At 40.0% G+C, this 234913-nt stretch overlaps 6 protein-coding genes and 1 long non-coding RNA gene across 16 annotated transcripts; 4 read left to right on the top strand and 3 right to left on the bottom strand.

Moving 5' to 3' along the window:
• The first annotated feature begins 16632 nt into the window (after positions 1-16632).
• Positions 16633-24768, top strand: AGR3 (anterior gradient 3, protein disulphide isomerase family member). The gene is made up of 7 exons (XM_075086115.1): positions 16633-16776; positions 18937-19000; positions 20296-20348; positions 20994-21070; positions 21328-21391; positions 22434-22517; positions 23282-24768. The coding sequence occupies exons 1-7, from the start codon at positions 16671-16673 to the stop codon at positions 23329-23331; spliced, it is 498 nt and encodes a 165-aa protein (XP_074942216.1). The 5' UTR covers positions 16633-16670; the 3' UTR covers positions 23332-24768.
• Positions 24769-49561: 24793 nt separating this feature from the next.
• AGR2 (anterior gradient 2, protein disulphide isomerase family member) lies at positions 49562-55209 on the top strand. Its single transcript, XM_075082967.1, has 8 exons — positions 49562-49811; positions 51468-51605; positions 51701-51764; positions 51839-51891; positions 52787-52860; positions 53245-53308; positions 54251-54334; positions 54913-55209. Exons 2-8 carry the CDS (start codon positions 51476-51478, stop codon positions 54960-54962), a joined length of 519 nt encoding a protein of 172 aa, XP_074939068.1. The 5' UTR covers positions 49562-49811; positions 51468-51475; the 3' UTR covers positions 54963-55209.
• A 3051-nt stretch (positions 55210-58260) lies between these two features.
• TSPAN13 (tetraspanin 13) lies at positions 58261-75869 on the bottom strand. 2 transcript variants are annotated; one of them, XM_075082965.1, is made up of 6 exons: positions 75747-75869; positions 63320-63487; positions 61923-62003; positions 60981-61094; positions 60530-60640; positions 58261-59325 (listed from the first exon to the last, which is right to left on the bottom strand). In XM_075082965.1, the coding sequence occupies exons 1-6, from the start codon at positions 75807-75809 to the stop codon at positions 59251-59253; spliced, it is 612 nt and encodes a 203-aa protein (XP_074939066.1). In that variant the 5' UTR covers positions 75810-75869; the 3' UTR covers positions 58261-59250. The 2 variants fall into 2 exon arrangements, with proteins under 2 accessions (XP_074939066.1, XP_074939067.1); XM_075082966.1 differs by lacking the exon at positions 75747-75869 and adding an exon at positions 75230-75334.
• Positions 75870-75889: 20 nt separating this feature from the next.
• LOC142052621 (uncharacterized) lies at positions 75890-94594 on the top strand. Of its 4 annotated transcripts, XR_012658908.1 has the most exons (7): positions 75890-75965; positions 78096-78160; positions 80672-80798; positions 88217-88365; positions 92444-92515; positions 93850-94015; positions 94338-94594. It is a non-coding gene; the product is annotated as an uncharacterized LOC142052621 (long non-coding RNA). The 4 variants fall into 4 exon arrangements; XR_012658907.1 differs by lacking the exon at positions 80672-80798; XR_012658910.1 differs by lacking the exons at positions 80672-80798; positions 88217-88365.
• A 2703-nt stretch (positions 94595-97297) lies between these two features.
• BZW2 (basic leucine zipper and W2 domains 2) lies at positions 97298-154716 on the bottom strand. Its single transcript, XM_075082963.1, has 12 exons — positions 154567-154716; positions 133636-133700; positions 126843-127019; positions 125581-125684; positions 122788-122853; positions 116356-116491; positions 112760-112869; positions 110754-110924; positions 110112-110258; positions 105772-105910; positions 99404-99526; positions 97298-97742 (listed from the first exon to the last, which is right to left on the bottom strand). Exons 2-12 carry the CDS (start codon positions 133691-133693, stop codon positions 97714-97716), a joined length of 1260 nt encoding a protein of 419 aa, XP_074939064.1. The 5' UTR covers positions 133694-133700; positions 154567-154716; the 3' UTR covers positions 97298-97713.
• Positions 154717-154967: 251 nt separating this feature from the next.
• Positions 154968-182746, top strand: ANKMY2 (ankyrin repeat and MYND domain containing 2). Of its 2 annotated transcripts, XM_075082962.1 has the most exons (11): positions 154968-155175; positions 158223-158287; positions 161947-162028; positions 169385-169523; positions 171416-171514; positions 173665-173825; positions 174961-175175; positions 176302-176437; positions 178255-178383; positions 178838-178979; positions 181201-182746. In XM_075082962.1, exons 2-11 carry the CDS (start codon positions 158262-158264, stop codon positions 181422-181424), a joined length of 1353 nt encoding a protein of 450 aa, XP_074939063.1. In that variant the 5' UTR covers positions 154968-155175; positions 158223-158261; the 3' UTR covers positions 181425-182746. The 2 variants fall into 2 exon arrangements, with proteins under 2 accessions (XP_074939063.1, XP_074939062.1); XM_075082961.1 differs by lacking the exon at positions 161947-162028.
• A 3478-nt stretch (positions 182747-186224) lies between these two features.
• Positions 186225-212095, bottom strand: LRRC72 (leucine rich repeat containing 72). 5 transcript variants are annotated; one of them, XM_075082956.1, is made up of 9 exons: positions 206041-212095; positions 204304-204377; positions 200800-200869; positions 197740-197821; positions 196144-196257; positions 191785-191874; positions 189631-189783; positions 188389-188416; positions 186225-186805 (listed from the first exon to the last, which is right to left on the bottom strand). In XM_075082956.1, the coding sequence occupies exons 1-9, from the start codon at positions 206239-206241 to the stop codon at positions 186640-186642; spliced, it is 978 nt and encodes a 325-aa protein (XP_074939057.1). In that variant the 5' UTR covers positions 206242-212095; the 3' UTR covers positions 186225-186639. The 5 variants fall into 5 exon arrangements, with proteins under 5 accessions (XP_074939057.1, XP_074939058.1, XP_074939061.1 ...); XM_075082957.1 differs by having other exon boundaries at positions 189631-189780; XM_075082960.1 differs by lacking the exon at positions 189631-189783.
• Positions 212096-234913: the final 22818 nt, after the last annotated feature.

The raw sequence follows: 234913 nt of genomic DNA, 5'->3' as shown, positions 1-234913 counted from the left end.
TGAAAGTGCCTTATGATCAATGGAACCACAAACTTTAGAGATATCCACCAACCTATTGTAGGTTTCTGCTTTACAGTGAGACTAATCACAGTGCAGGTGTCTGCATTCGCCAGAGGGAAAATCCCTATGGCATTTGCATTATACTCATATTGGAACCGAGTCGTTCATCTCACATAGGATACAAAAGCAGGGTAAATTGTGCTATGGCACCCATATAGCACTCTCATGTAACTTATGGCTAATGGCAAGCTAAGCTAGAATTAAATTGATGTGCAACAGAAGAAGAAAGTGTCTGTAAGCCACTAGCATTCATCCAAGCAGACAGTTCCCACTGATGAGATGCTGTGCCAGTTACCTCTGCAGTAATACTACATTGAGGACCTAGTTCAGCATTCAGTCAGGCTCATGCTCTTACGGAAAACAACAGACATTCTTTTCAGCAAGTTTCCGCTGATCTTTGCTATGTCATTTGTGTTGGATTTTCCTGCCATAATTAAATATCATAATTAAATATTTATTTTCTTTTTTAAATTAATTTATTTGAATTTGTCTTTCCTGCAATATGGGCAAATTAACTCAGCCATTGACAGATGTTCTTTTTCATTCCAGTCTCACCATTGAAATCTTACAAGTACTGGTGAAAACTAGGTAATTTTCCTTCTGTTTTTACCCCTCAAGGAATGTCATAGAGCACTGTGTAATTTGTATGTACTTCTCAAATGACAAACTATGAACAATTTTCTCAGTTTATAAGTAAAAGTGTCCCCTCATATTCCTCCAGTGGTCTGCCTTGTAAACTCAACTTTTTCTGAAGATTATTCTCTCTTCTCCCTCACTTATGTTCTTCCCTTGAGAAAAATAAAATTAAAAAATCAGTTCTGCTGTTTTACAGAGTGACAATAATGCTTTTTGGCCAGCATTAGCATTTTTCTTACATATTATCCTGAATAATGATGGTTAAAATACGGATTTTTCATCCCTTACGAAAACCATGGCAGAAAAGAAAATTTAAATCTTTTTTCCTTACTATCAAAACTATTAGAACACTTTCTGGATAAAATGATATGTTGTCAAAAGAGGGGGTTATGTTTCAAGGACACACCATCATAGTTCCAAAGAAAAAGACCACTAGAGGTGACAGCACAGCTCAATTAACGTAAAAGAGAAAGTTGCCTTTTACTGCAGTGGGATACAGATTTTGCTCTTTTTTGCTGAAATAAGAAAAGTATGGAAAATAGTCCCAAAATCCTGGGTAAAGTTATATACTGGTTTTGGCTGGGATAGAGTTCAATTTCTTCACAGTAGCATGTATGGGCTATGTTTTGGATTTGTGCTGAAAATAGTGTTATAACACGTTGATGTTTTAGTTACTTCCAAGCAGTGTTTACACAACATCAAGGCCTTTCCTGCTCCTCACACCATCCCACCACTGAATAGGTTAGAGATGCAGAAAAAGTTGGGAGGGGACACAGGTAAGTCAAGTGACCAAATGGATATCCCATACCATATGATGTCATTCTCAGCAATAAAACTAGGTGGGGAGATTGGCATGGGGGGCACTGCTGAGGGACTGGCTGGGCATCACTCCATTGGTGGTGAGCAATTGCTTTCATTTGCATCACTTGTCTTTCCTGGGGTTTGTTTTTCTCTGTCTTTGTTATTTTTTCCTCTTCTCCTTTCAATTTTATTATTGTTGTTATTGTCATTGCTTTTATTTCTTTTTAATTATTGAACTGTTTTTATCTCAACTCATAAGTTTTCTCGCTTTTACCCTTCCAGACCTCTCCCCCATCTCACCTAGGGAGAGCGAATGAGTGGCCGTGTGGTGCTTAGTTGCTGGCTGGAGTTAAACCATGACAAGTTGATATCTAAGGTAAATACAAGACCTGCACGCTTTCCAATGATCCGTCTATGTTTCCCCATATATTTGGGGATCATGCATTTTTCCTGAACATATTTGTGTCTGTTTAGGCAAGAGTCCTTGCAGAGTATGGAGGAATCTACAGTTAGACTGTCCAAGGCACCTCACTTTGCTGAAGAGGCCAATATCCTCAGCATCTGCAGAGAGTCAACAGAAAAAGAAGTGATCTCTCAAGAGGGTTACTGAGAACAGGAGTCTAGCTTAGTCTAGCTTAGCTTAGCTAGCTTAGTCTTCCTCACTAGCCCATAAAGTTAAGAAATGTGAAAACCACTTCACAACCTTGAAGCTGAACTTGTTGGTCTCTCTGTGGGCTGCCTCTAGTTTGCAGTGGTGTAAGTAAGATAAGTGAGAAAGTTCATTAATTTTCACTTCATCGTGGAAATGCAGTGCAGCAGAAACTAAGCAGAACCCCAGGGTAGTTGTAACCTGGACCTCACCGCAAACCACGCTTTCTGAAATGCTGCACCAAAATCTTTCAGCCAAATATCAGTTGCAACGCTTTACATATATATGCCTCAATAACAGGCTTCTTATTCAAGAAAGGGGAAAAGATAAAGTCACTGGAATATCTTACAACATCTTTTGTACAACATCGCCATCACTGATAACAAAAAACTGCCAGGTTATAGCTGTCTACTGAGATACCTCACTATTTCAAACCAAAGATCACCCTTTATTCCGAAAAAAACATTTATGGGAATGTACCACAGATGGGAGCTATTATGACATTGGAAATGATTGTCAGCACAATATCAGTTAAACAGGTGTATGATGATGGCTGGGTCACATAATAGACTCATTAAGGTTAGCTTCAGTATCAATAACACAGCTTTTAGCATTTCAAGCATCTAGATCTTTGGGCTTGAATTCTGGTTTGGTTAGGGGTTTGGGGGGTTTTGGTTTGGTTGGTTTTGTTTTTTTTTTCTGAGATCTAACATCATCTATTTTGATGTACATGTTGAGGAAGAATACAGATATAATGAGATCTTTCAAAGATGTGATCTTCCAAAGATGTAACTGGAAAGATATCTAAAGGGACTAACATCAGCTGGTGGGAGCCTATCTCCTAAGGTCTCTTTATCTGTTGCCTCCCATCCAGGTCCCACTTGGCTTCTGCAGATCGTGATTTAGAGTATACTTAATTTACATGTTTGCAGTCATCTCCATTCATCTCTGTTGCCTAAAGTAGTGGCATTAGGGAGACTAACTGCTTTAGGCTAGGTATAATCTGAGTGAATATTCCTACAGGGAAAAATGCAAGTTGTTCCAGTTTTCCTCACTGTGGAGACCAGGTCATCCACATCTGGTAAAGATTGTTAAAGATGGAAAAGACACTCCTATAAACAATTCTTTTCACAGAGACTACTGGCAGATATTTCCGCTCAAAGTTTGAGGTCTGTCAATTGGTAAAGATCCTGGAAGATAAAGACATGGGTGTAATCATGGTGAGCCATTTGATGGATTATACTATGACTAACCATTAGTAACTAGTATTAAAAAAAAGCTGTAAGGGAGACAAATGTGACACTAGGAGGTATCAGAAAATATATAACCAGAGAGACAGAGCAGCTGTACAGGCCCTCATAGGACCATATCTGTAATATGGCAGTACATTTCTGTTCAGGAATGCTGAACTCCTGCTAGAAGAGATGCAGAAATGGGCAACTAGATGTGGTGAGTGAAGCTGTTTCTTGCAATGAGAAACTCAAAATCCCTTCTTTGTTCAGTCCAGAAGAAAGACGACCAAGCTGAGATATGATTTCTGCAGAAATACTTATAAGAATCAATGAGGACAACGCTGGTGAAAGAACACTTGCTCAGAAGTTGCCAAGTGTAAGATTAGGCTAGTTAAATCGAGTTTCTCTGAAAGGAGCAAGTTTCAAAGGCAGGCTTGAGAAAGAAGAATGGGCAAAATTCCTGAGTAACTTTAGTGCATATATAAGCAGGATATTACTGTTGTGGCTGCCTCCAGGAGTGGAGGACAGCACTTGATGACTCAGTCCTATGTTTCTTTCTGTCTCCTATTAATCTTTGTCTTTAAAAATGCAATAATAAGAAAATACTGTAGCTAGAAGCTAATCTGAAGCTAAAGACGTTTCTGCATCAACTATGTAGGCTTTAAATGTAACAACAAAATAGCAAAAGGTTATGTTTGGCCAGGCTAAAAATATATTCCAACGCTAAAAGTGAACTGTTACTCAGTGGAAGCCAGACTAATATTTAACAGTTTTTAATGGCCATAGAAGTAAAGAAAAACAACATCTGAGATACCTGTCAACATTTCAAGGTACTCCCATCTTTTACATGTCCCCTGTCTCCATCTCTGCCACACTACTCAAAGTGAAATTGTTTTCAGTTAGGTAATGCTAACGTTGTCCTGCTTCTCAGATCTCAGATGCGAGTTGTAACAACAGGAAGCCATAGCAATCTGTAAAAGTTTTGTTGGTTTTGTTGTTTTCTTAACTTCTGCTTCAAGTTTTCTGAATATACTAAATATCCACATATATTATGGAGATAATATACGTGAAGGCAGCTTTCTATTTTAGGAATATGGAAGTGTGTTGTCACTTTTTCATACTGAAAGAAAAGTGTGCCATGTGACAACAACAGGTTGCAGATGAAGGGATGACAGCTCCAGAGATCAACCACAGTGAATGAGCTCAGAGTTTGGGTAACACGTAAGCACCACCCAAGGGGTTAGTGCAGGGACCTCAGGTTGCAGCTCTACAATGTGCTCAGGTGAGCAGTTCTACATTGCAATGGCCACAGATGCAACCCTGCTCTTGGACAAGCAGCATTGTCTGCTCAGTCTGTGAGGAATGATCAGCTAGAGCCCCTTTCTAGCAACTGGCTGTTGGGGATAAACACAGCTGCACCAGGACAGGTCTGCATCAGAAGACAAACTTGTCTGGCTTCTTTAGGAGAAGCCTTCCTGGAGACTTGCCAGAGACCTCAATCCCATATTCTCTGATCCAGTATAGACACTTGAGAACATGCTTAACTTTAAGCATATGAGTGGTCCTATGGACATCAATGGGGTTGCTAATGTGCCTAAAATTAAATATGTATCAAGTGCTGTGCTGGAATGGGGCCAAGGTCTCAAAAACTTGCAGGATCAAGGTTTGGCTGAAGAACAGAGAGTATAAAGGGAGACAAAAGCTGAGAGATACTGAGTTACTCTCATGCCCTCTTGCGTCTGTCATTCATGGAACCAAGCCCTGGCATAAACCACTTATTATAGTAAAAGTTAAAGGAATACCTGTACAGAAATCTTAAACACTGAAAGACACTGTAAACACTGTCATTTTACAGCACAGAATGTCTTTTGATTTTTATATGGTATTACATTTTAAAGCAGATACAGTGATGTCACTGCAGGAAAACATCAAAAAAATATTGCAGCAACAGGCATCTCTTTCAACAGATGCCTGGTTGACTCACTCTCACAGCTGCAGCAAAGTAGTCCAATGTGTTTCTGGAGAGCATTCTTCCTTGTGAAGTCTTTATTGGGACACTCTGACTGTAGGGGAATGCAGCCGCTTTTCATTTCTTGTGGCAGTCAGAAAGTTTCATTGAATATTTCTGAGCTCTCAATCTCTTCCAAAACACATGGTGAATTTCCTGGCTCTCTTCCTTAAAATCTGGTCTGGGTTTCTACTCCTGGCCCCTCTCAAATTACTTTATGTGCACATAAATTAAAATTAAAAAAAAAAATTAAAAAGCATTCTGATTTTTCAAAATTGATTTTTAACTCTTTTTCCAAGCTTTGTGAATTTTTATATGCAATCACTTTTATGTTTAAAATATTTGTATTCTAAACCTATCACTGGAATACAGCAAAGTTAAAATAAAAACATTTGTCCTTTAGCTATTCGTAATGCAACACTGCCAACTAGAGGCATTGGGAATGATCAAATTCTTGTCTTATGGACCACATCAATAAACTTAAAGGGTTGTGTAACTATAAATACTGAAAGATCGTATTTGCTCTACAGAAATCCTGCCCAAAGCCTCCAACTGCAGTGGTGTTTGCATTTAATTTTCTTTAGATTTTGATGCTTCAGTAAGTCATTTATTGAATCCTAATACCACAAGTGTGTTATTATTCTATTAAAAATCACATCATCCAAAATTCAAGTATAATCAAGAGAGATTTCAAATTAATTCAGGTTCCTCAAAGAGTTACTGAGCCATTCTAGCAGCTTTTGGAAAAAATACCTGCACAAGACATTGCAAGCATAAAAAAGTTTTAAGATTTATAACTTTCAAAGCAAAGTAAATCCTAGGTATTCCCTCAACTCAAAATTTAAATAAGACTTTGTAATCTATTGAAATAAAGAAATCATACTCTCTATTCAGGTGGGCTAAAAACCCATTTCTGAAAGTTTTCCTCTTTGTAAGATGACATATACTTTAAGGAGCAAGGTATTTGTTCACAGTTGCAGCAGTAAGACTGAAAATAGAGAAAACATGTACTTGACCAGAAAGGCTTAGCTATTGCCTGTCACATGTGATTCCCATGTACATGCTTGCTAGATCACTGTATGAGAGGAGACTCATGCACCATGATGTTCATGCACCATGCACAGAGAGGAGCTACCTAGGCCTCACTTTGCCGCCCCTGCCTTCTTCATGGCCGTGCCGTGATGGGAGGGCATAGGAGTTTGCAGCTGCCCAGTATCTGGCAAAAGAGAGCTGGAGAATAGGAGGACCTTCTGCAGGTCCTAATGCCAACCAAGGTCCAGTGAAGTCTTGGGAAAGGCTCATTCCAGCTGTCCCCCACCCCTCCTTTGCCATATCACCAAATCAAATGCAGCCCTGTGGGTAGGAAGAGTCTGTTGGTAGGGAGAAAAATAAGATGCCTGAGGATGCACCGTGCTTCCAGGCTTATCCGCTGGGCTCCAGACTTACAGGGTGCAAGACATAAAAATCTTGCCTTTCCAAATTAAGGCCTGCAAAGAGAAAACAGCCTGGGGAGTTGTACCTGTACCAGCTCTCTTTGGAAACCTGTTTCCAAGGGGCTCTTCTGAGAAATAAAAACAGACAGGTGGCAACTCTCCATACCCTGCAGCAGTCAGGATCTGTCCAGCCATTGGCAGGGAGTGTGCTGTACCCCTCCTCCTGGCTGGCGGTGCATGCCCTGGGGTGAACCAGGAGCCTGGGGGGCCAGTATGGCTTCCAGGGCTACCCCTTGCTATTGTTCCACACCAATATTCAGACGGAGAGACGCCTGGGTCTAAATAAACATGGTTTTTCTTCAGCAGAAGTCTAGAGGATTGTTTGAAAACTGCACAGCTAGAACAACAGTCTAACAGGAAGATCTGCTGGTGGAAGGGCAAGCTCTGTCTGTTGGAGCTCACGTGGCATTAAACAAACACACTGTCCAGAACAGTTTGTACTTTTGGACTGAAGGGAGGAGCCAACAACATCCAGAGTTGGTTTCCTTGTATTTACCAAAACACATTTATTCTGTAAATCTCAGCAAAATTCATGAAAAATAATAAATTACATTTTTCCCTTGACAGTCTTCAAAGCTTTATATCTATAAAAGCTGCTGGGAAATCTGAGAAGCCTAGAGGGCAGGAAAATAATCTCATTGGGAAGTGGAAGCCAATAGACAGTAGTGACTCACGGAGGCACAGAGCTGCAGAACAGCTGACAGCAAGGTGCTGATTAAACCCAGAACCAAGTTTTCCAGGAGGTGCTGTACCACAGGGCAGTTTAAAGATGGAGAAATCAGAGTGTCCTGAAAATGCAGAGAAAACACTGGAAGGGGTTGGAGGTGACAGTACTGGAATAAGATGAAGGCTCAGAAGTGAAAGCATAGACATTGGCCTGGGAAGCAGAGCAAATGGTTTGCTGCCAGTATAAACCACTGTAAAAGCTAATTCAATAAATGTTTCTCCAGTTACTTTATTATACTTATGTTCCATAACAATGTCTTTACAGGAATACAATGCTAAAAAAGCACAGTGGTCCAGTGGAAGCAAACCACTGGGGCTCAGGCAACACTGGAGTAGTTTCTTCATTTGAGTGTTGCCTAAAGCTCTGCTTTTAGGAAGGGAAAAAAAAAAGTCCATCTGTTGTGAATCAGCTTGTAATACCAGAAGCAATATTTCCACAATGGTGACTATTTTGAAAGGCACACACAGAAACAAAGATGGGTGTCATACATAGATTTCTGTAAATGGCTTGTTGAAATGAACCAGAAATTTTCTAATAATGATTTTTTGGCTGTCAGTCAAAACCCAAACCCAATGTACGCTTGCAGGGTTTTTGCATTTATTAATTTTTGTTTGGCAGTGAAAATTAATGTGCAGCACTGTAAGCCCAAAGTGTAGTTCTCAGCTCAGGAACTATGTTCTACTTGATTGTGCCCTGAGGTCCAGACCTACTGCACATCAGTTACCTGTGTTAGGAGCCAGAAGTGCCTCTCATCCATGAAAATATGTGCTCTGTGAAGCTATTGTTTAGTATAAAAACTGTTTGGGCATTGTATCTGTGTAATTTCCTAATTAAATTTGTATTGATTTGCAAAGGCACATTGGGCATGCGTGAAAGCCTTTTGCAGAGTTATCGATAGAGGTTGCCGTAACAATGCTGAATTACAGCTGTCACTGGAGCTGTGATGTCATCCCTTGCTCACACATGAGCTAAGGCAGAGTTGGACAAAGACTTCATGAGCAACCTCCCTTTCTGGGGAAGGAAATCAACAGCAAGTGTTTAACCCTCCAAATCTGCCCATGATGATCCGTCTTGCTGCTAGTGAGTACTAGCTGGAGCTAAGACAGACTCAAGGACTCCCCAGCTTCTTACCATCAACATTTTTTAATCCTAATGTCCTGTTTCAAGGATTATTATAAACTGCCTATTTATATTCTACTGAATGGACATTTCATTTGACAACCATATTTATATTCACAAACACGCTGTTCCAAATTGTGGAGTTACAAGACATCTTTCTGTTCAGGATTTAGTCCTCTGTCCTGCAGATACAGCTGGATTTCACTGCCAAGCCTTGCACATAATTTGATAGAAAATGGTCGGGTTTTTATGTAATTTGAAAGGGTCAAGCAGGTTAAAAGGAAATATGTGGACACAAAATATTATATCAAATCCTAGAAAGGCATTATAATAATTGAGCGAGTGCACCAGGATTCATGCAGACAGATATGTCACTCTGGTTACTGCCATCTTCTGTTTTTCCATGCTGAACTGAAAAAAAAATCTGTACACCTGAGAATTAATTTATGATCATATTGTTACAGAAAGTTTCCTAAAGATAGTATCAGTAATATAGGATTAAATGCACAGAATAAATTGGTATTTAAAAATTGCCTGCTCAAGAAAACCCACAGATGCAGGTAGAAAGCATATCCTTCAGTGCCACCCTGGCTTATACGTCCCTGGGGACCAGACTGGGGGAACACAACCATTATGAGAGCCCATCTGCTTGATGAAACCCCTTCCCAGACATGGGCACAGGCACACATGCTGTGTAACCCTTACTGAGCTCACCCAGAAATCAGCACAAAGCTGCTCAGCCCTGCCGTCAGCTGGGGCAAAGCCTTTGCTGTCTGAGGAGCTTCACTGCCAAAGAAAAGGCAATTAGCTATAGTGCCTACACCGTCTTGTGAATCTGGGTTTCCCCATCCTCAGGTCTGCTACTCTGTGGATTGGTATCCTTTCCCTTCCCTTCCCCTATTATTATTATTATTATTATTATCATTATTATTATTATTATTATTATTTCATCTTCTTTTAATTTCATTCCAACAGTTAAAATACATGGCAGCACTCCTTTTGAGCGAGCAGCAGCAGCCCAGCCCTTAGTAGCAGACACCTCTGGCACAGCCCAACAACCCCCCTTCACTGCCTCCCACAGCAGCTCCTTGGAGACCACAGCCATATTCCTACTGCCACCAAGGGCTGCTGATCCCTGCCTGTACTGAAGCAGCCTGGTGAGGTAAAGCCTTTAAAACTCATTGTGATCACTAGTTTTTATCTGAGTTAACACAGCTCACCTCAATGTTATGACATAATGAGTCAGAAGTAAACCAGATTTTTACAGAAGAATTATTGCAGGACAAGCAGGAAAAGCTTTCAGGACACCATGATGAAAAAAACCTACTTATATTTACACCTACATTGTGTCAGGGAAAACTAACCATTCTTACTGTCAAGGGACTTTTCCCTTGTAATATTTACAGACAAAGGGCCTTCCGGTGTTTTCAAGATTTTATTTTCATGAGGCTTTGTAAAATTACACTACTGACAATCTCTGTTTACTCCACCGTGCACCTGAGTTACACATGTTCTTAAGATAGTTATCTTTAGCAGGTTCAAAAACAAAGAAGAAAAACCTAATTACCGTTGTGCCCCAGTTAATATCCTTATGAATGCATCACAATGGTTTTTAAAAGCAGAGCTAGGAGCTCGCCGTTGATAACCTTCCAAAGTAAAAAAAAGTCAAACGCTACAATGTTGTCTGCCATCACTTAACTCATGATAAGTCTTTCCACACATATGCTTGTGCAATCAAAATTGTAAGGATAATATATTAGGTGTGTATTACAAACTAATTTCCATGCCATCTTAGTTACTGATGCAGTGAAACAAGCAAGTCTCTGCCCTGGTGGTTTTTGGTTTGTTTCTTGTGAAGGTAGCTGAGCTTGACAATTCATCTTATCAGCCTGATATCCTGCCTGATATTTGCTGGTATCTTGCCTCTCCAAGGCAGAAGAGGTGCTCCCTACAGCACGGTTCACTGGGTAGGGTGAAGAACAAGGACAGCTTTTGTAATTGCTACTTTCGCAAGGCGGATATGCTCCACCATGCAGGACCACAGCTGAGCTCCACACGGATAAGTGAGCTGCTGCTGTGGGAAGTTCAGCCAACACACCTCGGTTTCTGCCGGCCCTAAGGTGGGTGTGAGAGGGTGGCCATGCTTTGAGGAGCCTTATGACTTGCGCAGGGCATACTGATTCAGCAGGGTGCAATGTACATCAATGCCTCACCATATCACTGCAGGGTACCAGTGAACTGAAGAGTGACTGGACACATACTGTACACTGAGTATAGACTTCCACAGTGATGGGATTACCCCACTAAGGTAAACACCTCCTGAAAGTCAATGCCTAGCACAAGTAGTAATCTTTAAAAATCCAGGGGAAAATTTTGACACCATCTAAGCAAAAGCTAGCTGACTTTCATGGGGCAGACATTTCACTCCCAGCTTTCAGAACAGTGTGGTCCAAGCTAAAACATGCAACAGCACTACCAAAATCTCACACCCATCCTGATGCTAGGACCTTTGTGGAACAACTCACAAGGAAAAAGAAGGAAATCTTTTATACAGGAGTAACTCATCCATCAGTGACGCTAATGCATTTTTGCTTCTCTTTTTATACCCAGAACTTTTTGTCTTACTATCATAGAGGAGGGAGCTGATACTGCCAGGCTTACAAAACAAGGGGCCAAGCCATTTGTCTTCATCTGCTGAAGAAATGAGGTCAGGGTTTAATGTGATTGAGCTGGAAACCTTCCCCGGCTTCCTGCAGCAAGACAAGCTTCCCTGCAGCAGGGGACAGCATGGCCAGCAGGGTCCTTCTAGCACATTTCCTCAGGCCTGCTCCACTTCTTAAGCTACAATGCTTACAAAATTAGAATAGTTTGACTGATAGACCCAACAAAGCATCTACATCATAGATGCTAAAACAGAACACAACTTAGTAGAAGAAACATCTACTATAATAAAATGAAGTATATTCAGGATTACATAAGCAAGCCAAACCTGTGCAAAAGCTACTGGCAAACATGTGGTAAGCTGTACTTCGTACCCCTAGGGACCTCTGCAGCCTGGGGATAGGAAAGACTGTTTAGATGGGTAGCGATGCTCATCCTCCATCACTGACTCATGCTGCAGACTGCGGCAAGCTACTTCAGTTTGAAGTCTGACTTTTTAAAAGTCAGTTTTATATTTCATAAATGGGCTGATTTGTACCTAAATCTGCTGCATGACTCACCTGAAAGCAGCAGCATGCAATTCCAAGAGTCAGTTATTCTCCAATGTCTCTTTCTAAAAGTCCGTCCCCTTCACATGCTTTATTGCTGCCCTGCTCTGCTCTATATTTAGCTAATTCTTAGCATTTCCTGATTTTGATCTGGATACAACCATATATACACAGTTAAACCATAGTTACTCATATCTTGCAAATTAATTTTTCAGAAAGGAAGAGAAAAACCTTCCGCCCACATTACCCTGGAGACTAAGCGAGCCAGCTTCAATGAAGGAGAGCATGCTACTTCAACGAATGAGTGCAAGAATATGTTCTTAGTGCCGAGATTCAATATTTGGCTGGTAACTACTGCTGCACAGGTTGGTGATTTGAATGTCAGGCAGCGCAGCCGGCAGCTGGGATGGAAGGCGTCTCTGCTAGCATGAGCTCTAGCTTCACACTCAGTTCAGGAGTGGATGCTGAACACATGCAGAGGAAAGCAGGGACAGAGAGCTGATAAGGTCCCACCTAACAAGCAGTGACGGAATAGGTAAAGTGAAGGGATCCAGCCTGGATTTATAAAGTATTACAGTCATTTGCTTCCAGTATTAAACCTTGACAAGGTCTATCTGACCAGGGTTGCCATCCTGTCCATGGCAAGACTGACAAAGGCTGAAATTCTGATCTTCAAATACAGAGCACAGAAGACAAATCGCTGAATGTTTTCCTGTCAAATAAGGGCACTCACAAGTATCTCAGTACTAATTTTAATCTATTTGATTGAATGTTTACCCCTTTATTCCTTACGATAGGAAACCTGTGTGGTGAAGAACGCAGTATCTCATGGTTGAAGAACACAATATCTCAGGGTTGAGAAGCAACACACTTCATTACACTTGGAAAATTTCTATATTTCTAATTACTTAATGATCTGTAATTAGTTAAAGAGTAAGAAGAATTGAAGCTTCAGTGTCAGGAATTTCTATGCAAAAACTCAAAGCTTGGATGGATGGAGGATCTTTAACTCATGCTTTCTTTGACTTCAGATAGCCTTTTTTATTTACTTAAAATTTAAATAAAGAAATGCAATATAGCACTTTGCTTTATATATTTCTTTTGTAACCAAACTACATTCCTTGTTTTTTCATCCATTTCAGGAGTAAGTGTATTATGGATTTAAATACAGTTACTATACTTTTTAAACTGGAAATGCAACTTTGAATTCTCTATTACAAACGTTTAAGATAACTCACCACTAAAAATACAGAAAGTCATATTTTGCACTTTTGGGTACAAAAATAGTTGATAATACATAATACAAGAACCATATATCTTTAATCATATAGATTTCAGTGACAACAAACATCAGTATCAAAGCATCAACGACAAAAAATAATTCAGACTTCACATGAAAAGGAGGGAGACGTGTAACAATACAGTCCATATAACCAAAAACATGGGAGAGGAAGAACCAGAAGAGCATTGCTTCTGATTCCCTTGCAGAGCTATCCAAGGAGGAGGGAAATGTTGATCCAGCTAATTCTTTCTTTGTGCAAAGACGATTTAAAAAGAACTTTTCCTGTGTTAGTCAAGTTAGGTCAAAATTGTATCAAGCATCATGTCCAAAGAATCAGACCATTTTTAAACTACAACTCAGAGAAGCAATAATCAGGTATTTTAAACCATATTCTTTAAATAGAGAATATTATTTCCCCCTCAAAAAATATTCTTTTTATTTGTTAATTACATTCCTCTACACAAAGTAACCCTTGTGTCTTCCTATTCGGTTCATACCTATCTTTAAGCACCAGTGAACCCAGTCATTCACTGGGAACAAAAGCACCTACAGTTCCAGCTTTCATTGGTGGTTTCTTTTTTCACTGGACATAAGCCAGGCTCAAACTCTTTGAGGGGGGAAGTAGCAGGCACACATAAGCCACTATTTATTTCCAGTCCTCATACAAGACACCTGATCCGAGCAAGGTGAAGAGAAATCCAAGGATTCAGTGTATAAGCATGGGAACTCACAAGAGCAGTAGTGGGAGGGATGGCAGAAAAGGATGGGGGAGGGTGGAAACACATGAATTTGGTTTTCAGCTAAAAGGTTCTTCTCATTTTTTCCCAGGTGAATGTGCTGTTGTTGCTACACAGAGACCTGGGCAGCTCAGGCTTTCTGTCCTTAAACCACATTGATTTTTAAGCAACCAGTTCCTGAAAAAGGACCTTCCGTCAGGAGAATTGATCACTGCTGGTGAGCAAATATTTCTCCTTCTTAACTTTTCTTTAATACAGCAATGAGGTTTGGTTGACAAATTCATTACAAGCCGGGCTATGTGAAACAGAAAAATGATAGATTCTTAGAGATTAGATAGCAAAACATTTGCTCTGACAGAAAGATGAAGGCAATTTATATGGTGTTGGTTGTCATTTTTTCTCTTAATCAGTTAACATTGGATCATGTAATATCAAAAATTCAGAATATTGAATTTAAACTGCCTCCAGCTACAGCTCCATAAATTATCCTTCCAATGCTATTGGTTCTCAATAGGATGACAATCAATTATTTGAGCTTCAAGTAATTAATCCTGTGACTTGAATAGATTTACACTTTGATTTTTTCATGAGTACTTAATGAAAGAAGAAACTGATTCACACATTCCATACCTGCTTTATAAAGATATTACCTGGTGTGATTTCAAAGCCATAAATATTTATGTTTAAATAGCCTTTTAACATATTAATATAAATGCTAGATTTTATTGTTAACATCTAATAGGTAAACTGATACTAAAGATAGTTATTAACTTCTACACAGAGTTGCTACAAATACAAGAGTATAGTAGTTAGGTGTAATGATCTGCTTTTGCTGACTGAAGTTAGCATTTTGCACAAACATGGGGGAAAGTTGAATGGACTTTTTATTACCAAAAATTCCTTATCCCCTAGAATTAACTAAAAGTTATTATCTCTCCTCAGGAAACACTAAGGAGACGGTTTCTTATTGAGCATCTATAACCCCCAATCATCAAATTAATGTGCATCATTAATAAGCTCCAAAGGAGACTGCCTTCTAAAACTCAGTGAACAATAGCTAACATGAATGAGTCTAAGGAGGAAAGTATGTGAAGCAAAGAACAACTCTAGAGCTGTGATGCCATGTGGGGGGGAAGGGAACCGTTGTGGACAAGACTAAGGAGAAAAAATACTATAATGGATGTATTAATTATTTTAGCAACCTTCAGAAATATAGAATTCTTACCACAAGATTATACTTCATTTTTTTCAAAAATTTTGCACATTTTAATGTGCGAATTTTTCCCCAGTCCCTTAAATAGAAGAGTTTTCTTGTATTGAGATTGCCAACTACTGGAAGTTGTATTCGGATATTTTCACCAGAAATTGAGCTGGTAACAGTAATGTTAATAATGTTGAGGTATTCATTAAAGTAAGGGTAAAATCTGCTGCACTTTTCATGCCTCTCTGTCCTAAGAAGCACGAAGGATCTTCTTTTGCCAGTGCTCAGGGCTCTAATTCCATATTGGATATCACTTTTAAATGCAAGCTTGAAATTTTCTTTATCAATACAGGTACAAGTGCTTTGGGGTTTTGTTTTGATTTGTGCTTTTTGTTTGTTTGTTTGTTTGTTTTTAATTTAAGTCAAAGCACTTTCTCAATAGCTAATCCTGGAAACTCCTGAATCTCAGCCTCTGAAAAGTAGAATCTCCAGTGAGAACTGATAAGTGGACTGGGTGGTATCCTAGGCTACACGCATTATATTTTTTAACTTAATTCAAATCATCAGGTATCCACCTGAATATCCAAGCTTTAATGCCCAAAGATTATTGTACCGGGCAGAAAGAAGGCTTATACATTTTAAAAACTTGCCTTTCCTCAACTGTCGCTTTTTTTCTCTTACTTTCATCAAGACCAGAAGTTACTGAATTTCTCATAATGATCTTTGTCAGGAAGAGAAGCAAACATCTTCAGAATACTGATATATCCAGGAGCACAGATGGATTTTCTTATTAAGAAGACTTGAGGTGAAAATCAGTTTAAGTATGCTATGAAGAATGGGGAAAACTTTTGAGTTTTCATTGTGAGAAACAGCAGGAGATTTCTTTGACATTTATCTCACAATCTTTAACATCCTCGTTCACTGAGTGTAGGCTGAAAAAAAATGATGGCAATTTCAACATTCTGGAAGGATTTGCCAATTTAAAATGTATTATACCTGGAGGCAAATACTTGTCAATTTTCCTATTTTACTGAGGATGATATCATGAGACACCTTTTGACCAAAAAAACCTACTGTCCATGAAAAAGATCCCATGCTGTTACATTTCACTGAAATTACAAAACGAACAGAATGAACAACTAGTAGCACTGTCTTGAAATTTTCATGATCCAGTATTACAATGGTGTACTAGTTCATAAGAAACAAATGCTGGGTGACCAGAAATGAACTGAAATTAACTTTGTTCCCCTGATCATGTTCTTGTGAGAACTGTCCCCTGCAGCCTAATTTTTACAGGTGAAAGCAGTCTGCGTGATAAAATTAAGCACCTCCATTTTGCAGTTTTCTCACAAAGGCATTTGTAGAAATAACCAAAACTACTTCTGTATTATAGATTGTTAGGATACCACTAACATACTGATTTACACTGCACCAGGTGATGAACCCATGCGACTAAAGCTGTTGCCTTTTTTTTCCAGTTTCCTTACTGCGTTGAAAGCATCTTCTCAAAGAAATAATGTTCCATTCAACATTGGCCTTGTCCCTCCTGCTAATTGCAGTCTCTTCCAACCTTGCGATGGCAATCAAAAAGGAAAAAAGAGTACCTCAGACACTGTCAAGAGGTACTGTATATCTACTACATAGTTACCTCCTCATCTTCCCATGTAGGTCAGCAAAAGTTTTTATTTAGAATATACCTGAAAGGTGTGTTTTTGAGGTGTGTTTCTCTAGTGTTAAGTGGCACTCTAAGTAGCGTGTCTTTACTCCATGTCGTTTCACTCCATCAGTTGGTTCTTAAGGATATGGCTGAGGGCCTCATGTAACCTGTACAATTTATATAACTCACAGTGACCTAGTAGAAGCCAATAATTTAAACTGAGTCTCTTAAATCAGGATGCACTTGTAGTATTTGGTGAAAAAATATTCTTTCATATACCAATTAAAAGATATTTTGTTATGGCAACTTATTAACTACTGAAACACAGCTTCATAACTTCAGTTGCTATGAAACAATTTTTCTACAGACCCATTTTTAGACACAGGACAACAGTTTGAGCTACTGGTGGGTTTTTCTGTGTGACTTTTTTTTCTTTTGCTTTTCATCAGATAGTCACAGTCATGCTTTGCAGTGAATAATTCACTTCTTTGCAGTGCACAATTTTCAACCTTGATGTTAACTAAAGACCCTATTTTAAGTTATTTGTGCTTGATCAATCCTTAGAAATACGAGCAGAGAAATAGCTTACTGAAGTCTTTTCCTCTTCTCCATCTTCCCTCCCCTTCTGGGCCTACTCACCGCCAAAAATCTCCAGCTACCTCCTTGACCTCTTCTGCAAGTTGTGCAAAGCCTGCAGACTCCACAGTTCACCTCTGAGGTCTTCCTATACAAACCACTGGCAAAGTCCTACTACCCGTCACAGAGGCCCCATCTGAGCTCAGGGATCACTTGACAAAATCATGCAACAACTGGACTAACCAAAGAGAAACTGCAAATCATGTCTCCTAAGTGGTATCCCTGGAGAAAGGGTATAATCAATCTGGTATATGTTGCCTATCTTGCCTAGATCAGGATTTATTTTTCCCACTAAGCCTAAATGTTTAAAAAGATATTTTAAAAATCCCTTCTGGAAATTTTGAAAAACATAGTCACAAAAAGCCTCAGTGTTCTAATTCTGATTTCAGGCCTTTTGGGATGCCTTGAGTGCTTTACCCGTAATTTCCACACATCAAAGGGGAACACTTAAACCTGCTGCAAAATGACCCTAGCTGACTCCTCTGTGCAGCTGCCTACACCAGCAGTTGACTTCAGCCAGGTCTGGGAACACACTAGTCAACACGTCAAAATCGCACCACCAGCCAGACAGATCTGTAATCGAAATCATTCTCCTGAAAGAAGAGGTGACCTAGTAGTGTCACAAGCAGTTGTTCCATGAGAAAGCTAACAGCAAATCTCTGCGTGACTAGGGCTGGCCCAAGTGCTTTTCAGACAGCACAGAAGAAACAGAGCCTTAACCTGGTCCAGATCCAGCAGCTGTTCTACAATTCCTATGATGGCCATCATGAATGGAGCAACACTGCCTGGGAAGCAGGGAGCTACTACTCAGGGGCTGGCATCTGTGGGATCTGAAGGCATGAAACCAACTGGACAATTTGCTTTTTGAGATCGGTGTATCACCAGCTATGGATGAGCAACAAAGCTGATGGTTCTTTAGGATTTTGTTTAGGTGGAGATTTTTGTTTAACAACCATTCTTTTATTAAATTATAAGTACTTGCAGTGCCAGGGATTGAAAATTCATGCCTTGAGAGTTAAATTTAAAACTCAAGACTATTCTAACAATGTTCGTATTAAAGTCAATCTTATTTGAGCTGTCATATTTTATTTTGCTCTCTAACTTTATAAGCCGACTTTCTCTTCAAGAACCAGGGTCTACATGAAATATGGAGCGACAATATAAAGATATAAAGGATTTCAGTGCTGATTTAGGGACCTCTGAGTAGTCAGAAAGAGATCCAATAGCTTTGCTAGAGGACTTGAACTGGATACTCAACTAGCTGAGGTTTTTTGGAGCTTGTTGTTGGTTTGTTGTTTTTTATTTTTTTAAATCTTCCAGTGCACCTGTCAGGAGATGTAGAATTAGTATATCCACAAAGTCTGGGAAACTTTGACAAAAAAAAAAACCCAAGTCCTATTTCTGTACAACTATTAATAAGTATTAAAAAATGTAATTTGCTATTATTTACTTACCTGGCCATCAGTTAATCCTTTTGTTATATTTCTAGGGTGGGGAGATGAAATTACCTGGGTACAAACTTATGAAGAAGGACTTTATCAAGCAAAAAAAAGGTAAGAGATTAAAAGACAAAGTTGTTAATCAGGCAGTAATGCCTGAATATACTATAGTGAAACAGAACAAAGAAACACCATGGCAGCTGATCTGCAGACCACCCAGTTACATAAAACAGTTAAATAAATAATGCCTATAAATGAAGGTTGTTGCAGGGGTCTTATGACTCTGAAGCAATGTAAGGGCAGATAGGCAGCCCTGTGTTTAACACTGTTGTTTCTTTGTCACAACAGCAGTGCTGTCATTTGAATTAGCAATTAGATGTAGATATGATAACTTTTAAAATACATCTTGATATATATGTGTCATTATTTCTCTGATTCATTAATCAACAGCTGGAAATCCATTAAATTTGTCCTTGCATGGTGATCTACTGCCTCACGTGTTTCCCCAACACTTTATTAGTTGGCATACGTGCTTGATGTACTCACAGTTTCTCACTATCTTGGTAGAAAGTCCCAGTCTGAATCTTCTCTGTGATTCAGCTGAAAATACATTTGAGAATTCATAATACTACTCATTTACATCTCTATTACAGTTCATTTTAGATCATAAGAGCATAGTATAAGCTATTGTTAAATCAAAGGCAAAATATTTTTTAAATAAAAGGCAACTAATATAATGTACCCTATATGAAAATGGCTAGGAACTGAACAACTCCTGACAGTGATAGCAGATCAAGCGTTAGTAACTGCTTTACTGAAGAGTAACAGTAGTTAAAAAAAATACAGGACAAAATGCACAGAATTGTTTTGTTTTGACATTCAAAAATATGACATTTTGATACTTTACCAAACTATTTACAGAAAAAAAATTTTACCATATATGTGTTCAAGAAAGTTTAAAGAACACAAAACATTTCATAGGAAGTATTTGATGATAAACCCAGTTTTATTACAATTATTTTATTCCAGTTCATACAGGTTATTTTTATTTTCTTAAATATGGATAACGTCACACCTAAGCAATGTCAAACACCTCTTCAGTTTGATTATGTGCTAACTGGGAATGAAATTATGATGGCTCTGTTGTTTCTTTCTTCTAGAAATTCTTATTTTAGGAAACTTATTTAGATATAGAAACTCTATTTCTCTATTTCTTTCTTTCATGAAGGATTTATGGGTTTTTTCTCTTGTTTAGAAATGCCTAATTTTTTATGGAATGTCTGTATGGTTTTACTGTGGGTTAAGGGTAGATGAAATATAATTTGCCTTTTCCAGTCTGCTAGTAAAATCACTCATTTACATACTTGTCAAATGATCTAATTATATATTTTTTTTTATTATTAATAAAGTAACAAACCACTGATGGTAATTCACCATTTGGAAGACTGTCAATACTGCCAAGGTAATTTTGATTTTTTTGAGTGTTAAAATTTTGTAAATATTTTTATAAGAAACTGCACATATCTATACATTTACTTTGCACTTACTGAAAATTATTTGAAGAAATAGGTAAATGAAAATGTATTTGAAAAACTAAGAATTTATTGCTGTTATTTACAAAAACTCCACTATGAAACTACCCAAAAAAGACCATGAAAAACACTCAGTGCTGTTTTCCTGCTATCCCTAATGCAGCACTCGTCAGTTTAAATTAAGAGACACAGACTTGCTACTGACTCATTGAACAGATTTAATAATGTTTGGCTCTCCTGAACCGGTAACTAGAGAAGGAGATCAGGACAGGGCTGCTGAAATCGATCTAATAAGAATTTTCTGAGAATAATGCACTTTTGTCAAGCTGAGACATGGTATCCATTGAGACAGGTTTCATAAATAACAGAAGAGAGCTTCCATTTTCATAGTCGGGAGGTTGTACTGACATGGGTCAAAAAACAAAAAGCAGTGACAGAGCCCTGAAGTGTCTCCTCAGGAATGTGAATCAGCAGAGGCAGGAACAATGTGGCCAGTCACCAGCCAATGTGGAGCCTAAATGCAGAAGGAAAGGCCTTGTTTGAGATGGACTTCAAAATGGCCATGTCTTTTTTAGCACTGAAGAAAGCTTTTGCAGAAAATGAAGAGGTACAAGAAATGGCCCAAAATAACTTCGTTATGCTGAATCTCATGGTATGAAGGGTTTGGGGAGGTTTGATTTGTGTCTTTCGGCTTGTGTTTTCTCTTTCTTTGTGTTGCTTTTTCATGTCATTTTACCTAAATATCTGTGGCCTTTCAGTAACATATAAGTAGAGGCATTTGTGCATGTGTATACACACACGTAGTATCTTTTTTGGTTTTATCTTCTGGTACAAGACTATTCACTGGTGGCACTACTTCACCAAAATTTACAAAAATGTTTTAATAATTAGCTTTAATTTCTCTGCCAGCATGAAACCACAGATAAAAACCTGTCACCTGATGGACAATATGTGCCTCGAATCATGTTTGTGGGTACGTACAATATTTATGCATCTTCAGAGATGTGATATCTGAATCTATGCCAGTGTCCTCCTTTGGGGATATCAAAATTATTCATTTTGCAAAAAGAAAATAGCTCAAAATTTACCATTACCATGGCATTATTCTGGAACTTGGCAGACCTGAGTTCAGCCTTTAGCTCAGGCTTTGACCCTCAAAACTTACTCAGGGTACAGATATGTTCTGGAGAGTACCTGATTTGTGCTTGGGAGCAAGAAGCTTAAATGTCCATTAGCATCTGGGTTTTGCTCTTCGCGCTTCTTGCTAGTGCTGCTATAAGACAAAGTTTACTGAAAATAGTCAAATATCTGACTGAATGTAGATGTCTACAGTGTGGACATTACCACAGAGCAAGTCAATAGTGACATCTAAGGAATCATTTATCGTGTTGTAAAGCTGACTTCTGGAATAGACTGAATGCCCCAGAGTACCTGTTCCTTTTCACTGACTGTACAGGGAGCCTGGAGTGACTACCTTAGTGGTGGCATCCAAAGTTAGGTGAGATGAAGCCCACACTTACACAGAGAGCAATATAGTAACAGGAGTCAGTTAATAAAAAGCTTGGAAGGGTAACGGGGAGAAGAGATGTCCACGACAACTTGCTCCTATGATGGAAACATTAAGAATCACAAGATTTGCATTCTGAAGGTTCTAGGTAGGTCATGTTAATATTGCATTAGGTATGCATGACCCTCTTTATGCGTGCATCCGGTCAAACTGGCCTTCCCTGATGTAACCCCAGAACTTGTAAAACAGGATATTTTTCTTTAAATATGAATGAAATGCATGTGTAATATATCACTTTAAAATAGCTGCATAATATAAAAATGAACATTAGCTTTTGTTCAGGATTTCTCCGAGTCTAGCTGGTTGGAACAGAGTGTAATGGCCTCTTAATTGCCTCGATGATGAAATCAGAACACCTCAGAAACAGGGCTGTCAAAGTAGCACCACTCACATAGCCCTCAGCTGTTGTGAGAATGGAAAGCAGTGTTTAATACGATTACTTTTTCAGACCCATCTCTCACAGTAAGAGCTGATATCACAGGAAGATACTCCAACCGGCTTTACACTTACGAACCACAAGACATACCATTCTGTAAGTGCCCCCTTAATTGCGTTACTCTGCATTTCACGTTGTAAGCAGCCAGATACACCCCATCCCAATCATTTGTGCTTGAGAACCCGCTAAGATCTCAAAGTAATGAATAAGGACTGTGTGTGGGCATTGGCAATACATTATAATAGTCTAACCTGTTCTAGCAAAACACTTAAGCACACCTATTGTCCCATTGAATTTATTGGGACTAGTCAGGTAAGACAAGTTGAAAGATCACAGGTGAGAACTTTCAGGATCAAGATCTAAGCAGTCTGTTGGAGAATGGTAAAAGTTACTAAGCCCAAAGGTATCCAACTGCGCAATGTAAACAGCTAGTGGTGGGAAGGAATCAGAAAAGAAATTCTGGTGGTTACCTGGGTACCACCTAACACCCATATTTCAGAAAGGAATGTGATTTTTCAGGTTGAGCTAGTCTTTCTCTACACCATCTGTCTGACACCAATGCAGTATCTCACCACAAATATGCACTTCACATCTGATTACTAGGCCTGCTTTTGTGAAGTGAGGGAGTTGAAAGGAGCCTTGTCAAATCCCTTTAAGTTAAACGTTTTGATTCACAAAACTTTTTACCTTCTGCTTTACTATCAGCGTGAGAATTTTCATAACAGAAAGCTTTAAAATATAATGTGTGACCATCAATTACTGTCAATGTGAACAATTTATTAATTAAATTTGGTGGGTTTTTTAATTGTACAAATGCACTTTAAGTACATTTTTACAGTTATTATTTATTTTTCTTTCAGTAATAGAGAACATGAAGAAAGCACTACGCCTCATTCAGACAGAACTGTAAGCAGCAACACTGAAATTGCCATAGCCTCTACGAGGTGAAGCTGCACTAGGAAACCTGACATTTTAAAATAATTTAGTTAACCTCTCTGTCTCTTCTATCATTTTGAGCTCTTACCAAGCAGCTTTGGTGTATCAGATTTCATAAGAAATTTATATGTACAATTTGAAGAACAAACATAGAAAGACTATTGTGTACATCTGGAAAATGAGGAGAAATCTATTAAACACTTTGCAATTAGTTATCTGAATAACTGAAAGTGATGGTTTAAGGTGCAGCAACCTTGAGCTGCATTTTATCAATCCAGCTATGACTTTGTTTAATGAGTTATGACTTCTGACCAAGAGTTACAACCAACATTTTTGATGTCTTTTTGCAATTTGTATTATAAGTTAATAGCTGCATCTCAGCTATTCTATTGCAAGAAGCTTGTAAGTTGCTAGCATAACTCTGCTTTATGCACTTGTTTCTTATTAAAGGAAAAGACATTTTTCTGGCAAATCAGAAAGGAAGGCTTTTCCTGTAGATTCTGGAATAGCTTATATAGAAAAAAATCAGTGATCCAGGCTTAGCTTTCTTCTGTATAATTCTTTAACTACCATTCTGATAGTTTAAAACAGAACAGACATTTCGCACTGAACATGGGGTCTCAGTGAGGTGATAATCATCAAATAGCAACTACAGGTTTTGCTATGATAAAAACACAATGAAGCAAGAGAGATGGAAAGAGATAGACCCAGAACTCCACACCTGAGGCTAATTGATGCTTGTAAAGTCTGGTATGGATAAAATGAGCAGGCTGGTCCTAGCTTTTTTCATTTAAATGGAACTTCAGTCACATGAGGCTCATCCCAGTCATTCCCTCTTTTTCTGTAGCATCCCAACCCAGACATCACGGTGGCAGCTTAGTGAGGGCATCTGTACATATGAAGTCTCACAAAATTTTCCCAGGATGACCATATGCAAAGGTCGAAGCCTGTTTTGAGTAAAAAGCTGAAGTCAGTTGAAATACTGTGTTATCCCAGCAATGTGCTTTTTCACTAGAGCAAGACAGTAAGCGACTCATCAGCAGTAAGAGCATGTGTTATGCTATGTGAAAAGCACTGGTGTCACTTGTTTGTGCTACCTGCCATTTGCTATGATGCTGCCTAAATACACATATAAAAGATAAAGCAAGGATCTTTGCAGGATAGCTTTGCTAATTTACAATATCTAGTATTAATTTGTCATGAACGAGTTATATTGTGCCTATCTATGTCTTCAGAACTATGTAAAAATTTGGATATAAAAGCATATTCCAACAAAGTGGTGATAAATGACCTGTACACTAAAAGAAAAAAATATTGTATTAGTCATTAACAGTATATTGTCTTCATAATCAGTTAAATGATTTTTTAACCTATGGGAAAATGCTAGACAAAAAAAAAATAAACTGGTAATCACATTCCTTTGAGTTGTGTTTAGCCCTACTCATTTATGTCCTTATCTATTCCAGATTTGGCAACATTTCCCAGTCTGTGGACATACCATCTTTGAAGGATGCCAGAGATGTTCAGGAGAAAGGGATGTGAGCTAGCTGCCAGAGATGACACAAGATAGCCATGGCAGCACTTTCAAAATAGGGTTGAGAGAAGATTTATTTTGCGGAGAAGCACAGCACAAAATGATTAAGTATGGTAGATACAAAATGTTACCAAACGATTAGGTGGAGAGGGGTGGGTCTTTGCAGTCATATTACAGGGAGATTTTTTCCCTCCATACATTCACTTTAAACATCAGCCGAGATCACAGGAGACATTGGCTTGAAACAATCTCTGCTCTAACTTAGGCCAGAACATGAGCCAGCAGTGTGCCCAGGTGGCCAAGAAGGCCAACAGCATCCTGGCTTGTATCAGCAATAGTGTGACCAGCAGGAGTAGGGAAGTGATCGTGCCCCTGTACTGCCCACTGGTGAGGCTGCACCTCAAATACTGTGTTCCCTTGTGGGCCCCTCACCTCAGGAAAGACATTCAGGTTCTAAAGCGTATCCAGAGAAGGGCAACAAAGTTGGTGAAGGGTCTGGAGAACAAGCCTTATGAGGAGCAGCTGAAGGAACTGGGGGAACTTGTTTAGTCTGGAGAAAAGGAGGCTGAGGGGAGACCTTATTGCTCTCTACAACTACCTGAAAGGGGGTTGTAGTGAGGTGGGGGTTGGTCTCTTCTCCCAAGTCACTAGTGATAGAACAAGAGGAAATGGACTCAAGTTGCATCAGGGGAGATTTACATTGGATATTAGGAAAAATTTCTGTACTGGCAGAGTAGTCAGGCATTGGAACAGGCTGCCCAGAGAGGTGATGGAGTCACCATCCCTGTAGGTGTTCAAAAAACATGTAGACGTGGCACTTCAGGACATGGTTTAGGAGACATGGTGGTGTTGTGTTGATGGTTGGACCTGATGATCTTAGAGGTAATTTCCAACCTTAATGATTCTATGAGTTTATGTTTCTATAAGGTTACAAAACTGAACTCACATCTTGTGCCTGTTGTTACCCTCTGAATTTACTGTCCTGAGAAATGCTGATGTGTAGCCTTTGCTCCAGTTTCTCCAAAGATGCTTAGGTCATTTGGGTCAGTTCTTTTAGTGGATCCAATAATAAGCAAGGAGAGGGCTGTCAAGAATCCACAAAGCTGGAATCCCAAAAGGGTTGTGATTCAGGACCACAGTCCAGAATATGCCGGGCTTAGGAATGCTAAACTCCGTAGTCTGACTGATCTCAGTGCTGTAACAGAAAATAAATGGTAGAATTATCACTTACTGGGATTGTGGATGAAACAAGTAATACAAGCCCTGGGCCTAGAAGTCTACTGTTGTTCTCCTTATTTTGGGCATTTGATATTGAACCATCAGACAGGAAATAAAATACATGAATTAAATATAATACTAAATTATAAATAACAACATTTTCAGAACAATACAAATATCACTGACTTTCATTCTCAAACAAGAGCTAGCTTTTATAGCTACACTGCAATGCATATTATTTCAACATTTGAAGAAAATCTGGATTAATTTCCAAAGGTATTGTTGATACTGGTTGCATCTGTAATCTAGAATAGTATTCACCACTGCAGAAGTTTTTGACAGCTTTGACAAACCACTCATGCAAGCAAACAGCAGCCACTTTCCAGAAATGTCACAGGCACATGAATTCCTCTGTGTCCGATGAGATCTACTTTGTAAAGTGACTAAAGGGGGTTTCACCCTCTTTCCCTTATCAAATCCCCATAGGTACCCAGGCTGAAATATGTTCTCAGCCATAGCCTTGAGAAATGGAACTAAATCTTTCTGATTCTTAAAGATTCAGATCCAGTCCTTTTGGTGGAGCTAGATATGCAGGTAAAAACCACCCTCTATGTTGCACACATATTTTCTGTTCACACCTTAGTTCAACATTCATCCTTAATTTCACAGCTGTTACAGTCTTTCTGCCTTCTCCTTTTTGAATATTGTTTTGCCAGGCAATATCTCTCCTGATGGAACAAAAACTCAGATCTCAGATTAAATTCTCATTGCTAAGGATAATATGTCTGTAGTTTGTGCAATGGCAGACAAAACATTATTTTTTCCCCAATTTTTCCCTCTGAAATGAATGGCATGAGACACTACTCCCTCTTTTCTTCCCTTTTTGTTTGCTTGTGTGCCACACAGTTTTATTCATAATATTAGTGGACAGATTTTTATTCATACTCTTTACTTCTCTCCCTTAAGGAAGAGTGGGAAACTGTTCCTTTTGTTCCTTGGTTAAGTTAAATTAAACCAACCAGGTTTAATTGACCTCTGCTGCTTGGGTTAAAGCTGAAGGAAGAGAATAAAAGAATGAAAATGTGAATGCAAAGGCAGCATTTGTTTTACACAGAATAAATTCAGTCACAACATACAGACCAATAACTGAGAAAGCCTACCCGTGTAGCCTGTGTTCTTTTACAGAATTCATCACCCATATGTTATATGTATGGATGCTAATATTAACATCAGCAGAATACAGCATCAGCTGTGGAAGCCCATGTTTTGTATAAAAGACTGCTCTGAGGTCTGCCTTTGCTATAAACAAGACACATTCTGGGAAACAAACTTTATTACCACTTCTTCACATATTCATGCCTGCTTTACTGTCTGGACTTATCTGTTGTAATCAGAGCAAGGGTAGTCAAACAAACGTGGACTTAACGTCAGTGAGGTGAGGCACAGGAATCTGAGAACTGACAGAACAGGATCCTCCCCTATGTATCCGTCTCAGTGCAGAAAGGCGTTGGCTTTTCTAGGCAGGTGGCTGATGTATTCGTCTGCAGAGCTAAAGCATTTTCCTGTGTGCAAATATTTGTGCTCGACCAGGACAAAAGAAAAGCCACCATACCTTTGTGTACCATGGAGGTGAGAGACTGTGGGACACCTCAGCACTTAACATGCAAAAGTAACTTGATCTTGCAGAATAAGGCTGATGTACTTTGGATTGTTTCATGTGCTACACGTGTTCTTGCCAAAGGCTGACACAGAGAAACTTCCAAATGCTGAGGTGTCCCCCACAGAACTGGCCAAGTCACTGGTTTGCTTCCTTTTGTTTCTTCCTTTGTTCAAATAGATGCACGGATCCACAGTACAAGTCAGGTGGAAACAAAAAGTCTCCATGGCAATTAAAAAGTCCAAAAAACACCAGTCAGAAGGGGAGGAATATTTATTCCTCCACCAGAAAACCTCCAGAATTTGAAATCTATATATTCATAACTTTTCCTTGTTTTTCGAGGTGTTCATGCTATTCATCACTTACCATCTTGGGTTGCCTCTGTGTATTGTAAAGTAACTGACCCACTAGTCACTAAAAGTGGATCTATTTCAGTAGACTTTTTCTTTTAAGAGGTATCAGATATTTGCTGATCCCTTTAGAATAAGAGAAGACACACAAGCCCAACAGTTTCCCTATCTTTGCATAACAAAAAAGAACCCAAATATAGTAGAGTCACCCTTTAATTCACACTGCCATATCAAGCACTGCATTTCAAAATTTCCCTATCATTCCAACTCCAAATGTTGTTAAGTAGATGTTCTTCAAGTCACCCTTTGTACACGTCTAAGTGTGACTTGTGAGAAAGAGGAAAATACAACATGCAATAATTTTTCAAGTTATAACTTTCATGAGACAACACACCTTGGGGTTTTTTTTGGTGCTTAGACTTGGTTATTGCTTCAGAAAAGAGCCTAAAAATACTTCAAAAAGATCTACAGTGTCTTCTGTTACCTTTCTGTGCACACTGAGGATCATTCATTACTGCTTTGCACACCCTGGCTGCACGTCCCCAAATGATTGTTTCTAAAAGATTGGCACACATGAACCTGCCCTGCTATTTAGCACTCAGCCACCTGGGGAAAGCTGAGTTCACGAATATATAGACACTACTGGCTTCATTCCTTAGGTTCACATACAGAGAAGCGGAAAGTGACTGCCTTGGAGAAGAAGCTACACCTTAAGGTGAGGTGTATTACACAGAATGGGGAGAAAAGGAGCCTTGGTCTGCTAAGGTATTTATTGCTTCAAGCTTACAAGCTGTGATTTTACACAGCCCTTGAGCATTTGTATCAAAGCACATAAGAGCGGAACAAGAGCCTGCGTCTCCCAGACCTGCACTGCTTCACTTGGAAGACAACTCCACATTCAATAAATGTTACTGTTGTCAAATATTTTCACATATACATGCCCATTAAGGAGCACCCTCACCCTATTTGAAAGAAATGTTCCCTTATGGCCTCAGTAGCTTTAGTTCTCATTAACTCATATACTCTTGACCTTGACAAAAAAAAAAAAAAAAAGACAAAAATTCCTAAATCCCATAATGAGTTCCCAAAAGGGAACTCAAAGATTCAAAGCAGCAGTTACCCTGGTACTGGAAACTCAATCTTTCTTTCCTTGGAAAAATGCCTTTTCTTATTTACTAACCAAATAAATTAATACACAGGGAGCTACGCTCCAGTGAAAATGTGTTATGGGTTGTTCTGCATTCTTGGACTAAAGATACGGGATGTGGAGCAACTCCTTTAAAAGAAAGAAAGCTTTAGGGTTTGTTTGTTATTTATAAAAGCCAATAAACAACTTTGTTGATGTCTCATGGAGAATTTTTTAATTAATAAGTACTCTTTCGTATGATATTTCTAGAAGGTAACAGTGGAAATGTGAACCTATCTTAAGTGTTTATGTGGTATCCACTATATTAACACCATCAAGTATGACTACTGGGGATACCTTGCAGCTGCCTTTCCTGAACAAATGTGCTGAATGCACAGGTGGTGAGCTGAATTTGTACAGCCCCAGGTACAGCTATAGGGCATCTCTGGAGCGCAAAGGACCACACAGCTTAAGCATTAGGCAACGCTGTTATCCACAGGCAGGTATGCTGCCAGGAGGTTGCCTACGATATGGGAGTAGCATTAAAAAGTCTGACAGATCCTTTGGTTATTTACCCTGAAGACAGTCACAGAAGTTAAAGATGTTTAGCTTTCCATATTTTTATACAGAAGGAACTAAAACATAAGCAGGTTAAGATCACCCAAAAAGCATGTGGCAGGACAAGGAACTGAAGGTGCATTTATCCAGCTGATATGAATGAAAATAAGCACAAACTAATTAGTGTTTTCTCCTTCTGACTGTGAAATGTGTTCTATTAATCATTTGAATTCCTGAAATTAAGGGGGGAAAAAGGCACTGTTCCAAGATAAATGAAAGAGAGCATCCACAATTTTGTAATCAATGCATAAACCTTAAAGCATAAAGCCTTTCTTTCCTGCACATAAAACAAATCAAAGGATACGTGTCCTTCTAGAGAAAGGATGACTCACCAAGAAAGCTAAAGAAAGTAACTCCTGTGCTGTATAGTTTCACATGCTCTACTGAGCCATAAACAAACCTGGAGGTAACAATGTCTTTGAGAAAGAGTAAATTCCAGAAATATTTGTGGTAAACAGGTAATTCCACAGTCTTAGCTACAGTGCTAGAGGTCTATGGGAGCTACGTCTCCAGGTAAAGTTAATATTAATTTAAAGAAGAAACTGTGGTTCCAGGTCTGACAATAGCAAGTATTGCCAGTGCCAGCAAACTTTGGCATTACTCAATGTATATATTTCATTCATGTAGACTCAATACATTTGTGGTGGTTATGCTTATAAATCATGGAAATGTTCAAACTACATAGTGACTATAGGGGCAAGTTGCCAAAAAGATGTCAGGCTGATAATCACATTTTGAAACAGCAAAGTTGAAAAACAAGTAAAATCTTCCATAAAAATAATTACAATAATTTAAAACAGTGCAGGGAAAAATAAAACACTTATGTATTTGTATGCATAAATTCTGAATGTATTGGCAAAACTCACTGATGAAATACAGAATTAAAAAATGTACTTCTAAGGGTATTTTATTTATAGAAGTGTAGAATGTTTTGCATGCTGATACGGGGGGGAGGAATTATGGGTAGTACTACTGTGGCTCCCATGCTTTTTGTAGGTAACCAACACAACAGCTGGGTGCCTCTCTAAACTGCCTGCCCACTGACACATGAGGAATCAGAGGTCTGCACTGAGTAGTTGGGCTTACTAGGACTGTAATGGGGGCAGAATTTGGCCCCAACAGTAGCACTTAGGCTGATGTGAACACATTTCCCCTTTTTGGCCATTATACCACTCACATAGTACTTCATGTGAGTGATTACTGCACAAAGAAAACACTATTTTCCTAGTAGACGATACTGGCTCTGCTTAGATGAAAGGAAGCTATGATAGCTGCTGTACTAATATTTTTCTTCTTGGTTCATTTTGACACATGATTAAACAATAATCATAATCCCTTGATTTTTACCAGTTTATCTGAAGTTTATCAAGTAACTAAATACTAGCTGGCCTTGTCCAAATTAAGGGGAGAGGCTTATGTTTAGAGGCAGAGTATCTACTGCAGCTCAAGAGAGGCTGCAGGAGGAGTAAAGGGATGGCACTGTATCCACCACAACAGAAGCTAACTTCTGTTTAGAGAACAGTGATCACCTCAGAGCAGAGCCTGGGTCTTCAGTGTGCAGCTAGTTACTAACCACATCTTGAAGTTTTCTTACAATTTTTTTTCTCTTATGTTAGCAGTATTACTCTAAAATCAGATTAACTGTTAGCATAAAGTCCCTGAATAAGAAAAGATGCACTGAATTCCCTATTTGTACCTGAAGGTGAATGTACACAAGCATATGAGGACCCATCACTCTATGTGATTTATCTACACATCAAGTGCTTTAATGCAATTTAAGTACATACTTGTAACATGTTGTGTCCCTCCCCTATAATGGGTGGTAATATTTTTAATTAATAACTTTATTACCTATAAGAAGGATATAAACTTATTGCATGAAGCTTCAAACACATTGTAAGTGTGTTTCTGCAGTTAAATTGTGGGGGTGGTTACAATCTCTTCTTATAAAAAGCTTGATATAGAAAGGCTTCATCCTTCTGGTATATGTTAGCTTTAATCCCCTCGTAGCTTTATGCACCTCTTCAGGGAACAAAACATATCTCTAATTATCCATGTAGTTACCAAGGCAATTACCATGCAATGATTACAGAAAAATTTCAAACTCATCTCCTATACAAGCTAGGCTTTGTGCAACTGGAATAAAACAGCAGACAGAGGTTAGCTTGTTAAACAGAAAAAGGACAGCTTACACAGTTGAAGTCATAACGATAGGCAAGAGTAGATGCTGAATTAAAGTACAGATTTCCTTTTTAATTTTAGGTGCAAATTGATGTAAATAAGTGGTAACTGATGTAAGTGTAACTTATATAAGAAGTAACTTACATAAATGTAGCCACACAACACATTAAATAAGCTTGAAAAATGTATTCTTTTTCTACAGCTGTTTTTTTAACTTTTCCACATATACCATATGGACCTAAAATTTGTCTTTATATTTCAACTCATTCTTTGAGTAAGACAGCAACAGAGACGATAGGTAGGTATGATAATTTAGCAACCCATGCTACTAGACCATTAGTTAATTTACTGCAAAACAACGGACACTAAGGAACTTGAGAGTGATATATTTGTTAATTTGTTTTGAAAGAGAGCACATGCATCTGAACCCTCCCGGTCATTGTTACCTTGTCTGCACAAGATTTGTATCCTCTAGATTTAAGAGGAAAAACAAGAAATAAAGCATGACAAAGGTAAGACTGAATCTGGAAGACAGTCAGAAAGAAAGGATAAGCTATTTAGTAGAAAATTCCCCTGTATGGCTTAAATTATATTTTCCTAAACTTGAGCCAGAATCAAGACAGACTTGAGGCTGTCATTCTCTAGGAGAGAAATATGAGTCAGCTGTCAGTGGCTGCCAGGGGGAGGGAGGGTCATCACACTGACATATATTTAAAAAAAAAACATATTGTAACGTATAGTCTTTTCCTACTCAACAAAAGATGGAATGACAGGGGGAAAAATTTACCACAGGTTATAAAGGACAACAGTGAAAAGCGTGTCTTTATAGGCTGTGTTCTCCATAAAATCTATACCTGTGAAGTGAAAAAATAAATTCTTTGCACCAAAGATCCTGGTCTGAGTTATTTTAAGCAGCCATTTTCCAGCATGGATTTGCCAGGGAAGGAGCTTGGGAATCTGGCCTCCCCATTAACAGTGATTACACATTGCACTCTCTCTCCTATCACCAGACCATGCCGCTTCCTCACATAAGTAGGTTGTGCCTATGTCTTGGCCCATCCCATGAGGAAGAAGAAATGGAATTATAGGCATGACCAAAGAAAGACCACTTGGATTAGCCAAGCTGGTAAATGAATCAAAGAAGGTAAGATTGGTAGGTTTTACAGCAAGGGGTGTAAATAAGGAAATACTTCTCCAGCTGTTTTCTCTCAAAAGTGACTAGAATATTATTTTAGCACCAGAACAGAAAATATAAATATTATTCATAAGCCAAAGGAATTTTCACAATCACAGAAAAAATACTATAACTAACACATTTATTTTTAAGTAAAATGACTGGCATGATAGAGGGTGTTTTTTTCACTAAAACATCACTTTGTCGTTTTATGTATTCTAAAGTTAGCCGCACAAATAAAATAACCCAGAAATGGGCATTTATCCATGACAGCAAATTTTTGGTCCCTTCAGAGAGTGTTGATTGTGGCTCAACACTACTTTGTCATTGTCTGGTTTATTATATTACTGACTCTATTTATCTCCATTTATCTTGGGATCCTTCCTTCTGAAACACCAGCAAGAACAGAAGTGAGCCAAACCCTCCACAACGCAGCTATTCACTGTGGGCTCCATTAGGCAGTCGCTCAAGGTTACTCATGTCAAGAGTGATTGCAATTGTTTCTACAGGGTTTGTGGAAGGCTTTGTGGGAGATAGCAGCATCCTTTCCTATGCTACAGGAAGCCCACGGTGTAAGCATGTGTATCCCTGCCCTGCTTCTTCGCTTCCTCCTCCAGCACAGAGCTGCACCCAGTAAAGAAACAGACAGAAAGGGCTGGCAGTGACCATCACGCTCTCCCTTTTCGGCACAGAAAGCACAGGGCAGGTTTCTTTCCTTTTTGCTGTATGACAGCTCCTGTGTTTCGTCAAGGGTCCTACGCATGACAGGCAAACCAGCCTGAGCTCCTATCTGCTTTCCCCTTGCCTCCTAGCACCCACCCAGCTAGGCAAACACAGCGAGGCATGCAGCAGCCAGCCTGCACAGCAATGCTGCTCCCTCTGCAGAGGAATGGCTGAGGCACAGACACAGAAGCTTAATTTCCAGAACACATCTATCCTTCCAGGTTGGTTTGCACAAAGCAGCCTGTGTCCCTTAATTCTTCTCTTCAGGTACAATAACTTCACTGAATGCACAGCAGGGCCTCACCCTGAGCAATACACTGAATGTGATCAGCTTAGGGATCAAAGGTCTTGCTGAGCATTTACAACACAAAGAGTAGGTAAACAATATGACAAGAATGATCAAACAATCAAGAACCATTCCCTACCATTTTATTTGAAAGGAGATGCTGTTTCCTATGTTCCCTCAAGCCCACAATATTACAGGGGGGAAAAAGGCAGCATATTAATCTGTAATAATCAGGCAAGAAGGAAACAAATAGCCAGCTATTCCCCTATGTGGATATATTTAGGGGCTTTGTTGAACAGGCTACCACGTGAAAAACCTCCCTATATTTACCCCAATGCAGCAGCTTAGCACAGTTGTTTGCTCTTTCATTTCTGAGCTCCTCAGCAGCAGGAATACAATTAGAGCCAGCACTGAGGCACTCCTCAGCCTGGGCTGGCAGAGCTGATCCCCTACCCTCCGCCTCACCAGAGAGGCAGTGATCTCACTTAGCACCAGCTGCACCATGGACATTACACCAGGCACTGTAATGGGAGCCTTGACCACCTGCTGAGACAGCACATCATTTGTCAACAGACAGATTCATTCAACTTGACAGTGCCCCTTCCCAGGCATGACTTATTGGTTTGGAATAGATTCACCCATAGGGGAGCAGGCATTGGCTCTGCTTTGGCATTTCTTCTCCAAGGTAGTGCCACCGGTAGCAGTGTTGTTAGTGCTAAATGTTGGCTGTCGACCATGATGAAAAGGCCCTCAGATGGACAGCCTTGACGTCACTCTTCACCAAACAAGCAGAAAAGTCCATGAGGCTTTCCAATTTTACAACAGCAAGCAGTGATCTCTTGTGGTTTAGCCCCAGCTGGCAACTAAGCCCCACACAGGCTCTCGCTTACTCCCCTCCAGAGGGATGGGGGAAGAGAATGGGAGGGGTAAAATCAAGAAAACTCATGGGTTAAGATAAAGGCAGTGTAACAGGTAAAGCAAAAGCCACACACACAAGCAAAGCAGAGCGAGGAATTCATTCACTCCTTCCCATGGGCAGGCAGGTGTTCAGCCATCTCCAGGAAAGCAGGGCTCCATCACACGTAACGGTTACTTTGGAAGACAAATGCCATCAATCCAGATGTCCCCCCCTTCCTTCTTCTTCCCCCAGATTTATATATTGAGTATGACATCATATGGTATGGAATATCCCTTTGGCCAGTTTGGATCAGCTGTCTTGGCTTGACCCCTCGCCTCCTGACTTCATGTGCACCCAGCAGAGCATGGGAAGCTGGAGAAAGACCTTGACTAGTGTAAGCACTACTTAGCAACAACTAAAACATCTCCACATTACCAACATTGTTTTTAGCACAAATCCAAATCATAGCCCCATACTAGCTACTATGCAGAAAACTAACCCTATCTCAGCTGAAACCACAACAGATCTTAATGGATATCAAATGTTTGAAATGGCCCTGAAAGAAGCTTGTTTCCTGTTCACAAATATTAACTGAAAAAGAGGCCTACTGTGTCACTGCTTCAGCAAGACCCCTTGTTCTTTCTGGAGACTGCATGTGTATAGTCAAACATAGATGAATGTTAAAAAGTAGATTTGACAGACAGAAGAGTTTGAAATTTGTAAAGCAAATTTTAATGATATATGGAGATTTGCATTTATTAGAAACAGGAAATATAACAGGAACAAAAGTAAACAAGATCTAGGACAGGTCTGAGATTTAGGACAAATTATTTAAATCTAACCAACCTATAAATAATTGCCTAATGCCAAAGGAAGTTCTTTGAAACTTAAATTAGCAGCAGCTTGAGAAGTTAAAACCGTCATGGATAAATATAGCATGGGTATATTGTATCCCTGAAAGCGTTCTTGAAAACATCAAGGCAGTAAGCAATAGGGAGGCAGCCATTCACAATCTGACACGTGTTCTCTGCTCCAGTAAAAGTGTTTTGAAAGGGATTTGTGTGGCAGGAATTCTCAACAGATTTGCTATCGCTTAGTGAAACATGCTGCAAGTACAACATTTGCAGCAGACATATTATCTAGTCTAGGTCATCTCCTGATTAAACATATATAGATTGAAAAGAGATTAGTCATTAAACCAAGTAGAAATACAAGTCAAGCTACAGCTTATGCAGACAAACTATATCCAATTAACTTTTCAAGTGAGCTAAAAGCAGGAATTAAGAGGAAGGTAGTTCCAGGACACTTCTGCCAGCACATCCAGTTCAGGATGCCTGAACAGATGCATGCTCCATCACATGTGTGATTTATATTTCCACATTCTGTGCCACAGGGAGAGTATTTCAAAGGTTATTGAATCTTAACATCTCTGTAAGTGGGAAGGATGAAAAATGAAGGAATTAATTAAAAAATTTGAGGCAGGTAACCTTAAAATAGTTGTCACATTATTTTAAAACCAAGAGTTACAATCACACACATATGCATCATCATGCCCCCAGGTCATTCAGGTAGTGGGCTGAGATCTCACTCTAAGCTGGTGCCTCAGTTCAAAGCCAGTCCCCAGAAACTGGACAGGAACCAGGATATAAGTGAGCATTTATACACGACACACAGGCATACCTCAGCTTAACCTTAAAACCATGCCTGGCAGAAGTGAAACCCTTCATGTAGTCCTGGTGAAGGAAGGTGTATTCAGCAATATGGCAAAGCTGACCCAAGAAGAAATGGGAAGTTCTCCAGTGACTGTGAGAAAGGGACGGTGTAGGCATGAAGGCACCTGGCTAAGCAGTTAACTGATCATCCCATAATTATAAACTCAATGCACTCAGTCTGTCAAAATGACAGTATGATCACTGCCGTCTCCCAAATAACCACAGTGCTGCATAGGCCAGTTTCATTCCTTTGGGGATATCTCATGGTATCATATCACATAAGCTAAGATTTCCCACTCAAACACAGAAGCTTTTCCAAACAGTCATGTAGCTGTGTTGTGACCTGCTGAAATGTAAATGTAATGTAAATGTTGTGTGCATTTACAGTGCTCTTCTCCAGTAGCTCTGGCATAGGTGACACCATCAGCCTCACAAGCACTCTGTGCTTTCACATCTCCATTTATATTACTTCTCTTTGTTATTATAATAGTACAAGTTTCAGAACTTAGTTGATCTATATGAATAATTTTATATGTTTACAACTGCTGGTAATTTGCTTTCCTTTTTGGAGCCATAAATGCTAGAGGTCCCTTAAAGAAAAAATGGACCCAAGTTGTAGATGTCATATTGAGATGCCCAGCAAGAAATCTAGAATGACCCAGGTTCATATCCAAATGAAAGTCCTCCAGAAAGGTAAAAGCTGTAGTCGTTGTGCAATGCTAAATATCTAACCCATGGTTAACAAAGTGTTTCTTATCAGCAAGAACATGAGGGTGACTGAGTAGAGAGTCCTGAGTAAATCCAGTAATAGTAGGCACCAGACACAAAACTGGGTTGCGGACCCAAGTGCTGAGTCCAAAATCACTCAAATTTCTGTGACGTTTTGTCCTGAAGTTGCAGGTTAATGAATCACAACTTCATTTATTTTCCAAAATATCAATGCTGGCACCTCGAGCTAATGGGGAAAGAAATGTTTCTGGGTCTTTCATTAATATCTTTTACATTAACTTAGCATGAACTGGAGAATAACACATTCTTAAAAATGGAGAAAGATAACAAAACCCCCAAAACTGTAGGGTGGAGCTTTTATTTGCATTTTGTTTTATACCCAATTCACTTCCTGTTAGTAGAACTGCAGTAGCATTCTTTGTACCACTTAGCTGCAAGCTATTGTTTAACCAGCACAATAAACCCAGCATTAACTTTTAGCCATCTCAGATTTGTTGACTGAGAATTGCATTCCTGCGTTAGGATGCCCTCTCCAGTACATTCAGAATGAAATATCAACCTGCATAAAACACACAAAGAGAAAGGAAAATTATATCATCCTTCATGGACAGAAAAAAGTCTTTGCCACGTATTTGCCATAACATTTAAACCTCATTGCTGTGCTAAGCCACAGGTGCACTCTCTCTCCCCCCTTCCCTAATAAAACTAAAGGCAGCAAGTACAGTGTTTTGATTATTAATTAAACAAAGCCACTCCCAAATTGCTATGGTGCCACACAGCAGAGAGCCAACACCCAGAGCTGCTGCTATTAGAGATTCCTGCTCACCAGCTCTGCAAGTCCTTCTGGGCGAGACTTACTCACCAGACAGAATTCAGTGAAACAAAGAAAATTGGAGAGCAGCATGGTCATGCAATTGGCTAGAAGGTTTTACAGACTTCAGCTCCTACTTGAACCAAAGCAATTTATCAAGCAAGATTTCCATATATATCACTTTGCAAGGAGAGGTGACTCAATTTATTATACCAGCTGATCCAGTCAGAAAAAGCAAGGGGTATTCAGTTTGAGATTCACTTGACAAGGGCTGACCTTTAAAAAAGAAAAACAGGACATTTTCAGCCTCAAGTTCCCTAACAGAACATCACAGTGGGACTCCTTTACAAAAATGATCTTTTGACAAGTGGTCAAGAACAGTACTTGGCTTTAACCTAAAAATTTTTAGAAATTGCATTAAGACAGATTTAAGAGGGAGTTGCACGGAGAAGTTGGAAGCTTAAGTCTCTCTTCTTAGCATGAACCGGATCACTGAATGAACTCATAAAAGGTTTGTTTGCTTACCAAACCAGCAACAGGAAAAAGCCATGGCAACATGGTATGCTGTCATGAAGACAAAACTCTGACTTTCCTGGAGGGGACCTTGCTCACAGAATCTGGTGCTACAGAGCAAAAGGAGTCATTCTACTTTACGTGAGCAACATTAGTAACAGGAAGAAAACCTCACGATCGTGCAGTAAAAGTAATACCTCTGGAAAAATTTTTCTCTTCAATTTAAATTATTTGTAAACACAAAGCATCAGTTTCATTCTCCCCACATTTTGTGAATTTAACACTTCTTCCCTTAAATAAACATCTTTAATATTATTTTAACATGAACATCTTTAAGTATCTTTAGTCTTCCAAGGCACACGTCAGTTATTTGTTAAATTAAACTCCTTTATTTCCCTTCATTTCCCAAATCAGAAGGAACTAAAAAGCCTGTGAGTAATCCAGACCTGAGCTCTGCTAGCCAAATGCACATGCGGCAAATGGTCCCATTGGCTTCGCTGGAGCACCTCACAACGTACAACGCATTTTCACAGCATGGGCTCTAGCATACTCATACCATACAGATAGATTCAAACAATATGGCAGCTCCCAGAAATTCTTACAGCCTGCAAATGAAATAGTTAAAAGGTAAGGCTACTTGTGTTAGGAGTTTTATATACCTACATTTCCTGTACCTAACAAAAGAAGTGGGGTGGTTTTACTTCAAAATCAATCTTACTAGCTCAGAGAGACAGTTGAAAAATTCCTATTATTATGGTGCACTCATGCTTAAGTTTCACTGACATAGCACTGTCAATCACCAAAAGGATGGTCTCAGAGTTCAAGATGCAGCTTGCTACTGCTTACATCAATTCTTAGGCTTTTATGATGACTCTACTTCAATTAACCAGTTATAGGAATGTTATTTATTTTGGGGGCTGAACTAGGACAGCAAGAGCAAAAAGTAGAACTGGTTCTGCATAACACCTACATGAGAGGCAAAGTCAAGCAAACTAGATGCTGATATATTGCGCACCACAGCCAGGAAGTCTGCAAGGAAACACAGGTGCGACAATCTTATTGGTCGATGGGACGAAACCTGAGTATAATGAACGCATCTCGTAGAACAGTGAGGGCATCCTTAGTTGAACTCACTGTCTGACAGGCTGTCTTTTTCCTCCTAATAGAGGAGAGAAGAGAAAGATTTTATAGGAGACCATGCTAAAGGTCCTGACTCCTAACCACAGAGAACAGCTTCGCACATACACAGGCATGACATTTACAATATCCAAGTGTCCACATGAAGCTGATCTAAAGCTGCAAATCATCTCTGCCTCTTCTTTTTAGGATTTTAAAATAGAAGGCATAGTGTGCTAGAACAGATGGTAGAGCCTACCAGCTGTTTATAGGTTATTATTTGACCATCATGTGAGACAGGTTAAAGTCACATCTATCATATAAACTTTTAATGAAAATTTTAATGAAAATAATGAAAATACTTACAGGCTCCCATGCCTATGGTCTGTTAGCATGTAGCCATACAGTTGCATATTACTGAAGAGCATAGCATAGATTATTTTCTTCTCTCAGGGTAACTGACATCATCTATCTGACTGCTACTCATTACCTTCAGCTTGCTTTTTAGGAAGATACCTGACATTTAAAACTTACAGTCAGTGGAGGGGGTAGCACTGTGTATTGAATCGGCAACTTGGATCTTGGCACTACCAGCCAATACAACAAAGCAGCAGACACCAAGCAAAGACCAACATTTCCCGTTTCCTCCTGCACTGCTGATTTATATCCCCTCCACCCATGCCAGAAAGCAGGTGGGTGCTACCAATTGGCCCCAGGTTATTTCTGCCCAGCAACAACTGCAGGATGCAGTAGGATGCTGGTTGTAGGCAGCTCTCTGCCAGCTGCTTGTTTGTTCTGCAGCTCCAGCAGCTGCATGATATGAAGTAGGAGTAAAGAAATGGAAGCCCCAGCCTACTGGTATTTGTAATGATTCAACACATTCAGCTATGAAAACTTAGCTCATCAAAGTAGGATAGCTGCAGGTCTTTCAATGGAAAGCAAGAAATGACACCTTATTTCACCTTTTCCATTCAGACTTGTTAAAAGCAGAAATGGCTCCTAGTAGACCATTGACATAGCAACTCTAGCATATGCATTTTTATATATGTATGGCTCATGAAGTTTTAAGTGGTCTACTTTCAGATCACACTCTCATCTCCATCTTTTCCACACAATTTTATTGGCATACAGATATTAAACCACCTGTAACTTGACTATGTGAGAATTCCCTGCCTCCCAGGGAATTTCCAGGTGCTACAGCTGGATACAGGAAACAGCTGGATCCAAAAAGACCACACTGGCTAAGCTTGCTTCTATTTCAGCCTTTCTCAGCTGCTGGAATGACCTTACGGGGAGGGAGAGGAAACGACAGCTGGCTGCTCTGTCCCAACTTCTGAATCTCTATGCTAGGCACAGCTGAACCATATCTTAGCCCTTGGACAACTGTAAACTAAGTATTTCACAAGATTTGGGATAGTGTTGCTTACACCAGCTACAAAAAATGTAGTTTTACAGGACCATTGTGAATGTGAATGCCAAGACAGAGCCACGTTATCGTCATGCCGCTGGCTGGAACTGGGCCAGCAGGAGATTGGGAACACCCATCCTCCTATCAGCTCCCTGTGACTGATACTGCTTATTTAGTGTCACCACCTGTGGGAGTGTGCTTGCCACTTCCAGGCCATAACGTTTAAACAAGACTTTAAGTACACGTTGCCTTAAGTCACTATAATTGGCTTAAATGGCCAGCTAACTATTCTGATAGGGATATTACAACTGTATTTGTACAGCATATGACCTACACAGTGGTGAAACACGAGCAACTCATGGGTAAAAGTGAAGGACGATTCATTACTGTTCCAGCAGTAATATCCTAATCTGTGACCACAGCATGGCATCTTTCCATTAACTTAGCTTTTATGTGGCAACAGGTCAGCTGTAGCTGAGAGTGGGATAAGTCTGGGTTCAATTATAAGTTCATCTTTGTACTATTTAACCTTTCTTTCATATATGCTACATATGTAGAATCACAAAATAATAGAATTGTTGGATTTGGAAGGCATGTATGGAGATTGCCTAGTCCAAAACCCCTGCTCAAAGCAGGGTCACGTACAGCAGGTTGCTCAGGGCTGTATCCAGTTGGGTTTTGAATATGTCCAAGAATGGAGATTCCACAACTTTTCTGGACAGTCTGTTCCACTCTTCAATCATCCTTACATTACAAAAAAAAAGAAGAGGTTTTATCTTACATTTGCATGGAATTTCCTGAATTTCAATTTGGGCCCGTTGCCTCTCATCCCATCACTAGATGTCAGAGAAGAGTCTGGCTTTGTCTTCATTACTTCCCCCACATCAGGTATTTATACACATTCATGAGATCCCACTGAGCCATCTCTTCTGCAGGCTGAACAGTCCCAGCTCTCTCAGCCTCTCCTCAAATGACAGATGCTCCATCCCTTCACCATCTTTAAAGCCCTTTGCTGGTGTTGCTCTGGTATGTCCCTGTCTCTCCTGTACTGGGGAGCCCAGAACTGGACCCAGCACTCCAGATATGGCCTCACTTTCTTTGTCCTGCTTGGCAAAGCTTTGCCTAATGCAGCTCTGGGGACTGTTGGTTGCCTTTGTTGCAAGGGCTTGCTACTGGCTAATGTCCAACTTGCTGACCACCAGGAACACCAGGTCATTTTCTGCAAAGCTGCTTTCCACCCACTTGAACCCTAGGATGTACTGGTGCCTCCCCAGGTGCAGGACTTTGCATTGTCCTTTGTCGAAGTTCATGGGGTTCATTCCTCCGACCTGTCAAGGTCCCTCTGCATGGTATCACAACCATCTGGTTTATCTACAGCTTCCTCACCTTTGTATTACCTGCATACTTGTTGAGGGTGCACTCTTTCCTTCCATTAATGAAGATGTTAAATAATATTGGCCCCATATTGACCTAGTGGGTACACCACTAGTGACTGGAGTCTAGCTTTTGTGTTGCCAGTCACAACCCTCTAAGTCTGGCAGTCCTGGTCACTATTCTCTTACTTAGTCCATAGTTTATCAGTTTTTCTGTGGGGGCGTTATGGGAGATGTACCTTCTTTCTTGTAAGGTCACTATGTTGTGATATGTTCCCTGACTTAGAAAACGGCTCAGTTCCTTCAAGACAGATGATCTTTGAGAACCCACCATCATTGATCCTGCTCCTGTGACAGCTTTCTGCACAAACACATTCTTTAGCATGAACTCAATGTTTTACTGGTAATGTGTGCTAAGAGATTATTAGCCGTAAAATGTTATTCTTCAAAGAAATAGAGGGAAAGATTCTCATCCTTGTGAGATGGGCTATTTTTGCAATAAATGGGGTTTAGGCAGGAGGAACACTGAAAATTCAGAAAACCTTATACTCACACAATCATGGAATGCAAAAAGAGGAAGAACTCTGTCCTGGGGCTTTGTCAGGATTTGTAGCTCTACAGGGATTTTTAAAGGTGATCTTGGTTAAGACCTCTTAAAGGTATACACCCCCAACATTTCTGTTATATTGGCAAATAAAATATTATTTTAGAAGTCAGAATATCACTGTAGCATAGAATATAGGCAACCTAAAAATTAAAAAAACTAAGGAAAATGTTACATTTGAGGCATTCTGCCATAGAATGACTTTATGCAATGGGAAAACAAACCAGTGTTCTAGAATATGTCATTAATATACTGTGTAACAAAAGGAACTATATCATGTCAACATTTTCAGACAAGAATTGTAGTGAGAAACCTTCAGAAGCACATTCAGCGTTCTGCATTAGGAACTACCTCATAGCATGAACCAGCTGGAACAGGCTGCTGTGTTATTTCAAAATTCGTGTTATAAACTGTTAAACAGTTGAAGGTCAGGCACAGGATGAAGGTACTCTTTCCAACCCCATGCCCCTCCATGATCACTGAATAATGACATTAAGATTCAAACTTTGTTCAACCAACTCTTGGAAACCTGAGAGCAGAGTTGTCCCTCCACCTTTCTGTGTAACTTGCGTCAGTGCTACGCTATCCTCCTCATGAAGGTGATTTTCCTGATGTCCACTATGAACCTCCCAAGCCACAGCTCATGGTCCTCAAACTGATGGACTGGTTTGGATCCTTCATCTTTGTAGCACATGTTCAAGTAATTGCAGGTTGCTATTAGATAGTCCCTTATCCTCCTCTTTGACAGATTAGACAAGCTCAGCCAACTTCTTGAATTTTAGTAGAGGAGGTCAGTTGTAATATTAGACAGAAATTTAGAGTACTGCATTCAGGGGGAAGAGGATGGGGAGAGAAAAACTTCCTCCCTCCCCCCCCCCCCCCAAAAAAAAAAAAAGGTAAGAAGGTGATGACATAAAGAAGTTATCACTGATCTAAATTTGGAGAGTCAGTTTTTCAACTTTGTGGCTGAGGCCCGGATATAAAACCAGATTATATTCAGGATGTGGGAAATCCAACTCAGAAAATTAGAATGTTAAATCCCAGATTTGACCTCGACAAGGCAAACGGAATTGTCCAAGCAAAGACCCTCATCCAGTTCAGACTGAAGGAGAGGGAGAAAAAATGGTACTGTGATGGGGACATGGCGGGGACATGGTGGAATATCTAAGACATGACAACTGTAAGACCTGCTGCAGAAAGGCAGATGAACCTCAACACTGGAGTCCCTTAAAACTGTGCAGTCTGTGTGATAGACTAAAACTGCACATCCTGTGACAAATACATAAGCCAAGCCAATGTCAAGAATTTGGGAGAAGGTGGAGGGTGCTGTGGAGCACCCTGCTGGCGTGTGCATCACACATCCCGCAAGCCAGAAGGTGTCAACACCACAAGAGCCTGCACAGCTTGGAGAAAAAGACCAGTAGCAGAGACAAACTCAGCAGAACGAATACACCTCATTGCAGAGGTGATGCTGATTAGGATATTGGCCCTAACACAATATTAAATGATGTGAGATTAGCGTGCAAGCAGTAGAGGTGCAAAGAAAGCAGTTGTGTCAGTGGGTTCAGCTGGAATTTTATTGAGCAGATGTATTTACTGCTCATTGAAAAAAAACAAAAAAAATTTAAAATTAAAAGAAAAATCAACAAAATATGACCACAATGGAATCCTTTATTTTCGTAAAATTTCAGGTGAGTTAGTAAGAATAAAGAGATTTCTGTCCCTTACTACATAGGCACCAATTCTGTGAGTCAGAGCTGGCATCATGTCACTGATACTGGAAGCCAAAGTCATCTCATCTTTGAGGTAAAGCATTAGGAAAACTGAGAGGGTCTGGGCTACAGATAATCAAAGAAAATTTGAAATAAGAATAATGAATACAAGGAGGTACACAGAGATCACAGTTAGGTGGCAGCTCTGGGAGACTCACTGAACTACAGACATTGTGGCTCAGCTACTTGCCCATAATAGAGTTTATCATCCAAGGACCAATGGAGGCAGGTTTTATAAGCAAGTTATATTAACAGAAAGGGATAATTTAATACTTGCCATAGGATATGAAGTACAAAACTAAGCTGTTCAAAACACAAAGGTCTTCCCAATATCCTTGTATATTACAGTGTAGTAAAAATAGGAAACTGCTGGCTTACAGATTTCAAGCAATGCTGAAACCCAAATATCAGTTGCACAGACAGGGGAGGAGACATTTGCTTTAATCCTGGAGTACAGCAAATATTCTGCTTTTAAACACCGCTAGTTATTTCAATTCATTAAAATGCATTTACTTAAACCTAAGTACAAGCATTCAGGCATGAAGCCTTGCTGATCATAACCAATGTGCCTAGTTAAGAAAACCAGATAAACAGCCTTCTCTGCAGGCCATGGTACACCGCCAGCTTCCCAACCCCTCTCATCAAAGAATCCCTCTTCACTCTTCACTGCCTCCCTGTGGGACCAAGCAAAACATTTCAAAGTTAAATCTAAATGTTGTCAGGATCAGGCTTTCTCTTACCAAACACAAGCTGAGCGATTAAGTCCACACATGCTGAAAACCTTGACACTCCTTGGTGTAACAGATCATGGTAGTTTCCTTACTGTAAGGGCATTAAACAATACAAGAGCAATTATACTTACTATGGGTGTTCAAATGACTTACTGATTTTAAAACACACCATTCATCAATGCCCTACAGACATCCCAGTAGTTTACAGCTCAAAACAGAGTACAATATAATAACATGTCACATCATAAGTCCCCACCTCTACCTGAAGCTATGTAAAGGATGCTCCATGCTTGCATTCCAGCTTGCCAACTTATATCAAGTGGTGGTCATCTGTATTATAAACACGCATATGCGAAAGAATGTTTTCAGAGGTATCAAAATCCTGATGGATCGGGCTTTTGTTTTGAAAGCAGCGATCAAAGGGTCAGAATGTCATAACTTAAATCCTAACCATCTCTTCTGCTATCCAATTTGAAAAATATTACCAATAAAATGTAGGTATGCCAAGTTAATTGAGTAATTTGTTCAACAAAAAAGAGGGAAGTTTTGCGCTGACATATTTTGGGAAGTCATCATCCTTCAAGACAAACCATCAGATTCCTAGTGGATATTTGCTTGAACTCAGGCAAATAAACTTAAAGTTACCAGCTTTAAGTGTTCAGTAGTAAAAATCTGCTGAACTTTTGACTTTCCAGCTCTGTATTGACATGCAGCTTTGTACTGAGAATAAAGTAGATAGGACAATGGTTGAACCATGGTCTTCCAACTCTCAGGAGAATGTCTGGACCACTTGTAAGATACCAAATCCATCCTTTAGTAGTGCTCTCCATTTGCATGCAAGCAAAAGCTTTCTGAGCCAATGTGAGAAAAATCGCTTTCTTGCCTAACAGACCAACAACTAAGCTGGGAAGTGGGGTATCTGGAGTCTGGTACCTGCTCCAGCGTAAATGACTGTTACAGAAAAAGAAACGACCCTGACAGAGTGACTGGGAACACTGATCATCATGCCATATCCCAATCCAGAGAGCAACTACCCATAATTCAAGATAAAGATTTAAATTATTTCAGGGGGAGAGGGAAATAGAATGGGACCTGCATCTGCCATAGGTGTCAGACGTGACTCAGCTCCAAAATTTTGGGGTGAACGGCTTTCCAGAAAAATTATCAGGCAAATTTCATCCAAGCAGCTTTCAGGTGATAAAAAATTACTACTCAGTTCATGTGGTTAAAGCATTGAGAAAAGAAGTTTGACCAGTTCTCAGATGAATGTATTCTACTTTCAAGCAGTGTGTCTTACAATATGCTACTACTTTAACAGTACCAGAAGCTCCCTGACTCCCAGATATGGCTGTGTCTGGCTTTGACTCAGAGCATTCTAGTGTGGGACTGACTATACATTTTATTCATTACTTTTATTCCTCCAGTGTAAAGCTTTACTATTTTTCCGAGCAGCAGATCACAAGACTTGGAAGCACATGTTTGTTATGAAATTAGGAGAAACAGCTCACCCCTAAAACTCATATGTCACAAAATACAAGGAAAAAGTAAGCACTTCAGAAAATGCCTTCAAAACAGCTATAACATCAGTCACCTGATGCTGTGCTGATTTCTGTGTAACATAACGTACAAAGGCACCTTCAGACCAGAGAAATGAAAATCAAAGGAAAAATCCAAGGACTAGTTTTGTAAATATGTTAAATATTAACGGTAATGATGTCTGCCAGATCTTTATAGCAAAAGAGGAAAGACCTTCTGGGATAGTCCCATTCTGTTCCAAGCTCTCCTGGGGCAATTCCTGCAGAATTTAGTCACTGAGGCAGAGAAAGTAGCCCCTGGCAAATAGCCAGAAGCTAACTCAGTGGCTGGGTACAGTGTGAGGACCCAAGCAGGGAGCTGCAGGCAAGGCTGAGCTCCCCTCTCTCTTCATTAGCAACGCACAAGAATGGTTTAGAGAAATGTCCAACTACCTCCACTGAGATCACTGGGTTTGAGCTGACAGGGAAGTCCCTGTGAGTAGCTGCATTTGAATTATTAAGTTTCCTGTAGAAAACAAAGCTATGTGGAGATAGACTAAGGTAAGTGCACCTCCTGAAAACAGGAGAAAGCAAAGGTGCAAATTAAATGGAAATACATCTAAGGCAGGAGCCAAGGAGTGGTTTTGAGAATGCATTTTCAGACAAAACCCAATTTTTTTAAAAAAAGCATGTGAGCAGGAGCCTACCTGCTCATTATCTCTTAACGTAACCAGAGAGCAATTAGAACTTCTGTTACAGGCTTTAAAACTACCAAATGCTATTAGGTGTGACCTAAGAAGACAGTCAACAAGAGCACGTTAAATTACAATTCTGAGCTGCCTGAGCTGAGACCAAGATTTCAGAAATGGGTACCTAATGTTTGGCTCCTACATCTACAGTGAAGGGGATCAAGGATGTAACCTGGTTGCCCAAAGTAAGCCCTCCCATGCCCAGATACAGACCTTGGAATCTTATTTTGGTATATGTTTTAGAAGAAAATCTGAGTGGATGTGATGTGGGTACACAATATAGAAGCTAATAAAACACATCTATGAATCTTCAGGGAGAAGACCTGGAGGAAGAGCATAGATTCTTATGCAATCTCATTTCACTTCTTTATCAGGAAAACATACATTTATCATGAAACATACAGAAATGGGAGTTAAAATGACTGACGTCCCTGGGAACTTTGCTTTTATCCTTCTAATAAGTCAAGCATCTAAGCAAAGCACGGTACTATTGTACATTTGTAAGAAACAGCAATTTTTATTTTTGCGTGAGTTCACCATCTTGCTTCTGCGCCTTGTTTTCCTAATTACTATTTATGAAAGATTTAAAAAAAATTATCCAAAGCACTACATTGTCTCAAGTATATTCATAAAAAATGGGCACTGTTAGCAGCCATCAGAGACCACAGGGAATTTCAAACAGGAAAATCCATATCTGATGGATTTCATCTACCCAACTGAGTCATGTTAAGCGTTCACTGCCTGTGAACATGTGATTTTAATCTCACTGAAATATATGAGGCATGCACCAAGGAGAACATACTGTAGTTTCAACATAAATTGCTGAGGACAGAATTGCACTGACCTCTGAGGAAGGACCATCTGCAGTCAGTACAACAGTAGGGATGGCCTTCCAGCCACATAAAAAGGTCTTATTTTCCTGAGCATTGCACTGTATTAAATGTGTATCTGAAACCTAAAATGGTTGATTTCCATATTAGTAGTTAAAAATAAATGTCTACACAACTAATTAAACATGGAATTTGAATTAAACATTTCTTTAGACCTCCGCTTATGAACAAGGTTTATTGTTATAGCTTCCAAATACATTTTTGTGGACACCTTTACAAGCTTTCTTTTAGGTTTTACGACAATTTTCCTATGTGCTGTTATATGTGCATGTGTACACACATATATGTATAATGTGCATAGTTAATGATCTAATTAACATCTAAAGTTCTGAGTCATCAGTTGGACTTTTTCAGAGGACTAAGAGAACAGCAACCCATATTGATTTTCCAACCAATCAAAAAAAGACAAATCACTCTTCAGGCAAATCAGGAGTCTTGACTTAAGCTTACCTGGACTTGGATCTTTGCCAACATTTTAAAATCGCCTTTCAAAAAATGGCCCAAAAGTCTAGAGAAACATCTCTGAGCTTTAGATGCAGTGTCTGAGATGAAACTGTAATGTTATTTAATTATAAACTTAAACTTGAATGTTTTGGTGGGGAAAAAAACTAGAAAGTTTAGCTCTTTCGAAGTAGTATTCAAATTCAAAGCTTGTGGGTGGAGTTGGGGTGTGTGAAGCTGCATAAATAGGCAGTAGGAAAGGCAGTGTTCACACTGTAACCGGCAACACCTTCACACCCTGGTAGGCATCTGGAAGAGTAAACAAGGTAAGGCACGGCACACTTACTGCTTTAGAAAGTACCTGGGGGAGCTCTGAGCCTGGGTTACCTAGGGCTGGGGCAGCTGATCAATGGAAAGAAAAGATTGCAGCAACGTAGGCACAATTCAGCACAATTCTTTCCTATGAAGAAAAAATGCGTAGAGAAGTGTTGGCTTTGCAGGTTAAATGAGCCAGGAGAGGAGGGGCTTTTGTGGGGTGGAAAACTTAGCAGAAGTGTCCAGAGTCTTCCAGAGGTGGAGTTTTGAAACAGCAGGTTTAATGTTCCTCTGTCTTTGCTTTCTGCATTCTGCATCAGCATAAAATTTGCCTGGTCTGTAGTTTCCTGGTTCTTCTTTTTTATTTTTTTTTCTTTTAAAGAAGCATTTCTTCCGCTATACAGCTCTAGCCAAAACAACTCTTGAGGCAACCCTGAAAATCCACTGGGTCTAATTTAACTTCATGCAATTTTCTTCCTTGCAAGGGAGACAGGGCAGAAAACCAGTCTGCTGCAAAAGTCGTATTTCATGCCCTTGAAACTGTGACTCTCCGCATGTTTGAGGTCTATTGGACATCCCAGTAGGAAAGAGCACTGTACCACTGATGGAAACTCAGTTAATGCCTCCTCCTGCAGTTCCTACCCCCCAAAAAATGCTTCTGTTTCCCTGGACTGTCATTTTAATTGTCTGAATTTTAAACACTGTCAGCCTGTTGTAATTTTTGCATGAATCTTTTGAATATTCTGTACTGCTTTTGGAATATCTTAGGTCTTCCTACTGTACCTGTTACATTGGTGTTCTAGTTTCTGGAAGGAAATTTAATGAGGAAACATAGGGTCATGTTGGTAAAGTGTTTTCCCCCTTCAAAGAAGCATCCCAGCTGAAACACTGAGGATCTTCCCGCCAGACATGTCTCATTTCCCTCTCCATGCCCCAGAGTCAAGCTCAGGAAAAGCCCTTTTCTTTGTGTTGCTTAGACTGGCAAACTGCATTTCAGTTCTCACTGTTGCACGCAGCAACTAACTCCTCCCCACTCTTTTTATTATAGATTCTGTTGGTTTTATCTTTAAGGATTAGATGATACTTTTAAGGGGAAAGACAGGATCAGAAGTTTCAACAGCATTAAGCTGTGCCTATGCCAACGGCTCACTGTAAAGCCTAGCTTAACATTCTGACTTCTCATTTGAGTTGCTCCTGCTGCAGAATGAAGGAAGAGCCGAGACAAGTTAATTCTCAGCACCTGGACTGCTCAAGTACTTGGTTACAATAATACTGGGAGAACGAGCTGTAACTTATTAGGACTTGAAAGTACTTCTGGAATTGCCAAAACTCAGTCATTTCACAGAGCAAATTCAATATATGTAAATAGAAGAGAGAAAAACTAACACATAAGTGAGCATCTTAAAAGGACCACAGCCCAACAGCAAGAACAGAGCAGTAGAAAGCAGCCAAGTCTTTCACAGCAATTTGCTAAATAAACCTCACACTTCTTTGAGGTTTCCCCAAGCCCAGGCCCCTGCCTGGAGCAGTTTGTTTCAGCCCTGACTCACCGTGCTGCATACTTGTGATTTGACCTGCCGCTTTACCTGTCCTTATCTGCTGTGTGCCTCAAAGCAAGCACCAGCTTGGGAGGCATGACAACGTGAAGTTTCTCGCATCTGTTCCAGGAGCAGCCATGGAGAAGAGTTACGTGACCATGTTCCTGCTGTTCATTGCCATCTCCTGTGCTCTGGCAAAGGATGTGGGCAAGAAGGAGACAAAGGAGACTACTGCTAAACCAAAACTGCCTCAGACACTCTCCAGAGGTAAAGCCCTTCCTGGCAGATGCGGGCAGGGGGTGGGACACAAACCCCCCGCCACCAGCCCCACTTATAACAGGCTGCCTGTCCTCCCCCTGCAGGCTGGGGAGACCAGCTCATCTGGACACAGACGTATGAGGAAGCCCTCTATCGCTCCAAGAACAGGTACCGTGCCCCGCTGTGCCCCACTCTGTGCCCCGTTGCACCTCCCCAGCTCCTAATGAGGACTCTTTTTCCAGCAACAAACCCGTGATGATTATCCACCACCTGGATGACTGCCCACACAGCCAAGGTAATCCCTTTGCACAGAAAAAAAAAAATATTAAAAAAATCTGTTTTTTGGTTTCAGGATAAATGCTGCTTAAAAACCAAACAAACAAAAAAAAAAGCCAGCCACCAATCTGCTTGCTGAGTAAACCTTAATCAAATGCTAACTTACTCAAAATGCTAACCAGCATGCAGAGTGTTCTTCAAGTCGCTGTCCCATGTAGGTCAGAAATAAAATGATAATTCAGCATTACATGATCCAGAGAGGATACAGAAACAAGCACAGGTCAGCAGGTTTTGACCTGTAGCAGATCTGGTTTTGGTTCACATCACAATCTGCCAGAACAAACAGCGAGACCACGAGTAGTGAAAAACAGTAATTTATTGGAAAGGACGTATTCAGCTTTCAGTATCACTGATGACTGAGACTGAATCCAGCCATGGACTCAATCAAACTAGGCTGAAACTGAATGTTTGTGGGATTTCTGGTAACTGGGACTGCTCTTTTCTCAGTGTTTCTGAATTTGCCCAAGGGCCCTTCCTCTTGCAAGCCGATCCACGCGGCAAGACCTTTGCGTCTATCCAAAGCTTCAGTAACTCCAGAAGAATCTTTGTACAAGCATTAAAATACTCTCAAACACCTTCATACTGAATATTCTGTGCCTTAAGAACTGGAGCTAGAAACTGCAATAGCAGACTAGGGGGTTTAAAGGGTCAAATTCAAGCTCCAGCAGACAAATTTGAGAGCCGCACTATCCGAAGGAGGGACATTTTCTACCATTATATTTACTCATTACCACAGAATATAAATGTGTTGGTCATCTTCCCAAGGAATTAACTTAAAATCTTCATTTGCTGCAGCTGTAAACTGGGAATTCTCAATTTGTTTCTACTTTCATTCCCATTTATTTCCACTCTAGCACTCAAGAAGGTCTTTGCTGAACATAAAGACATACAGAAATTGGCTGAAAAATTCATTCTCCTGAACCTTGTGGTAAGTCTCCCAGTTACACTTCATTAAGTGAAAGCAATAAAGTTCTATTTTTAATTATGGCTTCTCTAGCTATGATTAGTCAGTTTAATGCTATGGTTGGCTAGGAAAATGGCCAGTGCTGAAACACAGTAGATTTAGTAATAAGTGTCTTTCATCTGTAGCTATCATAACCTCAAAATATGAGAGAATTTAAAGTTTAATAATAACATTACTATGGTTATCAATTTGCAACTCCAGATGTTAAAAGATTGCACCCTAGACAGTGAATGTCTTAAAACTGTGAAATGCATTATTTGAGCTTCATTCATAACACAGGGTACAATGAAGAAAAAAAAAAAGTAACATGCCTTCCTTGACTGGGAACCTTATCTGTTTTCTTTTAAGTATGAAACCACAGACAAGAATCTCTCACCTGATGGCCAGTATGTCCCTCGGATTTTGTTCATAGGTGAGTACCTCAAGCGTCAATGCCAATCTCAGATCAAAGCCCCTGCTGCAACGTGAATCTCAAATCCTTGGGCTTATTATTAACAGGAATTTATTCCTCGTGAAATATAAATTTTCTAGTTGTTTTTGTTGGATGCAATTTCAAAGCAACCCCAGCTGGGTCGTTGGCTTCACAGGTCCAGCATTCCTCCCTCATGGATTCCAAGAATGACCTAATTCCTTCCATCATGACATTGAAATGACATGATGACACAGTCACTGGAATGGGTAGGCCCTGGCTCAGCCTTGATCATCCTCCTATCTCTAGAAATACTGTAAAACTGTCAGGTTTCTGTTTGTGACACAGTCTCAGACATCACAGGAACAGCAGTGACCCCAGATGCTTCAGGGGCCAACTTTAACAGCTCAGTACTCAGTTCTGTGCTCCACTAACCTGCACAAACCACTCCGAAGCATTTGTGTTTTGGAGACATATTAGTGGTCATGCATGGATCCAGGTATTCCCTCTCCCAAGAGAGATATGTAGCCTCACATACTGTATCAACACATACCTTGATAAATCTAGGTCATGGTGACCATTTTTAACAGGCCAAAGCAACTGACATATTATCTCTTATTTTATTATTTCTTTTTTTAATAACATTTGTAGCCTGAAAGCAGTCTCAGCTCACAGAATTAATTTAGGAACTATGCAGTGGCACAGGGTGAAAGGCTGACCAACACTGATCAGAATTAAACCTATCCCCTTCTTAATAATCCTGCAAACACCACACTTAAAATTGAAATGTCAGTGACTGTGCGGAAGAACGATCTCTTGGTTGTTAGTGGAAGAGACTTGTCTTGCAGAAACATTTATGAAGCAAGCAGAAGTGCAGAAAGGTTTATTTCCTTCTGCTTGAAGGTTAATCCCATCCCCTACAACTTCTCTCATCCTTTTGTCCAGATCCTTCCCTGACTGTGAGAGCAGACATCACAGGAAGATACTCAAACCGTCTCTATGCATACGAGCCCACTGACATTTCACTGCGTAAGTAGCATATTCTGTAATATCTGAGAGCAGTCAGTTTTTCACGTGACAAGGAATAACACCAGGCATTACAGACTCTCGCAATCAGTACTTGCTGAAAGACAGTTAACAGGATGAGAACAGAACAGGATGCCAGACTTACTTAAACTAGTGAGGTGAAGAGAATGATGGCAGAGCCCTGGAGCCTTAAACACCCATTTTAAAAGAAAGCATACGTCAGTAGGAACTTGCATAATTCAGCGGTATTCAGTGTAAGCAATGGTGAGAACTCTTGCACACAAGCCCTGCTGGGCCAGGTCAGGAACCCTTCTGCGAGCAGGGAAGAGTTGTATGCTACAGCCCTCCCTCACTGCTGCATAGCTCCCGTCTCTGCCCTGCAAGTGCCTATGCATTTGCATTAACAGATGTATGTTCTCACTAGTCAAAATTAAACAAATGATTGGAAAAGCAGTGCATCAGGACCCCTATAGCAATAGGCATATGAGCAAAAGCTTTAATAACATTTTCTCTATAGCGTTTGTAGTCACTGGAAGATGAAGTTGCAACAAAAATAACATGTATGAATGTTTTATTTCTAGTGCATTCAAATATGCAGAAAGCACTGAAACTCCTGAAGACTGAACTGTAAGGGGAAGAAGGAAGCCCTTAAATACTATGAAGTCTGATCTTCCATCTCTTCTCTGCTCATTGAAACTGGTGAAGAGACTACTTAGGGTGATATTTAGTGATGTATAGTGCTGGTTTATATACATAAACACTACAGTTCTACTTTAGCACTTTTGTACTGAGCAGCATTTTTAAAAGCTGGAGGCTTTTAATTTAAGGCATACAGAAGAATACTGTATGATCCAACTGTAAAAATGATTTTTTTTAAATAAATCCATTTCAATTGTTTACAAACAAAATGTTGCTGTGTTTTATAGTTTTTCCTTATTATCATCTACCATTATTAGAAAGAGTAAAATCACTGTATTACTTGAGTCCGCATCGAAGCATTTTGGAGGGCAAAGGGCTGTTGTGGGTTAACCCCAGCCGGCAACTAAGCCCCATGCAGCTGCTCACTCACTCCCCTCCAGAAGGACGGGGGAGAGAATGGGAAGGGTAAAAGTGAGAAAACTCATGGGTTGAGATAAAGACAGTTTAATAGGTAAAGCAAAAATTGTGTGCACAAGCAAAGCAAAACAAGGAATTCATTCACTCCTCCCCATGGGCAGGCAGGTGTTCAGCCATCCCCAGGAAAGCAGGGCTCCATCATGGGTAATGGTTACTTGGGAGGACAAACACCATCACTCCAAACATCCTCCCCTTCCTTCTTCTTCCCCCATCTTTATATGCTGAGCATGATGCTATATGGTGTGGGATATCCCTTGGGTCAGTTGGGGTCAGCTGTCCCAGCTGTGTCCCCTCCCAGCCTCTTGGGCCCCCCAGGCTGCTTGCTGGTGGGGTGAGAGGTAGAAAAGGCCTTGACTCTGTGTAAGAATTGCTCAGCGATAACTAAAACATGCCTGTGTTATCAACACTGTCTCCAGCACAAATCCAAAACACAGCCCCATACTAGCTACTCTGAAGAAAATTAACTCTACCCCAGCCAAAACCAGTAAAGCAGCTTCTTAACTCCAGTTTCAGCAGGTAGCTAAGCTCTGTATTGTTCAGGCTGCTTTACCTTCATTTATTTTCCCATAGCACCAACCTATGTCGAGCTCTTATTATCAGCTCTTTCTTTACAGTTAGATAAGAAGTGCAAACCTTCTACAGAAAAATACTTGAGACTAGAGCATGGAATTGTTTAAGGGTTTTTTGCTTCTTTTTTAAAACTGGCTGCATTCTGAAGTGATCCGAGGATCACCTTACCTACTTGAAGATTTTTTTTAAAGGTAAAAAACACTTCCCTTAAACGATTCTTGCTTACATCAGAATTCAGTAAAGTTTTGAGATGATTAATCAAAGTGGTACTGTACTGAGTATATAGTTGGTTTCAGGATTGTGTTCAGGCTTGTGATTGCTTATTTACAAATCCCAGAAGGGACAAGGAAAGTCAGAACTAAAAGAAACCCTGCAGCTGAACACCATGGGAGTACACGCCACCTCAAGACTTAGGCCAAAAGGAGACATTCCAACCTCAAATATCTAAGAACTCAGCAGCAGCACCAGTGAGAAACACTTTGCCCAGGACTATACCTGCATTATCTTCTCAGCTTTTTGGCAATGTCAGCCATTACCATTACCAGTCATGATAATAATCACAATAGAGAAATACACTTGGGAGGGTAGGACAGGCAAGAAAAGCAAGGGTTTCAGCTCAAGGGAATTGCTCAGCAAAATTAGAAGCAAGGCACCTGCTAATACGCCTTTGGCAAACTATGTGAACCCTACCAAGCAGAAAATCTCAAGTGGTACCTGGAAATGGCCCCAGACACACAACTGAAGATGCCTTCAGCAGTTTGCAATGAACAAAGCAAACTTCAAAGAGAAAACCCACCAAGAATAGGTATAAATAATTTTAAAAATGCTCTATTTCAAGACATCGGAACATTTCTTGAATACTGACATGCACGTCAGATCCTTTCTGAGGGAGGCTATTCTCTTGCCCCCCACCCCCAAACAAGATCAGACTCAATGTGTTTTACTGCTCTCCTTAAGCATCAGGTTCTAAAAGTGAATCCACATCTCTGATGTGAATTTCAGGGTTTGTGGGTTTTTTATTTTTAAATCACAACATTAAAGAGACAAGGTATTATTAATATGATGGTATAAACTTCAATCAAACCATACGATCCACTTATCTGTCTTTTGACTACTAAATCAAATTCACACTAAGGGTCCTGAGACGTGAGTTTCTAAAGTAGTAAAATTTTCAGTATTTTCTCAGTGATGCACATTTACACTCCAATATCACCTACCATATTTATGAAACCAGACCCACCCAAAACTAAGCACTAAACACCATGAGGAAAAAGTCAAAATTGAAGCAACAATGGGGTAATATTTTAAGCTTCATACACCCTCTCCGTAAGACCCCTTCTTTTAATTTATTACAGTAATGTATAAAATATGAAGCCTGTCTAGACTAGGAAAATTAACTGTTGCTAAAGAAAGCCATGAGATGATCACCATCCTCTTGACATGTATTGAGAATGGCTGGTTAGTTGTTTAAACAGGACAGCACTTGGGGAAAAAAAAAGCCACGTACATTTACATTATACTTCATTAGTAGTCTGAAGGCTCTTAAGGTCTTTCAGTACAAGTGGGCTCTTACACTGAATGAACAAGTACGTCCTTGAAAGACACCAATACTTCTCAACATATAAAACAGTAGTTCACAGACCAAACACCAGGAGATGGCGCTGACAGCAGACGTTGAAGAGCAGCTACACCTGAAGAGAAGCTGTCTTAGGAAGTTCTTGACATCCCTCTGCATTCAGGTTCAACTGTTCCCCCTCGAAACCTCTTTAGGAGCACTGGGCACATGAAAGTCTCACAGTGTTCTGATGGGGATGTACTTCAACTTCTTTTTGCCACAGGAGGAAGGAGCCATCTCTCCAGTAAAGGAAGACTGTATGAGAACCCACTTCTGTCTGCCCTGTCTTCCTTTCCACCTTGCTCAGCTGGCCTTAACAGCCTTAACTCTTCCCCTTTTCTTCCTGCAGAGCCATCTTTCAGGTTACAACAGCTGCCCACCACACTGAATGAAGAAAAGGTGTGTTGCAGGTCTGCAATTCAATGCGATCAGAAACAAATGGAACATTATGCACCTTGGGTGTTCAGATGTCTGATGTTCCAACTGATGCATCACTTCTATTACAGGTTGGAGGAGGGACAATGCTTTCCTTCCGCTCAGACAACAACACTTACTACATGGATAATGTACCCTTCCTACTTTAATTTTTTTTGTTGTTGTTTAAAAAAACCAAACTACTGGAAACCAGCACTTTTTTTTGCTTTTACTTTCTTTTTTTTAACATAATTCGGTCTCTCATGAAATCAAGACTGTTAGCTGGATGACAGAGGAATATACACTGCTGAGTTATTACAACAAAAATTTTACACCATCTGAAAAAAGAGCTGTACAACAACTTTCCAGACATCAAGTTTCTTACATTAAAGATGACAAACCACTATTGATTCTGATGTTGTGCAAATACCAAACTTAATCCACTTGTCAAAGAAAAAAGTTTAAAGTTAATTGGCTGCAGATTACAGTCTCCTGGTTTTCTTCATTCATTGTTCTCATAGTGAAAATATCCATTAAAAAGTAAAGAATTATTTTTATTCTCAGCAAAATTCTAAAGCCAAAAATACCTTTCTAAAGCGAAATACCATAAAGCCAAAACAATCAGGGAAAGGGAGGGCTGAAGACTACAGTAGTCATTAACATATACCTATGTGCACTACAGAAAACATCTTTAGCTTCTATTTTTACCTTAATAGGAAAGTGGGAGACCATTATTAAGACAGAAAAGTTGACTCGAGTTCATCCTAAAGCCTAATTAAATCACGCAGTCCAACCATCCACCATAAATTTTTACCATTTTAATGAGAAATCATGAATTTTTGTAATCAATGAATACAGCAGAAAATACTTCTGGGGTTTTTTGGGACACCAGAGAAGCCAGTAGTGCTATAAAAATCACTGTATAGAGTTCACCACATCAACTACCAAAGTCTTAACTGAGTTATTTAACCAGCTCAGCGCAGCAGTCTGACTCTGCCCAGCTACTGAATGCACCACTCTACTTCAAGATAGAGATCCTTAGAAGAAATATAGTGGGAAATTAAATATGAAAACTACAAATTTCTTACAGAAATAATTTTCTTTTGAGCACATGTAGAATACCAATTATGGAGAAACACCAAACTATGGAGAATCAGTATTTTGAAGCAGAGAGTGCAGAGAGACGATTCAGTCCTTTATAAACTCAAAGAAATGCACTGGGGTTTGCACGGGGATCCTTTTGGTTCCTGTATCTGTAAGTCAGCCAGACTCCCAGAATCTGAAAAAAAACAAAACAAAACAAAAAACAACACACAACCCCAAAGATATTATTAAGCAAAGGGTCTCCACCCCATCTTCCACCAGTTTTACAAAATTTGTTTTAAACATAAAATCCTGACAATGAATTTCCAGTACACAAGTTTAGGATATTTTACTATTGCTAAAATTGCAAAACCACACACCAGCTTTCTTAATTACAAAAAAGAAAGCACCTTAACTAGCAATAGAGAGAAGAAAACAAAAAAGCCAAAACTGTATCGGCAATGCTGCAATGTGAAATATTTCTCATAGGCATGTCTAGCATTAAATTATTCTTTCCCTCCTCAAGTTACAAATATTCATAAACCTGTTCTTAGTGTAATGAGAAACAAATCCTCCAAGTTGTTTCATTTTACAGTTACCACTTAACTATAAGGCTATTTTTCCAGTACATTTTCAAATCCTATCACTCCCCCTAACCACCTTCCTCCCCTCCCAGCAGCTTCGCATTTTTAGTAGAGAAATTGAGAGCAGATGTCAGAGTGATTCTGTTTAAGTTGCAGTATCCCTCTTGTTGCTGTAATAGCTACAACCCTTCTGAAAACTGCACTAACCAGCAGAAGGAATATCTTCACATGCTCTGCTGTGGGGTTATAAAAGACCTGCTCTGAGGATTTTTATTCATTGATCAATAAAGCAAGTATATGCATTGTCTAGATACTAAAGCAAAGAGTCAAAGACCTTTTTAATCCAATGTTTCGAACATAGTTCACTCTTCATGAAACTTTTATCTTTGCACTACAGGAGGCACAAAAAAATTAAAATCCCCAAACGAAAAAAAACACAAAGCCTGTGTGGGTGCATGGGTGGGGGGAGGCAGGAAGAACAGGGGAACAAGGTAAAGCAATGGCACTCTATTTATTATTTTTGGAGAATGGTAAACCTGAACAGCTAACTAAACTCAAACTTTTAACGTGGTATCTAGTTGCAGTTTGCAGTCTAAATAGCATAAAGTTCCAAGAACTCCCAGTGTTGAAAAAAAGACAAGCCCTCCCTTTGGCAGACTTAAGCAAGCTGATAGCCTGGGAAAATTTAACCTAATTAATTGTTTGACTCCTGAGATAGTTCCTGTAATAAACCTCCTAAAATTAATTGTTTCACAAAACAAAGAGCCTTGAAAGCAGAGAAAAAGCAATCAATTTTCTAACCTCCTACTTACTTACCTCTGTGAAACTGAAGAAGAGTCCTATACCTCCAACAAATCTCAGCACCATTCCAGAATATTCTTCTATTATCGGTGCACATGGCTGACACTGGCGACTTCTGAAACAATCCTGCAGCAGATATGAACAGAGAATTGCGCTCCATTTTCTGATGACACTTCATTGACTGAAAGCATCGTTAGCTCTATAAAAGACTACCAGCCATGGACAAAACCCTAGCAGTTTTAAAAGGCTCCAAAAAAGCAAGTGTGTAAACGACAATGGAGTACAACCGTCACAGGGTGTGGTGTGATCACGTTTCAAATAAGTTAACCAAAGAGCTTAGTATCATTGTAACAACTACTTTAGATATTTCTTAAAAAAACTCTGCTTTCTGCAACTATGAAAACAGTTTTACATATTTGAACAAACACAATGAAGCTCTAAGATTTATCATGCTTGAAGAACTTACAGAGGAGCAGGTTTCATTCAGATCAAAAACTCTGAATCCACAACAATTCAGATTTCTCTCAATATCTGTTCTTGCGCTGTTAGTGTTATTCCATCCCACCTCTAGAAGTTGACTCTAGAAGGCATAAGCAAATATATATACTGAACAGTTTTGCATTTCATTGGAAATCAATACACTAGGCCAAGTTGGTAATTCCCTGACTAAAACCTTCAGATCCTGATGTCTAACAGGATAATATATAAAGAATGACTTGAATTAGCCTGTAGAGCTAATGCAGCACCTAGCAGCAGCACAATCATGGTTATAATTAATTTTCTTCCTTTCTTTTTCCTAAACCCAACAAGAGCACTAGTAATGGGACATGCAACCAATCTAACTGGGACTGCTCAGACTTCAAACAAAAAGCGCACTTGCATGTAGGCAGCTGACTATTTAGTCACTGTACACTTGCCTGCTTACGTAGTTAAGAATTAGTCTCCACACCCCACAAAAGTTGGTTTTACTTTCACACTTAAGGGTCACCTCTGTTCCTGTCATGACCTTTTCGGTTACACAAAAACAATTCAGTGCCTTTATCACCTTTACACTGTGATTACTGTAGATTTCATCAGCTTATCTGGAATTGCTGAACATATGAGAAAGTCAAGATATTATGCTGCCACACTGGTGACCATAAATGTACTCAGGAAGCTTAAAACCAAAATAATTAAAAAAAATACAGCTGAAAGTAATTTTAGAACCCAGATGTACCTCTTTCTAGCTACCACAGCCAAGCACTGCCCAAGGTCTAGTCCTTATTTAAAAGGATAATGCTGATTTTCTTAAAATATGCTCTCCCCATTTTGTGAAAGCCTATATATATATTTAAGTGTGTGTGTATGTACATACATATTTATAGTATTATGCTACAGATTAACTGAAAAGTCAGGAAACTTTTCTTACCTGCTGTTCCTTGTTTAGGGCCAAACAGGCACAGGAGACAGAAAACTGGACAATAAAGACTAGCAAAAGAATAATCATGTACTGGAAATAGTAGTTAAGGATACAATCTCAAATTAATTTTGCTTTTATAACACATATGCCTAATGGTACTCCTCATTTCATTGGATAACAATAGGTCCTTTAAAACAAAAGAACTATAGAAGTAAATTCTGACTGGATGTGGAAACGATGACCCAACTAATGTTCCCAGAACTCAATCACCACATATTATCTCTTTTTGGCTACCACTATACACAGCTGGTATTTCTGAGTTAGGTGTTTCTTGCCTAGCACGACAACATGAGCAGGGAGGTTAATAAAAGGAGCTCAGAGAGAGAGATCTACAGACAATTGCTCCAGCTCTAGGGACTCATGTTGTCATTTCAAGATACTCTACTTAAATACAGCTCTCAGGAAAATAGTCTTCTGGGTATTGCATGTTCAGAAATTATTTTTCTTCAATGACATAGTCTTGTCACTAATTAACAAAAGATAACTTTAGCCTAGATTAAAAAAGAGTGAAAGTTGCTTTTGGAACATAGCCTTGCACACTTTTGGACTAACGTATCTGAAAACAGTATAAAACAACAAGAACAAACTTTGATACTAATGATCACGTTTTGAAAGTCAGGCACTGGCTTCATGATTTGGCCACCATGTTCAGAGGCAGATATTTATCTCACAAAATTAAATAGTTTGTAAATTGGAGATGACTACTTATTCATAGACTGCAATGAGAAAAATAATTCTATCTGATGAATCTCTTCTCCCATCCAAACAGATCAATTTTGTTATGCAAGGCAGCACTACAGACTGCTTATGCAGCATCAGTAAGCATAAAGGGGCAGCAAAGCGCACAGAGAAGTCGTGCTCATTTCTAGTCTGGATTCACAATTAAAGGCTGGGTATGAAAAAATGTTTCTTGACAGCCTGTATTACCCACAATGCATTCCCCTGACAGCTACAACCAGCTTGCTATCTGGAAGTATCACCTTTCTCTACTGTTAAACATTAATGGTTCACACAGTCTAGCTTGGTGTAGGGTTGAGCATATAGTAAGAGGCGCCTGTGACACAGCGACCCACCATAAGCAGCTCTCAAAAAATTAAAGTATTTTGATTTTTAAAAAGAGATGTGAATACTTCTGTTTTCAGAGCATAAACAAGGGAGGAAAAAAAAAACCAGGAAGCTGGAATAAAGTTAAATGGCAAGGAAGGTTAATTCAGACTGCACTTGACCAAAGTAAGATTGTGAATTTCTGTTTCTGAAGCACTTTCCACATCAGTCTCAGCTGACAGAGCAGGTTGTTTACATGGCCTGAACCAAGCTGTGATCCATGTAATGCACTAGAAGGATACAAAGAATAGCAATACTTGATGATGTTTCACTGCACCAATTAATCCGACTAAGGCAATAAGGAAGAGGAAGATTCCTACTGCAATTGCCACTCCAACGACTCTGAAACTAGAGATGAGGCCAAAGCCGATTCCCCATGCCGCAATTCCAATCAGCAGCAGGCTTACCAACTGGAAGGAAGAGAAAACAAAAAATTAGTCTGCATATTGAAAGAGGCTCAACCTACACACAGCTACATTCTTTACATTAAAGTTATTAGAAAGGTACAACTTTTCTTTCCAGTGCAAAGAGAAGCACAACCCTAAACAAACCAATCCTCCACTTTTTCGTAGAGATAACTTCAGTTCCAGATGTTTTAAGGCACACACATTCTTCAGCATTGTTAATGTGGGGCAGTCACAACTCACTCTACCTACAAGTCAAGCCACGTTGCATTATCTGTGACTGACTAGAGACACTGAACTGAGCTGTGGATTATAACAGAATTGACAAATAAGCTAAAATCATTAGCTTTAATTCACAGAATGGAAGAAGAATGAAAATTCCAGATGTCTTCTGAAACACAGGCAGTGTATTTACAGAAAATAGCATATACAGCTCCACAGCTCTGAACATGTAAAAAAGTGCACTTTGCCAAAACTTACTGTAATCAGTAATACAGATGTATTAATTCATTAGAGAAGCCTCTACACAGTTGATGATATAACACAACAGTTTAACGAGGTCACACAAAAATACTTTTTAGATCTGTATCTCAAGGACTTCATGATGTAAAACAATAAAGGTGCCCTGACCCTGCTACACATTTCTTCAAGAAAATAGCTCTACCATGAAGTCAATCCTATTTCAACACCCCAAATCCTCTTATGCTGTTTCCTTCCTTTTAAAGATGGTATTCAGGGAAGGCAAGGCAGAATCTGTCCCAGTTAGTTTACTGGGATTTATTGTTTATATGGGCAGGAAGCTCCAGCCTTTCCTGTTTCCATGCCAAAAACACAGAACAAAAAAAAAAAAAAACAACATTCCAACGTGAAAAGCTACAGAGAAATGTGTAATGAGGTACAGCAGGAGGGAAGCAGGGGACAAAGCCAATCCATATGTCCAATACACAAGATGCCTAACACTCACTTCTTTGAAATGGTTAGACCTACGTGTAACATATTGCCCATTACATTCTCTGTTAAATAACACCATTTCACCATGCAAGTTTTAACTTTCCAAAATCCTGACCTCACAAAAAAATACCCAGAGGTATATACCCAAACCAAACCAAACCAGTAAGCATTCAGTCTAGTCCAACTATTCGGCTTTATTCAACAACAAATACAGAGCAAGCACACTTGCTCACCAGTTTCCCTTCAAATGACGTATCTCATGACATTTTACTGCTTATCCAGAGGGCTGAAAAAAATTAAATATAAAAGGAAATTCCCAACTTATCCATCATTTCAGTATACTTACCCTACAGCAGGCTGTTTTTGTTGGTTTTAATACTAAATATGTCTGTGTATTTTTTCAACTTAAGTACCTTTTAGAAAACTGACTTATGTAATGCTACTTTTGAAACATGGAAATCCAAGATAACGTCAAGAAAGCTAGCGAAACAAATAGTGACGTTCGTCAAGATCAAAACACAGTGAGTGTTTTTTTCGATGTGTTCATACAGGAACACAACTCAAAAAAATGTTTTCACCAAATCCACAGAAGAAATTTACAAGAGTCTACAAGAAGAAAAGGAGATTATTTGTCACACCTATACCTGTCCCTTACTATGTGAAGAGACAAAAGCATGTTATAAAATTCATAGGAATTGTTCAATATCAGTAAAGCTTTAGGATTAATTCCCGTTTGTCTTTGTTTCTCAAACAAAAAGCCTTAATCACCATATTTAGTTAAAACCAAAACACTAGGCCAAGATGTTGTGAATCTAAATTACAAACGGGGAAGAAATAAATAAAAGAAAACAAGCCTTGGCTCTGCCACAGACAGATTTTCTGAATGCACACTGCACAAGGCTATGAATTTCCTGATATTATGTTAAAAAAAATGGCCTTGCTAATCAGACAGTTAAATACTGTTCTGATTTGTGCCCATTCACTTCATTTCATGGTCTCATACCACTGGGAAGATTTATTTTGGCACCTAAGTGTCAGAAGTGAACAACAAAAATCCCATAACCTGATTTCCAATCAGAAAGTGCTGGCTGATGTCCCATGCTCTGCATCAACTTCTAAGCACACTTCCAATACACAGCTCTTCAAAGTGTTATCTCATAAAAAAATCTCAAAGGCAATGTCAAATTTCAATTTATTTCACAAAGAAAGGCAGAAGAAACTTTGTTCCTCATGATTTCCACAAATACTTCTTTCTCCTGCCTGAGCTATGACTGCAAATCTTCATTTTCACCAATATGCCTGAATTCCACCAAAATGTGTATTTCTTCAGCTCTTTGTTCACTTCATAAGAGGTCTAAAACAATTAGAAGAAATCAGTTTTAGTCTTAAAGTATAAAAATCAAAAGAAGAGACCTAAACAGACTCTGTGCTTAAAGCACCTATTGGATAAAACAACGCATATGTTGCAGTGTTCTGGTTACTTCTTGCTGCTGTTACTCATCTCAGCTTACATTATTCTGAGGATATGTACGTGAAATTAGTGTGTATGACACTAAAAGTTATTACCATGATTCCCTGGCCCCAAAAGGTTTTGTGGACAAAAGAGCCACATACTGAATCCAGAATCACTGTGGTTTTCAAGTGGAAAAAACCCCTCTCTGGCTCTTAAACCAATTGTTGGACCCCAGATGTTCAGGCATCAGGTAACCGGCTTTGAAAAATAAACCAACATAAAATAGTTTGGTTTCTCTTTTGATCACATTCTAGTCTTAGAGCCATCGGCCTCATTTTTCAAGCTTTACCTCCACAATACTAAGGCTGTATTTTCTCTTTCACACGACAAAGTTGTCCATTGTCCAATTCCTTAAAACATCTGGAAATTCAGTACGATCACAAGTCCATGTTACTGGGTTCTCGTTGGCAAACTATGTGAAAATGCTCTATCCAGTCAGGCAGATACATGATTTGGATCAAAATAACTATCAGCTACTCCATCTTCGTCCACTTAAAATCATGGAAAACTGACCTCATGTTTCAAAACTGAAGTGGAAACAGAAGGTTTACAAACCATTCCAGAAACAGATTTAGTATTAAGTTCCTGCCTCCTCTACATGTTGACTGAAAGGTGAAATGGTGGTTATTCCCTCATTTTCAGGTTTGGATTAGACAAGTTTAATGTTGAACAATAAAACTATATATATAATGTATTTTTATAGGGCCATAATGTAAAAAACTAAAGTAGACGCACACTAAAACAAACAGGAAAAATAACTTCGGCTGTTTTGGGAAGAGGTTTTACAAGTTTGTATACCAATGCAAGAGTCATACCTTTAGCCACTGTTTAGCCACTGGAAATGACTACTCAACAATGCTTATACCAGTGTTTTGAAACAAAAGCACTTAGATGCAATATTTCTAAATGTGAAGCTGCTAAGACATTGTAGTAACACATATTGAAACAAAATTACTTAGTGACCCTAACTACTTTCAAGTAAGTAATATGTACCATCTAAATGTACAAGCTTTATTTACTTCTAAAAATGTTACATATTTCTGTTAAATAAAGGGAAAAGGACTGTCTATGGAGCTTCTGAATGTTATTTTACTGAAACCACATTTTACAGCACCAGAACTCCCCAAAGAAAACAACATCACTTACATAAAGCTAGCTTTGGTTACTAACACTTCAAATATTTGCTTGATAAATCTACCAAAAATACATGAAATCACAGCCCAGGTTTTAGTGATCAGGACTGATCTGTTTTCCCACAGTAGTCTCATTAGTACGCTGAAAAGGCATGGACTGGAGAAACAGCCTGTTAGACTGAATGACAATGAGCTGGACTGCTGAGCTTAAAGGGTAGTAACCGATGGCTCAGCATCCAGCTGGGGCCAATTTTATGCAGTATCTTCACCAACAAGCTGGGTGGTAAGACAGAACGAATCCCCAGAAAATTTCTGGACGATACTAAACAACGAAGAGTGCGTGACTCTCCAAATAGAGATTCAACTCAAATGGACCTTGATAAACTTGAGGAAGTTCATGAAGTGCAAAATTCTGCTCCTGGGGTGTTTCAGTGGAGCCTGGGAACAGACCAGTTGAACAACAGCCTTACTGAGACAGACCCAGGGATCACTCTGGTTGCCAAGCTGAATATAAGCCGAGTTTGCTCTCACTGCAAATAGGGAAAGCCAAGAGGAGTGCAATCAAAGGAAACTCAACACGGGTGAGATTGCAGCTCAAATACTGTGCCCTATTTCAAGTCCCCCAAGTCAAAAAGGAATTTGAGAACCTGGAAAAAGTCACCAAAATGGCCTGGAGCCTTGAGGATGATGTTTGAGAAGCAGGCGATGGAACTGGGTTTGTTTAGTCTGACAAAGGGGCAGCCTAGGGATAATCTAATAGCAACTGAAGCTGAAGCCACATTACAAAAACAATGGAGGCAAACTCTTCTCCATATTGACCAACCATAAAACAAGGGGCAACAACCACAAGTAACGGCCTGGGAGGTTTAAACTGGACATTAGGAAAAACATCTGCAATGTGGGCTAGTGCTGTACTCAGAGAGGTGATAATCTTTGTTCTTGGAGGTTTTTAAGACTCAGTAGACAAAGCCACAGCTGGCAAATGAGTGTTATTCATAATCCTGCACTGAGCAGGAGCCTGGTCAGATGAGCCCCAGAAGTCCCTTCCAACCAACACTCACACACACACCACAGCCAGCTCTTCCACCACAGAAGCTTTGCCAGTATCCACATCAAAAACTGCAGTTTTAACAGGCAGATAAGGGACAAATTTAGCACTGACCAAGGACTCTTCTGTAGCATCTAGCTCACTACATAGAGACTACCACCAGCTCCAAAACCCCACATCAACAAAACACCTTCTTACAAGCAGTAAGAAGGTCTCTCAATAGAAGAGCAGCAAATGATTCTTCAGAAGTACTTACGCAGCTTCAAAAACACATGTACAAGTCTTGTACTCAGAAGTGATTTAAAAGGTCCCATTCACTTAAGGCATGTTTACATAGAAAGTCAACAGGCATTAAGAGCAAAAGAATTTATTACAATCTCAAGCTGGAGCAATCTGTCTCACAGAAAGATGCTACAAGCACTGCCCACAATCCAGAAAAGCACCACAGAGCTATGGGAAGCGTGTGCGTGTGTGGGGGCGACAGCTATTGTTTTAAATTTAATATCCTCATTTACTGTATACTGCCTTCTCCATCAACACAAGCTCTAGCAAGCTTATTTAAAAAGGAAACACGCAAACATGGGCTTAGCATAATCCAATATATAAACTCATCAATTTGAAATTAAGTAAATGCTTTACCAGAACAAGCCTACAGGTAGCACAAATCCTAAGTGAAGATCAGTAGTTTTCACTATGAGATAGAGTACTTTTTCCATGGAGTCAGAAAAAAAAAAATTAAGAAAATCAAGCATCATGCCAATAGACAAAATGTTTTTCCAGCGTCAGCATCTCTGTAGGAAAGATTTTAAAGACTGTAAGTTCAAGATCAGTGGAATGGATCAGACTCCACTTTAAGTGACTTCTTTGTATTTTTTTTGTACATAGATATACAAATACACACACATTTGAACTTCAGATATGTTTCAGAAATAAAAATTTCTAGACAAAGAACAAATTCTTTGTCACTGAGGTAAAGTTATCACAGGTTTGATTGTCCTGTTCTCCAGTTAACTTATTTTTAACATGATTAAAGCCTTAGCCCTTACAGTACTTGTTGGGGTTTCCTTTCTCCTTACTGCTGCATAAATTACTACTTCTTTAAAAAAAAACCCAAACAAAAAAAACCCAAACAAAAAATCTATTGCTCTATTCTTTAAATCCAAGTTCTCCTGTGCATTGCTCATTTCCCTCACTGCTGTACGGGAAAAAATGTATTTCTCTTCACACTTACCCCTTGTGTACTTATCCACAAGCTTACAGTCTACATTATAAAAAGAAACCAAAATACTGACAAATGATTTCTCTAGACAAGGCCACTGAAAAACAATTCAAATACCAAAACCAGCTCCTCCTCCTTTCAACAGCAAGCCACAAGCAAATCTGTTTTGACTAACTAGCAACTTTTCAGCATTTCAATTAGCTTGGACTGCTCGCTAGGAAGGAAGTCATGTGCAGAAGTTAGTGTTCTCACTGTTTTCTTGTAGCCTCAGCCCAAAAAGAAGTTAGTGAAAACTGCATTTAAGAATTTAAATTTCAAGAAATACAGCCTCACCATTCCCTGGGTAAAGAGATTATATAGCATTTACAATGGTATCAGCAAAGGAAATATTTACAGAATAGCTGTCAGGCTGGATATGGAACAGGAACTAAACCAGAGATTACACACATGATGAAACACATCCTCCCTAACCTCTTTCTCCACATATAACTTCATATTCCACTTCTATTAAGGGGGCTTTAAAGTTTAAACCTCAAATGGCATATATTTTGAAGGTAGAGATTCCCACTACCTTTCCCTCCAACTTGGCCAACCATTTCTGCACAGCCATAAAGAATCCAGGAAACAGTTCTTCTGGTTCCCTGCACTTCATCTAAAAACACATTAAAACAAAATAGACAAGGCAGTATATAGTGGTGCACCTTTAGCAAGCTAAGACTAAGCTACATTGATTTCCATCACAGCTGTAAGCAACTTTATCTCCTTACAATACTTCTTCAGCTTTACTGAGAGCACAGTAAAGGCTGAGCAGTAAGGAAAGCTCTGAGTGCCTTAAAAGGATTTCTAACAGAAAGCAAAATCTTCCACCTTTAGGGAACTTATTTAAATGAGTGATCAGTAGTCTGGTTACTTAACAGCCTCAAGACACATGATGTGGAATAAGCATTTTATGTGAAAGGCAGCATTCCTCTTCTCTTATCACGAAAGTTCTTTAAAATTGACCGCCTAGTTCAGAGTTCTTCATGTTATTGGCCAATAATCAGGATCAAACTGGTTTTGACCACGTAACAAACTTCTTTCATGTTAAAATGGCAGTGAGATTTAACCCGTTTTATACTCCCTGATCTTTGGAAATGAAAGCTTTCTGCTGAAATGTTTACTTGTTCTTGCTTGCTTGCTTGCTCATTGTTTTTTAAGAAGTTGTGATAAGTTTTCAGGAAGCTTGGTGATCCCACAGATCCTTCTTCCACACATATATCTCCCTCAACGCGAAAACCACTGTAGAAAGAACACAACTAATAATTTAAGCTACAAGGCTACTACAGGGCATTAAAAGGGCTTCTCGATAATTATGCTAGTTTTACTGTGTCCATCTGCCCTGCTAGGACGGCAGAAAACATCAGTGGATTCAAAACATACCATGCTCTAGATATCCTCCTTCTTCTGTGCCCTGTCATTCTCCAGTTCTTCCACTAACATGGTCTGCCTTCCTAGCTACAAATGCCACTATGTGCTCTGCATAAGACAAGTGAAAAAAGAAAGCCCACTCACATCTGGTCTACAGACCCAGCACGTGCTTCAATTCTGACCAGCTCCCACAAACTGCTGTCACTTTGGCTATAAACTGACACACAGTATAGCTGAGGGCATTCCCAAGCACTGATGAAAAGTCTTAAAATACATATCTATATTTTTGCTGTAGTCACTCTTCTGTGTTCTCAAGCGTGAGCATAGAAACCTTCCCCAAAAGCCAATGGAAACAAAAAACTCTGGGACTAAATTGATATGACCAGCATTAACCTTCCCTGCCACACACCCGGGAGCTTCTGTACCACTGTTTTATTTACACGTCAAGGCTAGGACAGCTTATACTGCCGTCTTCAAAATGTCCTGGAGAATGATGGAAATGGCTCCAAGGCAACCTGTCCCATCTGCTGAGCACCCAGTTAGGATGATAAGCTAGACCAGGCCAGCACAGGCTGGTGCTGGAGCAAACTCTTGACACTGCACTCCTAAATGCTGACTGAAGATGCAAGACGCAGCAAACAGCAGGCTATTTACTGGTGGCTTCTGAACAAACAAAACTTACACAGACCGAAATGGAATTGAGCGCAGAGATCACAGGTGCATTTACCACTGTGAAAGAAATGGCCACATGAGGCAAGAACTGCATTTCTCTAGTTCCTGGCTGCTAATACCTGGTGCCGTGTAGTCACTACAGTGTTCAGGAGTTATCAGAAAACACTGAAAACAGACACATTCCCTTTCCCCAGGAAAATCCAGATATTCACCCTGCCTTTAATGCCAGGTTTCCCTCATGCAGAGAGAAGGCAGATGGAGCTAGCAGGTCTGCACAGAAGATGCAACATGCTCACCCTTCTACATCAGGAATGCCGCAACTAAGACAAACACTATTAAAAACCCTACTGTGCTAACCACGTGCTGTCCAAACCTGATAATTTCTGTCCTCATCTTTGGATTCTTCCAGGATACAGGAAAAGCAATTTTGATAAAGAGGGCAGAAATGCACTAATTACACTTTAAATAAATACTGCACCCAGAGAACAACAAGCAGCAAAAGGAAAAAAAAAAAAACACCTTTCAAATACAATGCTTTCAAAAGTGATGCAAAAACCAGGACGCTTAACAGGCGGTCTAGAACACAAGTTCTGAGATCAAAGTACTATAAAAAGTAAATTACTTTGATAAAAGAACTTTCTCGTGTTAAAAGGAAACACAGATGTTCTTGTGCAATGAACTCCATGATACTTATAAATACACACTTTTAATGGTAAGGGTACTGTATGTTTTACTTTAAATGAAATGGCCACTCTAGGTGTAAGAATAACTGAAAGCCTGCTTATCAAAACAGAGGCAAGACGTTTACATACTGACAAAAAAGAGTTCATATTTGCTGCTGCAGCAATAGTTCAGTAGCTGCTTGGGAGACGAAACCAGCACTCACCATCCACATGAACTGTCAGGATTTTTTAAAATTTTATTTTAAAAATTTAATCTTGTGGCCCAGCTACCACTTCCATCTTTCATCTCAAGCTAGGACTTAGGAATTTCCCTCTCCTTTCTGAGAATCTGATTTGAAATAAGATATCAACTGTCTACACTTCAACACAATTACTCAAGACTTCCTTGGAAGGAACACTGTGTACCTAAGGAAATCCTTGTCTGGTTGAAGTGAGCAAATATTGGTGGAGCCAGCATCTAGGGTTCTCATACCTGGAAGCTAAGAAGCCTTGAGTTACGTACACATCCTTGAATTTGGCTGAACTCTGTGGACAGGCATTTTAAACAGCCTGTATGGGTTTGCCATTCAATGGGAAATGTATAGAGGAATAAAGACAAAATTGGTCAGATACCCAAAACTAGTATTTTAAGGGTCCTTGTCTGCAGACAGTTCTTCCATGTAACACTTTACTGCAGAAATACACGTCATTATATACACACTGAGTGAACAAATAGTCTCAATTATTTTTCTCTACTCTTCCAATACCTATAAGGAACCATACTGAAGTCAGCAAGACTCAGCATAAATTGCAGAATTACTCATATGAAATAAATTTAAAAATAGAATCAGGGCCTAAGGACATTAGCTTAGCCCAGAGAAGAACCAAAAGTCAGCAGAAAAGTACCATTTGAAAAGAATGTTAAGTGAACAATTAGGTTAGTGGGTTTCTAGTTTCTTGCCTTAAACCAGTAACTGATTTATTACTGCCAGGACATATATTTTTCCTGGTGTACTACTGTAAAAAGTAAAACAAGACAGAATTTAAAAAAAATAATCAAGCTCAAATATTCTATTCTAGGAGTGTTTTATAGAAAAGCAGAACACAAACTGTAACCCTCAATATACAGATCTGAATGTTAATTCATTCCAAGCATGTGATTCACACATATCAATGCTAGCTAGAGAAACATTCAAGAAGCATTACCTATTTGATGTTATACCCCTTCTTACCCTCACTGCTCCCCATCAATTATTACTGTGGATTAACATTGCTTAAAAAAGATGATGATGATGAAGTTCTGGCTTTGGTTGTCTTCTCTATTTTTTCCAAGCTGGGAAAAAATAAGCCCGTCATTCACTGTGCTGTTACAACCCAGGTGTTGTATTGTCAGGTTTCTGTCTAACCAAGGAAGAGAAAAGGCCGCACATTTTGCTAGCTCAATTCCACCAGGGTAACTAAACACCTTAAGTGCTATTTCTGCAACTCAGAATTTGAAAGCATTAGTCTTGTAACTTGTCTATAATTAATGAGCAACACAAGCAACAACAAACAGATATTCCAGTTACTGTAATTCAAAGAAGTCATTCCTTCTCTTCAGCAAAAACATATGTTCTGTATAGGTCAGATGAAAGAATACCAGGTGACACCCACAAGGTAAATTCTCCTGAAGGAGACATCAGAGCATGATTAAAGTCATCGGTGCATTGTACAGCTATCACAAACAGAACTACAAAGATCCCAAAGATCAGTCCACCCTCGCTGAGGCCAAATACACCCAAAAGACCTACCAAACCCCTTATACCTGGTTAATATATGGCTGTAGGAATAAGTGATGGTGTCTTCAGAATAATCACCTGCTGTCCACACAACATCAAAATGAGATTCATGCATGTATTATGTTGGTAAGATCCAGATTCTTCTCACTCAAGAAACAATAACAAAAAGAACTCTTGCATTAACCTCTGGTTTACTGGAAAGAGAAATCAGGATAGGGCAATTCACCTAGAACCCATCCATTGTGACGGGGCAATCCCACGAGAAGTTGGCCAAGATGATCTTCTGAGGTCCCTTCCAACCTGGGCTATCCTATGATTCTAACTTACCTTCACCATGACAGTCTACACACACTAAACTTACCTCCAGCTACAGATGTCAAACGAGGCAATGCTTACCTGCACCCCTCTATTCTGGCTGGGGTAGCACGGGCAACCCACAGCATCACAGGGATCCTGGGTGACTTTCACGGCAGCTAGGCTAGGCTCCCTAAGCATGCTCCAGAGACTATTTCAGGGACGTACTCTACTCCGCAGGCACCAACAAGGATGCACGTGCAATAGCACTGCCTCTCCTGTACCAAGGTTTTTGCTCCACTCTTTCCTGAGGGAATGAGGGTCACCACATACACCAAAGTCTATAATAATAAACAACTCTGGCTTCAGCACAGGCACTTCTACATCCATTCATGCTCCGTCCTTGTGATTACCATCAGATCCAGTAACCGCCAGCTACGAGAACTGTTTGTTCTGATGAACAGCGTTTATGCGTATGGACGTGTTAGACCTGTTTGTTCTCCTGTCTCGCCTTCAGTCAAGATCAGGCAATGCTTTCAGAAGGGCACTGAAACAACTGCCCGCAAGCACTGGCTGACCCCAATTTCAGTCTGCTGAAAGTCATCCCCAGGCACAGCTGTTAACATGAAACACTAGAGGACATACTACCTCTCCAGAAGTGCTGTGAGAGGAAGCTATTACACATAGCCCTGGTTCTTGCTACTGCCATGTCATTTTAAAATAGATGAGGAAAAAAACCCACAGCTATACCACAATTAGAGATTTTATTGTTCTCTGTTGGAAACAGGTCCTCCAACCTGCCCGAACAAAAGCAGGCACCTGTCTGAAGCTCTCAGTAGGTCAGTTATTTCAGTTTAACAAACTACCTTTTTTTTTTCTCCCTCATGCATGTTCCCACTGCTCTGAAGCAGCCAGACCTTGCAACTCGCTGGTCCACCCCAGGGGAGAGCAGGGAAGCACGCTCTCCGGGGGGCTGAGGCCCCCCCAGCGCACCCCCCTGGCTCTCCAGCGTGCTTTGGTCCGTAGGGGTCTCGCAGGGTCCAACACACCGACACGGCACCTGTCACTCACCCAACCGCACTTATTTCGGTGCTGCTCCTTGGCTGAGGAATAACAAACCCTTCCTCCTTCACGCCTGGCTTGGCGCAGCGACCTTTCCAGGTACAGAAAAAGGGCACCGGCGGGCCGGGCCTCCCCTCGCCACAGTGCCGCCCCCTCCCCAGCCCAGCCCGGCCCGGCCCGCCGGGGCGAGGCAGGAGGCGAGGCACCACCCGGGCCGGTAGTGCCCGCTCCCGGGCCGCCATGGATTTTGATCCCGGGGAGCCATGTCCCTGCGGCGACAAAGCCCAGCCTGACCGCTGCCACCCTTCCCTCACCCAGCGGAGGCCGCGACCGAGCGGCGGCCCCAGCTCGGAGACCCCCCCCCCCAGCGCAGGAGGCCGCCTCTGGCCGGCCCGAGCCCCGCCGCCTCCCCGACCCACCCGGTGGCGGAACCCGTGGGACAAGGAAGACCCCTCGGGGCGAGGAAGACCCCACCGGGCCGCCCGCGTCCCTCCCGCCGCCTCGCCCTCGCCGCGCGGCCGCGCACCGTGTATAGCAGGTTGAGGGCGCAGAGGCAGTTCTTGGAGCAGGCGAAACCCCCGCACACCATCGCGCCGGTGCCGGTGCCGGGGAACGGCGCCGCAGGAGGCGGTGGCGGCGGTGGTGGTGGCCCGCGCCCCGCCCCGCCCCCCCGGCGCGCGGGCGAGGCCGCAGCAGGTGAGCGGCGCCCGCTGCCGCAGCTGATTGGCCACTCCCTGGCGCAAAGGTAAAAACATGCAAATGAGGAGACGCGGAGGGGGATGGGAGGGCTGGCACCGCTCTGCCCGCCAGCCCCGGCACCCGTTATCTGCGGGCACCGGAAGGCTTTGCCGGGCCGGGCTTGGCTTAGTGCCCGGCCTCGCACTGGGGGCCTGGCCCGGCCTCCCGGGCCGTTTTCATCAGCAGGGCGGTGCCGGCTCTGCGCCCCCTTTTCTTCTCCCGCCACTGGCGGGCAGGCTAGGGGCTCGCGCCTCGTTCCCTCCGCCTCGCCTCGGGGTGGCGGAGCGCGGCCGGCCTCTGCCCCGCTGCCCCGCGGCCCCGCTGCCGGAGGGGGCTGGGGGTGTGTGCTCTGCCCCGGCTGTGCGCTCTGCCGGAGGGGCGAGGTGGGGCCTGGGGGCTCGGCGGGCCCGTACCTCAGGGCGGCTGGGGGGTGGTGGGCGTCTCCTCGGCCATCTTGTTGGTCAGGGGTGGGAGGTTCCTCATTTCCCCTTCCACGATGTAGTGCTTGACTACAGTCGATGACCTACTCCTGGTGTCGTCGAAAGGAAACATCCACGGGTTTACTTTTCCGGGGTGTTCGAGTATTTGGAAGGGTGTTACAGCTTTACCAGCGATTCATCCGTATTATTTCTTTTTAATTTTTTTTAGAATCTATGAACAGTCATGTGTCTGCTGTGCCACTTCTTACATATTTACATCTGTATATTTACTTAGTTTGAGGGTTAAATATTTTTACTTATAAGTGAGTAAAACCTAAAAGTCCAACAAAGTCCTCCACTCTAGTCATGGTTTCTTACTAGTGAGTACCAAGTATTTGTTCCGGTTTTTAATTGGCTGGAATGCTGTTTGGGTCACTAGTGTCTTCCAAAATCCTGTCTCCACAGTCGCCATGGGCTGAGCTCTGCTCTGTGATGCTTTGTAATATCAACCACAATTCTAATAACTGCCAGTTACTTCAGTGTGTACATATGTTGCAGGATTAGTGTCCAAGGTATTTTATTATCTTCTTGCTGGACTTCACAAAGTGACAAGAAGATATGTGTCCCTCTGGTGGGATGTCTGTAAGGGTGCATAGCACTGTAGTTTTACTTCATCAGGGTTTGGTGTCAGAGAAGTTGTGATGGTCAGTTCCTAGTAAGCAGAGGAAGCTGCATCTAATTTCTGATGAATTCACAACAATTCTTAATAGGAACTTGTCATCAAAACAATTTAAGAAGGAAATTCCAAAAGCATTTTGTTTTATGTGATTTGGCTGGCCTCCATCTGCTAAGGGAAGCTGCAGCAGGCTAATAATACTTGCCAGCAGTGAGACAGAAAGAGGCTGAACAGCAGCAGGCTTTGTCTTTCCTGGTCTGTCACTCAGGGTTTTTTTTTTAACATATTTTTTCCATGCTCTTTGATATTTTGCCAGACTTCTGCAATTAAATGTAATACACATTTTTTTTCTCATGCAATAACAAAGACTCCTTGCTTTTTTTACTGATGTATATCTACCTCTCAGCTGCTAGCCAGGCAACAAATTAAAATTCTCCAGTATTTGTGACCACAAATTAAATCTGAATGCTAAACAGCTGTTGAAGCTTTCTGTTTGTTTGTTTCTAAACTTGACAGACAGAGACTATCCCTGCTGCTGGAGCTTTGTGAAGTGTAAGGATGAGTGAAAAATCTGTTGTGTTTTTCTTCGCCTTTGTAATTTAACTAATGATGTTGTGGCTAATTTGGCCTGTTGGGAATGCAGGGGATCTACTGCCTTTACTGGGCCAAGCTTCTGAACTTTTGGGCCCGAGTCTGGCAGAGCATAAGCCCTGTATAAAGTCACTTGCTTCAGTGCAATTTTACCAGCTGCTTTTGTAAACACTGGTTTCAGAAATTGTTCGATGCCCTAGATAGGAAGGAGTATCTTGAATGTATACCTTTTCCTGAACACAAAAATCCATTAGCATATCAAACAGGTTTTTGTTGGATTTTGTCACAAATGGTCACATATAAAGTTACTATACCATTGTTCTTTCGGTTTTAGTGTTGAATTATTCAAAATCATCATCCACTACCCTCCTTTGTAGAAGATCTCTTTCACTATTAATTATTAAAAGGTGTATGTCTGCTTTCATAATTAATGTTGGTGTTTCTTGTTAAGGGACTCAGCTCCTGCAGTCCTTTGTGGGTGAGAAGCACCTGCTATAGGTTTTACTTCAGATTCAGGTAGGCATCTAATCATGACTAATGCCACTTGTTGTTGTGTCCACTTTGACCATAAACTCTGGGGTACAGTTCAGCTGATACAAATAATCAGAGGCTTCAATTAAGTAAATAGAGCTATGAAAAATGCATGTAGCTAGGGTCTAGTTCTCCCCCTCCCCCACCCCCCCAGTTCTGTTCGCAAGTTAGAGTGCAAACTTGGAATAATATGGTTTAGATTTAGAATAGTACTTGTGCTGTTACAGCGTTTGGCTGTGCTGACTGCTGTAATTTCTGGTGGTGGTCAGGAGTACGTCTGTGCTCCTGTTGCCCATCAGGATGCAGCACTTAGCTTGTATTCTGGCTAGAGCTAAATTGGCTTAATTCTTTTAAATGGATAATTACAAATTGTTGGTTATAAACAAGCTTTCTTGCAGTTGGAGAGAAATCTTCCCCTCTGTAGGGAAAGCATAGATAGTATTTATTTGATTATTTTTTTAAGATTATTTAAATAGCTGGTCCAACTGGGGATCCTAAGTATTTGTCTCCTCATCCTTTGTGTCTATAGGGAACAAATTCTGCACTCGCATCTGTTACATGAATCCAGAGTTCCCAGACATATGCAAAAGCAGACTATGCCTTTTCTTCTCTCACTTTTTTCTGAATCTTATTCTCCACTTCCTTGCACAGTCTTTGTTCTGCTGTTCTTTCAGTGGCACTGCTGGCAACAGGAGGAGCTATGAAGAGTGTGAATTAGTCGTCCTTTCATAGGAAACTGTGACGGGGGCAGACTATGCTGGGCGCTTGTAATGCTGCTGACATGCACTTACAGACAGTACAAAAGTATGCAAGGAAGTGCTCCTGCAAGGAGAGAAAATGCAGAGTTACAGGGGCTCGATGCTGGCATGCATCTTACTAGTCAGAAGAGCTTCAAATGGAGCTGTTTGGGCAGTTTACTCTTCATTTCCTTGTAAAGCTCATATCAGCTGGAGTTGTTTCCAGGAGGTTTTCTGCACGGTGCCTTCTGCTGAAGCACTTTGAATGCAAACTCAGCTTGTAGGCAAACCTTTGCTGTTTCTGTATGCTGCAATCCTGCATCACTGCTGCTTGTTTATGCTATTTATTATGTGCCTGAAATCTAAAGGTCTGTCACTTCTGAGGCACAAATTTGAAATGTGAAGGCTCAAGTATATACAAAGTTCTCTTAAAGTATATGCTACTGTCTTAAGGTACTGTGACCTTTTTTCTTACTCTCTACTATTATGGAGTGCCTAAAGCATTTTATGTGAAACATTGTTTGCAGAAACTGATTTTTATCGCTTTATTTTTCCCAGGTTTACAATGAGCCATTGACAGCACTTTAAGTAGTTCATTTCACTCTTTGTCTTGCAAAGCCATTTTTCTTCCCCTGTTGTTTGTGTAAAGTCTCTCATGCACATCGAAATTGGGCAGGGAAAAAACAGGGTTAAAAAAAGCCAGGTGTTTCCAGGGGTAGGAATGCCACATACAGTCTCTCTACTTGTAATTATTAAAGTTAGACTTTGAGTTTCTCTTCTTAAATGTTTAAGAAAAATACTTGTGATAGTAGGACAAATAAACACAATGAGTCTAAATTGTATGAACTCCATTGCAAGACAATCAGGTGTGTTATCCATTAGAATCCATTAAGATTTTAAAGAAACGTAGAATGCGCCTCGCACAATTTTCTTCTTTGGCTACATTTCTCTTGGTATTTCCATTTGGTTTGTTGGTTTGTTTTTGTTCTTTTTTAAAGTCTAGCACCAGTCTTTTTGCTTCCTTTAAGACTGCAAATGACTGTTAAAATCGATAGTTTAATACTTGTTGCTATGATGATGCAGCATCTAGGGAATTCTCGTTTTCCTTTTATTTATGCAAAAAGGTCCCATAGGATTGTTTTTAAAACTTACTGCATCAGCCCTAAAAAAAATAAGCCAAGCATCTGCCATCTAAATAGTTTTTGAAGTATTTATTTTATACAGTTGACATTTTTAAATGTTAGTGTTGAGGTGCACAGTGAATATGCACAAAGGGACAGGGTTTCAGGTGGCTTAACTTGGAGTAAATGAAGGGCTTATCCTACCTTGGCAGTGACCATTAAAGCATGTTACTGTGCTTGGACCAGTAACTGTGTCTGAAGTTTGATGATGGCTGTAGGATCTGTGTTAGGGTCAACAAAGCCTGTGAAGTAAAATGTTGTTTATGATCAACCACGTCTCTCTGTGGAAAGTAGAGATTCCAATGTCCAGTTATTTCTTATGTCACTGGAAAGGGAAATCTGAGTCATCTTGGTCACCTGAACCACCTCAGTTATTTGGTCATGTCAGTTAGTCACGCTAGTTATCAGTAATGCAGTGGTAGAATATATGGAGTCAATAAAACATACACTTAAAATGTTATCTGCAGTAACAATCAAGATTTTGTAAGAGCTAAATTCAGTGAAAATCTTCTGTGGACGAACCCCAGTTAATCACTCCATTGTTTTGTAATTTATTCTCTGTGCCATGGTGTTTGCAGCAGTCAGGAATTTCTTTCCACTTCCTGGAAAAAAATCAGTTCCCTGGCAGTGCTATTGCGCTCATGCCATTCCACCTGCAACCTTAAAGAAGCCCTTTCTGGCACCAGGCAGTGAGGAGTAGCAGAGGTAGGTGTTAGATGTTGCATGGACCTTTGCCGTCATTTGGGTAGACATACAAGGTGGTGTGGTGGTGTCTCACATTGATGATCATGACGAGGGAGAGACAGTTCTGGCATACAGAATAAACTTGCCTGAGTTGTTTGGATCAGAGGTTCTTCTCTGCAAAAGAGAAAAGTGTGCAAAACTGTTTGGGATTTTTATTGATTTATTTTTCTAGTGAAGTGGAGCATTGTAGATAGAGAAAGGGAAATGAGGACAGGAAAATAGGCCATTTAAGTACAGTGGCTAAGGCAACCCATAACTGGGTCAGAAATTAGCTCCTCCAAAAGCACAAAGACATAGCAAATGTTCAGTTTAATAAATCTGACAAGTGGTTACAAATAACTACTGAGGAAATAACTGTTTGTACATCTTTGCTCTTGGAAAGACAGATGCTGAATTTATTCTTTGAGAAACTTTCTGACCAAAATCAAAATGGCATAAAGTTCTTGGATTAATCCTGGAAAGTTAAATCACTGTTAGAAAACTGCCTAGAAGGTGGTCTCTTTTCAAGCAAAAGCAGCTGCTGGCAAATGTGAAGCCATTGTTCTGGATGGAGTGGCTGGATGTCCAGCCTTGCTTTTTAAGCCGTTCTTTATAATTCCCACCAGATCTACCATGCAGTGGGTGAAAATAACGTTGGAGTGTAATGGTGTCTACTTGTTAATTCAGTTGATGCATATGTCTTTTGAATCTTCCTGTGAATAGCGCTTGCCAGACAAAAGCTAGACTTGGTCAAGTTTGTCCCTCTAATGTTTATAGACAGGTAAGGGGGGGGGAAAAAAACCCAAACCCCCAAAACGACAAACAACTACACTAGCATCGGAACACTGACTATAAAGGGAAAGTGTACTATGGAGGTCAGCCTTCAAAAAATAGTAAAAGAGACATACTTATTTTATAGGTTCAGAAGCTAGTTCTTGGGATTTTCTGAAGATCTTAATTGTAAGAATTACCTTTTGGCACATTTAAAAATCCATTTTGAATTAAGTTGATGGAGGATTAGGATAAAGAGAATTTGTTGCATCTAATGTATTAAAGAAACAACTAGAGGCAGAAAATAACAGTACAATGGTATTTTTGAATGGTAACACATGAAAGGCTTGACTTAAAGCCCAGTTCTTCTGTTCAAAACCAGGATTCAGGGATGTCCTAGACTTGACCTGGTTTTAGTTAAGTCTGGGAGAGGAAAAGGCAGAAATCTAGATCCAGGCAGTGAAGTGGTCTAATGCTTCCTGCAGCCAAATCGAAACTTACTTGTGCTGTTACGTATAAGGCATTTGTGTGTCTCTGGAGAGGTGGATAACTGTGATAACTGCTGAGAAGGTAGGCTTTTGGAGGCAGTGTTTATCATACTCTGTTCTCATGGGAAGTATATCAGTGCAGCAGGCTGGCATCAGATCCACTGTCACATCTGTTCTTCAGGTCTGAAATAAGCCCAGCAAACTTCAGCAGTAAATGTAAGTTAAGGCAATAACTCTGTGATTAACAGGACATGTTAATGCCTGTGGACTAACAGTGGGGTGTAAGCAGTGGGGAAGTAAATAGTTTTCAGGTTAATTGCAGTTTTTATTGATCTTATGTTATGTCTGCTAGAGGTTCTCATTACCGTTGCATCCCAAAGGCTTCCTCTTTATCCGGTTCAGGTGGAAACCATGATGGTTTTGGTTTGAAGGGAAAATGGATACCATCTGTTGAATGCCCTCCCAGGTGATTTGCTGGGAGAGTTCCAAGAAATCTTTAAGGAATTGGGCATCATATGCTAAGAAGCAGAAATCCAAGTTGTTCCCAAGCATGCAGAAGAACAGTAGAGGATGGTCTGATCAAGACCTTGTACTGTGGGAGCAGAAGGGCAGGGAGGAAAGCTGTGCATCACAAAGTAAGTTCGAGCACCAAGGTTCTGCTGTAGGTGGCTGAGCTAAGTGCTTGTCACCAGGTCTGTCTGTTGACTGTGTTGTCGTTCATCCTGCGCATGTGAGCTGTGTGGCAAGTTGTGTTGTGCCTGTCATAGAACCATGGAGAACACAGGTTGTAAGGGACCCCTGGATCCAACCTTCTACTCAAAGTAGGGCTGACTCCTGAGCCAAAGCAGTTTGCTCAGGGAGATGTTCAGTCAAGTTTTTAACATCTCTGAGCATGGAGGGCCATAACCTGTCAGGCAACTCGTACTCTCACTGTGAAAACTATTCTGTTACCAGAATTAATCTTGTTGAAACTAGTGGCCACTGCCTTGTTCTTTTGCTGTGTCCCTCTCAGAAGAATTTTGCTCTGTGTTCACTCTAACTCCTTTTAGAGAGTGTAACACTGCAGTCAGATCTGCCCCCAGCCTTCTTTAATCTAGGTTAAATAAACACAGTTTCATTGTCATTCCTACATCATTCATCCAGGAGCCAGAGCAGTCCTCTTTTCCCTGTGATGTCATGAGCTGGTATTTTAATTTGACTTCCTGCTAAGGTGGGATAGATGACGTGTGAGAGAATAGAGACATTTGGTCCAAACCAGCAATCCTCAGGTGAAAGAAATTCACAGGAAGAAGAAAAAGACAGAATGCCAGATTTTGGTGTATCTGTTGTTTCTGTGATTTCTGTAAAGCTCAGTCAGTATGCTCACCTTGCTCCATTGGAATGGCTTATTTGTAGTTGTTGTAGTTTAACCCCAGCCGGCAACTAAGCCCCATGCAGCTGCTCACTCACTCCCCTCCAGAAGGACGGGGGAGAGAATGGGAAGGGTAAAAGTGAGAAAACTCATGGGTTGAGATAAAGACAGTTTAATAGGTAAAGCAAAAGCTGTGTGCACAAGCAAAGCAAAACAAGGAATTAATTCACTCCTCCCCATGGGCAGGCAGGTGTTTAGCCATCCCCAGGAAAGCAGGGCTCCATCATGGGTAATGGTTACTTGGGAGGACAAACACCATCACTCCAAACATCCTCCCCTTCCTTCTTCTTCCCCCATCTTTATATGCTGAGCGTGGTGCCAAATGGTGTGGGATATCCCTTGGGTCAGTTGGGGTCAGCTGTCCCAGCTGTGTCCCCTCCCAGCCTCTTGGGCCCCCCAGGCTGCTTGCTGGTGGGGTGAGAGGTAGAAAAGGCCTTGACTCTGTGTAAGAATTGCTCAGCGATAACTAAAACATGCCTGTGTTATCAACACTGTCTCCAGCACAAATCCAAAACACAGCCCCATACTAGCTACTCTGAAGAAAATTAACTCTACCCCAGCCAAAACCAGCACAGTACTAAAGTTAGCTGCTGCAATCCTGTGGTTATGTGAGAATCTTTCAGAAATGGGCAACTTAGTTATGAGCAAAACCTTGAAAATATGAGCAGTAAATGGCTCAAAATTCAGAAGGTACATTTAAAGAACCTGATTTCTTTCCTAATATCAGATCTTAAGCCAGCATCATAACTAATTTAGACACCTGGCATACATTTTGAAGCAGTTGGTTCAGTAATAATGGTATGTGCCCATAGCAATTCATCTTTCCTTAAAATATCTCATTATTAGAACAGCATATCTTCTTTTCTTGCAAAGAGAAGACCTACAGCCATGAGCTGCTAGTAGTGGATGCAGTACTTTTAAGCATGCATGAGGAGCATATAGAAAAAGCTATAACTCTCTCCTCTTGTTAGGAAAACAACCTGCTGCAGCGAGCCAGTTCTGCTGCGTCAGCATCATTGTCTCTGTGCAAGCTGGGGACAAGCTGGAAGCAGTTTTATCATTTGGTCTTTTCCCTAGAAAGCACTGAAAGAGTATCAGGCCCTCACATAAAAATGTAAAGCAGCATGAGTGCTCAGGAGTATGTTCATCTATGAGCACAGCTCTTTATTTTCTAGTAGTCTTCTTGCAAGCAGATGATACTAACAGTGGAATAGGTACCTAGTAACTATGAAATAAAAGAAACAAACCTTGTTTCTTACTTGGAGCATCAGGTGATATCCAGAGTTTGACAGCGAAACTGTAAAGTATCGTGCTTATTCTGAATTTACTGCTTTGCTCTTGAGCTATATGTCAAGCTCCAGTACAGTAGCAAATGGTTTTAAATCTGAAACAATCTTTTAAAGGAACCAGCCTTAAATGAATATGATATACTCAAAATAAAGAGCTCTTGAAGGCTGCTTTTCCCCAGGAAATATTTCTTCACGTAATTTAGGTAGAGCAAGCAATCAGTCATATTAGGAGCAGACAGCTCTAGAGCACTGACCACCTGTGAGTGCACTGCAGTGCTTCTTTGCAGCCATTCACTGGGATTGCTGACTGTGAGTGATAATAGATATGATGAGTGCTATTAGCTATTGCAAGTGATATTACGATAGAAGTAGGCCAACAAAAGCCAGGTAGACTTTATGGCCCTCTCCCTGTCAACAGCAGAGCAGTGTTTGTTTCCAGTCTCAATTTTGAATATTGGTGCTAAGAAGTTTTTTCTCCGAGATGACCAGCAGGAACAGACTTCAGATCTCTTTCATCTGCTTCTCGTTGCTATATCTGTGTTGGGGCTGAAAGTCCATCACTTCATTCCCCATAAGTCTCTGCTGTCAGAATTCATGCAGTATGTCCATGATGTCTGCCTTTAGTAGGAGGCCAGAAGTAGACTAACAGAAGTAGTCAACATGGATTCACCAAGGAAAGATCATGCTTGACCAACCTGATAGCTTTCTGTGATGGCATGACTGGCTGGGTCAGTGAAGGGAGAACAGTGGATGTTGTCTGTCTTGACTTCAGTAAGGCATTCGACACTGTCTCCCACAGCATCCTCATAGGCAAGCTAAGGAAGTGTGGATCAGATGGGAGGACAGTGAAGTGGTTCAAGAACTGACTCAACAGAACCCAGAGAGTCGTGTTCAATGGGGCAGAGTCTGGGTGGAGGCCTGTAACTAGTGGTGTTCCCCAGGGGTGTGCTGGGCTCAGTCCTGTGCAATACATTCATCAATGACCTGGACGAAGGGACTGAGCCTACCCTCAGCAAGTTTGCTGACAATACCAAGCAGGGAGGAGTGGCTGATACACCAGAAGGCTGTGCTGCCATCCAACAAGACCTGGATGGGCTGGAAAGCTGGGCCGAGGGGAACCTCCTGAAGTCCAACAAGAGCAAGTGCAAGGTCCTGCACCTGGGGAGGAACAACCCCATGCACCAGTACAGGTTGGGGGCTGAACTACTGGAAAGCAGCTCTGCTGAGAGGGATGTGGGAGTGCTGCTGGACAACAAGCTGACCATGAGCCAGCACTGTGCCCTTGTGGCCAAGAAGGCCAACGGTATCCTGGGATGCATTAAAAGGAGTGTGGCCAGCAGATCAAGAGAGGTTATCCTCCCCCTCTACTCTGCCCTAGTGAGACCACATCTGGAGTACTGTGTGCAGTTTTGAGCCCCCAGTTTAAGAAAGACAGGGAACTGCTTGAGCAAGTCCAGCAGAGAGCTACCAAGATGATCAGGGGACAGGAGCACCTCCCTTATGAGGAAAGGCTGAGAGACCTGGGTTTGTTCAGCCTGGAGAAGAGAAGACTGAGGGGGGATTTCATCAATACCTATAAATATCTAAAGGGAGAGTGCCAGGATGATGGGACTAGGCTCTTTTCAATAGTGCCCAATGACAGGACAAGGGGCAATGGGCACAAGTTGGAACACAGGAAGTTCCACCTAAACGTGAGAAAAAACTTCTTTCCTGTGCGGGTGCCAGAGCAGTGGAACAGGCTGCCCAGGGAGGATGTGGAGTCTCTTTCCCTGGAGACATTCAAAACCCGCCTGGATGTGTTCCTGTGCCCCCTGCTCTAGGTGTCCCTGCTCAAGCAGGGGAGTTGGACAAGATGATCTTCAGAGGTCCCTTCCAACCCCTACCATTCTGTGAGTGTTATCTCCATCTCTGAGCCAAAGGGCAGGAAGGTCACAGGTGTGACAGACAAAGCAGAAGATCCCTCAAAAGGCTAGGGTTTACTCCAAACACTGGGTAAATTCTCAACTGCAGAAGCTGCTAAGACAGTTCTTTCTATATTATATGGTTGTTTTATTTGACATTCCTGTGTCAAAGGCATGGTAAACTTCCAAAACTGGAAGGAGTTTTTGGTTCTGATGCCTGAAGCTTGGGGGAATACCTGGATTTCCAGAGTTTCCATTTCATGGAGCAGATTAAGAACTCTTGGGAATTCCAGAATATCTCTGGGTTCCTGATACATGAAGTGACTTCTTGTGAGACCAATTAATGTGAATTTCATCATGGAAACAAAATTGCAGCTTAAATATCATCTACAGCATGGTTCAGACCCTCCCACTGTTGCAGGACTTCAACTGGCAGGTTGGTGCTCTGCTGTCACACTCATTTATGTTTGTGGAAGGCAATCTTTTGTGCTTTTCCTCTCATTTACTTTTAGGTTCCCAGCTATATTACTAAAGTTGTCCCTAGTGGATTCTTCCCTTGATATGGGAAGACATTGTGCTTTTATTTATTTGCTTATTTATTTTAAATATCAGGGTTAGTATTCCTGAGAAGACCACACTTTTCCTCTGTGCTATTTTGATGTTAAAAATTCAGGGTTGCTTTGCAACATCAGCACCACCATGTGTTCCTTTTCAGTCAGCTGTCTATATATGCACTTACAGCTTTCCGACCTCTCCCAGACCTTGTAGAAACCATTTGGTGTTTAGGGTCGTGAGAACAAGTTGCTTTATGACTTGTTTAGTAGATATACATATTTATATATATATGTCTTTGATTTATTCATCCTGATTCTTATTGTCTGCATCTGATTCTTGCATTTTGCCTATCCTGCTCAAGTTTAGTAATATATAAAGGTGAGTTTGCACACAGGCAGAGCATAAACAAGTGGCCATTTGCTTTTGTAGTCCTTGAAGGGAGGATTGTGTTATTTAAGTTTAAATAAACCATGCAGATGTGTGCTGCGTTTTGCCTTTAGAATTCTTCAATTACAGGAGCGCTATCAGCTGCTGTTTCAGGAAGGCTTCTTTAAAAAAAGAAAAAGGTCATTTCGGTTGCCATGACAGCCAGTAAGTTATAAGTATAACTTAATGACATAGATGCTACATAAATCACTAAACTATAAAGAATTGTTATAAAAATATTAAAACTCACCCACACAAACAAAACTAAGAGAACATATAAAGGAAACTGCGGATGCGAGTATGCACAAAATGTAGTTGAAAGCTGAAATAAAAGGAAACAGAGATAAAGCAATCTCTGCTAACTGTAACAGGGACCTGGTTGTGACTGGAAGAGCAGCAGCATGCAAGAGAGCAGTACATATGTACTCTCTGGTGTGGAAGTGACAGTGTGTGACCTTGATTCATGCAGTTATTCAGAATTATCTTTCTGTCCTGTTTTTTGTATCCCGTAGTTCTCTCAGGACTGGTACTGAATACTCCTCTCTCTCTGTCTTTGCAGTGTTTCCAAGTGCTGTCATTTCCACTGACAAGCTACTGGCCTATTTGGCATCTCTAGAGACTGCGTCCCTACAAATCTGGCTGCTGTGATTATTTTAGTGCTTGACGTGGATTTCCCTGAGGAACAAAGGAACTGTGCCAGCAGATGTGGTTTGTGCACTCTGCTTCCCGTGGGCCTGGCAGGGAGTCTGTATGTGGGCTGGAGGGGCACAAAGGGGGGTCTGAAGCAATGGCACTTGGTCCCTGCCCCAGGCCCTGGGGAAGGGGGATCCCCCTTCCATCGCCCAGGTGAGGAGCTGCAGGAGGTGCCGCTGCACGGGCGCTTTGGCAGCCAGCTGCGTGGGAGGGCAGGCGGCTCCAATTGCAGGTCCAGAAGTTAAGCCGAGGGTGACAAAACGTTTTCCCAACCTTTTTGTAAACCTGGGCCAACCTGTGAGGGAGAGGAAGGTGAGGTACTGTGGTGAGAGGTAATCTCTTTGGGAGCTGAAGGCATTTCCATGTTGGATTTATCGAATTATGTGTGTTTTCTGAGGGGAGAGAGCATTCGGGTTGTTCTCAGCTGGGTACAGGATGAGATAGCCTTTGGTTTGAAATCAGCCTTAATGGTTTCTTCTGGAACAGCTTTACAGGTTCAGAGGTTTCTGGATTCACTAATGTCTTGCTCAAAGCAAAATGCAGGGGATATGTTCTGTGATAGCAAGAAGAAATACAGCATTGTTTCTGTTAATCCCAGCATCCCACTGTCTTGATAAAACCACAGAAAAATGTTTTTATTTTCAAAAGGTGGGAAAAATGTGGTCTTCCAGGTCTGTCCGTACACTACTTCCATCTCTTGACACAAGAGAAATTTCTGGTTGTGGAAGTAAAGTCTCATCTCCAGACTCTTTCAGAAGATGTCTTTGTATCAGTGTTATCCCAAGGGCCTGGATGTAGAGATAGAAAGGGGCAGACCTGATGCAGGGATGGGCACTCAGCCACATGGTATATACCATTTTTTCCCAGCTGGTGTAGTGCTGTCTGTGACCCTTGAACAAAGGTGGCAAAGTCTGAATCTCTTATATTTGAACTTTAGGTCATCAGCAGAGTAAGAGAGAGATATTCTGAGAGATCTTTTAACCTTTTCTTCCCCTGACATATCCTACTTATTCCACAAACTAGAAATTATCTGCCTGCCTATTTCCCTTTAGAATATCCTTCAGTATCACAGATACCATCTGTTTTCTCTCCGGTGGTCTTATTGATACAAATCTAACTAAATTTAAGAGCAGTTCTCAATTGGTTTTTATTTTTTCAAGGCTGCTGCTTCTATTTTGGACCTCGAGAAGAACTGATGTACTTGAAAGCTTATTGATTTTTCCCAGCTAGACTAGTGGGTCCAATAACACAGGTCTGTCTACAAATCTTGTTTTGGTCATATCCTTGGATACATCAACAGTACTGTTTTGTTACTTCTTCTGGCGTAACTTACAGCTGTCAGTGTTACACAAATATCCCAGCAATAACAAGTAATGATACAGAGAGTGTTATGTTGGCCTGTCAGCAATGCTGCTAAACTTCATCAGGGAAAAATAAACAGAAAAATCTCAGGCAACTGATGTACTGGAAGAAACAGCAACGCAAATGTATCTTAACATTTTGAAGTTGCCATGATATGGTCATTTGTTCATTCTGGGTTTTATTCTTATGTGTTCCTAAATCAGAGAAATTTTTTTCATGGGTGCGTTTCTCCCTGTTAGCGGAGTTCCAGAGCAGTTTGCAATTTCCCTGCAGTCCCGTAGGGTGAAGGGTGATGGATGGTACAGAAGCAGGCACTCAAGTCTTGTAACGCCATCAGTAGAAGTGCTAGTGATGAGTGTAGGATGCAGTGGCAGTCATTAACGTTGAACTGTTAAATGAGACACTTAAGCTGAGGTAATTGAGTTTCTGGCAGCCAGCAGCCATAGAAGTGACAGATCCAAGTATCAAAATGTAAGCTGTCAGTTTGCTGCTGTGTCATATTAGCAGTTCCAGCACTGGCCTCTTTCTTCATGTAGACTGGGAGAAGGTGGTGGATCTTGGCATATACAGTCCAGCAGCGCCTCTCCAGCGCGTGGGGGACATGTCCTGTATGTCTGCAAAACGGAGCCATCCGCGTGGTCCTGCTCAGTGATGGCTGAGACCGACAAGCATGTTTCTGTCTTGCATCCTTCATGGGAGAGGCAGTGGGAAAGCAAGCTCATGCTCTTCACTCTCCTTCTTGTCTGGATCCCCTCAGATGGGTATTAAGGACACTGCTCTCCCAGCGTGGCCCCTGGTGCCCCAGGGCAGCAGGGAGCAGTGTGGAGGTGAGACTCCAACCTGCACAGCTCACACTGAAGCTCCTGAGGTCCCTCGTAAGCTTGGGACTTCTTTCTCATCAGAGAATAACATGGGTAAACTGGAATGTGCATGAGGTGACATGAGCTACCAGACTTCCGTGGGCGGAAACCATGGCTGCCGTTGTGCTGGTAATCTGATCGCTGACAGGAAAAAATAGCAAGTGAGCAGGTCATCCGGGACGCCAGCGCAGCAGCTCTGTGCCAAACGCCAAATACAGGTTGCTTGCACAGCCTGGGAGCGCTCGCCTGCCTGAACCATGTCTTCTGCAGGTGATGACGTAACTTCCCCTCCCCAGATTTGTTTCCGTTTACATGAAGCTCTAAAGGCCCATGTGGCTGGTAAGGAGTAGGAATTAAGTTTTCCTTAAAAATCATAGCACAAAAACAAAAGCCTGGTGGAGAAGTGGAAGAAGCCAGCCCTGAAGATTTGCTTTCCCCCACCTCAAAAATCAAAAGGTGTGTCTTTTTTTTGGAAAAGATGTACTTACGTGATTTGTCCTCATTTTCGTTCTTAAAAACCGGCACAGCTCGGCCAGGGCTGAATGGTTGCTGCAGTTAACCTGTGTTATATTATTTGTTCTTTTGTTTTGAGGAAGGGCTGTTTTGTCTCAGTCAGCCCACAAGCCTTATTTTAGATAATGAAAAGCTCCATTTTTAAGTGCAAATGTGATTTTAAAGGTAGTTGTTATTGTCCACGAACGTGACAGGAAGATAAACCAAAGCCTTTGAGATGCCAGAGGAGACCTGTTACAATTCCCAGGCGCTTTACCAGTGCCTCAGTATGGGCATGTTTGAGAGTGACGGGTTTTGTTCTTCCCCATGTGCTGTTCAGACAAACTCAGTGAGGCTGAATGATCGTGTGCCCTACATCCACCACCACTCTAGGGCTGAACCTATCAGTTCTGAAAGTTCACATTTTGAGGAAAGTCTTCAAAACAGAAACCAGAGTTCAGCAACACTGTACCGTTTCCAACACTGGAATTAAGGGATTGGGCCATGTTTTCTTCCTCTCTTTGCTCCTCTTGAAGTACTAGTCTCTCATTGCTTAATGTACAAGCTGTCCTGAAATAAAATTGTGCTGTTCAGATGCAAGATGCTAAGAAGCCTGCTTCGTGCTGCTCACGCAGTACCACAGTTGCTTGTCAGTGCCCTGCCCCAGGCGCCACCCTTGGGGAGCAGCAGAGCCCTGCTGGGAGCTGGGGCCCTGCACCAGGGATCCTAAACTCAAGTGCTGCCTGCAGGGGAAGGGAAGGCCTCCATCCCTCTCCGATCTGTCAGTCATCATCCCTCTCGCAGCCATCAGTCCCATCAGTGCCGCTCAGGTTCTGGGTCTTAAACTATGAATTATGGCTGCGTTGCAGGTAAACACAAAACTACTCCCTGCCTGCATTTATGAGACCTGGTTTATCACTTCCTTTTGCCTTTAAATGGATTGAGGGGGGGCTTTTAAAATTTGGGAAAGTGGCTCCATGTTGCTTAAACCCTTGATTTGGGTGGCAAGTGGCAATTCAAGAAACAGAAGGATTTTATTGTTTTCAGCAAAAAAATTTCATAACTGCATGGCACTTAAGAAGAACCAAAACCTAGCTTTTGTGAAAATGATGAAAATCATGTGAACTAGCTAATATGAGTGGGAAAAGCTGAACTTTACTATTGCCAAGGAGCGTGTTTGGCTTAAAGATGCTATAGCGAACGCTGGGGTGGGTGGTACCGAGAGCTTATGTTGTAGCACTGTGTAGCATAGTTTATACTTTTTGTGTTTTACCACTTCCCTGGATTTATGCTTAAGCTTGCTAGCCCCTTTTGGCCTGCTGTCAAGAGTTGGAAAGCGATGATTCAAGTTGCTCACGTGTTTCTGTTAATGTGCCCAGCTCTCCATTATATGCCAAACAACAGGCATGAAGTGGTTGATGCTTAGAAGTCCTACGCAGGAGCGTGGCTAGGTAGGTCGTAGGAGAAGCCACTACCTCAGGTCTTGTAATGAAGACTAGGAGCCCTTCTGAAAGGTGTTTCCTAAGTCTCAAAGTAGTAAGAGCGGAAGGTTCTTCTGCACATACATGTGCCCATATGGCACAGTTTGCCCTGGGCCATGACCGGGCTTCCAAGGCATTCCTACATTACAACATTATTAAGAAATAGCACCTATCAAATTATGCTTGAGATAGATAAGAATTGGTCTTTCAGAGATGTTTAATAGACTTTGAATCTCTTAATTTCAAAAGCTGCAGAGGTAAAATAACACATAGCTTAGAGGTATTAAAAGGAATATAATATATATTTTAATAGCTAGATGATCAATTGTGTGTATTTTCTTAAAGTATTTGCCCAGCCATTTCTCACAGTACAGGGAGGGAGAAGGCTGAATCACTTGTCTGCCTGGTTGTCAACTCAGTTACTAGTACAGGGTAGGGTAAATTCCAAGCAGCAAGCGATTCCTTTCAGGCTAAAAACATTATGTACAAATGATGCTTTGAAATCCCAGTGTTTGGAATTTTCTGAACATTTTTATTAAAAATAACCTTTCTGAGTAAAGCTACTAAACTGTTGAACAAAAGTAGTTTTTTACTTCAAAACTTTTGGATTATATTTTAATTTGCTTTGAAAGACCTCATGGGCTGAAACAGAGTTGTTGTCAAAATACTCCGTGTCTAATTATCTTCCCTTTAGTATTGCACATGTATCTCTTACTAGTGCAGTCACTTTCTAACATATGTACAGCTAGTTTTCGTCAAAAATAATTTTACATTTTATAAATTTTATTCGTATATTTAAAGATATTTTAATTTTTAACTATAATGCATGTCACATGAATTCTAAATACGTCTAATATTTAATATTATATGTTATTTCTATTGGACACAGTATAGTAAGCATTTTAATATTTTATTTATAATTAATGTTCAAAACCAGTTTTTCATTTTTAAATCTGTTTTGACAACAGCATCAAAGGGCAGGGCCTTAATTAGAAATAAGTCATTACTAGAGCTCAGGGTTCTTCATTGAATGAACATATGCATCAGTTCACCAATACCTCTTTTGACACTTGAAAATTTTATTTTAAAACTAGTGGCCGTTATTTTAATATATGTAACTACTGTACATGTCATTAGTTTGCTAGAAAACTACTTAGATCTGTAAGACTGAACAAAGAGCTAAATCCGTAATTTTCCAGCTGCTTAATAAATTGCTGGAATTGTCAAGAACCACTTTTGTGTAAAAAATCTTACTTGTGTGTCCTGTACCTCCACCTCCACCACTGTATCCCTCCCCCTCCCAGGCGTGGCAACAGACTGGACCCTGGACCGTGGCAGGAGGTCTCGCCAGGCAGAAGCTGGTTTCTCCAGGCAGTAGCGCCAGCCCGCAGGTGCCACAGGGATGAGCCTGGGGACTTCTCCACCGTGCGCAGGTCCGGCTGCGGGGTTTGAGGCGTGCTGGCCAAGCAGGTAAGAGGGACTCTGGTGCGGAAGGTCATCGACACGTGCCCTGGGGGTAAATCTCCATCGGCCAAAATGTGCTAAGGGTGGAAGCGGGATTGCTGCTGAAAATGCTGAGGGGAGCGTCAGCTCAATGGTGGTTTGGGATCTGTAGGATTACAAAATGCTGTGGGGTTGGAGCCCCCTTTGTATAGGGACGGACACAGGTAGAGACACCTGCACCGCAGTCAGGTAGTGGAAGCAGTAAGAAACTGTATCAACACCTTTCAGATTTCTAACCAGTGCTTTAACAGAAGAGCCTGCAAAACCTAACTCCCTGTTGCATCCCCAGGAAGAAGCGGTCCCTCTCCAGGAGAGCCACCTGCATGCCAAAAGAATGTTTTAAAGTAATATGAAAGTCTCAGCTAAAACCTCTGCATGATTTCAGAAGGGAGAGGCCAGGAGGGAGGAATCACCTTCAAATTCAATAATCCCCATTTTGAAGTGCATCCTACTGCAATTGATTGTTGAGTAAGAGATATGTACAGGTCTGACATTTAGATTCCACTGATGTTTCTAAATGAAATGCAATGTATTATGTGAAGCACATTTTCTATGACGTATCTTTTTACTTTTTATAAAGACAACTGACTCCAGATTTGAAGAATATCTTTAGCGTTTACTGTAACTTTCATTTCTCTAGCAAAGAAATACTAAATCAGGGGTTGGGGACATCTTTAACTGAAATGTGACTCTGTGAAGACTTGCAGGGAAGGGTATTCGTATGAAGAGAGTCACACCAAAAGCTCTGCCCAGCTTCTAAACTACAGGCTAAAGCCTAATCCTCACCTGTTTGTACTGAAATTCAGTCTGACACAAACCAGGCCTATTTGTATTCGTGCCCCTACCTAGTTCAGTTTCTGGCATATATCTAAAATGCTGGATGAAAATACACGTGTGCATGAAGAGTCCCCATCTGAACTGTTCTCAAAGATTAAGCGGGGAAAATTCCTGAAAACTAGAATCAGAAACACTTGCTGACTCAGGAAAATAACAAACCATTTTGCTGGGGGAGGGCAAGCTGAGAGGGACTGCCAGGAGCTAAACTTTAGACACAGTACGAACACAGATGATGTTGGGTTTTGGGAGTTGTATGACTGAAAATTGGACAACTACTGTCAGCCCAGAATGCAGCTCCTCACCCTGCTCGATATCACAAGCCTCAGCTTGGCCAGCAGCCCTGTCCTAAAAATACTTTCTTCTTCTTCTTCTTTCTTTCCCACACAACTATAAAGGGAGCCTGGGACAGCTGCGTCATTGATCATAGAATATCTCAGGTTGGGAGGGACCCATAAGGCTCATTTCAACGGGTGCCTGGCTTGTAGGCACCTGAACTTCAGTGAAGCGGATCCCAATGAGCGTGAGAGAAAGCCTTGCTTACACCCGCTGCGGGCACAGACGCAGCAGGCATCCAAGACTTGCTGCCTTTTGCTGCAAGTGCCACCTCCTGACGATGATTTTTCTCTCCAGCAGATGGCCCAGCCAGCCCGGTCTCACCAGCTCTGCCAGTCTCACCGCAGGTACCTCTCGTGGTCTCCTCTGCACGTTACTCTAGATTGGCACCTTTGAAATCAGTCCGAGTTTTAGATTATACAGAAAGTAGTTCTACTTACACCCAACTCAATATTCATTAGTACCTTAGAAAACTGGAATTTTGAATTTGAAATGTTCCCAGCAATAGTGGCCCCGTATCAGTTCATGACTCAACACCACCACCTCACAGCTGCAGAGTTTGTGAACAGAGGGGCCCATGTCTGTAGTGCCTGGCAAATTTATCTCCTGTAGTGACAGACTGAAATGGGAAGCATGGAGCTAGTGCACCAATGCGTGACTATCTTACTGCCTCCTCCAAGTTACTGGAAGTATCCACAACATATTTCCCCTTCCAAAGACCAATACTTGTTACAAAAATAACTGCTGCTCTAGATGGAAAGCTGGCATTCTACAGCACTTGCTTTCCACTTGCTATTTGCTGTTTCCAGTAAAGCTAGATGCGTATCAAGACAAGACATTTACAACCAAGTGATCTGCTGTTTGCATGAAGTGTTGACTCTTCCATAGAAAAACCTGTACTATCTGTTAGCTTATTCGTTTCTAATGACAAAATATAACACTTCATTAGTTAATCATGCTCTTTCACACTTTTCCCCCGTAAGAATACAAGCCTGTCTTTTCTAAACCTTACGAATCCAATCACACATTTAATCTACGTTTAAAGGGAAGGATGCGGGGTTTTACATAACAACATATTCTTAAACAGAAATGAACCGGAGTGGTATCATGCATCAGCACGCTGACCTGCTGCTCTGGGCCCCCGCCAGTCAGGCGTGGACAACAGTGCGGGGGAGCAGGGCAGGGAAAGACTACTTCCAAAGTAAGTGGGCCTGTGACAAATAAAATGGTAGCAACTGTTAGCTGATCACCTACTGTGTGAAAACAAGTGCAAGGCAGGAGACGGTGCTGCACCAGACCTTTGCTGTTTTGTTGACATCCACAAGGCACAACACAGGGTTCCAGGAACTCTGATCCTGAGTGCGGGCCAGGTATTCCCACAGCGTCAGACCTCTTGCTTGGGCTTGTGTTTTGAGACTTGCGTACATGTACAAACCTGCACGTTGGCTCTATTTATGCAACATCCTAACCAGGTCCCAGGCACTGGAATTGTAAATCCAGGCACTGGAACTGTAAATGGCAGCTCATCAAGGCAGAAGGGGAATATTAAAGAAAGCAGGACAGGTCTTGAGAAGTTTATATATTCATGTATGTATTTCAGTCAAACTTCTAATTGTAACGTCTCACTGATGTGAAATCTGAGATTTATTTACATGTAATGCCTTTGTCATGCAAGTTTTGGAGCTAATGCTTCTAAAACGGGATGGTTTTTCTTGCAAACTTTAGCCATCACCAATCACTGTGTAGCCTGAATTGAGAACAGCATATTATTCTAGTTATCATTTGCATCAATTTTGTACATGCAAAACTGGGACTCTGCAGATTTGTTCCTGAACATTGTCTTTGGATTAATAAATTGAATGAATCAACATTTGCTATGGAATCTGATTAATCTGTCCAAAGTTACATGGAAATCGGGAATAAAGATTAGACAGTGATCCCAGTTAACTACAGATGCTGATTTTGTGGTTAAGTAGTAGAAGAACAGCCTCTTGACATTCTTGTCTAATTTTCACTTGAAGAATCATAAAACCTTTGGCAACCCAAATATAGAAAACATACACGCTAACACCATGAAACTAAGATATAAAAGCCATTTAATCAAAAAAATGTGGTGGTGTCAAATCACATACACAAGGCAATATTGAGCTACAAACACAGACCAAACAGTTCTATAAACAGAAATTGGAGTGTTCATATACCATAGTACCTGAAAAAGACCGTTAATAAAAAGGAGTCCATAAGTATTTCATTTCACTTTTTCTATATGGCTCCTTGCTGAATGTCTTTGCCTAAGTTAGTGTACAGTGAGCCAGAGGTAGAGCATCTAATGCCTCAGGGCTCCATTAAAAACCTTTATTCTTCTAAACAAAAGGAAAGCCTAGCCTATAGTTTTCTGTATGACACGGAAGTAAAGCCTCTTTGCTTGAACAGTACGGCATTCCCAAGCGCATTTGGCATTAACCTAGATTGAGACTGTGCTTTGTTGAACCGTCTCAGTTCTCCTCCCCTTCAGACTCCGACTCTGGAAGAGAAGTAAAACACTTCATGTAGGTTTCACAAGGACAGCAATGTGAGTAATTCTATAAAAATAACAAGATATCCTTCCAAAATTCAAATGAAAATGTTCATCACACCTAGTTCTTCCTAGCAAAGGCTGGCAGATTACACAGAATAAGCCAGCCAGACAGACAGCTTCAGAAGACGATATACTCTGCTGCCCTCCACTGTGGGGCTCTTCATTTCCAGATCTGTCACTAGAATTTTAACCAGATCACTATGAATTATTCTGGTCTTCATCTGCAGAGCCATGCAATGCGTATCTGAGCTGAGTTTAATAAAGGATCACCATTATTTGCTCACTTTTCCAGTCTCTATGAGTAGACTGTGCTGCTTTTATCCAGGAAGCACCCTTTAAACTATTTGCTTTGCAAATATCTATCATCGTCATATGGCCTATCTAGAAAGGCATATGTGGTGTTACCCTACAGCAGGTATGAACTACGTACAGACAGATTTTTTTATGATTTATATAGCATAAGATGAAAGTAGTTTAGAAGTAGTAGGAGGAGAAGTAGAAGCAAGAAAAGTAGAAGCAATTTAGAAGTAGGGACATACACGGTGTTTTTGTCACCTAAAGCTACTTTGCATCATATTACATTTTTCTGTGTTCACCTGACGGAAAGGGCTTGCTGCCAACAAACATTACACATTAGATAAGATTTCTCAGAGTAAACATGGTCTACATGTTCTCACAGTAACGTTTTGTCTCCATTTGTACTGGACGTTGTAATTAAGGACATCTGGCAGAGGGGACATGCAGGAAAGGATAAAAATGAAGAGCAACAGAAAGGCACACAAACAGAAGATTACAAGGGGGGAAAGAACGCTTATTTAGGCTGATTGCTAGTCCAAAGTCTCAAGTGTGAAAGGAACTACCATTTTTATACCGCTGCCTGCACACGTGAATTGCTGCAGTCTTATTTACTCCTTGGCATTGCTACATACTCCCTCCATGTTTCTAAAACCAATTACATTAAATGGATGCAAATGAACACTAATAATTATATCCCTATCTACTACACATGGATTGCTCTTCCCAGCCGAGGTAGAGTTCGTTTTCCATGAAAAAAGGATAACTTATTTTACTCAGTACAAACCAAAGTATTTTCCTATCCAGAACAGGAGAAAAACGAAGTTAGGGACTAAAGAAACTAGGCCCCCACCCCAGTAACTGTTTTACAGCAGCAGACACAGACCACGTACCTTAGCCTGATCATTCAGCTAGAAGCTGCAGTGCCACAGGCAGGCTTACGCTAGGTTCGTGTCGCCAGTACAGACGACAACAGCAGCAAAGGCGCTGATACAGAAAACCCTCAGGCTGCGCATGCTAACACCAAGGACTTCATGCTGTCATCAGTGCAGTGTTCCTCCCTACAGAAGCTTAAAGAATTTATCTACACACAAGTGGCACCCGATGACTTAAAGGCTTCACAAGGACACCACATACACTAAAAAGCTGCAAGCGTTGTTAGGCTCCAGCATGACTGGAAACAATTTGGAGCAGTCACATCTGCTGTTTTCTATTCTAAGTGTGTATACTTCATAGGCCTGGTACAACTAAAATCTGGAAAACTAAATTCGATTTGCCAAGAGACCACCATATATCTTTAAATGAATCCATACCTTCTTCAGCGTTTTGCAGCCACTCCACAAATTTCTTCATCTGGTCAAGAAAAACACTTTTGCCTTTGGCAACATGCGCTTCTTTATACCACTTGAGGATAGCCTCTTCGCTCAGAACATCAGCTGAAATACAGACCAGTGTTTGTAAAAAATCAATGTATTTTTTAGAGGTTAGAAGATTTTGAACATGAGGGAATAAAGGTGTTTGGTTTTTTTTTAAAGGCAGCATAAATAGAGTTAATATGATCGCAGTGGAACAAGGTTTGCATAACTGTATTAGGCTACAGCTACAGAATATCTGATGCATATAAGGGATTCCAGATGCAATAAAATGTGTAACGTATTAGGCTTAAAATAAAGTACCTAATATTGTGCTTCTGTAAAGGATAGTTCTCTGGTCGTCTGCTGTAAAGGTACCACATAAAATGGATTAAAAAAAGAAAAAAGTCTGTCTGCACATCTTAGAAGTTACCACAATAAGAAATACCATGCTCTTTCTAGCTGTTGGATTACAGAACTGTGCATGGTTCCAGAAACGGCAGTGACAGACACCTCCTGATTGAACAGTTAAAAGACAGCCAGTAGGGATTTTTTGCAATTGTTTTTTTCCCCTGAAGGTTTTATATTGTTTTTAGCTAGTAAGTCTGAAGGCCACTATTCAGACCACCCATTTTAAGGGACCGACTCAGACGGCCAGCACAGCTGACATTTTTCTTTCAAGCATCAAGAATAAAATAGCTGTCAGTGAGGGAGTGTGAGGCTGAGTGCGAGTCAGAAAAGAAATCCTAATAAACAGCAAGGACACTTATTGTTTCCAACAGATGCAAATTTAGGTCTCGCAACAGACCTCTAGCCCCAGGAACAAAGCTCCTGTGATCCAGCCAAGCCAAATATCTCAGTAATTGATGGCTGTGGAGGCAAAATCTGGGATCCACAATGGCATTTTGGCAGTTACGTAACACAAGAGGCAAGAACAAAAAATCCAACTGTATTTGTTCTATAAAAAGACTAAAGACATCTTTCTACATCTCATTAAAATTTCCATTCTTTTTGTCTTTGAACAAACTACCCTCCCTTGCTCTGCAAAATCAATGCATTTACGTCGAGTCCTTCACTGCTTCCTTGGGCCCCTCAGTACCGTCCCACCCACTGGGGATTCACTGGCTGAAGCACCGACCCTGACCATCACCGTCTGCTTCAGCCTAAAGGTTATAGCAGATGTGGCAGGGAAGGGAAGAAGGCAAACTGAAATAAATGACACCAGAACATCTGATTGAATGAGACAGAGTAGACACGTTTCACATATGCTGTTGAACAGTAAACAGATGGAAGCAACCGGGGATGTTTGAACTTAATCAAGCCTATCCCAAGACATCCAACAGTAACGGAATATGAAGTCTCCCTGAAAATTCAGAATTTAGTGAGTGCGTGTGACTGGAAGTTACCGTGTCTTTCAGACACTTTTCCAAAATAAAACCTTTTCTATAGTTTCCTGCAACCGACAGTAAGCTGAAAACACAGGGAAAACAGGACTGCACCGGCTCTGGGCTTTTTTCAGTACATATAAAATTGCACTTAGTGAACCCTACAAGTGGCACATAAAGCCATTATCTTCCTGAAATCACAACCCACCACAATGGACTTTTTTCTCCAGTGTAACAGAAACACTGGAGCTCAGAAAGAGGTTTCAAGCACATTGCATTTAATACTTGCCAGCCGTCTTCAGCAGCAGCTCAAAGGCATTACAGCATTTAACAGATCAGGATTTTCATTTAGCAAACCTGAAAATATTTCACATGGACTCTCACGAAACTGCAATTTAATCCCTGCATGTAAAAAGCATTTGTTCACCACAGAGTCCTGAAGTCCACACAGCTACATCTGCAGAATTACTGAGGGCGTGACACGTATTACAGTCCTTAGGGACAGGCAAAGAAAATCAGGAGAGATTTCCAGGGGAGGGGGAAAAGTAGAGCAATCCCCTCCCCAGCTCAAGCTAGCTCTCGGGCGTTACAGACATTTGAAAACGCGAAGTTGCTGTATAGAAGCTGCAAAACCCGACTGCTGCGTTACAGTCCATATTATGATACTGAACAAGGAAGCGCCTCCAGGTAGGCTCATATCTTAGTCCAACAGTAATAGGACTTTAGTTCTTTGATTTGCAGACTGTAAGCTCAATGGGTTTGTTGCCAAGGGGGAACTTCTCACTGCCTCCCCAAAACCCCAAACCTTTCAATCTCACCAATGCAATCTGTGTGCCTCGGAGATTAAAACATTCTCAAGTCAGGTGGATGAAAAATTTGCCTATATATAACTCAACAGCAATAAGCCTCCTACACTAACAAAGAACAAAATGCATTCAACTACAAAAAGGACAACTGCAACTCTCATTTCTGAGCACTATTATTTGTAATACATTCATGCCTCCAGTGCTCATAAGAGATTATATTCTCCTGTCAACACAGAGATGCTCAATTAAACAATCATGCAGGACAGGGCGTAGTTAATCATACCTCTAGGTTGCTTTGAAGCAATGGGAACACTGCGGGGGGACAGGAGGAGGAAGGGAATGATTCATTTTGTATATATATATAGTTATTCCTCATTAAAGTTGATTATAGATATATTTTAACAGCTGAAGCTGAACACTGTGGTTTGTGGGCGTGTGCACATCAGTTTCACTGCAGTCCCAGGTGATGTCAACCTGAGAGAGCTGGTTTTCCTGCAGGTGCGGCCAACTGCCACTCAAACCACCCACAGCCAGAGCCTCCAGGGATGTCCCTCGTGAAAGGAAGAAGCTGCAGAGCAGAGAGGCTGAAGAGCCCAGTGTCTTTACTGCAGGGTTAACTGGAAAGTTACTTGAAGTTCAGGTCTCAGCTTTGTACTAAATCACCCAGTTCAAATGAATTTCTGCTTTCAGCTCAAACTGCATAGCCATCGGCAGTAAGGGGAAAAGCACACCCTGTCAGCTGCACTACAGTCAATCAATCTGCAAAATTCAACTCTATTGCAGCTAACTCAGTTGGGAGGACCCCGCCTTAAGGCAAGGGCTCTTTCAATGCAAGGAATGTCACCCACAGTACAGTTATGGTCTTTATGGTGGGTTTTGCTTTTTTTTCTGCTGGGGAATTTTTGCATGCAGTACCAAAAGAAAGTTCTTGAATAATGAAGATATTAAAAGATAATTGTGTTCCATCAAAAAAACAAAACCCGTGTATCGAGTGGAACTTGAAGGTTCAGTTCTTGTAAGCGCAGGATTCCTGCAGCGTTTGAGAAGACAGTCTGCATCGTTTCGTTACAACATCCCTCTACTGCAGAAGAATATCTCTGAGGCCTAATTATGCTGCCACAAACCAGAGCACTACTCCACATGTTCTTGTGATTCTTTTTTCCCAGTATTTTGTAAACATTGTCTTGAATTCTAATGCAAAAGTACGCAGAGGCTTTGTGCCTGCTAAGGGTGTTTGCTCTTTAAAGGGTGAATTTCTGATCCTCATGAAAGGAACAGTTATTAATTTCAATAGTATCAAGTTTTCATATTTCAAATTTCAGGGTTGGAAACAGACTAAAAGAAAGGAGATTCTGCAAGTGAATATGATATATGTTATCCTAACCCAACAATGCTTATTTTACCCACAGTTAAGGGACACACAGCAACATGGAATGGGCTATAAACCAACATACATCTTACAGTGCAAGCGTAACTAGCAAGGAGGCCGGCAAACTTATTAGGTGCCACTCAGGAGAATTCAGTAATTTTTATTCTGTAACTGGCTTTTAGATTATTGGTCAAAATGCAGCTGGCAGGTTTACAACTGCACTGGCTTTAAATGAGAACCAGAGAAGCAACATCATAGCCAGGGATCAGTACAGAACTGGACAGCTGATTTTTCTCTATACTGTACCAGGAATGCAAAGATATACAACAACATTGTCATCATCATTGTCAACAGGCTTTAACTGACTTCAGAACTGCTTTTGCGGATTACACCTACAAGCTGGTAAGAAGCTGCTACCACTTAAGGGAAAACAGGGCTTGGGCTTTCATTGGGGGAGAAGTGGATATTCCTCCTTGTTTAGAGACAGAATAAAAAAAAAATAATTGTCAAAGCATGAGTGGCATTTGGTGCCTATCATCACTGAGGACTGTCTTCATGCTCAGGAAGCACTCCCTCATAACGAGCAATAAGCAATGAAATGCTGGCAGATAGCTGCATTTCTGTCTGGACATCCACAGATACTTCATATACCTTTATTTGTCACTTGAAAAAGTTCATTAGGTATCCTGAAACCTCTCCAGATCCTGTGCGGGTTACATTTGAAGCACAAGAAAGGGGAAAGTGGGCCTCTGCTGTTCCCTCACCGCTGACATAGTACTAGTTTTTGGGGCCTCTTTTCCTTGACTATCAGGAAACAGAAGATAAGCCATCATCAGCAACTTACCCACAATAAAGTGTATGTCTCTAAAAAGACTTGATGGCTTGTTTCTAGTGGATAGGTATGAACCGGGGAGAAGGAAAGGGTGAGCTCTGCCAGCACTGAAACGAAGCACAGGCAGGCAGTACGGACAAGCCAAAGCCATGAGCTGTTAAAGCTCAACAAGATCATGTGGGAAAAACCAGAATTGGAGGATGAGCTCTCCCAGAATCTTCCACGGTTAATGCAGTAGCACATCCTCACCTAATGGACACTGTTTAACTCCAAAGCTGTCTTAAATAGATGGAGCTGATGACTTCCTTACTGTGTCCTGCACTCAGAAGGGTCCTAACAGCTAGTGGCTGTAAAGTCAGGCAAGCAGCTGCTAGTAGGCAGCAGTAAGTCTGCCACACAGGGCAGAGCCAGCTTCAGCCTAAACGGGGTCAGGAAGGGCTGGCAGCCGTGCCGCCGCGTGACTGCATCAGATGGCAGAGGCAGGTGCTCCGGCACACCTGCCCAAGGTACTGCAGGCAGGAATACGGGCATGGCAAGTACTGCACGTGCTGGACATGCTGAACTCGTGGCTTCTACTGACAGGCCATACAATAGCTCCAAACACTCTTCTAGACACCATCCAAATCCTAAACAATACTGTGACACTTGTAGTGCTGAGGCTAAAGTCTTTTTACCCTCCCTAACAAGCCTGCCCAAGTACATCTCCAGAGTCCAAACAAGAGCATGTGGGGTAAACGGAGTAGATGGAAACACGCTCCAAGAACCCAAGTTAAGTTTAACATCCAATTTAGTGATTTATTTTCTTTTTTTAAAAAACACTTTGGAATGTCAGGATTGCTCTTGCAGGCTAATGAAATAATGAATTTACAAAAATTTTGAAGGCATCCTACACAAGACTATTTCTGGTTTAACCATCACTTATGGTCTGACAGCACAGCAGTTACAGCACTCATTCACCATGTCCAAAGTTAATATTCTTCTCCAAAGAAAACTGAATAAAGTGCTTGCTGCAGGTTGCAGTTTCAAGTGTGTCCTCAGTCATTAATAGTGTTTACAATTGTAGAATTTGAGGGCAGAGGGACAAGGTCCTAGAGGCCATGCTGTACAAGCATGGAGGAAAATCCACGATTCATGCCTTCTGAAGCCATGAATTATTTTAACAGTCTGAATTCATTTGCCTTGAACATGTACCTGGACGCAACAGGGTGAACAAAGATCAATACTGGGTTTCTACTCCTGCTGATTTTTCTCCTTCAACTATTTATAGCAAGAATGTCAGAACAAACTGGCACCCACCCATCACACACAGTGCAAGACCATTAGCCTCTATGACAACCCGATCAGAATAAACTTGCGAAGAAGTCAACTTCAGAATAAGAATTAAATCCCTCAGACTATGGGACCTGCAAGAAACTGGCAGGGAAAGGAAAAGGGAAAGAAGAATAAGGAAAGCTCATTCTGGCAGGGAGGGAGGAACAAAAAAAACCAAACCAAAACAAAAACACCACCACCAAGCCCACAAACCAAAAAACCCTGAAAAATCTTCTTGCCAAGAGGGTTTGCACTTTCAAGGTTTCTTAAAACCAAGCTCTAATCAACTTTTTAAATCTGCCAGGAATTTATAGAAATGTCTTCCAAGAACTGGTTTTATACAAGAACTGAACTGCACTTGAACTGACTGTGGATGGTGCTTGGATCCTGCTCATGCTTCTTGTCTACAGGATAAACGCAAGAGAGAGAGAGAAGGGCTTGTTTTGGCTTTTCCTGCTCACATGTGCTCCTCTGAACTATCAAAGCGTAAGGTATTTCAGAGTTCAACTCCAACACAACCTTCTCGTATGCAATATCCGGAGAACGTCTGTTGCCTGTTAGTCGTAGGTGAGTGGTTGGCATAGAGAATCCATGCACAGTTTATGACACTGGATATAGAATTTTACCTTTATAAAAGAGTACCACTATCTTCTGAAAGGCTTTCATGAAGTGGATGTTGTCGTAACAGTACTCCTGCACCTTCTGGAGAAGAATCAACTCTGACTGGCCTTGAGTGCTGAACACGGCAAGTAGGGGGGCATATTGCTGAAAGGAAGAGAGGGTAAAAAACAAAACGCATGTCAGTATACTCAAAATAAACAAAAATTTTTTTAATGTATGCATCATGAATTTCATCCCTGAAAATCTGTTTCACTGAAACTTTAGATTTACTTGCCAACTGCATTTACTTAAACACATACAATGCATCTACATAAATACCCATAGCTTCTGTAAGATGTGCTGCATGCTGTGAGCGAAAATTCAGTACCACTTATAGATACTGAATTTTGTAAGATCAGTTTTTAAAGTCCACATTTTGGAGTACTGCTGTTCATACATTTCACAAGGTAGCATGCTGCTGAGTCAGGAGCGACGCTTTATTGGTGTTTATAACATAAGATATCCTACGATGAAGAAAATGAAAATACAAATCTACAGTTTCACAGAGGTTTCAGAAGTCTGAGGAAATTGAATTAAATTGTTCCAGGTGTGATCAAGTGTCATCATTTTTTCTCATTATCACCATCAGAGTATTGTGACAACCCTTGCTTTGGTAAACAGCAATGTTTTCAAAGCACGGGATCAACTCTTAATATAATAAAAGATAATGCAAACACTTCTTGTTATGAAATTTTATTCTCTAATTTCAGACCTTAAAATAAAAAAATTACATCAAAAGACCATATCCTGTTCACTCTTTCCTTAAAAACTATGGTGTTTACATCCATATCTCTCTGTTTTCCTTTCCTCTTAGCTTGTAGTGAGTTCAGCTAAGACTGCAATTTTAAATTTAAGGTAATATTAATAGCATTTTTCAGAGCTGAAGGAAGACAAATTGCCCTTAATTTTCAGAAGCCCTGGCCAAATACACATTAAGGTTAGTATTTAAATTGTTGTTGCACTGCTCAGTTCAACCTCTCTGCATCGTTTTCAGTAACGCTGTCAGTTTAGCATTTTTCAGCTGGATTTGGAATGGCCTGGTATCGCAGAGTTCTGGTCTGTGCAACCAGGGCTGCTGATAGACAGGGTCAGGCGACAAACCACCCATCACCATCAGCACCGATGGGCACGTTCAAAAGTACATACAATTCAGGACTTCTTTACGAGGTGCTAAATCCTGAGAGTTTTACTCAACATGATCCATGGGGGGGAAAAAAAACCCACACGAAAATTGACTAAAATATGAAAAGTTGGTCCAGAATGTCTTTTGCAAAATAATTATCAGCTATTAATTTAAAGACAGAGAGAGCAAGAAATCACACAGCAACTGTAAGAGCAGCTAGGCAGGCAGGCAGGCGGTATTATAACTTTTGAAAAAAACTTCCTTACAAAGTGACTCTGAGAAATTACTAGATGTAGCTAACACCAGAGGTTGAGCTTTTCCACTTCTGGCAGGTATAGCCACGTCTTTAGAAACAACATTACTGTTTTGGTAAAAGCAGTGCAAAACTTATGCAGGCTTTGGGTAACAAGACTCCCTCTTTTTTGGAGGGCCTTGAAGCATCCAGCTGGTATCTAGGCAAGTTGCAGGGATGCAGGGCAATATACACTGCAGTTTGTTTATTTAACAGCATCGGCAGAACCCACTCCTATCCACAGGTTTGTGAAGTGCTGCTGTCTGTAAGAGTTAAGCAATTTATTAAAAAAGTCCTATCTTTTCAGTTTAGAAGTAAGATACCTCTTTCTTGCCACATCTGATTGACTCCCTTCACATTCCTCTCACTTCTATATGGGTACAGACTTATAATTTTAAGTTTCACAAGTGAATAATTGACTAAGGAACCATAAAATTAGCTTCCCCTTATTGCCGGCGGAGCTCAGCAGCATTGATTTCATTTGCTGCAGGTTAGGGAGCAGCAGAGCAGCAGCTGCAGTGTCATGAAGCTCACACCAAAGCCTTGCCTGCAGTGCGAATTGTCTGGAGAATTCTCCCCACCCACGGGGAACGTCGTTTCTCTGCACTGGAGGTGGCCTAGGGGCCAAGCCCCAGCGTCATAGTGAGGTTACTGGGACGGTGAAGAGCTTATCCTGTGAGATTCAGGGTTTAACAACTTGTCATGTCTCCTCCCGAGTTCAGCTCCTGCCAGTCCTGCCATGCGGATGGCACATGTGGTATTTACTGGTTCGTGGCTGCCCACTACCTCCATTAGGAAGCCACCCACCCAGTAAAGCTGGTTAAGAACCGTAAACTAGGTCAATAGTCTGTGCCCTTGACGTGTCTTTTCAGGGGTCCCTCGTATACAGCTTACTAAAAGAAATCTCATAAATTCAAGAGACTGGTACCCAGACGTCAAAGCTTTGGCAAGCGTGCTTTGTGGAAGTTGTCTGTCAGGTACAGCCATACAAGAATAAATCCCAACACCTGGCACGTCCCATGCCAAGTATGTATTTATACATATCCTGACTCATGCGAAACAACTCCATGATTGTATCAGGGCATGTCAACAAACAGGAGAGCACAGGAACTAGGCTCTGCGTCACGCTCACAGTGTTAATCTGATTTCTGGAGTTGGCTCACATTGGGTCAGCTGAGAGCCCAAAGAGAAGAATCCAAGATATGTCTCTACCTATCCATACAGGAAGGATCTGAAAAAAATGCTGTTCAGTTTTGAACACTGCAACGTAAAGAAGCAGCTAGCGAACTCTTAAGCTTCTATTTCTACTGCTTCTGTTAAGATCCTACCTGTAAGTGCAAATAGTAAATACCCCATACAAATTTGTCCTCTGTTTTTAGATGGTGGATGTATCTAGAAAGATGCCTATCTTATATAGGCGAGATGTCTTACACAATCTAGTGGCATTACATACATAGGCAATGGCTTGGGTCAGTGAGATGCATAGGACTAAGCACCCTTGCAACAATATTTGTACAAAGCCAGCTATGTTTCTCTTTTCCCAGTGTTCAAATATTACAAAAAGTGTTTGTTAATTTGCCCTGCAGTACTAGACAATAATTCTCAATGGATATTCTGTTACAACTCAAAGAGATACGATCAATTTTTACATGAAAAGAACAAGAAAAACAATGTCTCTCCTCCTTCTGGAAACTATCTTGTCTTTCTACTGCTATTTGGGTTACTTGAGAAGACTTCAAGGCATTCAATTTTACCATCAAAGACTACACAAGATCCCTAGTGACTACTTTTCTAGGATTGGGAAACCAAATTCAGATGAAAGGACAGCGGTAGCAAGAGCTAAACCAATGTGGTAACTCCAAGTATGGAGAAGCATCCAATATGAAGAAGAAAGGAATTCAGATAAAGTTTAAGATCCATTTTACCATAAAGAATAAATAACAGATCACTTCTGTCCTAGGGCAAATCTTTGCAGCCCTGGCTATGAGGGAGTATTCTCTTGCTCATGGTTTACCAGCTTAAAAGGACTAATTCTGCTGAAACGCCTCTCTGCCCTCTGTTCTCCGTTCCAGTGTCTTGCACCACACAATTCCTTCAGACTTCGATGAGGAATGCTATAGCAATGACTCTGATGCCTCTGCATTGCTTTTAGGTTTTTTCCCCACTCCAAGGTCAGAAGAGTTTTTGTACCGACATGCAAATGTGGTACTGCAATCTGTCATCACTTAGTAAACTACAGCCTGTCTCTCTATGCATTCCAGTTCTCTCCTCCACAAGGACAGTAACTGGATGAGAGAGTAACCACACTATACAGGGCACATGCTTCAAGCCAGCTCCTGGCTTATTAGTCAACAAGTTGCTGAGTATCCAGCTCCCACAATCAATATCAGCAACAACCATTGCACAGATTCTGAGCTCAGCAGTCCTGCCAGGATCTAACCAGCTCTGTGCAAAGCCAGCACAAGTGCTGCCCCGCCGTGCTCCCAGAGCATCTTTGCTTCTGGCAAAGACATTGCAAAGGCAGTTCCTGCAGGCTAACTAGTCAGGTTTGAGCAGAGCTGAGTCTCAGCATTTGCTTAGCATTGACCCCATGGCAAGGAGCCTCTCAGGATCCGGCGCACCGAGAAAGCACAACGCAGAGGTGCTCAGGCTGTGACCACCTCTGTTTGCCCTGGTTCTCTGCACTGTATGCCTCACGGCATTCAACAGTCTGAACTACCTCCACTTTGTGTTCAGTTGATTAGAGGAGAAGGGACTATACACAATACTTGGTGGGCTCAGTGGCAGCTCTCAAAACTCAATCTCTGTGATTTAAACAGGTAAAAACTTGACCACTGTAGAACGTATTGTTAATTGACAGCAGCTCTTCCCCTCTTCACCCATGCACACACCTTTAGATGTTTGAGGGCTTGCTCTGCAACCAGCTCTTCTTTCTTGTTCCATTCCACAGCATTCATGACACAGGTCCACAGGAGACCAATCACTGCTGGCTCTGGCAGCTCATTTCTTTTCATTTCCTCTTTTACATAAAGCACTACCTGGAGCAGGAAATAAACTGCTGTCTTAAGCAACATTTCCAATGAACCAGAAACGATGCTGACTTACCAAATACTTGCAATCATTTACAAATAACACCATGGTATGTAAGTAATAAGAAACAAAATTAGAACAAGAATAATAAAAAAGGAGGCATTTAGCATGTTTTTATTTAACAACATTACTACTACTTGACTACAAGTTTTGTCCCTCCCCTCCAACCAAACAGTTAATGCAGTTAAATGAAATACATTCTTATCAAGTGTAACTGAACAAAAAAATACCAAACCCCACAGTCAGCTGCATTTGCAAATCCCAAGGATATTTTGTTGCTTTAATCTTAAGCACAGAGTGAACTGATGAATAAATTAAAATAATTTAAAGAAAAACAGAGGAAATCTATGAAGTGCTCATATCTGTTCCTTTGTACCTACTGTTGATTTAAGTCTTTGACTATTATCATATAAACAGAAGTTGTAAAAAAAAAAACTCTTTACCTCTTTAATTGGGCATTCCTGAGAGAGACGTTCTTGTAGCTCTTTTTGAAGTTCTTTACGAGTCCCCAGTGACTGCTGAACTCTAAGGAAGTCTGAGAGTTCTTTTAGACCTGCTTCAGTAAAATACTTGGCAAAATGGTCCACATTCTGCCGGTTGGCTGGAAACAGTTCCTAAAAAGACAGGAATGCTCTCTGTTAAATAAATAACCAACTCTGACTCTTGACAGAATGGAAGGAACATTTTTTAAGAGTGAACAGTGGGAATCACCTGGTATTACAGTTTAAAAAGTCAATGCTTGTATTAACACTGGAAAAGTCAACACTTCATTTAAAATGTGCTTGGTTACAGTGGAGGGAAAAATGATGGTCAGTTACGCAAAACCCCTAATACCCTTTCCAGATGAACAGCTGCGAGCTTAAGATGTCGCTCAGAACAGTCTTCAGAGAAACTATACCTTTTCCAGATTCCAAGAGTCTTGTAGGGAAAGTACAAAGGAATAGATGGTAAAGCAATTATATGCAAAGCACATTTACCATGCCTTCCCAGAGCATCCACACATTTACCTCTTAAGAAAACTACACTTTGCAATACATGTATAAGCCAGGCACCCTGGCCTGATGTCGCTACTCTGCTGAGCAACGATTACCACCAATGCATCATTTAACAAAAATCACAAAATCCACTTCTAACATTACTGTTAACATGAACTCCTGTAGGTGTTTCTAATTCAAAGACACCGTCCAGCTACTTAGAAAAGTTAATTTTTTCCTTAAAAATTGCTGCAGCAAATACCCTGTCTTGGCAAGGATTCAAACAGCATTTAGCTACACTCCAGTTCTTGGTGTCTAACAATGTTTTTTTTAAAAAAAAAGTGCTGTCCATCCCACAAATCAAGCTAGAGACCCTCAATCTGTTTACTTACTGAAAATGAGATTAAGAGGAAACTGTCATGAAGGCATCTATGCTAGGCAACATCATCTGATACATACTTCATAGTTCTTTAATATAGCAGCATAATGACAGCCAACAGCTGAAAGCTTAAGTCAGTCAGGTTTGAAATAGAAACGGAAGCAGTTTGTTCTATTTCCCCTCTCTAATACAAAGTGTAATTAGCCCATTTACCAGCTTTATGGCAAACTTTGTGACTCTTAAAATCAAATACAAATTGAAGAGATGAAGAGGTGTGGGAGGTTGCTTCACTTTTGAAAGATTCTTGCTTAATCATAAATTACTGAGGTAGAAACAGGAAATGCTGCTGAAATTCTCCAGGCACTGCTACACAGGATGTAGCGCATTTGATTGGATTATTGCAGCAGCAATCTTTTTGAGGATTAAAAAAACTCTATTAATCTTCAGAAAGACACTGGGAGAGAAGGCACATGACATTGTTGAGTATTCATATGTACTCTAAATACCTCAGGCCATTGCTACAAACCCAGAACACAGGTTTTGAGTCCAAAGGCTGAAAGCCTTCCTGCATGCTCCTACTAGGCCTGCTGTCATCACTGCGGGACCATTTATGCTACCCAGATGGCTATTGCTGCAGAATATTAGCTTACTGTGCTTTCACTATACCATTTAAACACTGTCACTTTGGAAACTTACATTCTAATCATAACTCTTCATACTTTATTATTTACAAACATAAGACATTTCAAAACAATTGAAGTTCTCTCACACAGTTGCCGGTGGCGTGTGTTTTGTTAGCAGTGGTTAGGAAAAAAATTAGTTAACTCCTAAGTACCATATATACAGTCTTTCAGAAGGCATTTAACTACAGGAAAAATAGAGACAGCATGTAAAAGCATGTGATATTTAATATTCCTGAACCTGTATCAATGCTACAGCCAAAACAATATTGCTGTGATTCCAAATATTTAAAAAATGCTAAGAGAGTCTGAGGGGGAGTTAACACACTTACAGCAAACTACCATCTGCATTTTATTTTTATTTCCTTCTCATTCCCAAGGAGAAATAAGGATTATTGAAAATATATTTTACTTACTAGCAATCTCTTATCAAGGTTGGCTTTTCTTAAAGCAGAGGTTACAGAATTGGCATCTTTCTCTGCCATCCATGCTTTAAAAAGCTTTACAGCGAAAGAGGCTGCAATCCCTGTTTGAGAAAAAGAAAAAAAACACCAAAACAAAACCCAACCACAACAATGCTTCAGCAATTTTCAACATGAATTCAAGATGGCTATAAGAATTACAGGGCTACAAAATGCTTACAAGAATATAGAATGAAAATACATTTATGACAATGGGACCAAACACGTAGAGCTGAAATGCTCATTTTTTTTCTTTAATGCAGTATTAAATTTTGGGAGTATGCTAGATTGTTTGAAAAATCTTTTCATTCTGTATTGCCCATCTCCATTCAATTGTTCAAAGGTTTTCTTTGCAATTATTTTTCCTACCTCCCCAATTTACAGACCAAGTCCAATGCAAAAGGAAAAATTATGCATTAGATCAGTTAGGAAATGAAGGCACAAAATAATAAAGGATAGTCAGGAATAAGAACTGAAAAAACATATCTTCAAAGAGCCTTTTAGCAAGCCCTGGAATAGGGTTAAATAACTTTGCAACTTCAAGGAAACTGATAGTACCCCGTCCTCCTTAGTGGCATTTCGTAGCTCTTGGGATCACGCACAAATACTATTTTAAGTGGAAAAATTCCCTCCTCAAGGTACAACTTAGTATTTTGTGCATTAAATCAAACAAACTCTACCTCTGCTAGCTGTAGCTTTCCCAGGGAAGCTAAGAAACCATTAGGCCCACACCTCCTATTTCCCAGAGCAGCACCACCACAGCTTTGCTCTGGCTTCTTGGCTGCCAGCAGCAAGTGCAGGGAGCTGAAGGAAGCTGAAAGGTAACAGAGATGAAGACCCAGCTCATCCCTGAGGGAGGTCCCCTGTAGGCCTGTTATGCTTCTCTGTACTACACCCATATCAGCATTTGAGGGTGGTGATAATGACAATGGTATATTATGCTACAGCTTGTCATTATAATTTTCTCTTCCACCTCCAGCAGTCCTGAAACTCTGAGAGCTAGATGGGACCTACTGGTAGGAAGTAGCTTTGTCATTCTTAGCCACTTTCTAGATAGATATCCATTCTTTTTATTTCTAGGATACACTGACTAAATGAGTCATCAAACAAGAACAGAAGAAATTATTCCCAGAGCAGCGTAAACTTCATTAACATTCATTACAGATCTTGACTGTTTCAACAGTTTCAGCAATCTTATTTCAAGAGCTTAGTCATAAGGCACAATCCTTAGAGAAGTACTATATGGAACCATGGATGCAAAACGCCACGCCAAGAGAGGCCACAAATACTACTTTGGCCTTGTTTTACATTTTGTACAGCAGGTTCCAAGTAAAACTAGCATGATGCAGTGATCATAAGGTCTGTGTGCTGGCTAGTCAAGACTGACAAAGCCTGGTCAACCAACAGGGGACCTAGGGGTAATGTCCACTTGTAATTTTTGAACCTGCAAACACAGTTGAGCGTATCTGATGTGCTTATGAGTTCAATACCAATATCGAATAGAACTCTCTGCTACCAAGTGCCAACCCCAATACCCATGCCCTAAACCCTTTTTCAAGTTTTAGCTTAAAACAAGACAAGTTTTATGCCAGTACAAATATTAGAGGGAGGCTGTTCAAGGGCTTCACTACCCATATATGTTTGTTTTCAAACTTACTTCTAATTTACAGTCCAGATTTATCATTGGCCATTTCCCGTACTCTGTTCGTGTGCTGCCACTGTCTTTTCCTTTAAATAGCTCTCTTCTTTTTCTGTCGTGTCCTCCCCTCCAATTTTCAGAAAGCAAGTTCAGCCATTCATTGTATTGATTAACCCCATTTGCTGCTCTTCGCATTTGCCCTGGTTTTTCAGCATGGGTGACAATAAGGGTGCACTTAACCCTGATGAGGTTTCACCACTGCCTAGACCTTTCTCTGACTCTATTAGAAATGGCAGCCATCCCCCAAAAGACATTTTTTCCCATCACAGTAAAAGTAAGGACAACACTGAAAAAGGGTAATCCTAAAATGAGTGAGGTATTTGTCCTCAGACTTGACAGATCTCCTATTAGCACAATCTATCCTCTCTCCCTTTCGGCCAATTCTTTGCCAATGTTACAATTGCCATGCTGATAAACAACTCCCTCTGAAATTTTTTTCCTCAGGTATTTTAACCTCACTTGCCTGTAGCATTGTTTTTTGCAAATCAAGGACATTATCAAGTTTATTTTTATATGATCTACCTGTTTTAAGCCTTGATCTTTTTCCTGTTTTTCATTTATCTTCTCATCTTTAACTATTCTTCCATAGAAGATCTATTCCAGAACACTGATAGAACAATCTTTTCCTCAAATGCTGACACAGGTACATTTTTAGTATATATAAGCCAAGAACCAAAAGTGTATGCAAGCTCCTGACAAAGATTAGGGCTCCTAGAAACATAAGTTCATAACACAAATGGGATTTGTTCTAGGATTTGTAAGTAACAATTGTATTCTTAAAATGTTAAATTTAAAATATAACAAATTACTTGAATTTCAAAAATTTGAGTTTTCAGATGCCTCTTGTCTTCCCATAACTAGGAACATACTTTGATTTAAAAACATTGCAAGCCACCACAATGGATGGATTGCAGTAAGACATGGATTAGTGCTTTTGTTTGAATTTTCTCCTAGTTTAATTCTGGTTCCGAAAGCTGTGGATGATAACAGAGCAAAGCTGCAGCTGTGGCTTTTCTTTATGCAGCATTTAGAAAACAAATGTAATGGTTAGCATGCTGCAAATGAGAACGTGAAGTTAGAGCACTTTTTTTTTTAATGAAAGTTAGAATATATTTCAGCAGATATATAGCTCTTTAACAAAGCCAAAAATATCTCATGAAAACTGTTCAACACTGACAGTGCATTTGCAATTATTCCAGGTAGTTAGTAACTGGCAGAGACATTGCTGAGCAAGCATTTGGAAAATGAGGAGTCCAAGGTAGGTGGCTATAATTAACTAAAAACCCTCCAAAAAAAAAAGTAATCTCAAAAAGGCATTATACCCTAAGATTGAAAGAACACTACTCCTCATACGGTAAACACAAGTCCACGGGAAAGTATATCAAACACTGATCACTACTGGTATAAGGCAAAACAAGGGCTTGAATATTTTTCTCTCCTTTTGCAGCATCCAGTTGCCCTGCACCGCCCTCTGTTCCACTTCACACTCACATGGACAAGATAGTGGCAACACTTGAAAAAAATGGTAGTAGGTGTATTGCAGGAATTGACATTGTACTTCACACTTTTACAGTATCACAACAATACATATATTCTACAATTCTGCACACACGTATAACTTCTAAAAAACCATAAATCCTTTGGGGTTTGTTTTTGCTTTTTCTTGCCCTTTTCCTATGTTTGACTGCCCTCTTTCACAAAATATGTTGGCCATTACTGTCTGTATATCCTTCTACTTTAAAATACTGATTTCTGTTGTATAGTTACAAGCTTCTAACATATAAAATATGTTGCAATAAAATAAATTTCTGATTAAAGCTAATGTAAGAAAAAAGTTCATATAGAAAATTACCTTCTTTGACTATATTGTCAGTGAAGAGGCTTGTTAGAATTGTAGCAGGAAGAGTCCCGTTGGCTAACAGGATGCCAGAAAGCATTGCCAGCTTTGTCTGTTCTGTCTCAGTAAAGGCTTTAAGAAACAGCAGAAGCTGTGGGTCAGACAAAGGAGGGGGGGAAGAAGATACATTTGAGCCACAGGCAATGATAACAGGTAGAGATGAACATTAGCAGACAGTTTCTTATTTCTCAAAAAGTTCCACTATAATTAAAAGCAATCACATCAAAATCTGCCCTGAAGCATAGCAGTGCCATTTCACTGATCGCTTCTAATTTCACTTTCCGTAGGATGCAAGCGTGGGCAATACAGCCTGACTTAGGGAGACAAGGCCTTTCTTTTCCAAATACGCGTATATGTGTAAAATAAAAGTGCTTGTTAAAGGCTTGAAACCCACAGAAATTACAGGATCACAGACTTGCTGATTTCAACAGGCTGACAGAAGCCTGCCCATTCACATCTCCGGACTTTGGACTAAGCCCCACACAGTTGCAGTTCCTTTTCTAGCTTACAAAAACTGTTACCTCATGTGAACAATAAAAGGATGAGAAAGTTTCCTGTTTTCCTTTTGGGGAAGGGAACACAGCACAATTACAACAGATTTTCTGTTAACTAAAATAAGAAATATATTTCCAGTTCAGACATTCTTGATAAAGCTGACAAAGGACAGACAGGAACAGCAGCTGCTTTAAGACCTCACCATTCCCACTACTAATTACAAGAGGAAACAACTAGCTTGAGAAAAAAAATTACAAATCTCACAGTCTTAAGCACTAGGAGATCTGAACTACATATTTATCTTTTAAAGGCTAAAAATGGCAGTAAAGTCTATTTTAAATATCTTAATTTCATGTGTTAAACAACTTGAAAGCGTATTGATGAAGTACATCACACCTCTTCCTTTACACCAGGAAAAAAGTTGTGCTAAATGAGATATTGCCAATAGCATTACCGCTAACAATAATGTTTTCTGAACATGTTGTTAGCAATCACAATATGGGCAATGGGAAAAAGGAGGCTAGACAGCAAAGGGCAGCTTCATTCTTTGCAAAAAGCTGCTGACTCCATCAGAAGCTAATTTACAAATTTACCATTACCACAAAAAAAAAGGCGGGGGGGGGGGGGGGGGGGGGAAGACTGCAGACATCCATTTCTGGAGTTAAAAAGGAATTCTCATTTCCTCCTTCAGCTACCAGTGCTTTATTCAGCTACCTTCTGCTGTCATGACACCCTTTTTCCTTCTTCAAATGAGCAACACATGCAATCAAAGCAGAACAGCTCATTCTGATGGAAAAATCCCACCCAGCTTCCAATTTAAGGGTATTCTTAATTACCAAAACCTACCCACATACAAAGGGACAGAATATCTGTCATGTCCCTGTGCTTGTTTGTTACGATGGACAGTGAGAGCTCTTCTCTAAGACATCTAAGCAGCTTATCATTAACTGTAAAGCTTTCTGAATGCAGTGATATTTTAAAAATCCAGACAACTAATGAAGTTATTAAAACTCATACAGTGTTTTATGAATAGCTCTGCTCTGTATCAGTGAACAGAACTGAAAAAAACCCTCATTCACACAGTAGTACTTCCATAATAGCATCGGTTTTAAATTATAGTTTACACAGGCCTGAATGATTCAGCCATGGACAAATAATTTGGGGTTTTTTTGTGGGCTTCAGCCAAATGATTGCAACATGCAGTTTTAGCTTAAAAGAATTATGAAACTGTAAAATCTCAAGGTGTAATTTTATTTCAGCAAACTGTGACTCACAACCAAAAAATATAATAAAATTTGGGATGCAGATGAATGGAATTATTATTTCTAAATATATGGATGAGAAACAAGTGGTGTGCTGTATTTGCAAATGCAGCAATTAACTCATATATGTAATGGTGCAGGTAGAGGAGCTCCAGGGCCACATTTCATGGGAAGACAGAAAACATTTTAACAAAATTTCAATACAAGTCTAGTATAAAATGGAGGCCTAGGGATTTCAAATTTTCTTTATGCAAACTTGATCAGCAATACTGTACCAAAATGAGATCTGCACAAGAAAAAATCTGAATTAGACCTTTTGTTCTTTACTGTAAGTACTGAGACTGTTAACAGAGGGTAAATGGCTTTAGATTTTTGCGTATGCTACTTAACCCTTACCCCTTCTGTTCCCATATAAGCCACAGACGAGGATTTTGATTAGGAAGTGGTCACACTGACTATTTTAACATGACCGACCAGTTTTTGACATATTTCTGAGCTGTAACCTGCATTGGGTTTTGTCAGTAATGTGTAGGCCATGAACAGTTGTTACACTCATTCACGATAGATTTGAGTCATGAAAGCAACAACGGCAGCAAATTCAGTTGCAAAGCCAGAGTTATGCAGTCCAAGGTAGAGAAGGATTATAAGAGAAGAACATCCAAACATTTATCAACTCTAGTTTTGAGAAATCTGTGTTTGTTCAAATGTTTTGGAAGGTCTGCAATCACGTATCTATGAAGTTCACAGCCTCGCCCTCTTCCCTTTCCTCTGAAACGTACTTCTCGCAAATCTTTTAGCATGAATCTGAATTATGGTGTTCTTGAACTGTACCCCACTGCAGTATGTTTTAAGCAGCAATCTCATCTTCTACACATCTCTCGCTACTTAGCTACTAGCATAATTTTTGTTTTACTAATAGTTTTTAAAAGCTGTTCAAGGACATTATTCTATGCTTTCAAGCAACTGTGAAACACGGCCTAATTTAGGGGGAGACTGGGTGATGGGAAGAATCAAAACCTTTAATAAACCCACTTAAAAACCATCAAAAAGAACAAAACGTTTAGTTCAAAGCTGTTTCACATTTTTATTGCTGATTGCTTTAAGAGCTCTTCTTTCACCGTCACAACTACAAACCTCAGCAGGGAAGTCACAGAATGTCCAAGTCATTTCAGAATAGCACCAAACCACCCACAGAAAGTTCTCCAAGCTGATATTTCCCTGCTGTTCGCCAAGCACTGGCATTACTGCTTTTGTTGCAGATACAGACTGATTCCAGGCATAAAAAGCGCAGTTCTGGCTCACAATCCATATTTTTATCATAGCTATAAGAACTCCCACCTATTTAAGTGGGAGTTCAGAATGCCTAATAAGCAGAAGACCAGACCAAATGTGATGTTCCATGCTATGTTTGAATTTAAAGTAGTCTTTTGGACACAAATTCTGGGCATAAAAGATACGCACAAGTAAAGACACGTACGCAGCATTAAAAAGTATACAAGATAAACATGTGCTTTGCTCTCCTCTTGTGATCTGGAAACCTTAATAGTGAAGATTAATGAATTTTATCCACACAGGGAGTGTGATGTCTTTTTATATCTTATCCGAAGTTGTCTGTTGCTTTATTATCTGACAGTTTGTCACACCTGCAGACAGCACTGAATTGTCAGCAATGGAAAAGGCAGCTATCATAACAACAGACACCTGCTGACTGATTCTTGCCTTTCATTTAGCTGACTGAAAGCATCTGTTTACTCCCCATTTGATCTCAGAATATTAGTCTCCACTCATTTCATAATGCCCAGCTTGATTTTAGGATTCTTTCATTACGAAAACAGGAACATGAACAAAGGACCTCATAACATCTCCCGGTACTTCAGACATCCTCACATGACTCAGTAATATTTACCACTGTTAAGACCAAAAATATACTTATCTGTACTTTATCCCGATTCTGATGACAAAAAACCTATACGGAATGCTATTTAAACATGCAAACACACTATACAGACAGCTAATATTGCATTCTTCATCCACTGACCTGAACAGAAATACATATGTAAGAAGGATGAACACAAATTTGGAACTGAGAATTTTACTGAAATTATTGCAAAATGTTGTCATAGGTCTATGCCAGCACACGGGCAGTGTTCATATGACCTTAAGCTGCCTATATCAAAACCAGCAGGTGAGCAATGCACTTAAACATCTTTGTTTTCTGTTGAAATTGCTTGTGCAAAATATTTAGATGGAAAAATTTAGATGTATGGTTTGCTTATGTCACTAGAGGAAAGAATAACTGGCAATTTGGGGGGAAAGAGTTAAAGAAAACATTTGAAAGCTAAAAGCAGACAAAAAGGGAAAGGTGCTGGGAAATAATAATGTCCTAAAGACAGAATTAGGAAATAGAAGACCTAAAGCAAGTACTTGTACAAATACTGCCATTTAAGAGAATCTCTCTTGAAAGAAAAGCCCACTGACACCATCTGCTTCTTGTGGTGGAGTGAAATTGCTGATAATGCCTTGGGGGGTTTTTTTTGTTTGTTTGTGTTGTGTGTTTTTTTTGTAAATGACTCTTTCTAGCTGCCTAATGAACCTTCCAGAAAAATCACTTTCATTGCTGGGACAGTGACCCATGAAACAATATCAAGGAGTCGCTCTCTTGCTTTTCTAACCACTGACTAACTGCAGTAGTCTTTGAACTACTAAATCTTGCAGAAACACCTTCTGGAAAAACTAATATATCTATCTTCTGACCCTCTGTGAGCAGCTACTCTCATACATGCTATTGCATACAATGATTAAAGCATAAATAGTTAAAAACCCAGCAGCCTCATCAGTGAGAATACAGTGACTCGGTGGGCTCACGCAAGCAGGGGAGAGAGAAGGTAAGCAAAAGGCATCTGTGAATAGTCCTCAAAGATTTTAAGGCAATGACAAGTGCAATACACAGGCCCAAACCTTCACAACCACCTTCTCAGTTTCTAATTCTCAGGTAAACTGCATTAACTGAGGAAGAGGGCACACCTGACAGCCACGCTGAAAGGCCAGGTCCCCAGGAGCCACACCAAGGTTTGCACCAGAGCATGGAGCCAAGGGTGGTGATGGAAGGGCAGATGGAAAAGTTACCCCCCAGCCTAGCACCGCTATGCAAACCTAATCTCATGATCTGTTACACATGATGTAACCTGACACTGAAAACTATCCAAAAAGCACGTACATGAAATTGAGATTTGCAGCCTACAAGGTGAACAAGCCCACTCTGACCCCGTGTTGCCATGACTAGGATGCTTCCAGTGGCTTCACATGAGCCTCATGACTCCAGTCACTCTGTACCTCAAATTACTGTTTTCTCTCAAGCTAGAGCATGGATAATCGTCAGATCAGAACCACTTGTTCATCAACTGGAGAGTAAAATGATTATACAATAGCCAGAGTCTCATCTTGTTACTAAGTGAATTCTTAGAAACTTAAAGGATTCAAACCCAAGCAAGTTACAGAAGAGAGAGGAGGTGGCTTCAATTGACATGGCACTTGCTTAATATGCTGAACGCTCTCTGAAACTTGAATGCTATGAGTCAGCGCTTCTCATGTCAATGATTATAGTAATTAACAACAAGAACATTAGATTTCTGTGGGAATAGAGGTAAATTTAGGTCTTTAGAATGATGTATTGAGCAATCAGCATCAGTTAATAGGCATGCTGGCCGCAAGCGCAAAAATAATTTCCGCTATGAGCAAGAATGTATAAATCAGAGCCAAATTTATTCAGCCACAGGAGGTGATGGTGCGGCATCATGCTCCAGACTTACCCTCACTTGACCCTTGCATGGAAACACACTTTCACTTTTAACAAACATGGTATTTTAGTAACAGGGCAGGTTTTGCCATTATCAGCATGCCTGTTAAGTTACAGCACAGCACACTGTTTATTACATATTCAGGCCATTAGAAGAAGATATTTACATCTGTTATTACTAGGAACTCAACACAGGCAAAATAAATCTATAATAAATCCATATTTTTTTTTTTTTTCAAACATTTCTACCCAGGTTTCTCCTGTCTCCTTAGACTTCAGTGTCACAAAACAACACAAAACAGTACCCACAAATATCCACCACAGCCTAACAGGCAAATCCTAAACACTCAGCCAGTGCTGATGACTTTCTTTTGGACATATCTATGGCCTCGAATACAAAACCTTGTGGTTAGGATTCATTCCACAATGCAGGAGTAGTTTTATCCTCATAAGGCAAGTAACATTCTGCACAGCAGACTTGCATTTATTCTATGGAAAAAAACCACAGAGAGCTGTTCTGTTAGCAGGATAGTAATACCACCTGTCATTAAGAAACATATCGAAGTTTTGCACAGAAAAGCCTGGGATAAGTAGGCAAGTTTGGTCAAAGCAACCAAGAGAAGCATTAATTCAGAATTACTCTACATCAAGTGCTGCCAGCAGTATTCCCACAGAGCGACAGTTTCAGATGAAAGCTGCCACCTGTAGATTCCATCCTCTTTTCCAGTAGAGCAAAATAAAATACATAACAGCACCACATTTGTACATATACAATTATATTAGGCATAGGTTAGAAAATATTAATGCTCAAGAGGAGACTGCCACCAACATTACCTTTTTGATTTCATCTTCAAACGCTTTCTCCAGATATTTGTATCTCCTGATAAGTTTATTGAAGACCTAAAGATAAACGCAAATTAACTTTAAAAAAAAAATGTAACAATTGCAACTATCCTTCTTCACAAAAAAGGCAAAGGAAAACAAGACTGCTGCTACTGAATTGGTAAAGAATATCTTTGACTAATCCATTTTTTTCTTATCTCCACAGCAGGAAAGAAAAAGTAGGAAGCACTGCTGGCTTCTTACACTCAAATATTCCACTGCAGTTTTCCTTTAAACGTTGTTTCCAGGAAATAAGCAGCCAGCAGAATGATATTTCTGCAGTCATCTGTTGCATTGTCTCATGGCAGACCATAAAACATCCTTCTCTATTATTTTGTTCACAAGTGGAAAAATAAAAGTTTTGCAATTCTTACTTCATAGAGCAATGTTTGAACCAGATTTTACTGCAGTTTGATAGTCGTCTCTCTTGTATTTCTCAAAATTTTTTTCCTACTCTACTTTTCACCCTATCCATAGATCAAAAGCAGGGGAAAAGAGGAGGAGAAGGAGGTGAACTCTGCACCCTTTCCCTGGTAATGCAGCTCTCTGGGGAAGCTGTCAGGTGTAAACCGATAGAGTAAGGCAGGCAGGTCACGCTGCTGGGCATCTTCAGTAGATGCAGGATCTTTGTCAAATTCACTAACACAGGTGCTTACAATGTGACACACTACTGCCAGGGAAAGAGGAAGGACATTTGACAAAGGTGTTACAACAAGGATGTTCTTGGAAACACTTGTTCTCCAGTTTTCACCATTTGTTTCCCATCGTGCAACCACAGGTTATGAGAGCAGAAGCAGCACAGGTGCAGGGTGTATTGAAGTGGAAGAAGGGAAAGAGAAGAAATTAAATAAACAAATCACTGCTCTCACTACTGTACAAAGGGCACAAAACATGACTCACTATCACGGGTAAAAAGGTTTTTATGGGGAACAAACAATTTTATTGTCAGGCTGGATGGTGGGGGAGGGGGGAGAAAAAAGTTTAGGAAGTTTCAATTCATTTTTCAGAGAACTTAAAAAATACCCAAACATCTTAAATGGTAGTAGTTTGGCTCAGAACAAGTGAAAAATCAAGTTGTGGCCATGCTGAGAGGCAGAGACATAATTCTAATAAAATAAGGTGTAAAACAAGGTGCAAGACAAAAATATAAGTATCTTGTTCATATTTCCAAATAAAATTTTGTAGATTTTTTAAGTCCCCAAAGTACACTTTACAAGCAAATAATCTGCTAAAATATGAACGCTAGCTTTAGTCTTTTTTCCTGAAGACTTTTTGCTCTTTGAATTGTTTCCATGACTAAACTCACAAAAAACAGGCACACTACTGTTTCATTTGGGAGTCAGAGTAAGAAATTACCTAGAAGATATGGAAGCTCCAGAAACTATTTTAGCCTAGCTCTGCTTTTTCATAATCCAATAAGAGCTCTATTTCCCATTATGCATGAAAAAAAACTTGCAAGGTCTATAAAAGGATACATCTCTTCAGGCTTTAACTACAAAATGTTGACTTATTTTGGTGGCTTTTTGTTTGAAATGCAGAGAATACATTGAAGGTTCCACTGCTTCAAATCCTAAAGCCTTCCCTTCCATTTTCCATCATGCAACTTTTTATTTGAAAGTTAAATTTCTCCTTGGAGGACTAGTACTGACAATTTTTATAATCAAACCATTAAAATAATGAAATTCGAGATAACAGAATCAATGCTTTTACCAATAACGGAGATTTTCCTGAAGTAGAATAGCTTGTTTTTAAGAGATGATAAAGCTGATACACAAGATTCATTGACTCCCTTTCCAGAAATAAGTATATTTCACTTCTCCAGGTTATCAAAGATATATTCTTAAAGGAGCTTCCTGCTATTTAGCAAGCATTTGTTACCAGTGCAGATTCTGATCCCAGCACCCTTTAAATCAGCCATGCACCTTTTCAGCAACTTACCACCCTCCACACCTTAGCAGGGACAGTGGCTTTTATACTTTCAATTACTGTCTCCAGCATCCCAGTAATAACTAGTTAGAAAGATAAATATGTTACTCAGTTAACAATAGACTTTTGACATATGGGAGTTTCAATGGTATTGCATTTTTATGCAATCCTACTTGTTTCCAAAATTGCACGGTGGCTTTGAACTTTCAATAGAATTCTTACTGTGTTTTCTTATGTAATTATTATCTTCCATGAAGGAGTTATGCAACATTAGCTTCTCTTCAATGTTTTAGGCTTCATTGCTTATTTATGTTAATTGCACATAGGCCTATTTGTGCAAGTGTTATTCCTGTAAAAAGAAATTATATATCACATATGTAGGAGAAATGAAAGCTCTTGGAATATATGCCCAATTCCTAACTAGTTATGCAACTAAAGGTTGGAGGCGTGAGCTTTACACTTTTTGTCATTCATATACTTCATGTGTTTCTAAAAGTATGTTTATACAAATCTTTCAGGCTGCATACCGAAAAGGTCAACAAAAATAATAAGGAAGGTGTCTAAAAATATGCTGAACCAACAGGAGACTGAAATAAGTAAGACTGCTTTGTGAAAGAAAGCATTGCCAGCTGTGATCAGATTATCTTAGACATGCTATTTTCTTACCTAAAATTTATAGGTTAGAGCAGATTACTGGTTAACTGGATTTCCAGTTGCCCTGTAACTAGCCTATTGCAGCCTAGACAGTCTGTAGATGTTCCACTGTAATCCCTTTTGATACATAAATGGAAAACAATAACCAACCACGCCTTTACTGACCTGAGCATAATTTCGGATGGCATCATGATCTTCATCTGCAAAAAATACACAGTGATTGGTCATCTTGGTCTTGTCATTGTCATCTATGCGTGTGCCTCCAGGAGCTAAAGAAAGCAAAACAAAAAAATCAAACACAGTCAAGAAACAGTTTTCCACTTTAAAGAATGCTCTATCATTTTAAGATTTAATACGTCTAAGTTAGTATCACTGAGGCAAAAGGCAAGGGTAAGAGCTAACAGGAGAGGGGGGACCAGGGAAAGACAGAGCTTTGTGAGGCTGAGGTGGCACCTGACAAAAAGGGACAGCTGGCTGATATGCTGCACCTTAGATCACACAGACTTCACAAGACACAGATTCAGCTCCCGCTAAGGAATCTTAGCTGGTTTTGAGAGCACCGAGTGTGATCCAATAAGTATAGGTTGGATCATAACCCTTATGCACATTTTAACTACTACTTTAAACACCATAATAATGTAAATCCTTTCCAAATACAAAAGTATTAGCACTCTGCTACTAATTTGAGGACTTGGAACATGGCCCTAACCTCCCTAATGCTTACCAGGCCCACATAAACATTCAAAACACCGCTGCAAAAATTTTCTCTTGGTTTATTTTGTTGAGAGCTTTTTGCCTAGATATTTCCACTGGCTTTTATTTCCTGCATTACCTCAAGTCTTACAAAAACATCTTTTCTTCTTACATAACAAAGAGCAGGAAGCAAGAATCAAGCCAACATGACCAGTAAAAAGAGCCAACTTATTCAAAATACAGAAGAAGGCAAACAGCATGTTTTTACCCATGCTGCCAGTGATACCTGGGAGAAATGCCTCGTGAACATCCACAAAGCACTCCTCATTATCCTTCACTTCTCAGCTAGCTTTTGTTGCAATGTCAACAAAGCAAGTTTTGCAATAGCTAATAACCTGGAGTGCTCTATTACACCTTTTCATGCTAATAAATTCCTGTTTCCCCTAGTTAGCATCTCTCATTTTCTTTGCTGTTGCATTTCTGTGTTGTGTCAGCTCAGACTAAAGGCTTCTCAAAGCAGTATCTATTTTCTGTGGTATTTGAAGAACGCTTCACACAACCAAGGCCCTAGGTATTACTGCACTACAAACAATGAACAAGTCTATGGTATGAGATCCAAAAAGTATCTAGATAAGAGAAATCATAATAGAGATTCCACTTTGTAACAGAAGACAGCATCTTAAAAGAAGCAAGGATGATCCTCAAAATTCTACATCAGGTACACTGTAGTTTACCTAGCATGCTGCCAGCTACCAAAATATCAAAGAGTGTGTCAGCATAGCGGCGATAATCAAGCCGTGAGCCAGTTGCATCCAGAAATTTGGCTATAGCCTCCAGGTCACTCCCAGCTTCATTGAGGCCTTGGACAATCGTATCCCTGAAGACTGTGGGTTCAAATTTCTCCTTTTCATCTGGAACAGAGATAACAAAGAAGCAAAGAGAGTCAGTTTGAAACTTTCTGTTTGAAATCCCCTATCAGCCAGCAACTGAAATAACCATGGCACCTAAACATACTCTTTCTGTTATGGTCAATGCATAAAAAGTTTGTTTGGCTGGCTTTTATTGCCTCTGGAAATTTTGCAGCGTTTACCCTTGCTTCCCTCTCCTCCTCATCTCCTCAAAATACCAAAACACATACATACAGGAGTAAATAAATAAAAAGGAGGAAAAGCAACTTTGAAACTGTTTTCAAATTTCATAGTCTTGCTTCTCTTGTTGAAGATATAATTGAATGTGTGTATCATAATGCACTGCTAAATCTGATAGCAGAATAAAGGGTATGTCAGTTATGTGTAAATAATCTCACTGTAGGAACACTCCATTTTCCACTTCTTGACATTTTTCTTTAAATAACTGTAGTCACATATCTAAAATGTTTTAAAAAAAGACAAGTCTTCAGGAAAAGAGGAGCTCAAGGTATTCATAAAAATAGCTTTTTGCATAAACATTTAGGACTCTGCCACACTGTGTAACCAAGAATTTATCTTTCATATTCACAGACTTAAGCAGCGCTAGGAACACAGAAATGCAGTGCTCACATCTCATTTTCTACGGCTGTCCCTAGTTGAACTTGCTTAAGGTACAGTCTGACCCCTAGACAACATTCCTACGACAAGGCCATTAGCCACAACAGATGTAACTGCAACCTCCAGATAAAGCTAGGTAGATTTACCTATACCTCCTGCTGTTTTTTCTTGCAGTCTGTTAACAGCTTATCACAGACACTTGAAGCTTCTTAGCAAAGCAAGTCCTGACTTTACACAAGGGCACATACAAAATGCTTGTTACCATCAAAGTAACTCTGAACTTTAGGAATAACTGTGAGCCGTTCTGTGACACTCAGAAAACAAAATTAGTTTGTTATTACCTGCTGACCCAAGTGTTGATACAACTTTTTAAAAAACCTGCACATATTATATCCAGGAAGATAAATCCAGAGATTTTATTTACTAAGACAAATGAGGATTGGTAAAATTCCTGTCTAAACATGTGCAGTCTGAAATGGGCCAGCTGCAACCCTTGTAGGCTTTTTGGGGAAAGAGGTTCTGGACATTACACATCCTCTGGCTGCAGGTTTCCTTTCTCTGTGACTTATGATGCAGCTTTTTATTCCAAATGTTAATCAGAAGACCTTGGCTTCCAATAGCTTTTCTTCCCCTGATCTCTTTCCTCCAGCCACATTAGCTTTATGGCAATTAAATAACTATTTTACACACAATGCCTACTTTTATCAGCTTTAATATTTCTAATACATAAACATTTCTCTCTCTTCTTGTTCCACTGCTTGTACCTTGTGTGCGCTCACTCTACCATCTTCAGGGCATCACTTGCACATTCTCCCCCTCTTTCAATGCATTCCCTTCCCCCATAACAATTTTACCCAGAAAGCACAAGCAGTCCCTCCCACTCAGTGTCCCACTGGGAAGCTCAGGGGTCCAGTCGACCTGTCCTTCCAAGAAGCCTGGTAGCACGCAGCCAACAGCAGCTTCACTGCTGTGTGTCATCTCCTTGGCACTGGAAAAATGAGGTATCACCTTATTTTCCAGAAATCCCCTGCTACACCTAGCTTCTAGTGGCTTGTTGACTCTATTATCTATCTCCAAGTGGGGTGCTGCCCCATGCCCCAAAGCTGACCTCCTCAGACCAAAGCTGAGCATTACTCAGCTCCATGGATACCCACATACATACGGCACTATAACTGTGTGCATCGCTCATGCAACCATCTGTTCCCAACCCCAGCTTGTCCTGAAGTGAAGCACACAATCATAGTGCCAACCTAGTTTCTCCCCTAACACATGCTCGTCATCCAATAAACTACTCAATATGCCCCTTCTCTGAACTGCAAGGGACTTCTTCCCAGGCTTTTTCACCCCAGACCTTGGAGATATTCAGGATCTCAGCTGTGTTACCTTGACTTTCAGCTGTAATGAAGATTTGGAGTCTGCCATTTGATTAGCTGTCTCTGTCTCTCATATCCTGCAGATAGGAGAGATAAACTAGAGGACAAACTAGAGAGGGTCGAGTGCGAAAACTGAAGAACTGTGCTGAATTTCCCTAGAACTGAATTTCTGGATAAATGCCAACAGAGAAGCATACTGCTGGAATCCCATCTAAGCTATTAGACTGGTTACCAAATACTCAGTTGCAGCGCTCTTCCAACTTGAAATACTAAAACAACCCAAAACAAGCAACAAACCAAACAACCCACAAACAAACAAGCCTTTTACTGAAGTAAGTGTAAGTACTTCAGTGTGTGTACTTCAGGCAGTTTTATTTGTGCACAAGAAACCCAGCTCCACCCATCAACAAGTATCTGAGTATAATTATTCTCTTTTGCATTACCAAATAAGTATGCATTATTTACAGGGTAGAAAAAAATGCTTGATGGCTCATTAACTGGTAAAATGACAGAGTTCTGTCTTAAAAGATGAGTTAGAAAATAAACCTACTTTACTTTTTCAACTGTATTTTGTATAAAAATTTAAGATATTATATGCTTGGTATCATGAGTACACAGTGCTCAGTACAAACACAAACACCACAATTACTATTTCTTAGCTATTTTAAAGAGATTCTCCTCCTGTCCCAGAAGTTCTCCTCTCATCTGAAGTACCCTACTATTTTCCTGTCTATTGCAATCTAAAAATTTACACAGGAAGAGGAGGTAAACTCATTGCATGAAAAATGATTTATAATTTTATTGAAACATTTTCCTACCAATCTAATGTACTGAAGAGGAATATGCTGATGTAGTACAACTGGGTGAGTAAGAAGCCATCATCAAGAAGTGGTGACAGTATGTTGAGCTGTCAAGTACATAATTACTGAACAAGCACAGTTTCAATCATGGGCTAGCGGAGGCAGGTGTAGCTTGCAGATGTGATGCCTACAATATCCAATGCAGCAGTGCTATACACAGCTCTTCATTTTCATCCTGTTCCCGGATCCTTATTTCCTTTCTTTTGCTTCTAAGGAAATCAAAGTACACTTATACCTGCCTCCTTAAGAATTCATCTTTAACTCTTAAACAGAAGGCCTGCAACTATATTTCTATGGAAGAAAAATTAGGTGCCCTCTTTGCCCCTCCTTCTGACTTCACATTAACGTAAAGGTGTTAATACTGACTTTTTACTAGATAATTTTCATTCTGAAAGTAATACGCATTGTTTAGCTTAGCTTCTTTTTATGCTGCCATTTACCTTTTTGCACCAGTTTTTTTAGCAGCTGTTAACTCTATGTTATCTATACCGTAGGAATAAACTTGGGTCTCAGGTATTGCTGGTCAGGTTACTTTAAACAATACACGCTGGGGTTTTTTGTTAACGCTTCAGGAAGCTTTTTGTCCTGTAGGTATTTGTCAACTGTCTGGATACATAAATTTTCATTATTTCCTGCTGGCATTTTTACTACTCCTATTTCCTCCTCTTCCATTGCAGAAGACACAAAGACATCAATTTGCATGCGTGCAAGCACAGTGCAGTCAATACAATCCACATCCTGCATATCTGGGCCACAAGAACAAATCCCGGCCAGATGCTGACTACTGCTAACCCTCACCAAAAAAGCAGTATTCAACAGGTGCAGAGATTATACTAAGAACGAATCAAACACTTTTCTTTGCCCAGTTTGCTAAAAACTTGATATGGAACTGTGAGATGCCTCCCACCCTCAGAAGGTTCTTCCCTTTACGACATCTTTTTTCTTCCTTCAAATCTTTTTAAGTGGTTTTAATGCCTGCCACTATATATGCTGGAGGCAAGGTTTACACCTTCTATTAGGTCAACTAATAGAACTGGAAGGAGTGAGATTTACAAGCTCCTCCTTCATAGTCCTCTCTCAGAACTGTTTTAGACACTAAGCATGCTTTCAACTTTACAGAAAAAAAAATATTGTCTTCTTCCTTTTTTGCTCTCTGAAAGCTCAAAAATTGTTTGCATTCTGAGATCAGTGGCAACAATACAATTATTTATTAGATGCCTGGCTGCTGGGTTGCACCTCACTGTGTCCCCAGATGGCAGAGCCCCTGGGAGCTGCAGAAGGGGAAGAGAGTATTGTAAGACACAAATCAACCGATAAGAATTGGCAGTCATCTCCCACCTAGCTCACTCCCCACAGCATTTGTGCATTACCAACCCCCCTACCTGCCTGCCTGTTACACACAACAGAATAGTCTCCTATGACTGAAATGCCATGTTCAACCGCAGCCACTGCACTCTCTCCTACCTGGGGGAAATTTCATGAAAGTCAAGAGGAAAAAAAAAAAAAACCAACCTTATAGTCTTAAGTCCAAGACATAACACTGTTATGATACAAGGAGTATACACAAACAGAAGGGAATAAACATGCTAAGAAGCCATTTTCCCTCGTGGAGCCCTCTGCTTCCAGAAAGAAAACAGGTATCTACAATTTTCTAAGCAGGATCCTCAAATATTAAGGCAACCAGGATCCCACCGTATTTGAATAAGAGATTTTGTGCTTTAAGCACATAAAGAAATGTTTGCATATTAAGATTTCTATATTAAAGCCATTTAATATCCCCAATCCCGTTTAAGTAATCTCTCAACAAAAAAACCCACCCCCTCAATCTTCCAGACTCCCCCCAAGTCTTTTCCTTCTTCCATGTAGTCAATGAGTATCTATTGCTACTTCCAATCACTGTAACAGAAATTCAAGAGATAGGCACAGAATTACAAATAAAAGCTCTTTATTCTAATTATTACTTGTATTAAATAGGAATCAAAGACCAAATCCATATTAGGATCCACTATGCCAAATACATTGCAAAACAGGAACTGAAAAGGCCTTTACGAGAGAGAGCATGTTTTCTAAGACAATTTTAATAAATAACATGTACCATAACTAACTGACCTCAACTGAATAATGCATTGGATCAGTCCAGCACTATGCATACCTGATTGCTTTTACTGGTTGATCTGACAGGTATTTCTTTAGGGATTGTTAATTCCAATCCTTTAGCTACATTTATGCTGTTGCTAGGTAATGTGGTGTACCGCTACTGCATAATGTTCTGGACCATGCTGATTGAAAGTTAAACCCACTAATTACTAGAGCATCATGACATCTATTTACAAACAATATAGGTTTCTTTTTTTAATCACTTATACCTACAAACATCATATGCACATCATAGAAAGGGCATTTTCAATTTAAGGGACTGCGCTGGTCAAACTAACAGAGGAAGTGATGTGTGCAAGGGAGAAAAGATGAGAGAAAGCTGGCACTGCCTTTTAGCATGACTGAAAACAAACTATTTTGCAATTCTGATCCAAACTTCGTGATCATCCTAGATCTTAAGACACTCAGCTCTTCAGACTCGTGACAGAATTTGTAATTTTCTGAGAAAGGTTACAAAGTCTTCTTGTTTTTCTCATCCACACTGATAAAACGCTCTTATTTACATTTTCTGTCACAAGACATCAAGACCAGGTGTTAGCTTTTGATCAGAAACAGGAAAGTCAAGATGGAAAAAGTCTGTTACATGACAGACAGGAACCCCACCTGTTTGTGCTACAATAATCTGCTATCACAACAGCAAAAAGTCTAAGCCCTCTTTTCACAAACCAGACTTTCCCCCACCGCACCCACCACCCCCCCACCCCCCCCCGCCCAAAAAAATCATTACATATATTTTTTTGCTCTCTGCCTCAAAGTATTGGGCATTCATCTCAGATACCTAACCCATGACAAATGACCTTTGAGTATAGTATGAGCAAGCATGTTCAGATTACACTCGCTGTACAGGATACCTGAATGATCAGTATAATTAGCACCACTTAGCTTTCTTTAAAAATTGATGCAATATTGTACATAAGGAAAAGAGAGTATTGGCTGGTCATGTTTACAGTAAATCAGTATCACAATGATACAAATAGGACCTGGCAATGGTAATTGCTTTATTTTAACAATAAAATCCAAACTAGACTAATACAACAGAAATAAGTATTTGTGAAGAGGGAGCTTTCTGACTTCTACTGCTACAAAAAGCACGGCCAATGAGAGGATCTGGCCATCTCATGGAGAAGGAAGGTGAGAGAATTCCTTTTTAGATGTGAAACGTTTATATACAGAGATCACATTGATTTGAGTCAAAGAAATAAAAACAAAAATCAAATAAAAATCAAACCCAAAAGAGCCAGATTTTCTTTAAGCAACCTTTAAATAAAAGCTCATATTTTGCTTTCTTAGCTGAAAGGGACATTTTAAGAAACACTTGAAACAAACATACATTTTCTTCCTCATATGTAAATATATTATAAACTCAGTTAAAATCTGATTTTTTAACTGAGTCTTCTACAAGAAGCTAATAAACCCAAATTTTACAGGAAGTCCTAAGGTATATAGAGAAAATAAAATTCTTAGAGTTTAGTTAAAAATAAACCCTGTGCTCTTAATACAGCTGAAGGGGAGAAAAACCTTATCCTATTCAACTTTCACTTATCTACCTGCCTGTTTTCTAGTCATTTTAACAAAGAGGAAAATAAAGTAAAAAAATGTAATGTAACCTACCCCTCTTCCTAGTTTTGAACCGCTGGCCTGTTAGCACCGGCTTCTGATTCTTATTCATAAAATTTCTGGAGGGAAAAAAGAGAAAAATGTATTTTTACTATGGTGTTTACACACAACAGCTTAATCTAAAGGCAGAATAAACATTCAGTGTAGTAAAACCCCAACATGTGAAAGGGAAAGAAAGTTCTTGACATATTCAAAGAATAAATCACATTATCTTAAAGACAAAGAGCACTATAATCCAAGAATAACTTTGATGAGATGTGCTTCTCTCAAAACCTGGCTCTTAGCATCCCTAGAAGAACCATGACGGATCAAACCCAAGCAGGAAGGTGATGGAGCCTCTGTCCTTACTGCTGGGGCTGGGGTAGAGCAGCGCTGCCCATGCAGCTGATGGGGATGCATGGGGGCAGAGAAGCTGATAGGACACAGGACCGGGAATGATCCTGGCAGGGCTTTGTGCCGCACAGGTCTTGCCCTCCGGCATGTTCACTGGACAATTAGACTCCCAGGGCTACACGCTGTCCTTCTGAAGAAATGACTGCCATGTAACCACATAGACAACGTTTTAACAATCAAATCCCTCTCAAATGTTTCTCCCAAACACCATTTTATCTTAGGAACTTTTAGTTCCTAAAAATCTGTATGTGCTGTAAACATAATAAAAGATAACCAACTCCCCCCACCGCCGTCAATTTTGTGTATAAACACATAGTTAAGGACATACATGGCACATCATAGAATAACAACAACAGTAAAAAAACTATTGGGCTTATATTACTTCAGACCTTTATGGCAAATCTCAATGTGCAACATTAAAAAATTTGGGAAGTGATCATAGATTTATGCCATAGTATCTAAAGAACACAAAACTATTTTTCAGCTTTGGATGTAATTTAATCACACGAGACGCAGCTTGCGCAATGAGCAGCTAAACCGACAGCTGGACGCAAACAGCAGTGAATCCAAGGAAGCTTTGCAGCATGTGGCAACCGTCACGGGTCATCCCCCTGTCCTGCCAACAGCAAGTGCCAGAGCTGGGACTTGCAGGCTGCCTATTTCATACCCCGCAGGTCATTAGGTCACTGTTACATATGATTTGTCCATCCAGAATTAAGCCTTACCATGCAAGAAGCTTTGTCCTTTCAGCATGTTATTCTAAGAAGTTTTGTTTTAGAAAAAATTCTACTATTTGTATTTCTTCATTGCAGACTGCTAGTCTAGTTTAAAAGTACGTATATTTGCCAACACTTCTTCCTACCATGAGCGAAGAGAAACTCAAGCTCCGTGGCTAGAAAGATGCCATCAATCACGTGTTACTATCCAAGTAATGCTCTCTACCCACGAAGGTCCATTTAATAACTCTGTTAACAATGCTCCAGCTATACAATACATTCCCATTCACCAGACTACCTCTTCTAGCTGCAGCATCACTAGCTGGCCACTTCTGCAGCATTTTAAACGTTCGCCCTGGCAAACCACTGCTTTCTAGTCTCGGTCTACCGTTTACCCACAGTCAAAAACTGCCCACGTGCACTGGAAATAGCCAGTTCAGAGTCAAGACTGGTTTTGCTTCCTGTGAGTCATAAAAAATACAAAGACGCAACAAGTAGTTAAACGGAGAGGTTCACATTCATCACTGAGATTTAAAGCTACGGTTTAACAGAACAAGGAGCATTTCAAAACAACTGCAACACTAAATAGCCTTCTGGAAAAATGATTTGCCATCTGCAGAGACAGTTCAAAATGGTAAACCATGATATCACAGGATCTTTTAAAGTGCTGTAGGAACCAAGCCCCCCTTCACAATAGAGCTCAAAAGTCTTTTCCCCACTTAGCTGTCTCAGTGGCAGATGATCGGGAAGTGCTTTACAAGTTAATTAGGCAGATAATCTATCAGTCAACAGGGATAAGCAACAGTCCAGCCTCTAGGCCAGTGACCGGCTAGATTTGACATATTTATCTGCTTTGTCTTTGTGCTCTTCAGTTACTTGTAAGAGACTAATTTGTAAAATATAACATTCGCCCAGGTATTTTTGATTGGTTTTATGCTTGGCCCGATAACTTATGCCTTGTTCTGGGTCTATAAATGTTCATTTCAACAGACTGCAGGAGGATCCTGTGAGGTTTGGAAATGAAGTGTCAAGCAAGCCACACAGCAGTTAAGAACTAATCCCCTTGTCACAGCTCTTTCAGAGCACAAACATGCCATTGCACTGGGATCGATACTGCCTACTTCCTTAATGAATTCCTTGGGGGCAATGAAATGAGTGACACCTAACCTTCAACCCAGCCATACTGGTACAGTTTCCCAGTTGCTATAAAAGATATAAATGCAGATGCTAAACTTCTAGCACTAGACTTCTTTCCTTTGATGCAGTGTCTTTTTAAACTGTGAGAAGAGTTGCACACATCTGAAGCTTTATTATTGGATTCTAAAACTGTTCCCTATAAATATAAAATATGTCCTTTAAGACAGCTGGGAACAAGATTAAAAAAAACAGTTAAAGTAAGACTCACCACTTGTGGAAGATGTAATGACTAGAGGTTCAGTGCTACAGAAGAGACTCTTGAATAGTTAATTACTAGGAACACAGGATCTGCCGCCTTCTATATTTAGCTTTAAATGCACTGTGGTCTAATCTGCTCAAGTGAGGGTCAGGCTTTATAAGGCACTCCCTCAAGCCTTGGCCCAAGGAGAAAAGCACTTTCATCAAGAAACTGAAGCACAAGCCTGAGCAAAAACAACCCAGTGATCTACACAACAGCCCAGGATTTACCTATACTACAAATGACACCGGGTACAGCAAATGAGATGTTGAAGTGCAGTTGCCACCACAACAGGTGCCTGGGTGATAGTTTTAAATTTTCAAAAGTGAATGCAATGCAAAATATTTTTTTAATTTTTTTTTTTAAATCAAGACCACACACAAGTGATGGCTGAAGATTGTAAATCCAGGGTGGCGGCATACAAACTTGCACAGTACCTTTGCTTGTGTCACAGTGCAGCCTGCCTCTCAGGTGTGATGTAGCTATAAAGCCTTGAAATCATAAAAGCCCTTGAACTATTACATTTATTCTTCATTTTGAAAGGTACAGGATCTGAGTAGGTCAAAGCCAAAGTCAAATTTTGAAATGCCAGCTAGAAGTCATAATGGTTTTCAGAGGAGTAAATATTCTAAGGTTGGGTATGGGTAGGAAGGAAATAGCCTCAAAAAGAAAATCCAAACCACCAGTCAAACTTATATCTTGCAGCCCAGCACCCTCCAGGATTTGTACAAATTGCCAGTGGGAAAGAGAGCAAGAGATGTGGAAATGACAGTTCCCTAACACAGCCCTTTCACAGACTCCACTCTTATACAAAAGATGGGAGAGGCTCAGCAATAGATGCTTTACTCTTGATTTTCCCTTTAGCACCCAGAAAACCTCTTGTATAAAACTCATGTTCAAATTCCATACCCAAATACTTTTTATTTTATAAGCAGGTAAGTCAGAAGCTGGGCTGACTCAAGCAGGAGATGTCAGAAAGCAGTACAGAACCAGGCATCACACTCCAGAACAGGCTCAATTTCCATAAATACCTCAAAATGTCTACGCCTGCTAGTAACTAACTTGCAGCTACAAAATTCCTCAGAAAAATAAAAAAAAATACATGACTTAAAATAGTTTACCAAATTCCACTCCCACTCTTATTAACAGGCTTCTACAAAACAGATTCCTACTTAAAAAGAATAAATTGTTGAGTTAGCACATTCTCCTGAAACTGCTTGAGGTCCACAAGTTCAGCTTTCTCTACAATTGCTTCTCATTTACACGCTGTAGACAGTTAAAATAAAACTGAGGGACAACTACTGTTGTAGATATCTAGACTTATATGATAAAGCAGTTTCTATAATCAATCAACCCTTCTCACACAACTAATAAAAATTTTAACAGTATTAGTAAAACCAGAATTAATAAATTTATAGAACCAGCAACAGATGAAGTAAAAGTTACTTCAGAGCTTCATCAAGCTTGAACTTGCTTAATGAGTCAGAAAAATGCAGTCTTTTATCCATACCACAGGGAAATTCTTATGATGATTAACTCCTAAATTATTGAAAGCCTTGATAAGGCTGAAGTTTCTACCAGGCTAAAATACTGGGAACATTTATTCTTGGAAACATTGTTCAAATTGAAAAAATATAAAAGCTGAAAACCTTTATCCAAACCAATACTATTTTTCTAAGCATCATTTTACACTTCTTTTAACCAAAATCTCAGAATTATCTAGATTCTTCAAACATTAACAGGCTCACGATGAATTCAAGAACAGTTGCTTCACAGCAGCGAAACTTCACTGCCCTAGTTAGAGAGGGAAGTCAATGCCAGACGACATCAAAAAAATAACAACCATTTCATAAAACTCCCTACCAAGGTATAAATGACTCTGTACGCAGGGCACTGCAACCACAGCGAGGGAGCCCACCGGGGGCAGGCGGCAGTCCTTCGGGCAGCCCACTGGAGGGCTCCAGCGGCACTGCTTCACAGGATGCTGCTGCTCCAAGGACTCACAGCATCTGATTGACAGGGTGCTGGAGAGAGCTGCCAGAGCACCACCAACACAGCACCACCAGCTTTCACAGGAACAGATGCTTGGCAGGAATTACTTCCATTCCCTTCCCTTGCTCAGACATCATGCAAGACGGGAGGACTCATTACAAAGTCAAATAAAATAAAAGGATTGATGGGGAGAGTTTCTATGAAGGAAAAACCCAACCCACATATCAAAATCAATCTTCCCGCCCCGCTCCCCCCCCCCCCAAGAAGTAGAATATCCAGGACATTAAGAGGCTTTATTGGGTCTTTTTCATCCTAGGCATTTTCATCCTCTCGTTGTTACAGTTCCAGGCTTAGGATGAAATCATAAAGAGGGTTTTAATCTTCTTTCAGCAACAAGCCAAGGAGTTACATTAAAAGCAAATTACTGAACTTGAGCAGCATGGAGGAAGAGCTGCCCTTCCACTTCTGCTGGAAACACGTCAGCACACAGCCAGAAGCTGTCTCCACTTCCCGGGAAGGCAGCAGGCAGCTAGATTATGAGCTAACAAAATCTGTAGGTGGAAAACTCATAAATCATAACCAGTACAGAGGAACAGAGCAATATAAGGGAATGACAGGACAGAACGGATGCAATGCAGCCACCAGTTCTCGCCAAATCCTCATCAGGCTTCCCAGTTTCCACCCAGATAGGCTCCTCCTTTTCCACAGGCAGTTCCCAACACCCCAGGTGCAGCAAAAGGCGAGCAACTGCAATGCACATTGGTCATGCAGCCTGCATGGTTGCTGCAGTGTTCACCGCCGCGACAGCTGCGAAGCATTTAACACAGTCTTAGCACCCTTGTAAGGCTATGAAATCCACCTCAGCTGCCAACATTTCCCAGGTTCAGTCAGTGTGAAGGAAAAGCTCATCATTTACACACCCGAGGCAGTACAATGGCTAGCCCACGACTCGAAGAGTGGCAGAGAAATCCCTACCTCCTGCTAAAGCTCACTTTTATGCTGTTGACAAATAAGGAAATAAAAAGCTATTTGCTGCTTCCCGGGGTCCCAAAAGCTAAGGAAGGGACCAGAGCAGTGCTAAGAAGCCACCTCTCCTCTCTCCTTCATTGCACTTCTGGGGAGCCAGCAAGACCAAGCCCCTAAACTTAGTGAGACACGCCGAGCTTTCTTTACACAGGTTGACTTGTGCTGTTTCATCACCCTTTTCTGATTCTTGCCCTCTGCTCCTAAAACAGTTTTTTAAAGAAATTACTAATAACCTGGAGATCTGTAACATCAACAAATCAGCAGGAAGGGCAGCACTGGCAGCTAGATGATTTATCTTGCTATTTTGCTCACAGAGGCCACCAGTACAGTTCCAGTGTTTATGAAACCTTTATCCCAAAGGTCCCATTCAATACAAATAGAAAAGCCAAGGCCAGGCTCTCACCACATTAAGATCCCCTCACTGATTTTACTGCACAGATGACCTCAATGGCAATGTAAAGGGACTAAGCAGTCACATAATGATGTGCAAGGTAGATACAATCAACCTCATGTTTTAATATTTACATGAAAAAAAAGATACTGCTAATCCACATGTTTATTGCTGAAAAATGCATCTTCTGCTATGGATTACTTTCGCTTATGATGTTACAGTGCATGAAGCAACTAAATACCGACCTTTGATTTTGTACTTGGAAGCATGCCCTAGTCACCAGTGGCTATCATGTGTAGTATCTTAAGATAGTGTAACAGGTTTCCAACATGCACTGAATGCCCTGTCTTTCCCAAAAGAGCTTACCAGAAACTCTTAAGGCACTTAATATTTTTCTTTTTTGTTTAGTCACAGGACAGTGTTTTTCCACAATAAAATGTCCGCTCCAATAAAAGTACGTGTTCTTTATTAGTACGCCTAGTGGGTGAGAGAAAACAAAGAGAAGAAACACTAGTTTCATTCTGCAGCAAGTACAAACAAATACCAGAAGAGAATGAAACCATGCATTAAATAAAAAAAGAAATATCCTCATGCAAGATTCTCCAGCCAAGAACTGTGCATGGAACCTGTGAGCAGTCATCCAGCTGAATAAGCCCAGACAAAAATGAGAAGACAAACTCACAAAAATTTGCACCCTAAATCTCATTACCTAACTGCTAAACTGGGCTGCATAGGAAGATGTTTCTTGAAAAACAGTCAAAAAAACCCATTGCCACCAATTAATGTACAATCACAAACTGCATTAGAGATCCAGCTCACTGCACATATTTCAGGACAGCAGGTATTTCTTAGGTCACTAACCAAGAATTTCTACAGAAGCTAATCAGCTGAATGACAAGGTAAAAACAAGACAGAAACCTCCCATTACCGAAGCACTCCAGATGCACTTCACAAGGTCAAGAGAACCGTAAATTGAACCACCGAGGCAACAGGCTACTGTGCCTTGTAATCAGCAACCATATGAAATATGCATGAGTCATGGCACAGCCAGTAAAAAAAACAGAGAAAAACACTCTTAATCACTGACAGGTGAAAATACAAGACAAGAAAATGAAACCATACCCATGGGTTGACGCACAGAGAAAGCTGTCTTTTGGTAACAAGGTTTCTTTCAGCAACTAAGAGAAGGAATTAGATATAATTCTTCAAGGACAAAGTATTAGTAGGAGCTTTTCTCACACTGTTGAGAGCTCTCTTAGGCTGCTGTGCTCCTAACTGGAGTACCCTGAAATAATGGAGATGGTATATTTCTACAGATCAGTTCATACCCACTTAACATTCATTTTAAGGTGATGGTTAGTTATCCAACTCCAAGCTTGCATGCCTTGCCAGCAGGAAAACCTCTTAGAAAAACAAGGGGATAAAAAGAATTGGCAGAGATCAGGTTCAGGTGAACTTAGAAAATAAGCAGATGACAGTACTCTTCCAAAAATAATAAGGTTTTTTCCTTATGCCACTTTCAACGGATTGTGTAGATGTTAGAACAGGATTCTTGAATTTGGAGGGACACTGGATGAGCTGTTCATCCTGAAAAATATAACCATCTTGGCAATCACCATAAGAGATTATGTTGCTAACGGAAAAAAAATGGTGTAGCTGAAGTTCTGCAAAAAATTATTATAAAGGTACTGCTGCAATTCAGCTCAATCCTTCATTAATATTTGGCAGAGAGAGTTGTACTAGCCACTGTTCACAGTACATTTGGAATAAATCATCAATGGAGTTACTTTATAGGGTCCCCCTGAACCAGATCTCAAACCAATAAATGCAAATATTTTGAAGAAAATGTGTTATAAAAGTTGCCAGAGGCTTCATTCCTAGCAACGAAGTCTGTCAGACACAAGACAACACAAGAACAACTCAGTAATTAAAGCCAGTGCAGGAAGAGCAACTTTCTCAGGTCATGTACCACTTCTCTGTTCAAGTCCACCGCGCTTCTCTCTTTTTAATGCATCAGCCTGCTGAAAGTTACATTTTTAGTGTTGACCCTACTCACACAATTCAAATATCACAACAATAAAATCAGGAGATGTGCTGCTTCCATTTTTCTTGCTACCGCAAAGCTCTGAGCAGCAGCAAAAGCACAGGAGATCACCAGTGTCTCCAGGATACAGCACTGCAGCATTTGAAAACCCATAAATTGCCTTCAAAATTACAAGGACTAAGGGTAAAAGCAAAAAAATAAATAGGAAGTGTGCATTCTCCAGGAAGCAATGCCTCCCAGTTGCTAATAGTTTATTATTTCATGAACTAAATACAGTAATCGGAGGAGGGATTTATTAATAGCCAGCACCTCTTACACACTTGCAAGTGGTGAAGGCCTTGGCTTTAATAAAACAGCTTTACTGCTGCAGTAAAGCAAATTTTCACTTCGAAGTCCCTAATTATTTCTTCAAAGCATGCACAAGAGAAAGGAGTTCACCGAGTTTACACATAGTTTTTTACCTGCAAGACAGTGAATTAATTTCCAGATACTTGGATTCTGATATTGCTGGCTAACAAGAGAACACACAAAGAGCCAGCACAATGTGGAAACACACAATGTTTTGCACCATGTCAACTATTCCAAACGTAACAGCTAATGCTGATTATGCTGATAACAGCATTCACTTGGACAGAAAAGGAGTCCATAACTGACTGGTATCACCTTCATCCCAAAAATCAGCCCATGTTCCCTGTGGCTGCTTCCTCCTCTTCAGAGTGGGTTGAACATTTTGACAGAGCATGCCAGTTTTGGCGAACAAATCCCTGAAGTGGGGGATAAAAGTAGTCAACGCTCGGATTGCTTCAACTTGCAGATAGTTATTTTCTAGGTAGTGATTGATACAATTCCTCTCAGACCAAGCCAAGATAATTTTAGAGCAATAGATAATGATTCAGGTCCACAAGTTGGGAGTTGGAAAAAAAAAAAAACCAACCCAAAAACCCACCCAACAGTGTATGGTTTGGGGTGCCTGCACAACAACTATTACCCTAGGTGAGTCAGAAAAATAGCTATTATAGGCTGAACATGCAGAGAGGGGGCGTACACTTGCTATGCTACCCACTGCTTGGCAGCTCACACACCAGTGCTCTCAGCCTTACTTCAGAAAGGCATTTCCTCACCTCTGTGCAGAAGCCTGAAAGCACCAAGAAGAATTAATTGAAGTAGAGCCTATTAAGGGCTATTAAACACCGGGATGATACAACCTTCTAAGCTGAAAATTGCTGTAAGTATGACAGGAGCATGAAAGAAATGCAGCACTCCCACCTATCTGTACTTTTACACCATCATATCCCTCCCCCCTGCCTTTTAAAACCTACCCAACTCTACAGGCCACTTTCAGAGACCAGGCTCTGGACCAGAGGCCAATTTCTCCCAGTAAGTCAAGCTTTGGCCTGAGGTCAGGTAACTTGTAGGCATCATGTATCCCACGTAGCTCCTTCTCATTCTGTAATTAAAGAAAGGCTGTCTCTTAAATCCATGAACACACAAGACGAGCATTACTCGCCCATGACGGCATACCCCACTTGGGAGTACTATGACAACAGCACTGACAACTAGGTGACAATTCAGTAAGGCCAGGTGAGGTGGAAAAGTAAAAATAAAAAATATCCCAAGAGGACTAACCTCGGTCAGCATGTTGTATTAGCAATTTCGCAGGAGGGTTTTAGGTTGCATCTTTTAAGATGAGGGAAGATGTTTGAACTAGCTGTCTTTGGTGATGAAGAAACAAAAAGCTTTGAACCAGTCTGTACAGAATATTGTGATTCAACTCACATATTTCTTCCCAGTGACTCAGGATGCCCAGCATCGTGACAGTGAGCATACTGCAGAGACTGGTAATAGGAATCACATTGGTTTTGTGACTGAACTATGTATTGAAATTGCTTTACTTTGTTACATGTAATTTACATTTGTATTGTGCTCAACAGTTCAGCTTCCCTTTTCTTAATTTTCTTCCATGCTGTATCTGGACATAAATGATATTAAATGCAACACTTATCTGAAAACATTAATGCATAAACCCAAGAATGTGTCTTTTTGGTAATCCAGATTCAGACTTTGAAGCCCAAACTAACCCAAAGAATCCACAGTCCATCTATAAACACAGCATTGCAAGCAATGGCTATTATGAACGCTATGAATGCACCTCAGTAGTTTTGCTCCTCAAAAAGATACATTTATAAGCAATTTTGATCACAACTGCAATCAGATGAAAACTCAGATCTCAAAAATACATTTAGATACACAGGTGGCCAGAATCTCAGAGTTAAGAAACACTGCCATGAAGGGAAGTCAAATAAAGTAGCAACAGAAATCACCTGAGCTAGAAAAAAAACAGAGTAACCAGCCTGTTGCTTCATTAATTTGTATCTATTTTCCACTATTAGCATCATGCACTAACAGCAAAATCACATTACAAAAAGCTAGAAGAAGTTATTGAGTAAGAGACATCTGCTTCACCCAGATGTAGACCAGAGCAGGTATATAATATTTTACCCTGCTCCATCACAGACACAGCAAATCCCACCTGCAGGAAGTACCATTTATGCTGCAGTAGTTCCTGAAGCGCTTCGTGCCCACACACTGGAAACAGAAGCACGGACAGCTGTCAGTCAGCTCAGTTCAGTGCAAAAACTGACAACTTAATCGATGTTATTGGTTGTGAGGACCACTGCCTATTTCACTCTTGATCATTTTAGGAGCCAATCAGCTAAGCAAAAACCCACATCCACTTTTCCTGACCAAACAGCCAACTGTCTGTCAGAACCCAAAAATGGGGTGCATTTGACTTAATTCTAAAAATTAATGGTGACAGACACCTAAATCTGACCCTGCAATCCCTGCCTCTCTTCACAATCAATGGAGAAAAGTAAACATTTCCAGAAAACAGCTGATCTAAAATATTCTGCTTGCTCATCTCAGGGTGAGATCGTAAGGGAGTCCCTTTTGAACAGCTTCAGTTTCAGCTTTAGGCACTTTTTTGATATTTGAACTAGATCAAACTTCCTCCATCAGTTTCTGTAACACTACAACAGAAATTCACACCTGCAGATTGGCAATCTGTGCAAAAGTCTATAGCTCAGTGACACCTAAAAATGTCTCAGGCAGAGTTGAAGTTTAATTACACAGCCAAAATTAACAATAGGACAGTTACTAATGGTATATTATTCAGTTCTATAGTGAATTCAGTAGACTTGCTTGTTTATCTTTCTGAAATGATTCACAGAATTTCTACTGTTGGCTGGGAAGCTTCAAATCCAGTGTACCACAATTACGCTGAGAGAATAGGCTCAGCGTCAGACCACAGCAACCCACCCACACTCAACCCAGTTTCTGAAGCCAAGTGTTACTGCAGGAGTTACGGATTTCTAACATCTTTTTAAATGGGCATAAAATATCACTGTGCCAGCCAGCCTGGCTTTCTTTGGCAGAAAAAGCATACACCCGCTTTGCGGTTGTTTAGGCTGTATCAATGTCAGTTCAGCACAATGATATTTGACACTATTAGTAGGGAAATCTCTTTTCTTGTTTACAGCATCATTGTTCATGCACTGAAAAGACCAATATCAGCAACCTACTTTTGCAGATAACCTAATAAAGGTTCCATGGGATGTATGTCTGCAGGTGTATGCGTACATCTGTACGTGTAAGAGTAAGTCTGCCAATAAAAGCTACATTAGATTTCTACAACTCACTTTCTACAAGGATGCAAGATATGAAGAATTTAATAGGTTTATTAACGAGTCAGCTGAAGGGGTTTTTTTTCTGGACTGAGAAAACACAATGAAAGCTTGGCTGTTTTCTCTGAGGACTTCAGAAAGACATGCCAATTAACCTAGGGCTCTTGAATGTGGATCTAGAAAAGGACTCTACAAAAACACATTAACTTTCAGTGAAAAAGGGGCATACACCTTTCATTGCTACACCTCCCATCCTTCTGAAAGACACAGAAGCTTTTCAAAATAAAAAAAAAAAAGTTAACAGCTACTGTACCTACCATACAATGAGGAAAACAAACAAACAAAATACTTGATTTTAAGAAGTGAACTGATGCTAAATCCCAAAATGTAGATCAGTTCAGTCATGGATACAGCCACGCTCTCAAAGTCAATGAGCTAGTTGACTGTTAAAGCCCATGCAGACCAACACATTTACAATCCCACCTCAAATGCTGCTCTGCCTAGGAGCATAGGAGAGACCTGATAGCTGATGCCTTGATCATTCAGCAGTGTAGGTCACTAAACAACCAGTCCACTATCACAACAAAGGATTTTGGAGGCACAACAGCAATGCAAATAAATTGACACACTGATGACAGGGCACACTGGGAAGAAGGCACCATGACTTTTCAGCATACACCAATAAACATTTTAACAGGAATAAAACAACTGAAAATATAAAGTCCTTCCTTTGGCTCCTTTGGAAAAGTTATGAGTATGTTTTCCTTTCTCTAATTCAGGGAAAAGTCTTCTAATAAAGTTCCGCAAAACAAGATAGACCTCATCCACGTACTTGAGCACAAAAGAAGCTACCCCATGCCGGGAAGGCAGCTGACACTGATGTGCAAGATGATGAATCTCAAGGGCAGATTCAGGTGGCCCTGGGGACACGCTGACTAGGGCCTCTTTTTGCCACAAAATGTACGAAAAAAGCCACCTCAGACAGAATATGGGATTCAACAGCACAACACTGGGCTTCCATAGCACCGCTGATGGTTTGGGAATCCTCATGTCTCGGTCACAGGAAACCATGCATTAAGATAATATAGTCAAAGCAGACCTAAATAAAGAAGGAGACTTAACAGCACAGGCTTCAGGATCAACCTCCAAGAGGTAAAGAGACATGGGACAAAACCAGCAACGAGATTCTAACCAAACTCATATCAATATTGGCACATACAGAGAAGGCTGAGATTGAAAACAAACCCTGTATCCCCTCTTCTTTCTAAAGGATTGACTTCTCCTTGAGTATTTAAAACATAAGACATAATTTATTTTTCTAATTTTCGATCACTTGAGGCATGAAATGGTTGTGAAACTAAATGACAAGCCCTGTATCTGCGAAGACTCAGTAACACGTTCCTAAGATTTCTCCCCTGTGCCTTATCAGAAGAAAAATAACTAACTTATAACTTGAATGCACTGAATGAATTTTCCCCCTTAAATACACTTATAGAGAAGTAGATTTATGGAAACAAAACCTAAAATGAAACAATCACTTAAGCATGCAAATTACAAACCATTGAACTGCTTAGATGTCTTTTTGCGCATGAAACGAAAACACATTCAAGGAAAAGACATGAAATAGTGGTTACTACAATGAAGTATGACCCCAAAGCCATATTTAATTGTCCTACCTGCAGTAGTTGAAGGAGTTGTAGAAGGGTGTAACTTGCTGGGATTCAAGACATCACAGGAGGTGCTTCCTTCCTGTGTCCCTGACTGACCTCTCTATCCCAGACTGTGTCTACCATTTTCCTTGCCTGATTTGTCTGTCCTCAATTTTAATTCTCACCAGGAGTAAAACATCCTTCTTACAGGCTGACTCAAAGCAATAACCTTTGTCCACTACTGTGAGACTGCAGTAAGTGCAAGCAATCCCTCTATACAGAACTCCTCCATCTGACCTAAGAATAACTCAGATTTTGCACAGCAAATCCTTATACAGGACTCCAAAATATGCCCATATATTAAATATTCAATGAATTTTAAAATTCTTACAGAAGACTCTATAGTTTCTGTACTAGGAAAAATAACATTTCCAATTTCAAAAGCTTAGATGCATAGCAACTAACATCCTACAGACAAAGTCCCTATTACTGTACAGCTTACTACTGATTTGCTTCCTGGAAGTATTTTCCTGACTTCTGGGAATTTAAAAACCAAAATACATAAATTCAACAAAAGATTAGTTGTCTTACATGGCACATGTGAAGAAGTCTTTTTAGTATATTAAAACGTACTTTGCGATACAAGCATATCTAAAGATGGAGTGGGAACAAGAATGAACAACAGGAAAAAAAAGCTCTTACCACGTGTATCAGCCGTTACCCAGTTTCAGCTTCCGTACTGACTCACGGCCAGCTTACCTCTTAACTACTTTCCCTTTGCCTAAGAAATATGCACCAAGCACCTCCTAGTCTCGCAATCTGATCTACGTGAGCTTGCACGTATCCAACCCCATCAGAAAACTGTGATCCAAGCCAGAAAGTTTACCAGCAATATGTTACAAATGTATGATTTCCCTTTACTGTGCTTGCACTATACAACCACACTTTACAGAAGACCAAAGCTGTTAAACCCTGAAACTCACGTGTTTTGTTCTGCTGTCAGCTTTACAGCACGTAAGGACCTTGAGGAGCACTATGGTGCTGTAAATATGGCCACCACACCACTGTACCCTCCCTTTGGTCGCTGGACTCTCTCTTTATTTTGCTTTTTATTTTGGAATAGCTTTTATTTTTGCTTTTGCAGTCTCTTACAAGATCTACAGCTAGATTTAAGCATGGTACAGCAAGTTCACAAGGATTTTCAGACATGGCAGAATATTATTGCACTCCACAGACTTCTCTAGGGAAAAGCAATAGATCTCTTCCATATGCCAATTTTCCTCTCACACACTGGTGTTACCGCTCAGTGATCCTTGAGTATTTTAGTTATCTTTGAACAGATAATTACCATTTTAAATTAACAAGTACTGCTGCAGTTGAGGGGAGGACTCATATTTAATCAACAACAGATCACATGGAAAAACAAACAGTATCAGAAATCAAATCCACAGTTTAATGGGCAACCATGGCAGTTCACAGGTGAAGTTTATTGCACATGAGAGATCAGAATGGAATTACTTTACCTGTAGGCTCAGGTAGCAAGATGGATATAAGTGACAGCCTGTTGCCTTATGTGCAACACAGACATAAGAATTCTTGAATTTGGACAGGAGGAATGAGGACAGAAAATAAGATGAGGAGTAAAAGATGATGTCTCTTAAAGCAGTCTGAACTTAATAGCACATAACCATTCAACACATAATACTCCTCTGCCCTAAATAATCACCTTAAGCCTGCAAACAGGTACATGTATCTGTAGATGACTGCAAGCAGAATTTAAATACACTTATCTTAGGTTAAAAAATTACTCACAAATTATATCTAATTAGATATGTTTAACCCAACTGCTTCCACCATTCTTGGCCAGATAAAAGGCTGAATTGTCACTGACTAACCTTTGCTGACACTCCCAGGGCCTTTATTTGTCCCAGTATCATACATGTGATTCCCAATGGTGGTGCAGGGTCTATATGTGCTGTAAAGTTTTTCAGTGTCCTCCTACACAGAGATGTATTTCCCTTGCAGCCTTATGTAATTTTATTTACTTCAAATCTCTCAAGTTTTTAATTTATTTTAGCAACACCAGTCTGAAAAACCATTGCAAATCAACTCTACAGGAGCTGTGCTAGTGCATGATCGGTTATTGCCACCACTTGCAAAGCTTAAGTGGGAAAGAACTTAGTCTTGCAAAGGTGCGCAGCCAGCCCTCTGACACACACTGTTCCGCAGTCACTAAATACATCTCAGTCCTTTATCAGCAAAAGGCTGCTTGTGTGCTATTACTTCTATTACACTTACAAAAAAATTCAAGTACCTACCTACATGGAATTCATATGCATGAAACCATTTGTTTAAAGCTTGACTTTCTCTTAACAAAATAGATTCATAATGACTTAAAGACTCATTCAAAAAGCAAAAAAGATGTACCATCTGAGCAAGTTGTTCATACTAGTACCATCTAGAACAAACAATTAAGAGAATATGAAATCAACCTGCAAAGAAACAATTTTTTTTCCTAAATTACAGATCCAGTGTAGAGTATATAAATGGAGCAAGGGATACACATATCTGGTTTTATTATTATTTTTTTTAAAGAACCGTTTAACCAGGTAGTACAAATACACATTTATCTAAGGCATTCACATTGCCCTAATCGTCACAATACCTGAGTGCTTCAGAATTCTCTCTTTGTACCGTTAACCCTCACTATCTGTGGGAAGATTATGTGGGTTGCCCTTGCATGATTAGCAGTTAAATATATATACATAAAAATAAAAGCATATACCCAAAAATGCACTTTGCAGCCTATACAAATGAACTTGTGAGCATTTTTCTCTAAAGAAACCTCTATAGATGGCTGCTATGCTGGCTATATTCTGGGTGCAAAGACACCAAAGCTGGCTCAGCTCACTTAGATCAGGTCTAGGAGCAAACCACCAACACTCATGCTCAATCAGACCAATAAACCCTGTCAGGAGGTCTATACTGTTACATGAACCTTCAAGTACTGAACTGGTACTTTCTCACTGCTCTGTCCTGTATTTCCCGCTGGAGAACACTGCTCACCTCAACAGTCTGGACCAGACAACCTTTGGGAGGATACTTTGGTGTCCTTCTGTCCCATATGCTTGAGAATCCATCAAACCAGGGTTCAAAAGAAAATGAAGTGAGCACAGGTCTCACCTTGCCAGGCTTTGGATACAGCTAGAGTCGAGTGTTGGGATTTGCTCCCAACTTTGTGCAAGTTCCGCAGGGAACTGGTAAAAGATGGAGATCTCTATGTCTCAGATGAGCACCCTGGCTATAGGAATACCTTGTCATTCAAAGATATACCTATTGTCTTCAAACATGTATCATGCTTGCCAGTCCTTGGCTGCTTTCAGTTATTCCTTTGCGGTCTTTTTACAATCTACCTTCTGGTGCAAAAAAAGACTTAGCGATGTTGACAGATTAAATCATAGATCCGGTGGCTGTCCTGAGATCCAAAACCAGATGAAACCTAAAAAAACCCCACTTACAAGAAAATAAAAATATTTAAGGAAGTCAGAGAGTTATACAATGCCAATAAACTGGGGGTGGAAGTAACCTATCCATGGATTAGTATCTGTGAGATCTGAGAGGAAAAAACAGAGGATGTTTCTAGCAATAAAACCCCCTGGAATATGACTTGATCTAAATGAATAATTCTATTAGATAGTCCTCACTTTGGCCAGGATATAACTATCAGGATTGGAGACAGAAGGACCAAAACCCAGCAAAGGTCTGTCTGAAAGGCTCAGCTCCACATGAATGAGATCTCCCATAGCACAGGCCATGCAGAAGACAGAAATATTTTACAAAAACACACTTCAGAACCATACAAAATGGCTTTTATATAGGAATGACTAGATTTAAGACTTCAGCTTGGCAAAATCAGTGGTGGGGGGATAATACAGGTCTGTCAAGCCATGACTGCACGTCAAGGGAGAACAGACAACAATTCTACATCTCCCAAAACAGGAACTGGGGGTTGGGGGTGGGGAATCAAAATGTATGCTGGTTTTGGCTGGGGTAGAGTTAATTTTCTTCACAGTAGCTAGCATGGGGCTGTGTTTTGGATTTGTTCTGGAAACAGTGTTGATAACACAGGGATGTTTAAGATACCACTGAGCAGCGCTTACACAGAGTCAAGGCCTTTTCTGCCTCTCACCCCACCCCACCATTGAGTGGGCTGGGGGGGGGCCACAAGGACAGCTGACCCCAACTGACCCAAGGGATATCCCACACCAATGACATCATGCTCAGCATATAAAGCTGGGGGAAGAAGGAAGCCAGGGATGTCTGGAGTGACGGCTTTTGTGATCCCAAGTAACCCTCACACATAAATGGATCCCTGCCTTCCTAGAGATAGCTGAACACCTGCCTGCCCATGGGAAGCAGTGAATGAATTCCTTGTTTTGTGATGCTTCTGTGTGTGACTTTTGCTTTACCTATTAAACTGTCTTTATCTCAATCCATGAGTTCTCTTGCTTTTACTCTTTGGATTCTCTCCCTCATCCCACCAGGAGGGAGCAAGCAAGCAGCTGCGAGGGGCCTAGTGGCTGGCTGGGGTTAAACCATGATAAAATGAAACTGTGATGTAGCAGGTTCAAAAACAAAGAGGTCCTTTTTCCAGCAGCTGTGGAAGTTATAACCACAGGATGCTACAGATGCAGGGTTTAGATAAAGTCAAATAACCCACCGCAGGCAATCCTATACAAAGGGAAGTCCTTAGCTGTGAAGCAGTGGGATGGGAGCTAGAAGAGTAGGTCATAGGAATATCAGTACTTGTTTGACCTGTTATTTTATTTTTCCCTAGATAAAATGTAGTAGGTCAGACCAAGTTTCTGATCACGCTATGCCCTGGCATAGAAAAAGGCTATAGGATCTTTGACCATGGCCATAATTCAAGTAAGCCTCCAAGATACAAGCAAAGGTTACTCATTTGAGAGAACACAGCTTGAAACCAGTTCAGCATCTCATTTTCCCTCTCTTCCACGTCCAAAGACTGAGAGTTTCATGGTGCACTCTCCAAGGGATATGGCAGTCTCTTCTCCCGTAGCCTGACCCAGGAAAAAGCTTATTGTTTTGTATATTCACCAAAAGTGAACGTTAAAAAGGATTTCATTCACTGAATATTTTCTTGCATGAATCTTGCTCTCAACTGCAGAAAACATCAGGTGTTTTGGAACACCTATACATTGATTACAGTTCAATATAAAATCCCATGAGCGGAACTGCACACGCTAGAAGCAGCAAGCTGTAGGGGGAAAATGCCACCACTGGTACCTGCTTCACAAATCAAAAATATGAAATATATCACCTGATGAGGCAATAGGGAATTTTTTGTATGAAACACTTATCACTTGAAATTTAAACAATATATTGAGTTGCAGTGAGGTTAACATTTCCTCTCCCTCTATAATACCCAAAACTTAAATTATTAATTACCACACAGTAATACTCACAACTTCAATATGTGAAACAAACAGGTACGTTAGATAAAAGAAAATGCATTAAGGGGCAAGACATAAAGGTACAGAACCTACATTTTCATGCTGCAGTCCCTTGCCCTGACAGACTCCCTACGCTGCTTTGTAAAAATCACTCGCTGCCTCCATGCTTCAAACTCTACATGTAAAATGGAGGCAACACCACTTCATTGCCTCATCACAATCTTGCACAGATAAAATGAAGATTGTGAAACGTCCGCAAGCTACTGAACTGAAGGTCACACAGAAGCCTTCCATAGGAAAGATTTTTAACTAGTGCTAAAGTATTTTATTACCCTTACAGATGGAGCACTTCTGCAGCCTTAAGTCACCAAGTGAGCTCTAGTGAGGCTGCCAAGGAAAAACTGTGTTTGCTTGTTTACTCTGTGAACAAGGGAGAAGTGACAATACTGACATTCTCACATTAAAAAAAAAGGAATATAATATATATAGTTTTGTATACTGAATGCCTGAGAGGTTTGGGTTTGGGTTTTTTTTTTTAATATGAAAGGAAGCTTGTAGGCTCTTGTTATTTAATAGTACCAGAGAGATTATCAGCGTACTATAATATCACAAAATTTGCTCATAGTGGGTAAAATTCACACCCTGCAGTCAACCAACAAAAGACCACTTAAACCCTAATTTCAGCCTCCACGGTTGAGCCAGTGACAGACTTCCGTTAGCACTACACGGGGATATCTTTCTTTCTGGACCAGAATGTAAAAACCTCTTTTGTCTTGAGGACATTTCCTTCGAGGCACTTTTGGTTTACCACAAAAAAAAATTAAAAAAAAAAAAAAAAATCAAGGGAATCTGTTATAATCTGAAGTCCAAAACGATCTCTCTTATTTATACCTGTTGATTCAAGTAAAACTAGATGATGGTACATCCCTGTATTTCTGTGATTTTTAAAATGAGGAAAACATATAGAATTTGACGATTCTGTTAAAGTAAAATTGTATCACATTTTGGTTTTAGAGCTAAGTAGTTAGGAAGATACACTATGTTGAGAGAGTATGCTCTTCTATGAACCAGGAAGCAAACAAGGGAACTTCACCATTTCTGGAAGTCAGTCAAGCAATTAATAAACGTGAAAACAGGGAACAAGAGTAGTATTTACTGGAATTTCTCTCTTAAATAAGTAGCCATGAGATGACCTGCAAGTCCTAACAAACGAAAAAAAAAAAATCAGCTTGTTAAAAAAGCTATGCCTTTCAAAATTAGTTACAGGAAAAAATAGGTTCCTTAACCGAAAGGGTATAAAAATTATACATTGAAGAGTCGGACAAAGGAGGGTATAAAGTACCACCAAGTACTAGGGTTCTGCTGTTCTCTCTCCTGCAAACACACACAGAGTCAAGGATGTTAAACCTCAGCCTCTGCCCCTTGCTGGGGATCGTCCCTGTGCCTACCAAGCTTCCACTGGAGGAGTGGAAAGTTGGATCCGTAACAAAGATCATTTTTCCACCGACGGTTTAATTTTAGAAAGGCGCTAACAAAAGGCACCGCTCGAAACACCCCGAACGCGTTATTTCCCTTCCCAATTCATCAAAGTCCGCTCCCTTTCGAGGCACGGCGCCGCCACACCACCACTGCTTTATTCGGCCGCTTTAGCCGAATAAGCGCCTTTTCCTGCCTGGAAAACAAAACCAAAAACCACCCCACGAACCGTTTGCCATAAAAAGGCAAGAAGGCAGCCCCCGCGGAACGACAGACGGCCGGCCGCCGGTGCCATCCCGCACCGCCGCCCGTTCGGGGGCCCCGGGGCCGCCACCCGGCTCCCCCGCGGGCCCCAGCGCTGAGGCGAGGGCGGCGGGGCGCGCAAACCCGCGCACGGAGGCATTTCCACGGGCGGGCGCCCGCTGGATCCCGCCGTGGGGCCCGCCATGGCCGCCGCGCACAGGCCCTGCGCCGCGCCGCGCCTCGCCTCACCCGCCCGGCGCTGCCCCGCCGCAGCCCGCAGACGCCGCCCGTCCGGGCAGCGCCGCCGCGGGGCTGAGGTACCGCTCCCTCTCGGCGGCGGCCGCGCTCTCCGTGGCGTAGCGCGGCGCGGCGGCCCGGCGTGAGGGGAGCCCGCCCGGCGCACCTGTCGGGTGGTTGCGCGGTCCGGGGATGACAGGGCAGGCGCTCTCGGCGGCGGCGGCGGCGGCAGCAGACAATGGAGGAGCGAAGGACGGACACATTGACACACGGGCGCCCCTACGGCCGCCCCCTCCGCCCGGCCGCACCACTCCCGGCACCTCCCCGGGGGGGCACGGAGGGGAAGCTGTAGGGAAGCCTGAAACAGGGGGGATAAAAAAAAACAGACCTCGTTTCTCAACTTAAAATAGGAAGCGAGAGAGGAATGGGCTCCGTCCCTCCGCAGCGCCGAGCTGGGCAGCTGACGGAGGGGGACGGCCGGCACCCGGTTCCCCCCGCGCCTGGGCGGGAATGGTTTACCCGCCGGCCGGCCCCTGGCGAGGCGGAGCTGTGGGAGGAAGCCGCCATGAGGAGCGGGGCCGGGGCAGGGGTGGGCGCCGCCGGGCGGGCGGCGGGGAGAGGGTGCTGCGCTGAACTGAACTCGCCTCGCCTCGCCGGGCGGCCCTGTCCTGAGTCCGCCTTACTGTTCGCGGGAGGCGGGGGGGTGCGATGGCTCCCCCCAGGAGAGGTGACCTGAGCCTGGAGGAGAAAGACTTGCTGGGAGTGATCGCCACAGGTGAGCCCGGCCCTCGCCCCTCCGCGGCGGCGGGTGGTAGTGCTGCCCCGGCGGGCTTGGGCCTGGCCCTGCCGCCTTCGCCTTCACCCTCACCCTCCTCGGCGGACGGCTGCCGCCGGCGCTCCCTCTCGGCGGAGGCTGCGCAGCGCCGGGCCGTGTCGCAGCTCCGGCCCCGCGGCTGCCCCCGAGGAGGGTTTGCTTTCACGCTGGGTGAAGGGCCGTTAGCGGTCGCGCTGCCGCCTCGGGCACTGCCGGGCCCGAGAGGCCGCCGTTCTGAGGGGTCGTGACACGGGCCCGCCGGCCTCCCGGTCCCCTTCTCCGCGGCGGGGAGAGCGGCCCTGCCCCTGCAGGATGGCGCCTCTTCCCCCTCCGACCCTGCGTGGGGCGGGCCCGTGTCACCCGGGGAATGCCGCGGGGGTGGCGGGCCCGGTGCGGCGGGGACGCGCCTTGCTGTGCAGGGCGGGCTGGGGGACCCGCGGCGAGGGCCCGGCTGCCAGGGAAACCCTACGTCGTCCTTATGTGTATTCGTATTAGTGACGTATGTTGACATTTATCTAATGACTTGTATTAACGTGCTTTGCAAAAACCTCCTATTTTCTTGGGGGTAATCCAGTTCTTTAGCCTGTTACAGATTTCCCTATGTGCCGTTGCCAAACCGGGATGTCCTTGCAGACTGGATGTTCTTAAATTGACAGAATTTGAGCTTGTCCAGGGTATTGTGCACATCTTATCCCTTAGGCTGGTTTATTTTGCATTTCACGTAAGCGTCGCTGTTTCACCACGTTACATGGCACTTATGCTTATTGCAGGGGGGATTTCTGTCACGCTTGCTGTAACAGCTGGGTTTCAGGGTCCAGCAGCATGAATTTCATGGCCCTGTCTAAGTAGTTACACTCTAAATGGTAATTTCAAAATTGTGAGCAATGTTTGTTAGTGGAGGTAAACTAAAAACACCTGATGTGCTCCACACGTTTCTAGATGTAGTTTTCAGGCAATTGGAACCCATAAAAAAATTTAAGTATATTTTTGGAACTTCACTGTCAATTATGTTAAAATGTTCATCTGTGTCAGAGACACAAGTATAGGACAGTCAGCAATTAATTTGTTGTGGATCAGAATCAATTTGACTCATTTTAACCAGAGTTTCAGGCATTCATCTTGCAGACACTTCTATCTAATTTATGATCAGGGTCATGGGATAATTCATGTTAGAAGGGACCTCAGGAGGGCTCTAGGCCAACCTCCTGCTCAAAACAGGTCAGCTGTGAGGTCAAACAAGATTGCCCAGGGCTTTATCCTGTCAGGCCTTGGAAAACCTCTAGGGATGGAGGCTGCACAGTGTCTCTGGGCACCCTGTTCTGCAGCCTTACTGGACTCACAGTGAAAATGTTTTTCCTCCTATCCAGTCTGAAGCTTCTTTTTCTTCCAACTTCTGCCTGTTGTCTCTTGGCCTCCTACCATGCACCACTATGGACAGCCTCCAACTTTATTGGAAGGCTCCAACTTTAAGCTCTGTCCAATTCTAGAAGTCTGACTTCTATCATTTTAGTGTCTTGTTTGGAAATCCTTCGATGTTTTGTCATACAGGACCTGAACTTGTAAATGCAACTTTGCTTTGCTTTACTTGCATTAAAATTAACTTTGAAAATCACCCCTTGAAGACTTGCTGTTTCTGGTGTTTGTTCTTTTGCTGGGATGTTCTTCTCAAAACTACTCCAGGTCCTAAGAAGCTTCTCACATGTTTAAAAAGAATTTTTTATATATATATCTGGGAGAGTAGGCTAGTTGACAGTGCCCTGACTGTCAGTCAGTGTATTTTACCGGGTCTTTATCAAGTGTGTGCAATGACTCAGGTGACTGGCTTTTTTCCCTAAAATAATAATTTTTTTTTTTAAATGGGTGAAGAAACCTGTTTAGGATAGTTAAACCACACCAAAAGTTTTATGAAAATATTTTTTTTCTAGTATTTGTAATGTTTGAAAGAAAATGAGCCACAACTGACATTGCAAGAGCTGCTTTGCTGAAAATTTGCTGTAAGAGCACCTCCCTCTGATATAGTGAAGATAAACATGAAGACTGTCATTAAAATGTGGGATGTAGTGCTTATTTTTATGAAGCACGTCGCTGCTGAAAGAGCTTTGCTTATGATTGATTCGGTGATCAGAAGTTTCTGTTAATTTGCAATAAATGTATTTCCCCAAACTTAGACTCTTTGAATGTTCTTTTATTTCTGTTTGTTTGAATATCTGTTGAAGTTGCATTGACATTACTGAATAGGCCTTCAAAGACCTTTAAGTCATGTTCTTAGATCTGTGGCTTAACTGAAAGAATTCTTGTAGCAAATTGAAAAATACAAAGTTGTGGCCTATTTTCCCTTGCACAGGTTTTTGGTTTTTTTTTCATACTTCAGTCTACTTATGCATTTGGCAATTTTTAGAAATGTCAGTGATCAAACTACCTCGGTCCTTGTTCTTTCCACCTCTATTCTGTTACCAAAAGCAAATTCCTTCCACTTCTGTGGAATGTTGCAAATTTCAAATTTAAACAGGAAAGATGTTTCGTTCAGACCAGAAAACTCTTTGAAATGGGATAATTCCCTTTTGTGAGAATTTAGATAACTCTTTTAGCCATAAGATGCTCCAAAGAGGTCGAAGTACAGAACATGTTAAAATGCTCAATATCATTTTATTCATTCAGAATTGTTCTGATGCCGTTTATGAAGAGACCTGTTGGTGTCCTGTTCTGGTGTGTGTGTAGATCAGTTACTTCATTAAAAAATTGATGTTTACTTCTAGTGCATGCTCTTAGACTGCTCTTTGATGTTGTGACTTCTTGCCTTTTAGCTTCTAGAACAGAACACTGTTCATCCCTGAGCCCCTTCACTATGTGCAATTGATTTATTGGTGGTTAATCTGTATCCCAGGTGGTTAATCTACAAAGATTTTGATTCTAATCAGGATGGAACTGATCTTTTTCCTCTTGATTCTCAATTTATTCAATTTCTCACCCTCCTTTTTGTCTCTGTGTCTTTTTTTTTTTAATTAAAGGAAACACCGAGGAGGCTGGAAGGCTACTGGGCAGCAAGAATGTCCGTGTCAATTGCTTGGATGAGGTACAGCAAAACTGTACAAGCATTATGCTGGGTTTAGAAAGGAAAATATTAGGTCTGAAGGCCTTCTTGTTGTTAAATAACATTGTTATACAGATTCCTGGAAGTAAGTCAGAGCTATTCTGAACATATTTCTATTCTGAAACCGAATAATGAATCTTTGAAGAACCCTTCCTTTTTTTTAAGAAACTTTAAAGATTGATGTTACTTAAAGTACTACACTGTGTGTATTTTCTCTCAAGTTCCAGCATGAACTTTGTGTCTGTAAGGTAAGTTGAACACTGCAGCAAGACCTGTGGGCCTGCTCCCTCTTGTCATCTCTGCCAAACTGTAGTCCCTCTGCTTGGATAGCAGCAGGCAGTGTGGATGAAGAATACCAGTCCCCATCTCACGCTTGCATCTTATCACCCAAAGCCTTATCTTTGCAGAACCATAAACATACTCAGCGAGCAGCTAGGTCAGAAGTGGAAAACACACTGTGTTTTGCAGAGGCAGATGTGATAGACTTGTAGAAGGTGAAATCCTTAAGTGCTACCTGAAGATGGGAGGAAGTTCATGGAGAAAGGAACCTTGTGTGATGTTCATATCTGTTTACTCTTTTTCTTTTTAAAATGTTTTTCAAAGCATGCAACTTTAATATGATGTGTTACATGGAAGCAAAACTGTAACTGGCCAGCTTGCATGTTAGGTTGATGTGTAATTTATCAATTTAAATGCCAATTTGTGTTTTTTCCTAACTTTGTCATTTCATAGGATCCCTAGGAAATTCAGGCCAGAAGGGATCTCAGAAGGTCTCTAGTTCAGCCTCCCACTTAAAGAAGCTTCAGCTCCAAAGTCAGATGAGGTTGTTTGGAGCTTCGTCCTGTCTGGCCTTGTAAACCTCCAAGGACGGAGGCTGCGCAATATTTCTGAGCAACTTGTTCCACTTCCTTACTGTCTTACAGTGAAAATGTTTCTCCCTTATGTCTGAACCTCTGTTTCAACTTATGCTCATTGACTCTTGCCCTCCTGCCACCATAACTGAAGAGCTTGGCTTTGAAGTCTCAGTGATCTTTCTGTAGGCTCTGGCAGGCTGCTGTTGGTCCCACCAAAGCCATCTCTTCTCCAGGCTGAATAAGCCCAGTTCCTGCAGCCTCTCTGCACTGCACAAGTGCTCAAGTTCCCACCATGTGTTAGTGGTACTCCACTGAACTCACTGCGGGTTATCCATGTCTTTGTTCTACTGGAAGGCCCAAATTGGACAGGGTATTGTAGATGTGGTCTCATAAATGCTGGAGGGAGGAAAATTATCACTTCATCTGCTGGTTATCTTCCTGGAATACTCTTAGCGTTTTTTATGCTACCAACAGATCCATTTTCTGATTGTTCTTAAGGTTTAAATATTTAACTGTATTTAATTTCTAATGTATGAATTTCAACAAGCTTCTGACAAACTATTCAAACTAAGCTTTACAGTAAACTTTAGGAACACAAGACACAATATAAGTGTAAGTGTTTGCAAGTGTGCTTTATTATATGGACTTTAAAAGCCTTTCTTTTAGTGTAATTGCTGAACTAGTGCTGAACAACTGCACCCTTGATGTGGTATTAGTGCAATGTACAGGATTACTGTTGAGAGGATATGGTTTATTAATAGAAACCATAACTGAGTTATGCCTCAGGCTATTGTTGAAGAAGAAATAGTATTAACAATAATTGCCTAATGCTCTCATCTGACTAAATATGCCCAAGGTGCATAAGGCTTAAAAAGTTCATGCAATGGACTTCTTGCAGCCCCCTTTTTATCCCCAAGAGTGGTGTGTAATAACGCATATTGATCAGGAAAGGGTTCAGATGTGTTAATCCATCAGTCATCTCATGTCAACTTTTACAATTTTTCTGTTAAAAACCATTTTCCCTCCAATGTGTTACTGTAATATCTATACATAAATAGTGTGTGAAACCCAAGTTAAACGTTAGCTTCATCTGTTATCCAGCATTGCCACAACTGGAGACTGCTTTGAATGCACGAGGTCTTATTTTCTGCTGCTGCTGCCTTAGCTGTTTATCCTGAAATACACATTATTATTTATTACTACTGTTTCTTATTAATATTAAGAAATGAGGAAACAGCCCTAAAAATTGAATGCTTGGATACTGAAATGGGAGCACAATTCACTTGGGAACCAAGAACTCATTTCCTTTCTTAAAGTCCTTTTACATGACAGAATCCACAGAATGAGCACAGGTTTAATGTAATTCTCTTCTATTTGTGTACAGCAAACGTGCAGTCACAATTTAATAATTTCAACAGGCTGGTGAATTCACAGCACACAGAAGCAAGTTGTTACATATTGCACTTCCTGATTTTAAAAAATAAACATGTAAGATGTTCGTTTAATTTTTGGTTTGACGATATATTCTAACTGCTTAGATCTGCTTGCTTCTAGATTAAAAACTAGTGACAATTAGCAATCTTAGCTCTATGCACCTTTAGACAAGGACCACGTCACATTTTAATATCTTCCAGATGCATTGACTTACTAAGTATCTCGCCTAAAGGTACGTTTCTTCAGTAACTAAGCTATAATCGTGGCTCTTTCCCGAATCCTTTCCAGTTGTTTCAGCTTCTTCCTTCAAAAGGGTAGGTGGGAGACGGACACAGTGTTTCAGCATTGCTTCTGCTGTTGTTACACGTAGTTAAAAAATACAATATTGCTCCTCTAAGTCTCTCTTTTCGTGCCCACGTGCCAAGACTCACTCACCCTTCGCCTCCTCCTGTCTATCTGCAGTGCTCTACTGGGAGCAGTAGGTCCCTTGAAAGCAGAGTAAGACCCCTTCTTTATTCAAATTAGTTTCACAGATGCCTATCTTCCAGAAGGTAGTAGATATCCAGCAGATACAGTCCTGTTTTTCCCCTAGCATCTTTTCTGACCAAATCAATTTTTTAGTTGTTGTTTCTTTGAGGATTTAGGTAGTCAAAGAAAGGAAAGGCATTTAGGCTTAATCACTGTCTTTATGAAAACAAAGAAATACATAGGTCTTCCACAAAGCTTGTCTTTAACAATTTGACTTTGGCCACTTTAAAACTTCAGGGGTGTTTCATCTCAGGTGTCCCAAAATATTAGGACAAAAAGGTGGGCAATGGAAATGGATGCAAAATAAATACAAATATATTTCATTTAAATGCACACTGCTTAGTCTTTTTTTGTTCTATTTTAGATGGAGTGGTTGCTAATTTGGAAATGTAGTATGGAAGAAAGTGTTCAGGAATTTTCTTTCCCCTGGGAGTACAGAGCTTGTAAATAGTGTTCTGACTTCATGTTGGCAGTTTGCTGACTTTAACTCCGTCCATTTACAGGGTGTGGCTGGGATCTTTCAGACGACTACAGAAGGCAGTCTAGAGGATTTCTAGCCGTGGAAGTTTCCTCCAGTCATGTTGGTAGTTAAGGTTGCAAAGGAGCACTGTAGTACTGCAGTCCCATGTTTTCTGCAGATCAAGCAGAGAGGCTTGACCTCAAAAGGCTTCACAGTTTTTCTGTATTTAAAATAATTTTAAGGTTATTTGTAAACTTCTTACATACCGAACATCTATACATATATGTACAGAATTTGGCATTAGCATTTTTTCCTCTAGTTTGGTAATTTGGCTGTTCACTTGTGTGATAAAATACATCTTTTAGAAACAATCCACTTCAACATGCTAACTACAGAACTGAATACTTTCTAGGAATTACAGCAGCAGCCTGCTTACTAGTGTATGAAGTATGTGCAGCTTTACTTGTACTGATTATGTTCAGTGGACGGTTCCTCAGTTAATCTTGCTATTCCAGTATGAACTTCCTATACTAGCAGAAAATGCCCAGATCCTTGGCCACTATTGAGGAGAGTTCTGTCTTTTGATGTTTTTATGTAGTATTTCAAAATACACAAACCAAAGAAAATTCAACAGCTATTAAGAATTATCTGGTTTCAGTTCAGGTTGCTGACTGATGTAGACTTTAACTTTTCATCACCACAGATGAACAGAAAGATCATCAGAGAACTCTAATGTGTTACATATGTGAAACCAACAGCTCAGCAGGATGACTATGAGAGAGGAGAGCTATAGCTATGATTGATGTATCTATACTTACTGAACAGTATTTTGTATTCTAATTAGTTCATACTTGGCTATAGCTAAAATTATTTGTGCATGTTTCTGTTGACTACCTTCCAAATCCAGTTTGCAGTAAGTTTAAGATAGGTAAGAGCAATTGTTTTCAAAAGCTTTAAGGGTGAAATTTATAAAGGCTTTCATCCAACGAAAATTCAATCCCATGTATTTCTAGACTAGCAGCATTCAGTACCATCTCTGCTAAAAGTCAGAGACATTTTTACAATCAAATTCCAAATACCTACCTGAACTACTCGTAATGAGTTGGTCTGATTTTGGTAGCGCTCTTCCTTTTTATTTAGGAGAGCTGATTTTAAAGACATTCTTCAAATAGTATTACTGTGACATCTGCTCTCTTTGCATCATTTGTTTTCTTTTTAGTACCTTCTCAAATAAAAGCCAAACCTCCAGTCTATGTGTTTAGTTTGTAATTTTCTCAATCAATAGAACTGCTATAGTTGCCTGAATCTAAAGAATAAAATGAGGGACTTTTTCCATGTTAATGTGGGGCTGGGTGCCTCACTGCAAAATAAGCTGGGAAAGGGAAGGGTGGATGCTTTAACGGTGTCAGCATACAAGTGTCTACAACAGTTTTTCAGGTATGGTTTTTAGAGTCTTTCTTTTCCCCCTTTTCTGGTTCTGTTTACCCAAATCACCTCTGATATAAAGTCTTGTTAGGGCGCTAGTATTAACACATGCAGTGTTGTAGCATACCCCAAATAGTTGGTGAAGGAGATGCTCTAGTGTGACCCAGCCCACATGTGCCACATCTTGTCCAGATTTCCATGGTTGAGAAGGGTGAAGTGAGCATGAGAGGTGTGAAACACTGGGAATGTTGGGCCCACTTGCATTCCCCTTTTCTCTTGAGTAACACAAGTCTACATGGCAAATTCAGTAGCAAATCATCAGCATGTTATCTACAAAACAGAATCACAGAATGGTCCCTTGTCCTGTCATTGGGCACTATTGAAAAGAGCCTAGTCCCATCATCCTGACACCCTCCCTTTAGATATTCATAGGTATTGATGAAATCCTCCCTTAGTCTTCTCTTCTCCAGGCTGAACAAACCCAGGTCTCTCAGTCTTTCCTCATAAGGGAGGTGCTCCAGTCCCCTGATCATCTTGGTAGCTCTCTGCTGGACTTGCTCAAGCAGTTCCACATCCTTAAACTCAGGGGCCCAAAACCAGACACAGTACTCCAGATGTGGTCTCACTAGGGTAGAGTAGAGGGGGAGGATAAGCTCTCTCGATCTGCTGGCCACATTCCTTTTAATGCAGCCCAGGACACTGTTGGCCTTCTTGGCCACAAGGGCACATTGCTGACTCATGGTAACTTCTTGTCCGCCAGCACTCCCAGGTCCTTCTCAACAGAGTTGCTTTCCAGTAGTTCAGCCCCCAGCCTGTACTGGTGCATGGGGTTGTTGCTCCCCAGGTGCAGGACCTTGCACTTGCTCCTGTTGAACTTCAGGAGGTTCCCCTCGGCCCAGCTCTCCAGCCTGTCCAGGTCTTGTTGGATGGCAGCACAGCCTTCTGGTGTATCAGCCACTCCTCCCTGCTTGGTATCATCAGCAAACTTGCTGATGTTACACTCTATCCTGTTGTCCAGGTCATTGATGAATGTGTTGAACAGGACTGGACCCAGCACAGACCCCTGGGGAACACCACTAGTGACAGGCCTCCATCCGGATGCTGCTCCATTGATCACGACCCTCTGAATTCTGTTGTTGAGCCAGTTCTCTGTCCACCTCACTGTCTACTCATCCAACCCACGCTTCCTTAGCTTGTCTGTGAGGGTGCTACGGGAGACAGTGTCAAATGCCTTACTGAAGTCAAGATCCACTGCTCTCCCTTCATCAACCCAGCCAGTCATGCCATCACAGAAGGCTGTTAGGTTGTCAAGCATGATCTTCCCTTGGTGAATTCATGTTGACTGTTTCTGATAATCTTCTTTTCCTCTACATGCCTGGAGACGGTCTCCAGGATGAACTGTTCCATCACCTTTCTGGGGATGGAGGTGAGGTTCCCCAGGTCCTCCTTTTTGCCCTTTTTGAAGATTGGAGTGACATTTGCTTTCCTCCAGTCCTTGGGCACCTCTCCTGTCCTCCACAGTCCTTTCAAAGATGATGGAGAGTGACTTAGCAAGAACATCCACCAGCTCCCTCACCACTTGCGGGTGCATCCCATCAGGGCCCATAGATGTGTGAGGATCCAGTTTGCCTGGGTGATCTCTTACCCAATCCTTCTCAAGCAATGGTAAGTCTTCCTTTCTCCGGATTTTTCCACTCTTCTCTGGGGGTTGAGATGCCTGAGGGCCAGCCTTAGCAGTAAAGACTGAGGTAAAGAAGGCATTCAGTAACTCCGCCTTCTCTGCATCCTGCGTTGCCAGGGCCCTTTCCTTGTTCAGCAGTGGGCCCACTGTATCCCCAGTCTTCCTTTTACTGCTGATGTATTTAAAAAAGCCCTTCTTGTTATCTTTGACATGCATTGCCATATTTAATTCCAAGTGGACCTTGGCCTTCCTTGTTGCATCTCTGCATACCCTGACAACATTCCTATATTTCTCCCAAGTGGCCAGTTCCTTTTTCCACATACTGTGAACCTCCTTTTTCCATTTGAGTTTCTCTAGAAGCTCTTTGGTCATCGATGCTGGTCTCCTGGCTCCTCAGCTTGACTTCTTCCTCCTGGGGATGTACCAATCTTGAGCTTGTAGGAAGTGGTCCTTGAATACTGTCCAGCTCTCTTGGACCCCCCTGCCTTCCAGAGCCCTAGTCCATGGGATTCCTCCTAGCAGGTCTTTGAAGAGGCCAAATTTAGCCCTCTTGAAGTCCAAGGTTGTAACACAACTCGTAGCCCTGCTTCTACCATGCAGTATCCTAAACTCGACCATCTCATGGTCACTGCAGCCAAGCCTACCCCCAACTCTTACATCCTCAACCAGCCCTTCCTTGTTTGTTAGGATACGGTCGAGCAGCACATCTCGCCTTGTTGGATCCTCCACCACCTGCAACAAAAAGTTGTCCTTGATGCTCTGCAGGAACCTTCGGGATCATTCATGGCTCGCCGTGTTGCTTTTCCAGCAAATACCAGGATGGTTGAAGTCCCCCATGAGGACCAGGGCCTGCGATTGTGAGGCTACTTCCAGCTGTCTGTAGAAGGCTTCACCAACTTCCTCTTCTTGATCAAGTGGCCTGTAGCAAATGCCCACAACAGTATCAGCCATATTTGGCTGTCCCTTAGTTTTTTACCCACAAGCTCTCAACCTGTTCTCCTTCCACTCCAAGGCAGAGCTCAATACATTCCAGTTGCTCCCTCACATAAAGAGCAACTCCCCCACCTCACCTTGCTTGTCTGTCTTTCCTGAAAAGCCTGTAGCCATCCATGACCACATTCCAGTCATGCGCGCTATCCCACCGTGTCCCTGTGATTGCAATGAGGTCATGGCTCTGCAACCGCACACGGACCTCTAGTTCCTCCTGTTCATTCCCCATGCTGCGTGCACTGGTGCACAGGCATTTCAGAGATATGCTTGAGCATGCAGGTTTCCCTGGAGGCATGTACGAAGACCCACTATAGCCATGCAAACCCTTGAGGTGGTTGGTCTGGTTGCCATCGCATGAGGCCGCTACAGCACCTTTATTACTGTTCAGGTTGTCCTGTCTTATTCCCCCATCGTGTGTGATGGCATTAGCATTGCCAGTTTGTCCCCCTTCCCCCAGGTTCCTCAGTTAAAAGCCCTCCTCACCGAGTTTGCCAGCCTCCTGCAAAAATTCCCTTTTAGATTTCCCCTTCTAGACAGGTGGAAAACAATGGCTTTTTAAAAATATACATGTATCTAGTCTGTGTTCTTACACAGTCAGCTTGAGTGTTTAAGTGCTGGCAAGGTAGTCAATTTTTCTGCCAAATGTGCACAAGTCACTGGGATGCAAGGTGGTCTGTGTTTGGCTTTTTTTGTTTGTTTGTTTGTCCTTACTCTTGTTCCCTGGCCACCCCCCTGCTCCCCAGTTCCTCTGGTCAATGAAGGCTGAGAAACAGTGTTGCTGAAAATTTCCTCCATAGTCCTAGAAGGCAGAAGGTTGCTTTTCCAGTTTATTATCTTTTCAAATGTGTTTTTATTCATCCTGTGGAAGCACACCTCTCCCAGGTGCTGAAGAGAGACAAACTGACCTGCTGCCTTCTTCCCCCGCTTCTGGTGGTAGAGTCCAAACTCGCCCTGGTTCTGGTACTCATCTGTACCTCCTGCCTCCCCACACATCCTTTTCTGCCCTTGTTAGCTGATTTAGGACCCTGACCCTGTAGTAGGTTTTTGGGTGTTTTTTACTTTAACTGGCTCCCCCACCATGGCAGCATTAGGTCAACTTAGTTCTTAGAATCCCATCCTTCAGGCTGCTTCCGGTATATTTTCAACGTCAGGAACTGGGAAGGGTGGTGTGTAATGGCTGGGCCATGAGGCATAGCCCCGTTGTGCCAGGGAGTCCTTGTTGATGAGCTGAAGAACGCGTGGTCAAGGGAGGTGCCAAGCGATTGCTGAGGTACTGCAAACTCTATTCCCTGTGTACAGTCAGATATACAGGGAATACTTACAGCCCCGCAGAAGGCGGGAGATGTTAATTTTGCTCTCTGTAAATCATGTAATGTCCCTACAAAGTAAACTAAACTGGGAAAGATTCATTTTTGTCCCAGGGAATAAGGCTAGAAGACTGGATTTTTGGTCAGAAGAATGTTACATAGTAGCTTCTAGAAAATGGATTCTTCATCCTATGTACTATACTGGAACAATAAATAATATTTCATTTGTATGCTTAATATACTATCTGCTACTTTAGTCTGTTAAGTATGTTGTATTGATAATACAAATGTCATCTGTCAGAGAACAGACTGTACTGGACCTGTCTTTGATATTTAGCCAGAGAAGAGTATTTGCAGCCATTTCAGTTTTTGCCTAGGAACAGAATACAGGATACCAAGCTTTTCCAGATAAGCTTGTGTCTAGCCTGGCCCTTTTTTTGTTTGCTGTGAATGCAAAAGGCTCGTATTAGTGTGACTTCAAATTAAATTATCTAACAACCGTCCACATGATTTCTGCTTGATATGGGGTTTTTTTGATCCAAACCACAGCCTGACCCTTTCAAAATTTAATCAAAAGCTTTTAAAAAAAGTTTCCCAGTAAGAGGGGATGACAAAAAAAACCCAACCAATCCCAACCCTTTCCTTTGTCCTATAATCTTCAGGCAGATTTATAGTTGAAAAAGCTGGCAATCAAGATATAACCAAACTTGAAGTAATTGTTTTCATAAAGTTCCTTCTCCAGAAAAACCTCCCTGTGTTCATATTCCCTTACAGCAGTACTTTTCTGTGCTGCTAAAGGCGGCGAATCTACACTGTAACTCCAGACTGGGATTGGCCCATAAAAATCGCTGTCAGTGTAACATAACATAACATAACAATTTTATATATTAGGATAGAAAGTCTTTGCTTGCCTTTATAGGATCACAAATGAAACCTAGAAAAAGCAATCACAAATCCGTTTCATGTTTGTGAAGTGATCTCTTCAGGTCTTTTGTTTCTTTAATGGCAGTTTATGTTGCAATTTACCAGAATATTTTGGGTTACTAAAATGTAATACATCGATCATTTTTTATTGTTTTCAGTTAGGATGGGGAATACTGAAAATATAATACTTAAAAATTGTTATTATAATTTAACTTTCCTAATTTCCCTCACCTTTAGGATTTTTTTTTGAAAATTATACCAATAAATTTAATTCAATTGGGTTTTATTCTATCATAAATTGAAACAAGAAAAATATTATGGTGCAAACTGTGAATTGCATTATTTCAGAGTATCGCATTACCATGAATTTACAGAGCTGCAGTAATGGTGTACATGAGTGTATTCATGCACACAGCCTTAACCGGCAAAAAAAGGAGGAAAATGCCATTTTGATTTCCTTCAGGGACAAACTAAAGCACACTCCCTTCTGTTCAGTGTTGGATAATGTTCTTGGGCAATTACTGTGTCTTGGCTGATAACATGAATCCTGACTTGATTTTAAGTTAAAATAAACAGCATGTTGGAAAAGCATATAAAATTCTAAAAATGGAATGTCATGCAATTTTCTCAAACAGAAAAGTGCTCCTCCCTGCCCTTCGAGAGGGAGAGAGCCTGCACTAACCCTTCACCCTAGTTCTGAAAATGTCCCCTAGGGTTTGCCCAGGTTTGCACTTATAATCACAGCAGTGAAGCTCTAATAAAAACTCCGTGCCTCCCTTGCTGACACTAATCTTTTTTGCACTGGTGCTTATCAAAAGGCAAGGTTTGACACTGTGTGGTTGTTGAAGTCTAGTTAGAGATGTGTTTCGTTACAAGGGCTTTCGGAGCTCTGGCTGGTGTAAGATCAGAGACACAATACCGAAAGGGTGGATAAATGGGAGAGGAGGATAGCACAATTACCAGTAATCATGACTAAAAATGAGCAAGATGGGTTTCAGAAACTGCAAATCTTTGTAATGGCAAAAACAACAAGTGCATATTCCTGATTTTCTTGTTGCTTATCATATAATGCAGGGGAGAAAAGAAGTAAGTTAGGAACCTAACAAATTTTCTAAACCAAGCTTTTCCCACTGGCAGAAGCGTTAGTTGTCTTCAACACTTATGTCTTATACAAAAGGCCAATGGCCAATTGGCAGTAAATGGTTTTCATTTATTCAGTGCTGGTCTGTTTTCAAATACATAGCACAGCATAATCAGAAAAGTGACATGGAAGTGGAAAATTACTGCATGTTCATAACCATATTTTTTCACGACGATTTTGTGAGCTGCTTTGTTGTTGCTAGCTTAAATATTATGTGAGGCTTTGGTAGTTATACTGAGTATGTATGTACAAGTAAAAATTATCAGTGGTATGAAGATCAAGAGATATAACTAATTCTTTTTTGTATGCTACTTCCTTCCTCTTTCTTTTGTTAGCATGGCATGACCCCTCTAATGCATGCAGCGTACAAAGGGAAAGTAGACATGTGCAGGTTGCTCTTGCGACACGGGGCTGATGTTAACTGCAATGAACATGAGCATGGATACACTGCCTTGATGTTTGCAGGACTTTCAGGTAACTTTGTACTAAACTTAGCTCACTGATTTTTATGACACTGATGGGTACCGCTTGCCATAAATTAATTTTTTAAAGGGAAATCTTGACACTTTTCTGTTATTCAGGTTTACTATGACTTACGTGAACCATGTGAATATGTCAAGACCACTAGAATCATCAGGACAGCAGAATAGGACAGCTGCTGTTCAGGCTTGGGATCTTTTTCATATAAAAATTGACTTTGTTCAGTGTTTTGAGGCATATAGTCTGTCTGTCCTTCGTTGTGTTTGTCAGATCTCAAAATTCAGTCTCCTGTGACTCTTTCCTTGTGCAGTGGGAAATGCTTTGTTTGATTATACTGTGTTACACTGAAAAAGATGATGCACCAAACTGCCTTTTTTTAGGACTACAAATCAGTAGCTTTTACTAATATTTGAGGCTTGTCAAATCAATCCAGTGTTTTTCAAATTTTGCCTTTCTCCTATATTATTTTTGCAATTATCTCGTGGGCTTTTAAAAATGTATTTAGTAAGTTTTAAAAACATGTTTTCTCACATTAATTTTCCCTCTTTTTTTTTCATGAGAGTGCTTATAGCTGTATATATCTTCTCATGTCTCAAGTGGTGGTTTGCAGCTTTCCTCTTGCTATTCTTTTTCCCCGATGAAAGCAACAATTATTTCCTTAAGTGAGAAAAAGCCACTACGTAAAAAAAACTTCGTTCCTTCTGGGGAAAAGATTAGATTTGGGAATATTAGATTATTTTAAATATCTTCTTTACTAGGCCACTTACATCTTCCCAAAAAGGAGATTCTAGGGAGGTAAGATTTCTTAGGAGGTAGAGTTTAAACTCTGCCTTCTTTCATCATAAGTATAACAAAAGAAAGGGGTGTGTGTGTACATGAACCTTAACTGCATCATCAGATTGCTTTTCTGCTGAAACTTTGGTAAAAAGATTTGGGAAATTTCAGCATTGGGTGTTATCAGAGCTGCAGCAGGTAGACGGGAACAAACTCTCAGAGGTTGTTAAATGACTGCAGCTATATGGAAAATGCTGGATTTTTACCATTTTCTCACAGCTGAGCTCTCAACCTGTCATCCTGGGTTTGAACACTTATGAACGTTGACTTTAAGGTCTGTTATCTGTGAGCGTGAAAGGTACATGAGCACTACTGACACAGTGCCTTTGTTCTTAAATCAGAAACTTATATTTCCACCCACCACCCCCTTCTTTTTTTATATTCACTTTGCTGTACTTAGCATGTGCAGAAAAACTGGTAAAGTAAGAATACCTTTGAAAGAAGAACCAGCATGAGTGGTGACAAGTGTCCTTATTAGTCTCTGAAGGGCACCAATTAAGTCATCTAATCTTCCCATCAAATTTTAGCTTCATTTTACTTGGTATTTAGCCCAGTCTGAACACCCAGTTCCCGCTGTGGAGAAAGGAACAATCTGTTCCCTTCTCTGTGCTCCCGCTACATAATAGTACTGGATTTGTTTTTCTTCTTAGAATAGCAAATGTTGTAGTTGAACTGTCAAACTAGATTGGTAGAATTTGCTTCTATACTGCTATCCAGAGGGACCAAGCTCTAGTGTGGTTATATGCATATGACTCCCATCAGCTCCACAGGGAGCTGAGTGTACATTAAAGAAAGCAGAGTTATACCCTGCCTGAATTTAGTTTTTACTTTGATTTGACCTTCTGGAACCATAAATCAGGAGGCAGCATTGTGCCTTTCTCTTAATCTATTCTTAAAATAATGACATTAAGAACATTCGTTTCCTCCAGTGTTATTTTTGGTCTGTAAGAAATACACTCCTTGCTTTTCTGCAACATAAAGAATTACTAGTTCTGGTTTGTTCTCTCTTATTCCTCATATTTCCACCACCCCTACCCCATCCCCAAATTCAGGAAACAAAGAAATCACCTGGATGATGTTAGAAGCTGGAGCAGAGACTGATGTTGTCAACTCTGTGGGAAGGACAGCAGCTCAGATGGCTGCTTTTGTGGGTAAGGTGAAAGTCTGTTATCATTTCCTAAATTCCTAAAGAAGTAAAATGTTAGAATCTGATGCGTTTTATTGGAGAAACATTATTTAATGACCTGTTCTGACCTGACAGAGTTGTTCAGCTTTTTTTCACATCTCATCCTAAAACAGAGTCAATTTGTGTTCTGTCCCCATGCTTTGTTTCATAAAAGCACAAATGATCCTATCTAAGAGCAGATGCTGCAGTTCTCCAGGTGTGCAAGGCTTTGCAATGTCATCACTTTTCAAATATAAGAGGAAGCTAACAGCTGAGGTGTCTGAAGTGCAGGTACGTGCTTCTGCAGTACAAAGTGCATCATCAGAGCTTCCTCTGTAGGAAGGAACAAACAGCCCTGGGAGTCAGAACCTCTCACCTAGGCTTTGCCACGAGCATGCTGTGTGCAGTGAGTCACCTCCAGCCCGTCTCCCTCTGCATATGGAAGAGGGAGAAGTCTCAGAACCTGTTCTGAGGTAATCAGTACTTGTTCTAGTCAGGTTCAGGTCAGTAAGATGCAAGATTTGTCATTCCAGTATGCTGTGTGATCCTGGGCAAAACATGGAACCAGGCTTTTGTCTGTTGTTATGTTTCTTGCTTTTTTTGACTAAGCCGTTTTTACTTCTTTACCCATTTTGACAGTGCTGGGAAATTCCTGGATTAATGTTCCCAAATATGCCACTTTTTCCTCTATTTCTAGCAAGGATGTGTGACAAAATATTACCAGAAAAAGTGGAGTCATTTTAATGACTCAGCTATTGTTGTCCAGATGACTTTCCCAACAACTAAAAAATGAGGATGTGTATTTTCACTTCAACACAACCTTCTTGTATTGTTCAAGTGTCATTTAAGTGTCAGAGAATTCTCTTGCAAGTTCATTAGGTGTCCTGGATTCAAGAGCCTACCTTGCCATTTAGATTTACTTCCTTCAATAATGAGTTAGTGCAGTTTCAATTTCAATCATATCTTGTTCTGGTCTTTTAAAGAGGAGAAGATAGACATTGCTCACTTGAATTTCAAGCAGCAAAGCCTTAACTATTCACTTAATATGTCAGAGAAGTCCACTCCTATTAATTACACTTTGGATTTGGAGAGTCTTTTCCAATATGATGGTGAATTGAGTTATTAGCGAATGGGGAATGTTCTCTCCAACATAATTTTGGAGAATTCTTGTTTAAAATCTCATCACGTCACCCAGGTAGAAAAAATATTTTCAGGTGTAGTGAGATACGCTACTCTGTAAAAGTCTGAACATTGGAATCCATTCCTGTTCTTTTTTATTCTCTGTCCAATCAATACTAATTCATCTGTCTGCGTGTGGGAAGTGAGGATACTTCTTCCCCTGTCATTTGTCTTACACTGTGCTCTATTAGCGTAGAACAGTCTCTTCTAAAACAGCAGAGGGTTTTAAATGCTGGAATTTGGTTGACTGTGTCTTCTACCAATTAATAGGATCAGTGCCACGATAAATCAGTCAATTTAAAGAATGTGGTCCTGAACTAGAGAAGCTAAATTTTACTTTCTCTTTAGCCAAGTAATCCATCATTTTGTCAGATGAAGAAAACAAGAAGGGGGTGTAACTTCTCTCATCTTGTTACTTTCATCACAGTCCTTTTTTTTTTTTGTAAATTTTAAGCATGTTCTGGTCTTACAATTTCTGCTTTACACTACTATCTGTTTCAGGTCTGAAAACTTAGGAGTCCCAATACGGATGTCATTAATTTTTGGAAGTACAAAGTGGAGAGAGCTTTTCCTGAGAAAACCAGTATGACACTACTAGTATAGTAGTGTCATAGTATATGACTATACTAGTATAGTATAACTTTGGGGAGAAATACCTATTCTCTTAGTTTTGGCTTACCAGGGAAGGAGGATGCGGGAAGGCAATAGAGTTCTCAAAGTGAAATTTCGAGTCGTCCCCTGCTGGGAGTCAGTAGGTTACGCTTACTGAACATAGAAGTTGCCCTCACTGGGTGTGAAAGAATGGCAAGAGTTGCCTGTTACCAGTGCAAAGCATGTCATGCTAAGCTCCTGTGTGGGCAATTCTCACCTGTATCGCTTATATTAGATTTGAGTTTAGGTCTTTTTCTGGTTGTTATTTCATTTCATTGGTTATTTTTTTTCCTTATGTGCCTCCAGGTCAACATGACTGTGTGACTGTCATCAACAACTTCTTTCCACGTGAAAGGCTGGACTACTACACTAAACCACAAGGCTTAGATAAAGAACCAAAACTGCCAGTAAAATTAGCTGGGCCTCTACATAAAATTATTACTACCACTAACATGCATCCTGTTAAGGTGGAGTAATATGTAAATTGCATATGTTTGTCAGCATGGAAATTGTTTCTTTATTTCAGAAAGCATTCAACTCTTCAGAGTCTAATTGAGATCAAAAGCATTATCCGCTAATTCAGGTGCTTCTGAAAATGAGAAAGAAACAAGCTCAGTGTTTAGACATGACTCAAAAATGAAGCTATTTCAGTGTTTATGTACACCAGAATCATGAACTAGCGCCTTTAAGTGGAAAGATTCTTAATTTTTGCATCAATAATCATAAATAGCTTTCTTTTTCGGCTTTCTTTTTTTTTTCCTAGCCCCACTTGAAGTGGAAACATAAAACAATTTCCTATCTTAACAAAATCTCGTTCTCTCAATGCTTGTCTCTGCATGTATCTTCCTACCTTCATCCCTGGTTCACCATAGTAACATCTGCTGCTGCTGTTTCTGAAGGCATGGGCAAGGGATGTTTATTTTTACTTTCCAGGATATTTACTGAAATTAGTGTCTCTTATGGTTTGCTCTTCCAGCGTAGGCCAGGGGAATTAATACACCTAAATTCAAAGACAGGTTCCTTGAGCTTGCCATATAAAGCCAGGAATTTGTCAACAGTTGCCAACCAGGTATCTGCAGCACATACAAACAGTAATGCACTGGTGGCAGCTAATTTAGTGAGCAGAGTATACAGTTTCCTCTAAAAATTGTTAGTTCAGTGCTTTACTAGTCTACCTGAAGTACTCCAAGATTACGTGAGGTTGATGTGTTCTGTGAGACTGCTTAAATCATACAAGTCCAGTTTATTTTAGATGTTCAAAAGGAAAGAGATTTTAGGACAGTGTATGGTAGTTTCTGTAACTGTTTCTTTTGAAATGGTTTTGATTCTTCAGGTTCTTATTCTAGAAAAATCCTTATTATTTTTGATACCAGTCTTAATTTTGAATGTTTCTTTTATGGGAACTATGAATTACAGTATACTAAATAGTTAAACTAAATGACTGAAAAAAGAAGAGGAAGACTGCATAAGGCAGAAGTAGAGGAATATTAGAAACTCCACTGAAATCTAGCTACAATGAGCTATATAACCTTTAATGCTAATGCACACGTTTAACAGTATTAGTTCCTAATTGGATTATGTTTTCTTCAATCTTTCTTGTAGATTGTGTTGATGGTAAAAGAGAACCCTCTATTGGCCGAAGTAGAAGCACTGCAGAAATGTTATAGGGTTCTGGATCTAATTTGTGAGAAATGTATGAAGCAGAAAGATATGAATGAAGTACTTGCTATGAAAATGCACTATATCAGTTGCATCCTCCAGAAATGTATTACATTCTTAAAAGAGCGGGAGGATAAGCTAGATGGATTTATCAAAAGGTACGTATTTCTAGAGAGAGATGTCAGAAGGCGTATGTATGAACCAGCTTCACAGTTATCAGTAGAAGACTGGATTGTCTTGGATAAAGGCTATGCCAAGTAAATTTTGAAATAATTCCAGTTGCAGTCACTTCAGGGTGGCACTGAGTGCCTTTTTTCTGACTGAAGTGGCATTGTCCTTTCCTGGGGTACAAAGGAAACATTCCTAGAGTTTCAGCTCACTGCTGGAACTGGTCAGAGCTTAGCAATCGCACATATGCTATGAAGCAGCAGAGAACAACATGTGGTAGAGAAAAAGGGGACTGATAGGCTTGAAAAAGATTTCTCATGTCCGATATGGATCATGAAGGAACATTTCTCATGCCATTTTGCTCCCCAGCGGTCACACAGGGTGAGATTTTTGTTTCAGAAACACTTAAGCAATTAAGAACTGCAAATCCCACTGGCTCTGGATGAGATTTGGACTCCTAAGTCACTTAGGCAGATCTTCAGAACCTTCTCAGAGTTCCAGAACCAGCTGCCTGATCTTAAGTATCAAAGTAAATGGCCTGGCTTTTAAAAGGATCACATTCCCCATAGACCTCCATGGATTTCTGCTTGATGACTGAAAATAAATTATGAAGTCAGCTTTCACATACTGAAATCAAATAGTTTATCAGTGATCCATATAAAAAAGTAGGAGCCAACCAGTTAAAGATAGAAGCATCGGGACTATAACACATTATTAAACGTTAGTAAAGCAGAATTTATATTTTGGAGTAGTGTGTATTCTTCAGTGTTTATTTTTACAGTGCTCATTTTTAAACCCAACAAAGCATTTTGCTGCTTCAGTCTGATGTGGATACTGGTCTACCTGTAGGGGATTATTTTTCTCTGCATGGCTGAATTAGTAAATAGTGGTTTCAGAGCATACATTTAGTTATTTTATATTTCATAATGATTGTACATTAGAAAAAATTCCATTTTCATTTTAAACACGTTTGAAATTGTCAAATTATTTTGAATTTTAATTCTCTGTAATTTGAAAGAGGACAGAGTCAGGAGGACAGACGGCAGCATGCTGTGTATTTGTTCTTGAACATTTACTACGTCATTTCTTATTTGACTTTGGTTTTAAAAACTTTAGTCTCTTAAAAGGGAGAGATAAAGATGGTTTCCCTGTGTATCAAGAGAAGCTAATTCGAGAAAGTATCCGAAAGTTTCCTTACTGTGAAGCTACATTGCTCCAGCAGCTTGTGAGAAGCATCGCTCCTGTTGAAATAGTAAGTTTTTTCCTTTCAAGAAAATACTTTCTAAACAATTGTATGGTAAATTCAGTTTAAACTAAGCCATCTTTCTGTTCCTCAGCTTCTGCAAATGGATTATATTAGGCAAAGGTTTTTAAATGTCCCTGAACTCTCTGGCAAACTGGCATTTTATTTTACGTATTGCAGGCAAATGCTCTAAAATACTTCAACTAGTAGGTTTTTTTCTGCCCATAATGAATGCTTAAATACCTCAGCTTTGAAAGAAAACTGGAACAATTTGTTTCTCTGTCAGAGCTTTCCTTTCCTACTCTGGGATGTCTTCAGCTTTTCTTTGCCAATTCGCTTTTACAAACTGTAGACTCAGACGAAACCCATTTTGCATGCTTTTTTCACAGTGTCTAAATTGAATTTAAGATCAAGTCTTTTCCTAGATTTAATGCATCTTAGCGTACACAAGAAGTTGGTAATATATGATGGTAGAAAAAGGGAAGACATTCTGTGAAGCTCCTTTTATCACAGGGAGAGGCAAGATGATGCAATATGGAGTAGAATGTGTATGTAAATTAGGAAATCAAAGTTACAAGTAAAAAAATCTACCTTCAGTTTTCCTCATGCATCTTTGCTAACGCTCTTCATTATAGTGCTAGTAATCAGTTCATAAATCTTACACAAGAGTTGTTATTCTTTAAGGATGTTCTCTCTGGTCTCTGAGAGCTAGATGTTACACGCACCAACGCTGAGCAAGTGGAACAATTCCATGGCATGTTTGTATTATGCTGAGTGAATTAAAAATAGCCTCCATCTTCAGTGGCTCCAGTCTGCTAAAATGTCCTGAGGCTTAATGCAATACCTACTGTTTGTCTAAGCCAGAAAAATAAACATGGTGTGAAAACATAAGCCATCATGATGCATTAAGACTTGCTTAAGAGTAAACATTTTCCTTCCTGTCCCTTCTTTCTTAGAAGAGCTTGCAGCCTTTTCTGCCTTCTCTCTTTAAAGATATACGGTTTGTTGCACTGGATTTCTGTCCACTATGCAGAACTGGGAAGGAGGAGATGCCATAAATTTTCAGTTGTCTGGAAGACCTTGACCTGTGGCATGCACAATTACTTGGAATCAGGCGGGGCATCTCAGCATTGTTGTAGGAGTTGGGATCGTGAATATTCCATGGTAGTCTAACAGTTTAAGGATTTACATAGAGCTGGAGCAACCCGGCATTTTTTTTCCTCTAATGGTTACATCATTGCCCAAAATAGTCGTAATTTATGGTTACCAGTAAAAAATGCCAAATTTTACTGCTTGTATTGCATGGGAAAGATACTGCAAATAATATCAAAATAATAAGCAAATAATTGTTTTGAAGATTCCAAGTTCTGACCGTTTGGTTTGTAGTATCTGAGTGCACTGAGCACAATAGTATTTCAATGACAACCAAAATATCTTTCTGTGTGCCAGGACAGAGACTAATCTGTGAAAACCCGCTGCATATGGTCTACAAGCGGATGGCAGCGTGTAAAGAGCACTGAGTTCATTAATAGTATTATTAAAAATTTGTAGAGTAAAAGATGATAATTTTTATCTGCCCTCTACGGAAATAAAGACTGAGTACACTTTCTATACAAAAATTTATCTAACTGTGTAAGTGTTAGGTTGTGCACGTTAGTTGAAGCTCTATGATTTAGTTTTGTGTTCTTGCGGCTGTGGCTTCTCCAGTGAGGCTGCAGCTGCCCGCTTGGAAACTTGCATTGCTCGTTTTGTTTTTCTCTTGCGTGTCCCCCTTTATGGTAGTGTTGATTTCTAATCTCGTTCCCACTTCTTGTCTTACCTTTCAGGGTTCTGATCCTACAGCTTTTTCAGTACTTACGCAAGCTATTACTGGCCAAGTGGGTTTTGTGGATGCTGAATTCTGTACAACTTGTGGGGGAAAGGGAGCAGACAAAAGGTGTTCAGTATGTAAAATGGTAAGAATCCATAAATCGTTATAATGAATCACAAAAAAATTATGCCACTGAGGTGCTGAGGATTTTGAATTCTTGACTATATACTCTGTAGACTTAGGAGGAATGGCACGTGTGCCTACACTGAAAATGCGCAAGCCATCTACTTCTGGGAGAGATACCTGAAATTCATAAGTAGTACTTGGATTTCCCACTGTGTATGTTTAAGACTTAAGAAGTAAAATTTCTGTATGTTTAGAGGTAACAAAACAAACTATTCTTTATAGAGTTTTATATAGGTTAGAATCGCTCCATATGACCTTACAAATTGCTTAAAAATACCATTAGGTAATATACATAGAGAGATTTAACTTGGTACACTAAGAAGTACAAGAATATTGTATATCTTTTTAGTACAAAATACATTGTGTATCTTTTTAGTACATAAAGATGAACTGATAGCTCTGGTAACTTTCAGGTGATGTACTGTGACCAGAACTGCCAGAAAATACACTGGTTTACCCACAAAAAAGTCTGCAAGACGCTGAAGGAAATTCATGAGAAACAAGAACTAGAGGCTGCCAAAGAAAAAAGGAAGCAAGAAAAAAAGCAAAAGAAAGGTTAGGTTCTATAGTTTGCTTGCTGAAACTAATGCTGTGTTAACTGCACCACAAGGAACAATAGTAGCAGGTCTTAAAATCCGTAACAGCTGAGGTTGAAAGAAAAATCTTTGTTGTGATGAAACAGCATGCCTGCATTTGTTGGATTTTTAGGCTTTCAATTTACAAATGCTATGTACTTTCTAAAATCAGTTTTTTAATGCTGGAGTTACACAGGTTTCTACAATTAAAGCATTTTGAGTTACACTGCACTGTATCAAAATTCAAATCTTTAATCAAAATCATTCAGAAGTTTCTTGCTACTCTACCTTTCATTGGAGGTGTTAGGACCAGGCGGATAATAAGAAAGCAGCCCGCTCCTTCCAGTTGCAAAGGTTAATGTAGATGTTAGTTCTCTTGTAATACTTTCTTCTTCATAGTCACAGTATCAAGTTGTGTTGTGTACTTTGAATGTGAAGAAAGAAAGCATTACTCATTAAACCATTAGTGGTGTTTTTTTCCCCTTCAATAAGCAAATAATTAATACATAATGACAGAAAAACCACTGTATCACGCACACATCCCCAACTTACTCTGATACGATGTTTCTGTAAGTGAAATAATAGGAAAATCACTTTTTCTCTTTTACAACTTACTACATTCCCCTTCCCTTGTTTTAAGGATTGTAGAAGTGCACTGAACAAATCTTGCAATGGTAGTACTCTTCACTTCAGCTGGACTGTAAAAACTATAGCAGGATATAAATTAGTAATAAATTAGTAATTATTGATGTTTTCAAAAGCTTCCTGTGATGATGCTGTTACAAGAGTAGCTGTTGCATGGAAGATGACTATGGGAGTTGGAGGCAGGACACTAGAAATCCCTGAATACATTGCATACCAGTACAGCAAAACATAATGAGCTGTGAGCAGTGCGATACCTCACGCTGGTGACAAATACACACACGTCGGTGGCCAGGTGCTGTCCTCCGCAGAGGTAGAGACAGGATCTTGATGGATCACTCTTCTCCCTCCCTTCCTAAAAAGGAAGCTAACATTTCTGACGAGTTACTACTGCACTACCTACATGTTAAACTTCACTAACTTCTTCAGCTACACGGCCAACGCACTGTAGACCTTATCAGGTTATGCATTGTTAGCAAGACGGTGAATTCATCCTAGCTTCAAGCCACCTTGTGAATGGTGGTGTATCAAAGCTCTTCTTACCAACACCAGTTTTATTTCAAAAAGCCAATAATACCCCCTACAAATCCTGTACATTGGCGGGAGGGGGGAAAGAAAAAAAATCTCACAGTTGCAACTACAAGCAAAACCCCAAGAGTTTAAGAGTTTCCACTGTACATGGTGAGTGTTAGGGAAGTCTGTGCTGCAGCCTGTGCTTAAGGCAGTTAGCTCCATAGCCAAATGAGACCTTGGCAGCAGGGCTTCAGCAGCCTTGTGGGTGGCTGTGACAGTGTTTTCAGCCAGCTATCAATCGTAACAGAGAATAAGAAACAAAGGTGATTTTCTGAAGATGCCAGGGCTCCCAGCTAGGCTTTCCCCTCTTTCTCTTCAGAATTTCTAGCATACAACCCCAGCTTAGCAGAATCAGGGCAAAAAAAAGTTGTGGGTTGTTTTTTTTTTCCTCTGAAAACATCGCTTGAAAAGTAAAGGTGCAATAGTTGATTCAGTTCCTTGCAGTCAGGTTGTATATTTTAGGATGACTCACTTTAACCAAAGTTCATTGTGGTCAGCTGTTAAGTAGCAAATAATTTCTTCAGTCTGTTATATGCAAAAATGCTTCCCACGTAATCATGTACATGCCTTTTTTATTTATTTATTTAAAGAAAAACAAACCCCACCTGTACACTATGTTTGACTGGCCTGCAGCCATTCTGTGAAAAGCTAACTCTAAGAACAGTGTCAATAAAGCATGTTTGAACTGAACATTAAAATAACAGTGCTCCTCTATATATTAAAACGTTGAAATACTCTGCTCCTCTATATATTAAAAAGTATGGCAAAATTGAAGATAAATTAATGAGAGCTTTGTCTAGGGTTAGTTTCAGATCAATCTTACACCAACTTAAGCAGAACTCTAGTGTCTTCAGTCTTTTTGGATGAAGCTTGGTTAAATGCATCACTAAGTTTCCTAGTGTTTATTAAATATTGTTCAGTAAGAAAAATGTTTGCTTGCAGGTGAGCTCAGTGCTTACTGATGATGCGATTTCTGTTTTGTTTAGATGAAGTGCAACTAGTAGAGGGCAGTTCTGCAAGTGAAGAGCGGTCAGATTCTGGCCCAGATGTTACCAAAGAAGTGGATCCAAATCATGCTACTGACCGAATGGAAGAACCTGAATTTACCAAAGAGACGGAGGCACAAGCCCCGCACCCTGAAAGTCCACTGGAGAGTGAGACTGGCTTAGCTGACATTGCTCTTCAAAAAATTCAAGATTCTGAGGAGTAAGAAGAGGGTAGGAAGGGACTGAGAGTTCTGGCTGTGTCCCTGTACCTCAAGGGTCCTAAAGAATTTTTTATGCTGACCATGTCTGAGTTCTTACAGCATGGCTTGTGCAAGACTCCCTATGAAAGACAGCATGCCTCTGTTCATCGTGAGATGAAACACCGGCTAATTTCTCTATAAATACTTCAGGTTCTGTTGTAGAATGCCAAAATAGGTATTTACTCTCTGATAAAAACTAGAGTGGCATAGATCCATCTGTATGTATACCAACAGTAAGCATAATCTATGAGTATCTATGGTTTATGAGCCACTTGGTGAAAAATAAAAAGCATTTCATTTGGATTATTCATGTTTTCAGAATCTAAAATCTATTTTAATTGTAATTTAAACATGTTTTTCTGCAGGTACACAGAACTGTAGTTAAAAGTATAAAATTAAATTGTTTTTTACACCTCTTTATGAAGCTTTATCTGAAGGAATTCAGTAGCAGTTAAGTTTCTGAAGGTGCTCATCTGAATTCTCAACTTCCATGACATTACTGTAAATATTTTTGACTAGCGAGTGTGCAACAGTAGTGTCTATTTTGTGGCAGTTTTATTAAATGATACTGCTCTTTCAGATGTCTCAAGCTGGCTGTGAAATGTGTGTTTCAATAGAATTATTTCACTATTGGTTTGGTCAAAAATATTTCAAATTTATCAAAGTCTAACAAAGGGAAGACCAGAATGACTTAAAATATTTTGACTGACAACAATAATGGTTTCTAAATCTCAGCTTTCAGGTAAAGATGCCTTAGAGCACACTGAGGTGTCACTTATGAATTATTTCATAAACATAAAAGATGCTTAATGTAGTTCACGCTGAACCTGGTCCCACTGAATTAGATGCGAAAATTCATGGGTGAATTGATACAACTGGGATTTCACTTGGGCTTTCAACTAAAGACCATGTCTAGAAGATAATGTCCCTTAACTGTGCTGTTTTCACTCAGATTTAACACTGCGTCTCATGAGATCAGTGGGAATGCCACAATCGAAAATAGTGCTTCCTGCGTAAGGATGGCAAAATTTGAGGTTCGCTAATTGTTGGATGAGTAACTCATGTTTTGAACGTGGTGATATCCTGCAACGTAGAGGAATAAGGACCATCCTCAAAATGGGAAAAATGCTATTAATTTTTTACTACTTAATATATTGAAAGTTTTTGCTTAATATTCTGAAAAATTGTAAGAGTGAGGATACATAAATGCACCTGTGCAGGGAATGTACCTGTGTTTTAATTTCAAGGATTAATTGTGAAGAATAAAGGGAAGTTTTTTAAAAGAAGGAAGGTGTGTGGCAATTCTGTTCACTGCATCTGTTAATGCCTGTTGGGACGTACGGTGACATTCTCATTTGACACGCACGGGCCTCCTGTAGCTCAGGTGTACAAGTTTAATTTCGCGACATTTGACAAGCAAGAGACACGTGCCTGGACTTTAGATATGGAGTCACAATGTAGTCACCGTCCACTCTTGGATCTGGGGATGCAGAAGTGCCGCTGGTTCCCTATTGTACACGTAACATTTGGGGCTCACGGGGCGTGTTGCTCTTCAAGGTTTCTCTGAAAATGCAAGCCCTTCAGGACAAATGATTCAGGATTTTAGAAGTATGGTAAAATCCACCAGCACAAATCCTGCTTTCATTCTGCCAGCCAACCATTTTCTTGATAAAGAAGAAAAGCCCAAGCGATAGGAGAAAGTAGGAACATTGGAAATGGGTGTGAAGTGTGGGGTCATCGATGCAGATTATGGAGTTGCATTTGTTCTCATTCCAACTTGAAAAGGCTTCAAAGTCATTATGAGCAGAGGCTGCCGCGCTCCCCTCTCTGTGCAGCAAGTCTCAGAGAGCAACTGCAATCCGAGTTAGGGTCCTGGAACGCACCAACGCTCCAGAGCTACCCCTGCCTTCCCCAGCTTGAGCTGGCGACAGCTCTTCTCGTGGAAGATCATGGTTGATATGTCCTGCGTAAACCTGGGGTAATGACTAGTTCCGGCATAATCATGACTTGGAGGAGACACCTTGTGACATGTTACTTATAAGGTACTTAAAGTACAATGAAAATTCAAATGCAATTTACTGATTCCTTGAGCAAGGTTTTAAAGTGACAAGACAGCTGCGGCATGCAAAGCCAACAGGCACACTCTTGCACCTTCACGGGTGTGTGATTCAGAAGACTTTCCTCCCCTCCGCGAGGAAAAGTAGAATTCTCACTTCTCCAGCTGTTTGCTAGATAAAGGAACAGCAGCTGTGAATCTGTCTAGCCCGCTTCATCACAGTTCTTGCTCCTAGTTTTCTTTTAGGCTAAGTGTTTTTTAATATCAACTATCTCTTCACCCTGGGAAATCTGACTGAATTAAGAATATATAAAAGCTTCTGAAACTACCTGAGCGTATCTTCTTGTGAACGAAACGTTGCGTGTTCAAATCACTTTAGATTTTTGACGCAGGTAGATTTTCAAGGTTTTTCTTCATGTAACAAAAGGGAATTCTCAGCAAAACTTGAAATTGCCTTTGTAATTCGAGTATCTCCTTGTATATAAATAGCTAACATTACTCCTTCTTCACTAGTGGCGCTGAAACAGACTCAAACCTTTTGACAAAGCTCCAGTGGGGGAAGCACTGCCTTTTAAGTAAGGTGGATATGTTGGCAGTCAGTGATTCTACTGACTTGTGGCTTCTTGGACAACATCCAACATTTACAAACTACAAATGTGAACAGGTGGCAAACGTTAAAATAAGGAGCTTCTGGGTGCCACGGTAGGGTTTTTTTTGTTTCATCTATGTATTCCTGGGACACTCGTGTGCAACAGTGGGAGGGCCAAAAAACCTAAGAGGTTTTGATGGACTTTTCACCATCAAAGATTATATATGTATAAATCAACTCATTGTCTCCTCTGAGCCCATCTACATGCTCAAAAAGGTTACAAGGAGTCATGTTGAAATTCTTTAACAGTTACGCCTGTAAAATGTAGATTTTCTTTTCAAAATCTGTATTCTTTAGGGAAAATGTTAAGTTGTTAAAAAAGATTCTGTATTAAAATTCTTCACATTGAAACATTGCATTGCAGCATTCTCTGAGTAGAAAACTACAACAATTCTTCATTTCACTTTATTTTTTCTTTACTCAAAAGACGGGCAGAAAAATATTGCAGGCCAGATATACTGTGTCTCTAATTTGATCCAAAACTTTGAAATCAATGAAATATACTCTGAAATGGCATTGCTTACTACCTTAGGCTAACTCCAAGTTCCAAGTGGGATACAGTCTGCTTTCAGATAAAACCTCTTCAATTCAGCCTTTTCCATGTCTATTATGACATGTAAAATCTACAGGTTCTGGGATTATGAAATTGCTGCTATGAAATGATTACATCATAGACTACATCCGTGAGTATAGTCAGCTGTCAGAGTTCAAAAGGCTCAAGACAAACTAGGGATTACACGTACTAAATCCCAATGGGCAGTCACTTAGAGAGGACCTCTTTAAGAAAACACATTAGCCGAAGCTTTGGTCTAGCTTCTCTGTAGACCAGGTCAATTTGAGAAATTAAACATTCTTGAAACCTAATTGAAACCAAGGTGTTGCTCTACCTTTAAAAACTGCAAATATGCAACTAATTTAAGGGCATTTACAAAATGCATGGAACTTTAAGGAAGAAAAATAGGGAAGCTGAACTCAAAAAGGAAGGAATTTAACATGAAAAAGGTGAAAGGGATTAGGAGATTTAACAAAGATAAAGTCCTGTATCTGGGATGGAGTAATCGCAAGCAGCAGTATAGACTGGGATCTGTCTGGATCTGCTGAAAAGGACCTGGGGGGCCCTGGTGGGCAGCAACCTCCCTGAGAGCCAGCAGTATGCCCCTGCAGCACCGAAGTTAAATGGTGCCATGCACCGGTGAAGACAGGCTAGCACAGCCAGCAGATCAAAAGTGTAATTATTCCACTTGACTTGGCAGTTGCTAGGCCACACCTGGAATACTGTGTCTCATTTTGGTCAACTCGGCTCAAGAGAGACATTAAAAAACAAGAGGTCCAACGAAGGTGCCCCCATGATCAAAGGGCTGGAGGAGTTTGGTTTGTTCAGCCCAGAGAAAAGACGACTTGCGGAAAGCTAATCACAGCCTTACAATACCTAGAGGTAGTTATAGAGAAGATGGGGGATGCACAGCGACAGGACAACAGCCAACAGGCCCGAGTTGTTGCAGGTGAAATTCCATCTGAACACAAGAAAAACGCTCCGGAGTGCAATTAAACACTGAAAGAGATTGCCAAGAACTGGTGGTACCTCCCTCGATTCACCTTGATAGAGCACTGGATAGCCTAAAATCAGACCTGCTTTCAACAGAAAGGTTGGACTAGATAAGCTCCAGAGATGCCTGCCAACCTAGACAGTGTCCTGTGACTCTGTGCTAACTTAGGAGAGGAAGAAGGAACTCAGATGCAAGCCACCAGCTGAAGAAGGGCTTTGATACCTCAGCTAGCAGAGACTTTAAGCCTTTGGCAGAATGGAGAGAGAATGATGTGAGGAAATGTATTATTTTCCATCTATATGGGCATAACCCAGTCGCTTCCTTAGTGGTAACAGACTCTAGAAGCCAAAAGTGCCAGGTGTAGTACTACAGCACTGCATGACGCATGGTTCCACTGTATTGAGACCAAATGAGTATCCTCATAAAACTAAGAGTTTTCACTGCATTCATGCAGCACACAAATTAGCAAATTGAAGCTTTAATCCCTCTCAGAAATGCAAAAAGCTTAATGGTTGCTTTCTCATATCTTTATTTTGAGGGCAGGAAGACAAATTACTGTTAGTGAACACAGTACATCTAATTCTCCAGTAGAAACTACAAGAAATGAAATTATTTATCCTTAGTTTCTTAAAAAGTAACTTGCTGTTTAGCTTTAATAACTTCTGATAACAAAAGTACAATAAGTTGCATTCCACGCAACTTTTACTGTAACATTGCCTCCATTTACTATTTGTTTTCTTAATTTCTTCACTCTCCATATTACATACCTGATGATAAAAGGAATGTGACACTAACACTTTTATTGCTGGAAGTTCTTTTAATTAGATGCATTTTTAGTGTACTTGTTTTATAGAGATACTAACTTACTTAAGAGGCTTATCTTCACACTAGAGGGGGGAATAATTTTTTTCTTAAGGAAGAAAGCACTCATCTAAATTGGACTGTCAGCTTCTCGTGGGGTTCTTCCACTTTGTTTTCAAGCCGCCTTTCTTGACAGGTGGCTACTTTGTTCCAGTCAACAGAGGAAAACTCCATTAGAGATCTTGTCATTGCCCGTAGTAAAACGGCGTCTTGGGGGTTCTCAAATGGCACTCTGCAAAAAGAACAAAGCAAATGCACGTTATCTGAATGTTTCCAAATTACCTTGGAGCTAATTTACCAGACCCACCCTGTGTAGAAAGTGAAGTTAGAACTCAAAATGACACTAACAGCGAGGATTTGAAAATTTTAGATGTTTGGAATGCTTCCTTCCGTTAACAAATTTAAGAAAGCAAAACAAGATGAGAAAATGTCAGAATCACAGGATTCTAATGAAAAAGAATCATGCCATAAATTATTTAAAATACATTTACAGTAAACTTTAAAATATTGTTTTCACAGCTTTTTTTTTTTTCCACAAAATTTATAATTGTTATATACTTCTAATGCTCTGATTCAATGGAACTCACAAAACTAAGTTTTATTATTTCATAGTGATATGATACCCATTAATACAAATGCACTTCGATTTCAACATGGATCTTTTAACTAGCCACCATGCAAATATCCCTTTTCCAAGCTCTGAATCCAGAACACTGTGAGTTTTGTTGTTCATGTATCCTGCCACAGCTGCAGTCTGGGAGAGGAAAGTGGCAGACTGAGAAAATCAGTGCAGAATTGACAAGGACTTCATGTTGGACCAACACCTTTTAACTCCGATACAATATTAAAATCTCATAAGAACTTATTTCATAAAGATGTACTTGTAGTGACACACAGCTAATATAAACCACGTGACTACTTCCACCAAGTGTAACACACTTTGTCATGAAAAGGTACTTTGCAGAGCCTGTGCATCTATGTAAGATGGAGAGGAAGCTGTACATCCCTTCTATCAACGAGGACAGCTAACTCCACTGAAAACAGGTAAGAATTAGTTTATAAACATAAATTAGCTTGATTGTAAAGAGCTATACTCAGAGTGAGTAGCTATATAAAATCAAATTGTTAAAGGATATCATCATATCATATATCATCATATCATCATATCATTATTATTTCCTTTAATAATTTTTTCAAATATTTTCACGTGCAAAGCTAGAAAGTAAAACAAGCCTGGTATCTGAAGTTTGTAAATTTACTGTGATAAAGATACTGTCTAAAAATGTCATCGCATTAAAATGCAACATTTATACTGCCTCAATCCAGACACAGAGATAACAGAGATAAGTTTTACATGATTTTGAAACCAAACAGAAGTAACATCAAGTACAGACTAAAGAAGTTTTATTCTACAAGTCATAACATTTCCCAGAAAGTATGTATTTTTGAAGTCAGTCAGGAAAAAGTTTTCTGGGCCATAATATAGAATAGCTATTGTGATGATCTAATATTTAAAGCATACCTTTTCTAGTGATCAGTATTTGATCTTATAAATAAATAAATAGCATTTTTATATACCCATTTCCAAATGTGGAATACCTTTCAATATTAAATTTCAGACAGCAGCGGGTAGGCCGTCTCATCAGAATAGTATGGAGTTGCAACTATGTTAAATACAAAGACCAGAAATTGTTCCGAAAGCTCATTCTTACCGGACGTTTTCTCTGATTAGGGTATCTTTTAGGCACGAGAAGAGGAAATTAAGTAAATCCTTCAGAGATGTAAAAGAAAAAAAAAGCTGAAAAAATTACTTACTTATTTGTGTGATTTCCAAATTCATAACCTATAACAAAAAGTTGAAATTAAGACATTTGATTAGCTGAGGATTACCATCCTGATCCTAAGTTACTTGTTCCAATGAACTGAAAGCTAGCAGATGATTTGAAATGTTCAGGATCATCTTTTATTAAATTACTGTGGAAACAAGTATCTGTTGGGATTTCTTTTTAAGGTTATGTAGTTCTTGTATTTTATTTCCCATAAGCGTACATTTCTGTGCATTTTTTTTTCTTTCACAGAAAAATGATGCCACTGTCTATATATGTGAATGATTGCATGGTAGAGATAGACAGTTGTATGCCTACTTTGATAATTACTAGCAAAACAAATAAATTATTAAAGATGAATAAACTATCATTTTTCGCAACCTCTTCAAAATTATTGCTAAATGCACTGCTTTCAGGTTTAGTATTGTGATACATACATTTAAAAAATGCAGGTATTTTACTACTGTTCCAAACTTTATCTACACGTTTCAAATGTTACCATTTCAGTCACCTAAGCACACTGTTGTTTTTCTTATCATTAAAACATCAAAAAGCAGATGAGATTGTCTGGGGTTTCAAGGTTTGTTCTGGATTGTCATATGCTACAAGTCACAAGGTTCCAGGTGGGATTCACCTGCCTTCTTGTGCCAGGATCATGCTGTCTTCCAGACCTGAATGTTTTAAGAACTCTGAAAATTCCTTTATATGCTATTATAAGACATCATTAAAATATTATCAGCTTGGAAAGCATAAAAATGAATCTGGTTCCAAAACTAGGCAAGATATGTAAAATCTAAAACACTCTAGAAGAAAATATTCTTCAAGAGATTATTTTATAAAAACACTAGAGGGCATCAAAACTCTACGATGCTGATCACTGTCTGAGGCTCAGCCTAGAAGTGTATTGAGATGTTTTTAATTAAATAAAAGTAAACACTCAAAAGACACATATTGAAAAAAATGAAATTTTGTTTGTTCAGCTAGCTTTAAAGACAACTCTGTAACTACAGGGAGTGTCTACAACTTATTTGCCACAATACTCTTAGTAGAAGGATTTATTTCTTGCCTGTTGCTGCTACTACTACTTACTTTATGAAGGAATTTGGTTGAGTTCCTGACGCCTTTATACTTTATTACTAAAACGAATAACTTTTTATCAGATGAATGAAAGGAACGTTTTCTAATTCAAATCACCCAAAAATGTATGCTCTTCCTACATTATTACAAATACCTGAGGGCATCATCAGTCTTCTGGCCGGTTGAGTGCATCTGCTAGACCCCACTGTAGTCTCCACTCTCTTTCCAAAAGCTATTGACTGCACGACACAAGACCTTTCGCAGTTGTAAAGATGAAATGCTGATTCCCTTTCTCCTTGTGTAACTGCTGTTAAAAGAGATGAATTTTTTTTTCTACCCACTTAAAAGGCTGGTATTACCCATCTGCACGCAGAAGGTAATTCACTTTTTTTGTGCAGAGTTTTGTAACAATAGCGGCGTAAATCTGCACAATTTCACAACAATTCAAAATGGGAACATGGAGTGATACTTCCTAAGGCACTAGGGTGAAGCCCTGTCCAATAAAATAGCTTTTTCTTTTGAGTGCAGTAGGATCAGAAGTTTTAAACCAAGAAACTAGAAAGCAAGACTTTTCATACGGCTTAAATGACATCTACTACAGAAGTCAGTAAAGATTTGGAAGATTCTTTATGAACAGCAAAATGAAGTCCTGGTTCAAGGCCAGTTCAATTCCCATTGCTCAATTACAGAGCAAACTGTAAGAGTGCAATCAAAAGAAAAGCTTCAAATTTTCCCATTTTACACTTTAATTCAAAAAATAACTGTAACTTTTAAACAAAGAGTTTTAGACCGTTAAGTCAAAGAGGGGATTTTAACTTCAATGATATGAACTGCATGCTAACCTAGTACTTCAGCTATGGAACAGAAATGAGCTGTTTAGAACAAGTAACTAACTCTGGCAGAAGCCTTTTGAGTTCAGGGAATTTTTTAAGTCATGGTGTCTAGGGGACCAATTAGGAAGGAACTGCAGTAGTCGTGCCTGGAGGTAACAGAAATGTGAGCACATGTCTTGAGTAAAGGAGACAGCCAGGACTACACTGTAGTAATGTTCCACAGATGGTGAAGAAGCTTTGTAATGCTAGAGAAATAGTTCACTAAATAGAAAGTCCAGGGTACAGCCTGATACAAATTAATGCCTCAAGTCTCAATCCAGGACTGATTACAGTATAACTGCATTTAGGAGATTAAGTCCAGGAAGTTTTACGGAAGTGTTTCTAGAGCTGTAAACGCAACACATATTTTTCTAGCACATTACGCTTCAGTCGTTGCTTCCTAGTCAAAAATGATCATTAGTAAATCAGCCTGACAGATGCGCTAAGCACAGATATAACACAAGACCAACCATTCAAGAGACTAGAGGTACCAGTGCAAAATGAATGTGCAAGCAAATGGCCACGTGGTCAGATCCAGCAGCTCCTCATCAACCCCTGGCACGTGCTGTGGCCCATCCACCAGCTTTCCTTCGTGACGGAGCCACGCTCTCCGCCAGCACCTGCAGATGTCCTGTGGCTGCCTTGCTCAAGCCCTGCATCCTGGTTCTCCTAGAGACTGGGAGCAGGTTTTCAAGATTACATTGTTTCTCCTTGCTACCTTGTTAGGAGGTAGAGCTCAGGTAGGAATCAACACCTTTCTCAGTGCTCTCCACCAATTTTCAGCCCTCCTGCCAATCACATCGCTCTCCAAACACCAGAGACAAAAACCTCCAAAGTTGATTTTCTGGGTCCACTGTGGCATGTTTACGGATTGACTGATTTATCATCTGGCTATTCTTAAGACAATTGGTTTTTTCTGTATAATTTACAGTAGACAAGCTGTGAAAGATCTCTTGACGATTTATGAAAAGTTATATTTGAAAGCTTGGTCAGCACGTACCTCATCAAGCAAAATGCACATACTTATTTAAACCGTACAGAAACACATAGATAGCTGAGGATATTATCCCTGTCTAAGTAAACATGCCCACCCATGTAAATATACCAGTTTGAACGCACAAATGTAGGTACATGTTTCTAAGCACAAGCTTTTATGTCTTGCCCAAAAATATATAGACCAAGATACAAGATAAACATATACAATTTAAAAGGAAAAAGACAGAAATCAAAAGCATTTGGCAAACTAAACCATTATGCCATGCAAACTCTTCTTGTTTGACAAATCTTGCAAAAAAGGGTATCTGTTCATCAGATCTTTTGCTGTATTGACAAGTGCATGTAAAAGAACAGGCAGGATTAATTCACCTATTTTTCCAAACGGATTAAAATCAAAAGCAACTGTCAATGCTTTGTGAGGAGAGGAAAGCAATCCTTACACTTCCTGTCAAGGAGCTGTACTGAAGGAATGAAGTATATCACATAAAGCCGGTAGTCTGGGTCTTGTGCCAGAGGGTTATGGAATAGGTCTGCAAAACGTATACAGAAAAAACAAACAGCATCACAAAAAGCCAAGCCCAGCGAAAGAAAAATAACTAACTTAGCAAAGCAGGAAAATTAAAGATGACTAGTAGCCAGAGATTTTGTACAAAACATTATGAAATTCATATTGTTCTTATGCTGGGTAAACAAAGCACAGCCTCTTTACACATGCAAAATTACTCAACTAAACACGGACTGCAAGAATTGGCTTATTGCAGAGTATGCAAAATACCACAGGCAAGAACTGAGTAAAGGTGCCATCACGTACTCCAAACATCTGAATTTTTTTTTAATTCTATGATATACAGACAAAAACACTGTTTGCCTTTGATTTTCTTATTAGTTCTTATAGATGATGCCTATTTTAAATAATGTAGTCTTTTAAGTGCGACAGCTTAAAGGTCAAATTTGTACAGGGAGAGAAAACCAGATGAGCTTTAGGACACCTAAAGCTTTACCATAACTGATATATAGTTATTATGCCATACACACAATATAAAACGTAAAGACCCAGTCTTCTGATGTTTTGACAGGTGATGAGTTTGAAAACTTGAGAAACTTAAAGAGTAGAATGTTTAAAAGGGCCTAAGTACCTGACAACCTGGGTCCCATGAACTTCATCGAGACCTGAGGTACTAAGCCCCAAAAGCCCATTAGTAACTTGACTAAAATACTTAGGTTCAGGTGCACATTACCAGAATAACCAGACAGGTATCAATACTGTGTTGCTGCTCTGCCAGATGTGGAACACTTGCCTAGCCAACATGCCAGATCAGTTTGTTTCATGAGTGGTATCTGAGGTTGATTAAAATAGAAACTGGCTCATTCCCAGATCAGCTAACAAACAAACAAGTGTTGTTGGGTGGGTTTTTTTCTAAATGAAAAACACAATAATGCTATTTTTCTCCTTATACAAATGCTGTTCTTCTGAGACAGGAAAAACAATCATGAGGCTGCTACCTTGAGATCAGAGCACAGAAAAAAAAAATCTTAAATAGGTAATTTTGAGAACTTCTACCAAGGTCTAACCTGGTCTGTTTTTCTCTTTTTGAGGAGAGGCTGTGGCTAATATTCACTCTAGGGTAAAAAATCCTGTTAAATGCAATTTTAGCAGTTAGGGAGCAAAAGATGGTATTACAGAAGGAAATAAGAGATACTAGAAAGAAGACAAAAAAAATCTGCAAATATTCCACACAGATTGGTAAACTACAAGATGCCATTTCACATTCTTCAGGATCAGTATGACTGCCAAAGAGGGCTCAGTGCTTGATGCGATTTAGCAGTTATTTTGAGGGTACAGTAAGGCTGGAATGGGCATTTGGTATCTCCTACACAGAAAACGCCGGTTCATGTATTCAGAGGGGAACTTAAAATATTTTAATTTTTAACAAATTTTTTAAAATCACGGTACTTGGAAGTAGTAAGAGACCCACAAGAGGGCAGCAAAAGGAAGTTCCATTTTCACTGAACAAAGCCATATATAGCTATTTTTTCTAAAAGTGTTAATCAGAAAGAATATTAGGTATATATCTGATGAGTCTTTTCCTGAATCAAGAAAATATGTGATAGCATTCCAGAGAGAAAGATGTTTCCAAAAGGTCTCCAAAAGCAGGTACATTTAGTAGTAGAATGAAACGAAGAGTCAAGATTTTTCCAAGGCACAAAGCGGGGTCAATACTAAGTACTTCTAAATTTGGATTCTACTCGGAGCACGTCCCTCCTCATCAGCACTGATTTGTAGGTTTGTTTTAGAGTATATTAATTTTTCTACTGCTCATTCTTACAATAAATCCAACCATTGTATGTATCAAGATGGTCTTACTTTACAACACATCTGGGATCAATTCTTGGCTCTGCTATCTACTTTCTTGTCAAGGTCATGCAATTTTACTTCTACAAATTAGGGATAGTGCTTTCTTCCTCCACAGTTTTTGTCTGTTTTCTCTATTTGGAGTGTAGGAAAACAGTGTGCCTAACCCACATGGGGCAGAAAGGAACTACTGTGGTAGAAACATAGTGAAGAACAAAAGGAGTTTTCTGAGGTCTAGCAGCAAGATGTTATCAGCTGTGGATAATAAATCAGTTCAGGCAATTTACAGAGTAAATAACAAAAATCTTGGATTCCAAAAGGGATATGTGAGCACAAGGCGAGCCTATAAAGAAACCCACCATATCTCCCAAATGGCTGCAGTTGTGAGAAACCTACTCAGTAAATCTTTAGAAGTTGAGTGTCTTCCCTAAACACCTGATGAAGAATGGTGTTATGCTACAAATCCAGTGAAGGGCAGTGGCTAAAAATCACAAGAGAGCCTTAAGGAAGAGAAATGCAACATTTTGGCAGCTGGATGCTACTTCTGAAGTGAACAATGATAGTGTATTAGACTGCTCCATTTTAATAGTTCTAACGTCCCCAAGAGCTAGAAAATAATGAAATGTCATTATGCATCCAGAAGTTCTGTGGAAGGCTAGCAAGTGGGTTTTTTAATCAGATTGTCTGGCAATAAAAAAGATCTACCTCACAACAGTGAGAACTCTCCCATTCCCAAAACAGTTTTTATTTTATAAAGGTGAATTATGAGCACAGGCCTTTTCAAAGCTACACAGTGCAAATTCTGCACCCATTTCACATTTCTGAATATTGCAAGTAGGCAAATAAATGATATAGTAATATGATATATAGGATCTGACTTTGAAAATTTATTTTGTTGATTTACTTAAAATATGACAGTGCATTTTATTAAACCAATGCAGCCCTGTTAATTCGAGAACTCATTACGAAATCTCTTTGAAACAAACACATTGACAATTTTTCCATGACTGCAAAGTTCAAAAATGAATGACTGCAAAGTTAATGTTACTAAGTTTCTTCCACTGATTAGCATTTACTCTCATATTTTTAAAGTAAAGAACAATTTTTTTATCAGGGTAGATTGGTAAATTCTATATATTATTTGACAGTTCTCTTAAACACTTGCTTTTCTGTGGTGGTGGCTAGTCCACTATGCACCCTATTTTCACTATGTCTTTTTGACTGTCATTCATAATAACTTGGCAGCACTTTAACTATCTCCTATTTGTCTTTATTTCCCACAGATGGCTGCAACAAGTACAACAGACTCCCTGTGCTTGTTGAAGCTCCGTATTAATTGGTAGGGCTATACCATCACATTCAAGTGACTGCACCATTCATGCATAGGATGTCTGTCCAGACTTCGCCTAATCACTTCCAACAACTGCATTCTTAAAGGGTCTATTTTTTCAATCTTGCATATAATGAAAAAAAATTACAATAATTTGGCTGGGATGTTGTCTTCCTAAGCACTTGATTTGTTTTTTATTTTTGGTTCAATGTTGAGTTCAATTAAAAGTGTACTTTTCAAGCCATATTTTCCTCTCCCGCAATCAGACATTCAATTTTTTGAATGCATAAGGAGGTATGGCACGATGACATTCACCTCCGTTAATTGTGCCACTAAGACATGAAGCTTGTTTCCTGTTTTCCCAAAGTACTGAGCGTTTGGCATGACCTGTGACAACATTCTTTTAGGAACCATGGAAAAAGACTGCTTACACTTTTACTTTCAATAGGTTAATAGCATATAATCCTACTTTCCCTGGAGACTAATTCTTATATTGTAACTTAGTGGCGCCAACACCATCTTGTATAACTTAATTTGAAATTTCAGAGCCTATGCTACCTTCATTTCCAGCCAGTATTTAAAAAAAATACGCAACTTAACAGGTATTGTTATACTTATCTGAAGTATATTTATTCTTAGACTCAAGAAATCCAGAGTCTGCCAAAAAGATGCAGACAGTAAGTTCTATGAGCAACAGAATTAATGAGGCAGGAATTTGGGTTCTATAACCTGTCGCTCACACTCTAAACAGCTATAACACCCATTTCTCGAGTCCCTTCACCACTGTGGTAATCTCACTGTACTCCCATGTTCCCCTACAAAAAGTTAGCAGTAAACTGCTTTGATTGCCTCCAAGATACTCATGCAGGGGACCAGCTAGCCAGCGGCCAAAAAGAGTTAACTTCTGAACTCATTTGGCAGTTTTTTTCCTAGTTGAGGTACTCTCTGTGGAATTTTCATGTCTCAGAGATCTCTTTCTTCTGTCAGATTTGGTTGAAATTGATAATTAGCTTCAAAAGCTATTGCAAATGATGCGGAAACAGACAAGAAACATCCTGATAAAAAACACTAAAAAACTATTGCTCACTGTTCTGTGCAATAAAAATAAGGTATTACTTAGGGTCTGCAAGCTTAGCATTCCTTTCAATTCCTTCACTGTTTTGCCAAGATTTTTTAACTGGTTGTTGTGAAGCAACAGAATCTGTAACGTGCTTAAGTGTTTCAGAGCACCTGAAATAAAATGAGAAACAATTAATTATTCTCACCATACCTGACTGCCTTCATTAGATGATTACTTTGTTATGCTGCACACTGAACTCAATATTCTAGTTATCCATTTATGCCTGCCTTTTAGTAACACTTCGCATGAGGTCAGTAAAAAAAAACAATTACCAGAGATTTCAATATCCCTTTCATCTTTCTAGTCACATCCATCGAACATACGCCTAACTTCTTTCATTCCAGTTCCTCCCATTTGTCCCCATCACCCTTGCCTCAACAAATCAACATCAACTGCATCCTCTCTTCTTCCTCCCTTCCTTCCTCCTATACCTCAGTAATCTTTGATTAATTCATCTTCATTTCCTTTACCCTTACCTAATATTACCTTTGGCTCACAAACAACAGTATATCCCTAATAGTACCTTTGCCTCAGAAGCAATAGTGAATTCCTTAGAAAACAGTTCAACTTCAAATAATTATTGATGTATTAAAAAGTTATTACAAACCATTGTTGTGGCTGACCCAGACTATGTCTTCACATCCTCACACCACATCAGACATAGACATCTCATTTTCCAAATTCTACACAGTATTTCTCATCCACGTTTCTCTGCCAATGATACTCGCCCTTCTGTTTACCCATATTTTGTTACCTTCCCTATTGCCTCTTGTGCCCATAGATTTCTTTCTTTCAAACATTCATTCTTCTCAACATCTCACAGAAACTAATCAACATAATTTCTCATCCCAAAATTTTATAGCAACAGAGAAAAGTAAATATTAACATTTAAAATGCCTAGAATATACACAAATTTATTATGCTTTGGTCTATTCATTCACAGGTTCACTAGTCTGGTATAGCCACTTTAATTTACAAGAGCAACCAAAACTGAAATAGAAGTGTAAAACAGATGCAGTTTTAAAATAAAACAGTTTTGCAGTAACTTTTCAAAATATTTCTGATTATAAATGTAATTTTATCATGAAGAAACTGCAGAACCTTAGCGACTACCTTACAAGTGGGACAACTTACTAATTTATTACCCTTTTATTTTCATGTTAAGTCTGTCAGCATTGCTATCAGTTTTTCATTATGTAAACATAAATGGCTCCCAAAAGGTACTTTTATCAGCTTACGGAGTACCTGATCAGCAAGAGGACTACAAATCATCATGTAAAACAAGCTTTGCATGTTCACTTTCAATATGAAATATGGTCATGTAAGATCAAAAATATTCTACAATTGCCTTATACTGAAATGAATGGCATTTCACCCCTTAAACCAGGATAAAAATGTCACCTTATTGCCACTCAAGTACGCTGGAACAATTAAATCTCTATGAAAATAATTAACAAGTATTGGCATGAATACATAAGAGCTTTCATCCATTAAGTTACCTGCTGTCGTCCACTTTTATAAATTCATATGTCAGTACACAGGAAAGAAAGTACAGGCCTCTCCTCAACAATCTAAAAAGGGAATATTGGTACCTGATACATCTGTCAGTTCATTATTGTTGAGATAGAGTTCAGTCAAGCAATAGTTTTTGATCAAGAAGGTTAAATCTTGGATCTGAAATTAGAGTTAGGAAAACTGTTATGTGTCAGTCTAAATTTAACACTGGAGAAGTATAAGCACAGCCTCTTGAATACTGTTGAACTATAGGTAGTTTCTTATATTTCTGTTTAAGACTCTTCTTGGTTTAAGGATTCTCTTGACAGCGGAACCTTCATTATAAATATTAGTTACACATCGAATACACATAACATGGCCCTACCTAATTTTTTGAACTACAGATTTAATATTTTTATTTGAAAATAGATTTAATTGAATTACGGGTCTTCACATTTTCTTTTACTCCTACTCACATTTGAAATACATTTCATTGTGAGAACACCCTTGTAGGATGTAATAATTCTATGCTGATTTAAGAATACTCCTGAAATATATCCTTGGAATAAGCCCAGCATCTAGTTTTAAAATTATTTATTTATCAGCAGGTCCAAAGAGCACATATTTGTTCTAAATTTCCAAAACTGAAAATTACATTTAATCAGATTTACAGAATTAATTACAATTAGAGAAAAAAGAACAAAATAATAATGTATGGCTATACTCCCAATAAAGGGTTATCTTCAGTCCCCATGAAATCTCATCCCCTTGTGTGGAGAAGCTCAGTTCTAATATTGTCTTGACTTCAATGCAAGAAAAAGTATATGCAATGGGATACCAAGCTGACCATTATAAAAGTGAGAACTGGGAGTACTAATGGCGCCTAAGTATTTATCCCACAGTTTAAGTGCAAGAACAACAAATAGAATTTTATTCCTGACATTCCTTTGACTTCTGTGATGCAAAGTCATTTTATAGTGGGGGAGTGACTTCAGTCCTTGAATTGTGCCACTGACTTTAAAACGAATGTGCTTTGCTCTGTGTATTAACAGTATCTGAAAGTTAGAAGGAGGAGAATAAGACAGAGATTTTTCCATTCCTAAAGTTCCCTGAAATCCTCCGAGAAAAAAAAACTTTAAAGTTCAAAATAATCCATTCTGAGTCTTGCTTCACCTCAGAAAAACCTGGTTCAGTGAAAACAGCAATAGTCTACCAATTAAAAAAAAAAATCCTATTCTTCACAATGATTATTATATCTTGGATAATGTAAAGCCCCACATACCTACTGTATATAGTGGTGTTTGTCTACCTTTTACAAGTTTGGGGTTTTTTAGAATCATCTGAAATTTACTTTTTTGTGATACAATTATTGTTATGTATTTTTAAGGAAAAAAAAAAAAGATCTCAGATCTTGTGAGTTCAGAAAAATATGCTCCCCCTATTATAACTGAGACTTCTCCTAAGAAAAGCCACTGAGTGGCTTCTCCACACAATTGATATAGAAAATGACATTTCCACACAAGTTATACACAAGTTATACAGAACAACAGAAAAATGGTCTTTGTTACTGCTTAGGTAGAAAAGTGAGATCTGTGCAAAAATCAGATTTATTTATCTTTTATGGTCAGCAAGATCAATTCTGCTTAGTCATCAGGCCATTTTCTCTTATTTTTTAGTGTCCTTTAGAAATACAAGGGAAAGCATTATTATACCTGTGATTTTAGATCCACCTTTTAATATATCTGTATTTTTACTTTTTTTGAAAGTAGTTGGATAATCACAGGTCTTTCAATGAAGTTGACGTAAGACACTAAATAATTGATGTTAGCCTGGGGTAGCAGATATATGTACACTTCTAAGTGACACGGAATGTAAATTTATTTTTTCTGCTCCTCACAGAGCTACTTACTGAGCAAGCAATTCTGGTGTTTTAAGAACTTGAGCCCATTGTGGAAGTCATGTAACTACCGTACAGTAAGGTACTTAAAAGCAGGTTAGAAATCTGTGTCTTTTCTTGCTTTTTAACTACCAGTGGCTAACGGTGAAGGTTTTAATAATGATTGGCTATGTACTTAGAGATTTCTACATCAGATAATTCTACTGACAAATAGATGATTTTGTGTAAGATACAATGCGCTTAGACTTGGCTGGAAACCAGGGTCCAGAGATTTTGACAGAGCATTGTCTTAAAACCCCGACAGGATATAATAGGATATGGTTTAGTGGTGGACTTGGCAGTTCTAGGTTAGCGGTTGGACTTGATGATCTTAGGGGTCTTTTCCAACCTTAACAATTCTATGATTCTATGAAATACTATAGATTTGCACAGATGGAGAAAGTAAGGCAGTGGGGTGTGTAACTGATTTAGGACCATAAAGTACACTGGAAACAAGAGAAATTAATGTGGCCCAGTGTCATACTCCAATCATTCACCTGAAAATCTCTCTTAAATCAAACATGTTTGTGATGCAATGGCCTGCATAATGGCAGAAGATACCCCACCAACCCTAGCGTTGCAGTGCTACTTCCTGTGCACAGGGAGAAGCACATTTGAAAGTTATGTCATTCTTGTGTGCATGAGGGCAAAAATAAGTCTCATCTCAACCACCAGCCTGCCACAAAATAAACTATGCATGTCTGCAAGGGCATAAAAAAAGAGCTACACATTTCCTGCAGTCTACTCCTTTCCTGAAAAACTAGGAAGCCCAGAAAATGTTGTAGGAATACCTTACAGCCATATTGCCCCTCGGTCTGTTCCAAGAGCTGCCCGGTCTGGTGGTCAGGGTATACTTGCTATGAGCTACACCAGAAACTGCTATCCCAGACTGCAGGTATGCTATCAAGCAATTTTGCCAATAACTTAGCTCTAAATATACTCAATCTTTCTTTTTACTGCTAAGGTATTAGCACAAAACCTTAGCTACTCAAATACACAGAGTTTATAAATGTGATGTGAATTTAAAGGAAAATATATCAGCTTATACTCCGTCATGTAAAACAAAATACTGTTTCTTCAAAACTGTCAAATCAATTAAATTTGCCTGGACATTAATTTATTAGCCTGAAAATTATATAATACTTTATGTTAGAAAAATTACACAATAATAATCAGGGAGTATAAATGCATTGCTCTGCACTTTAAAGGAATACCTTATTACCTTATTGTTGTTAATCCACAAACACCTTAACCTATGAAACCGTGATAGACTTGGGATACTTCTTAGTCCTCTGGTGGAAGAAAAAAAAAGTAACACATTTCTTAACATTAATGGTGCTTAATTACTTTGTAAATGGTTGAATGTTTTAAAAATATTTTTATACAAGCATTAAAAAGCCACACTTCTGTAGAAATCGTAGCAGAGAAAGATGCAAAGAACAAGATGGCAGAGACGGTGCAAGCATTCTACACTCCTGAAAGCATAACAACGCAGCAGGTGGTAGAGAAATGGGAACAAACTGATACATTAATTTTTTTTCCGTAAGGGCATTTATTTTCCATGGGAGCATGAGTCCCATGTACTTTGCAGTTTGTAGAAACTGCTCAGATCACTGGAGAACTTTGGCATCCTGGGGACACAGACCTAAAAGGAAGGTTGCTTTGAAAGCGCAGTGTGGATTGTCCAGCCATGATGCCAGAGATGCCAACAGAAGAGAGACACCAAGCACATCAATGTACATTTCTTATTATTTTTCATATTAGCCCATGTCGTGAAATCTTTCACCCTTTTTTCACCCCTCTTCTGTCCTCACATAAACTTAGTATTTACTCGTACTTATGAACAGTCTTGTTTGAAATAAAACTGCACATCCACTGAGGCTGGAACTCTCTCTTATGTGCTGGTAGGGATTTTTGTTTAACTGTGTATCCAGCACTTGGAGATTGCTAGTGTGGCGTAGGTAATAAATTGCCTACTAACCAGAGAATATCAGTGAGCTGCCAAGTAATTTTCACTAATTCCTCCTCCTTATTTTTCATTGCTTTAAATAAATGTTCTTGATTTCCTCTAGAATAATTATAGATGACCTTTACATGACAAATTTTAATTGACTTAATAAAACTTTCCTGGTGGATTTCCACGTGCTGCAAGATTAGGGCCAGTGTTTCAGAAAGAACTAACAGGATTGATAAAAATTAACCTCGCATCATCAGCTTAAAATGACCTGCTTGTTTTCCAACTGTGAAGCCTAGTCTCCAGTTTGCCGTGGGTATTGGGGTTTCTTTTTCAACAAATCCTGCAGATACAGGCAAAGGGGGAGCGGAGTCCTTTCCTGCCCTTGCATTTGAAAAAAAAAAATCTGTTAAGAGCAAACCCTACAAAGTTGAGATGCTGTACTTTTAGTCTCCTGTATCTCTGAAAATCAGATTACCCCATGCTGCTACTTTGTTAAACTGTTTATTGGCTCCCTCAATTAATCCATACAAATGAACCCTGTAAATATGTATTTATGTGCCTATTGCCACAAGAAACCAGAAAATACATTACTCCAAGTAGTAAAGACAAGCAGATGAGTGTTGACAGGACATACAGAGCTTTTACAGAGCTACGATCTAGTTCTTCTGTGTAGTTCTACATGTACACCCCCTGAACTCTTTTTCAGGTAGCAAAGCCAAAATTTCCTCATAGTCTTTGTCACTGCCATTCTATACCTAGTCTACAGGTTTACATTTTAATTGGCTTTAGCCCCTCTGTAGTAACAGCCTCATCTTGACTATCTCCAAGCCTTGATCTGTTTTTTTTTTGTTGTTGTTTTCATTCTCCTGGTATTAAGGCATTTAATTCGCCCCAGGTGAAGCTTAATTCCTCTAACATTTTAAAAGAGCCTGTCCCTTTCTGTACGCCTTCCAGATTTTACATGTCTCTTACAAACTGATCCTTTTTGGCCTGCAGCACTCTTCTCCTACCTACTGCTAAGTTAATCAGTTTTCCTAGGATGACAGCTTTTGGTGTCCAAAAGTACATTTTTTTCATGTCGCTTTAACATTAGTGGTTTAAAAATATAAACTCATTCCCTCTTATTTGATTGACTTGAATTATTATTTTTTCATATTCTTATTTCAGCCAACAGAAAATTATGTCAAACCAACAGTTAAGGAGGCATGAGCTGATACTGAGATTGGCTGAGGTTCAAGGCTTATATAAATTGTTTTAGAATACAAGAATTCACTTCTCTCAACTCATCAAAGAAGGCAGCTTGCACCATCTTTCTCAAAATGGTTTCCTGGGAAGACAGATCACTTCTGTATCTGCCATCTGAACATATCTTTTTACTCCATACCAAAAAATATTTCAAAGCCAGTGAGGACACACATTTAAGTATTTAAAATCAGAAAATGTGCCTATTAAGACTGTATACACAGTCTTAATTCTTTTACACATATGCATTATCATAATTTTCTTGTACTGTTTGGAAAAAATATATCTATATATGCATCTTGTAATTTTCTCATTATTTAAATTTCTCCCTTAGATTTTATGTATGTTTTCGTCTTTCTAAAATACCTGTTTTAATAATTTTGACAGTACTTGTGTCTTACATTTTCTTTTCACAAAGCATCAAATAATTTCTTGGCGTAAATCAGGAGATGTGCTGACACATTTAAAGATACTAGTAGGCACATTTAGATTTTCAACATCACCTGATTTCCACTAAAAACAGGCTAAACAACACTGAAATGCCTTAACACCTTTGCTTTGCATTGATAGGACCTAGGGACCTTGAAAACCTTGTCTCTGGATTATTAAACATTAGTTCTTTTTATATAATATCAGCCGTACAAACCCTATATGCACTTGTGAGGCTGCAGACAGGTATGCAACACCTGGAATTGTGCCCTGGCCAGAAATTCAAAGTATGCTTTTCAAAAACTTTGAAGTATGCGCTGCCACATATCCATCTTCCTATGGTAGCCTCTCAGCTTGTTCATCCTACAACATACACCTCTATCAACCTAGATCACCCACAGGTTCATGAAAGCTTTGCCTTCCTTCACTTAGCATGGTTTCTTCTCCTCATCTGCCCTACATCTTAAGGTGTTTCATAAACCTCTCAGAGGAGATCAGTTCTCTGATCAGTACTGCCAGCGCCAAAAAAGTGTTCTTGTACTCACTTCATGTTGCCCTGCCCTCCCTTCCATTCTTAATACTAGAGATGCAGGTGATTTAAAAAGTGCTATCAATGAGTTTTAGTGTTGCAATAACAGATTTCTTCAGGGAGGTCAGAAACTTGGCAGTTCTTAGACTGGGCAGGCCCTGTGTTTTTTCATTTGCCTTCTTGATACTCTTTCCGCCTTACAAGCCAGTTAGAACAGGCAGAGATCGGCCCATTAAGCCTCACTCCTCTACTCCCTGTGGTAGAAGTTCATGCACAACTCTGTGAACTTACAGACCCTCGAGCAATTCTGGGTTGCTGGAGAAGGATTGTGTATCTAGGGCTGAGGCAGTTAACTACTTCACAGTGAGTATAGCTCTGCTGTGTATGTCAGCATATCCTCACCTTTTCTTCCTACACAACATGTATGGACTAGGTATAAATATGATTTACTGATATTTGACATATAAATGATGTTCCGAGATGTCTCTGATACAGAAAGCGCTATGAAAGGTTACTATTCACTGTATGCTCTACTTTTAGTAAAAGCCAAAGAAACATATTTTACTTACTGTCCAGCCAGATACAATACTGACACGTCCACATTCCTCTTAAAGCCGCAGATCTTCAGCTGTTTTTCTACTGCCTGACAGTATACAGTGCATTTGTCAGCATAACAAACTGCGTAATTATAGATTCATTACATTGTAACATATGCATATTCAGTGTCTGAATTAATATGCACACCAAAATTAATATATGCATCACAGCACCTGACAAACTGTAACACAGTCCAAGAAAGATAAAGAGATATTAAATTATCGGCCTCTATTTTAAACTGATAAAAATACTAAAACAATTACAGTCATGCTAATTTTCTTTTCAAGCTATTTTTCATTACTTGAAAAAGTAATGTCTGTTGACTGGAGAATGGGCTTCTCACTCAGGTCAGCCAACACAGTTTAGGTGGTCAGCAAGAGAAGTGCTTACCTTGCAATACACTTGCAATTTTATTTTATGCAACTTTACGCACACGACATTTTAAAATCACGCATCCAGAAAACTCTGCTTGTACATTTAATTTTTGAAAAACGTAGGCACAGTTTTGATTTTCAGAGTATATTACTGATGTGCTTTGTAAAAGCAATGAATCCTAGTAATGTAAGGATTATGCATCTTAGTTACTAGTGCTTGATAAAAAGTAAAATGTCTATCAGAAAAAACCGGGCTTACTCCATGAATTATTATGTCCAACATCATAAGGTCACTATTGTTTAAAACACAAAATTGGTATCATTTTGCAAATACAAAATGGTTTGGAAGAACTGACGGCACGTCTAGAGCAGCCCATATTGGTCGCGCAGGGACTCCAGCGCGTTCTGGACACACTGAACATACACAAAATAACGGTGGGTGCACTTGCAAACGTGCCGGGTGCGCGGCACTTCGAGCGGAGGTAGCGAGGAGCCGGCGGGCCTGCAGCCGCTCACCCGCACAGCCGGTGCCGGGGCAGCGCCCGTTCGCCCACAACTCGGCACGGCCAGGCGGCCGGCCACAGCTGCCAGATACGGGGAACAAAACGGGACAAACGGATGTATTTTTTTTCTTTCTACACAGACAGAATCTGCAGATGGAAGAAATGCCATTTGGAGAAAAGCAGCGGTGCGGTGACCCCAGGCGTGCTGATGTCCGACCCCGGGGACTGCAGAGTGTACGGAGGGGGAACACGGATCGACTGCGGGAGCTGAAATCCCGGGTACTGCGTTCGACAGTCACACTCAGAAGGACCGTGCCCCAAGATCTGGATTTCTCAATCTGCATTATTTGAGATCTCACCCCCTCCCCGCCCCTAGAGCCCTCTTCCCAGTCAGCCCCGGCTCTCCACCGCGGCCAGAAGCCCCTCCGGGGCAAACCCTCCCCAGGACTGCCCGGCTGAGGCGGAGGGGTCGGGGCCGGCCGCCCCGGAGGACCGAGCCGCCCGCTGCCGCCCAGGGTCGGTGGGGCCGGGCCGATCCGAGCCGTGCCTTGCCGCCAGGCGGAGCGGGGGAGGTTAGCGCCTTCCGCCGCCGCGGGAGGACCCTGGCCCTCCTCCATCTGCTGCGCGGCGGCGAGCCCGCCCCTCTCCTCCGCGCTCCCGTCCCGGCAGAGCGAGGGGGCGAGGCCGGCGCCGCCCGCCTGTGGGGCCGGGCCAGGGGCGCTGCGGGGGCGGGCAGGCTGCGAGGGACCGCGGCAGGATGGCGGGGGAGCCGCGGGGGCCCTGGCGGCGCGCCGGGGCGGGGTAAGGGGAGAGGCCGCCGCTGCGCTCTCACCTGCCCGCCGGGGCTGGCGGCCGCCGCCATTTTAGAGTCCCGTTCCGAGGCGGCGGGGGGTGGCAGGGCCGGCCGGGTGTGGCGGCCCCAGCGCTCCCTGGGAGGCCGAGCCCCTGCTGTGCCCCCGCGGCGGGCGTTGGTCCGGCCAGGGCTCCGGGTCGGGTGAAGGAAGGCGGTGGCGAGCGAGGGCCGCCTCCCCATAGCGCGGGCAGGCGGGCTCGGGGCCCGGCGGTCCCTGGGGGAGGCCCCGGGAAGGCGACGGCAGAGGGAGATGGCAGACACCTGCTTTACCTCTGGGAGGTCTCCTGGGTAGTGTTCGCTCACAATTCTGAACGTGTCCTGTTTTTTTTAAGCTACAATCGTGTGTGGATTTGTTCTTGTTTTGAAGCACAAATCCTGTATGCGTGGATGTATATACATCACCTATCAGGAAAACATTTGTGACTTTAATTTACACCGTATGTGTCGCTCATTTGCAACTTGCAGATCACCTTGGTGCCTGAGAAAATGCCTTCCATCCCCACACCTGGAATGGGCCCGCTGCTGTGACAGCGCGTTTGATTGTAAAGTTTAACACAAAAGGTTTATGACATCCACATGTGCAAGCGACTGTTGCCGTGTTGTTATTTTTGTAAGTTTTACTGCATGGCACGAGCTGAAAAATAGAAAAAGCCATTCTCAGAATGTGTGTGCACACTTACGCGCATGTAGGACAATAGAAAATGTTTGATCAAGCTACAGCAAAAATATGTCTGAAAACTGGGAGCTTTATTTAGAATTTAATTTACCAGAGTACTCTAGTTAGCAGAAATAGTAACTGTAAATCATGTGCAACTGATACACAAAGAGCAAGAGTTGTATGTGCAAATATATGAATAAGCTGTCCCTCATGGAATTAATTATCTGCATGCCTTTGCTTGTTCAGACCACTGAAACTAGATGGAGTGTGTATGATGGAATGGAACTACAGTTCAAGTATTATATTGCAAATATCTAATTTTAATGGAAAAATTGTGTGGGTGGCTTCCATTTCAGCTAGGTAGCTTTAAACAAATAGAAATCTCAAGTAGGAAAGACTAGACATCTTAAAAGTATAAAACTGACAACAGAAATGTCTTTAATCACTTACTTTAGTTTCTAAAAATATCTCTAGGGTATTAAGAAACATAAAAAGAGGAAATGTACTGGAGGAGAAGAAACTGGTACACAGATCCATATTTCTTTCATTTTACATTCAAGTTCTGTGTTTCCAATCAAGGTAAAGCAGCCACTTTAGAATTGTGAAAGGTGAGATGGTCATTAAGGAAGAAGTTGACTTTAATAATAAAATTATCAAGTGTTCCAATTAACATGATATGACAGGCAAATTCAGTAATCTAAAGTATGGAGAGAGAGAGGGAACCTCTAGAAACTATTTTGTTGCATTCCAACACAGAGGTGTGACATACATGGGTTGAGGTTTGTTCTGATATGTTTTGGTTTTTGAGGTGCTTGCCTCTGTTAATAACTGGTAGTTACACCCTTAGGCTGGATGCCTAAATAGAGACTTTAAAAGTCAGTGAAGTTAATCTCTTTGTCCTTCTGTGTCTGCAAGTTGACAATTAAAATCCCCACTAAGTTTAAAGGAACTTGGGCAGAAAATGAATATTTATATTCAAACTGAACTATCACCATATTTTACACTGACTAGATGGTGTCCTTTTCCAAAATACGTAACCTCTCACCTCTTTAATCCTATTCCTGGATAGCTGTGCATCAATAAATAAAGGATCACTTGTCCTTTGGTATATTCAGAACAATGACTTGCTTGCTGTACATGTTTTTCCAAAAAGGTCTCATACTTCTGTGCTAAAAATACTTAATTTGCATATATATGGATACGCAGTTGCAACAAGACAATGTGATCTTACAGTATGTGGTAACAGAACATGAAAATGGGGGAAAGCACAGATTTTTTGTTTTTACGAACAAAGGTGGTAGGACAGAACAGATTATTCATTTTCTAAACCACCAGGACTGCAGACGCCTAGAGGAGTTCATCTGACCCACAGAGTTAACACCTTTTATTCCGTAAAGTACTTAAGAGGCCTCCTCGTGCATTTGAGTGTGTCCATGCTTCAGCCCCATACCACGGGTAGAGGGGATTGTCACTGGATCGCTTTAGAGACCACATTATAGAAACAAGAGTTTGCTTGGAATAATAAAGTTCATATTAAACCTGGTTTAAAATGTAACCTGTCCTTGTCCACATTGCTGAGCCCCTTCACAGGGGCTTGGACGCTCTCTAGTCCAGTCTCCCACGTTCTCCATCCTTTCTGGGGCAAATATGGTGGGAAGAATTTTATCACAGTCTAGCAAGTGACACTTGACAATAATTAGGTGATGGGCTAAATCATTCTACCATTTCTTATTTTGTTTCTTGACTTCCCCATGATTTTGATAGGGCTTTACCGAAAAACTGATAGCACAACTGCTTTTTGTAACTTAACCTATTGTTCAATAGCTGTGGAAGATGCAACATGCTACAACCAATGTCTAATATGCCATATTTTTAATCACCAGAATTTATAATCTTCAGAACTCAGTTATTTTTTGCCTACAATATTAGAACCATGTTCTTTATTTTTCAGGGTTTACATTCGACTTCTGTTTTTCAAGCCCTGTATAATTTCTAAAAATTACAGTTTTTAAGGTCTCCATTTCTCTATATATGACACTAGTAAGATTTTTGTTTCACACAATATCCCAAATATTTTAAGTAAAATCTGTTTTCATTTTCATGCAGATAATTTAAACTACTTTCATATTAGTCTCACCTTTCTAGTCTTATTGACCCCTGATTTAATGTTGAGTGTGTTTCAGTGCCTCTCCCTGACAAGGCCTGCATTTTTACAGCACGTTTATTTAGTGTAAAAAGAAAAATATTTAACAATGAAAAATAAACCAGCAAGGTTGCACTCACAACTTTTTTTAAGAAATGGAGACAATATACACCATTACAGTACGGTGCTTGCACAGTTCTTTCCTTTACTATCTTCTATAATTAAGTACTTACCATCAAAGGTACTGGGCTGTATGGCTTTTTCATGAAAGGTATTTTTACAAACTGCATCTTCATTTTATTGACTCAACCAATATATGTTGGAAGGGATCTCTGGAGGTCATCTAGTCCAGCCCCCCCCAAGAAAACAGATCCTACTATGGAATTATTTTCTATCTCACTTGTTTCTACAGTTCTGCATACCTACAGAACATCCATCAAAAAATAAGAGAATTATCTGGGACAATTTTAAAATTGCCTCTGTTATCCTAATGCTACATAGAAACTGGTACAATTAACGTTCTTTTGAGGTTGTAAATAAATTTCACTTGGAAAGGTGTGAAGTAAATGCAAAATATTATAGATGCGTATTTCCTTTTTTCTTCTTGTTACCGGAAATATTTTATCAGTGTTTATCAGGTGAAACCCAGAAGCCTGAGGAAAGATCAGTAGGATATCCCACCTGCATTCCAGCTATTGCTCCAGAAGAGCGCAGGTCTCCTGTAGGTCCCGTAGCTGCAAGCCCTGTGCAGATGTTTTAAATGCTCCACGCTGTCTAAAGCAATGAGGCATTTGAGTGACTTCTCTCGCTCATACTATTAATCTTGCTGATGGCACTGACAACATCGCAGTGACCCTAACAAGTTCAGGAGCAAAATTGTGGGAAAATGGTGGTGGTTCCCCCCCCCAGTAAATAATACAAGCCCGACCCTATATTTAAACAGTTCAGACTATTTTCAGTTTGAAGCTAGTAGTTAGACTACTGCCTGGGAAACGAGATTTGAATTATTTAGTTTTTCTGGTATTATGTGTAATGGAAGTTAATACATGTTACACAATGGTAAGTGTGACGGAAGAAGGCAAAACAGTCCACATGCAGCCTACGGCAAAATTGTCCCAGGAGACTGCATCATGTGGATGAACTAGCTCATTCAAATCCAGCTTCAGTCTGACCTGACATCTGAACTCTACCCTGGAGAATAAAGACCACCAGCACTACCAATGTGACAGGCCTGATGGAGAAGTGTTCCAACTGCTATATAAATGCTCAGTCTTGTTTTTTCTATCTGCACAATTTGGATGTATCGTTCATTTCAGCATAACCAACTCTTAACTTTGTTCTCTGCCCATTCTGCGTGCTGGAGTGTTCTGCAGTTCAGCTTCCAAGTCTGATCGACAGTCAGAAAAGAAATTGTGGTCTGCTGCAGCTCTTTCATGGGTATGTAAACAGCAATATGTCAAATGATCCCATTACTCTAGTCTCAGAAATATACATGCTCATGTTTCAACCGTTGTATGTGCACCTCCACAATGGTTTGTATCTATCCTAACATATCTTAAAAAAAACAAACCAACCTCCATTGCTCTGATCACATATGCTTTCTAGAGCATGAGAGCTGGAATTTTTGTCCTCTGTAATGTGCGATCTTGAAATGCCTGAGGCTTCATGGGAAGATATTTTAATAGGGAAGTTACTATAAAAGCGTCGCTGTTAGTCACATAAGTAAAACTTCTGTATGCAGTACTTCAAGTTACTAATGTTGGTATTTTTCATAAAAACATATTATGCATGTTTAAAACTGTTAGTACTGCTTCCTAACAAAATTGTCCACGTCAGCCTTTAAGTAATAACTGTTTCTCAAAAGATAATGTCTGCAGAGCTCTCCACATGTAGAAGTCAATACTGTCCTTACTGATGTCTGATGGCAGTGTGCCTATTAATTCCGAGAATTCCTTCTCGCTGGGCTGATTTTGTAACCTACAGATACTGAAAAAGGTCCTTAACTTTTCATTTTAAAATAATTTTTCAATTGTGATGGCCACCAAAGTAATTTTCAGGTGTAAACTTCTGGTATTCTATCCTTTTAATATGCGGGCAATGAGGCTATGTTTATGTGGTGCAAGTCTGTGCCACGCAGAGATGCTCAAAAGCAGTCCTAAATGAATTACCTTGGCTATTAGAAGGTCTGTATCCGTTGCTGGCCCCTAAATACTATCTGTGTAACCACAAAGGTTCAGGGAGCGTGGTCAGAGAGCATAGGGAGAGTCAACCTCCGAGAGGCATTCCCAGTAACAACAACAACAAAGTGTAATAACATAATTGTTCAGTTAATGCCATGAAGACGGATTATGGCAAATATATGTTCTGTGGTGAATTTGTACACTAATATGAAATACATGCAAATGATTACATGAAAATACAAAATAAAACTAAAGTCTGAAAAAGAGTTTGAGCTGATACGTGTAAGAACTTGCATGTACATTGATCTAAGGGAAGAGGAGTGCAATGACAATACCAGAACTCTTAAAATTATTATCTTAATCATACAAAAAGTCTTAATTTATATAATACTGATCATGCATCTCAATCTATATATGGGATAAAAGATGTTTATTGGCTACCTGGCACTGAAATGGTTTCTTCATGCCTTCTGCACTGGAAAAAACCCGACTTATCTGTCTCACGGATTTGATATTTTGGGATCCTGTAACTTCTGTTTAGTAGGGCTATCCAAGCTCTACTGACCTAAGCTGTGTGAATGAATTATTTATACACAAAGTTAGTGTTATTCTCTAATGATTACCATATACTCAGTACTGTACCTAAGCTAAAGGTACTAAAAAGTGGCTAAAGGTACTAAAAGAGCTGGGATCAGATGACATCTGGACACCACAGCAGTGTATCAAAGGCAATTAATGGATTAATTCTCAGTTGTCTCTTGAATCTGTGTATATGGCAAAAGGCACCATTACAATACTGTCCTGCACAGAAAATAGGATCTAGGCCTGGAACAGACCAAGATCAAGGCCACTATTTTCCTCTTATGTTCAAATAATCACATTCATAAATTTTTTATGTTATTGCCAATTAGCAGCACAATGAGTTTAGCATAATTGTGTTTCGCAACTGTTTCTGATTCTGTTTCTTTGTTCTTGCTTTTATGCTTGAGAAAAAGGGAGCAGGTAATGTTGAATGATGAAGGGCTGGAGAAGGTGCTTGAAGAGCACCTTCATGAACTGCAAGATTCTCACAAGCTGTGTAGTTGTGATTGACCTGTGAAGTTTTTCTACAGCTGGTAGGCATGATGATTTCACTGTCACGTAGGAACAGTTTAATAAATTCCGATTAAAGTTTTCTTATGCCCATGCTCTCATTTTTCATATTATGATCTTGCAACAATATGTAGAGGCATGGTATGTATACTGATAAGTATTGGCATTGTTTAGGCCCTTGACTAACAAACTACAACTACAGTTCAAGTTCCCAGAACTGTACCAGGGAGAAAAATACTGGAGAGTATGTTTGTTAAAGTGGTAGGGAGCTCAAACATGTAACAGTCGTTGTAGCAGAGCACGATTTGAATCCAATATGGACTCTTTGGAACTCAAATGCAGAGGAATTACTCAGACTATGTGAATTATAGAGAGCTTTTATAACTACTTGGACTTCTAGGTACATTGGTACCTTTGAGAATTTGGCTTTTATGCCTGCCAGGCTGAGTTTGTGATTTCTTTTTAAAAAGATGTGGACAGTTATGAAATCACATATGGGCAGAGCCCAATTCCACTTCTACAGAAATATCTGTGTTTTTAAAATAAAGTGATAGATTTGTTCTGTAAAGTGTACCAGCAGACCTTAAAAGCAACTGTCACCTTAAGAGAGCTGTTTTACCTTCATATAGTTTGGTCTATAAACATGCTTTAATCCATAATACAGCTTTCTCCTCTTCTAAATGTATTTGGTAATTGCTCCAACACCCCAGTAAGCTAACTTTTGGCAAGTTCTACGGGTTTTTTATTAGCAAAGAGTAGTACTTCATAACTACTATTTCTAAGCACCAGCTGAAGTATTTTGAATTCATTTACTGTATTTATATTTCCCCCGGCTCCCACTAGTTTGATTCCTTCTTAGACAAATGTTTCCAGTAGCTGCAGGTGTCAGAGCTACCTGATTGTTTGCCTTGAGGAAACAGAAGATTTGCTGTTAGTTAAAGGTTATTGATATAAGGAAGCTCCCTGTTTTCTGTGTCTGCATATTGATGAGTAGGAATAATTTTCTATTAAAAGGTATATGTCTGATGTGATAAAAAAAATTCTAGTCACATGCACATACATACGTAGCATTGGCTTTTGTTATTTTAGCTTATTCAAGGTGATAAGAAGATTTCCACCTAGGAAATATTACTCAAATATATTGTTTTGTTAAAGCCAAACATTTTTAGGAAGTTCTAGTGATCCAGGAAACTTATGTAACTTGAGAATGGAAAGGAGAATTGTAAGAGCTGAACTTCTGGATTTAAAAAATACTACTTTGAAACAAAGTATTTCACATAAATGTTTAAAATATTCCGTTCAACAAGGACATTGTTCATTATTTTGAAATACTTTTGCAAAATGGAGTGGATGCCTTCTGGTAATTTTTTTTATTTTCTTAATATCTTTTACTGGTGGCATAAATTTGATCTTCTTCATTGTAATTCTGTTTTCCAGGACCATCACCATTTTGTCAGACAGTTCAGAATACAGCTGGGGTTTATTTGCCTTCAGATTATTCTATCTCAAAGTTTTTTTCCCTGGTTACAACAAAAAAATCATAGATTCAATTGAAGGCAGAATGCTGTAATATTTAGTAGTTATTCAGTGTAACTGTGTAAGATATATAAAAACCACCCTGGTCAAACTATTCCACATAATCAGGAAGGAATTAGTGTATCTAGAAGATTAACCGTAATCCTTGATTTCCCCAATTTTTTAAATCTAAGCAAAGAACATGTTTTGCATGAAATTAATGCCAAACTATCTACCACTATATTTACACAGTTTTGGTTCCCAATTTGATGCACTTTAATTTTTCAGATTTTCAGAATGTAACATCCATCCTTTGAAAATCCTCTTGTCTCTATTACTTTCTAATTCATTCTTTATGTCCAGGAATTTAGTTTTTACACCCTGTTCCAGACTCCTCTATCTGAACTGCAAAAATGCCCAAGTGGGAAGCAAAAAGAGTCACATTTCTAAGTTGAAATTGTGAACCCAGCTTAAAAAATTTTAGTCATTCTTCAGCCTTAGTAAATGACACCCCCAAGGCAAAAATACAGTAGCTTAGGATAAAATTAGGGATATCTCAAAAAATTCTCCAGTATTGTAGTTTCCCTTTGGTGCAGTTCTAGTAAGTTTTTAAAAAAACCTTAAAAATGAATATTTAGCTACCTGATTGACTAAGAAAACTGATTTATACCAGGCGTTTTGGAAGATGAAGTTAGACACTTGCTTGTAACTCTAGATGTCTGAATAGCTTTTAAATTTAGTCCTTGGTTTCAGCTTGAAAGACAACAAAAAATGTACACATCTTCTGAGACTACACTTTATATACATAAATGCCTTGATTAAAATATTCTGTAGCGCCAGGAGTAAAATATTACCTAGTCTGCACTGGGCTAGTTTTCTACCAGATTTCCTGTGTCTGCCAGTCCATTGTTGGGAATTTACTGGAGCTGGATATATATCTGCAAGGTTTTTACATGGCACCATCTTAACTCTCAGAATGGTTTAAAACATGTACTATTAGAACATTAATAGCTGCCAGTAAATCTTAAGGTTTATAATGCTAATCCTAGGTCACTAGTAAGTAGTGCTGAATATTTAACTCCTGGTTAGATGGGATTGTAGTTAAATACTGTTTTTTTCCCAAATAATCACTAGCAAAAAAAAACTCACCACAAATAAGAACAAGCTAAACTGCCATTCACTGCAACTGGCTTTCTGGGTTTTTTTCCCCCCCTCTCTATTACTGTGCTAACCACATACATAAATAGCTTTGGCATACAATATGTGTGCTAAAATTAAACACCATGTCCTGAAAATTTTCTGAGCTTCCCCCATACTGCCTAAAAGAACCAAAGAAGCCCCAATGAATGTTTTAGAAGTAGTTTCAACAAAGGTAGAAAGCAGTTCTGCAGAATTCTCACAGAACTTCAAAAATGACACGTGAATATCTGGAACTGGTACCTGAGACATCCCACAGTAAAATTCTAAAATGGTGCTCCATAACCTCAAAGCATCCTCAGTCACCTCCGCAAGGCAGTCAGACCTCACAGCCCTTGCAGAACAGCCAGTACAGACAAGTGCCTTTGCAGCCCTCCCAACAACAACACAGCACCACACCTGTATCCTCAATGGTCTGATTGCCTTCAGGACTTCTCTGTTGGTCTTCAAAGTTCTTAATTGTGCGGCTTCTCATTATACTCTTACTTCCAGCAGGTGCATTTACATCAGTGATCCAGTATCACTTATGTTGTATAGCCCATGACATTTTGTGTCACAAGGATATTGGAGGGACAGTAGACAAGAAGAAAGAAAAAATTTAAATTGTGGAATCATAGAGACACAGAGGTAAGATAAAAAAATACCAGAAATAAGTGCCCCTGTCTTAACAATCCCATTAGGAAATGTAACTGTGAAAATTAGGGGAAAGCAATGCCTCGCTTCAGTGGCGTTCTTCACACAGGAAAGATTATCTCCTTTTTATCTAACACTCAAAAGCAGAAGACCTTTATCTAGATTTAGAAGGGAGACATGAGTTATAAAACCTAGTACAACTGTACCTGACTCCTGGAAACCCTCTCCCTTACAGAAATTCAGAATTTTGAGTGAACTTGCCATGCTCAATGCCCTGGAAAAATTAGGTGCGTAGAAGGGGATTAATTGAAGTCAGTTTGCAGGGCAGATTTTAAACTAAGCTAGCAATGCAATGAAAATGCAATTTACAGCTTTGACTTCTGTGGGAGTTAGGTGCCCAAAGCAGCCCACTGCCCTTTTCCTCTGCCTGTAAAGAATGAAGAGAACATTCAGAGGTCTTTTTTGGGCAGGGGCACTGTACTCAAGGGGACTTCCCTTGTCCCAGAGACTCTCCAGCATCAGCACAACATGCCAGTTGCATTAGACTTTCTGTGTTTACTTTCGTCTAAGGTCTTCTGTGCCCCAAATGCAATGAGTACAGAGAGCCTCAAACCACTCCTCTGCCAGATCTGCAGGAGGAATTTCAATCTAAGCCTTCCATGAGCAAAATCTAAGGGTGAGGCTATTCCACTTACATTTTTTTTTTTTACTTTTTTTTTAACTTTTATTTTGCTTAAGTTTTGTTAGCAACAAAAAGGTCCCTTAAAAAAAAAGATGAGTGTGGCCGGTGCTCTCTTTGCCTCAGCCGGGGATAGCCTGCTTGCCTTCCACGCAGGTGAAAGCTTGTTAAACTATATCCTTAAAGAAAGATCAACGATTTTAGGTCTCAAAACTGTTCTAGGATGTCTAGGTACCTTACAGCTTTTTTGTTAAGCCCAGCAACCAAAATTAATCTCATTGGTTCGTGAGAAGAGATACTTTGGTCAATAAATTCTGAAGCTCTATACCAAGGAGATTCTTTTTATCTGTGTTTTAGACATGGAGAATTCAAAGCACAGAATTCTAAAAGCACAGAATGGCAGTGATGGAAATAAAATTAAGATCTACTGACTCTCAACTCTATGCCCAAATAGCAGGGCAATTTGGGAAAAAAAAAGTGGATTTAAAGATATTTTAATAAAATAGTTTTTAAAACTTTAAAAATACTTAAATGCATGCAGTGAAGTTTGAATCTGAGAATAATTTTTTGAAGTGTCTGAAAATTGGTATGTTAAAAGTCATCCTACATTCTTGCTTGACTCAGACACTCATAGAATATAATGATTGTTTCCATGTTCCATCAGAAATTTTGAAAGAACTTTTTATTTCAAATTTTGGCTGGGAAGCAGGATGTTTTTGTCAGAGAGAGAACATACTCTCCCTCAGCCTGTGCTTTGTCAAAGTGAATCTGGTCATTCTTCTTGAAAGATGTCTCCATATTTAATATTAACTTTTGAGACAAACAGTTTTTAAATGGGAACATTGTATTCTCTCAGTCTCACAAACTAAGAATTTCCTTTATATCTCATTCTGAGAGGGCAGATAGTTTACTATAAGAACATAGAAGAAAAACTGGAAGTTGAACTGAATCCAAGTCCGTACTGTGAGAATATACTTTCATATTTATGTGACAAAGACACAACTTATACAAATAAGCAATTTTAATTGAAAAATGCTGACAAAATCCTAACTATTTGGACTGTGCAATCTGTTTTTGATTTCAGACATAAAAGTCTTAATTTTATAGGAAAGACATGATGGGACTATGTATTATTTGAAGTTCTCAGTTGTCAATATAAATATTATGATCTTGTCCAACAGTGAGGGGATTGTATTCATTTTGGCAATATTCAAAATGCAATCAACCATAGATTATGAGTGCCTTTAGACACTGTGCAATGGTGCATAAAACCAATCAATTATCCTGTTTGACTAGGCTTATCTGGCACGGAGACTGGAAACCTGTTCTACTGTGAACTGTATGTACCTCAAAAATACATACACACTATTTTCTTGTTTCTGTTTGCTTAATTAGTATACATGACATTCCTAGTTGTACTGGGCATGGGAATCTTTACCATCCAATTTTCACATATGTGTCCTACTTCTATGAAATTTATCTAGGAATTAAATAAACCCAGTTTATCACTGTTTAGAACCTTTCTGTGTGTATCTTCTTGTCTCAGTCTCACATGGTACCTCACCACATTACTAATCAACGTGTGCAGCATGGAGCTCACAGTTGTGCGCATACCATGAGATTGTTGCAGCATTTTGAACTCCACGTGAAAGTAAAGGACTTAATGTGTTTGCAGTACAATTCCCTGAATAATTACTCGAATTATACTGCCAGCGTAAGTCAGTTTGGATCTTTGCCACCCCTGCTATTTGTAATCCTGATCAGAAATAGACAACGGTGCCAAACTGTGCATCCTGTCAATCTGCTCATATGAAACTCAGCAGCATCGAGGAATGTCCCTGAATGCTATACAGTGGCCTCCCAGAGGAACAAAGGAGCCAGAGAAAGTACTATATTCTCTGAGTTTCCTACACATCACTCTGCTTTATTCAGAATGTCAAAAACCCTCTCTTCTTGGCTAAATAAGCCATTCGTTTAAGACTTTATTCCGATCAGTAATCCAGTTCACCATTACATTAAAAATGGCACATCCCATTTTATCACAACTCTAAGGCGTGGAAGTTTTCTCCACATTCCTTAGTACATGTTGCATTTAGAGGATGCTCTCTTCAATCATACTATTACTGTCTTGACAGTTTAGTCATTGTTATTCATGAGGACTTCTTGATGTTTATCTGCAGGTTGTTCAAACTTGTCAAGAAGATCACATAGCGATGACCTTGAAATGAGAATGAATGAGGCCTTTGTGTTCTATAAATCAGTAGCAGCACAATGCTTGTATTTTTCTCCTGGGAGAAAAGAAGATAGCTACCTGTGGCCATAAGCTTCTGTACTTGTACATAATACTTGTTACTAATGCAAAACTAAACCTCTAACATATGAGGTGGAAAAAACACCCTCAAATGAAAGTCAAAAGGGAAGTTTTCAAAACCAGTGTTCTGTCTAAGATGCCAGAGCAGGAAAAATACTGCGTGTCAGAGAAGGCAACGAATATATATGATTCAGAGTCTTTGAGGAAAGCTTTAAAGACATTCCAGAAGAGCCTAACATAATTAAAAGGGCTGTAGATAGATAAATGCATTAAAGGAATAACCAAATAGCACATTAGAGGAAACTGTAAGTATTACTGAAGCACAGCTAAATATATTAGTCTGGTGTAGCAAAAATAAGGTACCCCTCAAAATTTTAAATTTGAAGTTAATGAATAGCATTACATATAAAATAGTAGCTTGAAATCAGTAAGGAGGAAAATCAAACTATATTCTCCAGAATTAAATTTTTTTTGAGCCCTTCAGAATAAGCAATAAGGAAAAGTAACTTGTCTTACTAGAAAAGCACTATCAGACTAATAATATGGAATCCTTCAGTTTTCTTTTCACCAGTGTGGCATTTGGATCCCAGAATTTGCTGAGAAGCTCTCAAAAAAGTTAAAAATGTCTTAGGATTCTGTGTAACAACATGTAGCTCTAAGGGCAACTTAAATGAATAAGGGATTGAGCAACTATCTTATGAAGAGAGACTAAAAAGGCTGGGAGTCTTCAGCACCTTCAGTGAAAGGAGAAGGCTGGGAAGAAAAGTGATGAAGGGTTACAAGGTAATGAACACAGTGGAAAAGGTGAAGGCAGAACTTCTGTTCACTCTATCCTGTAATGTGAGAACTTAATTAAAATAATACAATATCAGTTTTACACAGATAAAACATTTCTTTAAACACAAGGTAGTGGACTTCTGGCACTTGCTATCACGTGGGATTGTAGAGGCAAACTGTGTCAACAGGTTGAAAAAGCGATTAGACAAATAGATGGACAATAACGCCACAGGGTAGGGATGGACCTCTGGCATCCGTAACACAGCAGCGTTGTATCGTGGGAAGTGAAAGACGAACGGACATCTGAAAACACCTGGCCTTGTTATTCTTGTTGAATAGGCTCTCCTATTGCCACTGGTGGAGACAGAAAACTGGTGATAGACCATTGGCCTGACCCAGTAAAGCCTTTCTTATATTTTTAAAATAAAATTAAGAGCTCTATTTAAATGCAAGCATCAATCTGATAGGCATTACTAATCCTAAAAGTTATGAATATGAAGCTTGAATAGTTAAGCTTGTTGCTAAAAATAATATAAGAAAGCAGTGCTACTTACCTTGACCTCATAAAAGTCAAAATTGGGTGTGCCTAGTAAAAACAATTCCAGTAAATGTCCTCTCTTTACGGGAATACTGCTGCTTTCTGAATTGTGAGAATTTGTGGTTACTTTGTTTTAAATCTACAGTCTGTATATTTTAAGCTTCTGTATTGTATCATATAAGGTGAAAGTACTACATGGTTGTACGTGCTTACAAATTTACAGCTAGGCTTAACCTAGAAACCAGCATACAGCAATGTATTATAGCTTGTTAGAAATATAGTGATGTCAATAATATTTCCCAAAATACTGCTTTATTTTTACATTTATGATGTGGAAAAGTCCAGGCTATAAAACTCATTTTGTTGGCCTAGAAAGGGGATGATTGTGTGAGGTTTTGTGGAGGACGAGCTCACAAAAGATCAGTAAATTTTCAGCATATTAGCTGTAATTACACACAGACACTGTTCTTTCTCTGTCTCTATCAAAAAAAAAAAAAGTATAAAAGACACCCTATTTCTGTATTTGCTTGCTTCATGAAAATATAAAAGTAGCAGACAAAATGCATTTTTCAAGCAAATGTATAACACACATATCAGTAATGCCATCTTCCAAATGCTAAGAAATTCAGTAGAATATCCTGCTTCTAAGGAAAACTCTCAAAACATTCATGCTATCACACCGAGGAAAAAAATAAGCATGTTCTCTGGACTCTGTTTGACAGGTTTGATCCAGGGCTTTTTACTCATCTACTACATCATATACCTTAGAGTGACATAACAAACCTTCAAACACATCTGTGTTTCCATTTTGAATTTTGCTTTGCTGGGTGGACTGAAGTTTCTGGTCAGGTTCACAAAGTCCACCTAGGTCGTCTCTGCTCTGCAGGTAGGTTCAGGTGAGCCACGTGAATGATGTCTGCATTAGTAAGTAGTGCAGGCTAATAGGAAATGATTTGTGGCATGAAAGAGTTAGTGCTGAGAGCTTAATATCCAAACCACACATTTCAGGAAGGTTTACTTTGGGGTATTTCTAGCCTGGTCCTGTGCCTAGAGAGCATTAGGTGTGCTTTTGAAGCATATCTTCTAGTTTAATCTCATCCAAAAGGAACCTAGTTCATATGGTTTGAGATTGCTCCACGATGTGAATAAAGCATGATAAATACTCCAGAAGCACATGCCAAAATGTTAATAGTGAAATGCAGCCATGGGTATCATCAACATTCAAAATTAGTTGCACTTCAGTGCTTTAAGCACAAAGGTTTTTCACAGTCTGGGTTACTCAGAGGCCATGCTTGTGAAAGATTTGCATCAGAATAGTACTGCTAACTTTCCTTTAGTATGAGACAAGATAAAACTAGGGAAACTGTAAGGTATCTGAGCAAATACGAACTTCATAGAAAAACAAAAAAAGAACTTGTTCGCAAATATAAATATTTGCTTTAACTACATTTATCCACCAGATGGTGTCCCAAAACATATCCTTTAGGAGCTGCCTGAAAGAATGAGGAATGGTTCTACATCTATTTCAGATAACAACACTAGATTTTTGAAACTCACAAATATTTTTCAATACTTGAGTGCTTTTTATTGTTGCATTATGTTTTGCCCATTTTCATCTTTCAATGAGCCATGGAGGCAAGAAGCTCTCGAGTGTCCGTATTTTATTAAAAGTGTAGAAAACCTGCACGGTTTAGAGAATATTGACACTGAACTAATCAATTCAAGCTGGTTTAGGAGAAGGTCGGGCTTACATAAATAGAAAAAATTCAACACTTTACTCAATGACAAAATTTTGAAAAAGGGAGGCCACTAAAATGTGGGAAAATAGATCCATTTGATTAATGACTCAATAGTGGAAGAATGTTGCCCATACCCATCTGTGTCCCAGACAAAGTGAAGGAGATGGTTTATCTCCTGCCAGGACAAAAGCCAGCACAAAAGGAAGATCTTACAATGGAGAATTCTGGTGAATCTTCATTTACGGCACCCCATGGGCTCTGTAGTAACAATAGGGAAAAGAAACGTGACAGGCAAAAAAAATTGCACAGAAAGCCAGAAGATGAGAATTGAAGTTCTTTACTAAATAGGGCTACAGGTGTGTATTTGAGTGAAATTTGGTTCTGTGTTTGCAGAAGTATACAATATCGCTTTAAATTCTCTACTAGCAAAATACTAAGACAGGAAAAAAACAAAATAAAAAATAAACTAAAAATAGAATCTGTGGTTCCTGTAGTGTGTTGTTCATTATGTATCTGTTGACTAAACTGAAAGAGCTCATGGCAGTAGGCTATATTGCCATCTGTACAAAATGCTTCATAAATTCTTGATATTTAAGCCAACATTTCCAATACTTTTTCAAAATTAGGAGTCTAAAGCTGGTCCTTAAAGCGATGGTCCAATTCTCGGCCATACCAAGGGCCCAACCATATCTGCTGAGTCAGTAAGAACTATAGTGCTCAACATTTCAATATAACTTACATCATAGGTTTTGCAAGCTTTTCCCCTCACCTTTGCCACTGCTCTCACCAAGCTATTCTCCCCTGCCGTTTCCTCTTTCCTCTGCAGTATAAGGACTGTTGCTAACAGGCAATTTCTCTGTTGGACAAGGAGATACATAATCATGGATAAAGAAAGGTTGACACTGTACCATGTAGAGCCCACACTCACAGCTGTGACTGATTCAGGTAACTTTGCAGAGTGTCAGTGTTTCTTTTCCTGGTGTCCTTTTCGGCGTCTACTTCGGATGAGGAGGAAAGTTCTGGAGCCCCTACGGTTCAGGAAGTGGCTTCACTGCTCCGTGGCCTCCCTCTGCTACTGCCCTGTGCATATCAGTCCTTCTCCCAACAGACTTTCCCTCAGCACAGCTCTGTGCTTTGGCCTCGTCCTTCTTTTAGCTACTTCACAAGCAGTGTGATTTGTGGGGAGTTACCTCCTATGTGGAGAACTGGCCTGGAATGATAAATAAGTTACAGAAATAGCAAAAAACCCCAAGGACTCAGGCTTCTTTTGGATTTAAGTCATAGATTTCTATGAAATGGTTGAGGTAGAGCTCATAATTTGATATGAAAGTGACTAGTAACGATGTGCAACTATTTGGAACCCTATTTAATAGTATGCTCCATCTTTTTATTCACTATATTGTGTCTCCAGTTTTCTAATTAGTTTCCAATCTTTCTTTTTAATCCTTGTTTATTAGTAAAGTTTTTTTTTTTACTCCTTGGTGACTTCTACAGCACTTCTGAAACACGAGGAGCAACTATATGTACCCTTAAGTGGTTTAAAATGTCAGCATTCACTACCTTTATTCCTTGGTATGCACCTGGACGGCTGCACTCTGCTGCTGGTATGTGGGGCACCAGTATCACTGCTAAGGCCTTCTGCAGATTCAAGAGTTTGCCCTGATGAAATGTGGAAGAAATATACCTCTAGGGGATGGAAATTTTCGTCTGAAACCACAGTACTTGCCTGAACATGTAACCTTGCCCCCAGTTCACATGAAATGACACCCAACGTTCATCCCACAAGTTCTAGGAACACATTAGTTTCATGTCCATGGAAGCATCAGCCTCCCTTCCGATATGTGTCTAGCTTTAGAATCAAAGACAATGTCTGTATTACTTATTCATAAACCAGGACATTTCAATGAAATCAGTCTAATGATTCTGGAATTTTGACTGTAAGATGTTTCTAGAGAGAATGCATAACTGGACTGTGCCGAGGAAGAAATGGCGAGCATCCAATGAAAAATCATAAACCAGCCTGAAACGGGCACATTTCTTGTTATATGATCTTTATATGTCAAAACCAGGGGTGAGGGGGGCCTGCCTCAACTAATTAATTTTCCAGCAGTATCTATTTGCATGATGAAGCAAAGTTTGTAAAAGGTGGGGACACATATAATTCTTATTATTAAGGTATTCCTCACTTGGATACTGCTGAGAATTTGACAGCACTGTTCATAAATTAGATTTTTGTCATGAATGCCTCGATGTTTTGTACTCTGTATATAGTAGGCCTCATACCATAGAGACAAAAATAACTCCTTTGTGTTCAGCTGAGTAGCTTGGTAGCTGTCTGAGAGACTGAACAGTGATAAATGAGAGACAAATAAAAGAAGACTTAGAAATTACTGAAACATAGCATGCCTGTACCTTTACAAGGGAAAGTACCAGGTAGTATTATAGATAAGAAATCTTTTTGCGGCCAAAAAATGAAACCCCAAACCTTCAGACTACAGATGAGACATACATTCTTAATAGCAAGGGTGAATGTCCAAATTAGCATAAGAGATGGATTCTGCATCTGCGGAAGTCTTCCTTCACATTTCAGTGCCTTTCTGAAACACATTCTTTAGTCAAATACAGGTTATGAAGTTCAGTACAAAAGTACCTACATGTACTTTATATAATCATCTAGCAATCTCCCCTGGCCCTCCAATATTGAAAAAGCGTTGGGAAATGCAGTAAAATTGGATCCGTGCTCTGTTTACTCTTCCATTTAAAAAAGAGTAACAAATAACATTTAAATACTTGTCATGTGTGCGTCAAATATTTTGCTGTATCTGTAGTCTCTGAATAATTTGCGTAATTTTTTGTGGCTTCCATAGCCTCAGACTCTTGGCCTGTAATGAAAAATAGTGCCTTGCTTTAGTGGCTGTCTTTTTCAGACAAATGTAAAGCTGATAGAAACTAAACCATCCTTGTGAACCAACTAAATTGGACAGCTGATTTTCTTCGGCTCTTTTAAAGACTTCAGCCAAAATCAGTTTTCCTTTTTTTATGTTTCTCCTGCAAATACAATCTAAGAAAAAAGAAAAATTTGCATTCCATATACTTAAAAAGAAATAGAATATTTTCCTTCTGTTTTTCTAAACAGTTATCCTTGAAACAAAGAAATACTGTATAAAACTTTACAGCCTGTGGCACAGAACAATGCAAAAGCTGGCCAGTAGACCATGTGTGGAAAAGAAAAAAACAATTTTAATGAATAGTAGATCCCAAGAAACAACGTCAATTGTTATCATTACTTTTTTAAATTAAAATGGTCCAATTTTAAGAGAATTGTTCCAAAAAGTCATACAAAAAAATGGAAAGTATGTAGATTATAGTTTACAATTAGAAATGGAAAAAAAAAAAGTACATTTAAAAGTGTTTTATATACATGTTTATTATCTGTACCATATGAGTTGTGCTTTGTCCGTTGAGTGTTCTTTTGATAATTTACTTAAAATGCTTGGATAAGGACTGGCCATTTGGCAGGAGGGAGGTAGCATGGAGTACATAAACCAAGAATCAGTGTAATCTGTTTCTTCTGGTGAAATACGTTTTTATTTTGTTGAGACTTTTGTCTTGGTGTGCAAAAATGCAGTTCCAATTTGATTTAATATTTCTAATGCCATGTACTAAGTCCATTATTTTTCCAGCCTTAACTAACTGCATTTCAATGAATGGTGCAGCTACTCTTCAGCAGGCTAGATCCTGCCTCATTCGCAATTTCAGTTGAACTCCATGAGAGTTCTTTCTTCTTAAAAAAGTAGACATTTGAGTCCTAACTTGTATTGAGTGTTTTTGGATCTTTCAACATGCTTGATGCCAAAATATAATGCTATATGACAGTTTTGTAGCTAACAAAATAAGCACTCACTATATCCTCCATTTTATTTCCACCATAACAAAAAAGCTCATGATCTTAACATACACATTCACCTAATACTATTGTTTGCATTAGTTGCTTGCATGCAATACTTTTCTTTCTAAATTCCTGCTATGTTTAGTATTTTCTATTTTTAACAGAGTACACCAGTCTGGCAAACGATTGCTAGTAACGTTCAGTTCATCACCCTCTTGTAGGAAAGTGCTTTTACTTGTCTGCAGCCTCGTTAAGGCTTTGTACCTGACGACAGTCTCATCTGCATGCAAAACATAGAGAGCTGGAACTAATACCCAGATATATCTGGCAAGGAAAGCCTAACGCTCTAAGCATTAGTTTTAAGACACCCTGGCTATTACTATTCCAGTCCCAACCAAATCATTTCACTTTTCTACCTTCCCAGGTACTTAGTGGACTGGTAAAGTTTAAAATCAACTGAGTATTTTGAGAAATCCAGGGTCCTGGCCATGTCATATAGATAAAAAAAAGTATTATTCTTTCAATAGTGATAAATTTTTAGTCTAGTGTTTTTTGCCAAAACTTCTGTGGTCCAAGGTATGCATTGTTCCTCCATGTCTGGTTGTTGCTCCCCATGCAGTTAAGTCACAGTTAGGCGATTTTGAACGAATGCAGTTTGCAAAGTCTGTTGGGAATTTCCAGGATGAAAAGCACTTTATAAATGTAAAATACTGTATTATTACAGCTGCCTCCAAGAGAGAAGTTGTGTTTAGCAGAACATTCGGAAAGAAAATTTACAGAAATTTATTAGAAGCGTAATTTTGTTTCCAAACCACAGTCACTAGAGATTCAAACTATTTATCTTGAATTGTACCTGCCAAATTTTGATGGGATGAAATTCCCCCCTCCCCATTTAAAAGAGCAGGATTGACCACAGTTATCCGGCAGACTTTAAAGTAACCTGCATTATTAGGTTTTCTCCACATTCCAACACATCTGCCTTAGGGTATTAAACCCTACTTTCATCTCTGTGAGGTTCAGTATTTCCAAATCCAAGCCATAAGGCCATGTCTAGACTACAAACTGAAGAGTGGTTTTGACTGCACGCATGCGCACACTAAGCCACATGTCCCACAAATTTTCCATCTATACTTTTGTACACAGGCCACTCACAGCTTGGTTTTAAATAATCCACACTGTTATAAAGAAAAACAACCTCCCAGTACTAGCTGATGAACCATTACTATGATTGATTTTGCCTGGGTGCAGGCCAGGCAGACTGCCTGAACAAAAGCTTGGCCCACACAAAGCTGCTGAGTATAATCAGTGTTTCTGAGTATAGCGAGAGTTTTTCCACCTCCTGGCACTCATGCTAAAATAACGCCTTGGTATTAGTCTAAGGGTTTGTGGTGTGAATTATGGGAGAGTCAGGTCTTGAGAATATTCTGAGATCCATAAATGCTTGACAGTATAGATGCAAATCCTAGACATAAAAACATTGTAATGCCCCCAAAATCACAAGATTAGATTAATGAGATATTTTCAAGTACCCCACCAACTTTTGATGCTGGAGCCCAAACCAATTAGGGTTCGGGATACAGCCTGAACTTTTACCATGCAAAGATTACGTGTGCCACAAAGCTGAAGGCTAGAGTTGGAGAGCAAACTCAGTGTTGCTGCTCCTCAGATGTTTTGCTGAAGGTAATAAGGCAAACAATGAGCGACTTCAATCCTCTGCAACATCCCTAGCCAAAAAGGACCTTAATAACCAAGAGTAACCCTGAAGTATGATAACATTAAGCAGTCTCTGTATTCCTGGGACTGTCTTCCTTCCTTTAATCTTTGTGTGTGGGATAATTAAGATATTTTGAAGTTCTTTCAGGTATTGTAGTTTCACAAAGCGGTGTTTAGTTGTATGTGGTGATGCGGTATTAAGTCACTGCTACATTACCTGTTATATCAAAATAAAGAACAGTTAGTGATACAAAGAGGGCTTGAACGGGAATGGAGGATTCCCAAGCCTCCCTTGCAAGGACAGTCCCAGATTTCTTACGGTGGCATTACTGCATGTGGCATGAGGTTGAAATTGGAGTTTCAGTGCTGAATGTCCATAGGAAGCAATACATGTCGGAGGGGAAGGGGGCTTCTAGGGAATGATGCATTCACTAATGACCTCTAAGCAGACTAAACTTCTGTCAGGAAGAACGAGGAAACGTCTTCCCTCAGACATTTGGAACGAGGACTTGGGAAGGACTGCCACCACAGCATAAGCACAAGTGTGCTGACATTAGTAATAAACATTAAGTAATGGAAAAAATGGAAAATATAAACTATTTTTAACAAGCTGGATAAATAAAATATTTTATAACCATGCTATTCACAAATATGATGGGTTCTTTTTAACATGGAAATGTGAATCTAATAATGATAATTAAAGAAAAGCTAATAAAAAGACCACACTGGTTGCCGCATATGGACAGTTATAGTTCATATTGGCCTTTTAGACCTAACTGGTGAAATATCATTTTCCTGAGTTGTTGGTGACATGCCATTGCTTTATTTACTTTTTAGACTATGAGATCTCATATGCCACCTACTGGACAGATGTTTTAAGTTAATTTAATGTGCACGCTATGAACACAGATTATCGGAATGCTGCCAGCTAGTCTCTTGGTGATTGCTTTACTGCATGGAGGCTCTAAACCCAACTCACTTTGAGACAACTGATTTCTATTGACCTCAACAAGATTTGAATTGGACTCTTAAAGAAAGTTAATGCTGCAGCAAAAGCATGCATAATTCTTCCTTCTGACGATTTATAAAACAAATTATCTATCTTAAACAGTTCATTCTTGACAGTGTTTTCTATAAAATAAAGTATTTCATGGCCATATATACCTCTGTCCTTAGTAATGATCATATCCATTCAATTTTGTTTATACTTGTTGACTAAATGAATAGTAATAAAATAACCACTTTCCTCACTTCACTTAAGAACAGAGAAAGTAATTAAAGTCTTACTGAGTAAATTAGTTCCAGTAGTTCAGTTTTAGTGCTTTTTTAACAGACCTTATAATGATACTGTGTGTTGACAAGAATTATGTATTGGGTTGTCCAGAACAAATATTTTATTCTAAGATATCCTTCTTTCATATTCTCCATAGTATTTTTAGAAGGAGCACAAAATACCTATTCTGTGCACAATTCATAGCATGCTACATATGTAAATGCAGTACAGTTAATGTAAGAAGAAGATGTAAACCTGGATATAGGCTAGAGTGGGCACAACCTAGAAGTTCATGTAGGCATTTGAGGTGCAACTACACTTACTGACATCATCTACAACTATAAAACAGAAATTATGCCATAACTTCTTGCACATATAGAAGTAGAAGTAGTTTTTAAGTAATTTTCCTTTAAGTAATTTCCTTAAAGGAAAAAAAACCTCACAGATACGGTTCTTTACTATTGTAAGGAGCTCTACAGCAACAGGGCCTTTCATCTGTCATAGAAACTACTAAAATTCTTTTCCACTAATTTTTTACATAAATGTGTATGAAATGCATTGCCACTTACTAGTTAACAGAATCTCCTCAGAATACCTATCTTATAAAATTTGTCCCCAGATTGCCTCCTGGACCTGCCTGATTTACTAGCTTTTTATGACATTGGACAAGTATGCAGCCTTAGTAAGTATCTCAAATACTTTTCCTCTCTTGAAGCTTCAGCTGTGCAAAAAAAGCCTCTGAAGAGATACCCTCCCCATCCTCTGTCTCCTCTCTATACATCACATTTGTGTACGTGAGTCAACAGCAACAACAAAATGTTCTCACTATAAAAACGCCTAAAAACCTGTTAAGCACTTAGCCCTAGCATTTTGGGAAACTTGCCTCTCGGTGTGCATTTTGCCGCTTTATTAGTTAGGGCTGTACTGTAGTCATAGTAAGTTTTACTAACCTTTAGTTTAGTAAAAATGTAATTTTATTGTCTTAAAAGAGATCCTAGAGCATTCCAGCGAGGAGATCTCAATTGGCAGGGATCTATCAGCTCTTTCTGTTACATTTTCTTTTACATGTGAATTCAAGGTAATTAAAATGGCTGGAAAGGAAGTCTGGAATGGGCTCTACTGTCTGCGTAGGCAGGAGATACATGGTTTTGTGTCTTAATTTCATTCTGCCTGACTCATTCATTGATTGCATGAAACAGTTTGGGAATTAAAATAGAATTAGGTGACTGAAACTAACTTCAGGTAGGAAGGAAATATCAGTAGCTGAGAGTAAAAACCAACCCATGAAACGATATTCTTATAGAACCTTTGAGAGAGAGACAGATCTCCATTTTAATTAAGGTTCCCAGTGTTTAAAACTTTGTTTGGGGTGATAATGTGGAAACATTTGCTGGATTATAGCAGATCCTACATGTACAAATAAAAGATTTTCAGTACTGTACAAATGTGCCGTAATATTGGATGGATTCATTTTAATGAGTTGTATATGCTTTGTTCAATTATACTCTGGTTCAGGGGTTATAAGTGAAACCCTGACACTGAGTACATGGTAAGCCTATGAATTTGTTGTGCAGGATGGGCTATTTCTGCCTCTTGGCAGGGAAAGGATTGCACAGTATTACAATTATTAAAATTCTAATTTGGGGCCAGGTTTTGCCCTCCGGTACTTCCTTAATTTCAGTAGGGAGTTGTGCATGTTTATCTGATTGCAGGATTTGGACACTAACGTTCTTGGTGAAGGTAGCTTTTTTTCTTTAACAAGAATGTGTACTAGCCAAATCTAAAATCTGAATGTAGCAGGGATAGGTTTCTTACCAGGAGACAAACGTCAGTAACTGCTCTGTTTTGATAAGGTAAAGTGATTTCCTTGTAAGGGAGTGGGAGATGGAGCAGAAGGAAGGAAAGAGGAATCTTCTTCCAGATACCTTGTAGGCTTGTTTTTAAATTACGACTTTGGACCTAACAACAGGTTTGGCAAGTGTTTGCCTAGGAAATCCTGAAACTATGCCAGATTTTCTTAGCTGGTTTGTTGTAGAGTGTGCATTTTTTAAATACACTGTAATCATTTCAGACCACGTAATTAGAAACACAAAGCAGTTTACTGAAACATAGTGATATATTAAGAGTTCAGTTAATTACATGTAAAGAAACAAGACAGACTTCAAAACCTTTACTCAGTTTCTATTTTATTTGCAACTGGGGCATGTTGATGGGACTTTGCCTGCTTAACACTGAGTAGGAGTTTCAGAATTTTAACCTGAGGGTAAAATTTTCAAAAGCATTTAAGTGACTGGCTCACTGAAAATCAATAGGACTTTCACTCCTTAGGGCAACATTTTAGAAAGTATGTAGATACCGAAGTCCAGTTGACTTCAGTGTCTATGCATATTAAAAAATCCTGCCTTATTGCCCTAAATATCTTTAAAATAGAAGGGTTACATTTCAATGTTACCTGAGAGTTTCCAGAAATGTTACTCCAAATAAACAAGCTGTTATTCTCATATTTTTTTCATTTGTAAAGCCCTGTTTTACTTTTCTTCTTCAATCATAGAATTTCTTCTTCAATCATAGAAGGTATTTTGGATGATAATAAGCCACATTGTCTTCAGTCTAGTCTTAAAATCTTACTGCAAATGCTCAATAAGAGGTGGCAATTATAATTAGTGAAGACAGTTCTACACTCTACTGTAAATTTTCCTAGAATTTCAAAATAAGTATTTTCCCCTTTTCAGTCTGTTTAATGTCTTTTTCAATAAAAGTGATAAATTGCCTCCTTTGAAGCCACAGCCTGACCTAAATTATTCTGTCTACATTATGTATAAGTGCAAGTAGAAAAAAATAAAAATGTAATACAAAATTTTAGGGAGATGAAGAAGACATAAATCAGAACTAATTAGTCATTCTCGTTAATGAGAATATATGTTATGTTTTCCATTGAGTCTCTCAGATGTAATTGACTGAGAAAATTAAAAAGTACCACTTAGTATAGAAAAACCTCAGTATCCAAAAAATCTTTGGTTTGAGAATATGCGGGGGGGGACTATCTTGGTTCTCTAACATGTTTTCTGTATGAGCTTTAAAACTATGCTAACTTGTTGCACAACAGCTTACAAGTTCTCAACAGTTGCATTTATTACAATTTTACCTCACTTTCAGACAAGTTCTCTTATCATGCTCCAAATCACATTTTATGCTGCTTTGAAGTACATTACTAATATGCGTATTGCTTAACAGAAAATAGCCTGACAGCCATTTCTGTTTTAAGGTGCAAAGTAATAAATGTCATTTGCTTTTTTGGAGTAATTTATCTGAGCCTCTACTTCTCTCAAAGTATCTGCCTTTGGAAACAAGTCAGAAGTGGTCTAATGGTCTTCTCTCTGGGACTAACAATAAAAATATAAAAACAATCTTTAAACCTTTCTTTCTGTGCAGCCTTCATTCTAATTCTGGCCTTTTCCTGTCATTATTAAAACTGGGCAGGCCCAAGGTTTATGAAAAATTGGGAATTCCTTCTTATTTTGTGCCTGTTCAGTGATCATGTGAGTTGCAAAGACAAGGCACTCTGGCAGTCATTTGTACTTGTCAGTGCTTACCCTTCTATTCCCTGTGGGTGTTTTGTGCTGCTAGACAGGTGTGTGCACTCCGCGCAAAACTTTGCCCTTTGGACATCATTATAGTGTCTAAGAAACATGGAGGATGGGATCCTGACAGACTTATAAATGACCACGAAGGAGGGAATTATCTTTTGGGATCTTTACAGAACATATGCCTTGTATTATTATGCATCCATTGAGAGAAGTGTGTTTTTTTCCATCACAGAAAGCAGAGAAAGCAAGATTTAAGGTGTGGATAACTTTGGATACCATTCTCTCTGAAGAGTGAAGCAAGGCTGTTAACATACCAGAAGCTGTTAAGGTGAAAAAAGCATGCAGTTAAATGTAGCACTTTATCCCTGGGTGCATGTACAAATATTTAAATTAAACTGGTTAACGTGTTTCTTCCCTGAACCTTCCCCACAGTCACCTTTCAAGGATCTAGCTAAACAGTGGCCTTTACACCATGCCAAGCAGCAGAATGGAGTCTCATGGATCTTTAGGAGCTGTAAAATCCAGTCTCCTGGGCTCTTCATGCTGAGCATTCAACCTCTCCAGAAACTCAGGTATAGTCAGTATGCCCTGGCTGATCTTAAGCGTCTAATGGGAGATAAAGGAGAGAGAATTTATTGCCTACGACTCAAAGCATATAGGGTTTTATAGATCAATAAGAACATCCTGAGTTATGCCCAGAGGCAAAAAGGAAGCCAGTACAGACTTCAAAGACCTTCTGTAATATATTCCTTATGGCCAATATTAGAGATTAAGCACAGAGCAATGTTCTACACAAGCTATCGAAACTGACTAGAACAAGGACAGACTATACACTGTGGGTAACTCACAGCCTTTACCTTTGAGAACTCATCACAATCATCTAACTGACGATAGCAAAAAGTATTTTGAGTCTAGGAACCTGTTCTGAGCTAAGCATTAAGAAACACCTTTTGATTGTGAGGACCAAATTTGACTGACTAGCATCCCTTTCCCTCATGCAACTTCTTGTCTCTCTCAGGAAGACTCAGAAAAAGTGAAAGGCTGCAAGCTCTAGGTTTGACAAAAGAAATTATCAGTCAAATCAACTTACAAACTCCTCAGAAGCCTGCTTACCTTTCAAAGGAGGGAGGCTGACAGTACTGACCAAGGAACTGAAATCATGAGACTTTCATACAACATTTGTAACACGTGGAAAATACAACTGGAATTAAAATAATGTCTACTCTGTGTCCAGAAAAATGAGGTAACCTGTATTATCTTTCCTCTGGCAAATTCAGGGCCAAACTTTCCCTTTACAAAGGCTCTAAGAGCCTTGTCTTGAAGTCTCCCTTTTCTAAGTGACAAGACCAAGAGAAGTACATGACAGACTTAATGGTTTCGTGTAGCCCAAATTTGAAAGGATGATTTTTTAGCTTTCATTGAAAGCTGAAAAGGCTGAGGTTTAGCAAGCTCCTTGCAGACCCAGTCTAGGAATAGCCACTCCAAGGTCCCATACATTTTTTCCAGTGAGAAGATTATATGCCTTATTTCAAAGAAAACAGCTCTCAAGGAAATTTTGGACTTTCCCAAGTCTTTCCTACTGTGGGAAAATCTTTCTACTAGGAAGAGGCCCCCTGACTGGTATCCACAGGCACTGCAGATAACTGGAAAATGGGTTCCGTGCTTTAAATTATATTGGCTCAGTTAGCAGAGAGACTATCCTGCAGGGAAGGTGAGATGTGCAAAGATCTGTATGATCTGTGAATATGAGAAAAAAAGAAGTAGGACTTGAACATATACAAAGTAGACCTTTGGTTAGCTGCTGTTGAAGAAAAACAATGCTCAAATATTAATGGTCTGTAACGTATATATCTTCTTTGATAATTTGCTTAAGGAAACTTTCACTTTCTACTGTTTTTCTAAAGAAATTAAAATGGACACCTTTGCTTTTGTGGTTAAATAGGATGTTCCATTAGAGTGGAACTTGGAGCTTTGTCAGGGGTTAGCAGTGATCCCACTCCTCCATACCTTACTCTTCTGAAAGATCTCGCTCTGCCTTGCAACATTCTTGTTATTCCAGAACTGGGTTGGGCTAGTCATAATAGATGCAGGCAATCAACTCAACTTCCCCACACACAACTCTGCCAGTAAAACTCACTTCACCTTGCAACACTCCTGTTTTTCCTGTGTCTTCTAAGCGAAGGCTGTCAATTTGGCACTTACTGTGGATCTGTCCTTACTCCTGCTGAAATCCAGGGTAACTTTCTTAGTGATGCAAGAGGAAAGTGTTACTGATACAGACAAATGCCTGCTTGTGACTAGGATGAAGCAAAGCTGTCTTCTCTGAATGACTGAGATTTTGACTGGCAGTAGAGATAACTGACCTGTGTGCCACTTCTGCTTTCATTACAGCAAATAAAATCCAGGATGACTCTATAGATATCAACTCAGTTACAAAGTGTGTAAGTGAGATTAAAGTCTAACCTATATGTAACGTGGCCTCCTGGCTGGTTGTGCTTTCTCCCAAGAAAAAGGTTTCCTTTTAATTAGAACGCTATAACTTTCATTGTTGATCACTGTTGCTTAATTTAGAATGAAAATCTACAGAGCATTCACCGTTATGCAGACAAGCATTGGCCTACTGACAGCATCTCAATTTATACCAGTGTTTGGATTTGGGCCATACAATTTTATGTAAAATGAAATAAGTGTGTGACACAGTAAAACAGTATGTCAAAATAAGGACTATTCTTTCCTCTTTGTTTTCTTTATTACACAAAATAATACATTAAAAATATAAGAATGCTCTAGGCAATGTACAAAACTAAAAAAGACTAGTTTGGTGAATGAGCATAGCGAGAGGCTATGAATATGGATATGTTTGTACTAAGGAGCCTAGAGGAGATGCTTTTTATGCGTGGTGATACAGAAATAGATACTTGTAACTCC

Source organism: Phalacrocorax aristotelis, chromosome 2, assembly GCF_949628215.1.
Source record: "Phalacrocorax aristotelis chromosome 2, bGulAri2.1, whole genome shotgun sequence".
NCBI lineage: Eukaryota > Metazoa > Chordata > Aves > Suliformes > Phalacrocoracidae > Phalacrocorax > Phalacrocorax aristotelis.
This window is presented reverse-complemented; position numbering and strand designations above follow the sequence as displayed.

Coding starts and splice junctions, on each gene's coding strand:
- AGR3 (XM_075086115.1), top strand. CDS start 16,671: ATGTTCCATTCAACATTGGCCTTGTCCCTCCTGCTAATTGCAGTCTCT. Junction 16,777..18,936: donor ACCTCAGACACTGTCAAGAG/GTACTGTATATC, acceptor TTATATTTCTAG/GGTGGGGAGATGAAATTACC. Junction 21,071..21,327: donor TCGTTATGCTGAATCTCATG/GTATGAAGGGTT, acceptor TTTCTCTGCCAG/CATGAAACCACAGATAAAAA.
- AGR2 (XM_075082967.1), top strand. CDS start 51,476: ATGGAGAAGAGTTACGTGACCATGTTCCTGCTGTTCATTGCCATCTCC. Junction 51,765..51,838: donor CTCTATCGCTCCAAGAACAG/GTACCGTGCCCC, acceptor CTCTTTTTCCAG/CAACAAACCCGTGATGATTA. Junction 51,892..52,786: donor TGACTGCCCACACAGCCAAG/GTAATCCCTTTG, acceptor TTTCCACTCTAG/CACTCAAGAAGGTCTTTGCT.
- TSPAN13 (XM_075082965.1), bottom strand. CDS start 75,809: ATGGTGTGCGGGGGTTTCGCCTGCTCCAAGAACTGCCTCTGCGCCCTC. Junction 63,488..75,746: donor CCCTCAACCTGCTATACACG/GTGCGCGGCCGC, acceptor TCTTCCTTCCAG/TTGGTAAGCCTGCTGCTGAT. Junction 61,095..61,922: donor CCCTAAACAAGGAACAGCAG/GTAAGAAAAGTT, acceptor TATGCCTTCTAG/AGTCAACTTCTAGAGGTGGG.
- BZW2 (XM_075082963.1), bottom strand. CDS start 133,693: ATGAATAAGAATCAGAAGCCGGTGCTAACAGGCCAGCGGTTCAAAACT. Junction 122,854..125,580: donor CCATCCGAAATTATGCTCAG/GTCAGTAAAGGC, acceptor GTTTATCTTTAG/GTCTTCAATAAACTTATCAG. Junction 112,870..116,355: donor TGACAATATAGTCAAAGAAG/GTAATTTTCTAT, acceptor TTTCTCAAACAG/GGATTGCAGCCTCTTTCGCT.
- ANKMY2 (XM_075082961.1), top strand. CDS start 155,109: ATGGCTCCCCCCAGGAGAGGTGACCTGAGCCTGGAGGAGAAAGACTTG. Junction 173,826..174,960: donor CTAACATGCATCCTGTTAAG/GTGGAGTAATAT, acceptor TCTTTCTTGTAG/ATTGTGTTGATGGTAAAAGA. Junction 176,438..178,254: donor GCATCGCTCCTGTTGAAATA/GTAAGTTTTTTC, acceptor CTTACCTTTCAG/GGTTCTGATCCTACAGCTTT.
- LRRC72 (XM_075082956.1), bottom strand. CDS start 206,241: ATGGGGAGGCGGCCCTCGCTCGCCACCGCCTTCCTTCACCCGACCCGG. Junction 204,378..206,040: donor CCGCCAGCCCCGGCGGGCAG/GTGAGAGCGCAG, acceptor GTATACTGTCAG/GCAGTAGAAAAACAGCTGAA. Junction 197,822..200,799: donor TGTGGATTAACAACAATAAG/GTAATAAGGTAT, acceptor CTCTAATTTCAG/ATCCAAGATTTAACCTTCTT.